This window comes from Ptychodera flava, chromosome 10 (assembly GCF_041260155.1).
Source record: "Ptychodera flava strain L36383 chromosome 10, AS_Pfla_20210202, whole genome shotgun sequence".
NCBI lineage: Eukaryota > Metazoa > Hemichordata > Enteropneusta > Ptychoderidae > Ptychodera > Ptychodera flava.
Genome location: NC_091937.1, coordinates 34,886,756 through 35,175,113, shown reverse-complemented (window position 1 = coordinate 35,175,113; position 288,358 = coordinate 34,886,756). Strand labels below are relative to the sequence as shown.

The following is a 288,358-nucleotide window of genomic DNA, read 5'->3' as shown; positions in this document are numbered from 1 at the left end:
AACTTGAGCACGTCCCATGATTTTTTATGAATAACCTTATCGTCGTAAAGAAAGAAGAATATCCAAAGAAAGAATTCTGATTCCTTTTATTTAAACAGTAATGCTCTGAAACTCTTCTCTTTATTCATTGCATTTCTGAATAACCAGAAAATGTCAATGGAAGCTATTGTAGGCTTATTGTATTCAGAAGACCGTTTGTGTCAATTATGCAAATTAGGCCTTTTGTATTAAAATATGCAAATTATGCATGCAAATTAGGTCAACCTCTTTTGTTTTAGGTAATTCTTGCAAAACCTTAACAATTTCATAGAGAAAAAAAATTGTTTAAATATGAGCTTAAACATTCATTTTGTCTGAAATAGTGGAAAAACTGTGAATATATGCAAATTACTTAATTTGCATATTCTTTATTGTTCAAGACATTTAGCAATTAACTTATTGAACCTTACTAAATTGTGTTGCAATGAAAAAGTCACTTAAATTCAGTTTACATGCCCAAAATGTGAGTATAGCAGTCATTTTAAAGGCGATATATAGCTGATTTGAATATATGCAAATTTAACCAATTTGCACCCCTTATATTTTCCTATACTTTGAATATGTCATTAGTGAGACCTTTCAGAAGGTCATGGTGAAGAAATAATTTCTGTTGCAATTAGTCCTAGGTTAAACCCTAAATTGACTGGACTATCACTGAAATTCAAGTACAAAGAGTAAACACATAAAAATGCAGCTTCAGACTCATCATCTGATTGGTATCTGTATAGGATTCTCATTTCATCATCGTCATCGATGTATCATTATAACGACAAAACAAAATTATTTAATTGTTTGCAAGGCTTTGACTGACGTTTAATGATAGAGATTTGCATGAAATGTATGTTAAAAAGGAATGAAAGAAAATCGATCAATCTTGTTTCTGTCTGAACATCATTCTTTTGCATTTTTTCAGATGTCGCCTAGGTGACCGTCATGGACAATGCACTCTGTTTTAAAAGTTACTTTCTGCACGGTTGAGTTGACCGATGAATAAATTAATAATGATTACAGACACTGACAGCAAAATAGATTGTCACGATTACCTGTATCGTGTAAATGTAATATAGGAATTATTGAACAATGCGAGTGCTTGACTACCATGAGTTACAAAGTGTGAGAAATTTATTTGAGATCTTGTATTTTGACCCGCGCTTCGCTCCGCTTTGGTGGAGTGACCGTGGTTCAACCAAAAGTACACAGGTTGTTCAACATTTATTACATTGTCCAAACAACATTAACCATAGTTTAAATTATATCCCAGCTGTAGCGAGTAGCTTAAACTACTTTTTGGTGGCATCGGGTTCAACTGCTTGACTCACCTATGACTGCAGAGGGCGACTTTGTAGCGTAGCAGCCTTGAAGCGTTGCCAAGTTAGCCGCTGTTCGTGCCGAGACATCGCGTAGTGGAGAATCGATGTTAAGTAAGGTGGTGATCTAAAACGCACACACCTGTTTCAAGTCTGACCTTTGAGTTGATCGCCGCGCCACTTAGCGAGATTGGCGAGAGATAAGGTAAAATATGTGGCGTGTACATACCGGGAAATGATATTGCAAACAGTGACTTGCAAAGCCATTGGCTCTGAAATAGTGTTAACGGTCAAAATCAAATAAACAGGAGGAAAGATTTGAAGCAAACAGATCGATTTTTGTGGAAATAAACAGAAAGACTGGGGAGGGGGTTAATTTTTGAAAGGGTAACGCAGTGAATAGAAAGGGGAAAATGAAAGCATTCACAGAATTAGTGGTCTCGACGTTCAGCAAAGCAGACTGATTGGTATAGAGTGATTCAGCCAATCAGGAGAGAGGATGCATACATCGGGGCATGTTGCTGTCTGTTAAAAGAATTGCTGTGTATTAAATACAAAGGAATTATGAAAGTACTGCTTAAGACAGATTGGAAAACAAACAGTAAGATGTTGGCTAGTCAGTTTCAAAACAAGACAAAAGAGGTTTGTTTTCCAGTCTCTTTACTCGACATGGTAGACAATGGAAACCAACACGTTTGTTGCAGTCTGTGAAAATTTGTACCAATGGAGCGGAACTTCAAGACTTTGCTCTCTTAATGAATGCTCACATAGGATTTTGGCCATCATATTTTAATGTTTTTTAGGTAAATTTTTAAACAAAGACGGCTTCAAAAACTATTGAGGTAGCACGATAATGTCGATAGACAAATGCTGCAATTGATACTAAACTTGTCAGTAATATTCATCTCATCACTCTAAGAGTAGAAATACTGAAATTTTTCGTTTAACCGGACATCAAAACCACATGCACAGTTTTTTTCTCCTTGTTTGTGTCAAAACCTAGTCCACTGTGTGTGATATTCTGCTCGGCTAAAGTTGCTGTTTGATGTGTTTATCACAGAACAGAGCGTTTGTCAATTTTCAATTTGTGTCACTGTCATGTGTTTGCTGACTTCTTAGCGTTGTGGCTAAAATGTTGGTGTCGTTAAACCGTTAGAATAACACTTAAAGCGTTGGACAATGAGACAAAAACAATCGAATTCCTTTCTAATTTATACAAATACAGTAGCAGCAACTGTCTTACTGGACAGAAACTCCAGGGTGTCTATTTATTTGCACACAGTGGTATTTCTATGGATTTTCGTTTCAGAGTGATAATGACATACACCAAGAAACCAGCAACAAAACCTAGTTTCAAAAGTCGTTTACTTTACATTAAGTACAGAGAGAGGTGATTGTCACTGACATTTCTTTAAGATTCGAGTTTCAAACATATGTTTTCGTTGTATATTCCACCAAAAATGTATGACTTTAAAGGAGTAATAACACTATAGAGTTTTTAAGACTCCCGAAATAGCATTTGTATTTGAAACTAGCATCTTTTTTACCTGGGGTTTCACTTCAACCGTATACACATACGTAGGTAGAATTCCTACGTTTGTCTCAAATCAATGCATCATTTTGCCAAAGTTGTTTTTAAAACACTTATTTTCAATGCCAACGCAGAATTGAAAGACATTTGAGATAAAAACAGGAGAAAAGGAAAGTCGAAAATTTGGCCTTCTGGTTAAAAATGTCAATGTTACAGTTAGAAGCGGCGCTGCAGTAGGCCAAATTCTCAGCATTACCGCATTATGTAGCCGTACCCGCCATTGATACTGATCGTTGAGGTAGAACGCGTCTCGGGGACTGATAGTTGGACTCTCAAACTTTTACAATTCTTTTTCTGATATACCACTTGTGACGGTTCATTTTAAAGCTCTTGGTGCGAGAAAACTTTTCACTGGCTTAGTTTTTCGAATTTTAATTCTATTTTCCTCTATAGAGTTAATACAGGGGTGGCGGCCATTTTGAATTTCAAATATCGCTAAATCTTGGGTTATTTGTTTCTCTCGTTCCAAAATTTGCACGGTGACCCCCCGATTTTTATTCTTGATTTTGAAAGAGAGTGGTTGAAAGTTTCATTTAGGAAATTTTGAGCAAAAGTTTAAGTCGTTCACTTTCGAGGCGCATACTACCTTAAAGGAAAAATCTCTTTGAACTGTCTATTTCTCCAGCCAACAGACAGTAGCGCTATGATTTCCATTGGACACTTTTAGGGATGTTGGTCTTAGGCAGGAAGATTCATAACAGTATTGTAAGCTTATCACGCTAACCCTGAAAGTAAAGACTGGATAGATAAAGAGTTAATGAGTAGGAAATAATATTTCATATTTAGGAGATTTATTGCAATACTACACAGTCTAATTTTCTCATTTAACAACAATGGAAGGGGAAGAGAAAAATTTGAAAGTTTGACTTCATTCATCGTTATTTTATGGATTGAAATAATAACTTTGAACATTTAGAGGGCATAGATTTTAGATAAGATAAAGTTTAAACGACACACGCAGCATATTTTGTGAACTTTACCGTGTTTACCGAGATTTCAGTCAGGCACTCAATTTTGATACAATCCTCTGCGTTCATCAAAAGTAGCTGTAGTTATTGTGTTGAAGTGTTATCGATACGACACTAAGTGACCGCTGAATTTCGAGATTTTCTGGCGACATGTGGGTGTAAAGGAAAAGTTTTGATTCAAAAAATGAACAGCAATATACACTGATTGACAATTGTTTATAAGGGATTCTTTTGTTCATGTGTGAGTACACACGTCTGTACACTCTCTTTATTCACTTGGCTTTCGACAATGGCTGGGTTGCTCACGCTGGTTGGTTAATTCAGTCAAGCCGAGAGAGGTTCATTTCCGCCGTCGTTTGTCCGGTATCGCCGCACTGCTTGGCGACGGTCTGGAAAAGGAAATCGAATTGCACTGAAGAATGAATTAGTCTATGCAGTTAATGCATTACTTTGTATGGTAATTTCTTTGCTCCGGACCGTCAAACACACGAAATTATTACAGCACTGTGTACAAACTCCTAAATTCACATCTCTCTCTCTCTCTCTCTCTCTCTCTCTCTCTCTCTCTCTCTCTCTCTCTCTCTCTCTCTCTCTCTCACACACACACAATCTGTGCATTCATGTCAGCAAGTTCCAACATCAACTATGTAGTGTTTTCAGGTATCGTAGATGATGACGTCAGTGAAGAAAAACATCCAAAAATCTAAATTGAGATGTCAACTTGAAGTGTCAGATATTTCTTGATGGCTGTTCAGTGTATTCACTGTACACCTGTTGATTGGTTCTGGAGCTTGGAGACGAACATAATCAATCTTATTTCATGGTTTGTAATGTTTCCATGTAAATTGTGACATATTTACAACAAATTATTAATTCCCTAAGAATTCAATGAAAAGATTATATTCAATCTATATTTCAGACAGCCTGCAGAGCAGATCATATTGTGACGTCAGAAGTACCAGATAAATACATGCAAGATGTACTGTCTGGGATCTACAGTACAACAGGACAGAACAGACGGGTCAAAGGTCACAGTACAAGCGGGTGCCTCTCATCTCCCATGGCTTGTAGTGCTTTGTTAATTCAAAAACAGAGATTTCTATAAAAGCGTTTCTCGAGTTTGTCATGTTTTACTATTACTGGAGCTATTTTCGAAAGCTGTATCAATTAACTTTGAAATGACGCGAACGATGTGAAAAGGTCATCAGCTTTAGGCGATAGTCACACGCAACTCAACTTTACATTTGTAGGTTAGAATGATTTTAAAACGTGAAAATTTTAGATTTGTTTTGATAATAAGTGAATCCAGATAAATTTACAAACTGTTCCTTTTGTTTTTAACCGAATATAAATTTATTTCACTTAACACTTGTTGTTCAACGTTTCATCTTGGCCAGGCGTGGTAGCATAGTCATGTTATAGCCACATTTAAGGTGCGCCACGTTTGTGGCTGTGTTTATAAACTACATGGGAAATAAAATCAATGAATAAGATGACACGCAAGAATGGACAGTAAAGGACGTAAACACCGACTCGTTTAATATGGGTTGATATCTGCTGTCAGACAGTACAATATCTGAGGCGGAAATTCGAGATGGAATGGACACGCAATGACAGGCCTGATTAATGATCGGTGTAATCCATTACCGAGTACCATGTAACCTTGGCAACGTCAGGGTCAATGGATAAATTACCTAGTGTATGTAGGTATTCGACACTGTCCTCGCTATTTGGTGAGAACACTGTTCTCTATCAACACTTTAATGTTTTGAAATGTACAAATGATTTGTTGTCAAAAGGATAATTCTATGTTTTGCTTTGCGTCATGACTGCTAGTCAAACAATAATAAGAGACGACGATGACGACTTGAAAACCGTTTAGTCGACCCAAACATTGCAAAAAGACGTGTGTGCTTTTTATTGTGGAAAAGCTACCGAATTATAAGGTGTACGATTTTTTCTTCACGGTGAAAGTTGTGTTTTCGTGTCAGACAATAGACTTGTGACCATACAGACAGTGTCTGTATATCGCTTGTTTATGACAAAGACATGATTGTTTGTTACAGACAGTGAATGTACATCAACAACCGCTCGGGTATTTGGGGTTTTACGAACTTATTTTTCGCTGAGTCATCTTATTCAAAATTCGATTAGTAGAGGAAAAGAATGAAAATATATTGCAGCACGGAAACCGAAGAGAAAGTTTCTCGTTTTATATATGATGCTTTGACTCCTGAAGGTCGTAGGTGGCGCTGTTCTCAATGCACGAACCATTCTCATCCTATCGGTGTGCATGGTTTTCATAGAGTATTGTACAGTCTGTAAATATTCCGTAAGTTCTTATTCGACGGCATATCAAGTTAATGTTTTGAGTAAAGGTTTCCAAGATCAATATTGACCTTTCAATTTAAAGGAAACATTAGTTTTTCTGTAAACCAGAAAAGCTATATTTATTTAGAGGGAAAAACGATTTCCTGTTTAATAGGCAAGATTGTTTAAAACCCGGGTGGGTAGATCAATATCACATTTTTCTTTCATTTGTTTTCATTCTTTGTTTCAAGAGTTCCTTTGTAAAATGCATTTTATACTGATTTTCCCTTGCGTTAGTATTAACATGTACCAAACAGCTTTTAACATATAGCTCTTTTTTGTATTAAAAGAAGATGTAGAATGTTTCCATATTGTCATTTTTGGCTAACATTTCTGTCATCTTAAACTCGGCATTGATACTCATGAATCAGTGTACAAATTTTAAAATATCAATGTTCCACTAAAATTTCGTTGTATTTGGACATCATCCATTCTGTCATCATATATATCCATAAGCTTATATGAGTTTAAGCTGAGTATGCTTTACTTGTTACGATGTCTCATATTCAGTTTTGTACATTTGTTAAAGAGAAGTAAAATAGCTTGGCTCGAGAATCTTCGTAATGCGTCGTCACCTGATGTGTTTCAACATTCTATGCAGATTGTGGTGGACATTTTAATGTTGCTATCGACCAGGTGCTGACTGTATATATAGACATGTTCTCCTACTGCAGTGGTGAGACTGCTTAAAGGGACAAAGTCGGCCATTTTTCATGAATTTTGTTTGCTGCAAGATACTACTTGTACAACTTGACATGTTGAAAGATATTGAATAAATGGGTGACCATGCATATATTCGACCCCGGTTTTAGACAATTTAAATGAAACCATGGCGCAAATGAATTAATGGTGATGACCATTAATTCATTTCCGCAATGGTTTCATGTATCGTGTCTAAAAGTTCGTTGTATTTGGTCATCAACCATTCTTTCATCAAATACATCCATAGGCTTACTTGTTACGATGCCCCATATTCAGTTTTGTACATTTGTTAAAGAAAAGTAAAATAGCTTGGCTCGAGAAATCTTCGCAATGCGTCGTCACCTGATGTGTTTCAACATTCTATGCAGATTATGATGGACATTTTAATGTTGCTATCGACCAGGTGCTGACTGTATATATAGACATGTTTTCCTACTGCAGTGGGGAGACTGCTTGACAGAGTACACCTGTCTGACCGGCAGGAACTACAGAGTTGACGGAACCAATGCAAGTGTTGCAGGACGGTCAATGTTATTTTTTCAGTGTGTAAAGACGACCACATCACCAAGTTGCTGACTGTGCCATGTGTACTGAATCCAACATTTCTTATCATCACATTGCCACACATGTAAAGGCCGGCTTGTTTAGGATGAAACCACTCTTCGCGAACTTTTGTGAAACGGATTGGTTAAATACTTGAAGCTCTCGACCAAGTTGGGTAACTTTTAGTATATTTTAAATTATTTGTGAGTATTTTAGTTTCTATTAAATAATTTTTGTTACAGTTGAACTCCATAACATTTCTCGTCTTCACTATCCCAGTGTCTGTAGCAGTACTGTGGAGAAATTTGTACAATTCATCACGGTCATCCAACTTTCTTGATTTTTTTAGAATCTATAAATTAAAAATACCCGTCTCAAATACATCACCAGATATCAGGTCCTACGATTTTACTTGGCTTTGTGAATTTTCAATGAAACGAGGTGGAGGTCATGTTGAATATCCTGCAAGTGGCCGTTGGCGGTGCACTGCTATTGACTTCTGCAGTGATAAACAAAATCTGCATTGCATGTGTAAAGATTTTGTGAAACAATATATGAAATGAACCAAATCTTGGTCGATCGGTCCTATTGAACACAACTTTTCCTTTGCTCGCGTGAGTAGAAAAGTGCCCTTGTACATGTTGTAGAATTGCAATAGAAATAATGCAATAACCGTAATGCAATATCGCAAATTGCATGCACACATATTTCAGTCACCTGTCTAGCTACCTATCGGCAATCCATACATCCATACATCCATCCAAGTTCTAGAAAGGATTGTACATACATGGTACGGAAAAAACACTTTATCAAATACTTCTACGTCAAGATTAATAAAAATTGTATTTTTTTACAATATTTAGAATTAATAGACTCTGAAATCTTAACCTTCTCAGAAATAAACTGACTGACGCAAAAATTAATGCACACTAAATACTACAGACATCTGTATAAACTCACCCTCATTTGAAAACCTAGTCCTATAATTTCCCATAATATTCATCAAACATATTCTTCATCATACAAATTTTTCTTCTACACTTTCCTTCCTACCATACTATATTCCTAAACTGAAAAATAAGTTTAGTTTATAATCTTAATGACATATTTTTGAAGACAAACCAAGCATATGGCATTCACATTGCGGCAAATAAATAAAAAACGAAAGTAGTTCCAGAAACTTAGCTACAGAGGGCGTTAATGACAAATCCGACAAGTTTTCACATCAAGTACCCGGAATTCACGTACCTCACCGTGATCATTCGTGAAACAGTTATATTCCGAAACTCTAATGAGCGGTGAGAGACGTTGTATTTGAATCTTTCCTGTTTACATATATACAAAACAATAAATCTTCACAACACTTTCAAGCCTTTGACAAAAAGTGTCAGCTGTCAGTTTCAAAATAAAGATAATGAAGGGTCTCAAAAGGGTACGTCAGATTTCCAAAGAAGAATCCAAGTGTAAAGTAAAGTAAAGTAAGCCTTTATTGAAATCGTATCCCAGTTGGGATCTTGATCATAAAGTACAATAAAGGTTTTGCAAAAACAAATGAAAGAGTATATAATAATATATATATAAATATAAATATCTATACATGAGGTCAACAATTGAAGGTTCATAAATAGTTTACTTTGTCTTTTTCATTTTGTCTTGTCTGAGTTTAAAACATGTATGTATGTATTTTCCAATTCACATAGTGATGCTTTATCTGTCCTTGAAAAGATGCTTACAAGGTCTTGTGTGCCTCTGAATGCGTTTTTACAAATGTTTAGTTTACTGAAAAAATCATGCCTAATGTTTGTGTATCCTTTGCAATGAAAAAGAAAATGTATCTCATCTTCTACTTGTTTGTTTTGGCAAATTGGGCATGCTCTGTCTATGACATCAAGGTTTCTATATCTACCGTGTCCTGTTTCTATGTTAGTATGTGTGCACTAATGCGTAACTTGCACAGGGCAAGTGTTATATACTAAGCAATCACAATCCCTGAGTCATGCACTACTTCAGTAGTGTTTAACTCTATAAAATTTGGCAAAACTTTATTTCAGACTGATTTATTTTCTTGGGCAAGCACCGAGTTGCAGTTTCAGATCTGCTATAGTATATGAAGTGAAAAACTGTGGATAGGTGTTAGGCTAGTTTACACTCTCCAAAGGCTATGAATTATAATCAAACACTGAATGATGGTTTAGTTCATATGTCACAAAAGGAATCGAAGATGTGAGACTTCCAAGTGTCGTACAGAATCAAGCATTATTGAGCAAAGTGATCTCGACCAGCGCCCTCTACACATGAACTCATGTTCCGTCACACTACTCAGAATCTACCGTGTTGGCGCATAGACCCTCGAGAAAGGGTCTATGGTTGGCGTCACGTCGCTTTGAGTACCGTGGTGAGTTCTTCATTGATGTCACTTAACAATGAAGAAATGAAGTACTCATTGATGGAAATATCGACATACATGATCAAAAGAAACATCACCATATCTACAGGTAAAATTTTTATGCATTTTGCACACACAATTGTTGATCTGCCTTGGTCTGAGTTGTGATGTGATGGGTTCAGTGCATCGTGCAGTGTACATCGGATTTTAGACGAAGATGTCGTCCAAATTACTTAATTTTGTCACTTCAGATTGTTCAAATATCTTACTCTTGGATTATTAATACCCAAGAGATGACGCGACTATCACAAATTCACAATTTTCGTACATTATTTTGTGTCTAAGGGACAGTTCAGAATTTACTTCCAGGGGGAGGGTTGGGGATTTTCTATTTTCTGTGTGATTTTTTCCACGGCCCCCCTCGTAAATTATAGAAAAAATCTATGGCCCCCCCCCCTCTTTCCTGGTTTTTTTTTTCCATGGCCCCCCTAATATATACATGCATGCTTATACACTAGACATATCCAGTCTAACAAGTTGCAGGAACTGTAGTGGACATTTAATCGATGATATAACAAATCATTTCAGGGTTATGTGACTATAAAAAGAATGATTTGCAGGGACTGCAAGTGGCACACTTTTGGAAAGGGTAGCAATAAACATATCTTGTTGTAAATTTCTGAAGAAAAGTTAATTACTAAATATGAATACTTTTTTCGTTATGTCTCACTGATGATGCACACAAAGACAAGCAAAGATGTACGTCAGTTAGAAATGGTGAACAGAAAATCAGAGGAGCAGATAATTGGCAAAGTGATATATATCTTGAAGTTTAATGGTACCTGATCATTTGCAGATATCCAGATATTTCTGGAAAGTGAGATGTACATGTACATGCACAAGTTCAGCATACATTTTCATTTGATGATGCTGAATATTTGCAGACTCACGGTGAAAGTTTTAAACATTAGGAATTAAATTGGTGAAAGCCAACTTGTTTTTAATTTTCTCTTTTTTTCTAATTTGGTTGTCATAAAACCAAGTAGCTGCCACTGAAAGCAACAATGCTGAGGAATATTTTAGAACATTTCTTGAACAAAACACCTTATCCAAAACATGAATTCACATGTTATTCTGCTCATTCCATTCACAATCCAATGTTCATATAAAATGCAGATAACCCTGTGTAAGTCAAAGTTCACATTTTGTCAGCAGTATTTTTCAAAATTGACAGAGCATTCATATTTCAAATTTTTTTAACAAACTTTTATTTTAAAATAGTCATGATGCGCATGTTTTCAGATGACAGGAAACAATACATGTTAATTTGGGTTTTTTTTCCAGCACTGAGAAATCTTTGATTATACATATCAGAATGAATGGGACACAAAAGTATTAGCACCAATACACAATGTGTACGCCTATCCACATTTCCAAATATCCAAATTTCTTGTGTACACCATATTTCAACAATCCGACACCATAGCATTGATGCAGTGCCACATGATCTTCTGGATGCACATACAGGATTATTGGAAAATCAACCCTTTTGTAAATTTTTCACCATATATTTTTGACAGTAATACAAATATTTTTATTTTAAACATTAAAAAACTATTCGCTGAAAGCAACTTGAAGATGAGACGGCCATAAATTTATTTTCAAAAAAGTTTATAGTAGATGTAAGCACTGTAAAAAGTTATGTAGAACATTTAAAAAATTTAGAAAGGGTAAAATTGATGAGAATGAAACAGAGAAAAAGGAGCAGAAAAGAAGAGAGGATAAAAAATATGAGAACTATGACTGGTTAAAGTTGCTCTTGAGTGGGAACCTTCAAAATTTAAACGTAAAAGAATTAGATAAATACCTTGATAAACATAAATTACCAAAACAAAAAAATTGAAAGCTGAAAAAGTTCAAATTATAACCGCACATATACATGCACAACCTTCATTTAACTGTCAGGGAAAGAAATTGTAACAACTTATGTCACAGATGAGTCAGAGTCAGATAGCAGTGACTCTGAATTGGAAACCTCTGTCAATGGAGTCATTGAGAGTGATGATGATGGTGTTGGTTCTGAATATGATAGTGACACAGACACTGACACTGACAAAATCCCAGAGAACCAACGTGACCATGTTACTTTAAGAAGTGGCAGAGTAGCAAGTCGTTTTGTTTTGAATTAAGGTGGAGCTGCATGTTGCCAACACAGTTTTTTTCAAAGCAATATTTCTCATCAAAGATGACAAGGAAACCCCCTCATACCATGTATTTTCAAAAAGCAGAGACTCTAAAGTTTAGTATGGTAGCAGTAGTTTACTCAAAGGATGAAGTGGGTGTATATTTGGGGTAAAAAACCTCAATTTTGGTATTAATGATAAAAATTAATTTAAGTCAAAAACTAGACAGTATTTTCTGAAATGTAATATTTCACTTGAAAGGAGAGTATATGTAGAAAAAAACAACTATTTTATTTGGCATTATCCATCCTCATTTTAAAATTGTAGAAGTTTAAAGACTGACACTAATAATTGATTAAAATCATGATCAGCAAAATTAAAATGCCTCTTATTCAAAACGCTTCCTATTAAAAATGTAAGAGCTTTATTGCCAAACAAAACCATTTGATAGTCGTTTTGTTATATAGCATTTAAAAAACATAATGTGAAATTTCAGAAAATTTGACCCAGCCGGAGTGGAGTTAAATTCTTTGGAAATTTTGAAATTGGGAGGCAAAAGAAGGCAAGAAATCAGATGATTTGCATACATTTGATAAATTAACACTTCTTTATCATGCAACTTTCAACTGCTTTACAAGCTACAAGGTAAACCCAACCTTAAAAGACATTTGCTGTAATTTTTAGCATTTGTTCAATGTTCATCTCTGTGTATCAGCATTTTTTTGTTATTCTATCACTACATAGAACACCCAATGCTGTATTTAGCAACATACCAGTGTGAACATAAATGACCATCGTTATTGTTGATAAATGAATTCTAGTCTGGACTTGATCCGAGATCTCTTTTCAACAAAACAACCCTGACTGTTCACTGTATGGTTTGTGTTGACATGCTAAATACTGGACATTTCATGACGCTTCAGGGAGGAGAACAAGATACTGCAGTAGATGCATAAAACAAACCACGGTGAATATTACCGAATTTGGCAGCTAAAGGAGTTTAACTAAACATGTTGAGTTTATCTGTCACCCAGGTAGCGTCTATGGTTCTCTTTTGTAAAGATCAGAAATTCTGGGCAAATATTGAATTGATGTTTTTTTTCCTTGCCCCCCCCCCTAAAAGATTGTGGTATTTTTGTCTGGCCCCCCTAAATTTTCTTGGGAAAATGGGTGCGCCCCCCCCCCCCCCGGAAGTACATTCTGAACTGTCCCTAAACTCTCAAAACGTAACCTATTGAAGATTCCATTGATTCACTGAACGGCATCACATCACGCCTTACGTGTCAGATACGGTGACCTAACTTGATTCTAGGCACCCCTCTGTCAAAGTTCCTAAGGGACTGGTCAGTTTCTTCAGCCTGGGGGGGGGGGCGGTGGATTCATGGGGGGGGTCACCCTGTTTTTGACTTTGGTGATAGGGGGGTCACCATGTTTTTGAAATGCCCAATAGGGGGGGTCAGTGTGTTTTTGAATTTTGACACAGGCTCATCATTGCCTAAAATGCTAGTGTCAGCCACAAATTTCATCATTCAGTTGTATTTTTCGGCGCGCCCTTCGGGCGCGTAACTTTAATAATCAGTCATATTTTTCAGCACGCCCAACTTTAACATATCAAGCATACATACATCAGAGATATCTGTATGTTCAATATTTTTCAGCGTGCTCTTCAAGCTCATTACTTTTATATATCAGACATTTTTCAGCATGCCCTTCAGGTGCATGACTTTAATATACAAGGCATATATATCGGAGATATCAGGATGTTTCATATTTTTCGGCGCGCCCTTCGGGCACCATACTTTAATATTTCAGAGATATCTTGATCTTTGCTAAGTGAAAGTGTACCATTATGAAATCTGCATTTCAAATGAAAAGGATGACAAATTCCTGATACTTTTTCTGTTCTCTCTATGAGAATTCAGTATGAGAAAGCAACATGCACAAATATTTCACAATATATATTTGATACAGTGACTTATTTTAGAAATAGAAAAATGACAAGATATCTTTCCTTCTCATTGATGCAATTATTTTCCTTTGTGTCACTGGTTTTCTGTAGAAAGATGCTTTTTTATGAACAAAATAACAGTTAAAAAAGGCAGTTTTTGTCATTATTACTGTGCTTTTATGGTTTCAATGTTACAAGAAAGGTCCTCTCAGACACTGTACACATCAGATTTGGCTAAAAAAGCTCTCTATGGCTCCTCAGGAGATTTAATTGGATGGTTGGCAAGTCTTAACACCCAAGATTTTTGATTCACTGCTTTTTCCTCTTTGATATTAATGATTGTCATCCATTTCTGTACAACAGTTCAGGACATCTGGTTAAGCATAGAAAGTGTGAAATACATTCACAGCTCATTCAAAATACAGCTCATTCAAAATGTACTGTATTCAAACTTTAAGATTTACATTTTGAAATTCCTATCTTACAACTGACATGTCAACAATTTCATTAAAACATAGAATGACTATTTAAAATATAAATATATGTAAAATGTAAAATATAATATATATATATATATATATATATATATATATATATATATATATATATATATATATATATATATATATATATATATATATATATATATATATATATATATATATATATATATATATATATTTATGTCCACCTTTTGTTTTACCTATGTCGCACGCCGGGGGGGGGTCACCCTGTTTTCGAAATTTGGAATAGGGGGGGGGTCACCCTGTTTTTCAAAATTTGGAATGGGGGGGTCAACCAGTTTTTGACGTCGGCAAAAAATAATCCCACCGCCCCCCCCCAGGCTGAAGAAACTGACCAGTCCCTAAATTTTCTGAGTGAAAATTATCAAAAAACAACATCCTTTGTCTCTATGTTTACTCTAGACATGCCACAGGTTACATCAACATACAGTAATATTTTTCAAAAACCATCGTTCTAAAACCTGAGAAATTGATGGTTTTTGGTTAGTAAACATGATGTAAACGGTGCTAATCGTTCGTCGTCACACTTGAGTGATAATCGGAAAATGACTTTGTGCCAAAAGTTTTGACAAAAATCCAAGATTTTGATGAAATGCAGACATAGACATCATCTTGGTGTTTCTGTCTACTTAGAAAATACTGTGATGTGTTTGTTGTTTATCCCTCTAACACAGATTCTGTCTCGGCTGAAAGCAATGTACACAGGTTTGATAACTTCACCTTGGAATAGATGACATCTCCACGTTCCATCTCCATTCCACATCGAAATCCTAGCATTGTTCTGATCACAAACATAAACATTGTCAACGCCATCAATGGCAATGCTGCGTGGGTAGTACAGCTGACTATTGCCGCTACCTCTCTCACCGTATTGGTACATGTAATTGAAATCAGCATCAAAACACTTGATGCAGTGATTGCCACGGTCAGACACCATGATGACATCCATACTGTTGACAGCGACAAAGTATGCCCCGGGGAACGCTAATTGCTTTGGGCCACCACCACCCAGACCAACCTTTGCAACATATTGACCAGTCTTGGTGTACTTGAGTAACCTATGACCTTTGACATCAGTGACCAAAACAAACCCTTTCAAGAGAGCTATGCACCAGGGATTTATGTCTGCAGGTAAAGTAATTATTCCAATAACTTTATTATTTTGATCACAAACAACAATTTGCAAATTGTTGTCATCAAGTATGAAGTACTGGTTATCGTTAGCGACTGCTACGGACTGTGGCTTGAATGGCTTGGCAAACTGACCGCTGAAACTTCCCAGCACCTTTTCACATGTGTAGTCTTGGTTCAGTATCTGAACAATGCTGTTGCCCTGTCACACACCAGAAGTTTATCATCATGGAATGTTAAACCACATGGATTGTTGAACTTCTGTCCTGGACTAGGACCTTGACCCTCCAGTTTGAATTTTGACCATCCACCTGAAAGGTCAAAGGTTAAAACGAGCATATCAATGGTGTAAATTTCAATGTATTTTTACATACTGTTCTCACAAACACAGCTTGAAATTCACGCCCTTGCCAAAGATATCATCTTGTGCCATGCTTGTACAACTTTGCGACAACCTTCACACAAGTTTTAAAGGCAATACCTTAACTTGTTTCAAGGTTTGACAAGGTTGTAAGACATCACAGTGAAAACTTACAATCTTGTACCACGCTTGTGATAATTAAATTGCAAGGTTTGTAACTTCAAGTTTGTCACAAGCACTTCACAAGCACTTCAGTCAAGCCAGGTTATTGCTGCAAATATGCAGCAACACATGATTGACAGATTGCCCACTATTTCATTACCAGGGAGTATAGTGTGTACCATTGCACTTCGTGACCTGTCATATGCAAGCAACACAAAATTGATCTTTCATTTGTATTTTATAATTCATTTATTTTCGTAACAGACAATCCTCTTGTTAAAATAATAATAACTGGTATATAATTGACACTTCAGTTAAGCTGGCATAACTCGGCAACATTGCATGGATATAAGAGCGCATCTATAGTATACCGTAGTGACATTAATAATAGTAACCTTTGACAATCCGATTGGGTAAATCATGGTTGGATCGACAACTGAATTTTTTGGAAAACAAATTTTTAAAACAGGGACTTGTCTGTCTTGCAAGTTACACCTTGTCTTGTATGTTCTACGAATGATACCAAAATGCAAGCAGTTTCGAACGAAATGTGCGTCTGTTATGGTCTGTACGGATACGTCGTAAACTTTTGTATACTGCAAATCTGTGCCTTAAAAATATCGACTGATGAGAACTTTTCATCGTAGAAACAGACAAGTAAATGTCAATGCATTCAATGTTTGGTATAAGCAAGGACCCGCTACTCCCTCCAAGCAGAGTAGTGGCTGTGCTCGAAGCTAGCTAAATATCACATCATAGTAGGCCTATGCCATGGTACGTACATTCAGTCCCTCTAGGCTCTAGGCTCTATCCACAGTGTGTGTCCCATCGATTTCGCTAACAAAATCTCGCCTTCTGATGACATGAATTGAGGTAAAAGGCTTTTGTCCATGTGTTCAGCGTTAGAATTATATTGCCGAGCACAAATTTGAGGTTTAGGATTACACTCCATCCCGAGCCGCTGTACGCAAATCAAATGCGCTACTTGCAACGTCAAACACGTCCTGTGTTAGACTTGGTTCAAGTCGGTGAATTTTAAAAAAATAAAATCATTTATAATAGTTCTCTTGTGTCTCTCCTATTTCGTACAAACCTATCCGGAATTTGGCAGCTCACGCCAGGTTTTCCCAGCGATTGAATGCGTCACGTTTGAGTCTGCGCAGTAGTGAGTTAGTTTTTTCTGCCGGATTCCGGGTGAAACTCCGCTGTATAGCGTTCACTCCACTCATCGCGTTCACTCTACTCATCGCGTCCACTCACGCGCGCGTTTCACATGAGAGCAAAATACAATCATTGCGTTCACTCCACTCAAACATTCACAAATCACAGACTTGAACCAAGTCTAGTCCTGTGTATCCAGCGACGAGGAGCCCGTCGACATGTTTACACTCTGAGGTCACGGTTCATCAAGTTCAGTTCGCGTATTGATATTGATTCTTCGTGCTGAAAGAATTTGTACTCTCTTTTTAGTCTTTCTGTGGTAAAAATAACCATTTTCATTAAACTAATAAATTAAATGCTATATTAAGTATGATATATAACGGATTGGTGCAGATGTAGAGTCAATTCCAGCGTTTAAAATCGGAACTACATTATCAATCGCGTAATGATATATAGATATCACTTCCGTTAACGTCATCAGGCTTGATCGGCGCGAAGTTAGATTTTGGTACCATCGGCTGTGTACTTGTGATCAGGGAGTTATCTAGTGGACAATTTCGTGATCTTTCTATGGAATCGCCAGCCAAATGATATCACAGTGTTGGAAAAACGTGTGTACAGTACCAGGGACAGACGGAGTTCTAATTTTGTGAACGCGAAAAGCAGTAAAGTTGCTGACTATATTTGTATGTACGTACAGCCACGGTCGTCGTGGAGGGACCGTGGTACAGCACGGAGACGGGAGACCTGCAACCGAAAATCTTCCAGCGTCTGCGAGCCGTTCACAAATGTAAGTCAATGTACCGTCCGTCTGTACATCGCTATTATGTTCTGTGATCTTTGTATTCCTATGTTTACCTACAGATAAATTTCGTTGAGAACTGATTCAGTTCACTTTCGTTTCACAACAGTTACAGTAACCATGGAGGTGGTACTACCTCCATGCAGTAACTAAGTGCTGAGATTTTTGCAGATTGTCGCCGTCGTGTATGTAAACAACATACGGCGAGTTGTCGGTTGTCGGACATTAAATCATTAAACGATCGTGAATATTTATGCATTTTTCTGCATCAATTTTTCAACTTGACTCTGTCTCATTTTCAAATAATTATTGATTTCTTTCATGAAATTTACGTTTGGTCAAACGGTAAAAGACTTACACTCTTCCCTGAACGATTTTTATTTTTCAGAATGCATTGCTGGTTCTCTGATTAAAGCCTAAAAGGGACAAGAAATTCAGAAAACAGAAAATCCAAATCGCAGCGTTTGACAGTAATGTAAATATAATGAAACTTCTCAAGCCAAAAGAAAATATCTTGAAGACACTTATGTGGCATGAAATGAACATGGCATATAAAATAAATTGTACCACAATTTGAATTTAACCTTTTTATTTCTCTGTTGTCTTTTTATTAAATAATAACTATTTGCGCTGACCATTGTTTCTCGTGAAACTGGTATTTCAGAGCTTAGTTGGATAAAACACATCTTGTGCTGTCCACAGTCTGTCTTAAGATTTGTCAGGTTTTCATTGGCCATGTCTACAAGTAATTTTACAACTGTGTGTACACATCTGAGCTGAACTTATTATATTTTTGGAGAAGATAAAAATTTGGAACTTGTGGTACAATACAAGAAATTTTGCTGCCTCTGAATTGTGTCGCTTCTTTGTTTTCAATATGTATTCAGTTTTCTTACTATTACTGATCCAGAGCTGACTGTTGTGGAATTATACCAACTTTTGAAGGCAATTTTGCATGTGTAATTTGCAGCAAATTTGCAGTAACATGGAAAATGTGCTGTATGGAGTTTGCGGGAAATTTTCAGTAACATTGAAATTAATTTGGCGGAAGTTGCTGCAAGGATTGTGCCGCAAATTTGCTGCAAAGAGTTTGCAGCAACATTGCAGCAGGGAGTTTGCTGCATATTTGCAGCAAGTTCACAAGAAACCTAATTTGCATCTGAAAAATGAATCGCCGGCTTATTTGCAGAAAAAAGTTTGCTGCAAATTTACTGCAAAGCTTGCGGCAAATTTGAAGTAATAGTTTGCGAGAGGCCTAAAATTTTGGTAAGGTAATTGAAATTGAGATCTGTTGATGTAAGAGGTAAGTTTTAAGTCCAACGATGTACTTTGGATTTTGGGTAGGTAGTTCAAATAGAGGTTTGGTGATGAGAGCCATATTCCAGCCACTCTCTAGCATGTTGTTGTCTCATTCTTGATTGCCAAACCTACACTCGTAACACATACAATATTGGTTCTTTTAATAAATAATGAAGTCACTGTGTTATCAAATCAGTCAAATCTGGTTAATATCCCGCAAATGTGGCACTGAGTGCCTGTGGCATGATGACCCCAACTGGGCTCAATATAGTTGCCTATGGCAACGGGCAGCAATAATGCTGGCAATGAAGCAAAGGCTTATGGGTAATATACAACCTTGATACAACCTTTGATAGATGAATATACCAGCAGACACACATAGTGTTCCACAACCTTGTTAAAAGCTTGTAATTCTCAACCTTCCACTTTCCTGAACCTTTTGAATTGTTACAAGCTTGTAAGATTCAAACTTGTCCCACGCTTGCGTAAGTTTCATGTCAAGCGTGTTGACAAGCTTGTTAACACGGATGTGACAAGGTGGAGAGTCATATGGTCTGTACACTTGTCACAAAGTTGAAAACATAACTTGTCTAAAGTTTGTTACAAGATGATATCTTTGGCAAGGGCGAGACTAGATATTGATACAAATCAAACTGCATCAAAATTACGATTCAACAGGGTAAATTCTAAACTAATCTATTTATTGTCATTTCATATTTTAATGCCCTTTCACCATGGCAACGACATAACTTTGTGTTCACAAAAACTTGCATTTCAACGTGTTAATCTGAGAGTAGACATGCCTCGTTCATAGTACATGCAGTATGGATACATTATTTGAATTCTTTGTGGAAGGCTGAACAACTATTTGGTTGTTTATCTTCAGTCCTGAATTTGGACATTGACTGATCAAACTTACTATAAGGTCAAAGGGGTCAAAGGTCAAAATGGGAAATAACTTGTGAGAAATTGAATTTTAATACAACAATAAGCTTTGTTTGCTTATAGAGTTTGAAATTGAGACTAGATATTCATACAAATCATACTGTATCACAATGATAACTCAGCAAGGTACATTCTCAACTTCACAAAATTTTAATTTTAATGCACCCTTACCATGGCAACAATATAATTAACATTTCTACACTTAATGAAAAAGGTCAGTGATTAAATTCTTGCAGATAATCCCAAATTTAATTCATAAACCAAAGTTTGGCAAAATTCAAACCATTTTATTGTGTAAATAAGCTGTCATTGTGACAAATATTAAAGTAAGCATTCCAATTGACAATAGCCAGTAGGTGTCTCTACACCAGCTGAGCAGGGGAAGTTCAAAGTCTTCATTTTTGTGTATTTTATTTTGCTTTGGAAACAAAATATCTCTAAACTTTTAATTTTCTTAGAAATGGCTGCATTTGTAAATGAAAGAAAGATTGCTTTTGTATCAACATTAATTCAGTCAGTTCCCGAAGCACTTGTATTGAGATACACATGATATTCACCGGATACCTACATTTGCTCATTGAACAAAAGCTTTGTCGAGAATTTTGTAAAGGCTAGGTTGAAAATCTAACAATGGTAGATCATGTTAAATACAATGAAAGGTATGTTGAAAATTAGCTGAGGTTTTTAACGTTTAATCCAGGGTATGTTGAAAATTATATGTCATCTCCTTTATTAGTGTCAAACTCAAAATAAATTTATCTCAGTTAGGAATAATATAGGTATTACTCTTATCAGGAATTTATTAATCTGCCAAAAGTTAGCAGCCGCAAAACAAGTGGTATATTATATCAGCATGTCCGTCACAATAATCGAGTCACTCTGATTGGCTGATAGCTCACTCTGCCGTTGTAAATACTTTGACCAGCATTAACCCTTTGAGCGCCAAAGTCAATATTTGTCGCCGTAATAGAATACAACCAAGTCAATTTTTTCAGATTTTTGCCAAAATTTTGATAGAGAACAGCAGCAAAGGAAATGTGATGTCCACTTAGTCAAAAATTATCAAAAAAATTACAAAAAATTCATAAAAATTGGTAAAATGTTGCACAAAAATTTTTGTGGGAAAAATTGCAGCTTTCAAAGGGTTAAGACAGGCCCTAACACCAGCTTAGAAACTTTAGTGTTAGGATAGAACATTCTGATAACTGGCAAAATCTGGGATTAAACAAGATACATAATTAAAAACTCAACAATAATTACAAGAATGGTGTAAATGTTTAGAACTTTTTGTAAACTGCCTTATCAGATCATTGGCTTGTTTTTTCCCAAATCAGAATTGTCACGTTTTGTCGTTTGCCTAACTTCTACTCACATAGCAAATTAAGTGTTGTGTATCCTTGCATCAACAATGCTTGGTCCTGGGCCATGATTTTCTGTTTGACGGTGATTGCTTATTTGATTTTGTTCTTGACTGTTTTTGGTACAAAAATAATGGAGGAAAACACTTTTATCACCATAAACACAAATATTGAGAAAATACAACAGCAATAAGCCCCTTTGCAGGTAGGTTAATGCTCAATGTGGGTACAGTTTGCTCCATGTAACATATCACCTTTTGGCTTGTGCTATGTCGCGCTTTGAAATAAAATTCATGTATACCTGTCTGCAGTGAGGATTATTACTTAATTCGGAAATGATGTCTTCTCTTACTTTAATGTAAATGTTTGAAATTACAAGTAATGAGTTCAAATTTCTGTGCACTGTGAAGTGGCTACCATTGAGGCAATTAGTTCATTTACTTCATGTTGGAATGAAAAAAGTTTATTTTTGATTCATAGCAGTGTAACTGTGTTTTGGCAGTTTATTATTGTATCTATGAATAGTTTGTTGAACAATTACCATACTAAAGGGCTAGTGATACTAATTTTGAACATGATCTATCATTAGTTTAGTTTTAATTCAACAGTAATTTCTTGTTGTACATCCAAAAGCATTTTAAAGTACACAGTATTCAGCTTGTGAACTGGGCATGCGAGTACATATATATACTGAATTGTTATTGTTAAGAAGTGAGTTTTACTGCCGACTAAAACTCTAACTGTATTTACTGTGCTCTTGCTGTCGCTCGTAACGTTCGTAAATTACGAACAAAAATGAAAATTTACAGAAAAAAATAAATGCCCGATCGGCCATTTACGAACAATATTGTTATTGTTGAAGCCTTATTTTTGGTCAAGATTATGAATTCCTGGGAAATACTGTCATATCTCGTCTTTCAAAAACTACTCTACCCCTATCATCGTCACATGGTGATAGCTAGCTTTGGACTTTGACCTGTGCTAACATGAGCATGCGCGAAAAGGTTTCAAGATCCCCGGGTCGTGTACTCTCATACTTGTGTGCCATGCATTACGGTAGTTTCGAGACACCCAAACACTCACATGCTGTCAACTTTCTGAATGGACGGTTGAAGTGGGTCGAGGGAAGCGGGCAGTTACAAATGCTTTTGATAGATAGTATCCTCAGCTGGGAAAGAAAGTTGGGCATAAAAACGGCAACTGATATGAAAAAATTGGAAACAATGAAACCGCTGAGAAGAGATCAAGAACAATCAGCCTGAAAGACAGTCGAACTACAGTCCGGACGGCACATGGTTGAACGATGCACCGCAAAGTGTTTGTCTGTGCATCTCGGTATTAAGCGAGCCGGAAATCTTAGCCAGAAATCTTAGTTGTCATACATTTGTCATTTGATGATCTGCAGATTGAATTTTTCAGTCAACTTGCCAATTTTAATAGGTTTCCTTCAAAATCTTTTACAAGAAACTGTCCCAGCAAATGTTATGAATACTGATAGTTTTCTTTAATGATCCAGAGACAATGCTGTGCACAGTCCCACGACGAAAAAGTTTATCCAGACAAAAAAAATAAATGACAATCATCTGCAGCGTTTTAAAAATGTAACTGTCTCTAAGAAAACATTAGCAGGATCACCAGTCTTCAGTTTGCAGTTATAATGAGACAAAATTTGTGCGAAACCACAGACTGCCAAATGTTCTGATCAGTGGTTGTCTTAAAAGAATTTTAGAGCTGAACATGGCATAATGACTGCAGCTATAGAGGCACCACCTAACACCTATGGATGACATGCATACTTTCAAGGTAACAGAGTTGTCCAAATATGTAGAACAGGGGACGGATTTTCCAGCATCTAAAACTTGAGCAAACACTGATAATATTAATGACCACTTCATATATTAATATATATAATCATCAACCACTGACTACACAGAGCGAGTTACGATTTGTGTCACAATATACTTGAAAATGTTATGTTGTGTAATCAAGATCGATTAATTGAATAACATTCATGGGCCGGTTTACCAAAATGACACAATTGAGACAAGGAAGAAATTTCAGTGTTTCAAGCATTTATGACCCATGATGTACTGTGTTATTCTATGGATCTTTTGAAAATGCGTATCAAAATATGAGTGTTCATTGTCAAAAAAAGCTAAAAAGGAATTTTTCATTTTCCTTTGTCTATAATGAAATCATTCATCATTTCTGTCCCCTTAAAATCATTTATTGAGTACCAGAAATGCTTGTTGAAAATTGGCGGGCTCAGCATTACATAATTTGTGCTTACTAATATTTTTTGAACCAAATTCGTAAATTTACTGATAATTTCGAAAGGCCAGGGAGAACACAGATTTAGTGTATTTTATGCATATAGACGCTATGTTGACAAGCTACGTAATAGCTTTTTCAACAATATTCTTTGTGGAGTAGAATAAGAACTTGAAATTGACATACAACATAAAAGAAGTTAGCATTACTGGCCTGTTACCTTTGTGTGGCATTCAACAAATTAACATGTACTGATACCAATGGGAAATATTTGTTTTCAGTCTATGTGTAGAGGCAGATGGAATTGAATGCAGTCATTGACCATGTACAGCAAGAATCAAGAAGTTGATGATCATGTAAGTAAAACCATTTTATTGCTTTAAATGGATTACCTTTGTTACCATGACAACATCTCCAGTAAAAGAATTGACTGGTAGTGTCATCAAATCTATTTTGGCATTCTGACAACTGACTTTACCTGGTTTACCAGTACTCACCTGATGGATTTTCCATCCTGCATGGTTTAAGATTTGATTGCTTGGTTTTATTAGCCATTGTTTTTCTCTTTGTAACGTGGACTTCTATTGGCTGGTCATGTTTGGCAGGTAATGACTTAACAAGAGACATAGGCTGTGTCTGTTTGTCTTTGTCAACACCAGCATCTCTTCCTCCCTTCGCTTCAAGAGGAATATTACCAGAATGCTTATATATAGTCACACTTTCCTCTTTCTTCTGCATGTCAAGTTGTACATCACTGGTTTTCTCCATAGAATCTCCATCCTTCCTTGGTAATCCAGATTGTATTGCTTTGCCTGCAAACAGTAACACATGGAATTGATGAATTCATTCAATGGACTGATAGAGCTTTAGCTAATTTTTTAAACTATGCATATTAGGATCTGTGGATAATTAAAACATGCACAAGGGAAACGCAACTAATTGTGTTTGGCCCCAACCCCCTAACTGTCCCCTAAATGAAAGTTTGGAAGTGCAAAAATCCAACCAAGCCTCATTCTGTATCAGCATACCTACTATAAGCAAATATGTTGCTATGAAATCATGCATACGCTACCCACCACCCCGCATACCCCCTCTAAAATCGACCTTTATACAGCGCCAATTCGACAATCATGCAACCAATAGAATGAAATGAATTGAAACAGTTATCCAAAATGATTGTCATGTATTTTACATGTGCACTGAACCACTTGCATGTATGTCAAAAGAATGCTGGTGTAGCGCCGTTGCTGCACCACCCTGGTATACACAAAACAATGTAGCGATACTTTGCGATACATAAAAACGTGTAGACAGATGTTGAATATAAAAACATGAAGGCTAAGTGTGATGTTTGCAGACAGCAATCGAAATACAGCCAACCCCCCCCCCCCCCCCCCCCCAGGCAGAAGTTGCATTTACAGTGTGTGTTTTAATTATCCACGGCCCCTTATATAAAACTGTGCTAATTGATTCATGTGCTCCAGTGGCAATAAATATATGCTTATTGTTGTTCAGGTAGTATGCACCTCTAAAGTGAAAGACTTAAACTTTCACTCAACTTTCCTCAATGAAACTTTCAGCCATTCTCTTACAAAATCAAGAATAAAAATCGTGGGTCACCTTGCAAACTTTGGTACTAGAGCAACAAATAACACAGGATTTACTGATATTTAAAATTCAAAAGGGCGCCACCATCCCTGTGTTAACTCTACGAAGAAAAATTAAAATAACACAGGATTTACTGGTATTTAAAATTCAAAAGGGCGCCACCATCCCTGTGTTAACTCTATGAAGAAAAAAATTAAAATTTTTGATTTTCGAAAAAAACTAAGACAGTGAAAAGATTTTTTACACCAAGAACTTTAAAATGAACCCCCACAAGTGGTAGATCAGAAAAGAATTGTAAAAGTTTGAGAGTACGAATATCTTTCCCCAAGGTGCGTTCTACCTTAAAACAGCACAAATTTAAGAGCAACTTTGAAATTTGTTTTGCTTAGGGAAGAAAACAATTTAATATGTTGATGGATGTCAGGTCAGTTTTATCCAGAGCACCTTGTGACTGATGCGTGTGACAGCTAAGAAATTTAATCTTACTGTTTGTTGAACAGAAACGTGTTTTACAGCTTATGACAAAGCAAATCTTTTAAAAATTATGTAGTAGTCTGCCATTGCCAAAATGAAAACAAATAGTATTACTCATATTTCAACCCACCAAATGCTGTAACATCATACCGTACTTTAAACCAATGAAAGATATGTTGAATAGTTTTGAGTGAATTCCATCTGAGGATTGTGTGAGTTCGTACGTATCAATCAAGTTAACTTTTTCAACATTTTAATTTCAATTAGGCTTTCATCAGTACATATGTCAGCTTAATCAGGAAACACTTCCCTTCAAACACAACAAAATTATTGTAATAATTTTAAGACCTTTTTAAAACTAATGGAAACTAAAAATTCATAATGCGGCATGATTCAGCCACCTATTTTTTTTTTCCAATGTAATTATATACCTGGTTTAGTCAGATTATTTCCTTTGACAACGCCAAGGTCAATCTTTAAACATTCAGGATTTTCTGTGAAAACCAGGTCACTGTCAATATCACCACCAGGTACATTGGTCAGATTATCATAGTGCTGCTGTTGATCTTTCATCTGTTTTTGTGCCGTCATGATGTCCGCAGCTCCACCAAAAGTCAAGAGATGTTTCAGATATGAATGGATGCTCTCTGCACTGGCAATTCTATGTTCCAGAACTTCTATCTCAGCATTAATTTGTTTACTCTTTGGTATGTAGATTTTGTCAACTTCACCAAGCAATTTCATTTCTTGATTCTTTAATTCATCAATTAACTTTTGATACAGTGATTTAATTTGCCGTTCAGCTGTAGACCTGTTTGCATCCAAGTCTTTTAGACCATCCTGAGCTCTGTTCTTTCTCTGTTTTAAATCACTAACTTTCCCAGCAATTTTCTCAGTGTGTGCTTTCATTTCTGGTCTATACTTCTCCAGTGCTGACTCCAGCGACAACATCTTATGATTGGTTGTTGGGTGTTCAACCACTGTACACTTATGACATGTAGGGACTTGACAGGTATCACAGTAGAATTCTAATTTACTACTGTGATGATTGTCACAGAATCTGGGTTGAATAACTCCAGAGTGTTGGGTTGACATTTTTTCATTATAGTCTTCAATTTTCATTGGTTCATGATCTTGCAAGACTCTGACTTTGCTGTGATTTTGTAAGCAGTCATTGCAATAAAAATGTCCGCCACAGTCACCACACCAATGTTTAGCTTCTTTCTTACACCATTCACACGCCCTGTCACTTCTACCTGGACTGACTTCACTGATAACCTCCAAAAGGTCATTCAAAAATCGATTGCTGGTGATAGCTGGTACCCCTCCAGAGGGCAAAGGCCATTGATTCTTGCATGTTGGACATATCAGCTGACCATTGTTTGCTTTGACCCATTCTGTGAGACAAAGTTCACAAAATGTGTGCTGACAAGGCAGTATTTTAGGTGACTTGAAACGTTGAATACAAATTGCACACAGCAATACCTTGTCATCAATGTCTGTCAGCAGTTTTTCACCAAAGTCTGATGATGAAGCCATGGTTATGACAAGTCACAGAAGTATCTGAAAAAATAATAAAATATAATTATGATACTTATTTACACAGAAACTGTCTCAGATATCTGTACATTTTACAGTTTTCATTTTGTTTCCTCGTCATCACCATTGCATGCTTATCAATTAAATCAGTATAACCACACCCATAATGGATCACTCCCTGCACCATACATTTTTCTTTGCGATTTGCAACAAGCTTAGGAAAACAATATGTTAAAAATCCCAATTTTAGCAATCATATGCATTTTCATTTGGGTAACGGCAGGGTTTAATATGTCACTTTGCATGATCAATAATTGACCCAAGTGTAAAGTCAAAGCACTCATCTGAGTATATCATTTTTGGTACAATTGTAGCTTGTGCATATACTGAACATTGATTGCCATGAGTTCTACATAAATGCAGGAAAACTCTGTAAAACATGGAACACAACATAACCAAGATAACATCCAGCTTATTTGGGAAGTAGCACATACTGTATAAAGTTATTTTCAAGAGGTCTTGAGTTTCTACCAGTGAAATATACTAAAAACTTAAATGTGAAATGTGCAATTCATATATTTGTCATTGAAATTTACCTGAATTCTTCCTGTTTTAGTAGCCAGCGTACAGGTCCTATCAGAGGAGCCAAGTTTTGGATTAGCACAGCTGACTCTCAAACCTTCTTTCCCCTTGAGAAATGCCAGAAATCTGATTGGCATGGGCATGCAGATATTAACAGAACCTGTATGACCTTAAGTGACCTTTACACTATCAGGCACCAATCAGCAGCTTGCTAGCTGTTCACTGCTTGCTGTTCTATGCTTTTGTTACACCCATACAGGTTACACTATCTGGCACCAATCAGCTGCTGGGTAGCTGTTTACTGCCTGCTGTTCTATGCTTTTGTTATACCCATACAGGTTACACTATCTTGCACCAATCAGCTACTGGCTAGCTGTTTACTGCTTGCTGTTCTATGCTGTTGTTACACCCATACAGGTTGCACTATCTGGCACCAATCATCTGCTGGCCATTCTTATCCTCTCAATAGTACATGTACTTCAAATTATTTAATTGGAAGCACACAACAACTATTTGATTCTTTAAAAAATAGAGATTTTGACCAGTAACAGTCAAAGTATTATTCAGTGTTTTCTCTCCATGATCACTGAAGGGGAAAAGTTGTGCCCCATTCATCAAATTAGGGGGCAGACTTGACATTTTAAGGGGCAGAAACAACAGCAAATTCCACAGGTCACTACACTATGCGCTTGGGTCACCATCATATGGACCTATTCGCTTGCTGTGTTTTGTGTATGATTGTTGCGCTGCAGTTTAACCCTTTTCCTGCCGAGCGCCCTTGTCCGTTATTCTCCCAAGTCAGTAGAAAACCGCCCCATAATATGTGCCTGCAAAAGATTGGCTCTCCTGCATGTTATCCTGCCAGGCATTTTGGCAGAAATCGCCCATTTTCAGGGTAGTTTTAGCCGTACTTATACGTGTTAGACTTCGATAATTTCTACATGCCCGTAGACAGGGGAAGGAGCTCAAGGGTTGCTGCAGAAAAAAATTGAGGTCACCGGCTTTGTTTGCCCCTGGGAGTGCGTCATTTTATTGCCGTTTCATGTTTATTTTTTCGGAAATAAACTCCTTCAGTATTACGTACGTCCGCTAGGCACAAACATCACCTCACTCGTCTGTTAGTCAGAGACCCTGAGGGTCGTGCTAGGGGTGCAGCAGCACCGTCAAACCTGTCCTGTTTCCCCAGGGTAGGGTCAATTGAATACGTACCTCCAACGACTTGGCAGTGTAGCACAAAAACTACGTTTTTGCCGTTGTATTAACGACATGGCTGAGCCATTGAAGCACAGCTTTACGTAGTTTTGCCAGCTCAGTTGGGAGTTGGCTTACGAGTGTTACCGTTCATTACTGACTTAATCGAGTGGTCCTCAGTCAGGTACGGGTTTGTACCAACATGGCTTGGGCTGCAGCTAACCAGTGATAACCAGTCACTACCCCCAAGTCTTCAGTTCACTTTTGCGATGCACGGGTGCAACGCAATATGCTTCCATTGTTCTAGCCATCGACGTGTCCACATGCTGGCAGCCATATTGTACTGCTAGCTGGTTTGCATAACAAAAGCAGTCCCTGCTAAATGCAGACGGTATCCCCGTACATGTAGCATATTGACCTCATGTGCCCTTTTGAATTCTCTGTACGCAAACAGCGTACGTAGTTACCAATGCATCGGCAAGAGGATACGTTTGCCTGCAAACCAGAGCCAGTACTTCGGACGGTAGAATAAATAAAAAATCCACAGCTACGTCCATTGAATGGCACGGCCAAGGCAGTGAAGGACGTTGCCTGGCTTGAACTTGCAGAGCTGAAGCCCAGCTTAGTACGTCGGACACCAGTTTGTAATGGTATTTCCGAGTCGTTCATATCCGTTCCATGGGAGGAACAAGTCGAGCCGTCCCGTCAAAAATACTTCTCATTTTCAGTCACGCACAACTAAATAAGTGACTTTCGTCTCGCACCATCGGCATATCTGCCAAGTCGTTTGCAAGAGGTAGCCTTCTAGATTAGCATTGCCGAGTTGGTCAAGTTCGGCAGCAATCTGTATAGTGCCAGGCAGCCAAGTACGTCCAACTCCGCCAGAAAACGTCACCATGCTATCCTGCCAAGTCCGCTAAAAAGCGGTAAAAAAAAACCAGCCCCCCTCGGGTGTGGGGGACTGGCGGACAGGTTTCTGCACCTTTCCCTGTCCTTGGACTCCCTGTGAACCCATTTCGAGAGCAAACGCCGTTCCTCGCCCAAAACCTGTCCTCGAACGACCCCTAGCGTGAGCAAGGGTTTGCTACACGTAGTTCCGTCGACTAGGCAGGAAAGGGGGTACCAAAAGGAGCCCGATTTCCACCGCCTTAGGAGGATAACGGCCGTGGCTGCTCAGCTTCTAGCTACACCGAATTTCAAGCGGATTTTCACCGACTTGGCAGGAAAAGGGTTAAAGGGCAGAAAATGGCTCGAAATGTGCAATTTGCGCAGTCAAGAGAAAACCCTGATGATTGCATGAGCTTTATTATCTTACAAGTTGCCAATTTCATTCTTTCAGTTTAACCATTAACACGTCATTTTACAAACTTTTGTGAATACATATTGCATTTCCATGGTAAGTGATCTTTACATGTATTTGACACAAAGTGAATCATAAGTAATAATGTAAATTTATAAGACATTTAGATCCTTCACTAGATGTTAGATCCAATGTTTTGAGTGCACCAAGTGGGAAAAGTGGACAAAATTGAGAGAAAGCCTATGCTCAACTGTTTCTTATGTTATTCATTTCTGAGAAAGATGTGCATCAAGAAGAAAATGGGTGTTTCTGTTGTGTTTCCTTGTCCTTCCAGATGTTGCTTCAGTTGAATCTCACACACTAAAATAACATCCACAGTGTAAGACTCCCTTCAGGACAAATAATGATAATAAGGGCTTTCAGGATTTCTTAAACTTTCCTAGCCATTTCAAAGTGTTGCTGAAGTTCAATCAATCAATCAATCTTTTATTACTCAACACACACTGACAGAGAGTGTGGTATGGTACATTTCAGATGAAAGAACAACATGTCCAGAACTTAACACCATCAAATGGATATTAAAATCCAAGTAAATTGAATTGAAGTACACATATAACTCTGACTGTAACCAGCTAACTGTACCGGTAGGTAGCTACTGGAAGGGTCAGCACGCACCAGAATTCCTTATAAATATAGCACATTGAACATTATAGATTTTTCTGGTCAAATTCTACAGTTGTTAAAATCCTATTTACATATTAATCGTCAACAAAGAGTAGTCATTGATAATCGCCTTTCTGAGTGGGGCCAAGTATCATCTGCTGTAGCCTGGGGGTCACTAAATGGTCCACTTTTGTTCAGTATTTATGTAAATAATTTACCAAGCATTTATTCAGCCAATATCTCCTGTATGCTGATGATGCCAAAATCTTTAGACCTATTCAAACTCTTCTGGATTTTAAAACTTCAAGAATATTTTAATTGAATCACTTTTTTGTGCTGATCGTGGAAGATTGATTTTAATGTAAAAGAATGTTTTGTGATTTTACCATCAAGATGGTTCAAATTCATTTTAATGTTTGTATTTTAGAAACTATTCTGAAGAGGCTACAAAAAAGAAAGATTTGAAAAGTTCTTTTAACCTTGTTTAAGTTTCTCAGATCATATTTCATCTTTCAGAATACAAAACAAAACTCAAAATTTTACTAATGTTCAAGCCTTAAAATGTCTTTATACTTCCCCTTGTCAAGAAGCTGTCGTGAGTATGGCTCTATTGTCCGGAAACCATGGCAAAAGTCAGATATTGAATCACTGAAAAATGTTCAACATAAAAGTCATAAAATATTATTTAAATTTAAAAACTGTGATTTCATATCATGAAGAAAACTAGGAAGTTCTTAGCAGCACTATGTTTACATTACCAACCTCAGAACAGCAGCGCCCTTATCTTGACATATTTTTACACATGGTGTGCAACTGGGTTTTATAACTTACCAGATATTTTATCAAAGCTCTACTTTATTGCACTTGGCAAAATTTCGTACACCTGTCCTACTTCTAGACCATGCCATAGCCATATCAATGTTTTAAATATTCTCTAATCAATAGTTATATGAACAATTTTAATTCATTGGTTTGTAACAATCATAGTACTTAGTATCTTTAGAGACTCATTAAATCTGAAATTAGACGTGTATTTTGATTGCTGTTCTTGACAGTTTGTTTACTTTCTTGTGTGTATTCTAGAGTCAATTTTATTGGACACCGTGGTGCGAAGCACCACAGGTGTCCTATGTCGCCACAATGTCTGTGTGTGTGTCCGTCTGTCCGTCCGTCTGTCCGTCCGTCCGTCCGTAGACAGATTTTGTTCCACTCATAACTTAAGAACCCTTAGGTCCAATGTCATGCAATTTGGTATTTGGTATTATCATGATGAGACTTAGATCTGATTAGATTTTGGTGGGTGTGGCTTATTAATTAATTGCTCATTTGCATATTTTATGACTTTTTTTTTTCGTTCACGCAGATATCTCAGAGACGCCTGGAGCGATTTCGTTCAAACTTGGTAAAAGGATAGTACTCTACCTCATACAGATGCATGTTGATTTGTTTCACAATGCGATCAAATTTGGCCATGTTAGAGGACTTTTTAGTTTTCACCTCCATAGACTCCCATGTATAAGGCAGTCCATCCATAGACTCCCATGTTTAAGGCAGTCCATAGACTCCCATGTATAAGGCAGTCCATAGACTCCCATGTATAAGGCAGTCCATAGACTCCCATGTATAAGGCAGTCCATAGACTCCCATGTATAAGGCAGTCCATAGACTCCCATGTATAAGGCAGTCCATAGACTCCCATGTATAAGGCCAAGAAAAATAAAAATTTAGTTTCTCATCGTATTCATATTGCAAAAAGGATGCAGTGACACAGATTTTAGTCCCCACAGATAAAGTCCAGGGGGCTCATAGATTGGTCATGTCAGTCCGTTAGTCCATCCATGTGAGTCCATCCGTTAACGCAGATATCTCAGACGCTTTGACAAAATGTCACGTGACCTTTGACCTCAAATATACATATTGTCCATAACTCGGTAACCACAAGTGCTAAACCTTTCATATATGGTATGATGGGACACCCTATGATGCCACATATTGTACCTCATTAATTATGTGCATATCTAATTTTGAGCAAGCCAATAGAGCTAGAGGTCTGATTTTTGGTATATAGGGATAACTTAGCAATACAATTTTTTTGACAAAATGTCATGTGACCTTGGTGACCTTTGACCTCAAATATACATATTTGTCCATAACTCAGTAATCACTAATGCTACACCCTTCATATTTGGTATGATGGGACACCTTACGACGCCACATATTGTTTCTCATTAATTATGTGCATATCTATTTTGAGCGAGCCAATAGAGCCAGAGGTCTGATTTTTGGTATGTACAGATAACTTAGCAATGCTATTTTTTTGACAAAATGTCACGTGACCTCAATTACCTTTGACCTCAAATATACATATTTGTCCATAACTCAGTAACCACAAGTGCTACACCCTTCATATTTGGTATGATGGGACACCTTATGACGCCACATATTGTACCTCTTTAATTATGCACATATCTAATTTTGAGCGAGCCAATAGAGCTAGAGGTCTGATTTTTGGTATATAGGGATAACTTAGCAATACAATTATTTTGACAAAATGTCACGTGACCTCGGTGACCTTTGACCTCAAATATACATATTTGTCCATAACTCAGTAACCACAAGTGCTACACCCTTCATATTTGGTATGATGGGACACCTTATGACGCCACATATTGTACCTCATTAATTATGTGCATATCTAATTTTGAGCAAGCCAATAGAGGTAAATGTATGATTTTTAGTATATAGGGACAGACGATACGATAGAATTTTTTGACAAAATGTCATGTGACCTCGATAACCTTTTACCTAAAATACACGATTATGTCAATAAATAAGTAACCACAAGTGCTATGTCCTTTATATTTAGTAGGATGGGAGACCTTATGACAACACATGCTTTACCTCGTTAATTATGCCCATATATAATTGTGGGCAAGCCAATAGAGCTAGAGGTCTGAATTTTGGCATATATGGATTAATTAGCAATACAATGGGTTTTTTTTTATCAAAATGTCACGTGACCTTGATGACCTTTGACCTTGAATATGCATATATATGCATAACTCAGTAACCACAAGTTCTTTACGCTTCAATTTTGATAGGATAGTAGACCTTAAGATGTCACATCTTGTACCTCATTTATTATGCACATATGTATTTCTTGGCAGGCCAATACAGCTAGAGGTCTGATCTTTTTTCCCGATTTAGAACCATAACTTAGACATGCCTCTTGTTTCAAAATGGGAACAATGACATAGACCTATGTGTCCATAGATCTGAACATATACACTCCAGTGATACTTCTTAATGACCTCATTTCCCTGCCCCATCAAGACTAATACTCATATTACAAGTGGGGACTATGTCATTGTCAATGACTTGTTACTTCTAGAATATACAGAATATTATCTCACATAGTGAGTGTCTGAATATTATTCTGAATTGTATTCCAAAGCACATTCTGAAAGGACTCTTCTGAATATACAGAATATTATCTCACATAGTGAGTGTCTGTATGTTATTCTGAATTGTATTCCTAAGCACATTCTGAAAGTAACTCTTCTGAAAATTTCACATTCTTTGCCACTGCACCATCTCCTTAATACATACTGATGACCCACGGTGTCCACTCAAGTCTCTACTTTGATTTTGAAATATTTTTGTGCTTCGTTGTTGTTTGTTTTGTTTTTGTCTTGTTAACCTTTACATAGTATTTTTGGAAGGGGAGTTTTGAGATTTTTGAGCAACCTGTCAATATGACATGATCTTAAAGGATTTCTAAATAATAAATAAGTAAATCATTTCTTTTTCACAATTCCTGACATATTTTGCAGTGTGTACTGAGATCTGTGGTAATGCATGCTTGTTTTGTTTTACACCTGATTTTTGATAAACTTAAAAAGTTGTTAGTGTACTTGCAGATAGCTCTTTCAAAGCAGAGAAACATAGTAGCCAAGTCCAGCCAATTGACATGGTGTATGGAAATCAATATTAATATTCCTTTGATATACATACTGATGCAATAAATACACTGCTCCTTGAAGACATCTAATGCATCAGTCAGGGAAGTCAGTACAAAGCTACAATCATAATAATTAAGAGCTGTTGTGTTATGTGTGAGGTACACTCATATAATTAAGGATGATAAATACCTTTTAGACACTTTCAGATTTTTATTTTTTTCTCAATTGAACATGTCCCAAACCCCAATAAAGTATACATTTTCTGAAAGCCCTGATATAGAGCTATCCAACCAAGCACAGTGCACAGTCATTATTTGCATAAGAGTCACGTGACAAGCGTTTTGCTGAACCTTCCAAAAACCGGTTTTCCCGACCTTATGCAAACACGCTGCAAGATTTCCGGTTGGAATTTCTTCATTGACACAAGCCTTGACAATATCCTTAAAAACTGTGTCTGCGATTTTTTCTCGGAGGCTCCATTCAAATTATGGCGTGATAATTAAAATTCCTTGAAAAGCACCTTCGTCCAACACCTTTAAGAGCGCATTAAAAAATAACAAAGGCATATAAAGGAAATCCCAGACACGGATTTTAAGTTCATTATGTTTCCAATGGACGGTGTGAATTTCAAGCAGCTAGTGTTTGTGAGCGCGAATTGACGAGGTGCCAATTAAGGGTACTTCATTCACACATTGAATTCGAGAAAAACGCGAAAAACATGTTTTGATACTTCTACGCTACGGCATTTGATAATTAGACGTGCACGAGCCTCAACACAGACATACTTTGTTACCAAGTGATGATGTCGGCCGGGAATGACAGTTGTTCAGAGAAAAAGTCCCAGGAAAATAAAATAAATCGCGGAAAACTACCAATTTTTGGAGCCTTGCGTGTCGACACATCGCCACAGCGAATGGCTTCAGTGGGAAAAACAATGACGTCAGCAGTCATTACTGATAGCGGGCGTGTCCTAAATTCATATGCAGATAAGCTTGTTTGCGTTCCCCAGATCACACTCCCCTCACACGCTATATAGACATTGCAGAACCGTAGACTTGATAGTGTACTATCGCACTAATTGCAAAGATAATTCTAGGACGTGCCATTGCGCAATTAAATCTCGAATGGCCCTCATTTCTACGTTTGACGCGCCACTAGGGGCGCAACATTATATGAATGGGTCGATCACGCAGAGTTCACGTAGTTCATACATTCGCGTAGCTCCCCGAAGGTCATTACCTCAGTCATAGTGTGACATGTAAAACGATTCAGTTACCTATCAACCTTTGCAATTAAATACTCACTACAGCATATATGGTGGTACATAGGAAGCTGGGTAGAAAGGACTGATGTGGGGGCAACGGTGTTTTGGAGCCGTACGCATGTGGCATGGCCGCTGAAAACAACACCACCGGCTGCTGCGTAATGGTGGAAAGCTTGTCGACACTCGGATTTTTAATGCCGGTATAGTTGATGAACCCAGGATGATCGGGCAGTCCCTTAAATTGAAGCGTTTGCAACGTCTACCGTCCATACAAACGAAACGTTGAACACTGCAAGGAAAACGTCCATGATCGTTTTGAAGAGCAACACATTTTAGGTCGAACACATCTCGTTTTCCAGAGTAGCCAGGTCTTTGCATAGAACAACACCGCTGTGTAAAACCCTTTGGCCAGAACCAATCATCGTAAATTTGCTAATACATACGAGTTATGTTTAAAAGTTGGTGTATCGATCACTTTATTTAGGTCGTACGGTTACAGTCTCGTGCTATATCAGTGTATGAGTAGCCTAATTGTCGATGCGTGCAAATCGAGGGCCACTCTTGGAGAAATCCTACAGGTTCGCTAAGCTTTGATCATGATCGTTTCCACAGTCAAAATCACAGTCCTTAGCAATTTGTACAGTTGTTCAAGTCCGACATATCAATAATTCATCACATAAGTTACGTAAACAATTGAATCAAACCAAACGGTTTGCTGTTGCCATTATTGGCCTGTTGCGTACGTACAAGGGTTTGCAGTAGGCTTGGTTGGTTACGGGGCGCCCGATCTCCAGTATTCTCTCTTTCTTGACTTGATAGACTATTGTATTTTCTGCAGAAAATTCAAGGTTTTTACATGTGTGATGATGATGGCCCCCGATTTTCTAAAATGGCCCCCTTGGGACAGGAGTTGGGGCCAACACTGGTCCGTTGTTTTTGAATCCTAGAATGAACACTGTGTAATTGTTTATCTAACATTGCGAAAAAGACGTCAACCACCGTAAAGCGGCGTGTGCAGGCTCCGACCAACCCTAAGCAAAGAGTGATAAAACGTCGCACTGCTGAGAAATCGTCGTTGACACGATGTCTTGACCACACTAAGAAAAATGACTTGCTCTCTGGTGTAGACTATGTCTGGAACTGTACGAATACTTGTTTATTGGACTAGGCTTCGACAAACATTTAATTACGGTTTATTGTTTACAGACAGAAGTAATCCTGGTGTTTGGAGAAGTCACAGCACGTCATTATGTAAATTAGCCAGTGCAACGCAACGTTGTGTCACTCAAGATGGATTATGGAAATAGCAATGCAAATGTGTCCACAATGTTTACAAAAGCTCCCCGATTTAACCGGGATAGCCACGTGCATTTGTTTTGATTTTTAAAAATCGTGAATTATACGGAAACCATTCCTTATCTTGAAGTGGTGACACATCTCAATTCTGGGTCTTACTTTAAGGCGTATTCTCAGAGAATTTCGAAAATTTGACAGAAAAATGAACAATTTTGTATTTATCATCCTTAAGTCAAATGTACATCTTATACAACTTATATTGCAGCACTTAATTGCCATGTGGTCCACAAAGATGAATGACATATCCTGGTGACATCTTTAGTTAATACAATAATAGAATAGAATAGAATAGAATAGAATAGAATAGAATTGATCTTTATTGAACTGTATGCCACTCTGGCATATTAGCACATACAATAAAGATATTCAACTTCAAGTTGAACAAGTCATAATTAAAGACATAATTAATATGTCATAATTAATATGTGCCATTCTAAATAAATAAATAATGCTTGCATTCTATTCATCTTCAGGGAAACATTGAAGATCACAAGCCTGAAGACTAGACTGGTAAAGCCAACAGCTTAGGAGGTCCAATGTAATAATGGAGTACAATCAATCCAATAAACAGTGATGTGGCAAGCTACTGCTCTCCATATAGCTGGTGTCTTTACAGTGCCTTTAAAGTGTCATTCTGTTATACAAGTTGATGCAAACAGAAAACAATGACAAGAAACTCACTTGGCTATGATTTTATTTCTTACATGTTTTCATGTGTATAAATGTAATAATACAAAATGTTACTTTAGAAATAAAACTTATATTTGGCATGAACAACTTGCATTAGAAACAATATTTACTTCTAAAGATTCATTTTGATATTCTAACGAACAAAACCATCCTATCTTAAATCTATATTTTCAGCACCATGTTAATGTGGCATGCAAACTGCTCAGACTTTGAGAACGCACATGTGTCTAACTTTGAGAACACACACGTCTCTTACTTTGAGAACACATTTCTGAACTTTGAAAAATCAAATATGTCAAACTTTGAGAACACACACATATAGTGTATCAAACTTTTTTAACACCTATCTGTCACGCCCCTTAGTCTACTGTTATTTCATTAACTGTGGTCAATTACATCTTTGAGAAATGTGACAGTCTACAGCTGTTGGTAAACACTCACTAACATTTACTCTCAAGCACATCAAACTCTGCCTCTACAATATATAATGCACTTTACATGATGCAAATCATAGTTTGATGAGTGGTGATAAGAATCACCTTGAAACCAGCTAGTGTTCGTGGATGTTTAAGATACTGGCCACAACAACAGAGTTTATCAGCTGAAAACTACAACGACCATATCAAAACAACATCATCTAGTTACATCTCATCAGATAAAGACAACCAGTTCTCATTAAATGACCGTCATCACGATTCTATCTTCCGGATTTCTTCTGGAGGTCCAATTCTTACAAGTCTAAATGCCTTGAAATATTCCAGGATATTTTTGGTATCTTCTACATTGATACGATACTCATCAGCAAGTTTCACTGCAGTGAATTCCTGTATTTGAAAAATTGCACAGAAAACTTCAGGGTCATTTATCAAGAACTGTCAAGCTAGTGACAATAAATGAAAATGCATTCATTGGCGTTTCACCAATTATTTGATCTGAAGACCAGGACATCAAATTGATGTATAAATATCATAAATCATACAATGTCTTTCTTTGTGAGATCAGTTTGGGGATGACATATCATGTGGTTAGTTGAAGCATAATGATCGATACCAGCCAGTGTCATGTACAGAAGTGAAACATCAAAGTTGCTAAACACAGCACTGCATTGATATTAAAGAGAATGTTACAGATGAAAACAAAGAGTAATGCCTATGAATTACAGCACAATTCTTACCTCAGGACTTCTCCTGTGTTTTGATAACATCTCTAACAACATGGGAACTGAAAGTCTTCCTTCTGGTACCATACTTGGAGCGTCTAAGGAATCGATGAAATCAAATTTCTTTGTACTCTGAGGCAGTTGGCGATCCGTGCGATCTGTTTTCTTTGAGGAAAAAAGTAACAATGGCCAGTTACGATGGATACAGTGTACATTAAAGAGACAAAGTCGGCCATTTTTCATACAAGATATACTACTTATATTGTTTGACATGTTGAAAGATAATGAATGAATGGATGACCATGCATATATTCTACCCCAGTTTAGACATACATGAAACCATTGCAAAACTTAATTAATGGTCATGACCATTAATTCATTTTTGCGATAGTTTCATGTATGTCTAAAACCGGGGTAGAATATGTGCATGGTCACCAATTCATTCATTATCTTTCAACATGTCAAACAATATTAGTACATCTTGTATTAAACAAAATTCATGAAAAATGGCCGACTTTGTCCCTTTAAGATGTAATAATTGTAATGCAACATGGACTAACGGTAGTATTATATTATGAATGTGGTTATACTCATGAAAGGTCAAAGGTCACAATAATGGCAGCTACTGCTTTCTCTTTGGATGCTGAGAGTCAGCTGAAAGAAATATGGTTCAATATGATTATGTTTAACCATAGATAGTGGATGCAGACCCTTTAAAGGGCCAGTAGCTGTAACTTTTGATTCTTTTCATCTGCTTTTGTGTTGGTAAATTGCAGATTCTTTGTTCTACTCCCTTAAGTGTAACGAAACACAAACTATTTTTATTGTCAAACTCAATGTATTTACATGTAAAACGCACTGTTATTGTTTACATTTGAATTCTATTTCAGAATTGACTTGTTAACAATAACAATGCCATTTACACGTTTATAGGCTGAGTTGACAAGCTGAATACTGAGTATCTCCACTAGCCCCGGGTTCCATGGGCGCGGAGTTCGAGACCACGTTTGTGTACTGTGATGCTTCTATGGCCTCTCATACTGCCACCATGGTGCCATCCGTAGAAAAACTGGCGAGCGTGCTGCAATATGCTGCGCTCACTTTCCGAATGTGGAAGAGCACCTGAAATGATGTACTACCTCAATAAATATTTACTTTTACTCTTACACATATACATCTCTCTTGCGACATCATTTCAGGTGCTCTTCTGCTTTTTGGTCTCGAACTCCACGCCTATGGAACCCAGCAGGCAGGGCTATCATTCCACATGCTTTTGGGCGTAGAACATGAACTGTAGTTGATATTAAAACAAAGTAATGAAATATCATCACAGGTTACAGTTACTGGTCTTAAAACATCCATTTACTTTTTTCTCATTAAAAATATCCACCGCTGATCTAATTTTTAGCTACTATAGACTATAGTCTATAGAAGCTATTGGGATGGGTATCCGTCCGGCGTCCGTCGTCAGTCTGTATGTATGTATGTATGTATGTATGTATGTATGTATGTGTATGTATGTCCGTTTGTGAGGCGTCCGTCCACTCAAATATCTTGAGAACTGCAGTACTTACTGATTTGATATTTGTTGTGTAGATGAAAAATATGATTTTGAGAAACTATTTTTTTTAATTTTTTGATATTGTTGAAAATAGGCAAATTAATGCCAAAAAAGGTGTTTTTGGTAAAAAATCTTCTTCTTCATAACCGCTGGTCAGACAGCTTTGTTATTTGGTATACAGGTCCCCAGGGGTAACCCAACTTAGATTTGTTCAAATTGTGATGAAATATGCAAATGTGTATTTTTAAGGAATTTTTTTGTCATTTTTGGTCAAAATTTGACTTACATTGTATGTAATTGTTGTACTGTATAAACCCTATCAATTCACCCAGAAAAAATAATTAATATGATTTTAAATAATTGAATTAATTAGGAAATCATCAAAGCCAAATAATTTTAGTGTGGAATTATCAGAAAGTTACAACTTTTTTCGACAGTTCATAGTGAATTGAGGATTAAAACATGTAAAGGCAACTTTCCTGAATCCCAACTTTGATATATTCTGAACCACCATTTATGTTATCTAAAAGAAATTGCTCATAATAGTTTGTCATGATAGGGTGGTCAAACAAATAGAGATAGAGAAAGTTCTAATTTCCATTTATGGTTGACTTGGTAGGATAAAATAAGATTACTTTTTGAGGAAAAAAATAGAGTGGTCAATTAAAAGAGTGGTCAAAGTGATAGGGTTTTTTATGGTAAAGCTTGGCTGTAAGATTCCTCATGTGCTATTTATAGCATTTATAGCAATCTGTGTAAACAGTGCAATGAAAGTGTAACATGATTCCTTATAATGCTTTTGATGACCTTGAACTTCTTAAGTTTCAAACATTTGTCTCTTTAGTGTGCTTTCTCTGAGTACGTACAGTCTCAACTTATTCAACAAAACTTACAATGTTAATTTGAAAGTTAAAATGTGCTTGGTTAATAGGATGAAACTACTGATATTAAAAGATAACCAGCTCAAGATTCTTTATAACCTGACAGATATGCTGTTTTTTTATGACGTAAATCTTGATTTAAGCAAGTCTTGTTTACTTTAATTAGAATGTAATTAACTCTCGTTTATTTGCTATTATAGACTAATATAGTCTGATGAAATATGCAAATCTGTATTTTTACGGAATTTTTTTCCATTTTTGGTCAGGCCATCCTGAAATGAGCTATCAAAGATATCCACCTTCATCAATACATGTGTCACAAAAGGTTATTCTCTACATAACACAGCAGAGCTCTGTCAACTGTTGAGTTGCTTGTTTTTTTCAAACCGCTGGTCAGACAGCTTTAATATTTGGTTTACATGTCCCTAGGATGACCTTAGTGAGATAATTTCATACAGTCAGGAAATACTTAATTTTGTATCCATGTCTATAGTAGCTTCAGGGACTTTGGCCCTATGTTTTTGTTACTTTTCTTTTTGGAATGCTCATGTACAATACAATAAGTGCACATCAAACAATCTACAACTTTGAAAATTTTTTAGGAAGTTAGTCTTCAGAGCCATTAAGCAGACAATGCATAAATATCATTTTGGTAATCTAATATATACATATACGTGTGAATGAGTACAGGTTGGCTTTTGTGTTCACGTTTTGAGGAAACAATTTGGAAAATTATCATACAGCATTGCTGACACAGTCATCATGAAGTGCTAATTCAAAATCCTATTATCTTAGAGAATCTGAAAAAATCAGTCAACAAAGATATATACAGTGGATTTAAAGAGTGCTTTAATTCCAGTGAAACATGAGGAGTGCATGGCACAGTGCATGATCATGTTACTGCAGGTGTATGTTGATTGTGGGACCAATGTGAAAACTCTGCATGTTGAAAATACAGTGGATGCATATTCTGATCTTTCACTGAAAATTCTGAATTGGCCTTTTTTTTGGGAAGTGTGATGAATAAACTGTTTACATTTTGTTGGAAATTGAAATGAAAGTTTTGAAGACAATTATCTAAAAACAGAATTTAGCTATCCATGAATGGATATGTGGCGCTACAAGTGAACTTTGAAGTGAAGGCGCAAAAATGACACAGGAGACTTACAACATGGCCATACAGTCCAAAAATACTGTAGGATGCATTTTAGTTGGATGATTTGGAACATATTATTGAAAAAAATTCTCATCCAGTGCTTTGCACACACCTGGAAGCTGCTGCATAGACACATAATCAGATGCACTTTCTATATTTGCAAAATTATCAATTTCTACCCTCGGAGTATAGTAGGTTTCTACTGGTACTAATAATTCCCTGACTTTAATACTTTGACAATATCTCCGTCAATCTGTATTGCAGTCTCCAACAAATCTACTGCAAACAATATGCTCAACAGAGGTGGGGTGTGTGAATGGTTTGACCAAGTAAGTTGAAGCTAAGGTAAACCCCTTTCATTGTCAAATCTCTGTTTATCCCAATAATCGTTTGCAGTAACTGATTTTGCACCTCTATATACACAAATCTACATTTCAAGAAAGGTCACAGTGTTGATTGTTACATCACAGAAGAAAATTTGCCACAACTCAAGCAGGGCCTCATTGGATTTCATGAATTTTATAAATATATTAATACAAAATGTTGGATGATCCTCAGTTGTAACAGAGACCCATTTTTCTCTAGGGTCTATGGTTGTAATGTGTAGCATCATGTTTCATGTACAGGAGTCACTGTTCAGAACAATGATGACTTTTTTCATTGACTTCTATTACCACAATCATCATGGAACGATTTACCTTGTGACCTTTAATGTAAATGAAGTGTAGATTCAGATTGCTGTATTTAGAAATAGTGATGCTTTGCACAGATCATCCATGGTGTGGAGTGACTTTGGATCATCCAGGGATCAATGCAATGCAAATTAATGGTTTGCCAATCTGGCACTGGAGATCAAGAGATATCAACGTCATTGATTATCAACTTGTATTACTCACTTTCAAAGGACTTGCTGGGTCTGTGGACTCCACTCTGACCTGTTTTAAAAATTCATTTAATTTTTCATGTTTTGAAGAAATCTCTTGTGCTGCACCTGGTGTACCTGAAAAAAACAACAATAGTAATATTAATAATAGTTTACATAACACCCTGATGTCCAAACATGTTCAATATAAAACATTTTCACTTTGTTATATTTTATCTACGGTTTTTATTGAGAAACATTTACCTTTGTCCAAAATACAGAACAGTTTTTCTGCAAAGGGAAAGACTAATGTATTGTTTTAAAAGGCAGGCACATAGGTGGAATGGTGCTTGTAAATATGTGCACTAATACAGGATTTTCTGTGGAATATTTTTCAGTTGCAGAAATGTATATTAATGGTAGAGATAAATACTGGGTAAAGGCTTGGCAGGGCAGCATGCGAGAAGGATGTGTTCCCTGTGTCACATGGCCATTTTGAAGAACAATTGATGCAATAGATGACAGATGTCTGCTGATAAAAAATGTTTTTGAATAAAAAAAAGAATAATTATTGATATTTTCACACAAGCTACTGTTTCAGTGATATGGGGGGGGTCTTGTTACAAAATATTACAAGGCCTAGGGAGTCACTTTTGATTGAGAAATACAAACTTGGGCTTGGTTGTGTTGCAGTAAGTTGCTGCATGGAGGTACCTCCATGGTTGCTGCAAGTGTGATCCACAGTCCCTGTATCTGATCCCAGTCCCACACACAAGACAAATTTTGACACGGTGGATCAAAGTCGCTTGTGGTTCGATACACGACTAAGGCTACGTACGCATTAGAAAATAAAATACACGTCTTCGCCGTGACCGTGTATTGAACCAAAACTTCAACGATTGTGTGGAGTGGCTGCCCGGGGGGGGGTCACTTCCATTACTTGCCTATATGTATACGTGCCGCCCAATGGGGTGGGTATTTCAGCAACTTGGTCTAAAATGGGGTATCAATTCCACTGTAAACCAAGGTCTAAAATGGGGTTGATTTTTGAGTGCCACACAAGAACAAATTTCAACCGTCTGTTCCCGTCTCGCTCGCAGGGCTCTGGGCTGCACTTTATAAGCATCGATATCTTTTTCTGTGGCAGGGGAACCATTAAAGAGACCCCTGGCTTACGCCAAAGTAAATATCGACTTGGTTGTCAAACACTGTCACTGATTGGTAAGAACTCCATATATTGAAGATTTTTGCCCAATAGAAAATACCCAAACAAAGTGGTTCCTAGTATTGATCATGACAGACAGGTCAACCATGGCCACATGAAGTAGTGTTGCTTTACAGATGAACAGCGAGGTTTGTTGTGAATTGCAATTTCAAAAAAACCCACTAGTCAGACTGTAACTGCAGATAATTGATAATTTGTAGAAGCTTGACCAAAATTCGGTGAGGGTGAAAGACAAATTTTCTTTCATCAAATTTTTTTGGTATTTCCTTTTGGAAAGCATGGTTTGGCCAGCAACAACATAGTCCTAAACGCGGTACAGTGGTAGGCTTTGCCGGGGCAAATACTTGCTTTTTCCGTTTTAAAAATTTTGACGCTTTGACTTTTGACCTGGGTCAAAGGTCATAAAGGTCTAAACTGGGGTCCTAAAATAACGGGATTTTAGGTCTAAAATGGGCCCTGGGTTTTATACCTGCGGCCGCACACCCCTACCACTTCTCTGAACAGGTACCCCCCCCCCCCCGAGTGGCTGGCCCTATATAGGCTAAGGATATGGATTGCAGCTAGCTCTGCTTACAAATATGCTGTGTGTTCCCAGCGTTGTACGGCCCACTATGCATGTACACCGGCAACCCCAGGCACCTGTGGTACGGCCTCCCACCACACCATACAACGCCGTACACCGCCAGGAATACACAGCATTTGTACGCACATGACGCAGGGGATAGTAGCATGGAGCCGGGGCATGGAGCAAGGACTTACTTTGAATAAACTCATCGATTTTCTTTGCCGTCGTTGGGTGTTTTGGTGCAGCTGTTGGTTTTTCTTTCTCAATCAATCGATGTGCTCGGTTTTCGACGTTGATATTTCGAACTGCACGCACGATTCTGGCACCCATGCCTTCCCACCATGAAGATGTGCTGATGACGGATTGAGCATGGAACTACTTCCATGGATTGAGTAACGAATATGGCTTGGCGCCCTCGTACGGCGTGTCCGACGTGGATCTCGTTTTGTTTTTATCCTAAGGGGTGGACCATTTGATATCCTGGGGGGGCTTGGAAGATTGGTGGAGAGCCATTATTTTTTTTCCCACGTGCTTCACCATGAATTATTTTTTTTCTACAGGGCATATGCTGGCAACTTTTTTTTTCACTTTCCTTCTTCGAGATATATTTTTTTTTACCAAATTTCGGTGCAATGTTGTTTGCTTGGTTTTTCACACCCAGTAACAAGATGCTGTTCTATCGCACACAGACTATATTCAAGAAACTAAATAAAGATATGTAAATACATGTACATTTTTGATTCACTTTACAAAAACATATTTGTAAAATCATGTACATTTATGGCATTTACTTGTTATTGTTGTCCTTACATTGAAAGTAGCCGGGTAATTTAAGAAAGTAGCCGGGTGGACTGCGAGGGAGCGAAGCGACTGAGTGGCGAGTGAGCGTAGCGAACGAGGGGGGGAGAGCGGCGCGAGAGGGGGGTGTCCCCCCTCTCGCAAGGCGAAAATGAAATTTTGGAGTGGAAATGGTTTTCTCTGGTGGCATCTGAGGTGACATTTACTGACTGAAACAGTACTTTTGTTGTGTGTCTTAGACGTGGCTCACATACAACAAAACAAACAAACATGATTTTGTTTTGTTTGTATTATTTATGACACACTTATGGTTTTATTTGCAGTGAAGATGTAACATTTAATCTTAAATCACCTGCTGTCTGCTCATTTCATTGCCCATTTCCCATTCTTCATTACCACATAGTAGTTTCCCCAAAACCATCAAACTCATTCAATTCTAATCAAAACACATTCGCTTTTGTTAAGAAAAACATTGGTAAGATAATTCACTATAACAGTGTTCGCATTTACGAATAAAACATGCGTACATAGAAAACTCATAACAATATAAAAAATGTGTAGAGAGTCGATCCAATGCGTAATAATATTACGCATTGGATTGAGTCTCTACGCATTTTTTCATTGTTATGAGTTTTCTATGCGCAAACGATAATAGTAAAATGTTTGCAGGCTGTCTCTCTTCTTGTGGTATTTTGACAAAATCCTTACATTCAGATTTACACATTTCTGGAAAACACTGGTGAGCAATTTCAATTTCAGCATACTTCCTCTAATCAGAAGGTCATGTATACTGTACAATTGTTCATATTCAGTTATTGTTCCTCAAGCTTGAAACGGTTTATGCTTTATAAAACTCTAGAGCTACTGCTTGATTTTTATTGATGCTGCAGTGTGCATCGAACAATTGCCAAGATTTTTTTTTTCCGAGTCGCAATGGTCCATAATTGTTTTTCCATCAGCCACTTAAAGCCAGATTTTTTTTTTCGAGCAACTCCACCTGGCATCTTTTTTTTCCCCCAAATCTTCCAAGCCCCCCCCCCAGGATATCAAATGGTCCACCCCTAAGGTACAAAATCTTTGCCACGGTATGTTGTCCAGCCAGGAGACTGGAAGAACCAGAGCGTGGGAAATACGCAGCGTGGAATGGATATGTAGTACACCTCCTATTGCTTGCGAGAAACCCAGGCCTGTCAGAAACCCGACCGTAGGGGACCTTCTCTGCTCGTCGTCTGGGGCATGTCAAATTCTCGCTTTGCACGAGACATGCATTTCTCTCGCCCGAATCGAGATTTCATGAAACTCCCGGATGTTCCCGCCATGTGCCAAATTTCAAAATGGCGGATCCGGTCGTGAAATTTGTGTCACAGAAGATCAGTAAAATAAGGTGGCGACCAAGAGCTCAGCAGGGTCTCCAAGCATCCGATGTGTTTGCTTCAGGCAGCTGGGATGACGAGGTAACAACGAAAAATGAACCTTTCGCTTAAAACAGGGGTCTGCTCTAGTTGTACAAAAATTATGTGCTTGTAAACGAGCCTTAGCACAGAACTTAGCCACAGCGCCACTGCCAGTGTAGTGGTACAACTGCTACTAGTACAACTACTACTCACAAGTCATGCTGTACAGGGTGTGAGTGCATTAGGTTTTAGTCACGTACACTTTTCGTGCGTTGCAAGGAGAGATGCCAAATCGAAACGTTGGTTGTAAACGGTTTGAAAAGATACTGATTTCAAAGAAAGTTATGATTTCTCGTCTGATAGTGACTGTCATCTACAGATAATTTCATTTGCCAGTGATTTGTACAAACAGAGACACGTGACAACGCCTTCATCCTTCCCTAACTTGGCATATGACCTCTATACTGCCATGCAGTTACCTCCATGACACTATAGAATGCAAATGATATGACACATTGACTATCATCATCATCATATTAACCCTATTCCTGCCAAGTCCGTATTTCACCATCAGGTGAAGATGGTTAAAATCTGTGAAGCATTGTGTATTTTAACATAAAATTTAACAGTTGATGGCTGTTTAAAACATTAATACTGTAAACTTGAATTTTATGCACTAAAGATGCTATAACATTCCAAGCCAAGTGGGTGAAAATGTACATATATGGTTCAGCTCAATACTGGCAGGAATACGGCTTCTACTAGTCATCTCAACCCCTGACAGTTTCAATCCCGTCAGCCCTGGTCACTTCAACCCCACGCCTCCACCACTGCCTCCTTGACCCCTCCCCCAAGCTTTTCCACTGGTATTAAGAGAAAAACTTGTATCATTATCTTGAAAATACTTTTTCAGTTTTTTTATGCTTGTAGCACGTTGAAGTGTCTGGAGGACTTTTGACAAATCCCTGTATCTATGTATTCTTACAGTGAGTCACTTATAACTTGAATGTGATCAATTTAAAAATATCATTTAATTATCTGTAATGTATCTGATGCATATGGATGTCCAACATAGATAAATTGGACTCTAATTCAGTAGTGAAAGAAATCAAAATGATAATTGTCTAATTTTCTTTAACCTTCATTGCAGGAGAATAAAATAGCAATTTGGAAATGTTCAGAATCTTTGCTGCAAGTTGATTCAAAAGAACAAGCTGTAGAACAGTTGGAACCAGAATTACTCTGTGAAACAAGACATATTGGAGATGTCACAGATCTGAAGGTGTGTTTAGAACAGCCTTTTGATATTGTTCTCACATTTGAGATGACTATACAACTCATGAATTAAACAGGTTCTGGTTGAAAATTGTTTACTCAACCTAAGCATCACATATATTTGTGTGTAGCTAGCTCTGGCTATATGACGCCCCAGTTCACTTGGTCTTAAAATGACTTTTCTGGAAAGCAGTCAAATTTTGAATTATTTTCATTAAATTTACTTCTGTTCTTCGCTATCCAGCACACTTGACTAGTGTACAACCTGACTTGCATTCAGGATGGCTGGCTGGCTGACTTATGTTCATAACAGCCAATCATATAGTGCACCAATGCACAAATACAGATGAACAAGTCTAAAGTTTGGGGATGTATTTCTGCATTGCTGAATGAATCCAATTGTCGGTTCAATGATAAGTCACATTTGTTGGTGGATATATACCTATACATGTGTATCATTTCATACTTCAGAGTGGAACAAGATGGTCGCATACACCGTAACCATTGTAAATATTGTAGCCTAGAGCCAGACACTCGTTTCAAATATGAACTTGAACAGGGCCTTTTCATTACTGTATCCCTAGCAATGATCCTGTCTGATTTTTCATGTGTGAACAAAACAGTGTAAGGTAGTATGCGCCTCAAAGTGAAAGACTTAAACATTTACTCAAACTTTCCTTATGGAATCTTTCAGCCATTCACTTCCAAAACCAAGAATGAAAATCGGGGGTCACCTTGCATATTTTGGTACTAGGGAAACAAATGACTCAAGATTTACTGATGTTTAAAATTCAAAATGGCCGCCATCCCCGTGTTAATTCTATGGAGAAAAATAAAATTTTCCAATTTCGAAAAACTAAGCCACAAAAAAGTTTTCTTACACCAAGAGCTTTAAAATTAACCCCCACAAGTGATATATCAGAAAAGAATTGTGAAAGTTTGAGAGTCTGAATATCTGTCCCAAGGCGTGTTCTACCTTAAATGAGCAATAACTTCTCTAAAATTTTCAGCTTTCTTTGGTTTTTGTTTCAGTATATAGACAGTGAGCGTCTCATAGGAACATCATCAACAGGGACAGTGACTGTCTATAGATACCATGAAAATGCAAAGGTAAATATTTCTGCATAGTAGCTGATATACCAAATTTCACAAATCAATTATTATTAGTGGTTGTATGTGGACTATTGTACTTAAATTACCTCAAAAAAGACATGTTCAACAGTGAAAATGTTTGGAAATAAATTTAAATCTTCAAATGATAAAGAAGATTCTTCCAGCAAGTATTACATTTCACAACCTTAGCTGAACAATTGTTTACATGATAAGCAACATTCTGACAGTTGTCAACTTATTTCAAAAGAAAGAAGCCAACAAAAGAATAGCTTAAAATGATGCTTTATATAGTGAATGGCAGGATTTTCATTGCTTCAGTCATGTGACAATTTAATGTTCATTCATTGGTCAGTTGACTTTATTATGTTAATGATACATGCTGTGTTAATTTGACAGACTTTATCAGTTCACAATAACTGGGAGAGTGTTCACCACCATCCCAGTGGTAAAAGTTGCCCGTGTACATGTGTGGCAGTAAACACACCAGATGTAGTAAGTGTTGGTGAAGATGGTAGAATACAAGTATTGAGATTAGACCAAAGACATCCTGTCAGGACAATTGGTGAGTTCACATCACAATCATGTAAACATTTCTCTCATTTTCCAGATTTGATAACCATTAAGGCAGAATGCACCTCGGGGACAGATATTTACACTCTCGAACTTTACCAATTCTTTTCTGATCTACCACTAGTAGGGGCCCATTTTGAAGCCCTTGGAGTAAGAAAAACTTTTACCGTCTTAGTTTTTTGAAAATAAAAAAAATTATTTTTTAGTCCCCACGGACACCGTCCGGGGGGACTTATAGGTTTGGTCATGTCCGTGCGTGTGTCCGTGCGTCCGTCCGTGCGTCCGTTCACGCAGATATCTCAGAGATGCCTGGAGCGATTTCATTCAAACTTGGTACAAGGATTACTTCATATGTCATACAGATGCACGTCAATTTGTTTTTTGATACGATCCAATATGGCTGCCAGGCGGCCATGTTATTATGATTTTTTCATGTACAGAGCCATAACTCAGACATGTTTCAACTGATTTTATTCAAAGCTGGTACAAGGACATTGACCAATGTCATAGATATGCACATCAATTTGTTTTGTGATACGATCCAATATGGCCGCCAGGCGGCCATTTTGTTACGATTTTTTCATGTACAGAGCCATAACTCAGGCATATCTCAACCGATTTTATTCAAACTTTGTACAAGGACATTGACCTATGTCATACATATGCACGTCGATTTGTTTTGTGATACAATCCAATATGGCCGCCAGGCGGCCATTTTATTACGATTTTTACATGTACAGAGCCATTACTCAGGCATGTTTCAACTGATTTTATTCAAAGTTGGTACAAGGACATTGACCAATGTCATAGATATGCACGTCAATTTTTCATGTGATACGATCCAATATGGCTGCCGTGCAGCCATTTTGTTACGATTTTTCATGTACAGAGCCATAACTCAGGCATATCTCAACGGATTTTATTCAAACTTGGTACAAGGACATTGACCTATGTCATACATATGCACATCGATTTGTTTTGTGATACGATCCAATATGGCCGACATGTGGCCATTTTATTACGATTTTTTCATGTCCTGAACTACAACTCAGACATGTATCAAGCGAATTTATTCAAAAGTATTTTTATCACAGACCTAGAAGAGGACTCTATCCTCTCTGAGGACATGTAATCAAAGTACCCATTAACAAGTGGGGACTGTGTCATCAACGATGACTTTTTTTCTCCATGGAGTAAACACAGCAATGGCAGCCATTTTGAATCAGTAATATCAGTGAAATCTTGATTAATTTCTTGGTCTAGTACCAAAATTTGCACGATGACCCTCAATTTTTATTGTTGATTTTCAAAGAGAATGGTTGAAAGAACTCTAGAGGAAAGTTCAAGCAAAAGTTTAAAGTCTTTCACTTTCAAGGCGCACACAACCATAATCCTAACCAAACTGATATTGGACATTCAAATGTACAGTCAGTGTTTGTCAAAAGGTTTGGTGAAATAACTCAAGCTAGAGAACTAGCAAAAGTGGCCTGATGTAAAATTATTTTGGAACCACACCAACGTATAGATCTTAATATAAATATCTGATGGGAAATATCCAATCATCAAATACAAAAATTTTGTTTTTGAGATGAGTAGTTGGTATCATAAGGGTAACTTTCTATCAATTTATTTGAGCAGTTGCCTCAATTGTACAAGAGAACACCATCAATAGACACCCTGTAAATGCTGTTACTGTGAGAAAAGCACTCCCTTCCATTTCATCAGTATCTTGTCTCCAGCTTGCTTGTCCATGATACCTGCAAAATACTTTAAAAGACAGTTCTATTTTTTATCCTGATTGTAATTTACTTTCTGTTGTGTGGACCACATTGCCATGGAATTTCAGCTGAATTTGTGTCTTTGTCTCGGCAGATAATGCAGATAGTTGTACAATTCATGCAGTGTGTTACTTAAAGCAATATGAAGTCATTACAGTCAACTCAACGGGTCAGCTGAAAATCTGGGACCTAAGACAGCCCACCTCACAACCAAGCAGATCTTTCATACTGTAAGTATGTAATATGTCATGTATGGCTATTGAGAATCAGAGAAACAGTAACTATCATTTATTCGTGCCAAATTCATATTTTACCATCAGATCATGTTAGTGGAAATTGGTAAAGCAAACCATTATCCCATATGGTGCATTTTCACAAAAACTTGAATATTTGAAGGTCACTGAAAATAGAGATAATGTAAGCAATACATGATTTTGCCAGACTAAAGTTGCTATAAGATACCAAGTCAAGTGGGTGAAAATATATATGGTTTTGGCTCAATACCGCTTTTTACTGACTTGGCAGATGGGGAAGTGATACTGTCTGGCAGGTAAAGGGTTAAGGTTGAGCATACTTCTTGTCTTCAATTTTATGTACTTTCTTGAGCATTGATAGGTCCTGCAGACCAAAGGAATTGAATTCTTAGCTTTCAGTCACAGATGCAGTGGTGGATGTTTGTATACTATGTATGTACTCACCTCTCAATTTTATTGTCTACAACTAGTATTAATACCATTATATTTTTGTGTCGTTGGTCAATTTTACTGAAGGAAGAGACACAATACACAACAGCTGCAAGCAATTCCTTAAGTATGAAACATTTTATTTCAGTTCCGGTGAAAGAATACCTCTCCATTGTATAGACAAGCATCCAAATCAACCTCATATTGTAGCTACTGGAGGAGAAGATGGAGTCTTAACTATCTGGGATATGAGGCAAGAAAGTTTTCCAGTTACACTGCTAGATGCTCACAGTACTAACAGTAAGTGAAGTATTTTTTTGTATTTTCAAAGTAAAACGTACTCTGCAGTGTTTGTATTGTAGTCAGTTATGTGGTTACAACTCTTGAGACTGAAATGACAATGTCAACCCAGTCAAAAACATAGCTTTATTTTGCTGAAGTTCACCAATAAATGCATGTTTCATTCGGTTAAGGGATCATCTTAGCACTGCACCACTGTCAGTAACACAGCATATGAGGTTTGTCCGTCTATTGTCCATCAGCAATTGACTTATCAGATATTGCTCTGAAATTTATTATGCGGGTTTCAAGGGTTGACCACAATTAGGTTCATTCAAATTTTGGTTAAATTCACATTGTATTTAAGGGCAATTTTTCCCATTTTTGGTCAAAAAATATCTGGCACCGCTTGTCCATTTATTATGAAATTTAACAGGCAGGTTCCTAGGGATTGGTGGCCTTCTGTTTGTCAAAATTTTTTGGTGAAATATGAGTTTATGAAAATTGTGGTGGAATTTGCACATATTGCTAAAATTATAAAAATAAAATTAAATTTGCTCAAAGAAATTACTTGAAGTGCAAACGGCTAACAAGTTTATGAAAACAAGGTTCAAAATCTGAATGATTTTCAAATTTTGGTTACTTTTGTAAAATGGTTAATACAGTAAAGTATATTTGTCACCCTTTAATCATCATCATCATTTGTGTCTTAGATTAGATATCAAAAATTCAAACATTTTACAAAGTCATGTAAAAAGGCATCATGTTTTATTAACAACTTTTTTATTTTCTTTCTTCCAGTGTGGGAATTGAAATTTCATCCCACAAATCCAGATCATTTATTTACATGTTCTGAGGATGGATCAGTATGGCACTGGGATAATACATCATCACAAGTAACCATGGCAACACAGTTATCAACTACCATGATTGCTGGTTCAGGTAGCTTTAATGGTACTTTCATTTTCCCACTTTGTATTGTCATTTGTGAATTTCACACTCTGTATTGTCTTCTCTGTGTATGCATTTGAACCACAGATAATTACGTCTCACAGAGCTCAAATGAACAAGTGGATTTCTGCAAAAACTCTGAGTTTTGCCTGACGTTGATTTAGTAATTGATAGTTATCCTGCAATCCTTACAAAATCAATGTAGACTACATCACAACATGTCAGAGTGTCTTTTTCCATTGTTGAAGACACTGAGTGAAATCTTTCTCTCACATTTTTTTTCTCGATTTTATGACAGTATCTGTGTTTAATTTTCATTACTATGTTAATGTGAATATTAACGATTAAATCACAAATCTTGTATCCGGTGTGAAGTTCATATGCTATGGTGAGGTTTGTAGATGCTGAGTGCAAGTCATGATGTAATCATTTTAAGACTTTGTGTCATCTCAAAGAGTGTACAATTTTTCTTGAATGCACAAAGTTTCTTAGAGATGAACTTTTCTTTTCAATGTTCCATGACATTCAGTCAAGCTGCACAAAATTTGCATCACAATTATATTTTTGTAAACTTATGAAAACCACCGCATGGATTCATTGTTACCACAGTATCTTATATGATCTTTCCAAATTTTTTTTCCCTAGGTGTAGGAACCGGAGGAGGTCATTTTCCGTCGGCATCAAAAGGTCTTGGATTTGCATCAAGTCAAGCAAAGACATCGATATCCAGTCCATGGCTTAGCAATGAAGCTACCTCACAAAGAAACATAGACATCACCACACTGCTGCCTCATAACAAAATGCCTATTAATACATTAGACATTGAAAATAACTGCCTTCTCTGTGGCACTGATGGTGAAGCAATGTATATCATTAGAAATCTAACAATTCGGTAACACAAATTGATGTCACACAAAAGTCCATGAACCCCATGAAGTCGAATTCTCAGATGTCACACAAATACTTTCTGCTGTCACTTTAGTTTGGACACCATGAAACAGTATGGTATTGATTGACTGAAGGAGAATTCTGGAAAGGATTTTGAAGGAGTCTGGGAATTGACCTTTGAAGGAGTCTGAAAATTGACCTTTGAAGGAGTCTGGGAATTGACCTTAAGAAGGATTCTTAGAGATGACAGTGAAGAAGTTGCAGAATGAAGCCTGTGTATGCCTACAGTACGTGACAGGATGCCTAGAGTTATGAGACAAAAGATGACATCGATGAGGGCAAATAAAATCAAGTCTCATAGTCAGAACAGATACTCTACAAGTATACACAACCTGGTTGGATCTTTTAACAAAACAAATTAAGAAACCAGAAAGCAGTTGTACCATCTGTGAATCTGATATGTATGTCCCAACATTCCAATGAGTTAACACTGTAATCCCGATGTGGTCACTCAGTATTGCTGCATATTTATTCTCACTTTAGAGGACAACTGTCAATCAAAGTGGCTTTACTTGGAAATGCCAATATCACATAAACCGTTCATTAACCATTTTGTTGTATGTGGTAATATCTATGAAGTAAGAGATTGACATTCAGACATTGATTAGCCATTCCCCTTCTAGATAATTCCTAAATTGCTGATTTGCTAATAGCCCAATTGTAACAAATCACATTAGCATTTTACCATTCTTTATTTATTCCTGAGTTAATTGGTCAGATTTGTCATGAATTCAGAAAACAATTCATTCTCTCTGTTTGTCAGTGCAGCATGTACATTTCATAACAGAGTAGTTGTCATGTCAACATCATGTATCCAATGCCATGGGTAGACAACACAAGATACAGTGCAGTACTTTATTTGCTGTCTTTACTTGGACTAACTTGTCTCCTGAAATCTTTACACTGTAAATACTGACATGTGTCGGCATGATGCAGTGAAAACTGAAATTTCTGTTTTCAGAAAAATATATGTCGGTAAAAAATACTGTTATTTGTTATATGAAACAAATTAGCCGAGTTGTCAGTTGAAGATTTGTTATTGTTTCTTCTGAAAAAAAATGCAAACTACACAAGTCTGCATGGTGCATATTGTGTGGATAGATGGTGATCATGTCTGTAGGTGTTTGTAAAGGGAGACAGTAAATAATTGTACTGGATTCCTCATTTGTTGTTGAGCTTTCATGGAATATTCAAGTGACAGTTTTGTCAGCTGAGATCATCAGTGCTATCAGAGCAGTTTAAAACAGCACAGACAGACAAATATATCACTGCCATTTATGAGTTGTATTTCTCAGAAATTTGCTGAGTTTGAAATGTCTTTCTATTGTAAAACGTCGGCCCTTATTTTTGCCTGCTTCCATATACATGTAGCATTTTAAATTGCCTTTACTGTGGTTTAGGATACCTGGTACAAATGTAGCGAAATACCTGTTCTGTATGTATGTTTGTGTTTTCTACTTCCAATGATGGTGTAGGTAGCAGACAAAAGTGGTCATGGGTTGTACAAAATATCATATTTGACACATTTGTCTACTACAGCAGAGCAGAAATTATATTTTTGATATCAATTGGATTGTTTTTACAGTTCAAATATGTGTCAGATGTCAAGTAAGTAACCAAAAACATTTTTTTAAGGGAAGAGAAGATGCAATGTTTCATTTGTACACATATTTGATACCGTGTAGGAAGGTTACTTCTTATTACACATCCTGAAATACTTTCAGTGTGCTTTACTTGGTAGATGCAATGAGCTTTGTTTCTACACTTGTGAGCGCCTCAAAAATGAAAGACTTAAACTTTTGCTCAAACTTCCCTCACGGCATCTTTCAACCATTCTATAGGGGGTCTCCATGCAAATTCCGGCACTAATTAAACAAATTACCTAACATTTACCGATATTTTAAATTCAAAATGGCCACCATCCCTGTGTTAACTCCATGGTGAGAAGTAAAATTTTCGATTTTCAAAAAACTACCAGTGAAAAGTTTTACACCAAGAGCTTTAAAATGAGCCCCCACAAGTGGTAGATCAGAAAAGAATTGTAAAAGTGAGAGTCCCAATATCTGTCCCTGAGGCGTGTTCTACCTAAAAGGTATCACCGACTCCCCCCACTCTGAGTGAAAAACGGATACTAACAATAGTGTTCAATCTATGAATCTTTTGATAACAATGTGTAACAAAAGGTTTTAGTTGCAGCATGTTATACATGCTTTGAAAATGTACAGAAATTCAAGATTGCTGCTTATTACTGACCAGATGAAACTTTTACAGCTTATATATCTTGTAATAAGAAAATTCTTCTTGTACAGTTGAAAGGCTGACCTCCAAGCTGGCATTTATTCTCTGATGACCAACATTACAGAATTACCAGAACAACATAAAATGAATTAGTTTAATAAAATAATAAAAAAATAGCAATGACATCGTTACTTTGTCTGTTTGGCCATCACAGCAAATTTTTTGTGGATGTAAAAATTGAGTTCCATGGACCAGAAAGAAATGAAAACCTGCTGAGACTGACAGTGGAATACTATTGAAAAACCCTCATTGAACATTCCATGAAATGCATCTGCCTTCTTTGTCATGAGAAAGTCTGGTAGTATGCGCCTCGAAAGTGAAAGACTTCAACTTTTGCTCAAACTTTCCTTAACCCTTTTCCTGCCAAGTCCATATTTCACCACAAGGTCAAGATGGTTAAAATTAATGAAACACAACATATTCCATATGGTATATTTTCACATAATACTGGACATTTGAAGGCTGTTGAAAACATAAATACTGTAAACTTGATTTTTTTTTTGGACTAAAGACGCTATAACAGACCAAGCCAAGTGGGTGAAATAAGTCATGTTTTGGCTCAATACCGCTTTTTACTGACTTTGCTGATGGGGAAGTGATACTGTCTCGCAGGAAAAGGGATAAAGAATCTATTTTCTTTCCAAAGTAAAAATCTTGGGTCACCATGCAAATTTTGGTACTAGAGAAACAACCCAAGATTTACTGATGTTTAAAGTTCAAAATGGCCTTCATCCCTGTGTTAACTCTGTGGAGAAAAACACAATTTTCGAATTTCAAAAAACTAAGCCGGTGAAAAGTTTTCTCACACCAAGAGCTTTAAAATGAACCTCCACAAGTGGTTTGTCAGAAATTATATCATACCAGTATATTGATGGTGCAAATACAGCGATCTGATTGGTGGAGAGGAGAAAAGAACTGTGGTATATTGGCGATATACCACGGCTGGCATATGTGTGAGCTCTCAGCTTTAGCAAAAATCCAATTATGACGTTCCATGCCAGAATTTCAATATACTGTTATGATATATTAGCAATAAATCACACCCAACTATCGCCCGTGCATGTATGTCGTGAACTTGTCAAAATCTTGTGGTATACCATCGCTGGGGGTGCTTTATTGTAAAAGTTTGTGTCCCAATATCTGTCCCCGAGGCGCATTCTACCTAAATTGAATGTGTAAAATTCAAAATTTAGTAGTTTAACTTGACCAGCAGCTGTAACTTTCATTGTTCCAATTGTTCTTTTTTATCAAAATATCTCTGTTTTTTGTTTTATGAACATGAAATTTGCAGCATATTCTACCTCAGTATATTGTGGTTACTCTTTATGTTACAAAAATACTATAAAGTTAATGTGGACCTGAATGTATTGTTACAGAATATTGACAGCAATGTATTCAGGTAATATTTGATACAGTCATGGGTCCTTGTGATTTGAGAAAGCAGTGTTTACAACTCTTGGAGCTTGAGAAACAGGACTGACTAACTTTACTGAAGATAGCATTGAATTTCAAGGTGTCCCCAAGGTTGCCATTTTTGTAATAATCTCAATGCAGCCAAGTTCACATCACTATCAGGTCAAGTTGGTGAAAACCACTAGAGCATAACATGTCCTGTATGTCACATTTTAACAAAATGAAGTCTGAAATATGTAAAGGCCATGAATATCTAGATTCAGTGAACATGATTTTAGCAACCAAACCTGATGTAACATACCGTGTCATTATACGCATTGATGTGGCTTAATACCATTTTTCATGACTTTGCAGACTTGGAAATGATACTGTCTGCCAGGGTCTGGCAGGAATAGGTTTACTATCAGAGACTTGAACACTAGCATCTCGTCAACTGGGAGTTGCTTCACCATTGACCCAAGAAAGTGACTATGGCAGAAATATTGTATGTAATACAAGTACATCAATTTGTAAAGTTTTGTAAGTTAGAGGGGAGAGTCCCTACGCTGTGTCGTGACTCAAAGGGTTGTGACTTAGAGGGGAGAGTCCTATGCTGTCGTGACTCAAAGGGTTTGTAAGTTAGAGGGGTGAATCCTATGCTGTCGTGACTCAAAGGGTTTGTGAGTTGGAGGGGTGAATCCTTTGCTGTGTCGTGACTCAAAGGGTTTGTAAGTTAGAGGGGTGAGTCCTATGCTGTCGTGACTCAAAGGGTTGTGACTTAGAGGGGAGAGTCCTATATTTTTGTTACAGGGACAAAGATGCTCTTTTTTAGTTTTTTCATGAATTTATTTGATATGAAAAGTTGTTTGCCCAATTGAAACATGCTGAAATACTGGCCAACTGTATACCGGTACAACCTCAACTCTGCTTGTAGTCAAACAAGATTTTAAATGTCATAAAACTCAGAGTTAATCAAGTTCAGTGTAAAACGCACCATATGTGACAGAATTTACAGTCACATAAACTTTTGACCTCGTGCAAGCTTTTACAATATTATCTGATGATTGGAGGTGCCTTTCTCCTACATTGGCAATGTTTAATTTAAGTACACGGAAAATTTTGTTGGAATGGAAGTAGGTAATCACAAACAAAAATCATGCTTGCTTTCAGCAAAGGGGTAGTTAGTAATTATTGACACTCCTGAAGTTGTGCATCAACATTATCTTGTAAACTGAGTGACTTTATGCAATAATCTTCCATGTACTCATGGAATCTCCAAAAAGTAAAAAAAGACTCTCTCCCTAAAATGGTAGTGAGCCACCAGTAAAACACTGCAGTTACTCTAAGTATATAAATCTTGTATCAAACAATGGTTTAAGTCGTATGAACGTTCCCAAATCATCTACTGGTTCTTTCTATCCCTGGCAAAAACAGTTTTCCTGAAACTATGTAAGTTGAATATCTCATTGTTCACAGTCATCTGTTTATTGTAATGTCAATGATATCATCACAGGTCAGCTGACTTTATCACTATAATGATGTCATCACTGATCAGCTGACATATTTCCATGGTTCCATTTTATCAGCATGAAGCTTCCAGCTTATTCAGAACATGGCTATTATATTCATGTTGGGATATTATATCCTCGTTTATTGTAATTCATCAATGATGTCCATAACCTATGTATGACCCTGAGCATAATCTTCATATATCTGTTGTACTTACACAGTAATAGTTTAACCTGCATATCTCTTGTACTGATCCAGAATGCAACCCAGGGATGACACTGTAAATTTTTTATTCATTAAAACTCAGGCAATCATATCTGGCTCAACCATTACAGACTTGTTCTAATTCATTTTATTTCAATACCCCCCCCCGAAATCCTGCCTCTTGAACTGGATGCTGTGACCTGGCCATGATGCAATATAGCAAAAGCATTTACTTTTGTTGTCAATTACATATCCTTAGTGCTCAATCTGATTAAAATCAGATGTAGAGTACGGCGACGTCTACTTACGCGTACGTACGCCGTATTCTCTTCCTGTCGCCTCTCACTACCGCGTACGCGTAAGTAGACGTCGCCGTACTCTACATCTGATTTTAATCAGATTGCCTTAGTGCTGTGATTGCTGTCAGACATTGGGAGTGATGTGATAATATGCATACATACCTGTGGATGTGAAGCAGGCAAGTTGGTCAACGAAACACTATTTTGGTTTCTGTATTCATTCACATTGAGAGAAGACCTCTATGAGTGTTTCCGTTTTAATTTGACAATGGCAATTTGACAATGGTAATTTCACTGATTGTTATACATGTTTAAGTGTGGCAAAGTACTACATGTGGCATGCACAGCCTCAATGATTCAAACCAGATGTAGAGTAAGGCGACGTCTATACTTACGCGGTATTCTCTTGCTGTCGCCTCTCACTACAGGTGACAGCAAGAGAATACCGCTGAAGTATAGACGTCGCCATACTCTACATCTGATTTGAATCAGATTGGCAGAGCCTTAATCTATGAGTTCATGCAAGAATATAAGGTTGTCAATTAGAATCATTCTCAAATTGTGTTGGACAGTCGAAGGATGAACGTCATTGTGAATCAGTATATGTTATCATTATTTAAAATGTCTCGGCAACATTTAATCACTTCTTGTGAAATACACCTGTCAACTAGAACTTGTACAATGTAACATAAGTCATGTCAGCTTTGAAACTTTTTGAATATCATTGACTTTATTTTTTAAATATTCACCTTTTAGATTTAAGGAGGACGATAAATACAATGTATCCTCCTGAAGCACAAATCCATACAAAGTTTTAAATGAACACCTTGAAAGTAAAATGTAGACGACAGTGTAAATCACATAAATATCCAAAAGAAATGTTTGAAAAATGTCCTGGGTCCTGCATGTGTAATTGTACCAAGCATGTCCACTTCAAAAGATGAGAACCATCTAGATTGCTCACAGAGGTCTGTATATTGTCACTGCTAACGTAATTTCCAGACAAGAAGTGCAGTCTATCAGGACTTAAAATTGCATTTCAATGTCACATTTCATAAATCTAATGTGAAAATCACATTCCATTACTCTCTCTCAGGTCAGTGACAAATGCAGGACAAACAATTTTGTATCATCTCAACCTTGTGTAAGTAAGATAAAAAGAATGGCTGGTCTCTACACTTGGTCGTTCCTCAATGGGTCAGAGATGGCACCATCTCTACACTTGGTTGTTCCTCAATGGGTCAGAGATGGCGCCATCTCTACACTCGGTTGTTCCTCAATAGGTCAGAAATGGCACCATCTCTACACTTGGTTGTTCCTCAATGGGTCAGAGATGGCGCCATCTCTACACTTGGTTGTTCCTCAATGGGTCAGAGATGGCACCATCTCTACACTTGGTTGTTCCTCAATGGGTCAGAGGTGGCGCCATCTCTACACTTGGTTGTTCCTCAATGGGTCAGAGGTGGCGCCATCTCTACACTTGGTTGTTCCTCAATGGGTCAGAGGTGGCGCCATCTCTACACTTGGTTGTTCCTTGATGGGTTGGAGATTGCCCTGTCTCTGCACTTGGTTGTTTCTCACTGCTTGTAAGGAAGGTAATGACAAGTGCCAACAAGCAATTGTTGAAACTTCAACATCTACATCTGATTCTATTCGGGATGATATCATCTTGGAAAATGGACAATGAGGCATTGTCTGCAACAACAAACATGACAAGTGTCCGCACACCTTTGATGTGGGTTTACTGTATATCTTTCAAGACAAGATACCTTCTTTAAAGTTCAAAAGAGATACAAATCATAAATAAATGGTAGTTTCATAAAGTAGAAATGGTCATTTTGTTTATCAGATAATGACTAACCATGATGACAAAATTACTTCTATATGAAGCATTACTATTTAGGTTGTATTCTCAAGACCTGTTTGGTAATTAGCAAAACACCTGAACTCATTTGCTAAGTTCCGTGTGTGTTTTGGTTTAAATTCACATAAATGAACACCAAGAACTTCACTGGCTACTTCCTCCATCACAGCACCTGTAATCACAATAAAAGGATAGGAATTGGATGTAAAGCACTTCACAATTCAGCATTTTCTAACATTTCAGAAAGAAATGACACTAGTACTCATGATGGCGCCCTCACAGTGCAACCAGGATAAGACTGAACTATTTAGCTGTGAGGGCTGTGCTCTTAGATAGGTTGTATCGTCTTGGTCCCTCCATGACCATAATTGAAAAGGTCAACTATTGGCCATTGGTATGCAAAAGGACAATGAAAACTGTACAAGAAAGAAATTTCTACTGGAAGGTCACAAAAATTAGAGTCTTTTGTGTCAGCATTAGCAAATTGTTCTAGAAGCTTCATTTGAATCACATATGGCTTGATTCATGAATCATGATATAACCCTTATCACTACAGATTTACGTTTCACTTGCCATTGACCAATGGCTGTGGCTAAACTTTATTTTCTGTTCTGTTGCTGGACCTTTAAATACGCAATAATGTCCCCCTCCCAGAATAGCAGCAAGGAAACTGCACAAATTATGGAGTATAATATCTACTTGAGGGAGTACATTATTGCTATATTTTATTGTTTTGTCAATGCCAAGGAATTTACAGATGTTAAAACATCTGGGGCCACAATACTGGGTGATCAGATACGTTATCAGTAATAATCAGGGGGGATGATGTCACAATGTTCACTGGTATTGACAAAGCAGTAATGTATAATTAATATCCATGCAGATGGTTAAACACAATACAAATAGCACTTCTTATAAACTACTCCCCTCTTTTCCAGTTTTTTAAATTGTGATAAATTACACAAACCTGTGCATAGTATTACTTTGTCCTTTGTGAGAAACTTCACAGTTTCGGCTGTTTTCTTCAAACATTCCTCAGACAGAAATGGTGGATCCGCAATGACGATGTCAAAGGATTGAAATTCTATGGAATCCGGAAATTCCAGTGGTGATTTGTAATCATAGAACACAAAGTCAGTTGAGTAAATTTCAAATCTTCTGTCATATTCAAACAAGACTGCTGTACAGGTAGCTGGTTTCAACTCTCTCAGTTTTTGGTAAAGTGTTGGTGATGAAAGACAAGCTATCCTGTAACATGACATATTAAAAAAAAAATGACAAAACTTGAGTGAAAAATGTGCATTTCATCTGTTATGTTGTGAATAGATCTGAGATTGGTGTGACATTAGTAGTATATCCTGCATTGCCAATTCAAGGGGATCATCTGAAGTCAAGTTGATTGGTTTGGATTTTCAAACTTCCAAACTTACGTTTAGGGATGAGGGAGGGGGTTTGAGGCCAAATACAATTAGTTGCATTTACCAGGAGCATGTTTTAATTATCCACAGCCCCTAACATTGTCAAAGCTGTGACAAAAAAGCTAACCCAGCTGAATATACAGTATCTAAATTCACTCAAGGTGACACTGTATAATTTTATTTACAGTAATCATTTCTTACCTCCCAGAATTCCCTGCTACCCTGAGTGCTTCATGAGCAAGGGATGTTGCTGTTTCTTCATCATACCAGAACTGAGACAGTTGCTATGGAAACAAGAAATATCAGAGGTACCAAAAATCTCATTATCCAAGATGACGACAACATTAGTGAATAACCCAATCAACATTTGCATCAGCAGTAAAGATGACTGTAGAATTTACCGAATGATGTCAAATTTGTTTAGATACATGTATATCGGGTTAGCACTGCAAAACAATAACCTCAAAATACAATTTCATTTGAAACCCTCATCTTGCAGGTTTCTTGGTTAAAACAACAACTTAATGACTTGTACTTAGCCAAAGATCTCCATGTAAGTCAAGCGTGTTGTCGATTTAAGAACTCTGCAATTGAGTATGACGCAATTTGTGGTTGGTATTATGCATTTGATACAACCGTAGCAGCATGTGTCTTACAATAAAAAACATGATGACTTCCCCTATTGAGCATTTCCCAGACATGATTGGCCCAAGTACCACCATAGTGAAAACAGGCTGAACCTAAAACCAAAGAAACTGGCTAGTCCTTTACTACAACTCTCATTTGATGCGATGATGCAAGCAGAACATGCTACAATAATTGACCAATATTGAAACTTTTCAACTTTAAATACGGTACTTTCAGGTCTGTAAAATTTTAACTAGGAACTAGATCTAGAGTCCTGTTGAAGCTTGACAGATTTTTGATCACTTTAAAATTCTATTAAAAAAATTCATAAACCAGCAAAAGAAAAAGACTCTCTCAATGAAAACCATCAGAACATTCTCCTGAGTGTATGAAAAAGTGCTACAATTTAGGTTATACAACATGAACCTTGTCATCTGTAAATGCAGACAAAGTTGAATTATGGTATGATACAAATCATGAACTCACCCAATCTTCATCAATGATGCCAATTCCTTCCACAATCTCTCCAGATTGCATTGCTACAATTTGTTTCTGTTTCATTTCCTGTTCTGAATAGAATTCTTGTAAAGCTGTAAGTGTTTCTGCTGACAACTGTGGCATGTCGTCATCACTATCAGACATCTTGGGATCAGGTGCTGGCAAGACAAGGTAACATGATTGAACTTGAAGTCATTATAAAGTCACAAAATGTCATAAACTGGATGAGATGCGAAGATAAAAAATTAGTCAATAGGTCAACTTTATTGTACTTGACACATACTAACAGAGCATATGGTATGGTATATCAAGATACATTAAAAATGTTTGAGGGAAAAAGTCACTTTTTGTTTGACTTCTTAAAACACGGTGAAATACTTGACTATGCACACCCTCAACTCTGCGTGCAACCAGACAGAATTACACATTCAGTTAAAAATTTTAGTGTCTGTACCAAAACATCAAAATCAAAAATTCAAATGGGTAAGGAAAACAATTAAAAATGCTCCAAGTTTAATCCATTCACAAATTTGTATCTACAACGAGTATAGATGGCAGAACACCGGTATATGTACGGGGACAAAGTACATAAAATATATATTTTACAAGAGGTAGTACATCCTTCTGAGTAAAGATGTGGATAAACTTGAAAGGAATAGTCTTTCTGGGAAAATTTTATAATATCAATGTCTGGCCCATTTGTCGAGGGTCTGTGATGTGATCGAGTTGTTCTGTCTGTGTTCTCTTTGCTGTAGTAGTAGTACAGTAGCTCGAGGTTTTGCTTTGGGACGATTCAGAATTTACTTCCAGGGGGGGGGGGGTGGAGGATTTTCAGGGGGGGGCCACCCATTTTTCCAAGAAAATTTAGGGGGGGCCAGACAAAAATACCACAATCTTTTAGGGGGGCCAAGGAAAAAAACCATCAATTCAATATAATTTGCCCAGAATTTCTGATCTTACAAAAGAGCACCATAGACGCTACCTGGGTGACAGATAAACTCAACATGTTTAGTTAAACTCCTTTAGCTGTCAAATTCGGTAATATTCACAGTGGTTTGTTTTATGCATCTACTGCAGTATCTTGTTCTCCTCCTGAAGCGTTATGAAATGTCCAGTATTTAGCATGTCAATACAAACCATACAGTGAACAGTCAGGGTTGTTTTTGTTGAAAAGAGATCTCAGATCAAGTCCAGACTAGAATTCATTTATCAACAATAACAATGGTCATTTATGTTCACACTGGTATGTTGCTAAATACAGCAATGAGTGTTCTATGTAGTGATAGAATAACAAACAAATGCTGATACACAGAGATGAACATTGAACAAATGCTAAAAATTACAGCAAATGTCTTTTTATGGTTGGGTTTACCTTGTAGCTTGTAAAGCAGTTGAAAGTTGCATGATAAAGAAGTGTTAATTTATGCAAATGTATGCAAATCACCTGATTTCTTGGCTTCTTTTGCCTCCCAATTTCAAAATTTCCAACGAATTTAACTCCACTCCGGCTGGGTCAAATTTTCTGAAATTTCACATTATGTTTTTTAAATGCTATATAACACAACAACTATCAATTGGTTTTGTTTGGCAATAAAGCTCTTACATTTTTAATAAGAGGCATTTTAATTTTGCTGATCATGATTTTAATCAATTATTAGAGTGTCAGTCTTTAAACCCCTAAAATTTTAAAATGAAGATGGATAATACCAAATTGAATAGCTGTTTTTTTCTACATGAATACTATCCTTTCAAGTGAAATATTACATTTCAGAAAATACTGTCTAGTTTTCGACTTAATTAATTTTTATCATTGATACAAAAATTGAGGTTTTTTACCCCAAATATACACCCACTTCATCCTTTGAGTAAACTACTGCTACTGCTACTCTTCTTTTCTGCTCCTTTTTCTATGTTTCATTCTCATCATTTTACCCTTTCTAAATTTTTTAAATGTTCTACATAACTTTTACAGTGCTTACATCTACTATAAACTTTTTGAAAATAAATTTATGGCCGTCTCATCTTCAAGGTGCTTTTCAGCGAATAGGTTTTAATGTTGAAAATAAAAATATTATGTATTACTGTCAAAAATATATGGTGAAAAATTTACAAAAGGGTTGATTTTCCAATAATCCTGTATGTGCATCCAGAAGATCATGTGGCACTGCACCAATGCTATGGTGTCGGATTGTTGAAATATTGTGTACACAAGAAATTTGCTGTAGTCCAAGAAGTGATCTCAGTGTGTATGAGGCTAGGAAAATGTGGATAGGCTTACACATTGTGTATTGATGCTAATACTTTTGTGTCCCATTCATTCTGATATGTATAATCAAAGATTTCACAGTGGCGGCTGGCAGAAAAGGCAAAAAAAACAAATTAACATGTATTGTTTCGTGTCATCTGAAAACATGCACATCATGACTATTTTAAAATTAAAGTTTGTTAAAAAAATTTGAAATATGAATGCTCTGTCAATTTTGAAAAATACTGCTGACAAAATGTGAATTTTGACTTACACAGGGTTGTCTGCATTTTAATATGAACATTGGATTGTGAATGGAATGAGCAGAATAACATGTGAATTCATGTTTTGGATAAGGTGTTTTGTTCAAGAAATGTTCTAAAATATTCCTCAGCATTGTTGCTTTCAGTGGCAGCTACTTGGTTTTATGACAACCAAATTAGAAAAAAAGAGAAAATTAAAAACAAGTTGGCTTTCACCAATTTTAATTGCTAATGTTTAAACTTTCACCGTGAGTCTGCAAATATTCAGCATCATCAAATGAAAATGTATGCTGAACCCTTGCGTGTACATGTACATGTACATCTCACTTTCCAGAAATATCTGGATATCTGCAAATGATGTACCATTAAACTTCAAGATATATATCACTTTGCCAATTATCTGCTCCTCTGATTTTCTGTTCACCATTTCTAACTGACATCTTTGCTTGTCTTTGTGTGCATCATATGTATCAGTGAGACATAACGAAAAAAGTATTCATATTTAATAATTAAACTTTTCTTCAGAAATTTACAACCAGATATGTTTATTGCTACCCTTTCCAAAAGTGTGCCACTTGCAGTCCCTGCAAATCATTCTTTTTATAGTCACATAACCCTGAAATGATTTGTTATATCATCGATTAAATGTCCACTACAGTTCCTGCAACTTGTTAGACTGGATATGTCTATAATGTATAAGCATGCATGTGGGGGCCATGGAAAAAAAACAGGAAAGATGAGGGGGGGCCATAGATTTTTTCTATAATTTACTAGGGGGGGCCATGGAAAAAAATCACCGAGAAAATAGAAAATCCTCCACCCTCCCCTGGAAGTAAATCTGAATCGTCCCTTTGGGTTGTAGGTTTGACGGCAAACCAACAACCCATGGCTGGCAAAATCTCGATCTACTCAGGGACAAGCTACAGTACTGTAGCTCAAGATTTTGTCGGGTATTGGGTCGGTTTTGCCGTCCGACCAAATACCCGGGCAAAATCTCGTCTGTCTCGTACCACCGCAAGATTCCAAGCTACTGTACGTACAGACATAGACAATAGAGGGGGTCTCCCTTCTACTGTCTATGGTACAGTGCAGCAATATCACGGCTCATGATGAACCACATATCGTATATTGAAATTGTGACTGTTGTTCTGCCCCGTGGCAGTCCACGATCACTAGCCAATCCGAATACATGTACTATACTCCTCAAGTCATCAATTTTCATCACAACTTTACGAGGACTGCGCTACGGATTTGTGGACGTTGAACCACGGTCCCCCAATATATCATCGACGATAAGGGCCCGGGGTATACTCTCCGGCCATATCATCAGAGCATGGAGGTAGGATCAGAGTCATTGGACGAACTTTGATTTACATGCCCGAATGCGATCCAAAAACCTCGCAATCGAACCATACATGGATATATAACTTACGAGATTACTTGAAATACACAGGAGGATATTCGGAAGGTACCTGGTCGGAAACCGATCAACGAGATTGACAACAAAGTGATCGTTTGCTCACTGATCACCACGCGTGCTATCTGTGTGACTTATGGTATTATCTTGACCTTTGGTGACCTCGCTAAACTACGCATGTGCATTGCTCGCGATATCGCAGCTCAAAACCAGGATTTCGCAGGAGAATGCGAAGGGCAGGGCCACAGCATCAGGGACACAGGTGTCCGGAGTTGCCGGTGGAGGGCAAAATCTTGTCATACCTTCCAATCTCTCTCTATGCATGTACACCGGCAACTCCGGACACCTGTGATCAGGGACGTGACCAGGGCATCCACCCACATAAGTATCTGCTGACCTCCTTCCGAGCTCAGACATTATCTCCGTTCTGTGACGGAGCAGATCGTACAATTTACCATGGAGGTAGTAGAATTTACATAGTTCATTGCGCATGCTAAGGAGACATTGCCAATATAATCTACAAGATTTTTTCGCTTTACCTTGTAAAAGAACCTTGTTTTACGGGGTACCAGTCAACTCGCACTTTATCCAACCCGCCCAGAACCAACTCGCCCGATACCAACTCGCCCGATACTAGGTCTGCATGGCAGGGCTGTGCGTTACCGGCGTTATACGGCCTCCCACCACGGAGGCCGTATAACGCCGGTAACACACAGCCCTGCCATGCAGAGCTAGCCCGATACCAACTCGCCCGATATTATTTTGCAATTTTATGAGTACCTGGTACGCTAGCTCTGCATGGCAGGGCTGTGTGTTTCCCGGCGTTATACGGAGGCCGTATAACACACAGCCTGCCATGCAGAGCTACTGGTACTCTTGCTGCGAATCCGTAGCCTTTGCCACTCGGGTAGCTTGGTCATTGGAGTGGACACAGTCCCTCTATCCACGGAGGGACTGTGGAGTGGAAGAACATGTCAAGGAGTGGCAGGGCTCGTTTTCGCAGCAACTGGTACGCATAAAACGTTTTATTTCTAACAACAAATATTTCTAACATAGAGAACCACAGGTGCGGCTTGAAATATGTGCCAACACGGAAACGTTTTATTTGCGAATTTCACGTTTTGCAAATCTCTTGAAAGAATAAATTTCGTTCGGCTTCTTTACGTATAGGGATAGTTACTGCGTACTGGCTCACTTCTTTAGGAACTGCAGGACCGTCTTTCACGAGTTACTGGCCTGTCATGACATGAAAATAGCTGGCCTCGGGCCATCGGGTTAGCGTACATGGAATCTACAACACCCTATCTCAAAACAACGGGCGAGTTGGTATCGGGCGAGTTTGAATCGGGCGAGTTGGTTCTGGGCGGGTTGGAAAAAGTGCGAGTTGACTGTAATTCTGTTTTACTTTACCAACCCTTTAGGAAGCTGAGGAAAAACCCTGTCGCCAAATAGAAAACTTTCCCCTGAAAGGAATTTATTTATTTTCCTACAACCAAATACCTAATCAGTGATATTTTAAAAGTTGTACGTTACGGTCAAAAACTTGCAGAGAGGAAATTCTTCCGTACTGATTTCCTGTATTATTATTATTATTATTATTATTATTATTATTATTATTATTATTTTGTGGTTTCCAAAGCTTACATAAAACGAAAAAGACTAACATTTTGACAGGACAGGAAACGCCACCTGAAAGCCATATTAGAGGTGTGCTAAACACATATTTTCCGCTGCAAAAAGTTTTAATATTTTATTAAAGTTCGGCTGAGAGACACTTTATGAAGTTCACAAGCTTAATTTTCAATTTTGATAAGAGGGTCAAAATATCTTCATGGCAATTAAGCAAATATTTACAACGAAAACATCACGAGATTTCTAAAAGTTAACAGTATTTGCGAATAGAGGTCACTTTCGCAATTTCCGAAGTTATTTTGTGAACACTTGTCAAGGAAGTGTTCGAAGATTAAAGAAAACTCCTCCACGGCTTTCATTTCATTCTCTCCATTGTACAACATACATTGTGACGCAAATAGATACCAACTTTCCGATGCTGCTCGTCGAATTATGAGATAAAAAAGTTGACACAAGAATACCTTGAAAAGATTACAGTAGCGTGTAGTTGTGACACGTTGCAGCAATCTGTACTATCTGACCGCACCAGCTATGCGTGTAACAAAATTATTTAATTATCTCAGAACTGAGTAACCTGCACTATAGCGTTAAACTCCTATTTTGTTAAGAAACGACGAAATCATCTCAATTCCAAGCATTCTTCAATATGCTCACGGCTATCTATTGTCTTCAGTTTCACTTTGCTGCAATCTGCAATATCCGACAATCTATGACTCGGCTCCGAGTAACCTTCACTAACGTTAAAACTCCGTCTATAGGCTAAAAAAAAATTACCAATCCGTCTCAGTCTGCAGCATCCTCCAATACACTCAGGACTCTATGAAAGTCCACACATAAGAAAAGTCAATCACTTTGCAGCAATCTGCAATAGGTACAAAAATTATTAAAGTCTCAGCTCGGAGCAAACTGCACTGATGTAAAACTCCGTCAAGGCTGAGAAATTACTGATCTATCTCAGGCCGTAGCATTCTCCAATACACTTAGGACTCTATTAAAGTCCACAGATATGAAAAGTCAATCACTTTGCAGCCATCTGCAATATTTGAAAAGCTGTGTATAGTACAAAATGAAATAATGTCTCAGATCAGAGCAAACTGCATCAAGGTTAAAACTCCGACAATGAAAACAAATTTCAAATCTATAGCAGTATGTTGCATCTACAATAAACTCAAAACTGTATATACATTCCGTGCATACGAAAAGTCAATAGTTTGAAGCCATCTGCAATATCTGACACGCTATGTATAGTACAGAAATTATAAAATGTCTCAGCTCGGAGCAAACTGCACCTAGGTAACAATTCCGACCATGTAAGGGACTGGACATTAATACAGGGGGGGTCGGGCCGGTGTTTTTCGAATCACCGCTGCATCAAAAATAGTGACCCTTCAAAAGTTCATGCACAAAAATTAGTGACCCTCCCCTTATCCGTGCATGAAAATAAGTGACCCTCCCCTGTTACTCAATACCCCCCAACAAACCCGCAATGCGTTCAAGACCTTCTGACTTGCTATACTTTTGAAGTCCCCTCCCAAAAAGAAGGGCAAAATGCGGCCGATATAACGCTTTGTCCAAAAATATCAAATCATATGTGTGTGATAATTCATGTAAATGTACTTTGCTTGAAGTGGCAGGTAAAAAGTGCATGCATGTACAAAAAATGTAATTTTTAGATTTCATCGACAATGTCGATTCACTATGCATGGCAGCCTATGATGAAACTATGAATATTTTTTTCCCAATACAAAACTAGGTAAATCTGTGCATTTATGTACACCTAATTATTAGTATTAATGTTCATGACTAGACTAGAGTGGTTTCAAGTCTATGGTTGTGCAAGAAATTTGATTTTGGAATTTCACTGAAATGTCGATTCACTATGCATGGCAGCCTATGATGAAACTATGAATATTTTTTTTCCAATACAAAACTAGGTAAATCTGTGCATTTATGTACACCTAATTATTAGTAATATTATATAGGGCTCAGCCCTTGGTGTCGCGCCAGGGGTTAAGATTGGCAATGTTATTTGTATTGATTCATGATAAACTGTAATTGTTACTTCATAAACGTTTATATGACAACTATGCCCAGTTTCCCTCTGATGAAAGCAGTTCACGTACTTACACGACGTCAAACCCTGCAGCAGGGCAGGTATAGATTTTCTGTAGCGTGTAAAAATTTTGGACAAAAATTGGCAAATTTTACAATGATAACAGCCTATGGCGTTAAACAAGGGACGTATTATGCAATAATTATCATTGCAATGGTAACTGCACTGCCCACCTTCCACTTGCAAGCTAAAAACTATAGCGTTCCGTCTAAAAACTTGCAATTTTTGAATCTAATTATTGACACAGGGGGCGCTCTTCTATAATTCAATCCCAGCATTCTTTGCGTATGCCCCCGTTCATATGCACGACAGTTTTCTCCGTTTATCTATATCAACGATACTTTGTATCAGCGACAAGGTGTATAATAACATTTACTGGCTAATAAAAGAGGTATATTTTATAAAAGGCATGTTATATCATAATAATTTGTTTCGTATTTGTTTATTTACGAGTACTCAAAAAAAAAACATGGCGGCGCCCATCATGAGAAAGAAGGGTACACTTCCGGTTACTCGCATAGTATATTATGAATAAGCGCATGCGTAGTCAGTAAGCCGCTGGCGCGACTATTAATGTTCATGATTGGACTAGAGTGGTTTCAAGTCAATGGTTGTGCAAGAAATTTGATTTTGGAATTTCACTGAAACGTTGATTCACTATACATTGTAGGCTATGAGGAAACTACAAATAACTCATAGGTTATCTGATCCTAAATTGTTATTCAAAAGTTGTTCGACCTGAAGCTTCCAGTTGTTTTTGATGACATTTTGCACTATTATGAATAGTTTGTATTCTGTCAATGTCCTCAAAAAATAAAAAATGTACATACAGCGACATGAACATTTGACACCGACCTACACCCAATGTATTGTTAATGGGAGAATGATATCAAATAAGTGATCTCCCAAATTGTTATAGAAAGCGTCATTATAGGGGACAGTTTATATGTACAATAGAGGAGTTGGATATTAGAAATCGTGACAACTTAAATCAATGTGGCTGCTTGGATCATTAATACATTGTTATTGCGCCCGAAGGGCGCGCCGAAAAATGGAAATGACAGAAAATGAAAGTGCCAGGAGGTATTTTTTCTTTTTTCAGTATTCCATATTCTTTAATACGTGCACATGCAATTTCAGCTTTGATGCATAAAAAAGGTAAATAGGTTTGCACAAAATTTTATGACCCTTCAAAAATACTTGCGCGAAAAATGGCGACCCACCCCAAAAAAACACCGGCCCAGCCCCCCCCCCCCTGTAATTTGTGTCCAGTCCCTAAAGAAATTTCAAAACTATGTCAGTCCGTTGCATCCATATAAACTCAGAACTCTATCTACAGTCCATGGATACGAAAAGTCAATAGTTTGCAGCAATCTGCAATATGCAATACGCAGTGTGTATGGAGAAACGGTCAAAATGTCTCAGCTCGGAGCAAATTGCAGTAACCTTAAAACTCCGTCCAGGCTACGATATTACAATTCTATCTCAGTCTGTAGCATTCTCCAATACACTCAGGACTCTATCAAAGTCCACAGATACGAAAAGTCATTCACTTTGCAGCCAACTGCAATACCCAACACGCAAAGTGTAGGTACGAAAGTCTCAGCTCGGAGCAAACTGCACTGACGTTAAAACTCCGTCCGGGCAAGGACATGACTAATCTATCTCATTTCGTAGCATTCTCCAATAAACTCAAGACTCTATCAAAGTCCACAGATATGAAAAGTCAATCACTTTGCAGCCAACTGCAATATCCGACACACTATGTATAGTACAAAATTATCAATTGTCTCAGCTCGGAGCAAACTGCACTAAGGTAAAAACTCTGACAATGTTAACAAATTTCAAATCTATTTCAGTCCTTTGCATACACAATAAACTCAAAACTCTATCTACAGTCCATGGATACGTAAAGTCAATATATAGTTTGCAGCAATATGTAATATGCAATACGCAATGTGTACGAGGAAACGGTCAGAATGTCTCAGCACGGAGCAAATTGCAGACTACGAAATTACCATTCTATCTCAGTCTGCAGCATCCTCCAATACACTCAGGACTCTATCAAAATCCACAGATACGAAAAGTCATTCACTTTGCAGCCATCTGCAATATCTGACACATTATGTGTAGGTACAAAATTATCAAAGTCTCAGCTAGGAGCAAACTGCGCTGACATTAAAACTTTGTCCAGGTTAGGAAATTACTAATCTATCCCAGTCCGTAGCATTCTCTAATAAACTCAGGACTCTATTATATGTCCACCGTTACGAAAATCTTTCACTTTGCAGCAATCTGCAATATCCGACACGCTATGAATAGTACAAAAACAATAAATTCAGGACTATCTAAAGTCCACGGATACGAAAAGTCAATTATTTGCAGTAATCTGCAACATGCAATACGCTATGCATATTACGAAACGGTCAAAATGTCTCATCTCGGAACAAACTGCACTAACGTTAAAACTCCAGCCATATTAAGAAATTACTAATCTATCTCCGAGTCAGTAAGTAGCACCATCCAATATGCTCGGCACCCTATCTATAGTCAACATTTAAGAAAAATACTAAGTTTCCAACAAACTGCAAAATCCAATACACTCTAGGACCAGTTAAAATGTCTCAGCTCCGAGTCGGAGCAAACTGCAGATAAAACTACTTCCAGGCTTCGAAATTTAAATCTATCTCAGTCCGTTATATCCTCCAATAAGCTAACATCTCTCTCTAAAGGCCAGTGATACGAAAAGTCAACCATTATTGCAGCAATGTGCAAGATCCAATACGCTGTATATATGACGAAACGGTTATAATGTCTCAGCTCGGAGCATACTGCACTGACGTTAAAAACTGTTAAAACTCCGTCCAGGCCAAAAAATTGACAAATCACTCACGTTCGGTTGCATCCACAATAATCTCAGGACTCTATCTAAAGTCCATGCTTACGAAAAGTTTAATCACTTTGCCACAATATCCGACATGCTATGTGTAATACATATATTATTAATGTATCAGCTCGGAGCAAACTGCACTAATGTAAAACTCCGTCCATGTCAAGAAATTACCAATCAATCTCAGTCCGTCGCATCCTCCAATATGCTCTAGTCGCCGTCTATAATTAATCAACATTTAAGAAAAAACGCCGAGTTCCCAACAAACCCCAATATCCAATACGCTGTGAATATGACGAAACTTTTAAAATGTCTCAGCTCGGAGCAAACTGCACTAACGTTAAAAATATTTCCATGATAAGAAAATTCAAATCTATCTTAGTTCGTAGCATCCTCCATTTTGCTCGACACTCTATCTATAGTCAATATTTTAAAGAAAAAACGCTAAGTTTCTAATAAACTGCAATATCCAATACGCTGTGTAGGCCTACATGACAAGACTTTTAAAATGTCTGAACTCGGAGCAAAATGCAGATGAAAACTACATCCAGGCTTCGAAATTTAAAATCTATCTCAGTTCGTTGTATCCTCCTATAAGCTCATAACTCTATCTTAAGGCCATGGATACGAAAAGTCAATCATTGGCAGCAATGTGCATGATCCTATACGCTGTGTATATGACGAAACGGTTATAATGTCTCAGCTCAGAGCATACTGCACTAACATTAAAACTCCGTCCACGCCAAAAAATGACCAATCACTCACGTTTGGTTGCATCCACAATAATCTCAGGACTATATCGTCAACATTGGACCTGACCTTGCCAACAACATCGATTCTCCTCATAAAAACTTTAATAGTTACCTCACTGAACCCACAACACATTCCTTTTTTATGTCCTCCACTACACAATCTGAAGTTCATAACATCATCTGCACCCTGAATCCAAAAAAGGCATGTGGCCATGACAAAATGCCAGCCAGACTTATAATTGATGGGCAGCTATAATATCAAAACCCTTGGCATATATATTTAATCTTTCATTTCAGACTGGAATTTTCCCCCAATCTCTAAAAATAGCCAAAGTCACACCAATCTTTAAAAAAGGCACAAAAGATGATCCAGGAAATTATAGACCTATATCAGTATTGCCCCTGTTAAGTAAGATTCTAGAAAAAATTGTCAATGCACGCTTAATTCAGTACATAGAAAAAAACAATATTTTATATGAGCATCAATATGGATTTCGTCATAAATACAGCACAAAACTTTCAATTGTAAATCTAATCAATTATCTTATCAAACAACTTGATAATGGCAAAGTAACACTCGGTATTTTCCTTGACTTCTCTAAAGCTTTTGATACAATCAATCATGAAATTCTTCTTTCTAAGCTTTCTCACTATGGTATTCGAGGTCTTCCTTTACTTTGGTTCAGAAATTACTTACACAATAGATCCCAACTAGTCTCTGTCAATGATAATGCCTCATCATTCCTTAATGTTACATGTGGAGTACCACAAGGATCTGTCCTTGGACCTACCCTATTCTTACTATTTATCAATGACATTGCCCGTTCCTCCACATACTTCAATTTTAGATTGTTTTCTGACGATACCAATCTATTTCATACTTTCCCTGCTAACCAAGTTAATATAAATTTAAATACTGTCGACATTCACCTCAATACTGTAGTGGACTGGTGCAGGGCTAACAAACTTACTGTAAACTACCTCAAAACAAATTACATTGTCTTCAGAAATCATAACAAACATATTTTCTTGAATGGTACTCTACACATCAATAATACAGTTATCAATGAGGTTGAAGTGACATCATTTGTAGGTATTCACATGGACAGACATCTTAAATGGTCAAAGCACATTAAAATGATTAATTCTACTATCAGAAAAAAGGTTGGCATCCTTTTCAAATTGAGACAGTTTTTACCACGCAATATCCTTATTCTTCTATACAAAACTTTCATCCTACCACACATCACTTATGGTCTTGAAGTTTGGGGTTCAACATATTCCTCACATCTCAATAGTATCTTTCTTTCGCAAAAAATGGCAGTCAGAGCTATAACCTTCAGTGACTTCACAGCAAACTCAGCTACTCTTTTCAAACAACTTAATATTCTCGATATATACAAATTACATAAATTACATATCAGTACATTCATGTATGATCTTATAAATAATAACTTGCCACACAGTCTTACAACATACTGTCAGTTGCCTTCTCATTGCTACAGTACTCGTCATAAAATTAATGGTAACCTTTATGTCCCAGTGTCAACACTTCCTTGGGTAAATTCTCGATATCATATACAGGCTGCATCTATTGGAATACATTACCTAAACAAATTAAAACAAAAACCACTAGAAGTTCGTTCAGACACTCCCTTTCAAGTCTCCTCATACACGGTTAGTGTTTTACATGACGAAGAGTTATATTCAACTTTACAAATATGTATATCATAGATATATAAATATATATATTTCACTATACATTTTTTTTTTTTTTTTTTTTTTTATTTTATTTTACATATTTTCTACTTATTCGTAATGAATTTTATGTAGTTGTTCTTATTTACTTAGTTAGTTACTTAGCACTTTCAAGTCTACTTTTACACGATGTTTTTGTTTTTTTTTTTAAGTGATGAAGAGTTATATTCAACTTTACATATATGTATATCATATTTAAATATATATATATTTTATATACGTTTTTTCTTTTCTCTCTTATCGTTTTCTTTTTTACGCATTTCTACTTACTCGTAATGTATCTATTTAATTATATATTTATTTATGTAGTTGTTCTTTTATTCACTTAGTTACTTTGTCACGATATACTTCAGTTTTCTTTTTTCTTCTTCGTTTCCTTGCTTTAACATCAAATGGCTTTGGGAACGGACTAGACTAGCATTTGCTATTTTCCGTTTCCATTTACCCTTTATCACAGCACAACTCAGATGTACATTCATCATTGAATTGTAATATTATTATGATTAAGGGTAATAAAGATTATTATTGTTATTATTGTTATATATCTAGGCCAAAATTTACAGAGCAACTCACAATATTACCCCTAATTGTGTAGCCAGTATGTTCAATAATTATATCCCTTCCAGATCACTTCGTTCTTCCAATCAGAACCTCCTTAAAGTTCCCAAAGCACGTACACTTCTTTATCAAAACACCCTGTCTGTTGCGGATGTTGATGAATATAACAATCTCCCCAAATCAATCATAGCTTTAAGAAATCTTGTAACAACTTTCTGTATTCTATTTACTTGTCTGATGCTTCTTCGTAGTTTTTTTTATATTTGTACTTCTGTGTTTTTCGTGTTTTCAAGTTGGTGCTGTAATATGATTTTCTTTTGTCTTCTCGACCTCAATGAAAAGAGGTGTTTCATCTATGGAGTTATCGAGTTTAATATCTAAAGTCCATGCTTACGAAAAATGTCATTACTTTGCCGGAATATCCGACACGCTATGTGTCTTAATTATCAAAATGTCTCAGCTCGGAGCAAACTGCAGTAAGATTAAAATTCCGTCCACGTCTTAGCTTAGGTCCGTAGTATCGTCCAATATGCTCGAGTCTCCATCTATAGTCAACATTTAAGAAAAAAAACCCGCTGAGTTTCCAACAAAATGCAATATCCAACACGCTGTGCATATGACGAAACTTTTATTTATTTATTTATTCATTCTGACATCCAACTAGACTTGGTTCAAGTCGGTGAATTTAAAAAAAATAAAATCATTTATAATAGTTTCTATTGTGTCTCTCCTGTTTCGTACAAACCTATCCGGAATTTGGCAGCTCACGCCAGGTTTTCCCAGCGATTGAATGCGTCACGTTTGAGTCTGCGCAGTAGTGAGTTAGTTTCTGCCGGATTCACCGATTCCGGGTGAAACTCCGCTGTATAGCGTTCACTCCACTCATCGCGTTCACCCGCGCGTTTCACATGAAAGCATAATACAAATCATTGTGTTCACTCCACTCAAACATTCACAAATCACAGACTTGAACCAAGTCTAACATCCAACAGGCATAGCCCAATAACTGGATGCAAACAGAGAAAAATAAAACATGAAAAAGACAAATTACAACATGCAGAAACTAATTTAAAAAAAGGCACACTGAGCTCGGAAAAAATTAAAACATGAAAAAGACAAATTACAACATGCAGAAACTAATTTAAAAAAGGCACACTGTCTGAGCTCGGAGGGAGGTCAGCGGACCCTTCTCTGGAAATGGACTAACTTTAAAATGTACCAGCTCGAAGCCAACAGCGCTATCGTTAAAACTATGTCCACGATAAGAAATTTCAAATCTATCTCAGTCCGTAGCGTCCTCTATCGGGTGTTGCCAATGACTGGCGACGAGATGGCTTCTGACTTTTTGACTTTTTTGACAGGAAATCTTAGGCCGGGCAGATTGGACAGTGAATAACATTTATTTGTGTTAGTACAAGAGTCCCCACACATTTTAATTGGCTTGTCATATTGCCAAGACTGCGTCTTACATAGATCGTCATATTGCTAATGTGTACCTTGCATGCGCAACGAACTATGCAAATTTTTGACCTGCTCCGCCACAGGACGGAGATAATGTCTGAGCTCGGAGGGAGGTCAGCGGACCCTTCTCGACCAGGGAGTGTTGATTTTGCAGGCGGACCACAGGGGACTTTGACTGCAGAGCAAAAACAAGTAGGGCCTACAAATGAAAAATAGGAAAAAAATAAATAGAAAGAAAAAACGGTGAAAAAAAGAAAACAAAAACAAACAAGCCAAAAAAACGACTGACGGATAAATTGTTAGATTACTTCCTATATAATCTGGGGAGGAGGACCATGCTCGTAACAAGGTGATTCTAGTCTGTTCAATGGAAGTCTCACAGTTGATCCGTCAGTCGTTTGTTTGTCTGTTGACTTGATTGTTTTTGTTGACTTGTTTGTTTTTTCCTTTTCGACAGTTTTTTTTTTCTTTTTTTATTTCTATTTTTCATTTAATCCTATTTACTGTTTAGTGAGAGTCCCCTGTGGGCGGACACATGTCTACCAAAATATTAGTCTTGAACTTTGCTACAATATTGTGTGCGACTCGTATCTATTTACAAATATATCAAATACACACACACACACACACACACACACACACACACACACACACCTACACACACACACACACACACAACACACACACACACACATATATATATATAATATATATATATATATATATATATATATATATATATATATATATATATATATATGTGTGTGTGTGTGTGTGTGTGTGTGTGTGTGTGTGTGTGGTGTGTTTATATACATCCGTACACATATTTCTATATTTTATCCGTATGTCTTAATTTTCAGGTGGTGTTATAGTTCTCAGACCTTTTTATTGTGAATATCCCCTTAGGCGTGGGATTTAAAATGGGATTACATCATATTACACCACTACGTGTGTCACAGGTGCCGTAGCATTGAAACGCAATGAATGATCTTGACATTTAAAAAATTCAAACTTGACAATATTGAGAAGAAAATGGCGTCTGTTAAAATTTCACTTGCGATGCATGGTTTTGCCAAACTGTCCCGATCACAACTATTAACTATAATAAGCCTTACGGACGTGCACTTCAATATGATTTTTTTAATTACCTAGATATGTCAAAATTGACAGTATGGACGAAAACAACATGAATTATCAAAGGTACTTTTTATTGATAATATTTTTTCTTATCAAATCACATTTTGGACACCTGTTTGTATCCTACAGCTCAAAGTGAAGATATTAATTAGTCTGTAAGCCCGTTTTCAATAGAACATTCGAATTCCGTAAAGGTTGTAACACATCCAGGGTACCCCTCTCACCAAACGAGGGTTTAATTGCGCCCATTCGTTTCATCGTGACTACCGCTATAATTACTTAAATGACTAAACACTTGAAAGAAAGATTTTCGAGTGTCTATGCCTAGGGAAAAGAAAACAAAAAAGCGGTAATTTTGTATTTTTCCTGTTCATGTGTACGCGACTTCAAATAAACCCCTTCTCCTTTTATGCGTTCTATCCAAAGTAAATGAATTGTACGCCCGTATAATTACTTCTGTTTGGAACAATGTAACAACAAACCGCAGAACTTGTTGTCCAAATCTTTTGCGCCACTTTTGTTACGCAGACAGTGTGCTATTTGAGTTCCTGCCAAATCGAAAAGCAAACACACTAGTGCAGTTTGCTCGGAGCGAAGACATTTTAATATTTGTTTAATCACCGTCCCTCCACGTGGGTGGAGGGACGGTGGTTTAATATACATAGCGTGTCTATATGCAGATTGCTGCAAACCGAGAGACTTTCATGAATGTACGGATAGTTTTCAATCGGATTCGAACCCACAACATACGGCATCAGTCGCCTAGCTGAGAGGCCTGAGACAGAACCAGTCGGCTAAATCTCCACTCCCAAAAAAGAGTGGTTCAATAGCCGGCTAAGTTGTTACATTTTTCTGACTGAGACCTTTCAACACGTTGTAGAGAACGTTGACTAAGGTTATAGATACAGTCCTGAGCATATTTGAGGGTGATACGAACATGGACACGATGGTAATTTCTTAACATGGACGGACTACCGTTAACGTTTAGTGCACTTTGCTCAGAGCTCAGACATTAGATAGATAACCGTTTTGTCATATGCACAGCGTATTGGATATTGCAGATCACTGCAAAGTGATCCACTTTTCGTATCCGTGGACTTTAGATAGAGTCCTGAGCTTACTGGAGGATGCAACGGACTGAAATAGAAATGAAATTTCTTAACAAGGACGGAGTGTTTACCTTAGTGCAGTTTGCTCCGAGCCGAGGGGACATTTTAACCGTTTCGTCATATATACAGCATATTGGATATGCAGATTGCTGCAAACTATTGACATTGCGTATACACGAACTTTTTTAACTTTTTATTGGGACCAACAACAGCTGTTACTGATACATAATTCTAAAGAGAACATAAATTTCCAGAAGCAAATCTAGAAATAAAAGATACTCTTCAGTTTGTTACATACATGCAGATGAAAGTAAAGTTTATCATTTTGCTTTTGCAATCTTAAGTTCTGTTCCATGTATATTTTTGAACTGTAAAATGAATCCAGAAGCAGTCGGTAATTGCAAGGTTATTTAGCTATAAGAATCGCTACAAGGACACCATCAAAGATACTATTTACTTGACCCGATGGAACGCTCTGCCAACGTACTCTCTTCATACGTTGAGAAACGGGTAAAATAATGATAGTGCCCTTATTGACATCTACAGCGACATCGACATCTATAGCGTTTCTTATGGCATCTACATTACGTTTGAAACAACAACAATACAACGTTAACAGTTATGATCGTTGAATTTTATCGGTCACGAACAACAACAAAACAGCAGGACTTGTAAACATAAACAACAATACAAACACAACAAGCTTATAAACATAAACAACGGTACAAATAATAACAACTAGATCTCTGGGGACCCTGTGATGTCACCGAGGAGCCAAAAGCTCCGTTACAGAGACCTTTTGTCTGGCAACTTACACTGTACTACATCGTTCAGACTACATGTAATTGTTTTATGTGTGATACATGGGACCTTGGGCGTAGCAGAGACCGAATCCGACGGTTCAGTGGACATTGAAAGAGTGAATTCATTTTGAAGTCACATTAAAGGAAAAACAAAAATATCGCCTTTTTGTTATCTTTCCGTAGGCATAGACACTCGAAAATCTTAGTTTCCAGTGTCTTATGAAAATATTGGCAGTCGCGACGGAAGCAATTAGCAACTCCCCGTTTGGCGAGACCAGTACCCTTGTTTTGTCATAACCTTTTCGGAAGGAGTGATTATGTAACGAAAATGGACTTATAAACTAATTATCTTTCGATAAACGTAGAAAAACATAGAAAAGGTTCTTATCCCATTTTACATATAAATGTGAGGTTAAAGGAAAACCGTTGGACGCGTTTTGCCACGGATTGTCTTCTATTCAGCAAGGAACCTAGTATTTCCCGTTCTGCAGGGATGATTTGTCACAAGACGGTCTTGCAAAGGTTTGCTTATATTTTATCACTGAGGGCATATAATACCTGCATTCAGACCAAAGTGAAATTACATAAGAGTAGGTGAATGACCTTTTTTTTCGTCCGGAATATTTCTGTATACTCTAGCAAAGGCTTCAGTTGAGTGTGCACTTTTTGAAAAGTGACTCCCCACCCCCTTTATTCCAATTAAAAAAATACCCCCCCCCCCCGCAGTGTTCCAAAGTGAGACTACTCATCTGGATTGTTTCGCCCAAACCCATTAAATATCGAATGCTCCCTTCCACACTCCATCCCACAAATGCAAAATGCAGGCCTGGCGGTTGCTCGCTGCAATAATTGTAGCCTTGGTTGGCGGTAGGGCTTGGGCTTCTGCCGGGGGCTTCTGTCGTGCGGCGTTGGGGCAAGGCACGAGCCGCACGACAGAAGCCCAAGTCTACAATTATTGCAACTAGGCTGTTGCAACCAATGCCACTTCCCCTTTATTTTTCATGCACTAGATAATATTTAAATATCAGCGGTGCATGCGCATGCTCAATTCACTTAGTTACAAAATGGCGTCCCCGGTTGCGTATGGGAAGCGCCAGACGTTTTACACTTTGATGGTCAAGTTGTGAATAGAAAATCCGGGAAATTGACGCTACGTCGAGCTCCTCTTGAACTTTAGAGAATGGAGAGATAAAGGTAAAACGTTATTTTGATCTAGTTCCTGTCATGAATTTTTTATCGGATAGTGTATCAGTAAACTAGAAGTACGTGCGACCCTGACACCTGGCACACATAATATGGCTCTGCTCAGAACTCGTGGTCATTGACGTTCACGGCCCAGTTCCGTTCAGTAACGCGACTATGTAGGGTATTCATTTATTGAAATAATTTCTTTGATCCAAACTCGTCAGCAAATTCGTCTGATCGGCTCAAGGATTTAGAGTAGTCCTGTGTTTACTGGTTATCATCTGAGATGAGGTAATACTGCACAGTTGTGTTGTTGTCACTTTTATTCCACCATTTAACAGCGATTGTTTCGTGATTTTTGCCGGGAATTTTGGCTGACAGCGAGTGACGCAGAAAATATGTGTGGCTGTAGTAACAACCCCCCCCCCCGCTACCGTTTGCTTTCGGTCTGTCCTATCACCTCAGACTTCTGCAGTCAACAAAAATGAAGTCGATCACCGCCTATTGTCCGAAATGTTTTGTTTTCCAGCTGATTGTAATTGTCCTAGTAAATCGATTTAATATCCCGTCACGACGAGAGCTTTTAACTTATTTTATACCGTTATGTGCTTAAGTTAAGCACATAATTAACGGTATAAAACACTGTTGAGGGACCATGGTGAGGAAAAACAGTTACATGAGATCGGACAGTGTTGAAATATTGATATACTGTTTAAACATCTGCGGAGGAATAATTGTCATGGAATTTTGGTTCCATACAGGAAAACGGTTTAGATATCAGTAATAATTCAATAGCCAACAACTTCCCCAAAAATCTTGAAGACTTTTTTCCCTTGTTTTCTGTGTGAAATGCGGGTTTACAATTAACCTTTTGCAGGCTGTAATTTTCTCTTTCTAAATTTTAGTCACTTTACCAATTTTTTATTAAATTTTCTCTAATTTTTTAAATAATTTTGTAGCAAATGGACATCACATCTCATCGACTATAGTTTTTTAACAAAATTTTGGCAAAAATCTGAAAAATATTATCAGGGCATATATTACAAAGGCAAGAAAAGTGACTTTGGCACTCAAAGGGTTAAGAGCATCTGACAGTTTTAACTCATCTGTTCCTTTGTCTGCGACCACATCTAGCACTGGAAAGATGAGGCCTCTTAGAACACCCGTGTTCAATCATGTCTTTGTGTATTATTTCCTTCTTTTCTTTTGGAAGTACATATACTTAAAGTTGCATATTTTTCCTTGTATGTTAACCCAGTTTGTCTTGTGGTGTACAAGCTCAAGGGATCCAAACCTGCAGGGATAAAAACAGTCCCGTAGAATCAGAAATCATGAAAAAGAAGAAGAAGAAATCCCAGAAGAGTGGCAGATCAAAAGTTAGGATCCGTATCACACCAAACAGAACTAGCATCAAGACATACGATGCCACTCCAAAGAGATTTGTGTCCAAGATTGATCCACTCAACTTAGAGGAACAGAAACAACGCTTTCTTAAGTATGGCCTTGTTCCCAGGTTTGAGTTGAGGGGGTCACCTGATAGAATCCAGGACATGATCTCTGCCAAAAGAGGTCAAATCCGCTTCCAGTATCTGAAGGATGCAAAAAGAATACTGGACCATGTGTATGAAAAGTATGGTACTGGTGAGGACTTCCTGTATAAGTCATTTGGACCAAGAATTTCAGCCAGTCAAGCAACCCCAACTTTGAGTGAATACTTGAAATTGAATATGGTTGATGGTATGCTGTCTATTGGATGGACCAAAGACTTGTCATGCAGGTTTGTGTTGGTCTAGAATTTATTTTTAAAGAGTATAAACTTTTCTGTAGCAAGAAGTCTATGAACAGCAAGGCATGTTGCTGATTAAAATATAAGGAATAGAACAGATCTGTATTAAAGCGGGTTTGAATGTGTTTTGACCATAGACCCTCAAGCTGTGGTTTGCCATCCTTGATACCTGATACAATACCTGGTGCAATTTATCTGATATTTCAAAGAACGCTAAGAGGTGTCCCTGTTGTAATGTCGGACGATCTTAACACAAACATATTTTCAACGTGTTCGTGTGTTTATTTTATCCAAAGCCCGATTACTGGTCTATATTTTGGACCAAATGAACGCAACATTTCATTGGCCAGTGTTTTATCAAAATTTTGGCAAAAATCTGACAAAAGTTGACGGAGGTATATTTTATAAGGGCAACAAAAATTGACTTTGGTGCTCAAAGGGTTAAAGGGGCAAATGATATCCTAAATGTGTAGTTACATTGTCCCTTTACTTTCATATTAATTCTTTCAGTGTTGTCATTGCTGTTGTGTTTATTGGAGTTTTGTATGAGCTGGTTGTCTTCCAGTCAATATTTTGTAATGGCAAAAAGCTGTTTTTTAAAGATTTTCAATGAAAGGAGATAAAAGAGAAATGTTAACAATCAAAGAAAATGACAAAGTCTACATTGCACGTATTGAAAGTGAAAAAAACTGAATGTTTTAATCATATAATTCATTGCAGTTTTCTTTCAAATTTTCACGTGGACTAGAAAAGAACTTCACTCAGAACTAGTCTGCTATGTGCACTTCTTCAAATTATAACATTCATTTTTCCCACTTGAAAAATATAATTCAATAACAAATTTTTTTGAGCACAAATCGTCATATGAACATAACAAAATCATCATACTAACAGGACAAAATGTTGGATATAAAGGGATAACAATACCAATTCAATGTTTTTGTTTCAGTGGACGTATGTCAATGACAGGACCTAATACAAAATTAAACAAGCCAGAAGCTAGAAGATTTTCTCTGTGGCTGAAGGATTCCGTTGACAATGCTTATCTCAGAGAAGGTGGTATCGTCTGCCTGGCAGATCATGAGATTGGAACTCATTTTGTATCCTTTTTAAGAGGAGTAAAAAGCGGCATAAGTATGCTTTTCTTTTTAATGATGGAAAATTTAAACCTCACAAATGTCTGTATACCAATCACTGCAAGAGAATAGTATGCTATTATAAGCAAATGATTGCAATAAACTGTAGAGTAGAGATGGCCCTTTGCTTATTTTTTACTGTTCTTAGGTCTCAGAAACGAATGCAATCACTGCATCAGATGTTAATCATATTGAGCATAAGCTTTCCACAGAATAGTTTAGTATGGCATCAGTCATTGTAGAGATACAGTGTATTTATTTTCATCAAAGGGCTCAAAAGGCTTTTTACCTTGGGAAACAAAATTTCAAAATACTGATATGCTATAGCCTGTTGATTATTTTTCACTACATCTGATATCAACTGTTACCAAAATACCAGATACTGAGCTTAATGACATTTCTTGTATGGTATTTCACCCATCAGAATGGAATATAATTGACACATGTGGTCAGTAAATTACTCCTGAAGAAGGAATAGTTCTTTTAGGACTTCAACATCTTTTGTATTTCTTTGAATTCTAATTTGCTGTCCTTTCCATCAAGAAGAATATAATTCAAGTTACCATGTTGAGTTTTCTTTAACCCTTGTTGTTCAGTTCCGTTCATTGAACGATGGTCTGCAGCCATGGTATTCAAATCGGGACAGATTTGGTCTAAGAGGGGTGAAATCTCTTCAGCTGTTGGAAACAGAGGAGGGTCTTGCAACTGTCAATACACACATACAGGCTAAAGTGCCACTTCTATTCATGCCGGCATTAGTTTACTGTAAGTCAAATCATAATTTATAAATTTTCTATCACTGATCATCTACTTTCCACATTCATCTTAATATTTCAGAGTCTCAATGTTGGTTGTTTTTTAAGTAGGATGATGTTAGGGTTTAGTGAAGTGATTTTCAATTTTATTGTTTCAGTAATAATAACTACCATATTGAACCAAGGAACAGTGTCCACAATGCTGCTTTTGAACAACACAGTGTCTAATATTCATATTTTGGTTATTAGAAGTTTTACTGAATTCTCCTCAAATTCACGCAACAAGTGTACTTAGTGGTTTTCTATCTTTGTGGTACTTGAGGAGGTATATTCCTGATAAGATTACAGAAAGTAAATTGTTTCAATCAATTTAATATTCAGTGGAAAACAAAAGATCAGATAGATAAATACCTAGAACTACATGTATAGGCATATCACAGTAAGAAAGAACTACATGTGTAGGCATATCACAGTAAGAAACATGCCCTTTAAAGATATAGCATTGTAAAAGATAAGAAATAGTGTTTGATAGATGATAAGCCAGCTGCCACCCAGTCTGATTTGAGATAATAAAGTGTTAGCCAATCTAATTTATGATTATCAATTGTAAGCCAATCTGATTTGAACTGATAAGCTGTCAGCCAATCAGATGCAGAGATTCAGGGCTCTGTCACCTTAGGTTGCTAGTTATTTGCCGTTCTTAGCTGTTGTAAACAAGTGACTGCATGAAGTCACAGACCAAGAATTGTTAATCAATGCCAAAGGTGAAGAGACAGCCAATCTATACATCAAATTTCAGTCAGATTTTGCCTCAGCAAATGTGAACTACCTTCACAAACTTGATTGATATTGCAATAAACTCCGTTTAAATAAAGTTGCAACTTCTCTTTTTTAAATATTAAACAGATACATTTTGCAACTTCTCTTTTTAAATATTAAACAGATACATCTTGCAACTTCTCTTTTTAAATATTAAACAGATACATCTTGCAAAGCCACAGAGATGACATTTGAAGAGTTATATGACCACTTACAGCATTATGTGAAAAACCCAGAACAACGATGGAAACACGTAATGAGAGTGAAGCGAGGGTTAGAAAATCCAAATGATCTCGGTGGTTATGGAAAAGATCAGTGTTACTTTGCTGGTAGGAAATTCATTTTCTGTTTGATTTCCTTGTACAATCATATCCTATGAGTGGTTACAGTCAAAGTAACGGTACCAATATCAAAGTCATGATGTACTGGCTGTATAATGTGTACCAATATCAAAGTCATGATGTACTGGCTGTATAATGTGTACCAATATCAAAGTCATGATGTACTGGCTGTGTAATGTGTACCAATATCAAAGTCATGATGTACTGGCTGTGTAATGTGTACCAATATCAAAGTCATGATGTACTGGCTGTGTAATGTGTACCGATATCAAAGTCATGATGTACTGGCTGTATATGTGTACCAATATCAAAGTCATGATGTACTGGCTGTGTAATGTGTACCGATATCAAAGTCATGATGTACTGGCTGTATAATGTGTACCGATATCAAAGTCATGATGTACTGGCTGTGTAATGTGTACCGATATCAAAGTAATGATGTACTGGCTGTGTAATGTGTACCGATATCAAAGTCATGATGTACTGGCTGTGTAATGTGTACCAATATCAAAGTCATGATGTACTGGCTGTATAATGTGTACCAATATCAAAGTCATGATGTACTGGCTGTATAATGTGTACCAATATCAAAGTCATGATGTACTGGCTGTGTAATGTGTACCGATATCAAAGTCATGATGTACTGGCTGTGTAATGTGTACCAATATCAAAGTCATGATGTACTGGCTGTATAATGTGTACCAATATCAAAGTCATGATGTACTGGCTGTGTAATGTGTACCGATATCAAAGTCATGATGTACTGGCTGTGTAATGTGTACCAATATCAAAGTCATGATGTACTGGCTGTGTAATGTGTACCAATATCAAAGTCATGATGTACTGGCTGTGTAATGTGTACCAATATCAAAGTCATGATGTACTGGCTGTGTAATGTGTACCAATATCAAAGTCATGATGTACTGGCTGTATAATGTGTACCAATATCAAAATCATGATGTACTGGCTGTGTAATGTGTACCAATATCAAAGTCATGATTTACTGGCTGTATAATGTGTATCAGATCAATAATCATCAACATCATTGTATTTCACGTTGTTGCAAAATATTGATTTTATTGATACAAGGTCCACAAACTCAGAGTCAATTAAAATTCAAGAACTTTCAAAGGCTTTAACAACAATTGTAAAATATTTTTTGAGGTCCAAAATATCATTTTCAACTTCAAGATATCATTTTCACAATTTATCTTTTTTATATATATCATTTTACATGTTATTTTTTGATATCATGATCGATCATCTAGTCAGTTTTTAAAATTGTCGATGGATTATCAATTTTCAGGGGCTTTCTTGGAGTAAAGTTAATTTCAAGGACTTTTCTAAGACTTTCCAGGAGTATAAGGACCCTGTTGATAGCACCACACTAATGTTACCTGTACTAAAAATTTATAGTTTATTTATTTACTTATTTATTTATTATCTATTCATCGCATGTATCTTGTCATGTGATGTTTTCACATGTTATTGTGACTCTGTGTTAAAATATTTTGATAATCAGAATGATACGTTCTCTTTCACAGGGGCAGTGGAAGTTCTGAGGAATATTGAAAATATAGATTTTCAGTTGCTGTATGCTGGTAAGCTTTGTTTGGATGAGGTGAGTCGTGTCAAGAGAATAGCAAGAATGGAATGCATTAAGTTGCCACATTTCTTGCAGAACATTGAACAGTACAAAAAAAGACTCCGTTACATGGCTCAAATTAATGGCCTTATACCAAAGGAGGATAGCAGTCTACGCTCTCCAAGGTCAAGATCTAGAAAATGTCGAAAAGCCTCAAGTTCATCAATGTCTTCAGCATCTACAACATCTGCAGGGACAAATTCCTCTACTCACAATCTGGACAGTCCACATTCATTATCAAGACTACCAGGCAGAATAACACCAATACCACCATCCTCACTACCACCACTAAGGCCAACACCACCAAAATGTGGATCACCAACAAGGCGACTACTAGACAGAAGAGCACAGTCAAAGCAAACACTGCTGCAGACTGACATTTCTCAAGAACTCACTGAAGATATCCATATCTCTGTTGATGGTCATTTGAGGAAAAATGACATTGATAATTCTACCAATGTCAATCATCCAGCCATTGCCAGTGCATAGATCCTTACCAGCAAACCTCTCTTCATTGCCCCCACTCAACCCTAGGCACCTACCCTCACCCCACCCCTAGGCATCTACCCTCACCCCACCCCTAGGTGTCTATCCTCACCCCACCTCTAGGTGTCTATCCAACCCCTTCCCTAGAGGTCTACCCTCACCCTTTTCAGCATGTGTCCACACTTCCATAACTATATCTTTCAGTTAGTTCCTTCTGTGCTCTAATTTTTGGCCTCCACTTGCAGAAGGCACACTTGGGGGCCAATATGCCACCACTCTGTCAGTCTGTGTATATGTCACTCTGTCTGTCTGTATATGTCACTCTGTCTGTCCATACAACCAACCCTCACTCCATCATTCTGTAGACCACCTTTGTAGAGCTCAGAAATCTAAAAGTACTAGCTGTGTTTTGAGCACAGAGGGCTGTGGAAGAGATTCCCTTTCTTTTGGTATGGTAAAGCTGGCTAAAGTCAAGCCTATCTGTAAAATGATAAATATTTAACTTTTAAATTACCTGGAAGTCACACGAATGCCCATTTTTTCCAGATATTTGGAGGATTTTTGAAGTATCAATGCGTGTTTTTTTCATGTCATTACAGAAAATCTATAATTTTTATGAAAATAGTGATATCTCATACGTATGGCTAAATTAACTAACAATCCAAAGAATTGTATCTTTCCAAAGGTTTGTATAAGTGCTCAGAAAAACAGTATATTATGTTTAACATGTTTTGTTGAAATGATGTTCATACCAAATTTATCATTCATATTTACACAATGTATCTCCTACAGAGTGGTCTTGATGTGTGCTATTCTCACAAACATGTCCCATTCCAACATCGGAATGTCTGAATTCTTCATGAAACATTTAAATTTCATCCGTTCGACATACACACTGCATATTCCCATACTTGATCCAGGTATATGGATTTAATTAACACTGGATAGCAATTTAAGCTTCAAATACCGGTGGTTATCAGGTTGTGCATGATACACTATCAGACATTTGTTTGTGTCTTGTTGAAGTGCTGAGAAGTTTTCCTTCTGGCCTGAATTTCTTGAAGTTTTATAATTAGTTCATTGTATTTCACTTTTATGTTTATTTGGTTTTGATAAGTAAAAGGAATGGATTAATAGTTAGAAAAAGGTTGTCTTGGAAGATAACTGCAAAAGTTGCTGTAATGGGAGTGTATATATACTGTAATATAGTGTACATTTGATATGAAAGTATACTGCAAGATATTCTATTAATAGTAAGCATTCTATACATATTGGGTGTATGGAAGCTGGCCCAAGGAATTTGAAAACAAGTCACTATGATATGTTTTATGCAGGAATTCAGCAATTGAACACAGGACTTGTTGTCTTCTTGATACCATAATGACATTCTTTTACTCTGCTGTATAATATGTAAAAAATATAGTAAATGTGTATAGTTTATCAACAAATGTGATTAACTTTATGAGTCGTTATAAAAATGTCTCTTGTTATCTATCATAGATAATATATTATTCTTAAATATAGTATTTATTTGAATTTGTTTTTTTAAATGTTAACTTTCAAAGTTAAGTCCTAACAGCATTATGAAAAATGCTAATGTCTCCTTTATCCTACTTTTTGTATTGATACATGTTTTAATGGCTACAAATGTCAATTGTTCAGTTTTGAGGCTGCTTGTGTTTTATGTTCATAGGGCATGTACCCTGTGTAACATGTCTGTCTGAGTTTATACGTTCCCATGCAACAAAGATATTTTGAAAGAGCACATAACAGGGATGTCGAATTCTGATGTGAACTTTGCCGCTTTGTATTTAATGTGTGCAAGATTATTCAAAGCAAAATGATAAAAAAGCAGTCTGTAAGTTTTGATACCAGGGTTACGGAACAAATGGACGAGGCTATCACTCCGACTTTGAAATAACCGACTTTGAAGATAAAGCCACTGAAATTTTTAGATCACGTTTTTATTAATCAGATGTTGTATCCTTTCTGAAATTAGTTTTGAGTCTTTCAACAAATACCACTCTCTCCTGGTATTACTACAACTATTACATTATTATTATTTGGTTTTATAACTTTTCCAACCATCTGCAATGGAATGGCTGTAGTTAAATAATGGCCATTGCAGTGTCTGGATCAAGCAATTGTATAATGTGGGTAAAACAAGTCTTGGCGGTATTTGTTTGTATCCACCTTTCCTCATTTTCTTCATGAAATACCCGGTTTATGCAATATTAGAAGTACAGTGTGCACTAAGTAGATCTGATTGTCTGAAAAATTACGCCACTGTTAAAATCAGTACTTAATGTGTTAATTTATCTTCTAATCTGTAGTGTGTTTCAGAATTTTTAATTCTGATATGAAATTTAGCAGTATTTTCTTTTATGTGTGTTTAAAGTGCTTTCATAAATTATACATTTTCCTAGAAGTTTGTGTCTTTATATTGCAAGTACCAAAGATATTCATAAAATGAACTTTTTGTGTCATTGTGTGCTGTGACATATTGCATTATGCTGTGACTTACTGTCTGTGTGCAGAATCACTCAATCATGAAGCAGGAGATTGTGTTTGTTAGTTAGGCTTACTATTGTGCTGAAAGCAAATTTTAAAGGTGGTATAAAATGAAATTATGCAACACTTTATCATTTTTGAGATTTTCACTGTCTGAGATGATGTGTCAAATCTTTGATAGTAAAACACGGAATTATTGAAGACAATTGAGGTGTACGTGCAAACAAAAAGAAAATGTGTGATGTTTGTCTATATGAAATTCACTCCTTTTGACAAGAACTTACATACTGATATTATTTCCTGTCAACATATGGCTAATTTGCATTTGTCTTCATAGCAATGTAGTTCATACTCATATTGATCACATGTTGATCACATGTGATTGTTGACAGTAGAAGAGGTATCACATGTATATTTGGTATTGACAGTGTGAACGTTACATACTTTTAAGTCTGTATAGTAAATTTACCTGATTTACATGAATTTCTGATTATGAAAAGTATTTTTAGTTGACTTTGGTATTGACAATTCATACAGTTGTGTATACATGTATGCTGTGTAATACCTATGGTCTCTGTGTATACTCTATCCCCTGTCTTTCATCATCAATTTTATGATTTCATAGACTGCTTTTCAATAAACTGATCACACTTTGTGCACAAAATTTTCATATGCTTAAATACGCACATCTAAAACAAACATTTCAATGATTATATATGTTTCTCTTTAAATTTTGACATAGATTTAATTATTTTAAGATCATAGATACAATCAAATGTATTTGCTTGTAAAAAGCCAAGTTATTCATACAAGTTAAATCTTTGCTTGCCGAAAAGAGACCGAATGGTATTGAAAATTTTTTCTACATGAAATTGGGACCGCTGGTATTGTATACAATGGACAATCTGCAGTCATTTGCTGGAACTCTGTAGCCTCTACCCTGTACTGTCATCAAGTTGACTCACTATGCAGTCCAATATCATCCATGCTGTACATCTAATCATCCAGCCTCATTACCATGCCTTCTAATATACCTCACACTATCAAATATCATACACCCCATACCCTGTGTACCCATTTCAAAATCTCTGATCTCTGTGGAAGAGACAGAGGCTGCCTGCCAAATGACTGCATCTACTAATCTCTGTGTTTTGATATTGAAAAGGGAAAAGATGATTCTTGTAGTAAAAATTGCCGGGTTGATTTTTTCTGTGATAAACAACACTGCTGGATCATGGAATGTTTTCATCAAATAATGTAATCACTGAATGCCAATCCTTTAAGAATGTATTTGTAATTCGTGGAAGTCTTTGTGATGTTTTGATGCTGGAATTTGTCTCCTGTATTCTTAAAGATAGAAATCACTTTTCGATCATGTTTCCATTTTCATCTCGTGCTGACTTTTTAGAGCTTAGAATACATATTGTGTAATTCCATGGTTTGTAAATCAAGACTTGTATGGGGTTGTAATCTATAAATTATATGCAGATTTTTTTCTTAGAAGGAATATACCAGAGACTTCTTGAAGCTAAATTTACAGTTCTTGTCCTAATAAAATTTACATTCTATACTGCTGGGCATCCTTGTTTGTGGATTTTGATTTGTGGTTGTCGTGCTTTCCATGGAAAGCAAATCTTTCCTTAGTCAGAAATGTTTTCAAATGTTTATTTACCTCAGTCTATCATGATAAAAGTCAATTTTACTGATTTAATTAGAGTCAAAGTATGAAAATTATTAATTTAGGATTTTTTAAGACATATGAAAGATCTGTACTTAAAATTGGGATTTGTTTTTTGAGAATTAACTGAAGATCTAGCAATTGTAAAACAAAATATGGACAAAACAAGATGGGCATTTTATGAAGCAAACGGCCTTGAGCAGAAATTTCAATTGTAAGTTACAAGGAGAACAGCTGATTCACAAAAGTGCAACTGATAGTGTGGAGCAAATTTGTAATGTTTCTATGAAACAAAAAACAAATTTTAGTCAAAATAGTTACATTTCCCTATCTAATTAAAGGGAAATACCAATTTTGACTGTTTGAAACAATATTACACTCAAAACACAAAAGGTGGCACTGCAAACACATGGCTGGAGACAAAAATATTTTGAGAGTTTTCCAAGAGAGACCATGGAACCATAGATGCATATCATACACACAACAACAAACATCTGTCTTGGTCAAAATGAAAAATTGGAATTATTATCAGGATGCAATGAACAAACAGGAACAAGATCAAAATGATATGTATTAAATTTGTGTACAGCACAGGTGTGAAATAAATCAAGCACAAGTCAGATTAATCCTTTGAGTGCCAAAGTCAATTTTTTCACCCTTATAAAATATACCTAAGTCAATTTTATCAGATTTTTGCCAAAATTTTGATTAACAACTGTGGCCAATGAAATGTTGTGTTCATTTGGTCCAAAATTATCTTAAAAATTACAGAAAAGTTCACAAAAATTGATAAAATGTTGATGGAAAAAAATACAGCACTCAAAGGTTTAAGTTTGAAGCTTGATATAAATGCTACAGTATTGTAAAATTTTCAGTGTATGTCAGATTTTCATGTACCTACAGATGTTTATTTTATGATGAAAGAGAGTAGAGTTCATGAAAGGCAGCTGGTTGTAATTCCTGTTAATCAAGGCACTTCCTTTTAATTTCCTGTCCTTTCCATAACAAGGTGACTTCAAGGCATTGACCAGATTTCAACCCTGAACAAGGTCAAGTGATAGCAACACGGCAGTTACTCGTAAAGAAATCTGGTAAACCATAAAGGTAGAGGCAGGCAGTGTTTGTTCGGTAACATTTCATGTGAAAACTGGACCATTCATACAGTAAACCAAATGTCCATGGTGCAGTAAGGAATTTGCCCTGTTACCATGATGAATAGTTTCTGTTATCAATATTTGTGAAGTGTTCCTTTAATGTCTTCAGAGATATAATTATTTTCCAGTCAAATCCACATTTTCCATTCAATCATTGTTCTTGCACCCCAATACCAATTCAGGTTCAATCAAACAAGGGATCAAACCATGTGTCAGTTAAAAGATTAAACAGACTGTTGCCGCAAAGTACCATCAGTGAGCTAAGAAAGCAAGAACACTATTGTAATACACTTGAGTTTTGTAGTATGGCAAATGTTTTTTTTGACAGTAAAGACACATACTATTCAAACAATTTCTCAATATATGTCCTCAAAAACACAATATTCCTGAACTGTTAAAGTCACACTTTGGACTTCTGGAAAGTATTCTTGGTTAGCGTTTTGTCAATACAACCAGCTCTCCAAAAATGATTGATGCATCTGTTAAATTAAATTCATTACCATGGTTACTTTTTACAATATTGTATATTCATTCATGACGTTACCTTGTTTTTAATATAACAGTTTTTAATAAGCAGTACTTAGCCTAATTTGCAGCCACCTGTTTTCAGAATCCGCAACTTTTGAAAGATGTATTTTCATTTCTATGACTTGTGTAGGAAAGACACTCAATGGATATAGTTAACAGCTGTATTTAAATCAGTCAGAAATGATAATTTCTGCATCATGTAGGAAATTTAATAACATCACATACAGAACTATATCCCTTTTATCACTCAACCGGATCCTGGCTCCAGTGTCTGTATTGACTACTTTATTAAATTTCAGTTCAAACCATGCACTTCCTGTTGTTTCAAGTGACAGTTAAAAGTACACAGAAGTACATGTATCTAACCTGGGTGGTATGCAGGGGGATGCAGAGACGTGATGGGCAGAAGAATGCTTGCATGTACAAAAGGAATGCAGATACCTGCTGTAGAGGGCGCTGAGCTAAGTGTTCCTGCCTGGGGCATCGTCGTAAACCACATACCTCTTTACGGCAACAGCTTAGCGCTATCTGTTATATTTTTCCTCTTGGAAACATTGAACACATTTGACTGTTTTTAAAATTTAAATTTGACAAGTTTAACCATTGACAGCAACAATAAAATGTGACTGCTTATGTCAAACTAGTATTTCTTAAAAAACACCGAACATAAATATCACAATTACAAAACACTGATTTCCAATAATTCCAGTTACAGCTATTAGTGGTTTATTTCCAAATTAATAACATGAATTAAATTTGCACATACTCATAGTGCTCGATGAAAGCAGTATTTTCATCAAGATAATGTCAAGAGTTGATATATTTTTCTCACACATTTCAAGGATGTTCGATTTGTCGTTCTATTTCCATATCAACATGTCTGACCACAGCATTGGAATAACCACTATCATAGCTTGGTTAGGAAGAGCTCAAAAACAAACAGCATACCTTTGTCAATGACGTGATTTATCCAACAGGACTTTCATAATATAAGAAATAACGCTAGATGAATATTCTTGCAAAATGAGGTTGGCTTTGCAAATCTGCTAAGGTTTTTAAAGATTGCTATAATTACATAAATGTATCAATAGTAAATTACCTTTTCTGCACTTTGACAAAGTATAAGTTGATTCAAACAAACAAGAGCTGTGCAATCACAAGAAGAGCCCACTTTTCAAGTTCATTACAAAATCTTACCAAAATCAGCTCTCTATTCTTTGCAAAAACATGTCCATCGATATTTTGTAATACTAACGCTGCTATGAACAATGTAGTACTACCTTGAAATTGTTCAAACCGACTCAGAATTTAAAAACTCAACCTGGATGATATCATGTCTGTGTGGTTTCATTTTGTAGAGGTTCTGAATCGGCAGCAGTACTGATATCTTCTGATTGGTTTGATGGATGGTTTGATGGATAGCTGGATTTCACAGCATGTACAGCATAGTTACAGCTTGTGCTGGGAATCCAAGACCATTTCTTGCAGACTGGATTGTAAATACTTCCATGAACCAACCGAACAATAAAACCATCTGAAAACAAGAAAAGAAATCAATATCTAACACAAAGATAGCATTTACATTCTCCTTGTCGACAACACTCATGACATTTATCATCTCTGTTTACACTTTTCAGATAAATCCGTTTTTGAAGTTAAAAAGAATCATTTTCCATAAGCATATCCACAAGTGGCTGCATTTCAGACTAAGTGTATACTTTGCCAATCCTAGCTTGCATTATATAAATGTATTAATCACTTCAAAGGCAATATTTTCAGTAACAAACATCTTTCCAAACTTTACAAGTTTCATGCAGACTTGTTCTGAAAGTTACAAAGAAGTACATACCCCAGTATATCAGTCTCACCATGGTTACTCTACCCTGTAACCGTGGTCTAACCCACAACTTTACTGGTTATTTCTTATTGAGTTTCAATTAAGTTTATGGTTTCTATGTTTTTTGAAATATACCTAATTCCATCTGGATTCAGAATGCACCTCGAGGACATATATTCAGACTCTCAAATTTTATCAATACTTTTCTGGTCTACCACTTGTGAGATCATTTTAAAGCTCTTCGTGAGAGAAAAATTTTCATGGTCTTAGTTTTTAAACAATAAAAAATTTAACTTTTCCCCATTGATGGCTGCCATTTTGAATTTGAAACAATTGGAAATCTTGGGTAATAAGTCTCTCAAGTACCAAACTGTGCACAGTGACCCCAAGCTTTATTCTTGATTTGGTAAGAGAATGGTTGAAAGTTTCATTGAGGAAAGTTTGAGCAAAAGTTGAAGTCTTTCACTTTGGAGGCATAGGCTGGAAACTGTTACCAGGTTCTGATGTCATTTTACTAGGGTTCCCTTAGTTTAGCAATATGGGCAGACTACAGAAGTGTTACTACGATTCCAATATTGTGCATCTGTCTTCCCTATAAACATATAGTAGAATATTTAAGGTACAAGCATAACTTACTTCTCTCTAAAAGGGACTGGAGTTCTCTTAGACTGACAAGCTTGTCCCATTCATGAGAACCTTTTGGAACAACGTTGAGAGACTCAGCTGCTACAATAGCTAGTGCATAGGCTATTGCTGTCTTGTTTATGCTTGTAATGAAGATAGAGCCACCAGGCTGGAGAGAAAAATATAATGTATGAATATTGAGATTAGAACCCTGAATAGCATTCATTGCAATAGTGCTGTTTGCGGTTTCAGGTTTGTTACTAAGTATAGCAGCAAGGGTGCAACATCGGACACTAAAGTTTGAAATTTGGACAAATTTTATTGTTGCATGGAGGCTTTTGTTGCAGCTTGAACCATAAATTAGTGTGACTTGGAGTATCCATTCTAACAGTAGCACATTTTATTCTTGCCGTTCTTGTGGAGAATGTGGACAAATATTTATTTTTGCATATTAATGAACGAAAAATGATGTCATTAGCAAACAGTGCTATTGAATGGATGCTGTCATGTTTGATTATACAGCACAGGTGTCACATTTAAAAAGTTTTTGCAGTCTACCTTTTCCAATCACTTTCATCATTGTATTATACTTTCCCTTCAACTCTTCACAGTCTCTCCGTAAAGTGAAATAATGGCTAACTATCATTCTAAAGCTAAAACAACAACTAAGAGAAGCCTACCTTGACAAGATCACAGCAGTTTTCTACAAATGCATTCAATTCAGTGATGTGTTCTAAGACCTCTGATGCGACAACAGCATCAAAGTCTTCTGTGCCTTTGGTGACCATTTCTTCTATGGATCCACACACATATTTGACATTTTGACTGACCAATGGATCATGAAGAGAGTGAAGCTCAGCTACATCAAGCAACTCCTCTGATAAATCAATTCCAGTGACACTGGCACCTAATCTCGCTAGAGGCTGAAAAACATTGAAATATTGTAACTGTTTCAGTTTATGAAACATGAGTCTCCACACCCTGTGTTAGAACCTCAACCCCTGAAACCCCTGAAACACTGTATTAAAACCTCAGTCCCTACAACAGTGTGATGAAACTGAAACATTTCTTTCTTGTTTGCTTTGTCTGGGTGTTTCACTTCCTTTCAATCTTTCCTTGGCAATCTTTTTGATCCTTTAATAAGGGCCATGGAACACTATTATAATTGTGACAAGATTGGTGAATATGGTAAAAATGTCAAAAGTGCTCCTCCCACACTGTTATAGCCTTTATGGTGAACATCAAATCTGGGTCAAATGAACAAATTGTAAGATGAAAAAAGCAGGATATTAAACTGACTTCACTTAGAATTCCTCCTCCACAACCGACATCAAGTAATTTGACTCCTTTCAATGGTAGGGCATCTGTAGAAACCATTCCTTTCTCCTGAAGTATACCGTCTCTTATTAAAGGCACCCTCAACTTGTTCAAGAGATGTAAGGCTTCAACACTTCCAGTTTCATTCCACCAATCAGCTGAGAGCTTTTGGAATTTATTCACTTCATCAATGTTCATGCTTTGGTGTCTTGCTCCTCTGTCAGTATCTGATGGATCCTCAGACATGATGTAAACTGTCCTATGAGAATAAAGAAAACAGAGAAAACAGGAATTTCCAGAGGTGCACCACACATTGGTCTTAGGATATCATTTTGGTAAGAAAATAATCTCTCTCACCTTAGGGGAGAACCATTTGGTTTCTGGGGGAGGGGCTGCAGGATTTTTTGGAAAAAAAATTGTCGGCAGGTGAAGAAGATGGGAAAAATTGATCCAGTCATGTCTTAATATCCAGTAATGACAGAAAATAGAAAAATATTTGTTGCTATAGTGGCCAGCCCCCCCCCAAATCAAATGGTTCTCCCCTTAGCATTATTTTGCCACATTATGAGACAATATATATATCTCACTCATGACATCCACAGTGAATAGTCAGTATTTCACGGATTTGCAAAGTTTTCAGTTTCATGTGATATAAAATCAAGTCGTCATAAATCTTCAGGTGGCATTGTGTCATCTCTTCTCTATCATCACATATCAAACTGACTAATCCTGACCAAATAAAGATCAAACTAATCCTAACCAAATACACGAATACATGGTAACACAAAGCCTGGTCAATATCCGTGATGATCATAATGATGATGTTGCCGAAGATGATGACGATGATGATGGAGGTGGTAGTGGTGGTGATGAGGGCGATGATGATGATGATGATGATGATGATGATTGTGATGTTGGTGCTCGCTTGACGATGACGTTGATTATAATTAAGATAATTACAATAGTGGGGATGACGGTGAAGATGAGAATGACAGTATGATGTTACGGTGATGATGCACTGATGGCAACAAGAAAGTTGAGGGATTTATATGTTTTCAGAAATCGTTAAATGTTGCCATAAATTCAGTTTTCATCTGCAGGTAAAGACATAGACAACAATGTTTTATGCAATGTTTAGTTTTGTTCTTGCTATACCGCACTTTCCGAAGAGTGTTGTTATGCAATAAAGTGTATACCTTTGGATCTTTGGTCATGTTTAGCGTACAGCATTACACTCATTTGTTTGCAATGTTGCATACTTTACCTGAACTGTACCCTGGTGACCGGTGAAAACTTGTCTTCAGCACTTGAAATTGAATTCAGGCTGGATGATACCCCAACTAGTATTTGTCGCCCTCCCCCTTTACTCCAAGCAAACCTGTGACAAGCACTGCACACAATTTTCAGGGCCATTGTCGGGTCTAATTGCCTCGTGCAGATGCAGTTCAGAAGAGAAGTGAAATCTACGAATAACGACTATGATCTACTGTGTGGTATACCCTCGCACATCCACCATAGCTAGTTTGGAAATGTTGTGCATTGGTGGTCAAGCACGTTTACTTCTGTTTATCGCACTCGAGTCGGAGACAGGTCAGAAATTGGAGATCGATGAGATGGGGCCAAAGGTTATGAACCTTAAACTTTAAAAGGTTAAATTATGCAGAATTCGCATGGACGAAAGAGCTGAAGGTATTTTAAACTATCTGATCATTAATTTCTCAATATAATCGATAAATTTTGTTGCAAAGCTATTTTTCTAACGCTAAAAAAAAAACTCGTTAAACCACCGTCTTCGTCTCAATAGATCGGCAGTTCGGGTATGTTCGTTTTTTTTCCGGAAATACGCTAGTGCGCAAAATGGCGGTGATGGTGGGGTAGTGCAACCCTTGTCGTCACAAAAAGCGTTAACATTTCGCTACAAATAGAGGATACATTGGCAATATCGATTCAAAATAGAAGGAAGAATAAGAGAACAGCACTATATTTGGAATCGGTCAAGTTTTGACCGATTTGTAAAGGTAAAATTTATAGCTGATTGTTGAGGTAAGCAATGTTTCTCTATCGTGTTGTGCTAATGGGCCGGGATGACATAGTTTATGAGAAGCCACGCGGCCGGCCAGACACAATTGCCAAATGTCTCAGTCTGCGTGAACGAAGTTAACTTCAATTTTCACAGCATTATTTACATTCGATTGTCCTTCGATAAGTACAGCGTATCAAACGGGCTTCATCTAAAATGTAATTAGGTATAGGCTTTGGTTTGCAGACGTCTGCAGTCTTGGACATACACGTCTGACTTTCAAACACAATACTCATCTGACGTCACAACAAAACACTAATGAACGGTGCTAGATGTAGAACATCGCATAGTTACACTGGCTACAAAAGAACGTTTCTATGGTCTGTGATTGGCAGCTTTTAGCACCCATGAGCGGAACAGCCGCTCGATTTTGAGGCATTTAAGTGGGAAAAATGCTGAAATTAAGATTTCATACTCTGAATGCCACTATGCCCCACATGCACACTGCACTATCCCTAGAGCAAACTGATTCCTGACTGTGACAGCCAAATATTTTAGTTAGAGCGTGGAGGTAGAAGTGTAAACTACCTAGTTTAATCCATGGTTTGGAGAAAACAATTTCTGGAAGGAATGACATTGGCTACACCTTTCAGTTTTCTGCAAATTTTTTTCATATACTGCTCTGTATTACCATTCCATTTGGCCCAACAATCAGCAGCGAAGCCTTGAATGAATGTTCAAGGTTGGCCATTGATAATTTAGCACGGTTACTTTCCAAATTTGCGATGTGACTATTGATTGGCAGGTGGGGGCATTTTGTCACAGTATCAGGGGATATCCCGTGTAATAATTGTGAATGTCTCCAAGAGAAAACAGGAAACCTTGCTCAGCAAGATTGAAAATTTGGTAAAACACTGCATAATGGACATCTCAATAATACAATGCTGGTTTTAAAAAATGACCAATCAGATTTTCTCTCTCTCAACATTCCTATTACTACTATTGTGATCAGTGTATTGCTGTGTTTGCTTAACATCAAATAAGTTATTTTTGTCATTTGCTTTCTCAGTCTAGATATGAATGTTTAATTTCGTAAAATACCTTGCTACTGTAAGTGTCTGCATTGCAGAAAACATACCTGGCCAATACTTTGCAAACAAGCTTGTTTTCCCTTCTATTTTCAATTATTTTTTGTCTCATTTATTCCAGTGATCTGGCACAATGTGGCAGAATAACCAATGGCAGGGCCAGCAGTGGGGTATGGGAATGCAACCTGGCAGAGAAGGTGAGACCCTCTTTCTCAGCAGAAATCCACTGATGAACTGAAAACCTAGTTTTGTGTCAAGATGCACAGCAATAATTCAAATAATGTCAAAATCACTGATTTAACTTGTCAGAATAAGTCAAAAACAGTTTACAAAAATTAGTTAGGTCTGTTTGGTGTGGGCATATTCAAATATTGATTTGTGGTTGAGTCTTTTTCACCAAAAATCAAGGATGTCTACCATCAAAGATGATGGCTTTATCCTGTGCTCATGCAAATGAAAACAAACTATCATATTTGCTGTCAACACTATATGCCACTCTGCAAATAAAATGAAGTAGTATGTAATCAAAAAGTTCCTCATTTACAGTTGACTGGGCAGCACTGGCACAGCAATGGATTCAAGCCAAGGAAGCCCATGAAAAAGGGATGGGTAGTGGACCGCCACCTATGGGAGAAGAAGGTCAGCAAGAAGGACATGTACATCCAAATGGTGCTGAACATCAATTTAACCCACAATCCAACATGTCATATTCAACCTGGGCAGCATCATGGCAAACACCACTCAGTGGTTGGCCAGTGACCAATGAAGTCAAACAGGAACAACCTCAGACCTTTGATTACGGCCATGGTGTTCAGGTTATCAATCATAACCATGGCCAGCAGCCTGCAGGGCCCCCATTGCCTGTCCAAAGCTTTGACTACAACCACGGCTCAATGGATGATGGAAACCAGCACTACAACTATCAACAAGTAAGTTTAACCATTAGAACGCCAAAGTCAATTTTTGTTGTCTTCATAATTATAACCCAGCCAATTTTTTTTCCAGATCCGCTCATAACGGTAGTTTTAGATTTTTCCCAAAATTTTTGATAAAAACTGCAGCCAATGAAAAGTTGTGTCAATGTGGTCCAAAATTTTCAAAAAATTGTAATAAAATTCATAAAAATTCATAAAACTTTGCATTATTTTTGGTTAGAAAAACTACAGCGCTCAAAGGGTTAACTGGTTTATTTGCATATTATTCCCATGTTACCCTCTAAAGTGTGTGTATGGTGATTGCCAAGCCAAGTATCAAACTTAACACATCAAAAAGAAAAGCATTAATAGTCTCAGGCAAGATGTAGCCAAAGTGACTGTATCCTGGCCTGCACAGAGGTTTATTACTATTGTAATATCATCAAGAATGTTTCTGGCTGTTAAAGGTTTTCTCCACAGCTCAAATATTTGAAAAAGAGAATGCAGATTTTAAAATTGAGTAAGCATCTTGAACATAATTTATAAACCAGGGACTTGCCATTACAAACTCTTTGGATATATTGCAATATACTAAGTCATAACAAAATAGTAACAATACTGGTGAGGCATAGCACACTCCAAATTTCCCAAGAGGGCAGTTCTGAAGTTACAATTTCAAAAATCGATGCTATATTTGTTATTACCTCCATAAATTTGTTCCAATCCCAAGTTTTCATAAATGCCCATGTTTCAGCACAACCTTCTCTGCAGGTTGAGTGTCCTTTTTTAGTGCGAGGATAATACTATTTTACCACAGCTGAGGATGAATTGGCAATACTGACAAACAGATATAATATATAATATAGATTTCACAAAGGAGAGAGAGTTATATTTATTGGGGACGTACATTTATGAAGATGCATTAACAAATTTTATGATGCCCCCTTCACATATATGAAAATTGTTTTTGATGTGTTCAGTAAAGTTTTACACACCTGTCTGGTTATTGACCCTCCGTGCTGCTGTTTAAATGTTTTTAAACATTCTTTCCAAACAGTAGATGTGTGAATACCTCAATGGAGTTGTAAGTTCTTTTACCAGAATTGACCTGTTTTTGTGATTCAAACGCAATTAGAATGCAAATTTGAGCAGTAATTTTTGCACAGTATGAAATGCTACTTGTTCCTTTATAGCAATAATTCTGTATGTTTACAGATTTATATTTTTGTAAGTATTCAGTTTTTATCTCTGTATTGAGAATCAGTGTTCTTGGTTACCTTCAAGAAAAATAAGTAAATAAAAAATAGATGTGTATAAAGGAATTATATTGCTCTTGAAGGTCAATGACAATGATAGCAACCACAGAGATGGCCAATAATAGTATTCATATTTCTGTTTGCATATACAGTATCCACCAAGTGATTTCAATGTACCATGGAGTGGTGGTGATGATAGTAGAGGCAGTGGTGGTGAAAACTCTACAAGAGAATACAGTCAAGAAAAACAACCAAGATCACCGCATCCACCTCCAGAAGCTGAACCTCTACCAGTCTTAGGTAATTATAGCAAACATGTCACAATGGCTGCTCTTCAGCCATTAATGATTTACTGGGCCTTCATTTGTGAATTTCTTTCAATTCTGTAAATTAAGATTAGGAAGGAAGGTTGGTGACCTAGAATGCCATAAGCTAATCCCATCTACCAGTTTAGGGTAAGGTTAGAGATGGCGTTAGGGTAAGTTTGCGGGAGGGTAAGTGTCCTCGAATGCTATATGCTAACCCCCCGTCCACCAATTGAAGGTAGGCTAAGAGATTGGGTTTGGGTAAGTGTCCCCGAATTCCTTGAGCTAACCCCCATCCTTCATACTGTATATTGATAGTGACTCTCTAGTCATTACCTTCCTATACACAAATGTTGCTACGGTTAGCGTAAGCAGGTGATGTGAAACTGATCTAGCGGTATCTGTCTTAGACTTACTTCAATTTCCTGACTTTAAAGCAGGCCTGCCTAAAAGCTTATGCAACAGTATTGAATTGATAAAAGCACACTCACTCATTCTGTGGGATTCTATTCAATTTGTGTATTCAGATACAGCTAAAAGGAAACTTCTTCCAGCCTGGATCCGTGAGGGTCTTGAAAAAATGGAAAAGCAGAAACAGAAGAAAATGGAGAAAGAGCAACAAGAAAAAGAACGGAAAGAAAGGTTAGAAAAGCAAAAAAAGGCAGAGCAAGATATTATCAACAAAGCAAGGTTGTCTCATGGACTACCACCAAAATCAAAATATGTAAGTAGTTTCATTACTGTTTATCTGTGGTATGTTGCAGTTTTGCCCTGAGGCTTTAGAATGTAGGCTAGGAACTCACATATTTTAATCTTCTATGATTAGTGCAAAGTTGGTCCATTTCAAAGGACACAAAACACTAGGAAAGAATGCCTAGGAAACTGTAAATTAATTCTGAAAAATATGATGTTCTTACAAAAGAAAATTAAATATTTTCATATTTCAAATTTATTTCCAATAAATGAAACAAGAATGATGTTAGCAATGAATTGGAATTTTATTCAAATAACAATTCATCATCAAATGTTATCTTCAAGAGTTTATTTATCCACTTTATGTCTTTCTCAGGATTCAGATAATGAATCAGATAAAGAACATGATGAGGACAAGTCTCATCACGATAGCAACCATAGTGATAGCAACCACAGTGATAGCAACCACAGTGATGGAGAAAGTGAGGAGGAAGGATCCAAAGAAAAATCTGCCTCAGATTCTGTATCACCAAGACAACGGAAGAGTAGATTTGCTCAGTCTCCTCCCCCAGAGGAAGAACCAAAAAGTGAACTTGAAAAACAACAAGAGATGGTGAGTATTTGATTTACCATGTCAGTCGCCAATTCAAAAAACCCCTGCCCTACAGCACCCTGAGGAAGAACCAAAAAGCAAATTTGAGAAACAACAACAATCTTAACATTGTCAACCCAGCTTGTCATGTAATGATTCAGGCAACCTTTAAGACTTTTCCTGCCAGACAGTATTAAGACTATTACTTCCCCATCAGCCAAGTCAGTAAAAAGCAGTATTGAGCCAAAACATGACGTATTTTCACCCGCTGGCTTGGTATTTTATAGCATCTTTAGTCCAAAAAAATCAAGTTTACAGTATTTATGTTTTCAACAGCCTTCAAATGTACAGTATTATGTTAAAATACACCATATGGAATATGTTGTGTTTCGTTAATTTTAACCATCTTGACCTGGTGGTGAAATATTGACTTGGCAGGAAAAGGGCAACCTTTAAGATGGCAGACTTATACAAAGCTGTGTATTTTTAGGGTCTCTATCTTTAGGGTCCAACACTTATAACGTGGACTCTTCTTTCTAGAATTTGTTTTCTGATTCACTATATTCATGAACGCAGCTTGCTTTAGTGTGCACTTTAAGAAACTGAGTTGTACTGTATAGTATTTTGTGCATATTTTTGACTTTCAAAGGTATTAAAAACTCGTCGACTACTGACTGAGGTTTTACTTGAAGTAACTAATGAAGAGATTGAAGCTGTTGCAGAAGAGGTGTACAAGAAAGCGCTCCGGAAAGGTCAGTGCTGTCAATTCTTTGAAGTCGATACAGACTAGAATATCACCCTTTAAGAAATCTGTCTTTATTGTATGAAATTTTACAGGGTTACCCATGTTGGGAATAAGTTTCTACAATACTTTCACATCTTGAAACTAGCTTTTGCTGTTAGTGTGAGAGTTGCTTTGACAGTCAATATCTGTGTTTCAAAGTGAATGGTTTCCATATCTGATTCACCGTGACCCATATGGTACATCCAAACCTCTAGCAATGATGCAGACAGCTTGCTGAAAACACTGCCTCATTTCACATTTTAACTTGGTATGCCAAGCTGAGTTTTATGTTACCCTCTAGATATCCTGTGAATGAAGAAATTCAAAAACATTGTGGAAAAATTCCTCTTGTAATTCTGGTTTCTATATTCCTGCCAAAAATGATACTACACCATCACAAAATGTAGGGAGTGAGTGTAAACTTATAAATGGTCAGCTTTGTAGTATGCATACTAACCAGGCTTGTCTTGATAGGAAACGCCAGCAGTCAGATTTTCTTGGAATACAGAAGACACCTGTACTCCCAGTACAATGTTTTTATGGGTGGTATAATGTCCACTTCTTGTCTTGTCAATATCACAAGTATTTACCTTTCCATTCCTGTTGTGGTATTACAATACATTAGCACCTGCAAAGCAGCTTGCCCAGTCAAGAGCACTGGCTTCTATAACAGGACTGGGTAAGTAGTTATTCACTATTGAGTATTGACCTGTAGGACTTAGTTACATGGCTTATTCCCTCACCATGTCAAAATCTGTAACACTGTATCCCAATTGTCATTCATTCAAAGCCCTCAAAATATGTAAATTGATTTCGCACTCACTGATTGAAAGTGATAGTTAGGTCTGCCCTAATCAACTTAAATTGTTTGAGGTGTCTTTCTAGAAACATGATATGTTATTTGATATATTAAATATAATCTTCACTCAACCTTGGTGAGAAACAGCTTAGCCTCAAATGGACTGCTTGACTGATAATAAGTCAGACACTTCAAATCTGTACCCTATTTTTTCAACATATATGTAAAACCTCTGAAATCAGTGTAGCAATTTACTTCTTATATGAACTACCAAAACTTACAAAGGGGTTTCTACCATAGAATAATTGGACCCAGGTTGCACCAATCATAAAACTATAGACTCACCAGTAATTTGCGTTTTATTTAAATTTATTTCGATTTTTTGTAACCAAGGCAGTGATTCATATTTTTTGGCAAAAGAGATGATAAGTGCAGCCTGAAGTCTGAACACAAATATGAATAGACTGTTTTCAATGACTCTAAGGAATACCTTGAATACATACATTTTGGTTTTGATTGACAGGTGTGGCTGACTATGGCTCTGCAAGTGAAGATGAAGATGGTGAAGATGACACAGACAGTGACGAGGAATTACAGGAAAGAATCAGACAAAAACAATTAGCGTTTCAAAAGAAACAAGAAAGTCTTGAAGGTAGTTTTATTTATCTTTCAGATTTGTTCCAGATTTCTCAATCATGGCCCATCCTCACAGTAAACATCCCTGTTGTGTGCTTTCTGCTGTGGTTCCCTAGGGTTGTGTAAATATCTCAGAAGCCCCCTTTTGGTAGACATGGGACACACAGTTATCCGGCCTCAACCTTGTGCTTTATCTTTTGAAAAGGAGTAATTCATCAGCACATTTGAAACTGTCTTACAGAACCAAGTGATGAAGAAGAGGAGGAGGAACAGGAAGAGGAAAATCACAGAGATGAAACAGTTGATTCAGCATCACCAGAACAAAAACTTGCATCGCCTACTAAGGAAACAAAACCCTTCCTGGAATTTCCAGAGGACTATGATAAAAATAGCATACCTTTTCTTGAGAGTTCTCAATCAAGTCCAGGCAGAGGTAGCAAAGAAAGTAGGAAGAAAAAATCTCGTAAGAGTAGGGATGAAAGGAAACGAAGTGACAAGTCTGAAAGCAGAAGTAGGTCAAGGTCTTCAGAAAGTCAAAGGTCATATTCTAGAAGTTATAGCAGATCAAGAAGTAGAGACAGAAGCAAAAGTAGGGATAGATCTCGGAGTTGGGATAGGGAAAGGGATAAACGTAGCAAGCGGGACAGGTCGCGATCGTGGGATCGTAGTTATGAAAAACGAAGCAAAAGGAAAAGAAGTAAAAGCAGGGAAAAGTATGAGAAGAAAGATAGACACAGAGACAGGAGTCGGGAGCGACATCGTGGAAGGAGTCGGGAGAAAGAGAAACAGCATGGTATAAGTAAGGAGAGGGATTATGAAAGGTATAGAAGTGAAAGTAGTGATAGTTCAGGCTCGCGAGCAAAATCAAAGAGAAAGAGGTACAGCAGTAGGTATTCCCGTTCAAGAAGCCGCTCACCTTATAAAGACTCATATCGATCATCTAGGCGTGGTCGCAGCAGATCACGGTCTCCAAGCTCTAAGAAAAAAAAGAAAAGCAAACGAGAGAGGCGACGCAGTAGAAGTAGTTCATACGATAGTTATAGTGATAGGTCATGGTCCAGAGACAAAACACCAAAGAGAAGCAGATCAATATCCAGAGATAGAGACACTGACAGTTCCTCCTCCAAAAAAAGAGATAAACCCAAGAAAAGCAGGAAGAAAAGTAGGTCAAGGTCTCGATCACCAAAATATTCACGAAGGTCAAGCAGGAAGGATTATTCTCGCGAAAGTTCATTGGACCGTTCATATGGAAGCAGGTCTGGTAAGAAGTCGAGTCGCAAACGCAAGTCTAGATCCCGATCAAGGTGGCTATCATCTTTTTTATTTTCATTTAATGACTGTTTTTTTTCTTTCAGCAAAATTTTGTGATAGATTTCTGCGAAATAAGACGGTGGCATGTATAAGTGTTTCCCAGCACAATGAAACATCCTTCAAAGTTTAATCTTTTTTGTAAATTAACAAGTCATATTAAATACCAGAGTCCATAAACAGCAAAGTGTAAGGTGCCCTAAGTCTTCCAAGTCTGAGAAATTTTATTCTTGACCTTGCCCCCAAGTGTACCTTGAAGAAATATTTGATCCATGTGAATGTTGATGAATGTATGACGCTATGATTTCATTTTGTCCCTCCATACTATATTTTGCCTGAATAAGCAAAGGTTTAGTGATGTACAGTTGCCAGGGGTGAATCCATTCTGTATGTTGAGGATAAAGTATTTTGATCTCAAATGATAGGATTGGTTCACCCTTGAGTTACTGCAACATTGACAAACTGATGAACAACAAAAACCTACATGATAGGTTTTCCCTTTAACAGTAGCAGTATCCTGGGAGTAACTAATCACAGAAAACAGAATCGTTAATATTTGTAAAGGCAGTTGAATGAGCACTTGTCAGTTCCACCACCTATGAAAATTGATAAAGTATCTTCCATTTTCCATTCCTTGAGAACAACCCTTGGTAGGAAGCAAATTTCAAAACTGACAGGTTAACGTTTATGAAGACTGAACTTTGTCTTAGCACAGAAGATAGAGTTCAGCTTTCATCTCTACATCTGATTTTGTAACCATGAGATATGCACAGTGATGAGTACATGCATGGTGGTGTATTTCAAAACAAGACTTGTCCAAAAGTTGTTTTGATTTGTAACTGAAGATATTAGTGATTTGACTTTTTAATTGATGTTTTGTTCATCCAATTCACAATTGTAGTTGGTGCATCACTTGATAACTGATCCAAATACAAGTTCAATATGATGTATAGCATGGCAAAGTTGTGATGGATTTCCCAGATTTGTATAATTTCTGAGATCTAGATTGGCAATCTTAACTATTTCTGAGAGAGCACCTGTATTGCAAAAGATATTTTGTAAAAACAAATATCTCCAGAATCAAATCAGAGAGACTTTTTGAATACTCATCATAGTTATGAGGTCAAGCCTCTTCAACTTCACAGTCTGTCTGCCTAACTTTTCTGCCACAATCTTCTCTTACTCAAAACTTGCCTCAGAATTCTGTAAGTGTTCGATTTTTTTCTATGGACTTATATGCTTGTTTTACAGGTCGTCTCCAAGAGAATTCCGAGAGTACTAGTCATGTAGAAGACCAACAGTTGGATCAGAAAGTATATTTGTGTAATCTTCCAATAGAGAATCACATATATGAACTGTGCAGTTTAAATAATCAGTCCAGTTGTATTGGAACTGTGCCTGATAGATTCTTTCATTGAGGAACAAAATCTCATACTAAATTTTAAATGTCTTTACAGTAAATACGATTTCATGCTACAAATGATCACTCAGCTATGAACTTGACATCAGATATCTGCTTATTTCAACTTTTTGCCAGAGGGCTAAAACCTATGATCCAGTGTGTATAGCAATTGACTTACTGAAAACAGGCTGCTGCATATTTAATCACTTACTTTGCTTTCATTACTAACATAAATAGCTCTTCATTTCCATAAATTCACACACAGTGTTTGAGTTGACTCGTCACCCTCCCATTAAACCAAGGTTTAGTTCAATAACATTCACTTTGAGAAGTGTTAGATGGCCAGTAATCATACAGTATGTTTCTTCTGTGTTTTCTGCCACCATAAGGCCAGTATGACTTAAACAGCATTTTGCGAAAAACGCTCAGAAGTGTGATTGGTGGACAATTTCTGTACCTCCAAGTTCTCGGGTAAAATTCGTCCTATTTGCACAAGGAAATTCAGCATTGCAGTGACAAAAACTGAAAAACTAAGAGGGAATTACTTATTACACTTTGGTGCTATTTGATGACAAGTTATGCAGCCGTCAGCAACCATGGTTTGTCGTGGCCCATATTACAACTTGAAAGGTCATTGCTAATATCTGTGACCCAATTGTTTCTTTTGAAAGATTGGTCCAATAAAGTGAATGGTGAAGTTTAAAGGGACATCTTCTCATGATATGGTTGCAATTGAACTTGTCAATAACCATGCAACTCTCCACTAACATCACATTGTAGTAGATGTCCCACTCACCCTTAGCCACTAACATCATTGGTAGCACATAGCCCCTGTCTAGCAAAGCCACACTTTGCAAGCTAGGTAATAATCCTGCATGCACTTATCTTAATGCAATGCTTACCTGCTAATGTATTTTTCTATTATGTCAAATAGAGTTCCATTATTACAAATCTTGCATGCACAGATGCTGTCACAATAAAATTCCCATCATTTCTTCATCATATCTTCGCACAGATACATGTTAAGAAATCACACTCTATAAAGGTTTTTGATTGAGATCTAGGACGAATTCTCACTCCATTCCACTGTCACAAACATCCAAACATGACACCTGTCATCTCTCATCCAGTGCATCTCTCTTTACCATGCTGTCATCTCACACACTATTATCGTGAAGCAGCTACTTAGCAAGTTGAGAATTTGTTGTACTGAACTTTGTAATGTCAAATAAGTTTATTAAAAAATTTAGCTGAACTTTCAGATGTATGTTTGCATTCTTTCTGCCCAAGATCCATTTGCCTTAACCCTTTCACCCCCATGGTTTGTCCCAAATCCATTGTTTTCTATGGTAAAGTTGGACCTGTATACAAGGAACTGGGGGTGAAAGGGTTAAACCCTGTAGATAGAGTTGGTCTCAATTTCCACAATAAATTTCTTACCATTTTCATTGAAATCCCATTTCCCAAGTTAAATTTCAAATTTATGTCTAGTAATCTATGTGAAGTGGCATCATTTATGGTAGAGTAGGTACTGTATGCAAATAGGATCAACAAATCAGAAAATTGTCAAAAATCAACGCTGCTGGTTCAACGTCTTTGGTATTTTATAGTTATTCCTGGCAATGCCACAACTCAGTTTTGTTCAAATGTGCATAAAATGATTTTATCTCTAAAACTGCCAGTCTTATGGATTTAAAGGTATACAGTCATCTGTAATCTACATATGCCCACATATGGTCAAAGGGGCGTTCCTGGGTATTCAAAATATCCATTTTAGAGCGCTGTTTTTAAAAATTGACCACCCGCTTAAAATTTGTGATTGGTTAGATTTTCTCTTTTCATGGTAACTGTGGCAAAATTGAATTGGAACAGGTGACAGTATACCTTTAAAATACAGGTTCAACAGCAAATAATGTGCTCTTTCAAGCTTACATCGTGTAACCTTCAATTTTTTGCGAGGTGTAAGAACAATTTTGTTTGAAATTCAAAAATTGTATTTTACTCTGCAGAGTTAACTCTCCAACTTGGGGGTTGCTGCCATTATTAATTTCAAAATATCGGAAAATCTTGGGTAATTTGTTTGTCAAGTACCGTAAATTGCATGGTGACCCCCAATTGTCATTCCTGATTTTGAAAGAGTACGGTTGAAGGATTCCTGTAGGGAAGTTTGAGCAAAAAGTCTCACTTTGAGATGCATACTACCCTAGTACAGAACAGGGTAACAGTACACCATTATCTTAAAGGTTTGGATAGAGAGCAGTGTTAACAGTGGAGAATGGTGGTAAGGATAGGATTTCCACAATATAGCAAAGGACAGTACTTTAACAAGTAAATGGGGTCAAAAACTTATCAATATAGAATTGGATGAAAGGCATATTAAAGCAAGGGTAACCTGATTCATTTTTCTTGTCAAGTGTCGAACATTCCAGTATCCATCTCTAAACCATTCACAGACTTTGTGGGAAATTTACATGATTTAGAAATAAAGCCTACAATCTGAGGGTACACTGCCCGAAATTTGCTAACATTCTAATGTTGTCTTTGCAATAAATTACAGTGTTAGGTAATGTACAGAGTTCATGTAGCAGAGACATTTTACAGTGTATGACATATTTATATTGTTCATTTTTGGTTGTTTTGATTTAGAGTTGTCAAATCAAATCTGAGTCATGGCCCAAACTACCGAGTAGTTTAGGCCATGTTCCTCATTGTATTAAATGTGCAGTTCCAGCTAAAAGTACTATGGTGTTTTTTAATCTGAAAATTTAGCTGAAGTGAAAATGCCATGGATTATAAATAACTGATGTAGTGTGGTGATATCTGATTATAATTGTACAGATAGATTTATGGCATGTCTTCAATTGTTCTATCCCTGGGATGGGATGCCTTGCTAAATGTCTCAGCTTCAACGCAGAAAGCTTCTTTTTCAGCTATAATTCAGAGAGAACTATTTGCTATGTCACACTGATCTCAATCTTCATCTTGTGAATCAAGTAACCCATAAATGCTTTGATGTGCATCAAGGATCGGAATCGGACCTCCGGTTATTTCTCTCAATTTTTGTTGCTTGGAAGCAAAACAAAGGAAACTAAGTCAAAAATTCATTTGATCTGCACACATTCCATGGCTTGTAGCGTTGATCTCAAAACTATTATTGGAAAAGTACTGAGTTGATGCTGGATTGATTTTACCCGGTAGGTCAATTGTTTACTTGAAAGAATGTCGGCCACTTAGTTTCCTACTAGAATAAAGTTTACCAATGTGTTCGCGGTTTTTCGTCACAAAGTTGACCAGCTAAGCTGCTTTCTTGTGGAAAAAATTCAGTAAAATGGCTGTCGTAAGCTTAGCAATGCAAGTTACTCTAAATTTCCGTGGAGAAAAAGGAAAGATTCAGCCGTTTGATGGCGCTCTAGCACCCCTGCAGCACTTTGAAGTCTTCGTCTGAAGAGCGGCCACACACTCCCTAGTCTGTGAGTCTACTTGCAGGGAAAAGGCATACGTTTTCGACGCTCACTCGTCACCAAAACTCTACACTGCCATCAGAATATAAAACTGTAGTCCCACCAATTTATCAGATCTTACCCTCAAGCTAAACAATCGTGACTACAGGTCGCAAAACTCAGCTTCTCTTAGTTACTATCTTTTTGGGTAACTCTAGCAATCGGCATGACATTGAACAAGCCTCCAGCAAGGTTCCCACGTTGGAAACGGTACAAAAAGGTAAAAAAAATCATTTCCACATTTAGTTGACATGGGGTTAACACGGACCATCAACCTCAAGTTCGAGTAGAAGTTGAACACATATCATGACTTGCATTGAGCTGATGCCCAATTGTTTCTTGGCCAATCGTTTTCTGAAAAGATTATAGCTCTACAAGTTTCTGCCAGAATGAAGTCTGACAATGGATGGAGGATTTTCATCGAAATAATTTCAAGCTAGGTGGCTTTATTTAGGGAAAGGGTCAATATACTTATAGTCCACAAAACAAGCGAGTTGATTTGAATTGCCTGGGAGAAGACTGCCAGATTCAGTCTTTCAGGGTCGCTCTGACGCTCCGGCGGTGCTTTGAGCTGGTCGTCGGCCGAAGAGCGTCTCCACATGGCCGGATCCTTGAATCTTCTCCGAGGAAAAAAACAAAATATTTCGTCACTCACTCATCACTTCACTCGACATTGCCATCACCAATCTTTTATATCTTAAACTCAAACTTAACCATGAAGTATTGCAAGTACCATTTGTCTAAGAGTTATGATCAATAAATGTCATGGATGAACTTCTTTTCATAATAGTAGGGTGGCCAAGCCATTTTTTTCTCTTGTTTATACACACAGTTTAAATGGATTTTTAGCAAGAATGGGGTAAAAGAAGAAAAATAAAAAAAATTATGCAAATAGCTGTATCCAATCAAAAGTTATGAAGTTTTAAAGAAAAAAAAATGCCATTTTTTCGCGGACAATTTTCGGCAAATTTTAAAATTATTTCAATGAATGCCGATTCCTTCAAGTTTGGCAACCCATAATTTTTTATTTACTTCACATGGAATCATTAAACTATGTGTCTTGTGCACAGATTTACCCAATATTACGGAAAAATCAAGATTTGACTGATGCACAGTCTTGGATTTTGAAACTGTGAGTGTTGAAAATTGAAAATATTTTGTCTGACTTAGTCAAAATTGCGGCGGCACCGTACCATCGAAAAATGGATGGATTTTTATGTTTTTATGAATTTTGAATTCACATAACATAAAAACTAGAGCTCACAATACAATGAAATTTTGTCACAATGTTATTTAATAACACTCAATTCTAACAAATCAATTTAAACTGCCAATTGTCTTTTAATGCAGTTCATTTTCAGCCATGAAATTGTAAGAAATAGCTGTCCCTAACTGCAGCCTCAGGCAGGCTGTCAATGGTGTGTCAGTGTGACTGCCTTCCGCCGCCATCTTGAGTCACACTGTACTGAGGTCTATGAATGAACATGATTTTGTTTTTATGATTCGTACTTGTGCCCGTGGACAGATTTTCGTCATATTTCACAGAAATGTTGGAATGATGTTTAAAAAGAGCATGCTACAAGTTTTATGGCAAAAATATGTATCTAAATGGGAAAAATCTACACCGAATTCACCGTACTCACTTTACCTCGTGTTTGCTGGCTAAAATTCCCAGAATATAACAAAAACTCACCACTACATGTAAATGGGATGGTCTGCCACTTCCTGGCCAAGTTTCACAGTTCTATGACAGCGTGCACAGGGCCCGAAAGCAGTTCCGTTGCGAAATAGGTATTGACTGGATTCAGAAGTGCGTGCCATGAGCGGCGACCGCTCGAGCGCTGTGGCCGGTCAGTACAAAGTGGCATTTTTGGAGAGGAAAAACACTATTTTTCTATCGTTTTTTCTTCAGTTTTTTAATGAAACCTGCATCATACATCGATTTTAATTGGAAATATCCATTTTTTCAGTAACTGAGCTACTTATTTTCAGAAAAAATGGCGTTTAAAATTTCACGAAAATCAAATTTCACTTTCAGTGTGCGTGAGTTGCGTATAATGTCGCAACATTTTAGCTTAACTTTGGCCACCCTAATAATAGTACAAGCCTTTTCTGTGTCGTAACACTGTCAAGCAAACAATCAGGCATTGCTCTCTTACCCATATAAGTTGTAAGGCTAAACTGTGGAAACTTTGTGGAGATTAGTTCACTATCATGCGGAGTGCTGCTTTAGTCATCCACGAAGATGGTAAGGAAAGCGGTACCTAACTTGAGTTTTCCGATACGCTGACATTCTTGTTGAACTTGAGAGTAAGATGTTAAAGGTTCGTGATAAAACAATTTTATACTCGTACGGATGTGTAAAGTGAATATTTTGCCGCTCAAGGAAGCATAGTGGAGTACTCGGCCTTGGTGGGACGTTTTTGAGTACCCCGGCAAAAAAAAATTCCGGCGGAGTGCTCTAAGTTCCCAAATTAGCCAATTTTTACCGTTTTTTCCCGTAAAAGTAAATACAATAGACTTGCACTGCAGATATAGCTTATATTCCAGAGCGTTATCGACATTTTCTAATCATACAGCCGCTTTAGCAGGCCAAATTTTGGATAAAATGCCTCCACAGGTAGGTAAACGTTGAACCAACCAAAAAGCAAACATTCTTTGTAGAAGATATTTTGCTACGAAACCATCGGACATCGACTCAAAATTTAACCAAAACGAATAGGGTAAAAAAACAGCAAGGTGTGGAATGCGTAAAACTCTTTTACTACAGTGGACCTGTAAGGTTATTGAGCCTATGGGACCGTATGTCAATCTAAAGTGCAGAAAATTGTTTTGTTTCGTTCTTTTGTTTTTTGTACCCAGTCAAAAGCTTTTTTCCAATATGGATGGAACCTTTGTGAAGATTAAGTTCACTGTCTGGCATAGAGCTTTGGTCATCCACGAACATATATCGTAAGGAAAGTTTTACCTGAGTTTAAGTTTTACGACATGCATACATTCTTAGTTAACTTGAGATAAAGAAATAAAAGATACGTCATAAAACAGTTTTATACTCCTACGGATGTGAAAAGAGAGTGTTTTGCCGCTCAAGGAAGCAGAGTGGAGTACTTGGCCTCATGAGGGCGTTTTTGGGCAGCAAAAAAATTCAGCCGGAGCGAACAAAGTTCCCATGAATTGGCCGAATTCTCCCGGGGTTTTGTCTTTAAATTCAAACAAATAAAATAAAAAACCTTGCTTTGCTTATAAAGGGTATATTGAAGAGCGTAATTTAAATTTTCTCATCATACAAGCGCCTAGCACGCCAAATTTTGCATAAATAACTTCCACGGATAGGTACACATTGATAATATAAAGAAATAAAGAGTGTTACATGCTTTCTACGAGGCATTCAGCTGTGAAACCATCGGACATCAGCTCAGTATTTTCTCTTAATCAATGGGGGACCAAAAACTGCAATTAAGGTATGGAATGTGTGGAACTCTTTTACTCCATTGAACTTGTAAGGTTTATGACACTATATGCCATCATTCTAAAGTGCTGAAAATTGATTGTTTTGTTGTTTGTTTTTGTGCCCTATCTAAACTTTTTCCAATATTGATGGAACCATTGTTGAAATTTAGTTAATGTCATGCAGAGTGATTTGATCAGCCAATCCGTAAGGTAAGTATTAACTGAGTCTGGGTTTTCTGACGTGCAGACATTCTTTTTTAACTTGACATTAAAAAGTGAACGATACGTGATAAAACAATTTTATACTCCTACGGATGAGTAAAGTGAGTGTTATCACTCACAAAGAAGCAGAGTCGGGTAATCGACCGCACCCAATCAAAAAAGTCCACCAGAGCGCACAAAGATCCCAAATTGGCTGAATTTTCCCGGTTTTCTCTTGAAATTCAAGTAAATAAGATAATCAAACTTCCATTGCAGATTTAGCTGACATGAAAGAGCATTATTGACATTTTATCATCAATGTGAGATTAAGACGTGAAAGATACGTGACAAACTAAGTTTTATACTGCTACGAATGTGTAAAATGAGTGTTGTCCCGCTCTGTAAAGAAAGTAGTGCCTGATTTTGAGTTGTGTGAGCGAGATTCGACAGGAAAAAATAAGGTTCCGCCAGACCGGGTAACCAGCCCCCAAATGGCCGAATTTTCCCGTTTTTTCTCTCTCGAAAGTTAAATAAGTAAACTTACTTTGCATGTCAAGCTTATATTCAAAGATAAGGTAAGCTTTAATGCAGTCAAAAACTTGAAGTGTTGCATTCCTTGTAGAAGGCATTTAGCGACGAAACAATCGGGCATCTTTCCCAAATTAATGGTGACCACAAAGGGCAAAGAAGTGCATGCCGAAAAAAAAACTTTTTCCAGTGTACTTGTAGGGTCAATGACCCTGAATGACACCATGTCAATCTAAAGTTATCTTTGTGCCCTGTCTGAGCTTTTCCCAGTATGGGTTTATTTTTTGTATAGATGAGTGAGTTGACTGTCATGTGGAGTGCTTTGGTTACCCACGAAAACAGTCCGTAAAGAAAGTAGTGTCTTGCTTAACTTGACAAACTTGAGCGTCAGATTGAAAGGTTGGTGGAAATCAGTTTTAGCTTGCAATATCATATTCAATATCAATGGAAACTTTGTAGAGATTAGTAATATCGCTGTCATGCGCATTATTTTGGTAATCAGAAATTCTTGTTTAACTTGATATTAACATGTGAAAGACACATGATAAAAAGCCACTTCGTGCTCCTACGGATGAGGTAAGGAGTTCATGTCAGAAACTGTTGTCCCTCTCAAGAAAGCAGAGGCGAGTAGACGGCCGTGTGATTGCATTTTGGGTACCCCATGAAAAAATAAGGCTCCGCCGGAGCGCCTTAACAGTTCACAAATGGCCGAATTTTCATTTTTTATCGAAAGTAAAATAAGTCAACTTGCTTTGCATGTCAAGCTTATTCAAGCATATATTTAAAGCCCCTATAGCTGCGAATTATATGATTTTTTTTTCATGATTTTATTTTCAAACCAACATTGGTTCGTGTAAATGTGCTGACTGAAGGACGTATAGACGTATCACTGCTGCCTGATTTGGACCACGAATACATATTTTAACAAGTTAAATGATATAAACGGGTGCCGTACCCGCGAAATGGTGCCCCCATAGAAAAGTACAAAAATGCAGTATTTCGTGCACACACACATTCAAACGCTTTTTGGCAGGTATCACAAGCTGCACAGAATCTCTCTTTAACAAATGATCGCTGATGGTATCAGTGACATTGGACCATACTTGGTGACCACTACCTATTTGACTTATACAGATTGATATATGTCTGGTGTCACATGTGAGGCAGGATGCGCTTACGTATCATTTTCGAAACACCTGACATCACTTCTTGGCCAGGGGTCCATATATCTTTCTTTCATGAATTTGACTTTGCTGTGTGTACCGGTGCAGCTGTTCTGTGCTGTTTTGTGTCTAAGTTTATAACTAGTGTATTTCGAATTTTGACCTAGTGTCATGGATGGGTATGATTGCGATTATTGTAATCATCCAAGAAACAAGCATGATGCCATTTACTTGAATGTACCCACACGATGGCCGACAGTATGTTGTCGTAATCTTTATTTTCTCTGTCACATGATTGTTTTTTGAAAATGGTGGGAAATCTAAAATAGTGATAAAACGTTTGAATTTACATGCCACTTTCGACAACTATGACAGTGTTATACACCTTTTCAGTCTTTAATGGCTCTTATTCGAAGAAAACTCTTGGAAAACAGAATATTTTGAGATTAGTTTATTACACATTTACCGCTATTGAGGCTTTACCTTTTTCCGACATAAAACTACTTAATAGGTCAATATTAGGATAAAAAGCCCTCCACAGGGAGGTAAGCTTTAATGCAGTCAAAAACTTGGTTGTCAGGTAAAGAGTAACGTAGTGTTTAAACAATGGAGGTACCCTATACGTGGTTTTCAGCTAGAGTGTACCCTAGTTTTCTAACAATTGAGGTAACATATAAGTGGTTTTCAGGTAAAGAGTACCCTTGTATTTAAACTTTGAGGGTACCCTGTACTTGCTTTTCAAGTATAAATTAATGTAGTGTTTAATCAACGGAGGTTTCCTATACGTAGTTTTCTCTAGTACAAACATTTGCACGGTGACCCCAAAATTTTATTCTTGATTTTGAGAGAGTATTTTGAAATATTCATCGAGGAAATCTTAAGCAAAAGTTTTAGTCTTTTATTGAGGCGCATGCTACTTTAAAGTTCACCTGCCGCGTGCCTCTGTAGGCTTTTTACCCAATATTTGACCTGCTATATGTTTGGAAAAGATCAATTACATGCCTGAATTACAGCTTGATCTTCAAAGCGAGTTTATTTCTTTGAATTTCAAGAGAAAAAACGGAAAAATTGGGCCGATTTTGGCAACTTTGACCGCTCCAGCGCAGCTATTTTATGGTCAGGTGCCAAATAACGCCCCCACACGGCCGAGAACTCGACTCAGCTTCCTCGACGGTACAGCATTATCTGAAGCTATCTCCTCAACCTGAAGTTACACATCCCGAACACTAATTTTTTCTCAAGTATCTTTCTCATCTTAATCTAAAGTTCAACAAGCATGGCTGCATGTAAGAAAAATAAAAAGGTACTACGTTACTTACGGAATATCTGTGTGGTTAACCGACACAATGGAAATACCCTACACTAGTTGGTTTTCAGGTGTAGGGTACCGTAGTGTTTTAACGATGGAGGTACCCTATACGTGGTTGTTAGATATAGATTACCGCAGTGTTTAAGCAATGGAGCTACCTTATACATGGTTTTCGTTAGAATAACATTTGCACCGTGACCCCAAAATTATATTCTTGATTTTGAAAGAGTATTTTTGAAATATTCATTGAGGAAAGCTTGAGCAAAAGTTTTAGTCTTTTATTGAGCCGCACACTACCTTAAAGTTTACCTGCCTCTTTAGGCTTTTTACCCAATAATCGACCTGGTGGCCGGCTTTATGTTGGAAAAAGATCAATTACATGCTTGAATTACAGCTTGACCTACAAAGCGACTTTAATTCTTTGAATTTCAAAAGAAATAACGGGAAGATACGGCCGATTTTGGCAACTTTACGACATATTAATAGCTCACGTGTGTGTTACTTTCTTTCTAGAAGACATTTAGCGACGAAACAGCCGGACATCGGCTCAATATTTCCCCCAAATTAATGCGGAGCAAAAACAGCAAAGCATTTCATACGTAAAAGTCTTTTACATGTAATTGTTTCAAAATTATGCAGGTTGATCAGTAACCATCTCTGCAGGTTTGTCCACCCCCATGGCCTGTTGTCTTTGTCAGTGTCTCAGCGCAGCTTCAAGGCAGAGAGCTGCCCTCTTAGATACATGAATGCGCAGAGAACTCATTTTAATCTCAGACCATGAATTCCCGCCACACTGATTTACTACCTTCACCTGTGATGTGTAGAGTACACTATGCTGTGACGTAAGGAGTACCCCATGAAGGCTTTGATGTATCGAGTAAACAATATAGGTTTTGATGTAGGTTATGAAAATTTATTGTATTTAGCACCTCTTGCCCATGACATGATTGGAACTAATCTGGGATAATTGGATTTTCATACTTTTCAAATTTCTCAAAAATTTTAATTGCCTTATCGCTGAATGTCTCAGTATTACAAATTACTCATAAAAAGAAGCGTGTAACGTAAAAAGAAAAGCAGATGAGCTGACATTTGAAGATTTTAAAGACATTACTTCACCATCCAATTATCCCAAATTAGTTTCAATCGTGTTCATATACAAGGAGGGTATAAGGTAAGTAATATTCATGTAACATGAAAATACACGTGCAAGCGTAAGCATAGATAGTTTTACTAAGAAAAAGTTATACAAAAGCACAGAAAAAAGGAAACAAATAACAGAACAGGATAAAAGGTAAAACCTCTGTGATACAAGGTTGGAACATAAAGACTATACCAAAACTGTTTTAAACAAACTTGTAAAAACTATAAAAAAGAATATCAAAGTAAGATCATAACTCCGTTTCGAGATGCAGCGTCAAATAACTCGGCTGACTTTTGGTCTATTTTGAAAAAAAAAACCTTACAACTCGCAAATAAATCGCAAAGGGAACCCTAGCAACGATATATCTGTACAGTCCTAAAAAATGCTGTTAACTCCTTACACTGGTTCAGAGAATGTCATGATATCCCCGTACAGTCCTAAAATTGTTTTACCTCTTTATACCGGTACAAAGAATGCTAGATGTCATTACAGGTGATGTAGAGTTCCGACGCTTTGTAGAAGTGGAATTATCTCTTACAAGACGAGGTCGTTGAATTGAAAATGTAAATGATATTGATATAGATAATATTTCAAATGTTCCAATTACAGAGCAAGAAATTATGTAGATTCAAGCAAGGTAAGGCCCAAGCACAGGTGCTTCCAGCGTTGCTTGGATAGTTGATCAAAAACCTGGTATCGAACTGTGAGGCTGAAGGCCGAACCACAGTCACCTGTGATCTATTCAGCTCTGGGCCTATATGCCCCATAGACGTGTGTACATATGCCTGAGAGGAAGACCTCTCAGGCATATGTACACACGACTAGGGGCGCATAGGCCCAGAGCTGAATAGATCACTGGTGACTGTGGCAGAACCTCGGTAGTAGTAGTAGTATACAGAATAGAATACGGCCTTCTGCCTGCCAGCACCTGTAGGCCCCAGGCTCCAATGGAATTCTGAATGAATTCTACAAGAATTCAGCCGATGTTATTTTACTGCTATTAGAAGAATTATGCAATTTCATCTTTAAGACTGGAAACTTCCCTTCAGAATGGTCTATAGCTATTGTCATATGATTATTCAAAAAGGGCGACGGATCCGATGTAAATAATTAGAGAGGAATTTCTCTTCTTAATGTTTTAGGAAATATATTTAAATCTGTTTCAAATAATAGATTGACCAAATGGTCAGATACAACAAATATTTTTACAGACTGTCAGCCTGACTTTCGCAGAATCATGATATACTGTTGAAAACGTGCATTCAATAATTCAAAAATATCTGGGCGTAAGAGGTGGAAAATTATATTGCCTTTTGGTAGATATTTCTAGAGCTTTTGACAGAGTCAATCACTCACTAAACTGTTACTTTATAAACTACTTTGTTTGGGAGTAAACAGTAAAATGTGTCATTTACTACACTCAATGTATACAAATATTGAGTTATGCAGTAGAGCAGGTAATACGATTATAAAGGCATTGATTGCAATCCCTGGGATCACCTTTGTTCTAGTCTGTAAGAGGATTATGGAGAGGTGTGATAGCCTTTTGTTTTCCACTGAAATTGTAATCTGGTGGGTATATTTTCTGATGAGACAATCTGGTGCCAACACAGGCAGATGTGAGGGCAAGGGTGCATTTTAAGCCCTCTCTTATTCAATTTCTTCATAAAGGTACTTACCTCATTGTTGATGTCTTCTGGTCAAATACATGAAGGTATACAGCTCAAGACATGCATAATCTTTTTGCTTTACTGTATGCAAATGACATAGTCATTTTTTCTGACTCAGTCGCAAACTGAAAGAATCTTATTGATATATATTGTGTAATTTCGGTTTTGATGAATGGAGTACCCAATACATGCTTATTTGTATGGAGAACTACATGATATATGCTATGATGTATGGGGCACTCTAGATACTGTATGCTTTGATGTGTGGAGTACCCCATATAGGCTTTGATGTGTGGAGTACCCCATATAGGCTTTGATGTACATATGTAGTAGCCGATATATTATTTGATGTACCAGTATCTGGAGTACCCCATGTATGTTTTAATATATGGAATACTCAATGAAGGCTTTGATGTATGGAGTACCCAGTACATGCTGTGATTCATTGCGAACTCCATGTATGCTTTTGATGCATGGAGCACTCAATATATTCTCTATGTTTTGATGTGTGGAATACCCCATAGGATTTGATATATGGCGTACCTGATGTAGGTTTGATGTATTGAGTACCCCATATATGCTTTGATATATGGAATACCCCATGTAGGTTTTGATGTATGGAGTACCCCATGTATACTTTGCTCTCTGGAGTACCCCTTATGTGCTTTGATGTATGGAGTACCCAATACATGCTTTGATGTATGGAGTACCCCATGTATGCTTTGATGTATGGAATACCCCATATATGATAAGATATATGGAATACCCCATATATGATAAGATATATGGAATACCCCATATATGATGAGATATATGGATTACCCCATATATGATGAGATATATAGAATACCCCATATAGGTTTTGATGTATGGAGTACCCCATGTATACTATGCTCTCTGGAGTACCCCATATGTGCTTTGATATATGATGTATGTACATCAGTATGTATTTGCAAATACCTTAGACAGTTGTCTTTATGTGAGCAATAAACAAGAGGCTGGTGTACAACATTGCTTGTAGTCAGACTTTCAGAAATAGTAGTTGATCAGTTTATTATATAAACACAAAATCCACTGTTTGAAATAACGGAGATACAAGGAATGGAAAATGCTATTCCGTAAAAGTTATAATTCATTCATAAGATTAAATCAAACTTGTCAAAGTGATTACTGGCTCATTGTGGCAACTACACACTCATGTGTCATTTGATTTCGACAAAATTGTAAATTGTTTACATCTACAGAACATATTTCTAAACTAAATATCAATGACAATGTTTTACATATTTCAATAATGGCCAAAACTGATCAGTTCTTCACATTTATTACAATCAAAATACTCTTCAGGACATAAAATAGCCTCACTTATAAACTTTAAAATTAAATTGAAATTATCGGCAGTAACAGATCATTGCACTGTACGTAAAAAGTGGAGTCTTATCTGATGAGTAACTTGTTCAATTAAAACTTAAAAATTTTCCTTTGTTGACTAGATACATCCTTATACCCACTTGAATGAAACTTAACCTAAACCTGTCAAGATGTAAATTGATTGGTAACTCATTGTTTTCCAAAGAATTCATGTATAATAATGCCATCATGGTTTTTCAGTAATCAGAAAGCTAAATCACAGTTTTTAAATAAAAATCTGAAAATTGTATGAGGTAAAATACAATTAATGTTGCTGGTTTTTCTATTTGTCAGATTTCTTCAAAGGTAGCCAATTATCCAATACACTGTTCCATGTACCAAGTTAATTTTTAGGAATCCCCAGTTACCAACAAGTTCATGGGTCTTTGCAACATTGGCTGTTCACAATACATTATTCACAATGAGATTTTAAGAAAACAATATCATTATTGTGAACTGGTTTTATGAATAAGGTATGTGAAAGTGTACTTTTACTTGCTCAATGTACAAGTTCCTTGATGTTACAGAAAGCATAAACAGTAAATTAGAGAGAGAGAGATACTGATGGAGATAACAAGATAAACAAGGTCATGACAAAGTTGAAATTTTCTGGTAATGTTCCTTTCAACGACAGCAAATCATACAAAATTCCAAAGTTTGCTAATTAAAAGATAAAACAGCATTTCTCTGCTGTTGGCAATGAAGTCGAAAGTCCATACACATCACCTCAATTATGAATTTGTTTATGTATTACTAATATATATTTTAATATATTTATTTCCTGAACTGGACCATCAGATAGTCCTGCGCTACCACTAATGTTAGTGTATTTAACATTGAACACAATGACAGAAAAATACAGTACAATGAGCTATAAATAGGATTTTTGAAACAGAATTGAATGGTAACTTTGACAACTGTGATGTTATAAATACACAAATACAAATACAAAGTAAGGCCAACTCATATATCAATAGTATTTTCCATTCCTAGTAACACACAGTGTGTCCATGACATCAAAGTGTTTTTATCATTTAGCCATTAAAAGTTCAATGGAGCCAGCTATTATCAAAGCCATGCCTGTCTTTTTTAGTCCTGGTCACTTTCTTCATCATCAGTGGTGTAGTCAAATTCATCGCTGTCATTTTTATTCTCCTCTTCATCTGAAATATCCCACTGAGGATGCGTCTCTTCCACAGCCTTGGCTTCTTTAACATCAAGCTATTAGCAGAAACAATAATACTGTTAGCAAAGCTATTAGCAGAAACATCAACACAGTTAGCAAAGCTATTAGCAGAAACATCAATACAGTTAGCAAAGCTATTAGCAGAAACATCAATACAGTTAGCAAAGCTATTAGCAGAAACATCAATACAGTTAGCAAAGCAAAGCTATTAGCAGAAACAACAATACAGTTAGCAAAGCTATTAGCAGAAACATCAATACAGTTAGCAAAGCTATTAGCAGAAACATCAATACAGTTAGGAAAGCTATTAGCAGAAACATTGATGCGGTAGCAAAGGTATTAGCAGCTATTAGCAGAAACATCAATACAGTTAGCAAAGCTATTAGCAGAAACATCAATACAGTTAGCAAAGCTATTAGCAGAAACATCAATACAGTTAGCAAAGCAAAGCTATTAGCAGAAACAACAATACAGTTAGCAAAGCTATTAGCAGAAACATCAATACAGTTAGCAAAGCTATTAGCAGAAACATCAATACAGTTAGGAAAGCTATTAGCAGAAACATTGATGCGGTAGCAAAGGTATTAGCAGCTATTAGCAGAAACAATAATACTGTTAGCAAAGCTATTAGCAGAAACATCAACACAGTTAACAAAGCTATTAGCAGAAACATCAATACAGTTAGCAAAGCTATTAGCAGAAACATCAATACAGTTAGCAAAGCTATTAGCAGAAACATCAATACAGTTAGCAAAACTATTAGCTGACACTTGATAAAGTTACCAAAGCTGTGAGCAGAAACATTGACACAGTTGGAGAAGCTCTGTAGGAGCTTGGAAAAGTTTATAATTGATAGTCTGACGTAGTGTCATGTTCTGTGAAGATGTGAATGTGACTCACCTTGATTGGTTTGCTAACATCTAAATCCAAATAGGAATCTGATCGGAGCCACACTTGATAGTGATATTCTCCTGGTTTCGTTGGTGCTTGGAACTTTATCTGAGTCTGAAAAATTTCACACAAAGAATCAAAAACATGTGCAATTAATTCAGGGATTCACTGCATACTGCTCTAAGAAATTCAAACTATGAGCTTCTAATAAATAAATACACAGTATTTCAGGGGCATTTCACATTTCTACAGCATCACAATAGGCCTGCTATATCCTGTAATTATGACACTTATTAGAATCGCTGCTTGCACATGAAAGTAATTGTAAATAGTCTTTCAAATTAGCCTCATTCAGCCCAACCCAATCTTATCTTATCTTTGGACTTCTCTCTAGCACTGCGATGGCTGTTTTGTAGTTCAACCGCCACACAGAAGACAGTGAATAGGTCAGCTAACTATTGATAAGAGAGAGGGTAATTTTTTGATATCAACTGAATTCGTGGAGGCAGCAGTTTGATAAGATTTGTCATTTCCTACCTCTTCTTCATCTCTCAGTGTGCAAATCTGTGTTGGTGTTGTTAATAAAACACGTTTCTTTTTCTCAGCAATGTAAAGCCACCACCATTCTTGTTTCACCTGGTAATGTAAATACATTGAACAAACACTTTTATATTCTTTTACCCGTTTCAATTCACTGACACTCACTACCATACATCAAATTTTTGCAGTTTAAAAAAAATTAGTTTCTTGACTACTGTTTCAAAGCAACAATGACAAATACTGCAACTAAGGTGACATAAAACAGGTGCGTTCTCATTTCATTTCCGAGGAATTGACATTATTCTGTAAAACAATATCTTCGATCGGTATGGCTTTCAAGACAATGTTTCCATGCTTGTTCCTTGAAACTGTAATTTGTCTGTCTCATGGAGTGGGCATGCAATGCTCAGCAGGAAAAACATTTTATTCTACAACACATTGGATTGTATAATAGACTCTGAAAAAAAACTTTTATTATGTCCACACAGTTCTTGCTCTTGCTCTATCTTGGAAAACTCACCTCTGGAAAAATGGACAATGTACTTCATGGGTGATTTTGGACTTTGTTTCAAGAACTTTTTCTCTCCTGGTGATATTAGCTTGCAAGCCATCCCAATCGTCTTCTTCATCATCAGAGACACTGCCGTCATCAGCTGGCTGCACTTGGTCATCTTCACTGTCACTAGATCTGTCACTATGTTTATGTGGGTTGTCGTCACTATCACTCTCACCATCACTGTGTCTAGTACTTTCTTTATCAGATTCTTCATGTTGTTCTTTCTCACCGACTTCCTGAACTCTCTGAAGACGTAACAAATCTAACAGACTTAGAAATGTCTTTCTATCAAATGTCAACTGTCATATCTTTGATCACCAGTTGTAATCCATACTATTTTGCTCATTGTCATCACTTTCCTTGTTTATTTTACACACCAGTTAACTTTTTGCACCTTACACATACTTTTTCATAGCAAACTGAGTTGTTAGCATTTTTCTTCACTAATTCACATTTACTAGTATCTGATGAAGGAGATTTCTAGTCTAGGAAACTTCACATTGACATTGGGCGGGTTGATTACTGTGCACGACCAAAGCCCTGAATTTGAAGATCAACATAGCTTAGCAAATTATGCCACACTGTGTGACCGAGTTTGAAAGTGAATAATTTGCATGTACAAACTTGGCTACTGGATAAATGACCTTGTGTCACCTCAACCACTTTGATAGTCTTGGCACATCCATACAATCCAATTTAGAGAGTCTCAACACAAGAGTACTTCAAAAGGACATTTTTGTTTCTTTTCCTTGGGACAAAATCCAGAATACAGATAAGCTGAATTTTTTTCACTCACCTGATTGGTTTTGGTCGGTTGTTGTTTCTTTGTAACTTTTTTCTGAGGTTGGGGTTTACCTTTCTTTGGTTTGTTCTTCTTTCCTTTTCTTTGTTTTTCCCAAACTTTGGGTTTGTTTTTAGTCGGTTTTGGAGAATCAGTCTGAAATCATCAAGTCAGTTGACAGAACAGAACTAAGAATTCAGGTTCTTGATAATGCAGGATGTATTTCAGACTGTGTGACATCTGACTGGTATGTACGACCTTTTGTTTTTTGCCCTTTGTGGCATTGCATCATGAAATTATTCTTGAAAAGGTGTTGATATAAATGAACTATTGATTACATGTATCTCAGTATCAGTGAAAACCATTAAAATTGATCATAAAGATAAATATCAGTCCTGTGGTTACCAATTGTACCTGACATTAAACGAAGGACATTCAGTGTTAAGGGAAATAAACAGATGGATCTCAATGCAGACTAAAGGTAACAGAGTCAGTTTATGCTCAACATGGGAATTATCTTTACCAGACATAATTGACATCTTACCCTGTCCAGTTCCTCTTCCTCAACTATTCCAGAATCTCCACTTTCTTGTTCAAATAACGACTGAAAAAGGCAATAAGTTTCTTCAGGTGAAGTCATGAATATCAGCATGAAAATCAAGAAACTAATGCAATGAAAATGGTACACTCAGGTTTGACTTTACAAAAACACTCTCAGGTCAAATCAGTAAAATAACCCTGTTTGTGCTCAAAAGTGAATATCATGTTTGTGTCTTCCAGGTCTTTCATATAGTACTTAGTGATTTTAAAGGTTTCATATAGTACTTAGTGATTTTAAAGGTTTCAACCAACTTAACTCAATAGTTTGATAGTGACAGGTTAATCTTACAAGGAATGGGTTAGATCAGTACCATGCATGGTATAGCCTGCACAGACACATGTGTTGTAAAAATTATTTTAAAATAACCGTACAAGACACACTTTATATAAGTTAACAGTCAGTTGGTCCTATCAACAAATGCCTGTTCAAACATACTGACTCATATCCCATGTCAACGAAAGAGACTGATTGAAAGATTCTACTGGAATTTCTGTTCTTAGTTCTACAATGGTGAGTTTACAGATCAAAATAGCAACCACTAGCACTCTTCTCATTATAACAGCTAAAGCACAATACATGTACACTATCAATGGAGTGAATTAGTGAATGACGATATTTTTGGCACAATACACTACAGTACTTACTTCCAAGGTATTTCTTTTCAGAGTGACAGTGACAGTAACAATATCACCAGCATGAATATGGCCACCATCAATATCATCCAAAACTAAAATACAAATCAAAATACTGATGATCAATGAAGTTTGTTTTGAAAAAAGAAAACATTTATTGAGGTATTTATACTGGTGACTATAATGTAATAACTGCTTCATAATCTAATCACTCTTGGTTTCCAGTGAACAGGTGTAAAGTGACAATTGATAACAATTGATTTGGGCCAAACTATGGTTCTGAAAGAAACTACTTTTCTGATAGCTTTCAAATATGTCGTAAAACTTAAATCAGTTCTGATGATTTTTACATACACAAATTTTACCCTAGTTTAAAGAAATGTGGGTCAGGGCGATATGTGATGGCGCCCCCAACTTTCTGTAAACCGGTCAAAAATCACCATTGATAACAATGGGATTGGGCAAAACCATGGTGGTGAAAGGGTGAAATGATGACTATACCTTCTGTCTTGACTTCCATGTCTATGTATGGCATAGCAGATAGCACGTTGATGACATCATCATACTTTTCTTCAAGATTTCTCAATAATGCTTTTCTGTCAATCTCTTTCATAGCGGCCAAAGATCGCAGGCTTCGTATATTCCTCTGTGATGTTAATTAGAGAACAACATTCAGCACAGAATGTACATTGAACAGTTCATATTTGATGATGATATAAAATACTATGGGCAATGTAAGAACACTATGGACAGAGTTCTTCAGATGATGAAAGTAAATATCGTATCTGGTGAATAATATTTGTCGGCAAAACTGACCATCCATCTGTTATCTTTTTATTATGTGAATTCAATCTCAGTTCAGAAGTCCAAAAATATCAATCTTGAAATTTTACAGTCTATATTTCCATTGCAAAGTCTCCACATCATCATAGTATTATCGGTACACCAGAATCCTTTGTGAACAGATAGCCACATATAATAAACTGCAAATGTTGTGAATGACTAAATGTATCCAACTTATTGCTGTTTGTTTATTTGTTTGTTTGTTTGGTCATGCTAGAGTCCTACACAGGAACTGAGTGAGGAGAGCCAGTCAACTCTATTTAACTAGGGCTGACAGTTGAATATGGTACTACCAGGCAAAAATTTATAGTGAATAGATTTTTGACAGTGGGAATTGAACAATGATCTTTGCAACACCTTGAGGACAAAATATCTGCAGTATTTCAGAACGCTGACATGCTAATAGAGAGCTGTTTTCATGGCAGTTAGATGCAATCTGACATGTGGAACTTGAATTCCCTTATTAGTAACAGAATGACACAAGACAATCAAAGGTTTTGTGGAGTCAAATCTCAACCTAAACAAAAGCCACAGTCTTCCATCTCTACTTCTCACATGAAATTTTGTTTATTTTAAATATTTGAAAGTTTTTACAAATTTATTTTGTTTGTTTTTGGGTAGAGTTGATAAACAGCTTAACTCTGGGTCTAAGTCTAATCTTTAAGTCTAAAAGATGAAATAAGAGTACAGCAAAGAGTTGGCACTGTTGCCAAGGCAATGATCAAAGAAACTACTGTATCATAGTAAAGAATGTGAATTTACATTAGGGGAATCAAGCAGCTGAAATGAAGTGCTCTTTCTTTTAAGAGACTAAACCCAGAATTTGAATCAACCATGGTACAAACAAAACCATGTGCACAGACAGGTATAGAAATACACGTAAGTTTGTTCGCACTTGCACACATGCGTTTGTCTGTACCGTAATCATGTGATCCCTTGGGCATACTGAGTATGTAAAAACTGTGTGCATCTTTTTTATTCCGGAGTAGAACCATTGCTATTATATGATGTAGATTTCTGTCTTGTAGACAAATATGTAATATAACCCATCACTTGCATTAAAAGCTTAATTTGAATTCTTTTCACAAAGCCATTATAGTGAATAACAAGTTTGGGGTCAATTTCATTGTCACATCAACCTGTGATGAATGTCACAGACAATACTGGAAATTTACAGGACATTACTGACGTTGGCAGCAGAATTGTGCATTAAATAGTTCGGGCTGCAATTCAAAATGATATCACTCTTTTTACACAATTTCTTTCATGATCATAAGATTGTTGGTCAACATTTGCATATACATTGCAGGAGACTGTTATTCTTTATGACACCAGCTTCAATGAAAAGTTTGAAGACTTTTCTAACTTGAAATTTCCGAACAAAAAATGTGGAGTATATAACAAAAGATCTGCATGAAATAATATGTGTCATGTTTTATCACGGTAATCATGGTAAATTGTCAAAACCTATCTGCCCACATTGGAAGCACATAGTTACTGGAAGATAAGTAAGCAAATAAACAAGCAGATAAGTAAGTCAGCAAGAAATGAGTAATGAAACATGTAAATATGTAAATAGGTAAGTAAATGAGCAGGTAAGCAATAAATAAATATATAAACAATGGTTGTTTACATGGTTACATTTCATACAAACACAAATACAACAGCTGTTGACATGTTTACGTTTCATACCTTTTTGCTAAAGCAATGTCTGAGCACATCTTCATTGAAGTGTGGTAACTGCAATAACGGTGACGTCTTGAATTCTCTGCTTCTCTGAACAATCATCTGGCTCAGTTTTATACAGTTCTCAAGTGTCTCCAAAGATGGTTCTCTTTGAACTGTAGGTACAGTGAGAAAGAAACTGACACTGGTTTTCATACCAACACAGACTAAAATGTTTGTATGAGTGTTACCTAACTTCGATAAATTGTTTGTCAAATTGGGAAGTTCAAAATTCACCGACTTGAAAACACTGTTGCTTTGGTTGAGGCAAACTCAACAAACTGGGAAATCTTCTGTTTCACTTGACACATGAAGTGATCCGTAATGTTGTGATGATGAAAACCGCACGTGTTAAAATTTTACCGCTCCATACCTATAATGTTCGAATTCCTGTATTCACAAGACCTTAGATGCATATGGCTGACGAGATCTCAAGAATCACGAGAAGGGTGAGATAGGAGTTGGGAGGGGGGGGGGGGGTCAGTGAGTATGTTTGAGTGTTCGTTCTGACATTGTCACATGTTGTCTGTTAGCGTCACTCAAGTTTTGACAGACTGTTGTACCCCATCAATCTCATCTACCATATGTGTCTATTGCAAGTCTGTCTCAGATTTGTTTGCATGAGGTCTGCTAACAATCAATATATTTCACTCTTCCCTATCTTAAAATGTAGTGTTTTGCAGTATGAAGATCAATATCATAGGGAATTACATGTATAAGCAATGTTACTTATGTGACACCATTTCTATGAACTTTGCAAATTGTTCAGGTGTGTAAAATGTGTGTGAAAATTCTGCAAAGTAGTAGTCATTGAGGAATGCTTTCACATTTCACTGCCAAGAAGTTTCATTGAAAAACAAATCACACTCTGACAAGGATCAAAAGACGAGAATTACCTGGCAACATAGTTGTTATTTACTCAGACTGTTTTATTAACCCTTTGAGAGCTGTAATTTTTCCCATCAAAATTTTAGTGCAATATTTTTATGAATTTTTCTGTATTTATTTTGATAGTTTTGGAGGAAATAGACATCACATTTCAATGGCTACAGTTTTTTTATCAAAATTTTAGCAAAAATCTGAAAAAATTTGACTGAGGTATATTTTGTAAAGGTGACAAAAGTTGACTTTGGTGCTCAAAGGGTTAAATGTACACACAATAACAAGTTGACAAACAAAACATAGCTTTGATCGCTTTTAGCCCGATTCACAATTCAACCATCACATATTTGTAACATGTTAATTTGGTTGTTAAAACTATAAACCTTTAATAACAAGAGTGTCTTACCTCTGCCGGCATGGGCATAGAGCACCAATTGTGCAACCACATTTACCATTTCATTGATTAACATTGGACATTTCTTCAAGATATAGTCTTGATCTGAAAATGATCAGTTTTGATTTTTCATCAACAAGAAACTAAGCCATATTACCTGCTAAATTTTAAGATTATGCATTTCAATGTTGATCTGTACAAACTGTAAAACAAAGCCTTGATCCATGTCAACATAAAGGGATGACTGCGTATTGTAACACTGATCTTACATGAGAAAACACAGTGATTACCATTTTCAAAGTTTTGCTGATGACACACAATGTTACGGCAGAATGCACCTCTGGTACAGAGGAATTTCATTTTTCCCCATGGAGATAATGCATGGATGGTGGCCATTTTGAATCTCAAATATCAGTAAACAGCAGATATAGTAATTTGTTTCTCTAGTTTCAAATTTGTGACTCCCAATTTCTATTCTTGATTTTGAAAGAGAATGGCTGAGAGTTTTCTTGAGGAAAGTTTGAGGTGTGAACTTCCTTAACACTGGTAGCAAACTGCCAATCACACAAACTTGGTTACATCCATTATGCATCATTTACACATTTAATGAACAATCATATTGAAAGCAAGAAATACAGTAACTGACATTGGCAGGAAGACACAATAGAAATTACCTTTCTGCAGTGTCTTTGGTGGCAAGTCTCTTTTGTTCAGGTAGGCATGGAGTAGGGCCCTGGCTTTCAATGCATACGGGTAACACATTGGTTTCTCTTTCAGTTTTTCATTCATGCCTGTACCACTTAGCTCTCTTATCAACTGTCAAGAAAAAATCCTGATAAATACAATTGCTGTTTGATCACAGCAAGAATAATTCAACAAAATATAAAACTGCATAAATATCTACTAAAAAGTATTCACATAACTGTTTTATTTCACTTACGGTACTCGCTACCTTAACTAGCTTAAACTGCATGACACTGAAATGCATTGTGGGTAGGAAGTCAACCTCTCACCACAGTTCAAATTTGAGATGGTGATCTTATAAATACTTTTAACACAAAAATAATTGCTGTCATGGCAAAAAGTTCTGTTTATACATGAAACTATCTAAATTCATTCATCTTTCCATTTTTAGGCATTTCTGGCATTTAATTCTTAACTTAACTTTTGCTTCTGTAAACTTATGTGTTTTACGTGTAGGAATCTGCAATTTTGAAAACATGGTCGACAGCCTGAGACTTTTATAACTTATTTAGGTGGCAACATTTAAGGTACCAAGAATTCAAGAGGTCTGAGAAGCAAATATTGCTGTAAGAACAACAGTCGTGTCATTAAAAGTTCAGTATCTTACTTACAGAAGGAACTTCATCATTATCACTGGCCCTGTATTCTATTTCATTATTGTGGGATTTCTCAAACTCCCAGGCTGCTGTCAGAACCATGATGGCACCTGTAATGCAGTTGTTGAGAGAACATTACAACAGCTGCTGGCGCATATGGCACCATTTTTCTCTCATTGATATGCAAAAATAAATATTCATCTGCATTTTCTGCAAGAATTATGAAAATAAAACCTGGTAGTGTTACAATGGATAGTAAAAGTCTCACTAATTCATAAGAATTTATGACTCAGACTATAAGCTGCAACAACAACAGTGGTGCATGCAACAAAATTTGTTCAAATTTCAGGCAGCAGTGTCCAATGTCATAGGCATGCAGCTATATTTAGTAACAAACCTGAAATCGCGATCAGCATTATTCATATGTAAGTCATCTGCTTTCTAAAGTTTGTATATCAGGAAAACGCATGACAGCTAATCTATCTGGACAGTTCAAAAAGCTTCACTTGCCAATTTGTAAGACTGCTTGTACATGAAAGTGTGACGTTCCTGTTGACAAAATAACTTTTTCTTGGAAATGCCTTTATCAATTACATGCAAACTTTGCCAGGAAACGTTGCAACTCTTAGCATACCCACCTGTGTGGGTGCATTCATTTCATCCCACATTGACAGACATTTCTCAGCTCTACAACCATCAAGCAAAGGCTGACAAATGAAATAACAATCATGAGGAAAGTTCTGGCTTCACTCAGTCAGCGCCTACCAGTACATTATATAAGGTGTATTCTTGAAATAAAAAACTTTGTAAAACTTACGTTTTACTGGCATATTATTTGGTGTTTTATGAAAGAAATAGAAGAAAAGTTGTGTTGTATCCAAGAGAATCTGATCAGCACTGAATTTTATGGATCTGTACCACCAAGTACCCTGGAAACAGAAAAACATGAAGTGTAAAGTCAGAAAACTGACAGGTATGGAAACAGACTGTCAATGTTTAATGTTATGTACTGTAGTACATGAGTCAATGCTAAGTTGTCCTCTGTACAGAAGAAATTTGCTTCAGTTCAGTGAGTGATCTCCGTGTGTACAGATCATGGAGAATTGTGGGTAGCCCCACTTACTGTGCATCGGGTATGGACAGACGTGAAACATACAAGTAAAACATGCGACATGTAGTTTTTGGCTGCAATGTTTTGAGCAGAAACAGTTCTGTTTTTCGGAGGGATTGTGCTTCAACAAATATTGTTACAGTTCATTGTTGGGCCTGTGCTTCAACAAACATTGTTACGGTTTATTGTTGACAGGCGGGAGTAATCCTGGTTTTTGGAGAAGCCCAACAATGTCACTATGTAAATAACGCAACGTTGTGTCACTCAAGATAGATTATGCAAATAGCGATTCAAATGTGTCCACAATGTTTACAAAAGCTCCCCAATTTGACATGGGATAGCCACGTGCATTTGTTTTGATTTTTAAAAATCGTGAATTACACGGAAACCATTCCTTATCTTGAACTAGCAACACATCTCAATTCTGGGCCTTACTTTAAGGCGTTTTCTCAGAGAATTTTGAAAATTCGACAGAACAATCATCGATTTGGTATTTATCATCCTTAAGAAACTTCTTCATGGAGTCAGTACACTAGAACTGTTCATGATTTTTCAGAAACCATGACAAAACAAAGTAAGTCACACTTACCACGACAGCAGGCAGTATTACCATGAATGCTATACCATATGCCGCTAAAACCTGGAATGACAGACAATACAAGCAATCTTAACAATGCACAAGTGAAATCAGCAACAACCTAAGTTGGACTCTTTGATTCTACTGTTAGCAAAATCCTCTAAAAATTGTTTTTCATCTGTTTTCCTAAATGATATGCATGTATATAAGAGATGTAGGGAGAAGACAAATTTCATGTGTTTTTTCTGTTGGATGCATTGTCTGCATCATATAACAACAGAAACAATATTCATGTGAAATACAGATGCAACAGAAAACAGAAAATTACTATGACTTGCCCCATATACCACTGCCTTTAATTGTCACTGCACAGCATAAGCATACTAAATTAGGTCATCACTGATGTCAATGTCAGTCAATTGCATTTTAAACTTACCCACATAGAGTTCTGCTTTTCAACAATCCAAGCTGGCAATGCAATACCAAAACTTGTTGCTGCAAATTTCAACAAATATAAAATGTAAGTTTCATTTCATAGTATAAATGTGAAAGACTATAAGTTTGACTGGAATCAAATCTTGACATGGATTTAAGAAATGAAAGGAAATTTAACTCACCTTGAGGACCATCTGGGTTCCCATATTCCTCCCAATTCTTTCTGGATTCTTCATCAGTCAACCTGAACACAAGATATATATCAGTTATTTTTCATCAGTCAACCTAAGGAAAAAGCTACATGTACATTTTATGAACGTATACGTGTAGGTAGTATACAGCACACAATACCATCAAAATCTGACACCCTTTCATGCAACAAACAGTTATTTGAATCAACTCTTTTGAGCAGCTAAAGAAGACCCAGGAATAGACTGGGATGTGTAGGGAAATGAATGGCATGAGGAAGAACTATTGACTGGGATATGGACAAAATAAAGATTCATTGTTGTTCACTGACTCAATTTTCCTTTCCTATCAACTTTTATTAATGCTAGGTCAAGTTTTCTACAGGACATAGATTACACCAATGGGCAATGAAGCATTGAAACAAAAGACAGTAGACAGTGTTGAAAAGACTTCAGATGACAATATGGACACCTAACAACACTACAAATATTAGCTATAACCTCATCTGTATACATTAGAACTTCACTCTATCAAACAGCATGTAGTTTGCACAAAAAGCAAATCTAATTTGGAATTCTAAAGTATTTCCACATATGATTGCATATTCATATCAGTTTAATAGAATCTTGGCACCCAGAAATTGTTAACATAAATCTTCAAGTACGCTATTTTGCCAACACGGTGTATGACAGTCTCATTGAAATGCATACACATGAAATCCTCAGCTTGCAATTGCAATATTAGACAATAATTTTTCATAATATTTCTTCTATTTATATTTTACAAGGGGCTTTCAAATATGATTTGAGAGTATTAATCCTTTCAGTCAATTTTTGTCCCCTATATATAAAAATATCGCAACTATACGGTGTCGCTCACATTTTATCAGAATTGGTACAGTATGGGTACCAAAGATCAACCAGAAAAACAAGAATGACAAAAGCAAGTAAGGTCTGCAACTTAGGTACTGGAGGTAAACTTTAGAAACATGCATACCAACTTCTATAGCAATGGGGCAAGCAGATCCTACATAAATAAGCAAATGTCAACAAAAAATTAGCTAGAGAAGCTTGACAAAAAGAAAAGGTTGGAGGGGGGGGGGGAAAGAGTGGGAAAAATATAAAAGGGATCTTTTAAAAAAGAATGCTACCTCATCAATCTTCTATCCCCTACCCCCTCCTGAATATCAAATGTTCCACCCCTTGGTTGACCATGTTTACATAAGACCAGCTGGCAGTATATTTACAACTTTGGTGATGTTTTAATTAATACTATGAGTGCTATCATTCAAATGTAAACAGCACTTTAATCAGTTACAGATAGTGAAATTCCTTCCACTGTGGGGGGGGGGGGGGGGATTATGACATCTGGAATTATCCTGGATCCAAATTTCTCATCAGTTCTTGTGTGTCTTACATGCAAAAGTTGCAAAAATTGGATTGCAATGAAAAAATTTACCTCAGCTTTGTTTTCAGGATCAAATTTTACTACAAATTGATATTAAACATGACAAAATTATTCACAGCCTTCAAAACTGTCTCACAACAAATCCTTGGTTGGTGTAGGTCATTTAAGGTCATCTAATAACATCCCTTGGGACTTTTGTACCAAATTACAAAGCTATGAGACAAGTAATTTTGAGAACAAGATTTCTTGACCAAATATGACAAAATTGTCTTAAAAATATAAATTTGTATATTTCAGGACAATTTCCACATATCTGACTATTGTCATCCCTGAACATCTGTACACCAAATATAAAAGCTGTCTGTCCAGGGGCTTTAAAATGAAAATATTTTTTATGATTTTTTGACCAAAAATGACAAAAATTGCCCCAAAACAGTAATTTTTCCAATTTTGTCGTAATTTCAACAATTAGAAGGGTAACACCATTGCAAACGTCCAATCCAAATTTGAGAGCAATTGGGCTAGCGGTTTCAGAGAAGAAGAAATTTTACTTAGAATGAGAAAAATAACCAAAAAATTCAGCAAAAATATAAAATTCAAGATATCTTCACGATATTCATCAAACTGATTTTGATCAACCTTAGTAACCTGTATACCAAATATCAAAGCTATCAGATTAGTTATTCTTGAATAAAAAAAATTTTGACCAAAAATTCAGAAAATTGCCCCAAAATTACAAATATGAAAATTTCAATTCAATTTGTATACACTTGACTGAGGTCATCCTGAGGAAAATGTATATCAACTTTCAAAGCAATCAGATGAGTGGTTTCAGAATTAAACATTTTTTGACTAAAAACTGAAAAAATTACCCCAAAAATAGAAACATGCAAATTTCATCCAAAATTTTAAACACCTACTTTAGAATACCTAAAGGAACCTGCACACCAAGTTCCAACCCTATCTGACCAAAGGTTACAGAGTTTTAGCAATTTGCAGGGTTTTTCCTTTTTTCCCCCTCATTTGCATATTTTTGACACTGACAAGTTCATTTGAACAAATTCACATCTCCATCCCTAGGTGCACCTGTACACCAAATACTAAGACAGAAGGTTCTGCCATTTAGCTGTTTTTGACGTGGACGGACATACATACATACATACATACATACATACATACATACATACATACATACATACATAAGTACATACATACATACATACAGACATGCAAATGGATGCAAATGAACAAATGATTTTTCCTAATATGTGTACTAATATGTGTACTCACGCTTCATATGCCTTGGCTATTTTCATAAATGTTAAATGATCGCCACCTTTATCCGGATGGTGTAATTTGCTGAGCTGACGGTATTTCTTTCTGATTTCTGGTGTAGATGCTCCCTGTTAAGTAAGAAGATATCCAAAATAATGCCATCTCGTATCGTCAAAGGAAGAATTGGTCATGTAAGGTCCAATATTTGAAAACGTGTGACAAAGTAGGATTGCTGGTGGACCAGTACACTTGTGAAGTACCTAGTTAGTATGTCCCCTTCCATAGATGAGAAAAGTTTTCCAAAAACAATCCACCTATTATATTCAATATTCTTCTAAACTAAAACTGGACACACTACAAATGACTGCAAATACATGTATTTCATCCCAAATATCATGCAAACATGGGACACTTGGCAGAAATTCAGCTCAGGTAGCGTTTAACACTGACTACTGAGAGCTTGCATGGTAAAATGGTCTTTTTTTTGATAAATTGTCACATTTAATATGTCCTTTCAAGTTTGACCCTATAAATTACTCTGTACCTGTACATGTTTGACCCTATAAATTACTCTTCTTCTGATAGTTTTATGTTGTACAGCTTACCTCATGCCGGGCTGAGAGACAAGACATACTATGTACCATGTACATAAAACATACCTCCTGATTTTATATTCTCTCAATATACTTTAGCCATACAAATGTACATCAAACATACTTCCTGATTTCTATTCTGTCAATATATTCACCTGATCAACGTTCACTCAATATACTCACCCGATCAATTTCTAAAACTTCATAGGGATCAAACTCCACTGTTTCTGTCTTAACTTGTGATGCTTTGTAGGCTAGCACTAAAAACACAGTCCACGCTACCAACAGGAATAATTTCCTACAAATTAATTTAAATAAAGAGATTTTTACTAAAACCATACAAGAAAATTACAAAAGCTTTTCATCATGGACAGTGATCCTTCCCTTTTGATTTCAATCATGTGCTAGAAATTGAAATAACAGCTATAGTTGACAGGATTTTTGGGTACATGTATTAGTTATTAAACATATAATGTATGGGAATACCTGTACATGTATGGGAATACCTGTACATGTATGGGAATACCTGTACATGTACTGGAATACCTGTAAAGGTACAGAAAATACAGGTACAGGTATGGAAATACATGTATGGGAACATATACATGTTCAGGAATATAGGGAATCACCCAGGACTTCCGAGAAAACAAATGGCTTAATTGTCAACATACATGTGTTTACACTTTATGCACATTGTAGATGTACACAATCTGCAACAGTAACATTAACCCTTTGAGCGCCAAAGTCAATTTTTGTCTCCTTTAGAAAATATACTCCAAATTAATCAATTTTTCAGATTTTTGTCAAAATTTTGATAACAAACTGTAGCCAATGAAATGTGATGTCTATTTGGTCCAAAAATATAAAAAAATAACAGAAAAATTGGTAAAAATTGGTAAAAATGTTGCACTAAAATTTTGATGGGAACAATTACAGCACTCAAAGGGTTAACTGGGCTACATGTATGTAATATTTCACTGTCATTGCATGTAACACGTAGAAGATGGGTGAAAATAACTAAGTGCAAATATAAGATATCACCTGGACAGACAAATAGATAGAGAGACAGATAGATAGAGACACAGATTGAAGGATAAGTCCACTGATTCAGGCAATGTCATTATAGTTTTATGTCAGCGTACATTATTGAGAGACATTTAGCAAAGGTCAAATTAATTTTACTTTTACAAATGGGAGATTGTTCCGTAATATTAAACTTTATAAATACATTTATAAAATTACTGAACTGTTTGCCATCATTGGGTGCTCAGTAATTAAATTGAGTTGATGGTCATGGATATTGTTTGTGCAACTCTGAGCATGTTAAGTTTAAACAATAATATATGACAGCTTGGAAAATATCATTGTTTATTGCCTTGCCGAGGGGTGATGCTTATGACTGAAGTGTTGGTGATACTTGGATTAGACATGAGAATATCACCAAGGTTTCAGTTATTAGAACAATCCCTTGTAGTCATGAGAACAATCCCTTGGTCAGGCAACAAACTGTGATATTGCCCACACCATTATATGTTGCTTTTCAATCAAATATTACCTGGGACAGTGATAATGACTGGTCATGAGATACCAACATTGACTGATCAATGGACACTGATACTTAACTGGTCATGGGACACTGATATTGACTTCCATTGGACACTGATACTGAATAGTTATGGGGCACTGATATTGATTGGTCATTGGACTCTGATGACTGGTCATTGGACACTGATAATGACTAGTCAGAGGGCACTGATATTGACTGGCAATTGGACACTGATACTAACTGGTCAACTCCAAAAGTCAGCAAACTGAACTTCTCAGATGTTGAATTCATTTATTAACAGAATATGTAATTCAAAGAATGACAAAAAAGTGTCCAACATTACTGTTACTTTTCATTGGGTTTCCAAAAAATAACAAAAACCTGCTGAAGAGCTCCAATACGTTTGTATGCAGTGCAGCACAAAAACCATTATCTGTCTTACCTGAATTTAATCTTGACATGACCTCTTGGGTCCTTGTTTTTAAGCCGTCCCCTTTTATTCTCACATGGTTCACAGTGGCATAATTTCTTTAATTTTTCTGGATCCTCTGTTATAAATGAAATTACACAAAACATGATTAGAGAAACTGGTCCATAAAGGTAATTCCCTGTACAGCATGTCTATCAGTTTACAAGATAAAAAAGGTTTGAAACCTAGGACACACTTACTGTCTCATATGCATTGTTTTTCTCAATTCTATTTCATTTACTGAAATAATTTCAGACAGAACCTTGACAGAATGGCTCTGGGTCATAAACTGTAGACAATGGCCACATGTACCTGGTCAAAATCTGGACAGAATGGGTACTTGGTCAAAACCAGGACAGAATGCCTACTTGGTCAAGACAATGGCAAAAAAACAATGGAGCAATGCTAGCACAGACAGACTATTTCTCTGTGGCACTGCTTTCATTTCCTCAACTGCGCTTGAAGACATAAAAGGTGATGAATATTTTCAATATCCACCCAAAATGTAAGTATGGTGTTGACTGACACTCATATCACAAACTATTAGGATTACTATTGCTTGAGTTCATGGTTTGTTTTGAAGGTACATGGATAAATATACAAAACAGTCCCAGTACAGCATAATATGGTAAGAGTACTATTTGAACAAAACAACTACATAAATGTTGTAGCATCCCCAGTACTTTTCTAGAAGTTTTCCAGAAAAAATGACACAAAATCACAGTATGATTATCAACAAATTTGCTATGTTCAAAGAATTTGGCAAAAATGCTACAGTGGCAATGAAGTAAGGTCAATGAACTGAGTGACAGACACAAACAACAGCGTGTGCTGATCTCCATTAGAATATGATTGAATTGTCTGATTAGAATGGTTTGTTAGCTTGACCTTCTGGTTGGCATCCGTGTAGAACAACTACTGAGTAATATGAATTAACTCGCAGATGTTCGGAAAGGTTGACTTGCTGAGGGATAAATACAAGTCTTATCAAACACTGATCAGTAGTGAGTTTAACTGATGCAACATTGCTGAGTACATGTAGGTGTACAAAATGAGAATCATACAATTGCCACCATCAACTAAAGGATTACTCTTTGTAATTCCAACTGCATATAAATAAATAAATACAAAAAATTCCAACTGCAGTTTCACACAGACCACACCATTTTGTCCTTCCTCACAATGGGATGTGTCACGGGGCCAAAAGACCCTTTCCTATCAAATATCACAGTCCCTCTGAGTCCAAACATGGAGAGATGAGGTTGTATGCATATTTTTATATCAGATGGATATGGTGGCACAGTATAAATTTCTTCTCTCTTTGATACAGTTATGTTCACCAAAACTACTAGACAGTTCTTTAAATCAATGAAAATTCACTTTGTTTTCAATACACTTATGATATTGTGTTCAAGAATATAAATGATTTTTACACAAGAACAAAAGATGAGAGCAGTGAGCTGGAGTCTAAAGAATAATAAGTTTCATGTTGTATAATACAATGCAATCCTTATGGTCGATCCATTCTGCATGGGTGAGCTGTATTTGAGAATAAGTGAAATACAGTGTTTGTCATTTGAGTTTGGAGTTTCAGTGTTTGGCACACACAGATTTCTTGACTGTGAAGTACAAGTTGTTTTACTCTAACACACAACATCAAACGACATGTCGATTGCCGCATGTTATCTTGTCACACAAAATAAATAAGATTGGCTCAAAGCTTTGCAGTCTCAGTAAGCCCATGCATATGTCTCTGCGTGTCTCTTAGCAAGTCTTAGACAAAATAAAAACATATCTGTGTGACGTTTGACTAACGATTATTGTCATACCTTATGATACATGGTTCTGCGTGGTAGAGCTGTGTGTATTAACCAGTAACATACAGCCCTGCCACGCAGAGCTAAACTTCTCATATTTATCTTGGCGAAGAGAGATATTTTGATTGACAGCATCGACAGTAAAAATGAATGTTTCAGTATGTTTTTGCAGGACCAGTTTAGTAACTCAATCTGTGAAACTACAACTGCATTGCAGTCGTCAACAATAAGTATCACTGGATGTTGATCGACGTTGAATTCATAAGAAGCCATCAAATCTGTAACTGCAATAATTGTAGCCCACCGGCCTAGCCCTACTACTAGTACTAGTATGACCGTGTCCAGCTTTGGCTACCCTGCCTCCCAGCCAGGTGTAGCCAAAGCCGGACACTCTTACCATACTCAAAGGGCTACCGACGGTCCATGCGCCGTGTTGGCTATGAGCGCCAGCTGGAGCCAGTGCTACACAGCCAACACGACAGAAAATGCTGGCGCACAGCCCATGGGCTACAATTATTGCTGCTATCAAAACTGATGAGCCATTGGTCACAACTTACAATGAACTAGAAGCACACCTTGAGCCACGTTTCTGGGTTCAATACACATGTAATTTTGGTCATTTCCATAAAGTACTCCAAATAAAAAATAACTTATCCGCACAAATAAAGCTGCTTGTTGTAAAAATGGTCAGACCTTGCGGCGTGGTTGACCATTATGAGGTAGTATGCTCTGTGAGCTTCCTCCATGGATTGAATGGGCTGCAAAATTTTCAGCCAATCAAATGTCTGAATCTAAAAAAAATACTGTTACTGTCACTTTTTCCAGAGGTAAAAGCACTGCTACAGTGTTTTTATTTTGAAACATTTGGCATGATAATAGAACGTACAGCAATTGTCACATCCTTTGATGTTGTGTGTCAGAGTAAAACAACTTGTACGTTACAGGCAAGGAATCCGTGTGTGCCAAACAATGAAACGCCAAACTCAAAAGATAAGCGCTGTAAGAATCACACTGAAGTTAGCATTAGATTCACACTATTTTAAAATCACTCAAATGTTTCTCGTTCTAAGATCAAATCTTGCCACATCCACTTTGGTGTCACCATCATTGGCGGCGGGCCATATGTTTAATAACCTGGTACCCAATAATTTACATGCTTGGGTTCTTTGGGGTATAGAAAATATCTTCTTGAATAGATTACAGCACAATTTTACAATTATAGAGTTATCTACTTTGTTTGCCAAAATTCGTGACAAAAATCTAAATTACAGCATTCACAACAGTGAATCTGATTGAATGATATAATCAAATTGGTGTGCAGAAGATACATGATATCAATATAATAATTATAGATTTTCATGTTGAAACACTGACAATTAACCTTAAGTTTTTACAGTATTTTGCCATTTCTTGTAATTTTTCTTGAGAAACAGCATATGTGGAAACGAGACACCATTCTTCATCATGCTACATAGACTGTCAGAGGGGACAGTAGTGAAAGCCCTTGTAAAAAGTTGTAGGATGACATGATTGACATGAAAGTGAATCGGATGTTAACAGTAGCCCGACTCTTCATTCATAATTCTCCAAGTCTTCGATTCTGAATTTCTCCTTTCTGCGAAACAGGTCACACTACCCATAGCCACAAAGTGTTGTACCGACTTCCATGTCCCATCCCATATTTGGGGTTTTCACCTACCATCTTTTACTTTGATGTCTCGATATTTAATACATATCAATGCACATGCTCAACGAAATATTAAGCACCGTGAGACAAATTGCCTTAATTTAATGAATGAACAAAACAGTCTATGACGTCACAGGGACTTTGATCAGGTGGACGAAGGAGCAACTATCGTGGATGGAGGTAGCAACCTTAATATATGGACGCAATATTGCATTGCAAGGCTGTGCGAATATTTGCAATAAACAATATGCTTGAAACTTTTCAAATGATATTAATACATCACTGCGACTTTCTTACCTTTCTTTTCCTTTGGAGGCCATAATAAATAAGTTAACGGTATGAGAACTAAGGCATAAACAGAAACGACAAAATACAGAAAAGCTCCGCCAGACTCGTCATACACAAATTGAGCTCTGGCCATTTTGCTCCACGCTTACTTGTCTTGGAGAAATACACTACGTACTATGGCGGAAATGGTATTTCTGTTTAGTACCGTATTCAACAAATGTGTTTGATCAGATACACATATCATGCAACTTGTTTTATTAAAATGTTTTAATATTAAATTTTTAAAATTTTGTACCTATTTTTATATACATTACATCCGAGACACATTTTTGATGAATCGCTGTACAAGAATGAAGAGATACTGCATCATCAACAGCATTGCCTTCAGCATCAGAATCAGACTGTGGGCCGTGTAATCGCAGACCTGGTGTAATCCGGTCCGCACACTCAGTGAGTCTCCAGCATGTCCAGCGGGTAATGCCGTTGTATTGAAGCGCCTGTGGTTCTAACACCCAGATCTTTAGCATCATATCAAATTCCAAATTCGTAATTATTTCCCTATGACCTTTGAAAGTGATGCAGATTTCTTTCCTGATGTGCCATGCAGGGCTTTGCTTCAACTATAGAGGGCGACTTTTGGCGCACGTTATATAAAGAGCACTACCAGTTGACGGACGCATAAGCCGTGATCGAGCTCAGAACTGCGACCAAACTCAGCTCAAGTTGTACACAGCATTACAGTAAGTAAAGAATCACATAAGGTATTTAACCCTGAATTGTACACAATTTCTCTAACAGTATCGGACATGCGAGGAAAGCGTCAAGAGTCGCGCGTCCGATCGGTTTACGCATTGCAGTACGCAGCCGGAGAATGCAGGCGCGTGGTTTACGTAAACTTGGAGACGCGTCTCGCACACGCGGCCACGCAGATCAACATTCTCGACTGTGTATTGAAATAATGAAAATAAGAGAAATGTAAGGAATTTTGATAAGAAAATGTCAGCAGCCTATGCAGTGTCAATTAAGTATTCAGTTTATCGCCTGATGATATGTAGTTTGGCATTCCCCTTAAGCTCCCAAGACAAGAAATTGACCTCTTTAATCTAACAATTCTCTGGTGCTTAATAAGCTCAGAACCCCCGTACATTATACATTTTCTGAAAGCCTAGATATAGGGGAAGATTTTGGTAATCACAGTGTCACCATTGTTTACATAACTATCACGTGACAGGTAATTTGCATAACCTTTCAAAAATCGGTTTTCCCTATGTTTTGTCTCAATACTTCAAAATATCTGACTCAAACTTGCTGGAATGCAAGCTGTCACAACGCTCTTCAAAAGAGTGTCTCAGATTTTTTATATCTTGCTTAGTTTTTATTTGAGCACAATTTTAAAGAAATCAACTAAGGTTAAATTCACCGCTCTGGAGGTTTTTCTGGCATAAAAATTGTTTAAGAAGGTTTAAAAAAATTCTGAGACACACTTTGGAAGATCCTTAAGACAGCTTGCACTCACACAAATTTCAGCCACATATCTCAAAGCATTGAAACAAAACATAGGGAAAACCGATTTTTGAAAGGTTATGCAAATTACCTGTCACGTGATAGTTATGTAAACAATGGTGACACTATGGTGACCAAAATGTTCCCCTATATCTAGGCTTTTCGAAAATATATAATTTACGGGGGTTCTGAGCTTATTAACCACTAGAAAATTATTGGCTTAACTCTTTTTCTGCCAAGCGCCCTTGTCCGTTATCCTGCCAAGTCAGTAGAAAACGGCCCCATAATATGTGCCTGCAAAAGATTGGCTCTCCTGCACGCTATCCTGCCAGGCATTTTGACAGAAATCGCCCATTTTCAGGGTAGTTTTAGCCGTACTTATACGTGTTAGACTTCGATAATTTCTACATGCCAGTAGACAGGGAAGGAGCTCAAGGGTTACTGCAGAAAAAAATTGAGGTCACCGGCTTTGTTTGCCCCTGGGAGTGCGTCATTTTATTGCCGTTTCATGTTTATTTTTTCGGAAATAAACTCCTTCAGTATTACGCACGTCCGCTAGGCACAAACATCACCTCACTCGTCTGTTAGTCAGAGACCCTGAGGGTCGTGCTAGGGGTGCAGCAGAAACCGGCAAACCTATCCTGTTTCCCCAGGGTAGGGTCAATTGAATATGTACCTTCAACGACTTGGCAGTGTAGCACAAAAACTACGTTTTTGCCGTTGTATTAACGACATGGCTGAGCCATTGAAGCACAGCTCCACGTAGTTTAGCCAGCTCGTTTGGGAGTTGGCTTACGAGTGTTACCGTTCATTACTGACTTAATCGAGTGGTCCTCAGTCAGGTACGGGTTTGTACCGACATGGCTTGGGCTGCAGCTAACCAGTGATAACCAGTCACTACACCCAAGTCTTCAGTTCACTTTTGCGATGCACGGGTACAACGCAATATGCTTCCATTGTTCTAGCCATCGACGTGTCCACATGCCTGGCAGCCATATTGTACTGCTAGCTGGTTTGCATAACAAAAGCAGTCCCTGCTAAGTGCAGGCGGTATCCCCGTAGCATTGACCTTATGTCCCCTTTTGAATTCTCTGTACGCAAACAGCGTACGTAGTTACCAATGCGTCGGCAAGAGGATACGTTTGCCTGCAAACCAGAGCCAATACTTCGGACGATGGAATAAATAAAAAATCCAAAGCTATGTCCATTGAATGGCACGGCCAAGGTGGTGAAGGACGTTGCCTGGCTTGAACTTGCAGAGCTGAAGCCCAGCTTAGTACGTCGGACACCAGTTTGTAATGGTATTTCCGAGTCGTTCATATCCGTTCCGTCGGAGGAACAAGTCGAGCCGTCCCGTCAAAAATGCGTTCTCATTTTCAGTCATGCACAACTGAATAAGTGACTTTCGTCTCGCACCATCGGCACCATCTGCCAAGTCATTTGCAAGAGGTAGCCTTCTAGATTAGCATTGCCGAGTTGGTCAAGTTCGGCAGCAATCTCTATAGTGCCAGACAGCCAAGTACGTCCAACTCCGCCAGAAAACGTCACCATGCTATCCTGCCAAGTCCGCTAAAAAGCGGTAAAAAAAACCAGCCCCCCTCGGGTGTGGGGGACTGGCAGACATGTTTCTGCACCTTTCCCTGTCTATCGACTCCCTGCGAACCCATTTCGAGGGGAAAAGGCGTTCCTTGTCAGAAAACCTGTCCTCGGATGACCCCTAAAAGCACAGGGGATAGCAAAACGTAGTGCCGTCGACTTGGCAGGAAAGGGGGTACCCAAATAGAGCCCGATTACCACCGAGTTGGTAGAATAACGGTCATCAGTGCTTAGATTCTGGCTACACCGAATTTCAAGCCGATTTTCACCGACTTGGCAGGAAAAGGGTTAAAAGGTCAATTTCTTGTCTTGGAACCTTAACAATGCTCCACTTTCCAATTCAAAGTGCAGTGGTCGTCGCGATGCTCCTGGGGTTCCTGCTGTTGAAAATGATATCCAAGAACGCCGCTATTACAGGTTGATTACAATATTTGTGTTTGCGATATTGCCGCTTGTTAAAGTGGCGGCCAATCTGTCACAAGCATACCAATACCAAATCTAACGCGCAATTAAAGGTCAATAAATCTAAATCAAATATTTGCCGAATATTAACAGTAATTACACACTGTATAGAAATCACATTTGATCATGACTTTCTTGAATTGGACTCAGCTACTGTTATTGCTCAAGCCAGTTGGTAGCTCCGTGCTCGAGCATATTTGAGAACACTTACCCGCACACGTGGTATATTCCAAACACACTATCAATGACCGGGTTCTAGTTTGAGTGGTGCAAACGAGAATTCCGAGTACAGGTATCAAGTCAAGCGAAGGACCTTTCATAGGTCTTTTTGTTATATGGGGGTTATCTCATTAACGAGGATTAAGACCTGCCTGGCAATCAGGACGTACAAACGGCGAAGTTTGCATAGCACCGGTAGGCCTACACGAAGGCCTTTGGAATCACTGTCATGACGATTGTAGTCACAGGATCTCTCAACATGTCCCTATGTGTAGCCATGCAATTTTCCTGTCAAATGCAACAAAAACCTTCTTGTTTTGTTTCTTCTTTACTGTCATTTTACTATTTCTTGCCATGTATTACTAGAAGAAGTTAGCAATGGTGATCAACAATGGGTAATGAGTCAAGCCGTTGTGGGGCCAGTACGTTGTGGGACCGGATTCTCTTATATCCATGTACGTCAACGCAGTGACCGTCTCCCTTATCGAAGCAACAGTATCTCCCATGTCCTGCTCTTGCTCTGGCTTGCCGATCATGGTCTTGAGTGTTTTTGTGTGAGCATTCTGCTTGTTGCTGGCCTAAACAATGTTGATCATTTTAGTGATGTTTTATTGCTGTACTGTACATAGCATTGTGTACAACCAGCATGACCGCGCGCAATCAAACCCCATTTGTTCACCGTGACTGCGTGCAGTGAACTCAGCGACATAATGTGCCGAGTGTTTTATAAATAGAAATACACCACTGAAGTTCGTTTCTGATCTTAACATTTTACTGATGATGTTGAGTCTTACAGAGGCATTTACAAAGTGAGGGACCGCTTCCATCTCACTCCGATTGAAGTTGAGAAGAATTATGTTTACAAAAACGTGTTCTCCCAAAGGTTTTTAGCGTATCGGGGCCGATACGCTTTAATTTTGGACGATACGCTCTCACACCGGCCGATACGCTATCCGATACCTATTTGAACCAACCGCCGTGTACAAATGACCTGCTAATGGGTAGCTGATTACCGTGCACCAGCAAGTTTATTGTCAGTGACGGACAAAAAGTGTACTTCACAAGTTTATTTTTAATAATTCACAACAAAAAAAGGTGTCAAACGTGATTTGATGTTGCATATGGGACAAAGAGATCGACATTTGGTAACAGACAGACGGTCGTTCCGTAACTTTATCAAGAATGTTGACAGCTAGCTGCGTCCGGGCAGCTAGGTTTGAATTACGGTAAACACAAATAGTCGACCGTTGACAAGTTTGTTTCCTGTGGCAGACATGCTAAAATAAACTCTAGGGCCTACAGTCACTATTATAATTTGTAACTGAAGAAGTAAATCAAGGTTGTAGGGCCTCGGAAATTCAGTAGTAAAGCATAACGACATCTCCGAAGTGTCAGTGTCTCTTGTCTGTCAATTACTATTACACGCGTACGGCTGTACTCTCAATTGAGCGATACGTGCACACCATCTTTCCATTAATGATAATATACAAACAAGCCATTTGCAAACCTTTTGTTCAAAGAATTCATAGTTTTTTGGTCCAAAACAACATAAAATGGATAAATGTGGCATTTTAAGTCTCAAAGTTTGACAAGAAATATCGACGGCATCCAAACAACCACACTGCAGCCGACATATTGACAGGCCATTTTGCTGCATCACAAAGGTAGACACCCTAAGATGCCGGTTTGTGATTAGACTCCCCAAGTCCTTCGGAATACGTACAGTTCAACACGAACACAGAGGAAATGACACTATATACAATATCATCTTCAGGTTTAAATTTTTTTCATAAATTTTAACGAAAATAATTAAAATATTCATGACTTATTGTTATGTAAATTTATGCTAATTAGCCGATACTCTATGATTTTTCTGGGGAGAACACTGCAAAAATTTATCTTTATCAACGAACAAAGTCGCGCATGCGCAGCGCGACGACCACTTCACTTTAAGGTGGGGCTACTTAAAATTAAAAGTATCGTAATTTTTTTATGTTCACGTATTTTGTGCTCTGATCCATTCTATAAACAAAAATAAAAAGATAAGTGTGGAGGGTGTCCTTCCTACTTTTTGAGTAAGACAGTGTCAAGTAACTGTATCCCATGCTTTTTCAACAACAAACAGGCATTCTTTATCATTTCCTATGGTTTCAGCAAACAGCATGTCCAAAAATGCAAAACTTGTGGGAATTGGGAATTGTCATCCTACTGATTTATTACATATATTTTGCTTTAATCCATTTTTTAAAATGAAAACAAACAGAGAAACAAAAGTTCCACAGGGCCTTAAAATTACGCTTGCCCGATGCCCGGGACAGACTAATTTCCGATACGGACTAGTACAAAAAAGACCCTTACTTGTCAGCGGGCAGACGGAAGATCACGATGTAGAATTTTGTGTCGTCTGACTTTGTGCGTTGTCACAGCTTGAAGTTCATGTAATTTGAATAGTATGATCAAATTACATGGCAACGCATGACCTTGGCCGAGTCAAAACATACCGAAAAGCCGCGAGTGAAATAAAATCGGCAACATTTCTTTTCTAAACTTTGTATCAATCTGTATCAAATTGGGAAAATGCCGTATTTGGCGGCAACGCATTGTTCGCCATACACTTGTTCAGAAGAGCATCGTCTCTAGCCAAAGGCATTCATTGTCATCGAATCTTCCATATGATGTCTGTGAATACATAGCGACTACACTTGAGTAACAAATAAAAAAAAAAAAATGTTCCGTTTTTTGTCGGAGAACGCATATGTTTCAAAATGTGTTCCCTGTACGACCATTTGACCCCTCTTTTGCATATGTTACGAAAGTGCCCATCATGATTATTCAAATTTATCATACAGTCAAAGCAATGCTATGAGAATTCAAAAACTCCCGCCCAGTGTATGCAAATCGCTGTGTCATCAGTAATCTCCCTATTGTGCGCCTACGGTCCTGTAATTTCCCATTTAAAACTTTGTCTTTCTCCTCAAGATGTCATGTAGGCACATTTTCAGCAGTGACTTAAATTTTACAAGAATGGTACCCATCAGTCATTTTTTCATAAAATTAGTTTGTATAATGATCACTGTGATGATATGAATGTCCTGCTTCTAATCAACTTACAGGAGAATAAGGAGATTCTTTCTAGTTTGCAAAGTCTATCGCAACTTAGTGGCTGTAGCAGAATGTCAGGAAAGGCAAGTTCAAAATCAAAAGTGGAAAAGAAGACCAAAGTATCTTCTTCATCAAAAGAATCCAAAACAGTTTCAATGGAAAAATCAATCAAACGGAAGGCATCAGCAGATACAGCATCAGCAGATTTAGCGCCAAAGGCAATGAAGAAACAGAAAACATCAGTTGCTAAGGAAACCACATATTCTGAACCCACAAAAAATACAAAAGGAGAAATTGTTTTCCAAGGTCATCCTGACTTCAGACCAAACATGACACCAAAAGAAGTCTTACAAGCAGGAAGTTTTGGAGGAACGTATTTCAGACCTATAAAATCAAGTATCACAGGTATTATTATCTGGTGTAAAGTGCATCCTTAATCTGTCATGTTATGCAGATTCTATTCTTTGTACACCAAACTTTGTTAGCATTCCAAATATCTACTAAACAATAAACATGTTTCGAACTACTAACATAAACAAAAATATTGACAGAAAATGTACCTCTTGTCTAAATATACGATATGATGACTGCTTAATACAAGTACTTTCTTTTCATTTAGTTTTACTACTTTTTTCATGAAGTTTCTTGTGTCTTTATTGGAATGAAAACTACACAGTTGGTGTCTTCTTTGCCAAATATAATCACAGGGGGTTGTCTAAATGTCCGTCCCCAGGGGTGGGTAGGTGTTTCGTTGTATCGCTAATAAAGATATATTCTACCAACCTTTGGTGTGCCGGTCTAAACTTAGCACTGCCCTTGACAATCTTGCGTATACGTTTTATCAACATGCTGCGTCTATTATCTGATGAGTTTGAGTGCCTAATTAGCCAAAGTAATCAAGGGCAAATTACTAATCTGTGGACGCTCTCACCAGATTATCACCGGATTAAATTTGACAAAGTCAACAACGAACGCACTTTTCAGTTATACCTTGCTGGTATGCTCGTTGTTGACTTTGTCAAAGTTAATCCGGTGATAATCTGGTGACAGCGTCCACAGATTAGTAATTTACCCTTGATTACTTTGGCAAATTAGGCACTCAAACTCATCAGATAATAGACTACCTTGCTTGCTTGGCGAATTAGGCAATCAAACTGGTCAGATAATAGACGCAACACAGTGACAACACTTCGCTAAAGTCAAGATTGTCAAAGGACAAATACGTTGCACGGCGAAAGAAATCGTTACAAAACCAGTGCTAAAATAAGACAAAGACACCAAAGCTGCAAAGAAAGGTTGGTAGTATAAATCTTTATTGGCAATATATATCATAGTCAAACGAATTAAAATAAAAAACATAGCAATAAGATCCTTGTGCTTAGACACCCCTACCCCCATCCCTATCCCTGGAGACGGATTTTTGTGCAAGGCCCTATGATATAATTGTGTTGAACCAAAGGTCATCAACTGGCTTCAGTGTCCATGGTTGCGACCAAGGTCATCAACTGGCTTCAGTGTCCATGGTTGAATATCTGTTGTCTTCTATCAATTGACTTTAAAAAACCTGGGACATTAAATGTTCTTTCATATTTCAAAAGTTACCTCACATACTGATGGATATTGGTTGAATCAAATGAAACTTGTTGGAGACACTTTGATCTGTAAATTTACAGAATATTAGTCTCATTCTCAACAAAGTTCAACCTGGCAGTATATGGACTTTTAGACCTTTTGTGGAAGTGGACTGGCTATAGTAGAAATGACAGTCAAACTTTCTGAGAAAAATCTGTGAATTTAATCAATTTAAATATCACTGGCTTGAGCTTCTTAAATGACATTTCAGTTTTTTTATAAGCAGTTGCAGCATTTTAGAAATATTTTAAATAAAATAACATACATGTTCAGACTTACCCACTTCACTCTATCATATTTTGACCATAATTTTCTCTGTCACAGGTGAAAAGTATTCTGGTGTATGGAAAGAATTACCAAAGCACTGGTTAGAAGGACTTGACATCCAGCGTCAGGTGAGATAATTCATTCAGTCATAGTAGCCATGACAACAAAATATAAACACTGATAAATACAAACCATTCATCATTTACGGTTTTACATTTCACTATGTTTATATCATAAAGGCATAACATGATTGTAATACCATACAAGTCTTCCACTTTCTGCTTCTGTGTCTTAGTTTCATTTGCATCAGATTTGAAAGATATAGCTGTACCTTTTAAGAGTAATGATAATGATTTACTGTAAAACACTTTGAATTAGCTGCATACGTTTTTTAAGCAATTTTGGATTTTGATTGCAATCAGCAGGTTTTAAATGTAGCTGGAAAGACATCTGGACCATAGTAAATATGGGGGGAAGTTTAAATTAGCAGTATCTTTAATTAGCGAATTTAAACACTGAGCTGGATTAGCTAAAAAAACTTGGCAGCTAAAAAGACTAGTTATACAGTGAACCCACTGTACAAATAGTTCTCTCATTTCAGGGTTGAACTCTAGGCTTAATAACATCCAATCTGTGTTACGTTAGTCACCACCACCATGCTCAGTGTATATCTTTATGCCCATTCATTAATCAATGGGTCAGCAGCTCAGTCAGCAGGAACAGCAAATACATTGGCTTTAACCATAATGGTGCTCTATGACCCCTGACCTTTGGATTACTTACCTCTACTACTGGTATCTTTGCATATGACTTTATGTGAACAAGTTCAGGCGTAAAGTTGATTGATTACTGTGTGGCCATCCAATCAGTCTTTTCTAAGGAGGCATTTCTAAGTCTTATCTGAGTTTATAGAAACTTTACAAAATGATAAAACACAATAATGACATATAACTATGCATGTGTCCATTTTTTGAAGGTGAATCAAATATGCCAATCTGGTTGCCGTGGCAATCATATTTCATTTTCTGAATCATTATTTCAGTTATCTCTAAAGTGACTTCACTCAGTTTATTACATGGCAATATCATGGCATAAATAAATGCATTAATACAGACAAATATGGCAACTAGGTAAAAGAGCAGAACACGTGACATCCAGGAGTTTGTCAGTGTGTTTCAATATGAAATTTGAAATGTACAAAGCTGTCATTAGACATCCTTGAAATGTTAATTCAAAAGTTTACTTCGAATAAGCTAGGTCTGCATAATGAAATGTTTCACTTTAGCTTGTGTTACGTGTCATGCAGGTTGTATTTCGACTTGTTTTTGTGTCATTCAGGTTGCATTTTGATTTGTGTTTATCATGTCATGCAGGTTGCATCTTCAACTTACAGAGAGACAGTAAACACATACAAAGTGAAGTGTGGTGGAAGTCTTGAAATGTGGGAGACTAGTGGCTGGATTATCAAACAGGATCCATATGGTTGGTTTCAGTGGTATTGCAGGTAATGTGTCAAGTTCAAATCCATTGCTCAGATCTCTTTGACTTCTATCTAGTATAAATTCCTCTCACAGATCATATGACATTTATCTAGAATGTCAAGTTCAAATTCATTTCATAGATCTTATGACTTACTTCTAGTGTTTTGCCGTGTCTCGTCCCAGTGTACACTTTAATCTTAATTGCCATAGTCTGTGTTACATCCTCTCTTCATAGGAACAGTGTACAAATCAGTTGTCAGCTTGTAAACTTATTGCAATGTCATCATGTGCATAATATTCCTTTGAATCAACAAAAATTGCCAAGACATTTTCATCTCAATGCTACTGATTTAGTCTTTGGTTCCACAGTTTCTCATATCTGTTTTCTACGTACAAAAGGAAGTAACTTTGAGATTTTTACAGGTTTTATCAAGGGAGAAGAACAGCTGATGATGAAAGGCAGATTGGTCGCTGGTCAAGATGTGCAAGTCTTACCGGTCGATGGAGAAATAATCTGATAACCAAAGTGTACAACAGTGGATGTGCCTATGATAATTCTGCTGTTTCACCCGTTGTAAGACAGACACTTCAACACTGGGGTTATAAACTTACTAAAGATGATTATGAAAAGGTGCAAAAAGAGTCGCCAAGCGACAACAAAAAAAGTAATCATAGATTTGACTGGACTTTAAACATTTTTCTGTATGTATACATGTACCAGAGCAAGGTTTATTTTCACTCAAGTGAGATAATCTTTCAAATTTTGTCATTGTCCAAGCTGTAAGTTACTTATATTTATACAATTGTATGCTATCCAACAGAGATACTGTATTGTGTCTGGCAAGATGGAGTGAATCGATTGATATCTCAGGGAATGTAGACTCACAATTGGACTTCATCATTCTATAATGGTTTCAATGCATTCTGTGGGTCCAATAAGTGAGACACAAAACCAATCATGGTATCCTTTCTAGAAATTTGCAATCTGATTTTATAAAAACTCGTTAAAAATTATGGTTCTTTTATTGTTTCATGATAAAATGTGATGCCCTTGTCAAAAACCAGGGTTTTCTTCAATATTACAGGAATATCAAAACAGGGTATATTTATTATTTGGAATAATCAACAGTGCAGTATTGCTAAAATTATGGTTCTTTTATTGTTTCATGATACAATGTGATGCCCTTGTCAAAAACCAGGGTTTTCTTCAATATTACAGGAATATTAAAACAGGGTATATTTATAATTTTGGAATAATCAACAGTTCAGTATTTAGATTTCATTTGCCATGAATACAGAGTACATGTATTAGGAACTTATAAGTCCCATATAGTCAGGCACGTGTGTCAGTATGCACTGACATGTCAGTACAGTCTAATATGTCTGTACATAATGAATAATATCAGAGTGAATTAACATGTCAGTATAAACTGATATGTCAATACACTCTGACGTTAATATATGTACAGACATATCAGTATGTACTGATACGTCAGCACATACTGACATGTCAATATAATCATTATGTCTGTACTTAATGATTAATATCAGACTGTATTGATATGTCAATACACTCCGACATGTCAATGTGTACAGACATATCAGTATGTACTGACATATCAGTATGTACTGACATGTCAATACACTCTGATATGTCAATACACTCTGATATGTCAATATGTATTGACATGTCTGTGATGGTCTTTCCATGTAAAAATGTAGAAGACCACTGTATTTTAAATGTTTTGATTATTGTATTAAAATGAGATACTGAATGTGTTGATTAATTGTGCTAACTTTATTTAGGATTTGTTCATTTTAATTGCTGTATTATTTTCTAGCTAGAAGAAACATTTGTATCAATTTTTGACAAAATGACAAATTTTTGACCTACTAGTGTTAGGGCATTTTTCCTGTATTGTCATATTAGCTTATTTTGAATGATATTTGATTGCCGTTAGGTTTTAATGTGTAGATTGATGAGTTTCTTCTATCCTAAGAGTACATTTATATGGAATTCGTTGATGCATATATTTCCAGATGTGAAGAGATAAGATTATTCACATTTTGTTTATTCTCAGGGAGAGTTAACACATCAATGTTTGGTCTTGTCATGTTGGCGAAAAGAATACAGAAATTGAACTTTGTAATAGACTTGTAGTGCACAAGATTTTAACTCTTTACTAAGTATTGTGATCTATCATGGAATAAATCAAAATATCTTTACAAACAAGAACAGTTACCTTGATCTCTCTCTCTCTCTCTCTCTCTCTCTCTCTCTCTCTCTCTCTCTCTCTCTCTCTCTCTCTCTCTCAGTTGCTTGAAATTATTTGAATATAAATTTTTATTCTTACCAAAGTTGGCAAAATTATCTTTGATGTGCACATATACTGCATGTGATGTCCTGGAATATTTTTGTGGTCATCAGAAAAGAATAAAAACTATTATACCAACTGACTCAAGTCATCAAAGCCGGACCACAAAGGCAGAGTTCCATATTGTAGTATCTAGTACTGTGGAGAAAATCCCCATTAAGATTGATCTGAACACAGTCCTTCCGTGTGTGGAGGGACTAATCTGAAGCACTGTGTGTCTAACTGTAAATGAGCAATATTTGCACTTGGAATTTGATGATGTTTGCATGCATTGATCTTTGACTCTGTAATTACTGACACACGTTCAGGGAAACAACATTATAGTTGATAACCGCTTGCAAATCTTTGTCAAAGTTCAATCATTCGTATACAATCACCTGTAATCTAAATATGCCTATATATGGTCAAAGGGGTGTTCCTTGGTATTCAAAATGCCCATGTGAGGGAGCTGTTTTTAAAAAGCGGCCACCCGCTTAAAATCTATGATTGGTTAGATTTTCTTTTCCATGGTAACTGTGGCAAAATTAGAACAGGTGACAGTATACAAATTGTAGGTAAGTCTGGGAAAACATACCTGTACTTTCGGGGCGTTCCTGGCCACAAAAGGGCGCTGTCGATTTGGATAAGTTTGAAACTTAAGTCTTGATGACTGATTTTTTGGTTTGGTTTTGTTTTGTTTTGTTTTTCAGAAAAGTTGCTTTGGCAGATATCGGTTTTGAATTTTACGATTTTTAACCGCGCCATGTGGTGGCGGGGATAAAAATGTGACAGTCAAAACCAGCCCGTAACAGGCAGAGATCCCGTCCGAAAACACCACAGCTATGGACCCACAGCTAATATACCGATTGCTCACACCTTCACTTCATATTTGCTTTAAACTTAACTGTTCTCATACAAGAAATTTTTCGAATTTTTTTTCAAAGTACTGGCTACTTTATTACCTGGATTTAATGCCACAATTTATCGCGAAATTTTCTTATTGAAATGTCACATTCCTAGGGCTGATCACGTCAGTATGACTATAAATGGGAGCTGCGGGCTTCAGAATTATCACGGCCTACGAGTTTATTGAGACTAATATGACATAATTAATAGATCGAATACGTGAAAAAATTACTCTGAATGTGCTTATATTTTGAAATAAGCATGTAAGCTTCGACTAAACAAGACCTATGCCTAAATGATATCGATGCCGCCATGGCATTACTGGTTCTTGTTTTACTAGACTGAGTGCAATGTTTCCGTTACGTGGGGTCTGTACCGTGGACGAAACGACAATTCTCCGCACTGCTTAAAATTTCTCTCTACCGTTTAAAATATCCAACGGTCGGTAGGGCTTGGATTGTTAACAATCGTTAATGGATCGTTAATGTTTTTGAAAAAGCTGTCCTGTAAAAAGTAAATAAATACAGACAGTTTATCATCTGTGTGTACCAGGTCGTCACAAAGCCATTGACTTTTTTTTACAGCCAAATGCGAAGAGGACATGAATATATGAAAGGGGAAAACTGGAATTGTAAATTATAATGGTTTACATGAGATTATGGTGACATTTTATTGCTAGTATGACATGTGCAACAGACAAGCTAACAGTGCTAAATCGATCTGACACAATAAATTACGTCATAGTGACGTCATTCTTCTGTACATTATCGAGAAAAAATGTTAGGTACGGGAATGCAGTGTGCTGTATATGCCATCCTGACAGTTTTGTATTCGAAAACTTCATTCAATCCTAGTATTCTTTCACTTATAAGTTGTGGTGGAGTAATGTACGTGGACAAAGTTTCACCACACTTCATCATTGTCGTCAAGAAATGATGTCCATTATGATGTTAGAAAGTCGACTTTATCCTCCCCGTCATCATCATCATCCTCACCACCATCACCACCTGTGAAGTATTCTATACCGTGTCTAATATTGGCCTCGCCAGAAATGGACGAAATGAGACGCTCTGATTTCTGCCCACGCTCCATGTAGTGTTGGAGCCGTACGAATATTATTTACATATTTAAAAAACTTTCACTTAAGCAATTGATATGAGGATTTTCCCCTCCCATCAACCACCCTCCCTTATTATTGTCACAGCTATTGTCATTGTCCTTAATTTTTATTAGGGGTCAAAGTTTTACACTTTTGGCCGATACACCTTGGTCAAAGTTTTACACTTTTGGCATCAGGTACAGCCAACGGAGCTATTCATCGAAAAAGCTATTCCGGTTTTGATGGCAGGAGAAATTTTAATTTTGCTTGGGCAGGGGACATATTTTTAGCTGGCAGGGAGCAGATTTTAGCTTTTTTTGTCGGGCAGGGTAGATATCAGTTGATTGGCCTGGGGACCGGGATTGGGGGAAAAACGGGAAGTTACTTGCAAAACGGGGACAGGGGAAGTTGAGCCTATTTATCAAATTAAATAAGAGGAACATCGACAGGTTTTTCATCACAAGGCAGGGGAGCTTAATGCCTGCAGGCGAATGATAAAATTTTAAGGGGAATTTTTTCCAGGGCAGGAGAAATCGACAAGGTTTTTCGCCATAGGGGAGGGGATCTTCAAAAATTCACAATGGGGAGGGGAAACAGGCAAAAATATGTGGGGAGTGGGTAAAATGAATTTTGAGTGTGGGAGGGCAAGTCGAAAAATATTCAGTGGAGGGCAAATTATGAACAGCTAATTAATTACCCTCATGACTTATAATTAGTCAGTTCACATTACTTGTCCTGCACAATATATCTTATCATAATAAGGACCCCTTTAAAAGTGCATTGTTCGTTTGCTGCACCTGATCTATACCAAAGCCCAGTCGATGTTTTCCACCAAGCACGGTTACTCCATCCCACCTTGCACCAAGTGATGAGTCAAAAGTCAAATCATGCCGGAGTCAAAAGCAGGGATCAAAAGTCTACATATTTTATCGACATTTTTCCACATAAGGTGAAAATGAAGGGGAGGGGGTCCAAAATCGACGTACACATGTGTATGCCCCCTCACATTAATTGCAGTCCCTTGACATTTCACGCGGTGGAATATGTTTTGCTTTCTTCTCTTTTGTCAGTAGATATTTTGTCGCAGGCCTACTTTGCTGGTGCTTTTTCCTCTATTCTTTCATTGTTACCGTCGATTTCGATAACGACATCGAACGGTTCAGAACCATAGACTAGATCTGGACACTTTGGGAATTCGGAATCGGAACAGGACATGTAATTCCCGAACAGAATTTTATTTCGGAGAAGGAAGCTCAATGCGAGATACTCGCCCCTCCTTTCCAAAGTTTTTTTCACTTATTTTTTACTTTCCAGTATGATGGTGTGTGATTTTGCAGTTTAGAATTTTTGCAAAAGCAGCAGGTCTCAAGTGTTTCGATCGATTTTCATCTCGCATATTTTGCCAGTTTTCCTCTTCTTCCTGCCAACTTGTTTCTTAATATTATTTCTCAACCATTGGGCATGAAAAGTTACACGTTTTAATTGAAGTCTAAAATTTCAATGACAGAAGTACAGATAGTTGTTGCGCGATGGTGAAAATTTGACAAAAATGTCGACAATATTTTACGTTAATAGATGAGTCATTTTCGTCTGATTTGCATTCTTAAACAAAACAAAACATTATAAATTACATCTACCGCCTACATGAATCGCTCCGAGCGCTGGATCAGCTGATAGGGTGGTCAAGGCTAGGATGGTAGGCAATCGTCATCATGGTCATGGGTCGGACGAGTGTGACGAGAGTCATAGTAGAATGCAGATAATGGACAACGCCGCTAGCGACCGATCAGCGAAATGTCTGTAGTATGTTATATTTTTTCGAAGGTACCGACCTTGCACCGAGAATGGCGATCACAACACTCGCTGTTGCATTTCTTGTGATCGGTACTGTGTTTTCTCAACAAGCTCCACGATACAAACTAAATCTAGATCTACCACCCGCAAAGCGATGGGATAGCATCTTGAAACATTGGAATGCATCGGAATTAAAGGCCGATCTGAACTCTGTAATGTCGTAAGTATAATACCGCCTCTTTTCGCCGAGTAACCTTGGACTGCGGATCTGCAGCACTACCACCACGTATACGTATACGTTCTGTGCCATGGATTATTTATGCAATGACTGGCCTGAAGTACCATGCGGGGGGGGGGTGGGGGGTGGGGTGGGGGCTTTACGGCTGATATATATATATATATATATATATATATATATATATATATATATATATATGTGTTATTTATGTTATTTAATACTCTTTTGTTGTTAATTTTGCAAAACCTTTATTTACTCTATGATCAAGAAAGGCTTACTTTACTTTTCTTTCTGTGCCAAGTACAACTGTTATTCTTAACATCCAATCAAACATTAGTCATTTACTCTGCATGCTGTATTTATTTTATCATTCATCAGATCTCTTGTTCCTGAAGCCTTGATTCCTGTGGTAGAACTCGTCGGTGAAAATGTTGAGAAATACATACCAAGTCCCTATGGAGAGGAGATGGTTGGTGTTGCACAGTGTTTGGATATGAATGTTGGTGATGTTGTTATGTTGAACTTACTCTATGATATGTCTGCGTAAGTGTGATCATAATTAAACCCTGAGAAATATTTGCTGAAATTTCTAGGAGTTGAATTATCACGAGAAGTCAAAGGTTATTTTACAGGAAGGACCAAAAAGATTCAGAGATCTCATGAAATTTACTGTACATCAGCTTTTTCAGACTTATCAGATTTCAGTATTTTTTCCAATGATTAAGTTTCAGATTTCTGTTCATCTGTGACATGAATAATTTATAGGCACTGAGTCACACTAAAGAATTTCAAGTTACTGCTTCATTGTTGTTGATTACCAAGTCCTGAGTTGTTGTTGACCTCACAGTCTTCAATACTCTGGGATACTGTACATGGACGTGTCTTGTATTGTCATAAGTGTAAAGCTGCAGTAAAAATTCCTATCTTATTACCATTTCAATTTCCAAGCTGAAGAGTCGTTTCTACAAACAGTTCTCATCAACAGTTGAGTGTCTACTGTTTCAATCATGCTAATGTTACTAACTTGATCCAGTCATAGCTCATTGTCTGCTTGTTGACATGTTATCAAATCTAAAGAAGGACTTAAGGGATCAAAAGTTAACTCTAGGTGATTGACTGTGGTGGCTTCTTGGCAATATATGGAATTATGGATGTTATGAAATTTTTCCATGGTGAAAATTAAATATCCTATCCAATTAGAGCCAGCAGAAAATGCCCAAGCTGTAGAGCTGAGCAAAGGTCATTTTATTTACTAAATCTCATAATTTATTTCTAGGTTTTCTTGATGTATAAAGAGCATTTACAAACAAATTATCCCTTTCATATAATATGACTTTCAATTATGTGATATAAATGTATTTCAATTCTTTATAGCTTTTGTACCAGCATTGTGGCACAAGACACACATGGTCAAATCTGGCATGGACGCAATTTAGATTACAGATTCACAGACATATTGAGGAAGTTAACATTTGTTTATGATGCACAGCAGAATGGAAAAGTAAGTCTTTCAAAAATTTTGCTGACTGGAATAGTTCTTATATTTGGCATGTTTTGATAGACAAGTGATTGCTTTTCAGTTGATGTTGGTGATTCCAAGACAATTCTGTCGTGACATTGTCTGAAAGAAGAAAACCTTCAAAGCACACAGCTCATGCAATTCCAACAGTCAGGAAAACAGGAAACTTCATCAAACTTGTCTGTTGAAAACTGTTGGAAGCTCAATTATGAATTTTGTTACAGATATCAATTAATGCATGATGACAATGATGTCAATTGTCTGTGCAGGTTCATCCTCCTGGACCAGTCAAACATATTTTAATAAATATGTTTTCACTAGACGTTTTCTTTCTTTGATAAAGATTCCAAAACACTAAGACTGTTTTGTTTACAGACAGTTTTTACTTTGCTTACAGCTGCAACCTTTGTTTACAGACAGTGTTTACAGTGTTTACATCTCAAGCCTTTGTTTACAGACGGTGTTTACAGTGGTTACAGTGCCTTCATCTCAATGTTTGTGTACAGTGTTTACAGTGTTTACAGTGCTTTCACCTCAAATGTTTGTGTACAGTGTTTACAGTGTTTACAGTGCTTTCACCTCAAATGTTTGTGTACAGTGTTTACAGTGTTTACAGTGCTTTCACCTCAAATGTTTGTGTACAGTGTTTACAGTGTTTACAGTGCTTTCACCTCAAATGTTTGTGTACAGTGTTTACAGTGTTTACAGTGCTTTCACCTCAAATGTTTGTGTACAGTGTTTACAGTGTTTACAGTGCTTTCACCTCAAATGTTTGTGTACAGTGTTTACAGTGTTTACAGTGCTTTCATCTCAAATGTTTGTGTACAGTGTTTACAGTGTTTACAGTGCTTTCATCTCAAATGTTTGTGTACAGTGTTTACAGTGTTTACAGTGCTTTCACCTCAAATGTTTGTGTACAGTGTTTACAGTGTTTACAGTGCTTTCATCTCAAATGTTTGTGTACAGTGTTTACCGTGTCTACATCTGCAAGCTTTGTTTACAGACAGTGTTTACAGTGTTTACATCTCAAGCCTTTGTTTACAGACGGTGTTTACAGCTACAACCTTTGCTGGCTATATTGGTGTGCTGACAGGAATGAGACCTAAATCTTTTTCAATATCAGCTGATGAAAGAGGTGTGTACTTTAAACCTTCTTTAAAGGGACAAAGTCAACCATTTTTCATGAATTTTGTTTGACGTGAGATACTACTGATATTGTTTGACATGTTGAAAGATACTGAATAAATGGGTGACAAATATGCATGTATTCGACCCCGGTTTTAGACACGATACATGAAACCATTGCGAAAATGAATTAATGGTCATGACCATTAATTCATTTTCGTGATGGTTTCGTCTAATTTGTCTAAAACCGGGGTCGAATATATGCATGCCAGTCACCCATTTATTCAGTATCTTTCAACATGTCAAACAATATCAGTAGTATCTCACATCAAACAAAATTCATGAAAAATGGCCGACTTTGTCCCTTTAAGTCGTACACTTTGTAAGCACTGGACCTTCACTTTTTTGACTCTACTCCACACTTTGTTCAGACACAGAGATGTAGACGCTTTGAGACTTGCTACTTGGATTTCATAACTATTTTTCATGAACAATTTGGCATTGCCCTCAACATATCTACAACAGCTGCAACCATTGTAAAAACTGCTGTATGATATGCATTACATATTATTCAAACAAAACATCTTTCAATGATATCTGCATTCATATCATCATCATTCAGTCTTTGACAACTTTGAAATTCTTCCCTCAACTTTTTTTATGGTTCCCTTTGACATTTTGTTTGATGATACTTTCTGGATGAGTTGGTCGCGTTGTGTGATAACATATTGATTGATTATGCTCTGTTCTTTTCAATTATGCATAAGGAATTAAAGGTGAAAAATTACAAATTGCATCGAGTGACTTTCAAAACACAAACAATTCAAATAAACATGATTACAGTACAATTCAACAGAGTATTGCATTACCATATTACATGTACATGTAACATATTCACATTTATCGCCACCGAACGAGCTTCACTGTCATTGATGGTATTTTTATAAATTTGGAAAATATATCATTATTTTTAAACAATACTGGGCAGAAATCATGTCACTTGAAGTTTGTATTAAGTCCATCAGTGATTTCACTCTGATATGAACCTGTTCAGAGTGGAGTGATGTTGTGTTTCTGCTGCTTTCAATTTCAGATCAAGGTAAAATCTGGCAGAATTTGTTAGAAATGATCAACGCTCTGTTGACTGGTGAGGCTTATTTTGTCAGCTTTTTAGTCAGAGAAGTAAGTATGACATGTAACCACGGCCACCAGTTATGAAGATGATGATGATGATGATGATGATGATGATTGTGATGATGATGATAATGATGGTGCAATGAAAAATTACCATGGCAAAACAAGATAGCATAGACGGGATTTGGTTTCTTGTCATAATAACTAATGGCATGTCCCGGTAGTGTCACAGACTGAGGGAAAATCGGTGCCATTACATCTTCTCAAATTCACACTTTTGTGTTCATCACCACAGCCCATGAACATGAGAAAAAGTGGCAGTATTTTTCTAAAAGCTGGTCCATGGAAGGATCAGGGTACCTCTTTTAAATCTAGCAAAAGATTTGCTTAGATGTATTAAGCCATGCCATTGCTAAACTGAAAATGCCATTTTGATAATGACATTATCATCATAGACACTCTGTCCTGAAAGTTGTCAAGCTGCTTTAGACTGTAATGAAGGCAAGATGAATAGACAATGAAAGTAAACTACATTCCAAATAACAGCTGTTTTAAAATTTTGCAGAACAAGCATGGGAATCCAGCTCATGGATCCTATGAGTGCCACTTTTGGATGGCATGTTTTATTGTGAATTTTGCTGATAATGAAGATTCAGTGTTGTGAACAGCCAGTGTTTTTTATCAATTAAGCTTTTTACTCATACTGAAATAATCGTACCGGTACAAGTTTATTTTACTATCCCTTTTCTGGAATAGACGCTGACAAAAACTGATAACTTTGAGGATGCTGTGAAGATGTTAAGCACTCCACAGATTATAGCTCCAGTTTACTTCATTATTGGAGGAGTTTCACCTGGAGAGGGCGCTGTTGTCACTCGCGACAGACTCCAGGCTAGAGATGTGTGGAGACTTGATGTGAAGAATGGCAGGTACCAGATAATCTAAAACAAAGTCAGAGTATTGAATTTTGTTTGTGGAGTCTTTGTTGCGATGAAAACATTACTATCAGTGAAATTTAAGCATGAGACAATTCATGGCACGAACAGAATGAGTGTAAGCATCGAACAGAACATCAGGGACATGCCTTGGTAGCTGATTTTCAGGAATAAATTTATTTTTCTAATGTGTTTTGAACAATTCAAATTTTGAAAGGATGAAGAACATAGCGATTCACAATTGACAATACCATGCGCAGTCAAATGGTTTATCTCTTTCTTTTTACAGATGGTTTCTTGTAGAAACAAATTATGATCACTGGGTTCCACCGCCCAAGGATGATGACAGAAGGTAAGCCATGACAAAACATTTCACTGAAGATCTTTAACCTTTGAGCCCCAAAGTCAATTTTTGTTTCCTTTATAAAACATACCCCAGTCAATTTCTTTTTCAGATTTTTGCCAAAATTTTGATAATAAATTTTAGCAGATGAAATGTGATGTCCATTTGGTCTAAAATTATCCAAGTAATTACAGAAAAATTTCTAAAAATTGGTAAAATGTTGGACTAAAACTTTGGTGGGAAAAATTATAGCACTCAAAGGGTTAAAATGTCAGGGAGAGCTTTGTGGCTGTTCTGGGTAAATGTTGTGAAATTCATGCTTTAGTGTTGAGTAAAAAAAGACCCTTATGGAACAAATACAAACACCGGTAATGCTTTGCAAAGGATGAAATCACCTTGACAGTAATAATGTGTACAGTATGTTTGGGCTATTGTATGTACCCATGATGGAATGACAGAGGGAGTCATACAGGATTAGTTGGGGACACTTTATGTATCTGTAATGGAATGAGGGGATTTCAGGGTAAGTTAGGGGTACTCTATGCGTCTGTTGTTGAATGAAGGAATGTTTGGGTTAGTTTTGGTATCTGTCTACCTACTATGGAGGGGAACTCGGCTTAGTCTATGGATACTGTATGTACGTACCATCAGAGAATATGAGGGAACAGATTGAGCTGAGAATTGGTGTGCTGTGATGTACGGTATATCACTACAGTTTATACATGTGTTATAACTAAATTTCACATTTCGTTAAATATATTGAACAAATCAACCAGACGTGACAATCCAAATACAAGTTTGTTGCTGTGATAATCTACATGTATTAATTTACAGAGACCCTGCAAACAAAGCCATGAATAGTATCGGACAAGCCGCCATTAATGCAACCATGATGTATGACAAAGTTCTTTCAGTGAAACCTGTACTTCAGAGGTTAGTGTTAAATTAATCTCATGGTCAAGCATGCTTTTTTTAAAGAAAATGTTCTGGCAAGAAATTTTTCCTTATAATAAGCTGATATACTTGGTGAAAGCTGATTACCTGGCCAATTTATTCATATTACATCTCTTGTAATGGTTTTTAACATGTCTCTGCATAAAATATATATTGCTGCAGTTCTCTTGATTAAGTTCAATCAATATCCATATCTTGAGGTGGCCATATGGATTACAGAGTGACAATTTTTTTCTTCAAAAATTTCAGGACTGACCCACAGTTCCTGGACAGATCAGTAAAGTTACTTATAGGATTTATTCATCTGTCAAACAGATTTACATATTTGTCTTAGTATGAAACAGAAAAAAAAGAAGCAATGGCAGACAGACTTGTGTGATAACAATGGGTAGCCTCAAATTTCACCAAAAAACATTCCAAGATAAAAACTTACAGAATTGGACACTAGTCTTTAGTTTGATTCATTCAGAGTGCTGGATCATATACCCATTATGGTACATTCAAAAGGAACACAATAAAGATTCAGATATTCCTTATAAAATATTTTACACTTTTACAAAATATATAAAAGTCTCCTCTCTGGGCATTTGATTGCTTGAATAATCATATTTTGTGGTGTTTTGATTTTACAGCGACTCTGTGTATACAACCCTGATGAGTGCTGCAGACCCAGATATCTACAAAACTGTGATAAGAAGCAATGTTTAGCCCAAGAAGTAACCCATTCCATGCCGCAAAGCCAGATACCTAAAAAATGTGATTTGACACAATGATTGGCTGTAGAAGTGATCAATGCTGTGCGGCAGACCCAGATATCTTCAAAACTGTGATTAGATGCAGTGATTGGCCCTAGAAGTGACCAATTCTGTGCTGCAGACTCAGATATGGTCGACAAAATTGTGATTAGATACAACAATTGGCCCAAGAAGTGACCCACTCTGTACTGCAGACCCAGATATCTACAAAACTGTGATTAGATGCAATGATTGGCCCTAGAAGTGACCCGCTCTCTACTGCAGATGCAGAAATCTACAAAACTATGATGAGATGCATATTGATTGCTACAGAAGTGATGAAATCTTGTCAATGCTGGACACCACCTTGTTCTAGAATACAACCCTTCACACCACTTCATATCAACTTTTCTTTCATCCTTCTTCCGCAAACATTGAGCTGAAACCTTAAAACATTGATGAGGTTGATTGGTTGAGTTTTAATAGTAGCATGTGTTCTTCATAGTACAGCAACAGATCAGGTAATGGTGATGTGCTTTACAGCTTGTACACCTGGTATATCAGTACATCTGCTTGCCAAGTGCAAACTGACCAATCAGTGACATATTAGCATGTCAAGTGCAATGTTTCAATGAAAATGCTACAGATCATTAACATGTTTTATGCAAATAACCTTACCTTGTCAAATTTCAGGCTGAACTCTTCTTTTGGGTAAATCTTTCCAAATTCATGACAATGCATGCAGCAATGTTTTGTATGTGTTTGGTGCAAAATTTTTTAAATTCTCAGGAATTTAAAAGATTAAACTAGAGACACAAAATGGTTGTCAGATAATCATCATGCTTGACGATATTAATCTTTGCTATGTACGTAGATGACTTAAGTACAAACCTTCTATCAGCCTGTGTTAGATGCTGTTTGGTAAATGAAGTTGTTAATCACCTTTTTTATGCAGATGACTTCGTTTTGATTTGTCCCTCAGCAAAAGCATTACATAAATTGATTAGCATATGTGAACGCTACGGAGGAGAGCATGATATTATTTTTCATCCCACTATAAAGACAGAATGTATGGTTATTTTCCCAAATTCTTGGAAACCCAGCAGAATTCCTATAGTATTGTTATACGGAAAATCCCTAAAGTTTGTGAATACAAAAAATATCTTGGATATATTGTATCTTCTTCAGGGGAGGACAATGCTGATCTGCAAAGGACACTTCAATGTGTTTATGCCAGAGCTAATTGTATTGCATGCAATTTTAGTTGCTGTTCACAAAATTGTGAAATGCACCCTTTTAAAAGCTTTTTATATAGTACCGGTATGTATTGCCTCAATATTTGTTGAACTACATGCTAGACAAATGTCAACTGTAAAAGTGGTGTATCAGAATGCATAGCATATAATTTTTGATCTTAAACAAGATCAAGTATCAGTCACAACTTTATATCACGAAATCTCTTGAATCTTGCTTCATTGCAACGAAAGTTACCGGTACTATTTATATTTTGCAAAAGATAAACAGAAAGAACTCTGTGGTATATAGCTGTGTAAACTCAGATTTTTACTTCAATTCAACGTTTTTGTAGCATTGTAGGAATGTAATGTATTCTCAGTAGTCTTTTCATCATTTTTTAATTGTTTTTTTTTTTTTTTCGCTGTCACATCTATCTTTTTAATATTTCTCTTTAATATGGGCCAAAGGCCTGAAATAATAATAATAGTAATATAAGGCTTGGGTTTCAAATCAAGGACTCTGCAATACTCAGGATGTTAATTCATTTACACAGACTATGGTTTGAGACGGTGACTTTGGGGAATCAAGACTGATAATTTGATATGATTGCTGTAACACATTGGTATTTATTTTACAAATCTATTAAATTTTGGATGATTTAACTTTCCAATAAAATGTTGGTGAAAGTTGGAATACAATATATAATGTAGTTTCTGTTTGTCTGATGCAACTAAACTGACATTTGAATGCACACTCCTACACTGCACTTCACATTATCTTTACTGTGAACACATCTTGCCAATATTGGAAGACAAGCTTTATTTCACTCATATAAGGTCATATAAGGTCATGTTCATGACAACTACAATGTTTTACAATAAATTACCCGACAGATTCAGCTGCATTGTGTGTTCTTGGCTCAATTCTTTTACAGTACTTTAAATCCCTAATACCATATTTCTTTAAAGGGGAAATATTTTGCTTTGTCAAAGAGAATATTTCCAAAACATTCCACAAAATGCTGGGATGGAAAACCAGCAAAATTCCACCCTTCTGCAAAACTCTTTCAGTATCATTTTTCAATCCACATTACTGAAGTGAAGAATTATGGGTAAACTTTATCTAGATAATTTGTTTTGCATCAAATTTGGCAAAAAATACCAGCGAGCTGCTCTGAACTGATCGGCCTATACAAGCAAATCACAACATATTGAGATATTGATTGACCTATGAAAAATTCTTTGTTGTTAATTACACCTGGCTGTGACTGGATTTAGTGTGAGACGGGCTTGTCCTATCTTCTGAAATGTTTCAGCCAGATAGCTTGTCTGTATTAACCAGACTGCAGCTTGTCTGTATCAACCAGACTGCAGCTTGTCTGAATCGGCCAGACTGCAGTATCGGCCAGGCTGCAGCTTGTCTGTATCGGCCAGACTGCAGCTTGTCTTTATCGGCCAGGCTGCAGCTTGTCCGTATCGGCCAGACTGCAGCTTGTCCGTATCAGCCAGACTGCAGCGTGTCTGTATCAGCCAGACTGCAGTGTGTCTGTATCAGCCAGACTGCAGTGTGTCTGTGTCAACCAGACTGCAGTGTGTCTGTGTCAGCCAGACTGTAGCGTGTCTGTATCAGCCAGACTGCAGTGTGTCTGTATCAGCCAGACTGCAGTGTGTCTGTATCAGCCAGACTGCAGTGTGTCTGTATCAGCCAGACTGCAGTGTGTCTGTATCAGCCAGACTGCAGTGTGTCTGTATCAGCCAGACTGTGGCGTGTCTGTTTCAGCCAGACTGTAGTGTGTTGGTATCAACCAGGCTGCAGCTTGTCCGTGTCAACCAGACTGCAGCGTGTCTGTATCAACCAGACTGTAGCGTGTCCGTATCAGCCAGACTGTAGTTTGTCGGTATCAACCAGACTGCAGCGTGTCTGTATCAGCCAGACTGCAGTGTGTCTGTATCAGCCAGACTGTAGCTTGTCCGTGTCAACCAGACTGCAGCGTGTCTGTATCAGCTAGACTGCAGCTTGTCTGTATCAGCTAGACTGCAGCTTGTCTGTATCAGCCAGATCAGCCAGACTAGCTTGTGTGTTCTGATAAGTGTCTTTACAAGACAGACAACTCAATGGAAAGAAATTAACTATCATTTTCACAGAAGACAGTGTTGATATAAATAGGATTTATTCTACATGAGACCAATAACTGTTCTGATTTCCTGTCCATCAATCGGCAAATAAAGCTGGTCAACATTTACTTTGTGTCTTTGATGGGTAAGTTGCTTTCCATGAACATGATGTTCATGGTTTCACTGACTTTTTTACATATTATCCGGGTTTCTTCAAAATGTTGATAATTGTTGCTGGAATCACACAATACTGCATAATGTATTCCTATCGTGTGTGCTTTTCAAATGCATCAATCTGCATGTCAGTAAGATTTCACGCTCTACTCCACCCAGTCAAATTCATCATCTTCATGCTTATCATATCTTATCATCTACCACATAGCATGGTGGCTGTTTCCACATCCCATGAACACACAAACAACACTGTAGATCTTGATTAGTAAATGCAGTCACTCGAAGACTATCTGTCTACAACTGGATCCTGAACTCCTGGTAAATACCCAAAGTGTAAAAATGGAAGATTTATCTTCCTAAGGTCCTGAAGGCATGGTTGATTCTGTTGGTGTTTGGAAAATTCCTGCAATGTCGTGTGGTAAAGAGGTATTCCTTTCATAACCTGGGATGTACAGTCATTGATCTGTCAAAAAAACCAAAAAAAACCAGGCATAACTTTCTCGTGATTGATACAGTGCAAATACTCCATGAGAGTTATCAACTTTTCCATTTATCATATCACTGCCTTCAGCAATAAATAATAGTCCCTGATGTCAGTTTCACAATAAGATTTGATAAGGTAAAATTCTTTTCATCAAATTTTTAAAGACTTGCAACAAATATTTTGCATTAAATTCAATACCTAATCTTTTCAAAGTTTGCTTTTCATTAAACTAAATGACATTACCATCTGACCATATTTTTTAACTAATGAATCTAATTTTGTACATTTTCTCAATGGAATCTGAATGACATAAAATAAATGTAATCTGAATTACAAAATATAAATGTCAACTTGTTGGATATAAATCACAGGAATGGATTCATTTGGAGGAATCCCAAAATGCCCTTTGTATACCTGTAATAATTACTTACACAAACGACAACATAGTCTCCAACTTTAATTGGTCTGTGATTGGAGGACTCCATGTCACATGGTATTTCCATATTTGGGAAAATGACCTTTGTGTTGAAATCACTTCTACCGGCTAAATCATCAGCAGATTTCTTGCTAGGCTGTTATAATATCAAGCAAAGGATGTTACAGAAACAAAGAAGTTAATGAAAATCAATGCATCAAAGTCAGTTCAGTCAGAAATGCAACACGGAACCAATGAAAAATAAATCCATCATGGCATGCTATGGAAATTCCCTTTACCACAAAGCTGTCATTGGAACAAGGATTTCCTCAAACATTCTGTCATATGAATTAGAGCTATAGCCACACAGTCTTCTTGACATATGTAGTTCTGGAATGATTCCAGTTCAGTGTTTTGCAGTCTACTAATGCCATGAGAAAATAGTGACCAGGGTTGAAGCAAACAATCACATGCTCTCTCTTACCCCTTCAACTAGAACCAACTGCTGTGTTCCTACTCTGCCATTGTTTGCATTGAACATTTCTTCTCTGGACACTTCTAATACATCTGTAAGTCGACTTACTTTGATATCATACGGAACGTTATCTTCCATCTTGTGATAAGCGTGAGTTTTCTACATCAAAGACATGACACGTGTAAAATATTTTCAGAAATGTTGATCAAGGATAAGCTTGCAATATTCCATCCTTTACCAACAGAGGCTTGGATCAATTTCATGGTTTTTCTGGACAATTTATAAATGAAATTACAAAATATTTTATGATGTAAATTGTTTATAGCTTCATTTTCTTTCATGGTCTTACACACTAAAACTGTAAATATGGACAGACATATCATGCTGGAAAGATAAAAAAATTCAATGAGAAATTGATGGCATAGTCTAATTTAGTAACCTTACAGCAGTTTATCCTATAAGCTGATACTGGATAATCAGATCTTTAAGCCTAAAGAGGATTATAAAAAAATGACAACAGATATAGACCACCTTTTGCATACTGTGAGCAAATGCACAGGCAACATCATACATGTCGCCTACTGTATGCAAATGCATAGACAAAGTCATACCTGTTGCATACTGTATGCAAATGCATAGACAAAATCATACCTGTCGCATACTGTATGCAAATGCGTAGACAAAATCATACCTGTTGCATACTGTATGCAAATGCATAGACAAAATCATACCTGTCACATACTGTGAGCAAATGTGTAGACAAAAGTCATACCTGTGGCATACTGTATGCAAATGCATAGACAAAATCATACCTGTCGCATACTGTATGCAAATGTGTAGGCAAAATCATACCTGTTGCATACTGTATGCAAATGCATAGACAAAATCATACCTGTCGCATACTGTATGCAAATGCATAGACAAAATCATACCTGTCGCATACTGTATGCAAATGCATAGACAAAGTCATACCTGTCGCATACTGTATGCAAATGCATAGACAAAGTCATACCTGTCGCATACTGTATGCAAATGCATAGACAAAATCATACCTGTCGCATACTGTATGCAAATGCGTAGACAAAGTCATACCTGTCGCATACTGTATGCAAATGCGTAGACAAAGTCATACCTGTCGCATACTGTATGCAAATGCATAGACAAAGTCATACCTGTCGCATACTGTATGCAAATGCATAGACAAAATCATACCTGTCGCATACTGTATGCAAATGCGTAGACAAAGTCATACCTGTCGCATACTGTATGCAAATGCATAGACAAAATCATACCTGTCGCATACTGTATGCAAATGCGTAGACAAAGTCATACCTGTCGCATACTGTATGCAAATGCATAGACAAAGTCATACCTGTCGCATACTGTATGCAAATGCATAGACAAAGTCATACCTGTCGCATACTGTATGCAAATGCGTAGACAAAGTCATATCTGTCACATACTGTATGCAAATGTGTAGACAAAATCATACCTGTCGCATACTGTATGCAAATGCATAGACAAAATCATACCTGTCGCATACTGTATGCAAATGCGTAGACAAAGTCGTACTTGACAAGTCGCAGCAGTGATAGAGTATCTTCATGAGCTCTTTTGGTTTCACCACAGAATCCTGATATGAAATCACTGGTCAAGGCAACATTAGGAATTCTGCTTCGTACATGGTGAACCAATTCCAAGTATGCTTCCCTTGTATACCTAAAGAGTAAAAAAATTGTATCCATTGTGAGTTTTTAAGATGTCCAGTTATTTATTGCTTCCCCGCAAATCAAGGCATTATCTCAGAGAGAGGTAGTATTTCTCATTATAATAAATAACAATTTCATACAGTTCAGTGGTTTTTGTAAGAATCTATGGAAACCTGAAAAATGCTGTCCCTAAGAGCCAACATTCCAGCTTGCAAGAGAATCCGGCACTTTTGACAGATTTTTTTGACAAAATTATTCTGAAAATGATTCAACATTTACAAGTCAACATAATATTGGTAAAGGTCAAAGTTCAACTTCTCTTCAATAAAACTTACCCTCTTCTCATTTTTTTCAAAATTTCTGTATTACCACTTTGTGCCGGCAAGTGAAGATGTTTACAGATGTTTGGTCTTTCATTAATAATCTCTAGTACCTGTGAAAAGCAAACACACCAAATACACCAGTTGAAAAGACATGATGTAAATGTATCAAAAGCAACATCAACAAAATCTTGCAATAATTTTTATTTGCTGTAATGGTCTTCAATTTTGCACTACTCTCACCTCAATTTGCAACAAAATTTTCTCTTCAAAACATTAAAATTTATTGTTTGACTAAAGTAAAACTTCAGGGACAGTAAAAGATTGGAGTTTTGAAGAAATGAGTTCCTTCATTTACCAAATTTTGCCTTGCTTCTAGTCACAGTTCCCTTTACAATAGAGAGATTTCCTCAAGACTTTGTTAACTCTCTAAACAAGACAGTTTGATAGACACAAAGACTAACACTAATATACAATAATCTCAATGTGACAGCAAAGTAGAAAACTTACTTCATCTGGAAAATCTTTTGGATGTGGTGACGTAAATCTTATTCTCATTTCTGGATCCACGTCTGACACTTGATCCAACAACTCTGCAAATCTTAATCCACCTTTCTTGGGTTTATAGATAGTTTTAAATCCCTTACTAAGATTTGTGCTTGTGTCACTAACAGCGCCATCATTGTTAAAGTAGTTCATTTCTGACGTGTCTCTGTAGCTATTTACATTCTGGCCAAGTAGAGTGACTTCTTTTACACCCTGTGAATATACAATGAAACAAAGTGGAAAAGTTTATCAGAAGTTGACATTGTGAACGGTGTTCAGAATTCAAAAACCAGTATTTAGGTGATTACCTAAAACCTCTTGTTCCAGATTCAGCTGTAAACATCAAGTCAAGTTGTTTAAAAACAGAAAAGCATAGCATGTCCAACACACTTTAACTCAGAGCAGTGATATACAAAACCTCATCATTAGGATGATTTTATCACTGAGCAGTGACAGACAAAACCTCATCATTGCATTTGGATGATTTTATCACTTACTTGATCTGAGAGTATCTTGACTTCCTCCACTATTGAACTAATTGGTCGACTTCTTTCTCGTCCTCTTGTGAAAGGAACAATGCAATAACTGCACATATTGTCACATCCTCTCATGATAGATCTATGTTTAAGAAAAGTCAAACACAGAAAAAGCTCTTCATTTGGTAACTCTAGACATCTTCCTTCATACAAATTGATAAGTGACCACTTTCAAATTGACATATCTTCTCTTTAAAGTTCATATTCCAGATACTGGTATATTGCTAATTTACAGTAACATAATACAACAAAATTACCATGTGACAGTGGTTTTGGCTTTCTGTAAACTGTTTACAATTCCAGTAAATTAAATTTAAAGAGTAAACATTCATGGGATTTTTACTGATTAGAAAACACATTTTAATTGAGTTGATATGAGGGTGCTCCTTAGTAAAGTCTAATTTGACAAAATATGATTCATAATTTGGTCACCTGCCTGTCTGGTGGTGATGACAAGTAACCAGGTTTTATGGTACATCATCTATCACAGTGAATATTAGCAAGAATTGCACATTTCTTAGATGTTTAAATCAACCAATTAGAGAGAGCCCTTTGGCTACTTCAGTCAGATTGAACCTTTATCATTGAAATGGGCTTAACCCTTTGAGCACTGTAATTTTTTTTCCCGCCAAAATTTTTGTGCAACATTTTACCAATTTTTATGAATTTTTCTGTACTTTTTTTATAATTTTGGACCAAATAGACATAACATTTCATTGGCTACAGTTTTTTTCACAAAATTTTGGCAAAAATCTGAGAAAAATTGACTGCGGCTTATTTTATAAAGGGGACTTGGTGCTAAAAGGGTTAAAGGTGGTGAGACTTACACAAAAGCTGATGGGGAATTACTGTTCATTCTAACAGGAATGACATCAGCATAAGTTTCATCCAGTGATAGTATAACATTGACAGCTGGTTGGCCATGCTCTGTCACAGCAAGCATTCTGGGTAAATCTCTGTATGCATCAGGGCCTGCTATCAAATCAACTGCTTTGCTCTTCTCAAGAATTTCTTTTTTAAGTCTTTCTGCCATGCAACCTAGAAAAACAATAATTAGATTGTAATTAAATTCTTTAAGTGTTTAGAATCCAAATTACAAAAGCGTCTTGTCATACAACTTGATAAGGTAGAATGTACATCAGGAACAGATACTCAGACTCCAAATTGTTTACAATTCTTTTCTGGTCTACTGCTTGTTGGGGCTTATTTTGAAACTATTGGAATAAGTCAAGTTTTCATCTAGGCTTAGTTTTGTGAAAATTACAAAAATTATAAAAATCACAAAATTAAAAATTCAATTATTTTCTGAAGGGATGGCGGCCATTTTGAATTTTAAGTATTAGTACATGATAGGTAGTTTGTTTCTGTAGTACCAAACTTTGCGCTATAGTATGACCACTGATTTTTATACTAGATTTGTTAAAGAGAATGGTCAAACTTTTTGCTAGGGAGTTTTCGCAAAAGTTTAAGGTTTTCAATTTTTTTATTTATACTTCTTAAATAATCCAGCCTGCATGATAGATGGCATCAATTGAATAGAAGGTATCAACAGCGTATGGTTTCCAATAACATTGTCCACTCAAGTATCAAATCATAAATCAATTTACTCCTTGGACACATATTGCTATTGTTTGTCCTTGTCTATGAAATCTATTGACTTACTTACCGAGAAGTCCTATCTTAATTTGTGTCTGTGATTTGGATCTTTTCCTTTTCAATGCTTGGAAATATTTCAATCGATTCCATACTTTGGTCTCTGCATTCTCCCTCACTGCACACGTCACTGCAAATATTACATCAGCCTGCGGAATAAACATATTCAAAATCAAGGATCCGTTCTTGAAACTATAAAACTACATAGAGTAAGTATTCAATTTGTCAAACTTACCAAGAACTCTTAAGTTATATTGTTTTTTACAGTAAGGTAATTGGGTTGATCGCGATTTCGGATTTGTTACTAAATATAGCTGCAAGCGCGCGACTTTCGGACAAATATGCTGAAATTCGGACAAATTTTGTTGTTGCATGCGCGGCTGCTGTTGCAGCTTGTAGTCTCGGTCATCAATTCATACGAATAAGTGTGACGCTAAATATCCATTCTAACACTCGCAGGTTTTAATTTCGTCGTATGCGGAAAATGTGGAGAAATGTTTACTTATGCATATTAATGAGATAGAACAGTGACGTCATTTGCGATCAGCGCTATTGGGCAAAGTTCCGATGGACTGAGTGAATGTACTCATTAAATAGAATCTGGAATTCTACAAACTACATGAATGGATAAACTTTGCTTAAAGAGACTCTTTGAATATACAGTAAAACCTGTGTACAGTTTCTAAATCCTTTTTCTCCATGGGGGAATGTTTTGACAATTTTTGTATGGATGTGTAATTTTAAGTATCAAAAGTGCATATGCACAATTCACTACATTCAGATTTATTTCAAATTCGATCCATTGAATCTTAAAACTAAAATTTCTAAAAACGTAACATCAGCTATATTATTAAGTATTTTTCACACCATTTACATGTAATCTCATATCATGGTTTTTAAAAGTTTTTCACAATTGCTTCAAGTTTCAAATGCATAAATCCTTTCACCTCAATGGTTTGACCTTAGCCCATTGTTTTCATGTTTAAGTTGGACCTCTAAAAGGCAAAATGGGGGTGAAAAGGCTAAGCTAGTATCAAGTTTTGCCATCATCTTACCTCATGTACATCAGCAGTTTTCAGGAAACCAGAGTTTTGAAGAATTGACCATGCAATTTCTGTATCACTCTCATTCATCTGACAGCCATAGGTTTCAAAGTACACTAGTGAACAATGAAGAAAACATAATTCATACAAAGTGTACTTCATGAAAATTCACAGCCCAATATTGAAATAATGCAAACACCGTAACAACATGCAAACAAACTTTACACTGTCAGAGTGGGAAAATTGACAATTGTTATTTTGAAAGTTCTTTACTCCACTTTTAAAGGGACAAAGTCGGTCATTTTTCATGAATTTTGTTTGATACGAGATACTACTTATATTGTTTGATATGTTGAAAGATACTGAATGAATGGGTGACCATGCATATATTCGACCCCGGTTTTAGACACCATACATGAAATCATTGCAAAAATGAATTAATGGTCATGACCATTAATTCATTTTCGCGATGGTTTCATGTAATTTGTCTAAAACCGGGCTCGAATATATGCATGGTCACCCGTTTATTCACTATCTTTCAACATGTCAAACAAAACAAGTCATCGTTGATGACACAGTCCCCACTTGTTAATGGGTACTTTGATTACAGGTCCTCAGAGAGGATAGAGTCCTCTTCATTAGGTCTGTGATAAAAATACTTATGAATAAATTCGCTTGATACATGTCTGAGTTATGGTTCAGGACATGAAAAACTCGTAATAAAATGGCTACACGGCGGCCATATTGGATTGCATAACAAAACAAATTACCATGCATATGTATGACATTGGTAAATCTCCTTGTACCAACTTTGAATAAATTCGCTTGATACATGTCTGAGTTATGGTTCCGGACATGAAAAAACCTAATAAAATGGCCTAACGGCAGCTATGTTGGATCGAATCACAAAACAAATCAATGTGCATGTGTATGACATAGGTCAATGTCCTTGTACCGACTTTGAATAAAATCAGTTAAAACATGTCTGAGTTATGGCACTGTATATGAAAATATTGTAATAAAATGGCCGCCTGGCGGCCATATTGGATCGTATCACAAAACAAATCGACGTGCATCTGTATGACATATGAAGTAATCCTTGTACCAAGTTTGAATAAAATCGGTTAAAACATGTCTGAGTTATGGCACTGTATATGAAAATATTGTAATAAAATGGCCGCCTGGCGGCCATATTGGATCATATCACAAAACAAATTGATGTGCATATCTATGACATTGGTCAATGTCCTTGTACCAACTTTGAATAAAATCGGTTGAAACATGTCTGAGTTATGGCTCTGTACATAAAAAAATCGTAATAAAATGGCCGCCTGGCGGCCATATTGGATCGTATCACAAAACAAATCGACGTGCATCTGTATGACATATGAAGTAATCCTTGTACCAAGTTTGAATGAAATCGCTTCTTGCATCTCTGAGATATCTGCGTGAGTGGACGGACGGACGCACCGGACGCACACACGCACGCACACACGCACGGACATGACCAAACCTATAAGTCCCCCCGGACGGTGTCCGTGGGGACTAATAAGAAGTATCTTGCATCAAACAAAAATCATGAAAAATGGCCGACTTTGTCCCTTTAAGTGTTAATGGACAGAATAAAATTTAGTCCCCTTAAGTTTGTAGTAAATGTCACTTTTTCTGACTTCATTTCAATGAACATGAAACCATTCATATTTGAACATGTCAGTGTGGGATCTGTAGGTAGGTCCCCATCCCATTATCTGAGGAAAAACATGCCCTGAATCCTGGCTACTTCCTTGGATAAATCATGGTAGCTTCTTTACATAGACTTTGTTGATTTTCAACCAAATACTGGATAAAACTACTTAATATTCACAATTCTTAAACTTATTCTTAATCTTCACTTATCTTAAAATTTCAATATTACTTATTTTATTTAATTTCACAAGATGTACATAGTACATAACACCTGTAAGTATCTACAAAATCAAACCTAAGAGTAATCCAGCGACTTGGTTCTGAAGAAATTGTTTACCTTTAGGAACCTGCAAATCAAGTTTATAAGCAATCAAGTGCCTGGTTTCTGAGAATGTAATATTTACCCAAAATGGACAAATTGAGAAAATTCATTGAAAATAGAAAATTAAAGATGTCAACATAAAGCATCTTGAAGTATGAAATAGGAGTTTGCAAGTTCAAATTATATAAGACTGTCACAACAAACATCAAGGACGTTCTACAGCATCTGATTCTGTTATTGCCATCTCAAAGACAATAAAATTACCATAATTATCAGTGTTTAATCTAGAGAGGGGGATGGGAGGATTCCCCCTCTGACATGTTGGCATCCCTTAATAATTTGTCAAGCCGCCCCCCCACCCCCCATGAAATGGTGCCAGTCACACCTTAGAGATACAAATAGAACACATGAACTGCATGATGAAATCCCCTCTAAAGGAAATCCCCCTCTGTTGATGCCATCCTGGATGAAACACTGAATTATTATCACTAGTTCCTGTAAATGTTGCCAACTATTTATTCATAGTTTTAGGTTTTCATTTTTCCTTTACACTTTACCAGTATTTTAACTTTCTTTCAATATTTTGTTATTTCATTAATTACAAGAGGTGAGATTCTGACCTTGACCCATAGTTATAACATATACAAGTTCGCAAAGACTGAAAACCTATTGCTATATTTGTGCACTTACAATTTATGTGACAGAATCAAATTACTTTTGAAAGGGAGGGAAACCCTTGCTTTTTCGGCCCTCTATTTGCAGTATATGTACTCCCAATCCCATACCGGAAATGCTGCCAATGTGCCCTCGGTCGACCTTACCGGCAAAATGACCCAATTTTTATGACCTTACCTTTCCGGCCGTTTCCTGCCACGATTTCTTTCTGTATGTACGGGACATGTTCTTGTTCAGTGTGTCTTTTCAAAGGCAGATCATTTTTAAGATTTGAATTTGCAATAAAATGTTCCAACGGAGGACCGTTCTTAAGCTTGTTTGAAAAGTGTAAATTTGAGGCAGCACTTGTACTTGTAGACGACTCGGACGGATGAGCACTTGCAGAACTCAACGAGAGGTTCCTCTGGGATGGAAATCCAGAAAGACTCGTGAAGTTAATGTTATTTACACATGTCACCTTCTTTCCAAATGCCTCCTGCACACTAAAATTTCGGTTTGCCGCTTTCTTGCCAGAGAAAAGAGGGAAAAGACTGCGCTTGCCAGTAATATACACGATGCCGATGGCCCTCGTGGAGGAAGCCATTTTGTGTCGACCGGTCATGCACATGGCACGGACGTTGGAGGCGCACTTCAAATCAATGCCAGACATGCGAAACTTCTTGCCATCTTCACAGATGAATACTTCGCATTTATTTAAAAGATGAAGAACACCGATGATAATTCTGTGGTTAAACTTGATGGTAAAGGATGAGCCCTTAACTCATTGTTGTGATCAAATCACATATTTTTTCTTTCATAATGCCTGATTTCTGATGGGTCCACCCCTATGTTCCGACACATAGTGTCATTTTGCCCCAATTTAAGTATTTTCATTCCTATTAAAAACCATAAATGTACAGAAAATACTCAATTAGAGCCGCCTTTTCAAAATTGTACCCAAAACACAGCGTTTAGAAATCAAACTTTAATGTGATTTGGAACAAGCCTGGCCTTTTCTGAAGAAAAAATCAAACCATAGTAATATAAACCATAATTTATCCACGTGAAAAACATAATGCAGAAATGATATTACGTCCAAAAGAGGTGATTGTACTTAATCACAGAAATCAATTTCAAGATGTAAACAGGGCGGAATTTGTTACCGATTTCAAGACATAACGGATTAACACGCGTCCACTGCGCATCCGATTGTGCCCTTTGTGAAATCACACGCAGAATTAGGCTGAAATTGATTCCTCACATGATTGATTGTCAGAAGTTACTTTTAAATTTTTTTCGTTTAGTTCTGAACGTTTTTAAAGACACCCATTTCTCGTGGCTGGTTTCTCCAAATGTAGAAATTATTGCGGGTTTTTTATGTGGATTTGATTTGGGCCGTTGATCTTCCATTTTTATTTGAGTACAACCCGTCCACGTGGATAACCGAGATATTGAGATATATCTTGACAATATTATACGTAAAACTAATCAAATTTAATAAATAGGAACCATACAATTGACAGGAGGAAATTTTAAGTAATTCTCTTGATAATATTTCAATGTAAAGCTTCCAAAAACCAAAGTAAAATATTCGTACATCTCCAAGGATTTTTCATAATAGATGGAAGTTAAGGTTACAGGTGATATTGAATTTCTTCCTTTATAGCCAAAAAAGGTGAGCGTATTTCAAGTCCTTGCATACTTCCCGACATTTTATTTTCAAAAATACTCCTTGCAGTAAATATTTATTTGTTTTAGTACTTGCCCAAATTTATACTCAACAAGACACGACACAACATATACTCGTACAGCTATGTGTATGGCGATGCTCAGAACGGAACTTCCTGTGTACAGCACGTTTTTGTTTTTATTTGCCCGATTAACAAAGCAAAAATGTGTAAAACTTGTGACTTGAAGAAACAGTGACTGCATGTTCGGCAGTGTGGATTTGATAAAAACGATTGTTTTCGCGATTAATTCGCCCTCTGCGAGAGATAACATAATGCAATCGACAGGGAAAACAAAAAAACATGAGTGCTTTCAGTAACTATCAACGAATCAACGTATAAAATATAATGAATTTTACGTATGGTAAGATATCTTAATTTAACGAATATTTCCTCGATACTTACCAGTACTGGCTTTTCAGTTAGTGGCTTACAGATGCAACTACAACTGGCCGTAAAATAAAATAAAATAAAATAAAATAAAATAAAATAAAATATTAAGACTAGGCCTTAATGCTTTCTCATTTTCCCATAATTCTCATCTGGATGAGAAGGGTGTCCTCATGAATATGTTGAGATGATGTGGATTCTACATATTACAATACAACCAGATGCAGTGTGGTTTCTATTTCGCAAAAATATTAAACAATAATCGCTTTGTCAAGGTCAAACCCCCATTATTTTATGAAAGTCAAGAGCAGATCATAAATATAGATCATCAGGAATGTATCAAATTTTTATTCCGGTGCAAACTCTCTTGAATTGGAGAACACCAACCAGCGGCAAGTATTGAAGTCCGGTGTCTACAGTAACATGTAAAACTTTTTTAAATATTTATTTATGACATTGTAAATAGGACTTGACAACCGTAAAACTAATTCTTTGCAGAAGCCTTCAATAGGGATGTCGCAACATAGGGATGTCGGAACATAGGGGTGTTGGAATATAGGGCGGTCACCTTTCTGATAACTCTTTTGTAGGGAAAAAAATGAAGGAAAATAATTTTGATGCCATTTTCTCTCCTAATTCACCTAGTTTTTTCAGTCATTTAGGGAGCTTCAGTGCTTACGGCCAGCAAATCTGACACCTGTCACATACAGTAAACTCCACCACTCATAACTTATGACACTTTTCAAGACAAAAATGTCATGTCAAAGATAATTTTCATTCAATGAATAATCTTTTATTTCCCAGTGTTTTCTTGATCTGTTTCTTGATTAATTAGTTTATAAAAAATTAGATCTATCCTATGGAAAAAAGTGCCAGGTTGTCTTGTTAAACATCTAGCCTGCACCTATGGATAGCAATGTCAGCCAAAGCATGCAAAGAACTAGCTCCTCATTTCTACTCTGCTGGCACAATTATAGCAAAACAAGACTTGCAAAAATAAGATCTTAAAAAGAATTGAATTCAGACAATCTCTTATGTTTTCTCTTAATTAATATTTTTGTCCATTAGGCGGCTTTTTGACTGGGTGGTCATTTTTCAAAATCAACCAACATCCTCTGTGGTGTACAGACCATTATCTTCGTCTTGCAAATTTGCCAAAGTTTGATTGACAGGTATTATGACAGAAGATGGTGAAGTCAGCGATTTTCTTTAAATTTACTCCAACTAATAAGTAGGTCTAGGGGAAATTCACTAGAATTTACAAACAGTGCAAAGATTACAGTACTTAGCTTAGCTGGAGGGTACAAAACTCCTAAATTGCAGTCTCCATGGAGTTGAGTCCAGATAGACACTGATGAATGAGGAAGTGAGTCCTTCTTTGGCTACATGCAGCGTTCAACAGTACAATAAATTACCCATAAATCAGTTTGATTTGCACACACGACATTACAATTTTTATACCCTTTTCAGTTCAGCCTGAAAGCAATAATATAAAACCTGTAGATAATTGATTAATTATATTTGTTAAAAGTGCATTTAGATGTTTCAGAATAAATTTCAAAGAAATTGTTAAATAGTCACATTCTGCAGGTCACATTCTGCAGAATGCCAGACTTTTGGGAAGCACATTATGAAAAACTGAAGGGGTCATTCTCTGTGAAAAGTAAGCATGTAAATTTATTTTGTCTTTCTGTTGGAAAAAAATCAATATCCTTTTGTTTCATAAAACAGGCGCAACTAGTCTCCCTACTTTCTATCACATTATTCTGTATGGCTGAAGACACAGTCAGTGGAAAATTTTACAAAAATACTATCTGCTCTCTAAATCAAGCATACTTTTCTTGATCATTTACAATGGGAATTGAGAAGACAGTGTCCTTGAAAGTACGTTTTCATAATTGTAAAATCTAGTCTGTGACTTTGTATACACATAGGAGATGCGGTGGACTTCACTGAGGAATCTCTGAGTGTACAAATCATGATGAATTATGGGGAATCTCCAGTACTGTCATTAACTACTATACAGCCATGTATTTATAGCGAAAAGAAGCTGTCCAGAGACTTCTAGCAAAATCTACACTTTCTATTGATATGCTAATTCAATCTTCACTTGAAGTAAACATGACCTGGTGATGGGAAGAATGACCTTCACAACATAGGTCACACTTGTTGCGCTGCAATACAGATAGTATACACAGATCTGTGTAACTGTGGTTTGAGAACCCTTCCATCGCAACATGTACTTTTGTCCACAGAAATTTTGATAAAATGTAGCCTTTTGACCGGTTTTGCCTCCAGCATGATTTGACCCATCAATTTGTATGAAATTTAGGATACATTGACATGGGTAAAAAAATGCTTTTGTAGTTTGAACTGTCCTGGGTACACCTAGGCCCCAATCAGGGGTGAGTGCTTGGCACATGCATTGCTAGAGAAAGCAGCTTAGGCTGACTGTCATACATCTTCAAGAATCTGATCAAACAAATTACTCTCTTCAGTTACTTTACCTGAACATGCTGAATGGGTAACACATACACAGATCTATAATCAGACAGGAACAACACAGATATGCTGAGCATTTTGACAACATAGGCAATTATTGATGTTTCTTGAGTAAAAGACTTGAAAATAAAAACACAAACAGATTTTTACTTATACAGGTACTTTTATTTCGGTTACACATTCTTGTGTTTCCTGAACAAAATTTGCTACAAAAAAGTCACCTTGGGTTTTGTTTTTCTACAACAAATGGATATTATATTCTGATACAGTATTGAAATTGCCATACATTGTATTTTGAATTTTTCTTTTAACCATCTTGGACAGATACTGAAGAAACCAAAAAACATGACAACAGACAGTTCTCAGATGACCCAAAACACACTCAATGGAGGAAACTCTTCCCCAAGCTCTGACAAAGACACAAATGAACATTAATTATGCAAATTCTGACATTGACGCTGTACTCTCAGACTATAATTACAAAGTCAAAAACATCAGGAATGAACCATTCGGTATTAGGGAGAGAGGTTTGAAAACGGAAGTCCTACGGTCCACTTCATTTATAACCCCCTGGCTTATCCTTTCAATGCCCTCAGATGAATCCGTGTGTATACTTTCCATTTGCATCTCAAACTGTTAATGGAATACCGATGTTCAATACAAGACACTCTCCTGGATATCAAATGGATCATTCCTTAGATCAGTATTGTTTACCTTGAAATCAATCTGGGAATGACATCATGAGTGACTCCAATCATTAACATTCCCCAAAACACAGACAACATGGTTGTATTCTTGTAAAATCAACACACAATGGTTATGCAAACTGTCAACCTAACTAACAGGCTTACTGCAGCTCTAACTATGGCTGCCATTGCTGTACACATCAACATAATCCACAAACACATACTTACTATGAAGTCTGTATGGATGTAACTGACTGATCACAATATCTAACATCACAACAAATTACTTGGCAATCCCTGCTAGGAAATGGTACGATCCACCTATAGAAACTATGATCTGACAAAGTTGTGATGGCATGGAAGAACTTATGTAATATGCTACAATTGAAACTGCAGATGTCTACAATTTATTGTTAATCCATCACCTGTCATTGAAATCTACACAAGACCAAACAGTGTATCAAGAGGCAGTAAGCATTAGTGAAAGGCGGCCATACAAGGACCGGTTTTTCTATCAAAATAAAAAGCTCTGTGGCACTACACAGCTGGTCTATATCTGTCTGAATTTATAAAACTATTTTGAGGCATTAAAGGCCTTGGCTGCCAACAGTGGCTCTGACTTCAAAGTTGACAAAGACACTACAGAATAGTCAAGACTTCAAGAAGACAAAAACAAACAACAAAATTATATTGCAGAGACGTTTAAGAATACTTGGTATGCTTGCATGGCATATTCCTTGCCTTAAATGTCTTGTTTTTTGTCCAGATTTGTCATAGAATCAGGGTTTTTAACATCATTTACAAGTGGATAGAGATATAACCTCTGCAGGACTGGGGGGGGGGGGGGGGGAGATATTAGATCACCCTGCTTTTTATCTCACACTTTTAAACACATAAACTTCCCTGACACAGCCTGGTGAGAAAACACTGACCCTGTCTGTGGTGAAGAAAAATTACACACTTATCTCAAAACACCATATTTTTTCATCAACATCATGAATGTCTAAACTTTACCATTGGTAAATCAGGACTGTTGAAAAAAATCACTAAAAACACACAAGTATTCATTTTTGAAATGTAAGGTAGTGATTGATAAGTATGTATCTTCCATAGTTCCTTTCAATGTCACACACAAGTACAAGAATACTAGTAACAATGCCATTACAATAACAAGTGCTGCTGTGCAGTCTTTCCTTGAATTTTGTGATGAAACTCATGGGCGTTTTGCATATTAGCATAAATCACTCTTGGACCAATCAATCAGCAGAGTAATTTTAATGAACCTAAAGGGTCTTTTGCATATTAGCATAAGTAAATGCATGCACTATCAAATTTGTGAGTAAAGAGGTGAAACTAAAGTGACTTTTGCATATTTACTCAAACAAAGACCTATCCTATTAAAGAGAAAGGAAATGTAAAGATAAAACATTTAATTTTTACTTTCTCTCAAACAATTTGCAACAAGCCGGGGAGAAAATCTGAAAACGTTTGGGCTATGCTTTATTATGAAGTTCAGTTTTATCATGATATTTAATATTTCTTGTATGTATACATATGAATACATATACTTTAATATCTGAAATTAAATTTTTGAGTACAACTTTCAAATTTTGCCCAAAATCACCATCGCCTTATAGCATATGTTGAATACACAAACTGTGGAGTGACAGTGCAGTACCCGATTTGAATTGCTTGGTAGTGTTGGAAATATGGAAAAGATGGTGATCCCTTGTGAATTTTAATGGAAAGGTACTGCTGCATTTGGAATTAAAACAATGACTTATATTTAGAAGCAAAGAAAGAAATGCAAGCAGATTTCATATTATGGAAACGAAAATGAATTAAGATATACAAACTACCGAATGTCAAAGGCAGTGTGCATATTGACCTGCAATTCAAACAGAATATCACTCTAAAAATGACCTATTCCAACTCTGACATAAACAATTTAATACCATGTAGCACACATTTCATTTATTTATCAAGGGTGCGTCTATAAGTGGGTGAAACACAAGTGATGTCTTGTTCCCGAGGTACGGAACAATTACCTTAAATAATATGGCACAGTTATATCATTCTGAGAATATTTTGAATAAATAGCCATGGCTACTGTTTTTTGTCTGTATGAGTCTGTACTAGGATTTCCAGCAAATACTTGATTGGAAATGTAGAGACATGCATAATATGTTCAAACCAATTCAAAGAAGAAAAGATCCTATGGTATTGAATCTGGATAATACAAGAACTAATACAGTAATTATAGTTGAAAAACTTGTAAGCAACCAGTGCTTGATAATAACATTTTGCTAGTTCACATAATATACAATTGTACAACTCAAAAATAACAGCAAATGTATATCTCTGTCTGTCTTTGCTGTTATGAAATGCAAGATTGCTTTTTCTTGCAAATTCTGCCTGCATTTCTGAAAAATGTACCCAATATAACACTTACTGAATAAGAAGTCTATACTTTCATTTTAGCACATTTTATTTTCACCAGAAATAGAATGATAGCTCCAAAGCACAGCAGTTGACTAGCTAAACAAAGTCATTCACAGGATAAAAGTCATATTCTACATAATGAGCGCATGCAGAAAACAATGAAACTATTCCAGTCTAATTACTCTTCTAGAAAATTAAGGCTACAAAAATTAAAATAACGTTAATTAATATATTAAAGGTAATATTTGAAATTTGTTATAAGGGATTTGGACGACGGGAATAATTCCTAATTTTTTTCCAGTCATTTTGTTTTTAAATATTTCACAAACCTCTCATGCAAATATTGCTTTGCTGTGTTTATTAATTTAAATATTGTAATCATGAAGATAGTTGTCAAAGGTCAGTAGAGGAAGTTGCTCTTTGTTTTCCTTGTTTCTGTTCTGAGTCCTTCCTTCAGTGGTTGTTTCAATGTGTAAAAGTTCCAAAAGTTGACTTTCCCTGTTGTTTTATTATGAGTCTGTGTTATCTCCTTGGTGATCACAAGTTACCCTGTAAATTCATTAAAAAAAGAACATTGTGTGAAAAGTGAATCTACATTTTTTCTAGGAAAAAATTGGTCATCCATCATTTAGGACAAGGAAATTAGATCTGATTCCATAATTGAAAAGCTTAGAATTACTATCTTTAATGTATATGTACATGTTAACTGATACCATCATTTGTATATGTACATGTTAGCTAATACCATTACATGTGTGTGCATGCTAGTTAGCACCATCACATGTGTACATGCTAGCTATGTACCATCACATGTGTGTACATGCTGGCTTGTACCATTACATGCATTATTGCATGTGTACATGCTAGCTATGTACCATCACATGTGTACATGCTAGCTTGTACCATCACATGTGTACATGCTAGCTTGTACAATCACATGTATACCTGCTAGCTTGTACCATCACATTTGTACATGCTAGCTTGTACCATCACATGTGTACATGCTAGCTTGTACCATCACATGTGTACATGCTAGCTTGTACCATCACGTGTACATGCTAGCTATGTACCATCACATGTGTACATGCTAGCTTGTACCATCACACATGTGTACATGCTAGCTTGTACCATCACATGTGTACATGCTAGCTATGTACCATCACATGTGTACATGCTAGCTTGTAACATCACATGTGTGTACATGCTAGCTATGTACCATCACATGTGTACATGCTAGCTTGTAACATCACACATGTGTACATGCTAGCTTGTACCATCACATGTGTACATGCTAGCTAGTACCATCACACATGTGTACATGCTAGCTTGTACCATCAAGTGTACATGCTAGCTAGTACCATCACATGTGTACATGCTAGCTAGTACCATCACATGTGTACATGCTAGCTTGTACCATCACATGTGTGTACATGCTAGCTTGTACCATCACATGTGTACATGCTAGCTAGTACCATCACATGTGTGTACATGCTAGCTTGTACCATCACGTGTACATGCTAGCTTGGACCATCACATGTGTGTACATGCTAGCTTGTACCATCACATGTGTGTACATGCTAGCTTGTACCATCACATGTGTGTACATGATAGCTTGTACCATCACATGTGTACTTGCTAGCTTGTACCATCACATGTGTACATGCTAACTTGTACCATCACATGTGTACATGCTAGCTATGTACCATCACATGTGCACATGCTAGCTTGTAACATCACATGTGTGTACATGCTAGCTTGTACCATCACATGTGTACATGCTAGCTATGTACCATCACATGTGTGACTTGCTAGCTTGTACCATTACATGTGTGTGCATGCTAGTTAGCACCATCACATGTGTACATGCTAGCTATGTACCATCACATGTGTGTACATGCTGGCTTGTACCATTACATGCATTATTGCATGTGTACATGCTAGCTAGTATCATTACATGTTTCGGTGCATATGCTACATCTCAAAATTATTGTCAACAATTGAAGTTTATCTGAGTACCCTAAATGGTAAGTATGTATAGCACAAGACCTGTGGTTCTTGATGTTCCATTAACAATCTGAATTTGTTTATGAAACTAATGTTTATAAATGAATGCTATTGTTTTGTGCAAAATTATTAGATGATAAAGTACAGTTAGCAAGAACTGTGATGGCACTGAAAATATTATTACTTACAAAAGGATCTTTGGGTTGCACTGGTTGTGAAACAGGCGCTGTCATTGGTTGGTTTCCAAATGCATTCATTTGTTGCATTCCCATTGGCTGGTTCATCATTCCGTATGGCTGCTGTTGTGGATACATTCCTGTGCCAAGCATTGCTGGCCCCCCTGTCATTCCATATGGTCTGCCTGACATCTGAAACCAATCAAGCATTTTGGCAGAGTTTGAACTTAGCCTAGCAAACGTGCTACAGGATCACTGACAACGGATGATGCACAGTTTACAATAACTGAAATCACCAATATACATACAGCTTGTCATCAACTGGTAGGTGATGCCTTTGTATGTGTATACACTACTGACCAGCATTTACCTAAGGGGATGTTTTACTTTGTGAGAGGGGTGTGTGAGTGTAGAGATATATGCATGGCTGAAATGTTACAGGTATGAACAAATGTCAATGAAAGGCTGTATAAGATAAAGATAAAATTTGCTTTAGTATTCAAGTAAACATTGCAAACAGAGAGAACAAAGGTTAGAGAAGATAACTCGTTAAAATAAAGTTTTGACGGATGTGTATTGACTAGGAAGAGATATTTAAAGGTGCCTCTGCCTTTCTGTTAAAAGTGTAATGCCTTGTCTTTTTTAGAGTACAAGGGATGTGTAACAATGTTATCATGGGTATTGGTAGAAACCCATGTATTCAAGACAGTGAAGGGCACATATTCTGGAATTCTGTATTTAAAGTATGCATCTAAAGTTACTGTAAGTGGTAGCATGTTGGGATGCAAGTGTTTGTATAGTATGCATACGTTACCAGCACTTACGCAATGAAGAGCAATATAACAAAGATAAATACTGTATGTGGTTTCTGTCACAGAAATGGATGTGAATATGATATAGGTTGGGGATTGCGTGTGTGCGTGTGTGTGTGTGTGTACATGTGTGTGTTTGTACATGTGTGTGGTTAGATCAGGATGTGTGATGTTGTACATGTAGCACACAGAATGAATGTGTGAGGTCTGACAAAAGTGGGACTTGACGGGAGACTACTGTGACATAAAATGGACTGTGCAAGAATGTGTTTTTACTGAGGAATATGTCTTGTTAACTTGCTCAACTAGAGAACTTGATTCAGTTTGTTTTGGCAAGTACACCATTCTACCTTTTGTGGTCTATTGAAAGTGAAGTTTGGTGTCTAAATTTGTTGACAGATTAGCTTGACACTCAATACATTTCTGTACAGAGGTGTTTTACCATGCAATACATAATTACCAATAGATCACTACCAATGCCTGTGCAGTCTGAAGTGAGGAACCATACAGCAAGCATTCAAATTGAAACTTCAGGTCAACAGAATTAAATTGCCACTTTAGTTATCCAACACTAGCTATGCAATTGTGCCAATACTCTGATATATCTCTCCAATATCAATGCCTTCGTCCATTGAGGATTCCTAACCTATTAAAATTGTGATTTATGAAGTAATTCTTTAGCAGCTATTACATTTATATTACAACAGGTCCTCTCACTGTAGCACATTGCAACAGGTCCTCTCACTGTAGCACATTACAACAGGTCCTCTCACTGTAGCACATTGCAACAGGTCCTCTCACTGTAGCACATTGCAACAGGTCCTCTCACTGTAGCACATTGCAACAGGTCCTCTCACCGTAGCACATTGCAACGGTCCTCTCACTGTAGCACATTACAACAGATCCTCTCACTGTAGCACATTACAACAGGTCCTCTCACTGTAGCACATTACAACAGGTCCTCTCACCGTAGCACATTACAACAAGTCCTCTCACTGTAGCACACCACAAGAAGTAGCATGATGCCAGTCATCCAAATTATTTTCTGCCATTATATTGAGTTTGTAGAACTCTAGGCAAATTTAAGGAGGCCAAATCTCTGGAAATCACACTTCATTTTATTGATCTTGGTATTAGCTTACTCCTATCATTATAATATAGAAAATTCATTTGGCAAGAAAAACTATGAAATATGGAAAATAAGAACTTTAAAAAATAATTTATCCAATTCACTAAGCGTGGAGGGTGGTCGTTTTTAGATGCCTTCAGTAATTGAAATACCAAATGTACTTTGTCACCTTGGTTAAGACATGAGATCTGTCATTGAAAGATCATTTAACGGGACAAAGTCGGCCATTTTTCGTGAATTTTGTTTGAGGCAAGATACAACTTATATTGTTTGACATGTTGAAAGGTACTAAATAAATGGGTGACCATGCATATATTCATCCCCTGTTTTAGACACGATACATGAAACCATTGTGAAACTGAATTAACAGTCATGACCATTAATTCATTTGTCGTGTCTAAAACCGGGGTAGAATATATGCTTGGTCACCCATTCAATCAGTATACAGTCAAACCTGTCTTAGCGGTCACCCTTACAGAGCAGCCATCCCTTCATAGCGGTCACTTTGTAGCAGTCCCGTGGGGTTTTACGTGTTAATGAACCTCTACAGAGCGGCCACCTCTCTAACGCGGTCAGCGGCCACCTGTGACCACTCTATTTGTTCAGAAATCCTCTGTATAGCGGCCACCTTTTTAATTCTGAATGATCGGAGTTGACAAACCTGCAGGAGCTAGTTACTGCCGTTGCATTGGGATAAGGCGTGAAAACAATGATTAGCCTAGTCACAGTGAATTAGCTATCGACAACTTCGGACAAGCGATGGCGGCCAATGTGCTTTTAAACGGAGCGTTCGCTCAGAACCTGTACCATTCTATGCTTTTGCATCAACTATATCACATCGTATCAACTCAATCAACAACTGCTATCTACGAGCGAAATTATGGCGTAGAACATGAGGAAGACTTTGACGCTGAACCAGAAGGTTGAACTGATCTAGCTCTATGAAGCGAGTGGCGGTTCAATGGGGTCATGCAAGTTGGCTGAGAGGTATGGTGTCGGGCGTACGCAGATACAGTCCATTCTGAAACGAAAAGCTGAAGTCTTAGAAGACTTCGAAAGCAACGCCCCTGGAGAACGAAAGAGGAAGATCCGAAAGACTGGAGATGAAGAGATCAACCAGCTGACCTGGGAGTGGTTCAAAGATGCCGTAGCCAGAAAATCCCTGTCAGCGGCCCTCTACTGCAAGAGCGTGCGCTGTCATTTGCGTGATTTTACTTTGTGTTGTATACAATGTATTTTAATTTTACTCTATTTTTTTGCAGTATATTTGAACATTGTGCTTAGTACAGTACCTAAACATTGTGAACTTAATTCAGTCAGTATTTTTACAGAATTTTTACATATGGTTACATTTTATGAACTTACAAGAATTGAATACAGTATTTATTAAATGAAATAAAGTAATATTTTGAAGTGATTCACTTTGCTTTGTGTATGGTATTTTAATGCTCTTTGAGCAGCCTCTAGCCTCTACTTTCAAACTGCCCCGCCCCTTCAAAATATATGCACACATGCCCACCCTCTATATAAGACCACCTCTCTATAGTGGCCACTTTTCTCTATCCCCTGGGTGACCACTATACACAGGTTTGACTGTATTTCGACATGTCAAACAACATGGTAGTATCTCGCGTCAAACAAAATTCATGAAAAATGGCCGACTTTGTCCCTTTAATACTGCCTTGCATTGGGTACAGCCTTGTTTTGATGATGAAGAGCCACAATAGAGTAAAAGACCAGCTTTGGAATGTCTTACATCTGATGCCATACAAAATAACCTAAATTAGTTAGCCTCTTGAGAAGCAAACAACAACAATTGATGCAAAGTACCACATTATAAACTTGGTTAGGCCTGTGTCAAAGGTCATAGGCATATGGTTCGTGATGGTGAGTACCTGTAATATTGAATTCTGTGAGACAGAAAGACAGCAGAAATAAAAAAATACAGCATTTTGTGTCATCGATGATTGTGAAATCAACTGCAAGTGAAATAATAGTTTAATCAGGTCACCAATGTTGGATGATAGTAACCTTAATAAAAGGCAGATTCAAGAGGGTAGCTATTGGACTGATTATAAACATGAAGTACATCTTTTGAAATAAGCAATTCAACCACCAGAAAATGTTAAAATTCCCTGAAAGCAAATCATGGAAAGACACCAACCAGACTCTCAAAGCTTCTCTTGTTTATTCTGACATACATTTTTACTTTTAAGATATCTTAAATTTGAGGATTGCATTTACGACATTAACATGCAGTGACCTTTAACCTATAATCTTTTGAACAGAACTAATACATCTATGATCTATAAATCAAGCATACAATTTTACTACTGGTTTACTATCAAAACTTTTTTAGGCACTTATGTAAGTATCTATCAGCTTTCTATTGACATACCAACCATAAACATGCACTGCATAATTTTTATATTTTATTTATAATTACAAAGCTCCTGGAAAAAACAAGAGAAGGATTGAGACCATCTAACTGGTGGATTGTTTTGTTTGTTTGTTTGAAATGGATTCTCACCATGGTTTGTATTGCAGGGGTGGGCTGGGTTGCAAAATGTCCTGAGTATGCACTGCCCCTCCAATCTGCTGGTTGGCCACCCTTAAAATGGAATGGAATAACCCTAAATTACAGTAGATGTACCAGGAATGAAAACACCTTCATACGTGACACAAATAATGAATTTGTGATGAAATGGGAAAAATGAATATAACATGAAACAAAAAGGAAGTGTTTTCTGAGACAAATAGTTCTAAAATTATCTGATTATAGGTATCAACTGAGCAAATCACAAGTGATTCACTTAAAAACCCTTTAAACTCAGAAAATCCGACCCCTGCAGAAACTCTGAAAAGTTTAAAAACAAATGAACAAAGCTTGTGTGATTCCTTTGATTATACCTTTAACCCTCTGAGCTTATTAATTCTTCTAGTAAAAGCATGAAGAAAATTATGGATAATATAAAGTGTTATGAGAGGAGTTAGGTGCTAAAACTTGGAAATGAACTCTGAAAGCAAGCAGTGGTAGTAGCAGCAGTGCTTTCATGAAGGAATAGATTAGAAATAGAGACATTACCAGCTGAGTCAGTGATCAGTAAAGTATTTGTCTGACCCATACCATGGTTTAACTGTAAATCTGTTTTTGTATAGTTCAGTGAGTTTTTCCACTTCTCTTGTGAACTATACACAAGTGAGTTTCAACAACGGACATATCCGCTGTGAACTACATGTATTTAACAGTGTGACCAAGGTGTGATTGGACAAGACTCCCTGTTAGTGATGCCAAAAGCTGATCAGTATTGAATAAAGCCTAGTGTGCTAGTATGTACAGATGAAGCCACCATCTGTCAATATGTCAGTTTATGTGATAACAGTGAACGCAGACATTGGCATCATCATCATGACATGAGACAAGAAAAGAAAACTTTGACAAAAAAAGAGACACATCAAGAAGATCAAGAAAACACGACACCAAGAAGACGTTAAAGAAGATAAAGATGCTATACGAAGACATCAAGGAAGACCAAGACACCCAAGGAAGACATCACAGAATAAAAAAGAAGCCCAAGGGACACATCAAGACAATGATACACAAAGAGACGTGATACTAAGGAAAGTGGATGCTATGCTAATGCAGCTGTGAAGTCTAGCTGAAAAGAGTGCTTTATCAGAGTTGGGGCAGCATGCAGATACCATACAAAACAAAGACAGCCAGCAACGGTCACTGCAGTTGAACCACAGATAATAATAGATACCACTCTAACAGTATAATTATACAACCTGACTATAGTTGCATATTCATGAAAGTCAAGGTCATGTCATTGGTCGATTAAAAACACTCATTTTCCATATCAAAGCCTGACTTTGGCAGCCACAGAACAATGTAGTTGCCTCTGTACAGTGCTTAGCATTAACTCGGTAAGAAATTAACAACATGAAAGAATTTCCTGAAAATGAAATTTTCTACAAAAACTTTTGTAGCAAAACAAATACAAATGGAAACTTTAAGCCACATCTTTCTTGTAAAGTGTTTTCAACAAATTAATTTTACAAACATTTTCTGGTATGACCTTGTCATTTCCTTTATTCAGTCCATACTTTTTTTATAAAGAATACAACTTTTGTCATATGAATATACACAAGTCAGATTAACAAGAAATCCATAACCCAGTACTTTTAATAAGGTCCATCATTGATTCAAGACGCTAATAAGGTTGATAAATATAACTTTTAAAACAAACATTTCATGATTGGGAGAGAAATTCAAAAGCATTTGTCAAAGTTTTTACTTCAGATTTCTGTTTTCATCAGGTTTTATGTTTTCTTTGTTCAATATCACATCTTCTACTCTGACTTTATACCATGATTGATTCAAGATATCAAGTATGTGTGTAAATATACATCAACACACATACACATGTATATTATATCTGTCTTTCTATCTAACATTCAGACTAGTAAGCAGCATTCTTGTTAATCTACGGCACACTGCAATGCATCATGGGGAATACTCTAACTAAAGACGACTGCTTACTGATATCAGTGGCACAGTATAATAAGAAAAGTAATTCTCTTTTATTCGTATAAAAAATCAATGATAATTCAAATTGCTCCACAGAAAAATCTTGTAGGAGAAAATCTGCCCTTCTTGGGTTGGACAAATTGCCACCTGCTCTAGGGCACATAAAACCATGTATTCAGGCAATAATATATAAAACCAATCTTAAATTCACTTGCCAACAATAAGATACACTAAACTTTTGTAAGTTGTGATAACTGATATCTACGCATTTCACGAATAGCTTTTCAGGACAGATTTGATAAATTTATGTGATGATACAGGAGTTAACCTTGAAAGACCAAAGCACAGAGCTACACTATCTACCGGTAAATAACATAAGACACTTGTCATCACTGCTTACATTTGAACTTCTCTCCCAACATAGAAATGTCAGAAAGCATTACTGAGACAAAGAAATATAACTTTCAAGATTCGAATTGGTAATTAAAACAGAGTAACATCAAAATTTTTGGTTTTGTAATTTTGGCATCGATAGACCTGCAGACAATATGAAGTGGGTTATGGCAGGTAAAAACAGACACTTGACATACAGAGACATAGGGAGAATGGGTTTATTTGGTAGAGTGGGTATAGCTGATGGGTGCAGCCACTGGATACAGCCATTGGGTACAGCCATTGGGTACCTTTACCGGTAGGTTCATTCATTTATTGGGTTTCTATAACCTACTATGCAGTGTTTGTGAGAGGGGGGATCAAACTCACCGGCTTGGGTTTCTGCTGGTTACTCGACTCCTTTAAAGAATGAAGGGCAAAACATGGATAAGCACAGAAAAGCATATATGAAGCTAACAAAGAGTATTAATACATATTTTTTTCCATTGTAATTGAAATTTCAAGCAGCCATCTTGGTAAATGCCACCTCCATAGAACCAGCAGGGAAGATGACCCACTGTTGGGACAATGCATTGGTACACTGTACATGACTTCATTCACGGATGAAAATTCTACTTCTTCTTTTAGGTAGAGGATCTAGAAAATCAACGGCTGCTATGGAATTTAATGTTTTCACTTTGTTAGCATGATTACAGGAAAACTGTTTTGTACAAGTTCTCAGAGAGGATAGTTTCATGGGGTATGTATATCAACCATCGATAGGCAAAATGTTCATTTTTATTTACTTTGGATAATATCTGAATAACTTATCAAGACGATGAAGACCATAGATAAACTTTATTTTCAAAATATGTCAATTGAATTCAAAATAGGTATGAAACAGAATGAAAAAACAAGATTTTCACATGTTTGTTCTTAGCATTGCTATATTTTCTATGGATCTTGATTCATTACAGCGATGATACCAACTTAACAAATTAAACTGACTTCCAAATGTTGGGATTTCTACTTGAAGAGTTATGACCTGTGAAGGCCATCCACAGGGCACGATGTCTTCAAAACGATGACTGTAGATAACTTGTTTTTCTATAATTACTTTCTATTGAATTCGTTTAGACATAAAGGAAAGAAATGCTTTCTTTTTCATAGTAAATGTAACAACATTGAGGAAGTAGAAAAAAATGAAGTCATCTGCAGTGTACCAACACTGAAGGAAAATAAAGCAGTGCTCTAGACAGTTGACCAGGTAACATATCAACAGCTGCCATTTGTTTCAGCGAACGTTGGCATTCCCACTTCCAGTGCAAACTGCTAGTGTCATCCTAAACCTGCAGTACCACTACCCCAAGACTGAAAGTACATGAGGAAAAGTTGATAAAGACAGGAGTGACTTTGTTGAAAAGGGTAAAGTGTAAATGGATAGCATGAATTTTTATGAACAGATGTGCATATGATATCATGATTTCTGGTAACACTGGTGATATTTGAAAAGATGGGTTTAGTGTCAAATATGTAGATATAATACCTTACCAACATCTGTTGTGATATACCTAGCTGGTGCAAGCATGCATATGTGTACACACACACACACCTATACATTCAATCATACACTACAGCTGACATGCCTATTGGGACACATATGGTTGCCAACACACTACTATGTGCATCCATACACAACTGCTGCTTTGTGCACAAACACACACACACACACAGCCAACAACCCACAGTAGATTTCATTTTACTGTACAAACTCATGAATACAATGTAAATCAATGAATACTCCAATCAAATGGTTCAAAAGTCTAGAATAGCAAAATTAATATTGTCCCTTCAAAACAGGGACACATTGCATAAAAACGTTCTTTTCCTTTACCTAGTCTTAAACCTACAGGTATATATATACCAGCAATAATGTATATGAAAAGCTCCTAATGTATACGTCTATACAAGAAATCATGTACATTTGAAGCTGTAGATGCCTACTAATTTGCTAACACTGAAAAACAGAAGTGCAAACTATAGAGAGTAGTTTAATTTTTCAATCACACACAATTCCAGCAACCATATAGCAGACACTCAGTTACATCAATGTACATACTCACACAGCCAACACTGTACCTGTCCCAATTCACCCACTGTCATTTATCCATCATATTCACACACATATTGTGCAAATGAATCCAATGTATTTACTTCCCCAGCTAGTCTTACCATTGTATTTGCTGATGGCCAAGTTGTTGCACTTTGTGCTTGAGACCATTGTGTACCACCTGTCCTAACATTACTTGCTGGCTTGGTCCATTGGTGTTGCGTCCTGAAGAAATGAATACAGGATCTCAATTACACATTCCTGACAGTTCCTTTCGGTGACATTGAGTTTTGAATGATAGCTGGCAATACCAGTCAACTGATGCAGCAATGTATCTATGATTATCACAGATGTCAATACAAACTATGTAATGACTGGTTGTTAGGAGTGAGGAACACATTGTGAGATATCTAAGTAGTATGGTTTAACAATACTGGATCATCACTGAAAATTTGCAAATCAACATGGTCTCAAACTCCAGTTGCTTCAAAGTGGCATGGGAGGGGGTCGCCTGCTAAAATTTGATTGTTTTCATCACAGAAATAAGGCCAGATTTCCTCAGATGTACCCTATGAACTGTATGCAAATACACACATATTACCTTTTCAGTACTTTGAATTTTAGTTATAATTGCGTATTATATATTGCTTGAATGACAGATATTTACAAAATTTGTGAGTGAGAAACCTTGAGAGATAAAACCCAACATTAAATCCTATTGACTATTAAACCACAAAATGGTTATATCAAAGGTCTGACTGTCAAAGATGTTTATAATTATGTTAATGAAACATAGGAAACCATGTGCTTCAGATAGAGCTGAGATTTGATAGATTGTTCAGCTGACAGTCACAAAGCTAACACAGGGATATGGCTATAACATCAAATTCACCAGAACACTACGCTATATCCTACCAAATAGAAACCATAACACTGTCAGTGAAAATATTCTGCATAAAAATTTACAGCATCAACAAATTTATGTTCACTATTTTGAGCAAAGTGGTACGAGTTAGGAGCTAAAATACACGAATGTAAATTTAAATTTATGCTCCGAGTCAACACACATGTACAGAGGAAAGGACTTATCCCTTTGGATTATACTGTAGTGTGTTATAACTGTTAACAACAATGGTGTGTACTGACAACCATTCAATTGTTACTTTCAAATGCAAAGTTAGAACACATTTTTATGAAATAAAACTTCAAGCATAGTTACAATGAGCACTGACAAATCTGTATAATCAGCAAAAGCCTACAACTTGTGGAAGAGAATGACACAATGTAATCACTGACAGTGTACAGGTTGTACATCATGGAAAAGAATACACAGGCACAAATCATCAGATACAGATTGTAAGGTATGAGGATGCTACCCCCTGGGACATACATAATCATGACATATCATACTGACAAGATGGGATTAGGGTAAGTGGTAAGTGTCTGGTGAGTAATCTCCAGGGGGTAACTGTCCTAAAACCCATGATATGAATTTTGGATACCAGTGGAAATTACACAAACAGGAACTGGGGCATAAAGTTTGTACAATGTTATTATACACTGTAGATTTCAAGGCATCCCAGGAGGACGAGGTTATTAACAACTAGGTAGGAACACTGGGGAGGGGGCTCCATCAAGGCTATGCATTTGGTTTCATATTCAACACCAATATAACACTACCAGGACAGACAATAATGTTTTTGGAATACCAAAGTCAAAACCACATACTTTATTCTGTCTGCTGGACCAAGTTGAAAATCAAAATCAAAACTGAAAATATGCAAATGAGTTGCACATATAAGGAAAATAAACATTGTACAAAAAGATAAAGATATGAGACGTCATTAGTATTGCTTCAAGGTTTGATTTCAAAATAATTATCTATCATTTTGCAAAAAAAAATACAATTGCCATTTTGAACAGTGGAAAACCAGAACAAGATGTGCTGCAAAAAAGGATAGGTTTGTATATTTACACATGTCACAAGTATTTTGCAAAACACCTAGTGTATCATCTGGACATATAGTTTACAAAAGGGAAAACAAAGACACAGGATTTTTTAGAAAGTCAAATTTGAAAGATTATCAGACAGAAATCACAGAGATCGCCAAACACTTTCTTGTTTTTATGTGATTCAGTACTTTAAGTTACTGAAAATCCTCATAGATTCCAGCAGCTAGAAATTCTAAACATTTCATGGTTTCAAAGACAAAACTCAAACAACCACACAACATGAATTCAAATTCTGTCCTCATTTTGAACATTTTACAACATTAATATTCAGTTAAGTACTAAAACTTTCCAAAATAATTTCCCTAGTTTATAACATATAAGTGAAGAACCATCCCAGACACAACTTTTTTATTCAAAATTTTGGTTTCACACTAGTTTGTATTATTCACACCAAGCATACTTACTTCTTTTGTCCAGCACTGTTGATGTCCAAATTTCCAGCAAGATTTGCTAAAGTTGAATCTAGATCTTTGTCACTGCTTGCCAGACTAGCTTGTTGTGGTTCTGGCTGTGTAGTTCCTGTACTTGATATAGGTTGTAAGATATCGCCCAGTCCATCCACTAAAACAGATTTTATGTATCAGGTAAGTTTTCCACTCTGCTTGACAGGTTATATCTTATCTGTGCATTCTATACTGTCCACTTCATGCAAAGATATGAATTATGTGATGGAAAAAATCAGAACTAAGCCCTGTCTACAATTTAGTTGACAAACAAGACTAAAACTACCAGCTCTAACTGAAAGGGATAAAGTCGGCCATTTTTCATGAATTTTGTTTGATGCATGATACTGGTACTACATATATTGTTTGACATGTTGAAAGATACTGAATAAATGGGTGACCATGCATATATTCGACCCCAGTTTTAGAAGGATACATGAAACCATCGCGAAAATGAATTAATGGTCATGATTCATTTTCGTGATGGTTTCATTTAATTTGTCTAAAACCGGGCTCGAATATATGCATGGTCACCTATTTATTCAGTATCTTTCAACATGTCAAACAATATAAGTAGTATCATGCATCGAACAAAATTCATGAAAAACGGCCGACTTTGACCCTTTAACACAGCAATCATTTTCTCTCAAACCCTTGCATAAAATTAATCTTCAAGGACTTTGTAGGCATTGAAAGAGATAAAAATCTCACAGCAAATTTTATGTAGTAGCTGATTTACACTAAAAAAACATGGTGCATTGAACAGAAAGTAGATGCACAAACAGCTCAGCGAATAGATTAAGGATTATATGACCAGTTGTAATTCTGAATCTGAAGGCTGGGACACATTTGTTACTATAATCAAATTGAGAAGAGTGTGTAGTCATGCTGTGACGATTCAATAGTTACTTTCAAAGACAACACAAGCTGAAACTCACTGTTAACATGTTTTGGTAGATTTTTTTCAAAAGAGAAACTAATCACACTCCTTTAGAAAGTTTATGATACTACCATAATTTACAGGAATAGTTGAAAAGCGAGGCCAATTTAATGAATAAATATCTATATATCTATTTTTTGTTTGCAATTCATCATAAGTATCAACATATACAAATCACAAGACAGAATTTTCGACGCCTTCAGCTTCATCGTCATGGTCTAAGTACAAGTTGTCACAACACATCTGAAATGAATAACCATATTTTCCATGACTTCACTTCTTTATCACACTCTTGGTCTTACATGTACATCTTGAAGAAGACGCAAAATGTCTCATATAAAAGTACATGAAATTTTTAATCCAGATATGGAAATCTCTCACAAACTAGACAAAATATTGAAACAAAAAGTTCTCATGGTTTCATACTCCACAATGCCGTCAAACTGAATTTCTAACATGCATTTGTTGGTAAAAACTAGTGCTTTTTATTTGCAAAAATTTTAAAGATGGTTGAAGTGACAGTCAATATAAATGTCCCTTCAGACTGATTTAGTTTTACTGTTTTTGATTTTCAAATCCAGTTGTAAGAACACCTAGGGGTCTTTCCCTTGGCAATGCTTGTCATTTGGCATGATAAGCTGTATCTACATATCTGTATAAATATTTTTGAAATGTATGTGACCATGGGAACTAGTTATTTAAAAAAGGGTGCAATTGGGAATTAAAGAGGGGAACAGAGGGTACGGGAGGGCATGCAGAGATTAATTATCACATGATTTCTTGAATGAGTTGAATCACAAGGCATTTGATAAACTGAGTGCAGTAACTTTTTCCACATGATTCTGACATTGGTGCAGAGAGATTAGAGAGTTGCGTTTATCATTGCCTTTCTTACCTGTCTTGACAGGTTCAGCGGATGCCCCAAAGACTTTGTCAAAATCTGCCCCTACTACATTATTGTTTGTAAAACCTGTGATTGGGAAAGGAAGGTAGAGGGCCAGAAACCATAAACTTTGGTGGGATGAAATGATAAAATACACACTGTGAAATACACCTTCCTGTGTGTGCATTAATGATAGATGCAGTATTCAATATCAAGTGCTGGCAGTGGATTTTTTCAGACAAAGTATTTTTTTCAGCTTACAATCTGTCAAAATAAGGGACTGCATATCAGTCCATGAAATCAGTCTTGGCATGGGAAAAGAGAACTTGCTGAAAGATTACTTTGAAGTAAGAGGTAACCTTGTCTGAGTTAGTCAAGGCAGAAATGAGGAGGAGGATGGGCAAAGTTGGAGGGAGATACACCATTTACATGAATATATTGATGGTTGGAGAGGGCAAAGATGGAGGGAGATACACCATTACCATGAATAAATTGATGGTTGGAGAGGGCAAAGATGGAGGGAGATACACCATTACCATGAATATATTGATGGTTGGAGAGGGCAAAGATGGAGGGAGATACACCATTACCATGAATAAATTGATGGTTGGAGAGGGCAAAGATGGAGGGAGATACACCATTACCATGAATAAATTGATGGTTGGAGGGCAAAGATGGAGGGAGATACACCATTACCATGAATATATTGATGGTTGGAGAGGGCAAAGATGGAGGGAGATACACCATTACCATGAATAAATTGATGGTGGGAGAGGGCAAAGATGGAGGGAGATACACCATTACCATGAATAAATTGATGGTGGGAGAGGGCAAAGATGGAGGGATGTACACCATTACCATGAATAAATTGATGGTGGGAGAGGGCAAAGATGGAGGGATGTACACCATTGCCATTGAATAAATTGATGGTGAGAGAGGATTAAAAGTAGTTGAGAAGAGAATTTGTGTGTACAAAGAAGACAAGTATTGACAGGATTCCAAGGCATGCAGTCAATGAAAGGTAAGAAATGTGAATCTGTGCAAAGACAGAGAGAGTGTATATGAAAGATTAAGGGTGTAGGGAATGAGAAAAGAGAGAAACAGTGGATAAGCAGGATTGAGGGTGTAGGGAATGAGAAAAGAGAGAAACAGTGGATAGGCAGGATTGAGGGTGTAGGGAATGAGAAAAGAGAGAAACAGTGGATAGGCAGGATTGAGGGTGTAGGGAATGGGAAAAGAGAGAAAAAGTGGATAGGCAGGATTGAGGGTGTAGGGAATGGGAAAAGAGAGAAACAGTGGATAGGCAGGATTGAGGGTGTAGGGAATGGGAAAAGAGAAACAGTGGATAGGCAGGATTGAGGGTGTAGGGAATGGGAAAAGAGAAACAGTGGATAGGCAGGATTGAGGGTGTAGGGAATGGGAAAAGAGAGAAAAAGTGGATAGGCAGGATTGAGGGAGTAGGGAATGGGAAAAGAGAAACAGTGGATAGGCAGGATTGAGGGTGTAGGGAATGGGAAAAGAGAGAAACAGTGGATGTGGATGAGCAGGATTGAGGGTGTAGGGAATGGGAAAAGAGAAACAGTGGATAGGCAGGATTGAGGGTGTAGGGAATGGGAAAAGAGAAACAGTGGATAGGCAGGATTGAGGGTGTAGGGAATGGGAAAAGAGAAACAGTGGATAGGCAGGATTGAGGATGTAGGGAATGGGAAACGAGGAAAAAAGCGTGTATGATGATTAGATATTCAAAAAGAGAAGACAATAGAAGGTACTTGAATCACAGAAATGAAGTGGTGAAATCTAAAGAAATGGAGTCAGACAGATCTGACAAAATCACAGACTACCCAGGGCCATGTGATAGTGGATGTAGTTGTACACAATTCAGTTATCAGTTTGTCTACAACACTTGACAGCATTTACAGCATTTACTATCATTAATATCAACACAGATAGATGTAGAGTCATGGACTGATTAGTAAGCAAATTGAAGTGAGTCTGAACTACCTTCACCGATAGCTGGTTGCTGAGTGGAAAAGTTAGCCTGAAAACCTGCAGAGGGATAATAGCTTGGTCCTGTTATACAGACAAAGCAAAGACAAAAAAACATACATACAGTAATGCAGGCAATAGTTAAAAGGGAAAATGAAATAAAATCTGTGATACATGCAGAGTTCAAAAAATGACCGTAAATGATGGATATATTTAGAAATTAAATGAACATGCAGGGAAAATCTTTGATGAAAGGTAAAAAGATATGGTTTTTTTTAAACAGATGGATGTGTAAGATTTAGATTGCTGTTCAGACATAATTATTTATTAGTTCAGTCACTGCCAGGCTTTACAAGGTTTAGCAAAGACAGAACAGTAACGTATATACACATTCTGACTTGGTTAATTGATAGGTTAGTATTGATTTCACAGATCATTCAATGAATAGAGGTACTTGAAATACATATGGGATGATAATGTGCCAAAATAGAGAGCACTTGTCTTTTCATCATAGTCAGTTTTAACATTATGAAGTTTTGATATTAACAAAATCTTGAAAAATCCCATTGAGCATGAGCTATCCAAACTTTGGCACAAAATACACCCAAGAAGGCAATCAAAAAACTTGTGATATAGAATATGTGGAAATAATAACAAAGCAACTACGACTTGAACATAAATAATCTTGAAATAAACTGTACTGGAAAAACAAAATAGGTGAGTCTGAAGCAATATATCACACGTATATTTTTCTTCACTACAAGTTGAAATGACAGCATGAGATGAACAAATGAACTGAACATGTAAAACATCACGAAAGACAGGTGACTTTAAAATGACATCATGACAAACTACAATGGTAGACACACAACTCTACAATAACATCATGATGCAATACTCCAGTAGACAGGTGATTTAACAAGGATATCATGACACAATGCTATGAAAGACAGGTGACTTTAAAATGACATCATGAAACAATGCCATGGAAGACTGGTGACTTCACAATGATATCAAGACACAATGCTAGGGAAGACAGGTGACTTTCAAATGACATTCAATTCAAGCTATAGATTATTCACACACAAAAGGACACCATGTATTTTGTTGGCATTTCACAGACAAAGACAGGTGTTACAAAAACACAGCTAAACATGTTGGAGTTGAATAAGTTGTATAGGTTTTGAATGCTGAGAGAACATTGGTACTTATTAAGGAATCACAAAGTCTAATTGGAATTTAAAAATTTATTGTGGTCACGTTTTAAAGTTTATTTAAATGATCATGGTAAATATCAGATTGTTCAGTTGGAAGATATGTTTCACTTACAAAAGTGAATACACTTTAGAGGGGACGGAGGTTGGGATTTTGACATTTAAAACTATATGACTACACTGGGACAAGATAAAATAGCACCACTGAACATTTTATATCAACAAATAAACAATCATTTGATGTTATATGAGAGTCATTGATGTTACCAAATATTGTTAGTTTGCAGTTTCAAATTAGCTGAAACTGATTTGAGGTTCGTCTATCTATCTGTTGCTAAACATAAACATGTAGGGAACAGTGGGATGTTAAATTATTGAAGGATGTTTTAAAGTATGGGATGTGTTCGGGATGTTAAACAAGAGAACAGTCAACAAAAGAACAGAGATATACTTTGTGTTTCTTTGGCTGGCTTTTGAAATTTAGCAGGAGATGCTGGCGACAGAGAGGGTGCAAAGACAGCCTGGAGATCAGTGCTTGTATCTTGAACATCAAAGACACTCCTGGCAGAGTCATCACTATCCATGAGATTGAATGGTGCCATGGCAGATGATTGTGATGTAGCAGTATTGCTAGCAGCAGTAGCAGCAGCAAAAGCTATCCAAGTTTACGGTAAGCAGATAAAATAACATTTGAATAAATGGAAATAAAACCATTTAGCCAAGATTATGTAAAGTATTTGTCATTGCATTTCAAGCATGCACACGATTATTATCTACCAATGACCATCTACAATAATTTTATATAGCAAGGACCACCTACAACTATTATCTACACATGACCATCTACAACTATTATCTACAATGACTATTTCCAATAAATATTACATACCAATGAACGTCTACAATTATTATCTACCACTGACTGTCTAAACTTCTTGATACAAAGATACATAAGACAGACCTTCACATACAGATCTACAACAATTTTGATTACTCAACAGAATTAAATTTCAAAACAGAGCAGTCTTTGTAATCTTTATGTCATTTGTATGGCAGATTGTCCATTGCATTTGAAACTCATAGAAAATTCTACAAATTCTTACTATGGACTTCTTTGTTCAAGATATCATTCTCTGACTGTCAATTGCCTAGTACAACACTCAGCAGTTTACTTATTTCATTTAAAAATTTGGTTGCTGTATTATTATATAGTTACAGCTGGTTAGTATACCAGTATGCACCTCATGAATAACAGGTACAAAATGAAACTCTCCAGTTTATTAAAATCAAGGAACTGTGCAGGCAGAAATACTGTTGCATAAACTAGACATGGGCAGAGTGTTTGAAGTAATTGAATTTACAGGGGGAATTTTTGCAGAGACTGCCTGGTCCAATAACAGCAAAAGGGAAGGAAAGATGGCTGTACATTGAATTTTTCACAGAAAAACAATCCCTCTTTTCTGGCCTAGCATGTTGATATAGAAGCATATTGCAGTGATTAACCTGGAATACATATCCTATCAGCATTTTCCTAATAGAGTTTCCTCAAAAAGGGTTAAGAATGCTGTTGTCTGTTAGAAATATAACAAGAAGTATCGTTTGTTCTTCAGGCCATGATTGTATGAATTTAAGTTGGCAACATTTCTTTGTCTAAGCCATAGCTAGACTGCTCTACTGACAAGCCATGCATTAGACAAGTACATAAAGAATGATGCAATACTTGGTTGAGCTAAGTGCTGTGACTCTCCAAAGCTATCCCCAAATGCAATGTCAGCGGTGATGGCAGTAGTAGCGGTGTTATTGCCAGCATGTGATTCAGTCAGAACAGTTGGTGCTAGAGGATCCAATGCTTTGCAGTCAGGCAATAAAGAATCCAAACATTAGTACACACATAACCAGCTAAGTCACAAAAGTAAAGCAGAGAAATACATGTGCAATGCTATTTATGTTTCTAATGCTACGGTACAGATCAAATCATACTGAAGAGAAGGGAAGTTCTTATTTAATTTTAGTGGTCTACTAGTAGTCAGTACTAGATGACACACAGCTGCAAATGCATAGGTTAGGAAGTTTAAGTAAACGTTTATGTCTTATCCTGTATAAGAGATCATTACTGCTCCCAGAGGAATGAATTTCAAGACTCTTCATTCTCAATACTACAACACACACGTATCACAAGACAGGATGTACAGAGTATGTGTCAATGAACAAATAGAAACTTATTAACATTCATATAGAACATACAAACAGTTACAAAACAACAGCAACACATAGACAGTAATCTAAAAAGTTTTTTTTTCTATTGGGTGTATCTTAAGGTAGTATGCACCTCGAAAGTGAAAGACTTAAACTTTGCTCCAACTTTCCTCAAGGGATCTTTCAATCATTCTCTTTCAAAATCAAGAATAAAAATAGGGGGTCACCGTGCAAATTTGGTAATAGCGAAACAAATAACCCAAGATTTACCGATATAAGAAATTCAAAATGGCCGCCATCTATGTATTAACTCTATGGAGAAAAATAAAAATTTTCGAATATCGATAAACTAAGCCGGTGAAAAGTTTTCTTTAACCAAGAGCTTTAAAATGAACCCCCACATGTGGTATATCTGAAGAGAATTGTAAAAATTTGAGAGTCCGAATGTCTGTCCCCGCGGTGCGTTCTACCTTAAACTAATACGGTACACTTCCTTGCTCCAAAGGAGCTCCCTTTGGAAGTGGACAGAACAGTGGGAAGCATTGACAGAATCTGAGTAAAAAAGCAATGTAGAAATTTTGCTAAAGAGTAGAGTACCATCACTTGTGGGTGGTGGTGAAAAAATAGATCCTGCTGAAGTGTCACTGTCAAACAATGATGGAACCTCTGATGTGGTAGTGTTACTGCTCTGTACTGGTAATCCACCAAAGTCTGCTAGGTACAATGTTTACGTAGCAAGAAACAAAAAGAGAAGATTCACAGAAATCAACTTGAATGACACCACACATATCTTTTCACACAATGCAGCTTTGAATGACACCACACATATCTTTTCACACAATGTAGCTTTGAATGACACCACACATATCTTTTCACACAATGTAGCTTTAGAAGTACATCATACATTTCATGTGGAAAGACCTTCATATTGGCTGTTTTTCATATAAATTTGTTTCAAGAGTGACTTTAATGTTGAGAGTGACTGTGAAAATTTCACAAAAACAAATCAAACGCACTAGACATGAATAAGAGCATCAATGTTGACAAATGACTGAAGGAATGATTACAGACACAGACAGTCATGTGACAATGATACACCAAAATGAAATAATAAAATTTTAACGGAGGAATGAAGAATGACAATGTATGGGTTGTTGTATGCATGGCATTGGTGGAACCTGGTGTAAAATACTATTTTCAGAAGAAACCACATGTAAACCTTATTCAAGATATCTCAATAATAAAATTCAGATTTTTTTTACACAATCATGGCAATTTTATGCCATCTCTTGGCAATTTAAAATAGAAAGACAGAAATAGAATCTCCTCAGTGTTTCTGAAAGCTGATTCAGTTACAGCTGAGAGAGTCCTGTCTGCTGTGAAAACTTACCATTGGGTGATCCCCAAACATTTGGTGTTGGTGCTGGTGCTGCCATGACTGATGGTTGCATGGCTGCCTGGATATTAGCTGCAAAGGGATTCCCTTCAAGAGCCATCAGATCATCTGATGGCCTTGTAGTCTGACTTGGACCTGAAAAAGACAATGAGACAGAAATTTCAAAGTCCATATATAATATGCCAATAATGACCATAATAGCTATGTGCTATCTTAAACCTCCACACTAAGGTAGTCCCTTGCACTATCAAATTCATACAGACTTGGTAGTCCTAAGAGATTTATATTCTGATGGTCCTGCATTTATATTCATAAAATACCTGCAGCAAAATTCACTGTGTCCAAAAGGTCTCCAAAAAGTCAGGAACACACTGTTGCCAAAAAGTCTGTCAGAATCACAAAGACACTGTGTCCCAAAAGTCTCCCAGAACTACGAACACAGTGTTGCCAATAGACAACTGGTGGTTCTGGACCTTTTGGACATGGCTTGTTAAACCCTTTGATAATATGATTTTGATGATAATGAAATTTGCTACTATTACTATAATCCTTATTACTATTGAAATAGTGATGATAATAAAACCTGGAGGTGGTGACGTTGCAAACAAATCAGGCTGTTGTGTGGCTTGTATCGCTGGCTGTTGTACTGGTGGAGGTACCACCACTGGTGCTGGAGTAAATGGGTTCTGGCTGGAAACAACTGGTGCTTTGGTGGCTGTTATTTGAGGTGAACTTTGTGGACTTGGTGCTGTAGCTGGTTGGCTGGCTTCCTTTAAACGTTGCTCCTACACAGCACACAGAATAGACAAAATGGTGTGATTGTGTCAGTGGAATTATTCTGTGAGAAAAACATCTGCGACATATTGACTATCAACACAATATGTGAGTGCTACTTTATGCAAATTCAATTCGTCACATTGAAATTGGCTACATTTTTTGTCACATTTGTATAATAATGGATGAGTAATCCGAACCTTATAGACATCAACAATCTCAAAGCCTTGGTAACACATTGATACTACCTTCAGTAGTGATGATGTCATAGTAATTACTTCATACTGGACTAACAATACATCCATGCAACTATTTGACAATGTAAATCTGTGTTAATTTCTTAATTTACAGATAGGAAAAAATAAGAATGTCTACAAGTCTTTATTTCTCATAAGTCTTTCTATTTCATGAAGAGAAATATTTCTATCTCTTTCAACTACAAAGATCTGCATGTAAAATTGTGTGAGTTTTACTTGATACCTGGATATTGCTAAAGATGGCATCAAAACTTGCAAACTCCACTGGACTAGACAGAGGTACATCACAACTCTCAAACTCAGCTGGACTAGTCAGGGGTGCATCCTCAGGGGAATCCAGTGCAAAGAGAGCCCTATCACTCTCAGATGTCTTGTGAACAACCAAAGTGTCAATCAAAAACCGAACCTAACCTACAATGTTATAGCATGCTGCTAGTTGTATCCTGCTATTGGAAACCATGTTACCACCAAGTCTCTGCTGCACCCTTCTACCTTGCTACAATCTATCTGAACCTTCAATGACTTTAATTTAAGCTACAAGAAAATACTACATATACCAGGTTGGACCAGAGGAAATTTTTTCTCTAAGGAATCGTTACAATTGTCAAGGTCAATGGCTGTCTAATTTTCACCCTTCCATCCCTTAAACATTACTGCAACCTCGTCTTTCTGCAAACAACAATGTACTAACATGATACTACAGGACGATCAAGCAAAGAAAGCTACGTCCAGCCTTTATTGCTATAACAGAATACATGACATGCACCATAATGACATGTCAAGATTCACTGATGGGAAAGGGGGTGATGGAGCAATCACTGGGAAAGGGCATGGAAAAATCACTGGGAAAGGGCATGGAAAAATCCTTGTTAACATCATGATGAAGCTCAAAGTCATGAGTGATATTCAAACTACATGCTAAGACTCATACTTATATTTGTAGAAGACTGAAAATGTTATCCACCACACTTTGTACATATATTTGTCGATTTGTCACAGACAAGAAGGTTCCAGTTTATGGACAGGACTTTCAGCAGAAGCATCCATAGGTCCCCCTTCAGGATGATATATCTGGTATTATTTTCACTCGCATTTCATATTTAATGTTTCATTTGGAAGGTTTGAAGTGATATTGAATCAAAATACAGGGATGATCAGAAACCTGACTTTAATTTACCCATGTATCTAAAGATGTTCTATCCTACCTGTAGAGAAATGGTATGGTCTATCATCCCTACAGAGGCAAGTCAAATGGTATGATCTAATTGCCTATGAAATGGTTACACCTCTATCAAGTAAATCTGATGGTTTATTCAAGTATAGAATCAAACTCTGGGAATAGTCTACCTTAAGCTGCAACAGTCTTGACTTTTCATCCTCCAATGCTTTTCTTTTTTCTTCTGCTTCAATGCTTGCCAGAGAGTTACTGGTCTGTGTTAATGATGCAGCAACCTGTGATGATATGTTCACATTCCTGCAACAGCAAACATGTAAACTGGTTGATAAACAACAAGTTTCACCATGTCAACAGTTTCCATGGTATTCAGTATCATGGAAACTGTCACTGTCAATCACAGTTATTATGTGTGGTTATATTTTCACTCCTTTGTACAATGTGCATCTTCCTTGCTTTCATTAGTTCAGTTCACATAGGTTCACTGTATCCAGGTACTAGATATGCATATCAACATGGTTTTTAATAAAACCATTTTAATAAATAGCGACAATCAGTGAACACTGAACATATATTATCAACAAAATATTTGGCTTTTTTTTCAAAATACAATCCAGGTTACAATACAGAAAGACACAGAAACAAGTCATTGACAATGACATAGTCCCCACTTGTAATAGGAGTATTAGTTTTGATGGGGCAGGGAAATGTGGTCATTAAGAAGTATCACTGGAGTGTATATGTTGAGATCTATGGGCACATAGGTCTATGTCATTGTTCCCAATTTGAAACACATGAGGCATGTCTAAGTTATGGTTCTAAATTGGGAAAAAAGATCAGACCTCTAGCTGTATTGGCCAGCCAAGAAATACATATGCGCATAATAATGAGGTACAAGATGTGACATCTTAAGGTCTAATATCCTATCAGAATTGAGGGTATAGAACTTGTGGTTACTGAGTTATGCAAATATATGTATAATCAAAGTCAAAGGTCATAAGGGAAGATGCACATTGTACAAAGGAGTGAAAATATAACCACACATAATAATGTATATTTGAGGTCAAAGGTCACCAGGTCACGTGACATTTGTCAAAATAATTGTATTGCTAAGTTATCCCTATATACCAAAAATCAGACCTCTAGCTCTATTGGCTTGCTCAGAATTAGATATACGCATAATTAATGAGGTACAGTATGAAGCATCATAAGGTCTCCCATCATACCATATATGAAGGGTGTACCACTTGTGGTTACTGAGTTATGGACAAATATGTATATTTGAGGTCAAAGGTCACCGAGGTCACGTGACATTTTGAAAAAAAATAGTATTGCTAAGTTATCCCTATATACCAAAAATCAGACCTCTAGCTCTATTGGCTCGCTCAAAATTAGATATGCACATAATTAATGAGGTACAATATGTGGCGTCATAAAGTGTCCCATCATACCTATATGACACAGGGCCTCAAAGGTGCCTATTTAAGTCAATATTACAGGGTTTTTCTTTCTTTTTCAATGTACAAATAATCCAGCTGAAAAGCACAACACTTGTGTAGCTGTCTTTTATGTAGCGTGTATTGGCATGTATAGTGAGTCCTCGTAAATGTGACCTTTAGTTCCGTGACCTCTAGGCCCGGCTCTAGCCATGCCTACTTCCTGCCCTGCCCTCGCTATGCTACTATATAGTACAGTAAACACAGCGACGTCTGTACACGTGGCCAGAAGGCATGGCTAGAGGAATTGGCTAGAGGTCACGGAACTAAAGGTCGTATTTACATATGATCACATTCCCCATTGAGGGCGCACTATACATGCCAATACAAGCTACACAAAAGACAGCTACACAAATGTTGTGCTCTTCAGCTTTATTTGTAACATTGAAAAAGAAAGAAAAACGCTGTGTAATATTGACTTAAATAGGCACTTATGAGCCCCTGTGATATGAAGGGTGTAGCACTTGTGGTTACCGAGTTATGGACATATATATATATATTTGAGGTCAAAGGTCACCAAGGTCACGTGACATTTTGTCAAAATATCTGAGATATCTGCATGAACGGATGGACTCACGGATGGACTCACGGACGGACATGACCCAATCTATAAGCCCCTGGACTTCATCCGTGGGGACTAAAAAATGTGTCACTGCATCCTTTTTGCAATATGAATACGATGAGAAACTAAATTTTTATTTTTCTTGGCCTTATACATGGGAGTCTATGGACTGCCTTATACATGGGAGTCTATGGACTGCCTTATACATGGGAGTCTATGGAGACTGCCTTATACATGGGAGTCTATGGAGGTGAAAACTAAAAAGTCCTCTAACATGGCCAAATTTGATCGCATTGTGAAACAAATCGACGTGCATCTGTATGGGGTAGGGTACTATCCTTGTGCAAAGTTTGAAAGAAATTGACCTGGGCATGTCTGAGATATCTGCGTGAACGGACGGACGCACGGACACACGGACGCACGGACATGACCAAACCTATAAGTCCCCCCGGACGGTGTCTGTGGGGACTAATAAGGCATGGCATAGACCTGTGTGCAGTTGTGTTCTCCATGACAACTTAAGTGACGTTTTCAACAATTTACTGTCAGACGGTATTACTATTCTGTTTGTCAAGTCAGTAAAAATGGTATTCAGCTAAAACCACACATATTTTCACCGATTTAATTTGGTATGTTGTAGCAGCTTTTGCCACTACAAATCATGTTTACAGTACACCTGTTTTACGGGGCTGTCAAATATTAAATTTCTTGTAAAACCGCAACATATCGGACCTGTCATGCTTCACTAGTTTTAACCAATTTGACTTGATGATGAAATATTATGGTCTACTCTGTGTATAATGAGAGTCTCAAAATCACTTCAATTGTATATTCTGTTGAAAGAGTTTGGTTCTATCATATCTTAATTTGTTTAGAACTGACTTACCTTGCTGTTCCAGTTGATTTTTTACCTTCCAGGGATCCTAAATGCTGTTCAAGTGCATCTAATAAACTACTTGGAGCCTAAATAAACATAAAAATAAACAAATAGAATTAAATATCTCTGAGGAGATGAATATCACAGTTTCTATAAACAGTCAGACATCTGAGTTACATACACTACGGCATCACAACATGAAATATGTTGTATTTCATCTCTCACTCCTGAAACTTTAAAAGGAAAAATATTTTGCAGAATACAATAAAAAAACAAAGACCTCTACTACAGAAAGGAAAATGGCGATGAATAAATTCAGATGCAATCTACACAATGAATAGTTCACTTTTTTCTCTACTTAGCAATGGTCAAACTCCTAGTTCATCATATCACTAGCCTTAAAGTTAGCTTCTTATTGGGAAAATCCTCGCTTTGTGTTTTTTAAAATCTCAAAAATCTTGTGGCCACATCTCTTGCAAATCAAAGTAAGCCATAATTTGTACAATTAAACAAGTGTCTTCATACATTGGAACTTCACACTGCAATGTGGAGAAAAGGAACGTTGAAGACAACCAGACTGTAAGATTTACTTCTTTGAATGGATGGCAATAATAGACATTTGAAAACTAACAACACTTTTCACAACAGATACTATATTCAAGATAGACTAAAAACCCCAGCAAACCACATACATTACTCATGTTAATTCACATTAACAGGCTTTGAAGGAGAGGCACATTCCCAAATAGTACCTTAATAGCGTTTTAAAGCAACACCAAGCAGAGCAAAGTGCTTCAGTTACTGCATGCACTAATCACTACTCCATGAACACAAGGTGCAAATATGAGTGAAAACAAATTTCAGTTGGAAGTTTTTTGAGACAGAGTGATATCACATTTATAACCATGAATGTTCAGCCATTGTCACTTTTTGCTAAAGATTTGTTAGATTTAAATGCCGAACTCCATGTTATCGTGAGTTATGGCAATCACCAATGGATGACCACACATGTCATCATGTGACCCTTTCCTGACCAATGAGAACTAGTGCTTGCAACAATAAAAGCATGGACATTAAACTGGAGATTATATCATGTGTATGTAAGTTTTTGTCAACTCTAATGTTTTTTGAAAAGTAAATGGTTAATGATTGTAAACTGTAAACAATTGTTCCAAGATTGTTTGTGACTGTTCCAAGATAGAAAGAGTTGAGGAAAACTGTAAATGCTGGCGATATTTCAAACTGCTTTCACCTAAAAATCTTGTGTTTGCCAGAGCCAACTCAGAAAATCCATAAATTAAAACGTTGAATAAGTCTACGGATAGGGAGATTCATTATAATATGAGTTTCAGTACACAGAATGTTATAGTAAGCATACACTGTACCATGATATTGATGGTTGACAGAGTACTCTGACCATGGTGGTGGTACCATGATATTGATGGTTACCAGAGTACTCTTGCCATGGTGGTTGCACCATGATGTTGATGGTTGACAGAGTATGCTGACCGTGGTGGTAGTACCATGATATTGGTGGTTGACAGAGTACTCTGACCATGGTGATAATATCATGATATTGGCGGTTGATGAGTATTTTGACCATGGTGATAGTATCATGATATTGGTGGTTGACAGAGTACTCTGACCATGTTAGTAGTTCCATGATATTGATGCTTGACACAGTACTCTGACCATGGCGGTAGTACCATGATATTGATGGTTACCAGAGTACTTTGGCCATGGTGGTAGTACCATGATATTGATGGTTGACAGAGTACTCTGGTACTCTGGCCATAGTGGTAGTACCATGATACTGATGGTTGACAGAGTACTCTTACCATTGTGATTACAAGGTTATGGTGGAAGTTACATAAACTGATTGTGACGATAGCCAGGTACACTAATTGTGATGACAGCCAGGTACCATGATTGTGATGATAGCCAGGTATCCTAATTGTGATGGTAACCAGGTACCTTGATTGTGATGATAGCCAGGTAACCAGATTGTGATGATAGATACCCTGATTTTGATGGTATCCAGGTAACCTGATCGTGGGTGTGGTAAGGTACTGGAGAATATAGTAGCAATCAGGGACCCTGATTGTGATTGCAGCAGGTCCCGAGATTGTAGCCAGGTACTGGGAACTTGATTGTAATCAGGTACCTTGATTGTGATTGTAGCTAGGTACAGAGAACTTGATTGTAATCAGGTACCCTGATTCTGATTGTAGCCAGGTACAGAGAACTTGATTGTAATCAGGTACCCTGATTCTGATTGTAGCCAGGTACAGAGAACTTGATTGTAATCAGGTACCCTGATTGTGATTGTATCTAGGTACTATATAGTCATGGTAGACAGGTAACTTGCATACACACACAGTCAGATTTCTGCCGAATTATGAACATGCACCTTTCTTCATGAACTTTGAAAGTAAGTAGTTTATTTTTAGCTGATTATGAAAGCATCTGCAATTCTGAAAAGCACTAGAAAGCTTACACCATCACCAATGCACACCATGAGGTTTATTTTATCAATGTTAGTACCCACAAAAACACTGTTGGGAGCATTTGACTTCACTAACTTGGATACAGTTGAGTTTTTGACATTTTTTATAGGACTGGTGTCATTTCATTAATTTGATACTTTCTTGGTAATTAAGAATGAGGTGAACCAAAGTCTATTTGGATACAATTATGACAGGGCCATTCTCCTACAGAAAAGATTACAATGACAGATTTCCTTGCAACTTGCTCACTGGAACAGTATCCTCTAAGTTAACAACACCTACACATAACAAAATGCTGATGTTTTCAAACTTAAACCCTTAACTTCATCAGCATGGCAACACAGATGTACACTTAATATTGCCATATCCTCTGATTACTACCACGGATTGTAAATGTCACCGAGTCTAACAGTCTCACCAAACAGAGACTAAATTATGACTAACCAGTATGTTGATAATGAAACAAAGTACGCTTACGTGGATGGTGGATAAAATCTAATGATATGCAATGAAGATATGTTGAGCTATTGGCAATCGTAAATGATAGACAACCATTCACATTGGTTGCCACTCAGTTTTGACAGTCTTGCATTCTTATAAATACATTAAAATTTCTCAACATAGCTATCTGCATCAACATTAACAATATGAATTGTACCATTTTCTGCCACAAAATTTTTACATGTAAATACACTACAATACATATAATATCTTCTTATGTTTTAACTTTATTGCCCATTGGAAATTCTCCACTGTGACCATAACAATAATTTTTTAAGTCCAGAAGTATTAAGAGTACAATAATGAACACTAGATACCACTGGTACATGTACCTGTACTATTTAAAAGATATTTGATACTTATATACAATGTAAGAGTTGTGAAATACAGATACCATCTCAGTCCATTACAAAATTCTCATTTCCATACTGAAGAAATCCACCATTTATGCAAACCACATGCAAATCAATTTAAGCATTCTCTGGAAAGGTATTATGTGGTATTTAATACAGTGAGGCTGATACAGTCATTCCTTTCTGAAGGGGATGAATTAGCAAACAGGCAAATATAATTATATATTTCACAAACATTACAGGATGATGTGACTAATTCTAGTCAGTTACCCACTATACATATTCTTGTAAAAGTTTCAACATACATCATTAATATAATATTATTATCAAAACATTTCATACAGCTCTAATCTACTTCTTTTGAAATGTAACTCAACTGTACCAAGTCATGCATGATGACAATTTCTGACCAGACATGAGACAAGGTGTGAAGTTAGTAACGTCTTAAACAGTTGCTGCGTTTGCCAAAAGTTTGCTTTTTGTTAAAAACAAACAAAAGTGAAAAGAAAAGAATGAGAAACGAATTAACAGAAAAAGTATAAAGGATGTGTTGATGTATGGATTCAGAATGTTGATTTTATAAAATGTAGGTATGAATGCCTCAGCTAAACAATGATAGCTAACATTGGAAATAAAATAATTGTCATAACTTGTTTCAGACTTTCAGCATAGGAACAAATTTGGCAGTTTCAACAAAATTTTCTTTGGCCATCCTTTCAACAAGATTTACATTTTTATTGATCAGTACCTCTGAAATTTTAGATTTTAAAGAAAGAAACGTGAAACAGGTATGAAGCATGTCAAAGGTTCTGGCAAAGTGATGGAGGGACTGTTTTGGGTTAGTCTTCTACTAAAACATATCTGAATGAAATGCTGTAATTATGAATTCCTTCCATGAAAGTCTATCAACAAGTAATGACAATAGAACTCAATAGAAATCAAACACTCACACCTGGTTGCATGTCTGGTATTGGCTTGATAACCTGTAGTTTACACAGAGTAACAAAATACACACTGATACAATCAATCATGATTACATGGTAAACAAACAAACAAACAATCTATCGTTCATATTTATATTACCACAGATGCCATCATAAACTGGTTTTGTAAACAGTTATTTAAGTTGAACTGGTATAACCTGCAAACTGGGAAGACTAATTTTGTAAGGGAACCATACAACATTTCTTTTCCATTTTGATACAAAACATGTTATATCGTGAAAGTTCTCATTATCATTAAAGTGCTCATGAAATGTTCCATTTCCCTGCTTTCATATCAATTTGAACAACATTGCGGAAGGTATTTTCTGAGTTACTTTGAACAAGTCATCGTTGATGACACAGTCCCCACTTGTTAATGGGTGCTTTGATTACAGGTCCTCAGAGAGGATAGAGTCCTCTTCATTAGGTCTGTGATAAAAATACTTTTGAATAAATTCGCTTGATACATGTCTGAGTTGTAGTTCAGGACATGAAAAAATCGTAATAAAATGGCCACATGGTGGCCATAATGGATCAAATCACAAAACAAATCAATGTGCATATGTATGACATACGGTAGGTCAATGTCCTTGTACCAACTTTGATTAAAATTGGTTGAAATATGCCTGAGTTATGGCTTTGTACATGAAAAAATCATAACAAATGGCCGCACAGCAGCCATATTGGATCGTATCACAAACAAATTAACATGCATATGTATGACATTGGTCAATCTCCTTGTACCAACTTTGAATAAATTTGCTTGATACATATCTGAGTTATAGTTCTGGACATGAAAAAACGTAATAAAATGGCCACACGGCGGCCATATTGGATCGTATCACAAAACAAGTCAATGTGCATGTGTATGACATAGGTTGATGTCCTTGTACCAACTTTGAATAAAATTGGTTGAGATATGCCTGAGTTATGGCTCTGTACATGAAAAAATCGTAACAAAATGGCCGCACGGCAGCCATATTGGATCGTATCACAAAACAAATCGACGTGCATCTGTATGACATATGAAGTAATCCTTGTACCAAGTTTGAATGAAATCGCTTCGGGCATCTCTGAGATATCTGCGTGAACGGACGGACGACGCACGGACGGACGGACGCACGCACACACACACGCACGGACACGACCAAACCTATAAGTCCCCCGGACGGTGTCCGTGGGGACTAACAAAACGTTCATACGGCTGGCAAAATCAGTGATTTACAGGTAATACTTAAGGAGGATTACTTTTGCCGCTGAGCGTAATACCAGGTCAGACATGGCTGGTAGTAGTGGACCTTTATTCAAATGCAACATAGAGACAGCAGTCCATTAACAAATAAACATTGCCCTTGTTAATTTACCTAATTCAGTCATTGTCACTCTATGGATCTCCTTGACAAAAGAAGATGCAGATTCTTAAAGTTAGTTGATTTCAGACTGACTCCACAGACATTTTCTTCAAATCAGTAATTTGTGAAAACCTGAACATTTTTGAACCAGACATTGTGATCTTAAAAAAAATAGTTTAGCCTAATGAGTACTCTTTACTGAACACAGTTTGGTGAAAAAAATACTTGAGAATAGATAACTGAACATGGGTGACTTTTTTTTGATGGAGGTTTGAACTCCACTGCCAACATGTCAAGTTATCAGTCTTTGACACTGTCAATAAAATTGGATTAAAGATCAAAATCTGCAGGTAACACAATACTTGAATTCAATATCCAAAACATTTTGAAGATGACGTTGAAATTTATATACAACCTCACAGATCATCGTCCACACACATAATAAATTAATCCAAGTACTTGGACACCTAATTCTAAATTGGAAATTTCTGAAAATTTAATGTTTATTAATGATTAGTTCCTAAACAAGAAATTGCAGAACAGTGTGTAAGTTGACACTTTTTGCCAGACTCTATATGCAACAGACTCTACAATATGCAAATTAGTAGTTTAATACACTATGGAGGTGCTGGCGATACACATGGACACATACACAGCACAGACGGGAAAGACGGATGCTCTCTACTGCGTTTTGTTTCAAGCAACACATGTTGTAACCTTTTAATCCAATCACCAGTAACAAAATCATATCCAGGAAGGTCTGAGCTTTTAGGGCTTCACATCTTTGTTAGAAATCTCACTATCTCACGCATATCGTGTATGTGACTACCCGGAATAGATTCATGTTGTTTACTATAAACACAGAGGTAAGATGGACTCCACACCATCAACACTGCCACTGGAGAATTTATTGGTTCATGTTTTGTAATTGAACCACTGAAGATTCTGAAAGTTTTAACCCAAACGATAGCTATTGTTCTACCACCAAAGAAAATGTTGAAGACCTCAACATTCAGCTCCAACCTTTGGAACATCAGGACTTGAGCTATCTGAATAAATTTTTCAAACGTAGGTAGTACGTACATGTATGTCTACTGACACACAGCTGATGTAGGAAGCCGCTAAATATGTCGTTTGTTCACCCAATTACAGAAATATATGGTATAGTTCACTGAGAAGACTGTAATGATGGCTATAAACACCAGCTTAGTTCAATATATCAAAGTTTGATGTGCATGTTGTGTCTCAAAAATTTGTTTACACAAACATGAAAACGTAAACAATTCAGCAGCCATTTTGCACAAAACATTCCACACCACAAAGTTTCTTACCTGCACAAAATGTCAAGTTATTAGAATTTTTAATGGCACTCATTAGGACACACCTTACATACAAAACTGGACCTAGTTGGTTAACTTTGATGAATACTTTGCACTCTGGCACAACAAGGGGGTCCCCAATTTTGTATACACTGTATGACATCAAGATCTACCGAGGTTTCCTAACCACTGGGTAAACACAGAATATTTTCTATGTACAATATGAAAAAAATCACTTACGATCAAAAAATCGCATCCACATTTATTGATACACCAGACCTACTATCACTATAAAAAGGGTCTTCAGAATCAGAAAGAAGCTGAAATTTAGAGAAACTTTGTCACTCCATACCACTGGAGCTTAGTCTCACAAAGTTACAATCCAAGATGGTGGGTGACGCTGTGTTATGATAATGAACCTAGATGGTACCCCTGTTAGCACCAGAGGTCAACCACTGGAGTTTGCGTTTCCCTTTGATCTTTGGGATAGAGACGCGTCCATTTCCCCCTCTATTGTCTATGGGCAGCTGAAGTTTATTTATGGCACTTCAAGTTTGAATTGAATTTGGGTACATGCAATCATAGGCGTATTGTTAATAGCTGGCCATGCACCTAAACTTTGGTCAATGCAATGAAAAAAAAAATTTCTTGTTGAATATCAAACATGGTTAGGTAGCTGCCATTTTCGATTTCAATGAAAGATCATAAAAAAGGTCACATATTGAAGTATGTGGTTTGGGGTATCTTTAATCTGGCCATGACAGACAGACAGACACATACACACACATATATATACACACACATACGTACATACATACATACATACATACATACATACATACATACATACATACATACATACAATGATACATACATACAATGATACAAACAATGATACTTACATACATACATACATACATACATACATACAGACAGATAGACAGACAGACTGACTGACTGACTGAGTGACTGACAAACAGACAGATGTACATAGAGACATACAAACAGACACTTTTAGCTTCCAGTTGCTGAATGTAAATATAGCAAAAGAAGCTATAGGGGTAGCAGCTACCCAAACAAAGTATATATCAACTGTGACATTATAAGGGAGTGAATGATGAGGATTAAAATAATGATGAATCATTCAAGATAGCAGATGTATTCAACATCTAATTTACAAATTATCAGCATAGCATTTGCAAACAAAGCAAAGCAACTGTTCACCAATGGTATTAAAATTCTACATGTAAGGATACTCCATAGATCAATTGTCAACTTAGAATTGTCATTGGCAAGGCAGAGAAGGAAGAATGAAAAGAAGAAAATCTCACCTTTGCCAGATCAGGAATCTCTCCCTTGTCTATTCCCACTTGCTATAAAGAAAGGGAAAAAATAATATATGGTCACTGGCTATTACTGCCTGTGAATATTTGTGCTTATCCCAGCTCTGATAACATTCATTCAACATGTCTGTATTTTAAACCAAGAAGTCTCTCCTTTGTGTTTAATGTGAAAGGTGTCCTTCCTTAAACTACATGTAAGCAGTATACAAGGAAGACAGGAACAAAGCCAGGCAGACATCTTAAATGAAAGAGAACACAGCAGAATCTAGTGAAATGTTTTCAAAGCGGCAGGTCATTCATCTGCTTTATCTAAAAGCAAATTGGAAAACATGATAAAAAATTCAAAGGGGAAACAATAGGCTAACACCATGTAAATACTCAATGTCAACAACAACAAATACGAGAACCAGGGATTGAGAACTGCCCCTTTAAGTATCAATGATAAAAGTTATTACCATGGTGACTGTTGTTATGAATGTTACCAAGTGATAAAATCTAGATGTTTGCGTCTTCGTAACTATGACTGGAAGGCAAAACTATTTGTTTAATTCTCTCCACTCAGAAAATGAATTGAGCTGCGCTGAGACCAACCCATGACGGCAATACACAAAATACACCCACAGAATGACTACTACACATCTATCAAAGCATACCCCAACACCAAACCTACCAAATCACAGCAGATCTCTGCAAACAGCAAAACAAAACAGTCAGCCTTCACAGCTGATGAATATAACCTAACAAAGGATCTAGACAACACTCCACAGTGACAAAGTCTCAGACTGTTTAGAAGTCACTTGACCATTGCAGTACTTGTAGAACTATGTTAGTTAAGTGTGTGACTCAAAGTAAATAATCTGATAGGTTTCACTGATGCCATAGTAAATCACCAATCCACGGCAATGTAACACATCAACACAAGAACAAATGTCATAAAATATTTCTACATCATAACAAGTTAAATGGTGCTGGCATTTAATACTGTATTACAAAAAAAGCGTGCATAATTGAAACACACAACATTTCAACCATTTAATTTCCGACAAAATTTAATTCTGAATAAGGAAACGCTATAATTCTGAAATGTTTGCTTTTTGAGAAATCTTGAAAAAGATACTTGGAATACAAAAGGATGTCTGTCTTCAACTTCTGTTCATACTATCGTTGTAAAACACTAGTGTAAAGGTATCTTGAACCATATCAGCAACCTCAACAACACATGTATGGATTTTTTTGTCAAAGAATTTGAGACAAGGCAATAACAATTCCAGATTTTCATGATAGCATCTGGATTAGTTCAGCACAAGACACGACTGACATCCACATTTTCACAATACAAAACATCTGTAATGTACCACCAATGACTAAACACTGAAAAGTAACCAAGATTAGTCTTAAAGTGTACCTATCACATCAGTTTTGCAATGTGTTAATTTGGCACATGGGGTGAGAGACAACTACTTGGGGGGTAACTGTTTCACATCAGTACTGCGATGTGTTAATTTGGCACATTGGTTGAGAGACAATTACTTGAGGGGTTAACTGTTTCACGTCAGGACTGCGATGTGTTAATTTGGCACATTGGGTGAGAGACAATTACTTGAGGGGGCAACTTTCACATCAGTATTGCAATGTGTTAATTTGATACATGGGGTGAAAGACCATTACTTGTGGGCATAACTGCTAACAGAAAAGTTTGTGTCAGGGCAAATTTTGATATTCTACTTCAAACATTATCATACTTTTTCTGACTTTTTCTCCATCATTTCCATGTCAATCCTAAAGATATACCTTTTTTTCTGGATACCATATGGAATGATGCTGATTTTCATGGAATTAAGTTCAATAATGATACCACTTTGATGTTTTATTGATTTCAATGTTCAAGTTACTGTAACATTACATGTAAGTTTCTGGTACATTTCATGGTTGGTATTATTCATGGCGGTAAAAAATTAAGAGTTGTAAACTTGGAAAAAGACAAAGAAGAGATGTAGTTTTAGAGTGTTTATCATGTAGACAGTGAATATGTTGTCCACACTGTAAGGCACATGGAAAGGTAGGGCCATGATACAAATGTTTACAATGATCAATACTGTACAAGGGAATATAAAGACTTTCAATTTGCATGCAGAGGTTTGTGTTTCCTTAATAACAGCTATCTACTACACTCTCTGCCTATTCTTTACTTACCGGTAACTGCATTTTAGGTGAAACAAGAAAATTTTGGAGAAAAATTTGAACAAATTTATCACTACCTGATTTTCATAGAAACAGAATTATCATATCAAAAGGCAAACTTAACAGCTTTCATCTTGTTCATTGTCCTTACATATCTTTTCAATAAGGAGCTTACTGAGTAAAATACGAAAGCTAAATTTGTAGCTGCCTTGATTTTTGGAGTGAAAAACACTGACGGTTTTGACTGACAGCCTAGATAATTATGTAATACATAAGTCGGCACAAACTTGACATAAATGGTAAAAATATCCCAGTTTGTTGGTGCCAAACCAAGGCTTTTATAGTCAGATGAATTTAGTAATTCTCCTTTATATGCAATCAAACAATCACTTTGTTGCTTATAAATATTAAAAGTAAAATAAAAAGATAAGGTCAGACATCGTAAAACACTATAACTATGTCTCTTCTTTAACAATTGTCTTTAAGGTAGTATATGCCTTGAAATTGAAAGACTTAAAATTTTGTTCCAACTTTCCTCACAGAACCTTCAAAAATTCTCTTTCAAAAGAATAAAAAATCAGGCGTTATGGTGCAAATTTTGTGTCAGAAAAATGAATTGCCTTAAATTTACTGATATTTGAAATTCAAAATGGCTGCAATCCTTTTCTTAACTCCATGGCAAAAAAACGAAATTGTCTATTTTCACAAAAATAACAAGGTGAAAATTTTATTTATTACAATTTAGTGCTTTATAATAATTCAACACGAGTGGTATACCAGCAAGGTATTGTAAACATTTAAGAGTTTGAACGTCTGTTCCAAAGACACATTCTACCTTAAAGGCATAGAGGTATTAACCATAAAATTCTGACTTTACTATCTTGCAAGTCTTCTCCCATTTCAAATCCAGTTTACAGCAAATATCAAAGAATTTTTTTTTCACATTTTAAACAAAATCTTACATTCACGATGTATATTTGACATAACATAATCCAATGGGAACAAGCAAATCAGGTATAATGACAAGAATTGTAAAAATTTTGTCTTGACCTTTGACATACAGGACAACACTTTGACACAGTTGCAGCTGAAAGGTGCTGTAAACCATACAGTGTTTTGAAATATTCCAGTATGAGAAAAAATTAGAAAACCTACCTCAGCAACTTTGAGGAATTCTGACATCCTTTCCATTCTGATCAAAAACTTTCTGTAAATGTCCAAACCTTCTTTGCACTGTTTTTTGTTCATGTCAAAATATTTTTCTACAGTAAAATGAGAAACAAACTAGATTTAGATTTTCTGTTTTGTATACTTGAATCATGCAAAACTAACAGAACATTTTGGATGCAAAGTGCCTTCTCTAAGCGACAATGGCGTTTTCACTTCTACAAAGCAATTATGCATTTACATATTTATAAACTTAAAGGGATCATCAATCATAAAAATTGATGCAATAGATTAGTGTCAAACCCCTAACCCCTTCAAACGAAACCTCATAATGCGAAATTGGTTTCAGGAAAACTGTGTCCTTTATTAATTATGGAGAGTACCAATCTGTCTTTAAATTCATGTTGCGTAACCTACATACATGGATAAAGACAGGCAAACTTTGTGTTACACTTGTTCAACTTTCCAAGTGCTCTACATTCTTCTATCAGACTGTTCAACTAATGTTTTTTTTTTTTTAGGTTGCCATAAATTTTTTCCAATATTATCTTAATGAACACAGCGATACTACTCAGTGTTAGAGCAGTCTGATCACAGTTAGCTGTGATCACTCATTTAAAACAGCATACAAATACTTGCCCTGTGTCTGTATTGTCATTCTTTCTCTTCTGTTATGATTTCTGATTTTTTTTATTACAGCAGAATCCTTAGTGTCATTTAGACCTGCGCAATACGTATTGGAGTCTTACCCCTTCCACTCTACACTAACAAATTATGTTTGAGTGTGTCAGTTTTTATGATCAATGGCCCATAAGAAAATGCAAATCTGAAATCTGTGAGAATAATTTTATCAAATTTTCACAGCTATATTACTCTATGTTTTAGCAAACTTTTTCATAACTGTAAAAGGATTTGTAAATTTCACGTTAGCCCTCTATTACCAATGTCATGATAATTGATCACTTACCCAGTAGATTAATTATACCATCATTGTAACAGGCAAAAAGTCTAATGCTATCTTTGAAGAGGAGAAGAAAACAGCTATTGATGACGCCATTGCTTAATTCATTTGTTGAACACTGTAATGTAAAACACAGAGAAGTACAGGTAACACTGTCACTTTGAATCGTGAACTCATTCCATAGATCCTGCACAGCTGTTACCATAGCAACTACGTCAAATACATACATCAAACTTTCATATCTTTTCCTATCAAACAGAGAGATGTTAATTAAACTCATGAATATTGGAATATTACTATCTGTACATTTGTAAAATTGATTTTGCAACAAGACATTCATCAGTTTTCCCACTGATTAGATTTTCATGATGGATTCTATGACCATTTAAATATGTGACATGATGAGGTCATCCAGGACAGAGACATGGTGAGGTCATCCAGGACACAGACATGATGAGGTCATCCAGGACAGAGACATGGTGAGGTCATCCAGGACACAAACTTAGGTGAAAAAGGATTACATGGCAAGAAATTAGTTTACTGGTGTTTAATACTCACTTCAAAGTCTAGTAAAGCGTCCAGCTGTCCTTGAATTACTGGTAATGTTTTCAACAACTGTATAAAAAGACAGTAAGAAAAAACCATTATGATCAAATACTGATATGTTTAGCTCAACTGAACTATTTCGACTTTTACAGGACATACAGCATGGCACATTGCCCCTTTACAAATAATCCTAAACAAAAGTGATACTTTCAATCAAACTTTGCCTGATTTCAATCTGATTAAAATCAGATTTAGAGATGGCATTACTTCCTCCTTTGCTTGTCCTTTTGCCATTCTCAATGGCTACTAGTTGTCTCTCTACATCTGACCACTGCCATAGGAGATTAAATTCAAAGCTCATGTGAACAGCAAACTAATCCAAAAGAGGTTGTCTTATTCCGTATGACATTGAAAATTATTTCATGGTGAACATTGATTTAAAGCCGCACTTTTCAATCCCAGGTTTTCGCATTAGTGGAGTTCTCCTCCCAGTCAAACGCTTGGCAGTACGATGTTTGATTTCTATAACACTGATTACACAAACTGATCTCAACCTTTTATCACATTTTGCTAATCCTGCAAACAGAGTTTATGCAAGCTATTGATTGACGGTCGGTTCAAATCGCCAACGGTCATTGATTCCTCACCACAAACGCTCGAATTTCCTAAAAAATTGTCTTCTAGTCGCGTTAGACTTTGAATATAAACCACAGAGTTCGATCAGCAGCAACTTCGCGCTGACTGCTTGGCAGTCTGTCTGTCTTTTTGCGGCCGGGGAAAACTAAAAAGTGGCATTTTCTGGAGCGTGTGCCCGCTTGTTGCCTATTTGGTGTCCACTTTACACAATGAACGCCGCCATACCTTGGCGTCCTTTTAAAGGAGGCTCCGCCTTTAAATAAAAATGCCAGTTATAAACACCTTGAACTGATGAAACAATGTCCATTTTTGTGCTCTCTCTCTCTCTCCCTCCACTAACAGTGTTTTATTTGACTTACAACACATTCTGTACTTACTTTCTCTGATCCCATGGTTCTGAGAATGCCATCATCCTTCCTGTAAAATTTACAAATCATAAAATGAAACAAATCCCCTTCCTGAGAGCACTAAAAGTTCAAACCTGTTCACAGATATTTCTAGGTACATCTCTCAAGCTCAGAGCTAAAGTAAATGCTTTGTACATTTGTTGGATGTATTTGGATCTAATATTCAAAGTTCAAATTATCTACTATGTTCTAACTTGTGGAGATCTCCACTTCCAGTAAAATACAACTCCATGGAGTGACAATAACTTACCCTCTCTTTGCTCGACAAAAATCAAATGCAACTGTTCTGTATGCTAAAGCTTTCTCATTAAGATATTTGGAATAACGACGAATGAATGTTGACATGTCGTAACCTGGAAAGAAGATCACAAACTTAAATCATGATGAGAAGTAGCAGGCTATAAAACTCAGATGGAAAATCATTAATTTGGTTTTGCATTCACTAATTCAGAGATACACCTGCTTCCATATGTGAACTATCAATTGTCTTTGGAGATGCCTTTTTTGCCAAAACATGGCAATCAGATTATATTCATTAAGTAACTACAAGTTGTAGTACACAATTGAAGATAACTGCTATATAAAGGTAGGTAGTAGGCTTGTCCTACAAATCTATGATTCTTGACTTTTTAGTTTCCTCTGTTTTTCTGAAATAGTGCGTAAGTTGTACCTGTATGTACATTGAAGTAGACATTCAAACTTTAAGGTTATACGCACATTAAAAATTAAAGACAAACTTTGGCAAAAACTTTTCCCATGGAAACATAGAACAATCCTCTTTCAAGTAAAATAGTATAAATGACACTTAGCTTCCGTTTTGATCACAATAAATTTACTACTAAATTTTCAGGGAAATATAACAACATTTTTTGATCAGACATTACCTTGTGTACCACTTTTGTCAAGATAACTTGATAAGTTGAATAAGTTAGTTCTTGATGCCAAGTACTGAGAAAATCGCTGTCATGGAAAAAAAATTATGATGGATTAATTGTACCAATAGCTGGAAATTTTAAATAAAAATAATTGTATATGTTTCTAAAAATCATAGATGCAGCTTCTCCAAGACTTACAAGCCATTGTCAGTATCATTTTTTCAAAATTTAAATTACACCTTTGGCAAAAGATATTACTATTTAACTTCTATGACACTGAAAAACAAAAAAATATTGTGAAATGAGATAAAATGTTGGTCTTCCTTCAAATTTAATCAGATACTGTAAACAACAAGGTGAAAACCAGATACTGTAAACAACAAGGGAAAAAACCATAGCTCTACATTGGCTGACTTACTTCATTGCCGTATACCATAAGATGATGGGATGCAATTAATGCTTTGAATACAATCACCCAACTTGCGTTGTTTGTCCGCTCAATCAGTAACTCTCCCAGCTGTGGAATGTTGACGTTTGGTTCGTGGGTACATTGCAGTAAATCTAGTGCACAGATAAAAAGGAAGGAAAGAAGGAAAAGTGAAACAATGTCTTCTAAAGCATTTTACAGTATAGTCATAGGCTGTCAATCCATTGGTTAAACTTTGGCAGAGGTATACATGTTTTGTGTCATCAGACAGTACAGAATGACAAATGACATGGCGTGATGAAATGGCGCCACCTAGAGTCAGGTATAAGATAAATCAATAACACTCTAAATCTAATATACACTGAGATTTTATTTATGAACTGCAGTTATTTCATCATCAGTTACAATCCAATTAATATCCCTGAAAATGTGTGCATGACAGTTTGTTACAATGACAAATCAATACACGTAAAACTTTTAGGTTAGCCTTCAAATCAAAAATGGATAAATATCAATTAAATATTTAAGGGCAAATACAGAAATTCCTTAAGAAATGCCTTTGCATTTTTTGCCTTTAAAAACAAATTATTGAAACCAACAACTTGCTTACTTAAGCAACCAAACCTTCACTTCTGACACCCAACATTTACAACTAGTTTCCTTTTATCAATTTTCATAAAAAGTAAATTTATACTGGTACATACATGTACGTACACGTGACACTAAAATATCCATAAAGGGCTTATAAATAAGATACCACATGTATGGCTAAAATACACACAGAGTGCTAACATACATGTAAAGGCTAAATACCAATACAGAGAAAGCATACATGAATACCTGAATTTAATGTTCGGTTACAAAGGGTCAAGATTGCAATACTGTCTATTTATAGGTTTAGTTTTTTCTGATATTTACACTCAGTGGACATTGACAGTGGCCAATACATATTGTGTTACACCAGTCCATATACATGTATGCATGGTCAGAGACCCAATACGGGCTTTAGTTACAAAGGTGTCATTGTCTGGCTGTGAATGACAGGTGTACAACGTATTGAAATTTTACACCAGTTTTCCTTTGTAATCTAGTCAACCCTGCTAACAGTGTAAATAGTTCTATCTTGAATTGAATGGAGGCATATTTCAAAAGAAATTTAGTATTGAAAAGTGAATAAGACAAACCCTTGCACATCAGTGGATGTATTCTAGTTTTCCTGACTGCCTAGTGCAGTGCATATTGGTCTTTTGCATGCATCATTGTTTAGAACACAATTTCATCTTGTGGATTCTTGTTACACATCCAGTCACTACTAAAGGATAATCAGGACATATTACAAATTCATTTTTAAAAACTTACAGCCACTCCTTAAAAATCAGGTTTATAATATTTTTTTTTGAAAACCCTTCTCATTTTATTGTAATTACTAATATTAAACTTGCACATGTCAACGGTCACTACTCCCTGAAACGTGTCATATCCAAGGTGAATTCTGACAGTGACCTACAGCAAGCGGTACAATAGGATACTAGTTGACATGTACATGTAAGCCCAGGTTACATTTCACTTCTTTTTTTGCAAATATGAATATAATATAGAATCACATGAAACAACATTGATTTCACTGTTACCAAAACTGTGTGATAAATTTTGTATATCATTCATAAAATAAATGCAAAATTGACCATGCCTAGAAAAAATCTGACTTCACATTGCCCTGTATTGTTGACATGGTATGATGGTACATTATGTAGTTCAGCTCAGGAAGCAATAACTGACACAGTCTGTCACTGACACAGAGTATTGCTATGAAGGAAAGGTGCATAGCTGGGAATTCCAATGTTCAACACAAACCTCCACTGATTCAGCATTGATATATTCCCTAGTATTACATTGTTTTCATGAAAAGTCTGAGCACTTTGTCTGTTTCACAAGAAATGATTGGCAATATATCATGTACTCCAGTGTGATCCATACACCAAATTTTGTCACACAACCACGCTGGATGACTGAAGGACATCACCCTTGGAATATGCCTTTCATGAAACAACCTGATTTGAAGAAAGTTGTTGTTCCTTTCATTAGGTGTGGTTCAGCCAGTGCTTCTAGCAGTGATAGTGAGGCTCTTTCCCTGACAATGCAATCAGTGTTTGTTTGATGATCATCTTTGACATACCCACAGCAGTGATGGTCAAAATCTGTCATTAGCGAAAACGATGAGATTAAACTCATCCAATGGTACCAATCAAATGGAATCTAATTGCTAGAACTCATCCAGTACAATCAAATGGTATCTAATTGCTAGAACTTGTTCATCATCTGCTCATATATACCGGTACAAATGAAAATGTTAGATGTTCGAATAATGAATTTAAAAATTTCCTCCTCCACTAGTAATGTCAATAAGTCTATCAAATTATCAGCAAAGATCCAATGTTGGCTGCCATAATAGCTCTAAAACTCAAGGTAAGTTGGTGATAGACGTTTTCATTGTACAGCCAAGAAAGGGATTGCCAAAGGTATGGTCAAAATAAAAAAAATTCTGTGTAATTCTGATCATGTTTTTTTCAAAAACTGAGAAAAAGAATGAGGAAAATGTTGTGTTTTTGAGATTACTTGGCACTTTTCCAGTGTGTACATAATAAGTATAGCATTTGCCCTGAGCAAACAGGAAGAGTATGTGATGTCATTGATGAGGTCATGACCTAGACAGAGGTTTTTATTCAAGCCATGAATATTTTTCACTGCTACAGTTATTCATGGATGGGAAAAATAAAACAATACCAGCATCTTATGTCAGTTCACTTACACAAAGGTTTTATCTTTTGTTACAGGGTATGTAGACAGGAAATTGAAGAGGATACAGTTACATATAAAGACTGACACCAGAATGCTTTGAATGACATAATCCTGACTGCTATCTCCTACAAATGCATGTTCATGGCTAACATTGAACAGCAAAACTGACCACTTTGATATAAAATATTGCCATGATGTATACCATACTTGACACATGAAGTGTCACAAATCAACATTATTGGAGTTCAGAATCATTTAAAGGCATTTGTCTTGGTTCAAAAAAATATCAATACCCATGACCTGTATTTGAAATCATTTTTGTACGTTTTCAAAAATTATTCACAATCTCTGACAATTTTACCTTCAGTACAATATAGACAGCTTACTATTTGAAAAGTGGTAATAAACTTACAGAGATTAATTATCATCAGGTATAGATAATTCAAGTGACAATTGCTAGCATTATTTGACACACAGAACAGACAATGGACACTCACAATATGGACAGCATCTGTCACATCTTGCCAACACACACATAAATACACACAAAGTCCACCCATTAAAAAGTAAAATGTATCTAGTTAGGAAAGAATAAAAAAACATAAAGAATGGAGAATTTACATTCTTAATAAGAACTGAAAATTTCAAAAAAGGGTTTCTTTAGCTTTCTGATACATACAGTAGTATGTCTACATACTGAAATTATTGATATTCTGTGTGCCATAGAAATTGTCAGCATATAGTTTGTATGACAGCACACAGCTACATGTATGTGACTGAGCTATTCAGTGTACATCCTTTTATATCAAACACTAACAGGAATTCAAGGAAACAGAAAGGCATACTTCACTCATTTGTTGAAGTTTAATGGTAGATTGGCCCTAACAAACTAACCAAGATGCTGATTCTAGGCCATGTTTTGTACATTGATTTGAATATGTCAATAATAGTAAAATTATTGATAATTAAGTACTAAACTTTCATATCTTGTTGTTCCTGGTCCTAATACTCTTACAATGCCACTGACTTGACCCAATATAACCTAATAGTACCACTAGTTTGTCCTAAAATGACCGATCAGTACCACTACCAGCTGGTCCTAAAATGACCTATTAAACATGGTGGCATTTGGTGCCATTAGTGTCCTCAAATGAACTATGACATTGCAACATGCTTGTCCTAAAATGACCACCTTTCACAGATTACGGTACCACTACTTTGTCCTCAAATGACCACCTTTCACAGATTACGGTACCACTACTTTGTCCTCAAATGACCACCTTTCACAGATTACGGTACCACCAGTCGTGACGCAGCTCTGCGAGAACAATAGAATCATTTGCCGTTCGTGGGGGGTCTGCATACATTAAATTCAAATATATGGCGGCCATTTTCGCACTCAACATGTCCTCGTTTGTCGTGGAATTTTTCACCTTAAATGATTTCATTTCGCGTTCTAAATCAACACAGTCCGAAAACAGAACATTATAAATAACTACATTGGTCAAATCAATGGTTACCTCATCAAGAACCCCCAAAATCGGCAGGCATGGGAGACAACTCGCGATCGTATCGATGCGATATAATCTATTCATCGACCGTAAAAAGCAGCAAAACGTTTGTGTCCAGAGTCGAAAATGCACTGAACCCATAACAGATTATGTTTTGACCAAATAATCCACTTCCTTACCGCATTCTTTTTCTAGGACGGCTATGCCAATTCGTCAAAACAGTTCCCGCACTCAGTTCACCTACCGATGCAGCCAAGAAGTGCCCTCATGGTCACAAGATCAAATCTTACCTTACTTCGGATTTGTGCTGAACAAACTCACATTCTATTTTTGAAATCGTGCTGCTTTATGATCTGCTTTATGATCTGAATCTAACAATTACAAGATTTTTTCACCTTTGTGGCTCATAAAAAAGACAATATTAAGCATGGACGTGGCAACACAGCTGAACACGGCGGATACTACCACATGTCAATCGAAATACGAGTTTTATCAGCGAAAATAACAAACATCGGGACATCCTTTGGCGAGTAGGTGCGAAATAAGGTCCGAACCCGGTCTGGCAAGAAAATTTTGGAATTTAGGGGCCTAAAGAGGAACAATCGCCGATATGGAAAACGGAGCGCTGGCTGCTAAATCAACTGTCGCTCAACATTTCCGTCCACATGCCCGCGCCCTGCAGCTCTATAGGTGAAACCAGTCACCATACAGGCAGAGTTTTACTGCAAAATTTTACAAGTCTTAATGGATGTACCGGTTCCATATTCCACAATTTCGTAGCACAAGGATGATAAAATACATTTCTGTTAATGGTTAGGTAAATCCTGTCTAGGACGGTTTTGCCAATTTCGAAAAGAATCGGTACGTAACGAGTAGCTGGAAATCAACATATTACATTCGTAGACATATAAAATAGGTCGATGTCGTATGTACAAATATCATGCAATCGTCCACCCAAAGACAACGTCTTCCTTTAACACATACTGCCTGAATTATACAGACAGGTTAACAGATGTTCGAGAATTCCAACGATTCCTAACTCATACCACTTATATGATCGTACAGCTCAATCCGCCATGAGCAATCCTAGCAACCTGCGCAGAAAAAGTGTGCAGTTCAAATTAACCGCCAAATCGCGGAGCTGCGTTGCGACGGCCACTAGTTTGTCCTGAATGACTTTGTGTAGTGCATGTGTGAAATAGTCCATAATGGAATGACCTCACAAAGTAATCTATTTTGAATCACATCTTGCCATGAAGAACGGAACTACAAATGCAACTAGAAATACAATGTGTCATTCATACTACTACACTGCTTACAAATCCTGTCCTTCCCCCCCCCCCCCCAACATAATCCACTTGATTAATGTCTCCTGGAGTTCTATTTAATATCATTTTTGAGGATTTACAAAATAAGATAGTCACATGTAAATGCAATGTTCCACCATATGCAGGAATTTCATATTCATGATTGACATGCACAGAAGGTATTAAATATTCAAATCCTGATTCACGCAATTCTCTGGGGGCAATTTCATTTTGGTTGCTACAAGATACTCACAGATTTTGATGATTAAAGCATCCACTGGATTTAGGAAACAGAAATACTGCAGATTTTACCCAAATTTTTCACTCATGTTACATGGAGATTGATGTAGTGCACAAATACACAATGACACACTATTGTTTTACTGCCAGTACACTACTGCTGCTATTTTGTTTGAATGACTGATTCTGATCTAATAGAAAATAGTTGATGATGTAGGGGCATGAGGTGGGATATGGACCCAAAGAACCCAAAAGATGATTAAATACATCAATCAAAAAATTCTAAGCTACAGTATAAACTGCCTAAAGATAGTTCAATGTGGAAAAAAGTTAAACAATTCAGAAATAAGAATTAACAGTCCAAAATAGTAATGACGCACTTCCTTACTGACCTGAGTGCATGTGAAATACACAACCTGGCATCTGTAAATTAAATGTATACCAAGTGATCATTTCCAGTCACTTTTAACTGTTTTTAATGGATTTTCCAAAGAGTCCTGTGGAAATGATGAAAAACGCTTATCTGGTCTTGTGTTTGTATAACCTCATGGCTGATAATTGTCATAGTATTGAAAAAAATTGAAAGTGAAGAAATTACTGTTTTTAATAGGCATATTTTCCTTGAAATACATGACCGTGTAAAGAATATATGCTAAAAGTGTTTAAGAGTAAATTTCTTTTCAAAAAATAATTTAATTTGTGCATGCCAAAGGATTTTTATTCTTTGAGTTTACAAATTCAAACATTGCAATTTGTTCAATCATCTTGTGCAGTGCAAAATTTATAAAATGACTGAAAAACAAAAAAAATTGGCAGAATTACAGTCTTTGTGATGTAAAATTATGGGTTGACATCACGATAACTTTTAATCTGTTTGAAGTACTAATATACTATAATTTAAAAAAGAAAAATTCATGCAGAAACGGTAAAATATATTGTCAGCAATGTAGTGTTAATTTTGACTTTACATCAAAATATGCCTTTGCTGGATACCAAATATATAGGGCGAAATATCAGCCATGTTCAGCAAAATCCACACAACAGCATTGATCCTTTTCTAATTTGATTTGATTTGCTTATGTTATCCTTGTATAACAGTCAGTACAATATGGAACTTGAACACAACACAGTGAATAAGTATGCTGTAAATGAAATGGTGTGGCTGCATCCACATGCAGCAATAGGAATGCCTTTGTCTCTCACCCCTCATTTCCAACCTGCCCCATCCCTGCAAAAATAGTTTGGTCTTATATTTATAATGTTAATAATTTCTGTATTTGTTAAATGTGCGCATCTCAAAAACTTTTGATCATAAACATTTTCATTGTTTTTTATAGCTGACCAATCAGTTAACCTGTTTATTTTGAATATTTGCGCATTTTTCCTCAGTATTTGACATTTTCTGAATACCTTCTTATTCAGTTTGTCATTTTCTAAAAGTTTAAATGCTCCATTGTGTGGTCAAGCTTTCCACAAGCATCAAATGTGGTACTTCATATAGGAGGGTCTGCCTCTAGAGGGCGGGCATCATGAACACTCCTGTGTTTGTTGGTTAATTCCTCCACGTAAACTTCTGATTGTACTGTAAACATTGAACATGGCCGACGTCCGATTTTCCTGTCTAAAACTTTCACTCATTTTCGTTCATATGACTCTGAAACTCCAGGAAACGATTGGGAAGAAAGGGTTATCTTGAAATATTGAGGTACTCGCCGATAGTTTGCAAAATTAAATGAGAAAAAATGCAAGGAAAATGCCGACAGGCTTACACAATGACAGTTTTCAGACTCGGAGGCATATGATCATCTCTGCAGATTATGCAACAGGCCCAGATCACGTGAGGCCATGAGGGGATATCCACGCAACTCAGTACCAAACACTAGCGCTCACAGAGTGAGCAAACACAAAGTGAGTACCCCTAACGTCAGCTCAGTAGTCTGTAATACAGTAGATTGTAGTCAACTAAGAACCTTGGAGAAAGGCTTAACACTGTGGCTATGCCACTAAGTCCCTTTTGATTTTTGTCATAGCTCAAAATCGTTCTCCCACACCTCAACCTGAGCCATGAACACCCCCACCAGTTTATGATATGACCCATCACAATGGCATGACGTCCACGGATCTTGACAGACGGAAGTCTTGACAGACGGAAGTTCTTGACAGCAGCATATTGGTTTTCAACTCTAATACCTTCTCTGTCTATAAATAGACACGAGAAGGTAAAAAACTACTGTCAAACACAATTTGACATGCATTACAGTGATAAGCTGAAAGAAAAGCCATGAAAACCAAAATGAAACCAAACTGATTCAATTTTCTTTTCCCTTGTGTATTTGAGACTCTACCTTGACAACAGATTACATGTATGTCTTTCATCAGGAATTTACAGCGGAGGCGACTGGAAATGGGACACCCAATTTGCAAATTACCAGCTGTATTGCTGACCATATAGCGAATTCACTTGGTAATTAGCGAGGGACTTTGTTAACTTGCCAGCGATATCGTTTTTCATTTCAGTCAGGTGCAGACACTTTGTGCAAGCAGGGCGTAGTTGCCGCAAAGTTTATCTGGGTTTGTATAATTCAGTATAGGGGTGGCTGCTTGTTGCTTCATGGGATTCAAAATGAATAAAAATAATTATGATATTTGTGTTGATATAATGGGGATATAATATACTACACTACTGAAATAAAGATAATTTTTCAATCTACACTTGTGATCTCATTTACTGCTCTCTGAATTTCAATAAAATTATTTTTGTTTGTGTCGATTTCAAGTAAATGAGTGGTTCTTCCAAATAGTGCAGCTGGTTCCCTTCTGAGTGGGTGTAGTCATGTGGAGACTCTTTGTCTGGCCTCATTCGTGGTTTCAGTTTACACCCAAACAACCCAAACGAGTTTAAAGTGAGGTTCAGGAGAAGTTATCATTTCGGCTAATACATGTAACTTTGAACTATAGAGACACTGCAACTTTGGAGGCCACTTTACTGTTGATTAAGCCAACTTGATGCAGTCAGAAATTCTGTTTGTACAAATGAAAAACCAGCTCTTCCAAGGGTTATAAATGAGAGTTGATGATTGGCACTCTGTGGTGAAGATTGAGATAACATTACCACGCACTGGTCCATGCACTAGTCTATTCAGACAACTTATTTGTCCTACCTATACCATAATCAAAGGAAAAAACTGGTGTCACTGTAATTTATCCTCTGCAGACCAAACAAATTTTCTTGTATATATTTTGACCTTATCACAGTGTCTTGTTAGTTACATATGAAGATCAGTGCAGCTGTTTTTAATTTCCCAGACAGACTGTCTGCAGTGCAGTTGTTTTCAATTTCCCCAGACACACTGTCTGCCCGGGACACATTGTTTTGACTGATCATCGGCCTCTGAAGTTTTGCCGCCAAAAAGTCATATCCAATCATTGGCTGTTCTATTTGGAAGAAACCACTCATTCATAACACAACACTTACAGTTCATGAACATGATGGAGATTTTGTTGAAATTCAGAGAGCAGTAAATGAGACCAAATGTAGCTTGATGAAATATCTTTATTGAGTGGGTTTACTTTGGCTCCACTGTATGATATTATTCCAGATATTATTATTATCTTTATTCATTTTGAATCCCATGAAGCAACAAGCAGCCACCCCTACACTGAATTATACAAACCCAGATAAGCTTTATGGCAACATACCCCCTGCTTGCACAAAGTGTAGACACTTTGTGCAAGCAGGGGGTCACGACCTGCACCTGACTGAAATGAAAAACGATATCGCTGACAAGTTACCAAAGTCGCTTGCTAATTACCAAGTGAATTCACTATATGGCCAGCAATACAGCTGGGTAATTTGCAAATTGGGTGTCCAGTTTCCAGTCGCCTCCGCTGTAACAACCCTATTATTATCCCTCATCCTCCTTAAACTCCTTACATCATTATCGTGTCTAACTCCTAAACACCTTACATTACATCAAACCCACACTACAAGAAGAGTGATAAACATTAACTGATGATTAAGTCACGGTGAAGTACTGAAAAAACACATGACACTTATTAGTATCTGTCTACGCTTCACAGAACTGCATCACCCTATCTAACATTCAAGCCAATATACATCAAAGGTTCTCTATTATGCCAATGTGACAGTTTCATGGCTGAGTGTACTGTTTTCCACTCTTTTCATCCTTGTGCAATGCAGTATTGATTCGACACACCATAATTCAATTAACTGCATTAATTTTCATCTCAAATCAGCTACATAACCTAACTAGGTAAACCTTGGTCTAAAAATATCTACTAACATTATATCAGTAATATCAGTGTCTAAATGTTTACTATGTCTAAATATTTGCTATGAAATCTTGTACTAATGTCAAAATTGCAGAGAACTATGGAGGAAATAACAGTTAACCTGTCACATACATACCTCTACATCAAATATAAACAACTACATTGTGGACAAATTGGTCTGCAAAGCCGCTGTTATACTACTACTAGCATGCCATACATGTAGCCACGGTCCCTATAGAGGGACCGTGATGTAGCATATGGTTCATAATATCACACACAAGTGTCTGCACAGCTACTGTTATAGCATATCATGATATACTTTATAGCTTCTGTTGTAGCATATCATACAGTTTATAGCTACTGTTGTAGCATAGCATGCAGTTTAGTGCATCAAACACAAGTGTCTGTACAGCCAGTGTTATAACATAGCATATGATTTTTAAAGTCAAACATCAACTGGTTTGTTTCACATTGACTTCTTGAATATTTTCTGAGAAGACTAGAGTGTCTCCTCAAAGTAGTTATGGTAAAATGTTTTCATATTAAGCTTGATGCAAATGAATTATTCTAAGTTTTGAACATGTTTTGAAGAAATTGAAAATTGACAGAGTGATGGTACATGTACACAAAACTAGATTCAACTTCAATTTGAATCATAAAACAAACCTATAAATCTAAATGGTAATGTGTACATTTCACCATAATACGTCAGTTTCCTAAGTTGATGAGTCTGATTTCAGAAAATTAAAACTGCCAAAATTTGATGTAAGATAGTGTGTCCAATTCATGTACACGTATGCATAACATTTCAAGATATGTATCAAATTATTTCCCAGAATATAAATACAATATGAAAAATTGTACGAATCTTGAACCATCTTCCAAAACTTTGATACTGTTAAGATTCCTAATTTGGATAAAGAAATGCTCATAAACTCAACTGATCTATTGGACTGTAGTGTTAAATTACCTTGTAAAACCTTTGCAAGTCAGCAAGTATAATGAAAATTTGAATTAGACATTTATAACACATATTTATGATGCATGTAGTAGTCATAGTATGACTCAGCAATAATGCATAGCCTGGCTGTGCTGGATTGCTTACACAGACGGCACTAATATGTATGTCAATGGTAAAAGGAGAGAGGTCACGATGCATAGTCTACAATGGGGTTAGATAGTACTATTAAAGAGATTGGTTTGATATGACGTGTAGACCTGCATTCTATCAATTTGATGTCGGAGTCAAATTCAATAGCGAAAAGCTATTTTTTGACTCCTATTGCCATTTTTATCTCTTACATGTAACTGTCTCAACCTGTACAACATACACTCTGTAATTGGCAATAAAATGAAATGAAATGAAATGAAAATTTTCATGACAATTGACAATGTAATATTTGGACTGAGCAAACACATAAATGTAACCTATATGTACAGTACCTATCTGTAAACTGTTGTACTTTATCAATGCAGCACAATGCAAGTTCAGTAGAAATTGCACTTTTTTGATCTTTTACCACATCAAAAGAATTGCAAGCAATAAAAGATTGTAATTTATTTGCCAATCTGCGTACAACATAGTACATGTACACGTAAATTTTATCAGGTCACTTCAATGCTGTTTTTATGTCACACACAAACACACATATCGCTCTTATCAATGTGTTAATTGTCTGTTTTCGTTTTGGCAACAAATGACCACCTTTCACAGACTACGGTACCACTACTTTGTCCTAAAATGACCACCTTTCACAGACTACGGTACCACTACTTTGTCCTCAAATGACCACCTTTCACAGACTACGGTACCACTACTTTGTCCTCAAATGACCACCTTTCACAGACTACGGTACCACTACTTTGTCCTCAAATGACCACCTTTCACAGACTACGGTACCACTAGTTTGTCCTGAATGACTTTGTGTAGTGCATGTGTGAAATAGTCCACACATTATTTTTTTGCAAATTAAACACACTTTATAAAGTTTACTTACTTTACCATCTAATTGATTTTGTCTACCTCACAGAAGATCAGCTTACTGACTGAACAAGTTATCGGCTTTCGTTTAAACAAAGTTTATCAGAATTATTATTATTATTATTATTCATTCATTCATTTATTCATTCACTGTTCTAGTGCAACCACCACATGCAATTACGCCATCAGGTAAAATTGCCCATGCACAACAAAATACAGTGATAGTTTAACACACACATAGTTGTGGTACAGATACTAAAGCACTGATGATCTTCAATATTGATTACCTACATCTGGAGTCTTTCCATTAGACACCAGCAACCAGCAGAATTGGGCAGCTGTAACAGCATTTGCACTGGCTTAGATTTTGGAGAAATATTACTGAACAGCACAGAATTTGTAAAGGACTTCCAAAATTATCACACAGACACTGGTGGTATACAAGAATGGCCAATGTGTGGGCTTGATAACTATCTTTTATTGACTTTGATAACATCACTCCTTGTGAGTTTGGTGTAGTGTTCTAGCAATATGCAGTACATCTCTAGCTGAAAGTAAGCTGGATCAAAACACATTTTTTGTACTTGTACGTCACAATAAATTGAGAACAAATAGACAGTGATGGTCAGCAATTACTTTTTGATGTTTGCATTTGCCAACATATTTACCCTGCAAAAGTAAACATGGTTTTCAGTACTTCTGCCTGATTTTGAAAAAGTGTTAGGGACATTGTTTTTTTCTTCAATTTGAACAGCAGAATATCAAAACATCCATTTACAGTACAAATTCAGGGCAAGGTACAGCAAATAGGGATTTTTACAAAGTTTTTTTTTTTACGGGTGATCAACTGTCTCTCAATGTAAATTCTACACTTAACAATACTTGGATGTTGTGTTTAAGTTTGAACATTGGTTTGAAGATAAATAATCAGGACCATCTTTGTCCTGGTTTGTGACATTCACCAAAGTTGTATTCAAACTACTGAATTAATTGCCGTTTCCTGATTTGACATTGGTAGTGGTTTGTTTTTGAACATGTTGCAGTCACCACTGTACTTTCATTTATAATGTTTAATTGGTAACATGTATGCATAGATGCATTTAACATGAACCAATATTTAACCATAGTGATACAAAGAACACAATGCTGGAATATTGTTGGAATATGTAGTATTCCATTGTATACTTTATGAAAGTTAAAATAAAAACAGTGTATCTCAGGCCTACTAGCAACAGCTGGGTACATATACAACCTTGTCTTGAATAGAAGGATCTATAACTCAGTTTGTTACAGATCATTGACCTCAAAGACTAGGTTTGCTATACACCACAATTAGACATTTATTCTATTGTAATGTATTACACTCCATCCGGGACTTGAACTTCACCATATGAGTAAATACTGATCAGTCTTCTGTATGGATCTACTGTATACAGACCTGTATAGATCTACTGTATACAGACCTGTATAGATCTACTGTATACAGACCTGTATAGATCTACTGTATACAGACCTGTATAGATCTACTGTATACAGACCTGTATAGATCTACTGTATACAGACCTGTATAGATCGACTGTATACAGACCTGTATAGATCGACTGTATACAGACCTGTATAGATCGACTGTATACAGACCTGTATAGATCGACTGTATACAGACCTGTATAGATCTACTGTATACAGACCTGTATAGATCTACTGTATACAGACCTGTATAGATCTACTGTATACAGACCTGTATAGATCTACTGTATACAGACCTGTATAGATCTACTGTATACAGACCTGTATAGATCTACTGTATGCTGATCTGTATAGATCTACTGTAAAAAGTACATCTACTATACACAGATCTGTATAAATATACACTATACTGACAGAACAAGGAATGAAGACATTGCACAAAACAAACCAATGTTACACACTCAAAATCAGTTTAACACAACAACACATCAAGTAAAGTTGAAGGCAAGACCTCATCCCTTCAGGAAATATTGTGTTTACCATAGTGTAAACATTAAGTACCAGTCACACCTATCTGCTGACATAATCACATATACCAGACATCACAGTGATACATAAGCTGTACAAATGTGATAGTTTTAACCTAAAAAGTATTCTAGTCAAACTGAACCCTAAGCAACACAGAAGGAGAAGAGAAGCCAATATCCTGGTAATTTTTAATGAAATTCTTCCTCATGGTGACCACTGATTAAATTGTGGGTGACCACTGATTGAATTGTGAATAAATTACGTCAATCAATCAATCAGCAATCACACTCCACAAGTCATTAACATATCAGGTTTATATATACACATATTTGTATTTTGAATAAGTCAATAGTTTCAAGGAATGAGATTGAGATTGCTTTTCATATCTTCAATTATAAAATGGTGAATTAAAACAAGTGCAACAGCAAATTGAGTGACAAAACAGTAAGACAGCATTTGTAAAACATGATCCAACTGGTGTCGAACAATCAGATACCAAATGAAATTTACCAATATGCTGTTTGATATAAAATATTATCTCTGAATATTCATGTATGAACATAAAATGTTTTTCTACACACTGCTTTTAGTCCATGGGAAGTACTGCAAATATTTAACCATGTAAATAACTTACACTGTACATTCCTGCACTATTTTTGGCACTCTGAAATTCCCAAACTGTAACATAATTTTTTAACATACAAATATATGTCAATTGTCATCTTGCATCACTTTGTCATGTACTTTGAAAAGTTATTTCTATCATTAAAAAGATCAAAGTTGACTGTGGCAAAACTGACATGTGTGAAACCAGTGTGGTCACTATTATTTACCGTAGAGTATTTTCCATCTTTCTGCTAACATTTTGAGATGCCATGAAATATGAAAAAATCACTCAAATTACTCTCTTCCTGTGCCATTTTCTACAATATCCCAGTGGAGCACCATTCCACTATCCCTCTGTGTAGGGGCACTCTGCCCTCTGAGAACCATATTTTTACAAGTGGGATTTCGGATTGTTGCAGTACAAGGTACAGTTTGATAGGGAGATGCAAGGTGACAAATTTCAACTTCACTCTAGGAATGCACACCAATACTATATCATCAGAATGAAGCTTTGGGGTGACTTTACATTCAAACGTAACTACAACATAACTATATGCGATGTTCTACTACCATACAATGCATGCAATATGGATAACTAACACAGTAACAGACATAACAAATAAATGTCAAAAGGGCAGAGTGCATACTTATTGAACACATTTCTTAGAGATCTGTTGGTTCTTAGTAATCACATCTGGCAAAGACAGGCAGGAATCAAATTTTTCACACAAAAATATTACCTTGACATTTCACATATAATAAATAGATATACATAGATTTTCTCTCACATGTGACTTGGCATCAATGGATGCGATGGTGACACATATTAATTCATGATGACATCACACTTATGGAAGTTATTCACCTATTTAGCAATTATTATTTGTTGCTTCATACTAGTTACATTCTGTTTGTGTGACTTTGCTTCTTTTTACATCAAACAGAGACGTACTTCAAATTTCTTTGCTATTTATCAAATCAGTAACGGTACATTGGTCTGTTTTTCCCTTCAATATAGAACAACAATGTTCTACCAAATCAATGTTATGAAAGCTGTAGGTACATGTAAACTGTAAGATACTGACTTTTGAAAATAACAAGTTGTGGCAATTTTGAAGCAAAGATCAAAACTTCCTGATTGAAATGATTAAAATTTTATATGTAGATAAGGAATGAATGGTGTGTATTTAAATATTTAAATGTGATCTTTTTTATTCTTCAATTTTTAAATGTGGTAGACACAAAAAACGGAAGGGGGAGGGGGGGGGGGGGGGGGGGGGTTGAAGCATATTTTAAACCAAATCTGGAATATTATCAAATATTCATTGAAGTTGTAGTTTAACAACAATCAATTTAAAGAGATCTTTCAAATATAATTATTATTATTATGCCCTGGAATATAAAACAATTTTACCATGTTAACTAACAAAATCACACAACTTTTTTAACTCAAGGGGGGGTTATGAAGTACATGTCATTTTTAACACATCGTTTTGTTTTTCACTGAAGCAAGTTAAATTCACTGAAGTAAAGTAGATGATTTGGGATCTAGCATGGAGGTAGTAAGTGAGATAGTACAGTATTACAGAATAATTGTTACTTGTCAAACAATACATTTAAGTTTATAAGGTGGTATGTAATTTCCATGATCAATAGTGATATGTTTGTTCTTTCTGAACGGAGGCAGTGTCATCACTTCTCTGTTGTTATTCAAAGCATTCAGATGAATCACATCCTAGGCTTGTGTCGAGAAAACGTCTGAAGGCCATCAAATGTGCAAGATATCTTGCCAACAGTCATGCACGTTTAGTATTCAAACTTAATACTTTATGTAAACCGTAGCCTAGAGACACACGAAGAACAAGGTGTGTGTTACTTTCGGATATTTCGGAAGAAAAATGACATGTACGGAAGGCTATAAGCCCTTTAATATTAAAATTAATCTGAAACGATGGCGACGATATGTCAACGATGGCCGATGGCAAGCCTAACCAGTCAATAATTCTCTATGGGGAAGTTAATGCCATATCTGACATTCAAAACAAATCGTAAAGCATGACTTGTTTTAAAAGAAGACACCCTATTAAAGAGAGTCTACATTCGGCAGAATGAAACTGCAACAAAGTTTATCATGGAAAATTTTTCCACGTGGCTCCATTATGTCGGGTGTGTAGTAGTTGAAATTAACATGAACACCGTATTACTGTTGGTATGCATGCGACAGACAGGGGTCATTGCAACGCCCCCTATCTTCTCTTGGTTATACTGGGTGCGAACTGTCACAAATATACCATACTCTCAAGAATATTTACCACCTTTTATGGCCAGTTATTATATGAAAACATCTAAATATTTACTCAAGGCAGAAAATGTTCCCTCTCACGGTACTCACAATCTAAATGCTTCTTTTTGGGGCCCATGATCTCTTCAGTCGTCGCTTTACAAACTGACTTTGCCAGTCCAGAACCGGTAACTGTATGCTTTGCCGCCGTAACGCGGTCCATCACACTCTGTCCAGACATAATGGCAACCTGTCTACCACCTTTTTCTTCAGACTGTTAAAATTTTTGCCGTAAATCTCGATGTTTTGACCTCAAACCACCATTGGACCGAGCTACGAAACCAAGATGGCGAAGCGACCTCAGAGATCACGTGAACAGAGTACGCCCCCTAAGTCTATTGCTATTTTATGGCCTATTTTGACAGCCTACCGGTGAAGCGGTGCCACCTGGAACGAATCGTTTGCAAAATTAGGTCATCTATATAAATCGTAGAGCCATTGTTGTTCTTTTTTGTTTGTTTTTTTGTAATTGTTAGATCCGTGTCAAATGATTGTCTAGCCCTGGTTGTCATTTCTTACTTTATCCCCGTTGCAGAAATAGTAAATTACAGTGACTCAGCGACTGAGTGAGGAACTTAGTTATATTAGAAGTGAAAATTTCATGTTGTATGTTTGTATGTAAAAATACCACAAACATTAAAGAGAAATTCTATAAAATTGTACTTTTTTCTTCACTTAGAAAAGTTTTCAATCAGAGCATTCTGACGCAGTATTACGGCCATTAATTAGTTTGTGAGGTATGTACAAGCTGTTTGATCACCTATTTGATTCATTCCAATATCAGTTATTACTTAAACTTTGTCCAAAAAAAAAACTTGTAGATTACTGACACCTTTAGCAAATACAGAATTTCAAGAGTGACTACTGGGGGGGGGGGGGGGGGGGGGGGGGGGTAGCATTTAGACACACTTTTCATGATTTATTTTGCTCACTTGCACATTACTCATCCCAATCAATTTCATTTGAATACCCTAAATTTGAATCAAAACCTGAATATTTCTATAGTTTACAATTCCTATAGGGTTGGTAAGTATATGAATTCACACTTATCAACCGATTTTCTACATTTCATTCACTTGACATATTCAGCTTTGATTTCAACAAATATGCAGATATCTCTACCAACTTTTACTGTCATAGAAATGGAATATTGAGGATGTAGAGTTTTGCTCATTTGCATACTAAGTCATCTTATCATCTTGGGAGACACACATTTAACCCTTTGAGAGCCGCAATTTTTCCCACCAAAATTTTTGTACATTTTACCAGTTTTTGCAAATTTTTCTGTAATTTTCTTGACAATTTTGGACCAAACAGCCATCATATTTTATTTGCTACAGTTTTTTTATCAAAATTTGGCAAAAAAATTACTAGAATGTATTTTATAAAGGTGACAAAAATTGACTTTGGCACTCAAAGAGTTAAATTTGCATCAAAATTTAGAAATAAACCTACCAAATTTCAAAACGTTATGGCCAGTAGTCTTTTTGAGTTTATAATTTTTGAAGATTTTTAAGATTTGTATAGCTCATTTACATATCAGTCATTCTAAAAACTTTGGTTAAACAAAATTGTATCTAAATCCCTTTTCAAATATATATTAAGTAAATGTTAGGTACTTTCATAGTTTTGAATTTTTAACCATTTGCTTGATAAATTTTGATCATTTTCAAATTAATTCTGTGAATGAATAGGTTTGAGCAAACAGAAATCTGCACCAAAATCAAGTTTCCACAAGCAAGTACTTTAACTTTTGACTGATGTTTACATTTATTTAATTCATTTTTATATTAGTCATTTGATCAACTTGGCTTGAACAATCCTGTATCTGGAACTCAGTAGGAATACTTTTGCTATATTTCAAAGGTCTAGGTTTTGCAGATTTGAATACTATAATCATTTTTGCATTTACTGAGCTTATTTTCATATTTTTGGAACCATGACATTAAGATCATAGAAACTCCATCCTTAAATGTATACTGTCACCTGTTCGAATTTGTCACAGTTACCATGGAAAGAGAAAATCTAACCAATCACAGATTTTAAGCGGGTGGCCGTTTTAAAAACAGCGCCCTTACATGGGCGTTTGAATACCAAGGAACGCCCCTTTGACCATATACGGGCATATTTAGATTACAGGTGACTGTATACCTTTAACCCAATGTATGCGTAAACATCAAATTTCAAGCAGATAAGTGCCACCTTATCCAAGAAAACTAAGTTCTAAGTTGACAGACAGAATGACATACAGACAGACAGACAGACATTCATTCAGATGGATGATGACACTGGACAGCTGCAACCCCTAAATCTCCTTTTTCCATATTTATATATGGAAACTGGAAGCTAAGAAGAAACCAATGTCTTGTATGACTTTCAGTTTATACAAACTTTTTTTAGTCCCCGCTGGAAAAGTCCAGAATGGGGACTTATGGATTGGGTTCCATCTGTCTATCCATCCATGACTGAATCAATTTGTCTCAAACTTGGTTACAAAGGGACTGAAAAGAAGGCAGGATTTCACTGTGTTTTATATTCTGAATCTACTACATGTTCAAATATCACAATCTTCTTAACACTTCTCTTTATTGCAAAATACCCTGCATACAATTTTCTTTTAAAAAGTTCACATGAACCACCGTCCCTCCGGTGGGTGGAGGGACGGTGCATGAACGCTCCTTGACTTTGACTTCTTGAAGGCTGTTGGCTGACAGTAAAACAGGATATTCTTGGACAACACATTCCACTGCTAATGTCCACCCACCTCCTTCATGTATCATTAAAAGTCATGGTGTTTGATCATGACTTGACGGTGAAAGATGTCATTGATACTGCACCTACAATCACATTTTCTGTTAAAAAAATAGATTTGTTAAAGTCTGAACCATCTGAAAAGAAGAGTTTAATATGGAACCAGTATCTCAAACTTGGAGGTTAGAAGACTCATATAAACCATTACCTAAAAAAAGCAAAACCTTCGACCACATACATAGGAAATATTACCATAGAATACACCTCAGAGATAAATATTCAAACTCTTTATGATTTTAACATTCATTCCAGCAGTCTATATAGCTTGAGAGAACTCATTTTGAAAATGGTGAACATTATATTTTCATCATCATCTTGTTGCACCATGTAAAAAATTGTCCTTCCGTTGAAGTTGAAATGAAAGTCTAGTGACTGGGTTTGTACCAAACTTATTGTTCAGGTATTATGATCAGCAGAGTGACATGACAGAGACTTTGATTCCATACTGTTCTGTAAGAAAAGAAAGTTAATCCACTGCCATACTTGATGAGAAAAACTATGCAGCGCTATTCAGTACTGCTGTATTCTACAAAGACATCTGGAAAAGATTTTTCTCAAAGCGATTTTTCTAAATTTTCTAATATCATATCAAAGCCTTTGTTGACTCACAAAGAGAATTATGGTAAATTGATAAATTATCTATCATTTCCTTTTGAAAATAAATGATGACATTTTTTCCCATTAAGTTTGACTAAAAGTGGGATACCGTTGATCACTTGGAAACTGGGTAAACACAAGGTTGTCTTTCATTTACCCAAAGTAATTGCGTGATAATTCCTATTGATCTGTTTCTAATATAAACTGTCTACAAAAGTTTCTGCAAGTTTTCAGAGGTTAGCCATAGAAAGGCATGTCATCAGATATATTAAATATATATACAACAAACATGAAAAATTGTTGATCATAAAAACAAATGCATGCAAGAAAGTGCTTCTTTGGTTTTGTTCCTGAATAGTCTTTATAAAATTCTTCATTGCAAAATTTATTTCATGATATCTACATCATTCATTCTCTGTGATGACAACTGACTGGGCTTTGACATCCTTATTAATCCAACTTTACGAGTCAATAGAACCGTATTCTACAGGATTTGAATGATTCTATGCAAACAGTTGATCTGATACATTGAACAGTTGGTCATCTGACATTGTTTTATCTCACTGAATATTAAAGGTATACTGTAACCTGTTCCAATTTTGCCACAGTTACCTTGCAAAGAGAAAATCTAACCAATCACAGATTTTAAGCAGGTGGCCGCTTTTTAAAAACAGCGCCCTCACATGGGCATTTTGAATACCAAGGAATGCCCCTTTAACCATATATGGGCATATATAGATTACAGGTGACTGTATACCTTTAAAGGAGATATTCTCCTCAGAGCAGTTATACGATTGTGAATCATTGCAAGATGTTGTGTCAAAAGTGTCAAGGTATTGTAATTTTTAGTCATATGAACTTACACTATATGTCAAATTTATAGCAATAAATATTCATATTATCTTACTATAGTTTATGCATCTATCATGCTTTGCATGCATGTGTTTCTGTGTTCAACACTTCCTTGAGGTATTTTAAAGTAAAAGAAGTTCTGGCAAAAGTATGGCAACATTTGTACAAAGTTCATTCTTACTTCGTCATTTTATACATCTGACAATTGCAATCTGGGTTTACAATATCAGGAATGCAGAAGTCAAAATTATCAAATGTCAAAGTTCACAATTTGTATGTCATATGTCAAAGTTCACAATTTGTCATATGTCAAAGTTCACAATTTAGCAATCAGCTGTGTCATCCGATGTCTTTACTTAAGATTCTTTAATTTTGACATTTAAGATTAAGATTATTCTATAAACCCAACTCAAAACATTCAATGCTCATCAAACTTTACAAGCTATCTCTATAGGTACATCTTCAAAATGAGGGGAAAAGATCTTTTCCTGCAACTCCACCATAAAATAAACAATTTTAATTCCAAAATTGTGAGATTATTCCGGACTTCATATTCTGTAGATTCTTCTAACTTCAAAGGAGTTCCTCAGCATCAACACCTTCATTGTTATTCTCATCAGTGTCAGCCTCAGCAAAAAATGCTTTATTCTGATTGGTCCACAGATTATGATAAATACTGTCTGTATCACTAAGAAGTTCATAGTGTGTTCCTTGCTCTGCAACACGTCCATGGTCCAGAACTAAGATGTTATCACAGTCCATGACAGTTGAAAGACGATGGGCAATAAACAGAGATGTCCGTCCTGACGTCATTCCCTCCATCGATGCTAGAATATTCTGTTGAACAGTAATTTGTCAAATAGTGGATTATTGTTTTAAAGCTTTGTGTATCATAAAACGATGATGAAATTGAACATAATCCATTGTTTCAGGGGGGTTGATTTCTGTACACCAATATCAAAAATAGGAACAAAACTACCGGTATATGCTATGGTAAAGAGGTTGGTACGAATGGGAAAGAGAATAAACATAAAGAAATGGAACTCTGTTTCACATGTACATGTATTAGTTTACACACTTGGCAGTCATGACAAAGTGATCCTATGCACTATGGCTGTCAACAAAGTTAGACTGATATTCTCACATATTGACAAATCAGACATTTTTGTATCATAAGGTCAAAGGTCAATGGATACTAAAATGGCCAGGTTGCTCACCCCATGTGGAAACAATTTGTAGTCAACATGGACAACATCTAGAGTGACAAACTCGTTTGGTTCTGTTCATCCCCAACCCTTACAAACACAAACCTTGAGCAAATTCTCGTAAACTTCATAACAAGAACAGTATAGTGTATAGCATATATGCATGCATATTTATTTTGCAATAAAGTTTAAAATGACTACAAGGCAGGTATTTTGTTACAATTTTCTTTAACATCCAGAGCTATTTTACAGACATGCCTAAACTCATTTCATTCAATCTATCGCAAGTGTTTTGAGATTATGTCTCTTTTTAACGATAACATCAGCTGGCATTGTCAGAGATACATATGAGATTGACCTGGAAGATACCATTATAAGACTCAACCATTCTATGATAGAATCTAATAATGATATATGGAAGATACTATCATACGAATCACTTACTCTCTGATAGAATCTCGTGATGATGTATGGAAGATACCATTATAAGACTCACCTGTTCTGTGATAGAATCTAATGATGATGTATGGAAGATACCATTATAAGACTCACCTGTTCTGTGATAGAGTCTAATGATGATGTGGCCTCATCATACAAAACAATGGCTGGATTTTTCAACATTGTCCTTGCTATAGCAACTCGTTGTTTTTCACCACCTGCAAAAAAGTTGGGTACATATTATGATCAATTTTAGACATGCAAAGGTAACAACTGTCTTTATATCTCATGAAACTAAAATCAAGTTGCAAACATATGTACAACCACTGATGACATTATTAGATACGTGTACCATTACATCAAGGACTAACAAAATGAACAAACCTGAGAGTTTAAGTCCCCTTTCTCCAACCTGTGTATCGTATCCATGTGGCATCTTAACTATACTCCTATGAATGTCTGCTGCCTTAGCTGCCTTGTAAACATCCTCTGCTGTAGCGTCTAAGTTACCGTATTGCAGATTGTAGAATATGGTGTTGTGGAATAATACTGAATCCTATCACAGATTACACAGAGTGGAAAACAGTTAGATACTGGACATTGTAGAATATGGTGTTGTGGAATAATACTGAATCCTATCACAGATTACACAGAGTGGAAAACAGTTAGATACTGGACATTGTAGAATATGGTGTTGTGGAATAATACTGAATCCTATCACAGATTACACAGAGTGGAAAACAGTTAGATACTGGACATTGTAGAATATGGTGTTGTGGAATAATTCTGAATCCTATGACAGATTACACAGAGTGGAAAACAGTTAGATACTGGACATTGTATGTAGAAAATGGTGTTGTGGAATAATACTGAATCCTATCACAGATTACACAGAGTGGAAAACAGTTAGATACTGGAGATAGTACAAGATGGTGTTGTGGAATAATACTGAATCCTATCACAGATTACACAGAGTGGAAAACAGTTAGAAATGTCTTTGTACAACAGTGATTTGTGGTAAAGGTGAACCATTGGTCAGAAAGATTGAGTGTAAATGAGAAAGAGAAAGTAGAGAGTGTGTTAGTGTAAGTGCAAAGAAAACAATGTGATGAGTGCTCAGTGTGAATGAAAGTGCATGATTTAGAGTGTGGGGATGTATGTAAATGCAAGGGGGAGGACTAACAGTAGTCTGTGCAATTGAGGGAGAAAAATACCAGTGTAGGTGTGTTGGAATAACAGTATGGAAAGAGTGTAAACCAGGGGGAGAAATAAAAGTGTAGTGGTGTGTGTAAATGGAAGGGAGTAATAAAGGTCTAGGTGTGTATGCAAATGAGAGGGAGGGAATGACATTGTTGGGGTGACTGTAAATGAAAGAGGAGTAGTAACATTGTGAGACTGTTAATGAGAGGTGGGGGGAGGGCATAACAGTTTGTATATTTGAACAGAAACACCCATTGTGACATTATTAAGCTACATCATAGAGGCAGATCTCCTCCAAAAATATAATTTTTATTTTTTATTTCAATACATGCAGGTGGCAGAAATCCTGTTAATTTATATTTATGAAGAGTCCAGTCTACCCTGAAGATACAACAGACCAGTCTACTTACCTGTGGAACAACACCTAAAGCTTTACGTAGACTGTCTAATGACACATCTCTAATATCTTGTCCATTGATGAGTATTCTACCAGACTGAGGATCATAGAACCTGAACAATAGTCTGACTATCGTTGATTTCCTAATCAGTCAAAATGAACAAAACAATGTCATTATCAGAGTCCAATTACAGTGTAGTGTTTTACTTGCTACATTCAATATTCCAAGCTACTTGCTACATTGAATAATCCAATTCATTGAAGCATTAACCCTTTTCCTGCCAGACAGTATAAAGATTATTACTTCCCATCAGCCAAGTCAGTTAAAAAGCGGTATTGAGCCAAAAAATGATGTATTTTCACCCACTTGGCTTGGTATGTTATAGCATCTTTAGTCCAAAAAAAATCAAGTTTACAGTATTAATGTTTTCAACAGCCTTCAAATATACAGTATTATGTTAAAATACACCATATGGAATATGTTGTGTTTCATTAATTTTAACCATCTTGCCCTGTTTGTGAAAATATGGACTTGACAGGAAAAGGGTTAAACTTAGTTTGAAATGGCAGCTTAACAAATGGAAGTCACTTCAGACTGACTACAATAACTTCCTCAGTACTGTTTTATTTTGAAGCTGGAAAGAAGAAATAATTCATGTCAAGCTTATCATAATGACTCAATTCCGGGATTTGCTTTTTTAAAATCAAAGATCTCAATGATGACAATCTCTGTACAGATGCCATTAAGCATGGTTAATTGTACTTGTACAGGAAGACAACTTATTCCCTCCTAAATCATTGTGTCATACTTGTTGATCACTTGTCACAAACCTCAGTGTGTGACCATTATTGTGTCACAGTGGCTGGTTACTTGTCACAAAGCTCAGTGTGTGACAATCATTGTGTCACAGTGGTTGATCACTTGTCACAAACCTCATTGTGTGACAATCATTGTGTCACAGTGGTGATCACTTGTCACAAACCTCAGTGTGTGACAATCATTGTGTCACAGTGGTTGATCACTTGTCACAAACCTCAGTGTGTGACAATCATTGTGTCACAGTGGTTGATCACTTGTCACAAACCTCAGTGTGTGACAATCATTGTGTCATACTTGTTGATCACTTGTCACAAACCTCAGTGTGTGACCATTATTGTGTCACAGTGGCTGGTTACTTGTCACTAAGCTCAGTAAGTGACAATCATTGTGAAGAAAGTGTACTTTTGTTACCCATCTGATCAATCCTCATCTTACTGACATCCAAAACTGTTCAAAATAGTTACCCTATGATCCTATCCTGAATAAATTTAGACTTACTCCAGGCCATTTACCCTCAAAATTAGCTTATCCACTTATCAGGATCAATTACCCCTCCCCCTCCCCAGGCCACCCAAACAATGGTCCAAACACTTACCCTGATCCACTACCCCCTACAACAGCAACTTTTTGTCCAGTTTTAATTGTAAATGACATATCATCCAGGATCTTCTTGCCAGGTGTGTATCCAAAAGTAACATTTTCAAATGTAATGGTAGCTTCCTCTGAACTCACATCAAGTGGTTGTGCATTCCCTTGATCCTACAGAGATATCAATTTTTAATTGCTGTAACAGTGTTTAGTGACTGAGGACTTGTATCAACCATTGACAATAAATTATGTGAGTGTTAAACAGACAATGTTTTTATAAACATCAGCTTACTCAAACATGATATCATGACAAATTGTTTCATCAAATGTGGTTAAAAAACATGAAAAACTTTAACAAATCACATCAATTACACTGCACTGTTGCTCCTCTATGGTTCTCAAGACAAGCTTAAAAATGCACACACTGGTAAAATTCTAAAATCCAAAATTTGCTGGTCCTGTAAAAGTCTTAAACACATTGTAGATTTCATAACAATTTGTACTGATCTAAAATGTCATCACTAGGGACTTGCATAAAAACGTTTTACAGATGTAGTTTTGATTTTTTGACCAAATTAGTGGAAATATTCTTAAAAAGAAAACAACTAGATTTCACCACAATTTGAAAACATCTAAACTTGTTTATCCAAAGATACTTTCATGCCAAATTCAAACAATGTCAGATGAGTAGTTTGAAGAATATGATTTTTGACTGAAAATCACAAAAATAATTCTAAAAATATTATATGGCAGATTTCACCACAATTGCATGCATCTCAACTTGGTCAACCCTAGGAAGCAGTATGTATCACTATTCAAAACTATGAGATGAGTAGCTGTGAAGAATATGATTTTTTCATCAAAAATTACAACATCATCTATAAAATACAACATTGCATATTTCACTACATTGTGCAGATATTTCAGGTGGATCATTCCTAGGACAACCACTTCACCAAATTTCAAAGCTGTCGGATGAGTAGTTTTGAAAAAAAAGTTTTTTGACCTAAAATCACAAAGAATGCCTTAAAATTCAACTCTGTAGATTCACCACAATTTGCACACATCTCATCTAGGTAACTTTGGAATAACCTCAACCTCATTGCAGCTATTGACTTTCCGATCAGATGTTTTAGTGTTACAACTAAACTGTGAGAAGACACTCATGAATGAACAAATGTATCCTGCTGGAATTTCAAGATAGTTGAAATAGGTGACTGATATTTTACAAGTGTATTTTCTGTAAATTCTCAGACTGTAGTTGACATTGTTTTATCTTGTAGAGAATGTTGCCATTGGTGAATTACAACAAAGAAGATGCCACAATTTTTCTGGAATAGCTAATTTACAAAAGACTATCTGGAAATATTTTCACCATGATTGAATGGAGATTGCATTCTCCCACTATTGAGGGCAGGGGAGAATGAATATTACAATAACAAAAACATTTGTTTAAACCAGTATTTGCAGCTGTTTACAAGTGAAGTTGAACCAAAGGTTTGGGACCTTGTTTATGACCATTTAACTGTAAGTTTCTTGAGCAAGACATGGTATGCTTTACTTTGTGACAACCATATCCAAACCATCTACAGTTAAAACCTGTCTAAACTGAACGATTCAGGGACTGAGAATATTGTTCAGTATGGAGTGGTGTTTGGTGTGTAGAGGTCCTTTTAACGCAGAGTTCTATTGGAATGGGACTTGGAAAAGGGTTCAGTTTAGACATGTTTCCAGTTTAGACAGGGTTTGGTTTAGACAGGTTTCACTATACTCATTTCTTTCTGTATTTATCTCAATGTAATGGAAGATGAATTTTATCAAAGAAATCCTATTTTATCAAAGAATTCAAATCCTTAATAACCCAATGTTTCTCATTCAAAATAAAAAGCAATGTTACTTTACCTTGATTTTTGTGTCTAAGTTCAGAAGATTAAACATGGCAGTCATGTCAATCAGAGACTGTCTGATTTCTCGATACACAGTACCAAGAAAATTGAGAGGCAAGGAAAGTTGGAAAAGCAGTCCATTCACCATTACTAGATCACCTACTGTCATGTTTCCTGAAAAAACAATGATATCATAGTACACACTTACATCGTTTCAGATCAATATCATAATACCTTGGTTGTGAGTTAAATAAGGTTAAACCTGGAACTCAAACAGACCATGGTACAAGCAAAACCAAATGCATAAACGCACACAGAAATATGTGTATTTCCATTCATGTTTGAACATGTGGGTTTGTTTACTGTCATCACATGATCTTTTGACATACTAAGTCTATAGAACTACATATATCTGTTTTATTCTGGAGCAGAACCCTTATCAAACTGCAAAAGCAACTAATAAAATAATGCAGGCTAAAGAGAACAACAGAAAATACCGTCAATGACGCTGTACCTTCTCTAATGTGTGGCCAGGTCAGGTAATTGATTGTTGGCATGGAGTTGTTGGTAAATAGTTGATGATGTAGGGGCATGAGGTGGGATATGGACCCAAAGAACCCAAAAGATGATTAAATACATCAATCAAAAAAATTCTAACCTACAGTATAAACTGCCTAAAGATAGTTCAATGTGGAAAAGAAAGTTAAATAATTCAGAAATAAGAATTAACAGTCCAAATAGTAATGATGCACTTCCCTACTGACCTGAGTGCATGTGAAATACACAACCTGGCATCTGTAAATTAAATGTATACCAAGTGATCATTTTAAGTTACTTTTAACTGTTTTTAATGGATTTTCCAAAGAGTCCTGTGGAAATGATGAAAAACGCTTATCTGGTCTTGTGTTTGTAAAACCTCATTGCTGATAATTGTCATAGTATTGAAAAAAAATTGAAAGTGAAGAAATTACTGTTTTTAATAGGCATATTTTCCTTGAAATACATGACCGTGTAAAGAATATATGCTAAAAGTGTTAAGAGTAAATTTCTTTTCAAAAATAATTTAATCTGTGACCAAAGGATTTTTATTCTTTGAGTTTACAAATTCAAACATTGCAATTTGTTCAATCATCTTGTTCAGTGCAAAATTTATAAAATGACTGAAAAATTAAAAAAATTGGCAGAATTACAGTCTTTGTGATGTAAAATATGGGTTGACATCACGATAATTGTTAATCTGTTCAAAGTACTACTATACTATAATTAAAAAGAAAAGTTCATGCAGAAACGGTAACATATATTGTCCGCAATGTAGTGTTAATTTTGACTTTACATCAAAATATGCCTTTGCTGGATACCAAATATATAGGGCGAAATATTAAAATCAGCCATGTTCAGCAAAATCACACAACAGCATTGATCCTTTTCTAATTTGATTGATTTGCTTATGTTATCCTTGTATGACAGTCAGTACAATATGGAACTTGAACACAACACAGTGAATAAGTATGCTGTAAATGAAATGGTGTGGCTGCATCCACATGCAGCAATAGGAGTGCCTTAGTCTCTCAACCCTCATTTCCAACCTATCCCATCCCTGAAAAAATAGTTTGGTCTTATATTTATAATATTAATAATTTCTGTATTTGCTAAAATGTGCGCATCTCAAAAACTTTTGATCATAAACATTTTCATTGTTTTTTATAGCTGACCAGTCAGTTAACCTGTTTATTTTGAATATTTGCGCATTTTTCCTCAGTATTTGACATTTTCAGAATACCTTCTTATTCAATTTGTCATTTTCTAAAAGTTAAAATGCTCCTTGTGTGGTCAAGCTTTCCACAAGCATCAAATGTGATACTTCACATAGGAAGGTCTGCCTCTAGAGGGCGGGCATCATGAACAGTGTTTGTTAGTTATTTCCTCCACATAAACTTCTGATTGTACTGTAAACATTGAACATGGCCGACGTCCGATTTTCCTGTCTAAAACTTTCACTCATTTTCGTTCATATGACTCTGAAACTCCAGGAAACGATTGGGAAGAAAGAGTTATCTTGAAATATTGAGGTACTCGCCGATATTTTGCAAAATTTAATGAGAAAAAATGCAAGGAAAATGCCGACAGGCTTACACAATGACCGTTTTCAGACTCAGAGGCATATGATCATCTGCAGATTATGCAACAGGCCCATATCATGCACGTGAGGCCATGAGGGGATATCCACGCAACTCAGTACCAAACACTAGCGCACACAGAGTGAGCAAACACAAAGTGAGTACCCCTAACGTCAGCTCAGTAGTCTGTAATAGATCGTAGTCAACTAAGAACCTTGGAGAAAGGCTTAACACTGTGGCTATGCCGCTAAGTCCCTTTTGATTTTTGTCACAGCTCAAAATCGTTCTCCTGCACCTCAACCTGAACCATGAACACCCCCACCAGTTTATGATATGACCCATCACAATGGCATGACGTCAACGGATCTTGACAGACGGAAGTATTGACAGACGGAAGTAGTTGACACCAGCATACTGGTTTTCAACTCTAATACCTTCTCTGTCTATAAATAGACACGAGAAGGTAAAAACCATGGTCTCATTTCTAAATAAGGCTGGACATCAGCTGACTCATGATATATCAAGTGCTAGGGCTAAACATCATTTGACAGTGATGGAATGATGTGTGTTAATAAAGTATACGATACCAGGTCGTAGGGCTAGATATCAGGTGACACATATACTAGATGATAGGGCTAGATATCAGGTGACACATAGCTATCTTTGAACTAATAGTCTTAAATTAATTATAATGTTAATGGTCTAAAGTGCTCTTCTGCCTAAGAGTTCCCTAAAATGACCATGACTAACAACGGCAACATAATATGGTTGGCCGTCTCTAATTTGAAAATGAATAGGTGTTCATTATGTCCTGCTGTACGGTCACTACCACTAGCCATGTCTTACCTTCAGCTTGGTCTAACAGCAAATATACTCATTCTGAACTATATCTGTAATTGCTGTATATTTTTTTTGTCAAAATAACCTAGAACTAGTAGAAGATACCTCCCATTACGTTATTCAATGTTGATATAAAAATTGTTAAAGGGGCGTTTTATAAGCTCATTGGATACAAGGTACTTCATTAATTTACCTGCAATAATTCCTTTACTTGCAAGAACCATAATAGCTGCCAATGATGAGCTGAAAATCAAATTCTGACCAAAGTTGAGGACAGCTAGACTTGTAGTTGTCTTCAGCGATGCTTTCTCATACGTTGCAAGAACTTTGTCATACCTTTGAGCTTCAAATTTCTCATTATTGAAATACTGAAAGAACAATGTCAAATGGTACCATTAACTCACAACTTTAGATTTGCCAAAATGCTTGATACAGAGATTTACTGACCTTTTACCACATAAAACTATACTTGCAGATGAAAGCTTCAATAAGGAGTATGCAATGGCCAAAATTAATTGCAAATGTTCCAATTTTTGTAGAAATACAATGTGGATCACTGGTTATGAGGGAATGAATCATACCATACATGGATACTGTCTCACAGCTTTACATCAGCTCTGTATCATTTAACAGCAATCAAACTGAATGCATGGACAAGTCAGCTCATTCTTTTAACACTTTCACTGCGTAATTAATTTTTATACGTGCATTCCTGTGCGTAGTTTTCTATGGAAATATGGCTTGTAAATACTGATTTACATGCATGTGCTTTATCTTGTAATTATTAGAGTATTCGGGACAGTTTTTTCAATGAGTATTGCAATATGACAGAGCATCATAAAAATGCACAAAAGGTCATGTGACACACCTTGAAGATCACGTGATCATGGTGGCCATATTGGATTCGACAAAAAAAAATCAAAAATTGATGCATTTTTGTTATTTCAGTATATAAATATATTTTTCTCGGCGTAATACTTTAAAAATTTCTGCTTACATTTTATCAACTCAAATTCAGTAGGGGGAACACATACTCTAAAACATATTCCACATAAATAAGATTAATATGCATATTTATTACAAGTTCAAATCCGAACAACAGGTATCATCTGACATTCAAAAGAGAGCTATATTATAAGCTTATATACTGGTAACCAGACCGATGTGTAATTGTCATTGATAGATTGATGTCGTACAACATCCACAGGATACCCCATCAACGTTTGTGACGTCGGACACCGGCCCTTTGTCGCACTTTCCTCTCAAAATGCTCAGCTGGCCTACCTTCCTGTCTTGCTTGCGATCTCGGTCTTTGCTCAACTGGTTTGGGAACATATTGAAGTTTGGTATTAGAGTTGTAATTTGAAATTTGAGTTCCGCTATCTCCGTCGAGTTTAGTTTCACGATCAGTGACAATTTCACTATTAGTGTCTAGAAAAACATGCTCAAGGGCATAGTGGGTGTTAAACTGTGCCCGCATCGTCATTTTTAAATGCCCTCTGAAAGGAAAACAACAACCGATCACACGATCCTTACAAATCACGGCCGAGAAATGACTAAATATGGCGGCATCTATTTACAAATTTGGCGCGCATGCTCATTTAGGTTTGACCTCTACCTCGTCCGTTACATTAGACTTGAGGAAATAGTCAACAAACATGGTAAAGATCGAACAAAGCAAACGTATATCGAACGCATGTAAACGCGTACGTTCTTGGCGCGTTTACGCGCCTCCCGCAGTCTGGCCGTTGGCGCAGAATGCGCCCTCTCCCGCAGTGAAAGTGTTAAAGTATGAATAGGTTTAATTAAAGAGCGTCAAAACATTTTTATGTACATACTGCTTTGGAGGCACACACCAGAAATAGCTATTTTGTTCCGATAAATGCCAGAATATTAGAAATTGAAGAAAGCTAAGGTATCATAATAACATATTGAATTGGGAAAAAAAGATTTTCTACACTTTACAAACAGAATACCAGTGTGTTGTCCCATTGAAATGCAAACATACTTTGATTTGTTTCATATTGGTTTCTATAGTGTGTATTAAGTATTCTGTAAGTCTGAATAAACATTTCTTTTACAGTGTGTTCTCCAGCTGATCAGTTTCCAATTTACTCAAGATATTCACTAAGAAAAACTGGAAGCCAAATTCTATAATGTCACGATTAAAGAAACTGATAATTATGTGACTTTTTTCACGGAGAAGCATTGCATGACTTCCTACGATAACATGAGTATATAAGAAATGCCTGTACACCACATAGGTAATGCCAAGTTAAGGTAGTATGCGCCTCAAAAATGAAAGACCAAAACTTTTGCTCAAACTTTCCTCGAGTAATCTTCCACCATTCTCTTTCAAGAATACAAATTGGGATCACTTGCAAATTTTGGTACAAGAGAAGCAAGTCAAGATTTACTGATATTTGAAATGAAAAATGGCGGCCATCCCTGTATCAACTCTATGGAGAAAAACAAAATTTTTGATTTTCAAAAACTAAGACAGTGAAAGTTGTTCTTTTTTCAAGGGCTTCAAAGTGAGCCGTCACAAGTGGTAGATCAGAAAAGAAATGGAAAAGTTTGAGAGTCCAACTATATATCCCAGAGGTGCATTCTAAAGGTAGAAAGCACCTCGGGGACAGATATTCGGGCCTTTACAATTCTTTTCTGATATACCACTTGTAGGGGTTCATTTCAAAGCTCTTAGTGTAAGAAAACTTTTCGCTGGTTTTGTTTTTTGAAATTTAGAAATTTTATTTTTCTCCATAGAGTTTAGACAGGGATGGTGGCCATTCTGAATGTCAAATATCAGGAAATCTTGGGTTATTTGTTTCTCCAGTACCAAAATTTGCACCATCACCCCCTATTTTTGTTCTTGATTTTGAAAGAGAACGGTTGAATGATTCCTTGAGGAAAACAAGTTTAAGTCTTTATAGGTGCATTCTACCTTAACACGGTGTCTTTGTTGAATACCTTGACTGTTTCATAGTTAATCAGTGAATCAATTGCTTGGTTACCAGCTTCACTGTCAGCTTTGTTCATCTGAACTCTGAACTTTGTCCTCCATGATGTTATACTGAATGTAAATGCCGCATAAGCAGCCAGACAGCTGAGAGTTACGGCGGTGAACATACCACCACACTTGTAGTACTGTCAACAGATACACATAAGAAAAGAAACTCAGCTGGATGAAATGTCAATTACAAATTAAACTTTCTTTTTAAATGGAACCAGTTTTTGTACTTGAGTCTACATCTAAAAACAACTATGCACATGTCTACAACTGAATTATACAACAAGTACTTTATTGCATGTCCTTTATTTTTCCACAGAAAAGACAACTGATCAATTTCTCTCTTTATACTTACTAATATGGCACTGACTAGGGAAACTTCAAAGATAGTTGGTACGATATTGAATACCAATGCAGACAACACAAAATTGATGCCCCTGTAAAATCAAAAAGCAAGATTAAAACAGTTTGCATGTTGTAATTGGACGTGTTTTTACTATGGAAACATAAGAGAAACAAGTTATCGTGTATGGAACTCTTCCTGTTGGAAAATTGGGAGAACATGATGTCAGGGCTCCCGCTACCTATTCGCCAATTCGCCAAATGCGAAAGAAAGTTAAAAATGGCTACAAAATTCCTGTTTGGCGAATGTAGTGGCTATTGAATTCTTAGACCTCCTCAACAGAAAACTACACCTAACAATAAAATGTTGTAAGATGTTGAAACAGTTTACCCTCCTTCCTACAAAGTTGCAATGTATTGAAACAGTTTAATCTCCTTTCTACAAAGTTACAAATTTCCTGGTACGTAAAACAAACACTGTTGCTGTTCGATACTACAATACATCATGAACGTAACGGCCATGAATACACTGAGGCCTGCTTTGCTTCTGTGAGTCCCTGGGTCGTCCTTGAGTCTATCAAAAGTTTTACCTTCTTTGCTGTATCAAAATTTGGCCTGCAACTACTCAGTTTGATAGTAAAAACCATAATTTCAAAGGAAACTTTCACAAACGGAGCCATAATACAAAGGAAAAGGAGAAAATCTGAGGTTTTCTGAAAGGTCAAGTCTAGGTCATCTCATCATGTGATGTCATGCATGAAGACCCCCTAATTACACAATTATGGTTCTCAAGAAACCACCTAGGGTGGTCCAATAGGTGAAAGGTAATTTTGCTGCCTTCCAATTTAAATGGCATTCAGCTTGACTGACTCCCATTCGGCCTACTTTCAAACTGCTATAACTTATACAAGAAATTATGTGATTCTGAATGATTTTAATATTTTTGTAGATTCCATCAGTTTAATGATCTAGAAGTGAATGCCAATTTAAATGGCATTCAGCTTGACTGACTCCCATTCGGCCTACTTTCAAACTGCTATAACTTATACAAGAAATTATGTGATTCTGAATGATTTTAATATTTTTGTAGATTCAACCAGTTTAATGATCTAGAAGTGAACATCATCAGACATTTCTTGATGATATCAAAATATCAAATGGAAATATATCTGGGCTAAAATGTTATCATAATCATTAAACAATGAATGCCCTCAAACAGTGAGTAATTTAAATGAACATATATCGTTGTTCTTGTTTTACAAGAGTTCTGTTTGGCCAAGCCCTTTTTGTCTCAAGAAAAGTACCGCTTGATCACATCTATGCCATACAAGTAAAACCGGGGCCTTAAATACCACAATAATCGTATCTACACTGCCATTGTGCTATACCATAAATGCTGTCTTCTGCATGGAAAATTGTTTTACTTGTGTGTCTCAAACATTTAGGTTATGGAAGACTGCATAAATTTGCCACAAGAGAAGCCTGTAACTTATGACAAGCTATCATACTGTGAATACTAACTGAATGTGGCAGAAATATTCAATCTGTACCTCTTGTAATATACACTGAACATTGCTACCAGATTTTTAGAATTCAATTGTTACCTAATTTTATTTCTGGTGTTTAAAGTTTACCACCAAAAAGGATTTCTATCCCTGAAAAGTCATAAAAACACAAATTATAAATGCAAAAACTAAACACATATTTCTTTAATGTAAAAACCATCATGAACATCATACAAAACATCTTGATTTGTAAAATTAGGGATCCTGAATGACGAGAAAGCTGTTGCCACACTTGAGATCATAAACTGGCTAAAAGTTACTCAAAATGGCAAAAGATTTTTGATTTGGCTAATGAGTTGGCTAATCATTTTGGTGACTTAGGGGGAGCCCTGGATGTGATGTACCCCTTATGAAGAAATGGATATGCCTATGTCATAGCAACTTGAAAATATCAATGTGGAGTAGCCATCTCAGATCATGACATGAAATCAAATTATCATCTTCATATCATGATCTTTTCAGCTGCATGATGGATATATAGGCGTGTGTGTGTTGTTAAACATCAGTAGAAGCTAAAGATAAGCAAACCATTAAATCAATGCATGACAACCAAATTGGATCATTTCACAAAACATACTCAAATGCATATACATATGTCACAGTACATACATGTAGGGTATACACGTTGGCTATGTACAACAGTTGTAGACAATCAGCATATCGCCAAACAGCCATATTGTGAAAATACTGCACATTTCATCATAATTTCAACAAATACATAAAACAATATCCCTTTGAAGAGAATGATGTAGATAAGGACTCATTTTTTTTATTTTGAACAAATGCAATCTGTCAAGATTATCAGACACACTGAACATAATAGTTACACATACCTGCTGCCTCTGTCAATAGCTTTTGATAATGCTCCAGTTTGCCTTGACAGATGAAAGTTCAAATCAAGGGAATGGAGATGTATGAAGACATTTCTGGCAACCCTTCGGATTGAATTCTGAGCAACCTTGCCAAAAACAGCATTTCTAAATTCATTGAAGAAAGCAGCACTGGCTCTTGCCGCTCCATCTATAAAACAAACAAACATATAATGATATTCATCTTCCCCGACAAGTTCATTGAAAGAAAAGTAAAAAAGACTAAATATGCAGTACGGTACTACGTGACATCTCATACTAATATGGCTGTTCAATCAATGGTCCCCTGTTTCTGATAAATTAATTCTGAATAAATCACTTGTATTCTCTACAAACACACTGATGGAACACAGCAGTCAAAAGAGAAATTCATTTAATATTAAACTACCGGTACATGGTTTACCTTTTCTGGAAATTTTCCTCAGACCTGACGTTCAAACAAATTCTCAAAGCTTTGTCAAAAATATTTAACTAATAAAAGATAAGTGTAGTGATGCCAAATACGACACAAATGTCACTCAAATGTCACAGCATGTCTAACTTTGCCTTAATACAATGTTTCAATAGTTACACTGTGTCATTCAGAAATCAGAAAATTTTGGAATACTGACAGATGTGGCATATAGCACTACATACGATTTTACAGAGTTCACAATGATCCTATCTAACATTGTAAACAAAGAAGTCTCATTGACATAATGATACTTTCTTGAATGAGTTGTTTACTGGACCAGTTTTCATGCCATGTTACATGAGTGTGATTGCTATTTCAGTTTTTATCACCAGGACTCAACACACAGAATGATACATAAATTCTGACTCCCTATTAAACATTCCTTTCTTTCATACCAATATTCAGGCTAGATACATCAGGGCTCGAACTTAACTTTTTTACCTACTTGCCCTCAGGGCAACTTTCCAGAAATTTTACTTGCCCGAGGAACAAAATTACGTACTTGCCCGATTTTTTTGTCTGTTTACATTGTTTGGGCAGAGATCACGAAGACCAAGCAATCTCAAAATGTGGCTGACGGCATCATATCAATGCAGGTTCTGTTTTGTCTGTATTGATAATCGTGTTAATTGTTACGATCCATTAGTGTTGGTCTTCGTGATCTCTGCCCACTCGTCTACCAATATTCTAGTGCAGGATTGGGGTCATACAGTTGAAGGGGTGGCCCATCAATCGATATTCGCATCAGCAAATCTCTTTTCCAGAAGTTTTGAAACTCCCGTTGTCATTTCCTTTCATATATGTCGCACTTCTGCTTCTTCACTTAACTTTCCACTGAACTCGATGCTGCGACCGCTATAGCTTTATCACCGTCGATTTCTGAGTGGCCGGCCGGTTGAACGTGTACTGTATCCCCTGACACAGATCCTGTTCCGGAATCTGTGACTTTGTCAGGCGTAGATTTCAAAAATGTACATGAAAACAGGGTGGTTTGCTTCGCTGTGACGTACAGTCTGCGTTGTCTCAGTCAGGTCACCGCGTGCAAAGTGGCTGTTGAAATTACTGACCAACACCCCCTTGGAGTTACTAGCGACAAGCAGGTGAGATTAGACTTCCCGAGGGAGGAAAGACAACAGCTGAATATCACTCGCTGAATGTTGACGTCCAGCTTGTCGGTTGTGATACCCGCTTTAGTGACTTGAAACAGCGAACATTGTTTAACAAAAATTCTTGAGTTTTTTATTCCCAGAACATGTAAATTTTATCAAAGTCTATCACTTGCCTGACCGGGCAAGTGTAATTTATTTTACCAGCCCAATGTAAGGTTTTACTGGCCCCGGGCAAGCGGGCAACCGTTAAGTTCGAGCCCTGTACGTGATTACAGTTTCTGCAGATGAAATGCATCATGCTCAGGAATTAATTCGATACAAACAGATCCAAATTATACTCACATCCTAAGACCATAGCTGATGCCACAGTCACCACACCACCAACAGTGCTACTTGTGGCTATCTCTGCCGGAGTTGTATTGAGGTAGTCAATGGCATATTTGAATATAAACGGCACCTGTACATTGATAAGCTGTATGGTAGAAACACAGAAGCAACAGATAAATTAGTTTCCGTGTGCTTTTCAAAATTTTGTTCAGGCTGTACACCATACACCGACATCAAAATGGTGACAATATTTATCACTATATAGCATCCTAGCCCTACATAAGTTTTTCACCAATGTGCCCTATGCTACTAGCATAGGTCAGTAGCGATTCTAGAATTATGCACGTAAGCATCAATAAAGCCAGCACCCTACTGGACTCCCATAGGTCAGTACGGATTTTAGGATTATGCATATATATCAATACATACTGCACAGTCTACTGTACCTTTCATGTTGGGAAAGTGAGCAATGTGGATGCAAGGACCAATTCTCCATTAGGTTTGCTTATTTATGTCTTTACAAGTAGGTAAGTAACACTATGTTGTATTATACTGTTTCAAAAATGTCTTACGTGTTTAAATTAAAAGGGAAAATAGACTAAGTATGGCCACTTTCACATGAAGTATGCCAGGTACATACTAAATTGAGTACATTAATGTTTCTAACATACCTTGGAGCCTACTAATAATCCTAAAGCTACAACAACTCGTGCTCTAATTCCAGGGGCATCTTTAGGCCATATGTAGGTTGTCATGGTTTTCATAATGTCCCATCCACTCACACTATCGTTTTGACTTGTTGAATTTATCAAGCCATTGGGGCCATGACCATGAAAACAATCACGATAGAGAACTGGTGATACAACTGGCAGCTGACTGGACTGTAACACAAAGCAACAAAAATCAAAATATGATACAGATATTACTTAGGATTATAACTGAGATGCTAGCATTCAAAATGATGCTGACAGTAAAGGTACCTGAGATGACAGCATTCCAAATGATGCTGACAGCAAAGGTATGTGAGATGCTAGCATTCCAAATGATGCTGACAGCAAAGGTATGTAAGATGCTAGCATTCCAAATGGTACTGACAATAAAGGCAACTTAACCCTTTTTGCTTAAAATTTTGGTTCAAATCTGTTTTCTATGCAAAATGGGGCAAAATGAGTAATTTTTTGGTGTGCCTTCAGAATATTTTTGGCCTAGATGGATACAGGTTTTATTCTGGTCGGCTTCATGAAAGGCTTACAAAAACAGTGATTCATCATCCCTTTTGCTTTCAGCATTTTTTATTGTAATTCTCAGAAAATCTTCAGAAACAAGGTGTTGTAATGATTTAGGTGAAATATTTCTTTCCTCATGACAAATTAATCATGAAGCAGGGATTTCGACATGTAAAATAAGAATATACTGAAAGTTGATATAATTTTTGACACTTCTTATCCACATATTTGAGATGCAGGTTAATCTAGTACAATTTAATCCCCGCCTGAAAAGTGTGAACAGTCCAGTGTTTATACAGGCTTCACAATGCCGGTGTTTTTATAGTCTTCACAATTAGTATGAATCTAATAAAAATGCCATCAAAAGTGCATTTTATATTCCTTGTTGCAAGAAACAATTTAAATTACAAAGACTGTGACTATGCAAATGAGACTGGTTTGCATTCCAGAAGACAATGATCGAGTGTAACTGGGACAGATAAAGTTGCTGCTATTTTGTACATGATAACACATGCTGAGTCATGATGTGTTTGTTTTTATAAATCAACACTGATGACTGTTAAAATCAGGTGACATCCGAAATATTGCACTTGACAGTGTTTTTGCATGTTTTTGCATGAACACAGATGAATGCAATTTTTCTTGAAGTCAAGAAATTTATCAACAGTGAATGAGGGATCAGGAAACAACATTACATATGCTTGAAGTTAAGGCAGACAATTAATTGGCATTTGGTAATGCTTTTAACACTTTGAGTGCTGTAATTTTTTCCACCAAAATGTTAGTGCAACATTTTGCAATTTTTTCATGAATTTTTCTGTGATAATTTTGGATCGAATGGACATTACATTACATCTGAGCTACATTTTTTTTACGAAATTTGCACAAAAATCTGAATAAAATATTGGCTGGGGTATATTTATGAAAGAGACAAAATTTGACACCGGATGACATATGTCTGATCATGATGGACAACACCACACACATCCACATATCATACAAGCTCCATGTCACTGACAGCGGACCAAAAAATTGCCTGGGGTATGTTTATAAAGGCGACAAAATTTGACCTTTGCACCAAAAGGGTCTGTTTGGTATATCCTTCGATTTTTTTCTTTTTGATATTACTATGTTAATGGATCAGGTGGCATATTGAGATAAGTACAAGTACTTTCTCTTCATTAGCTTTCTGTTGGAAGATGGTAGTGTTCTGAAAATCAACAATTCATTGTACAACAACAACAACTTCACCCTCTTTTCAGGCTTGAGTCTCTACATATAGGAGCATTATTCAAGCATGTTAGAGAAAGTTGGGCCTGAAACTAGCGAAAGAGTTAAGCTTCTACGTGTACATGAAACTTTAAACTGGATGCATATGTGTCCATTGCAGTTTAAAGGTACTGACTTTTCCAGATTTGTTGACTTGACGATGGCCTTTCCATGCCGGTCCAGTTGAATATCTGTGGATCTAATGAAGAAATAAAATGCCTTAATTTTATTCTGTTCGTATGCATGATTTCAGTTGAAGAGCAACCACCCATTTTGACTGCACAAGTTTATACTTCTGTATACAAGTGTTGTTTTTCAGAGTGCAATAGGCAAGAGGTTTTATGTCATACACAGAGATGCAGCTGAAAACACAGTCATAGGCACTGGAATTGCATCACATTATGTTTTAAGTAGCTGCAAAATTGTAGCGCTACGGTGAGGCGGTCGGTGATTTTTTGTTTTTGCGACTTCGCTCACCTGTAGCGCTACAATGCCGATCACCCTGTGGAGTATAAAATAAGCACATCCCACTGGACTAGGCGTGTTGATGTGAAATGCTACATATTTACTGCATTTGGTTGTACCGATTTATCACTACTGAAGACTAAACACTATACTACACTTAACCTTGTCGTTTATGGGGTTTGGAATTTTTTCAAACACGTCGATTGCTTTCTGAAAACATTTCTGGGAGCAGCCATTACCAACTTCTACTAATGGCGGCTCCAGAAAACGGATGCCCCACTCTCAATGTTTGTGGAACGCAATCGACGTGTTTGAAAAAATTCCAAACCCCATAAACGACAAGGTTAACACGCCTAGTCCAGTGGGATGCGCTTATTTTATACTCCCCAGGGCCATTGGCATTGTAGCGCTACTGGCGAGCGAAGTCGCAAAAACCAAAAATCACCGACCGCCTCACCGTAGCGCTACAATTCTGGGAGCAGCCATTACCAACTTCTAGTAATGGCGGCTCCAGAAAAACGGATGCCCCACACTCAATGTTTGTGGAATGCAATCGACGTGTTTGAAAAAATTCCAAACCCCATAAACGACAAGGTTAACACGCCTAGTCCAGTGGGATGCGCTTATTTTATACTCCCCAGGGCCATTGGCATTGTAGCGCTACTGGCGAGCGAAGTCGCAAAAACCAAAAATCACCGACCGCCTCACCGTAGCGCTACAATTTTGCAGCTATGTTTTAAGAAATGACTTGTGGAGAACTTTATACTGGATTTTGAATGACATGTAAATTTTGCGTGGAATTTGGCGGTTTCTAGACGTTTCGGCACCAAGTCATTTCGGCCCAAGACGTTTCGGCCTCCCGATTTCAGGCCCAAAGTCGTTTCGGCACCGTGACCCAAGACGTCTTGGCACTGCTCAGGGCTATCTGAGCGAACTAGTGCTGGAGCGTAATGTTGCACATCCAAGCACTAAAAAAGGGTAACTGGTCGTTTCGGCACCAAGTCGTTTCGGCCCAAGTCGTTTCGGCCTTGCAATTTCCGGCCCAAAGTCATTTCGGCACCGCAACCCAAGACGTTTCGGCATCCCTGTTTCGATTTGTTTTCAAAGTATTTAGTAATTGACTTACCGGTCATATTCGTAAGCATGACCTTTGCGTTCTGACCAGTACTTTTCTGTGCATTTGTGTGACATTTGCCGTGCTGTTTTGGCACCGCTTTCAAACATTTGCCGTGTCGGCGGCTATTGCTATCGATAAACTTGTGTCACAGATTTGAAAATGATATGAAGTTTTTTTCTTACGGTCTCTTACTATGTTCTCACAAAGTGAAACATGATTTACATGAATGTTATTTGACACTACTTTTTTAGTGCTTTGATGTGCAACATTTTTTTAATACGCTCCAGCACTAGTTCCCTCAGATAGCCCTGAGCAGTGCCGAAACGTCCTGGGTCGCGGTGCCGAAACGACTTGGGGCCTGAAATCGGGAGGCCGAAACGACTTAGTGCCGAAACGTCTAGAAACCCTAAAAAAGTAGTGTCAAATAACATTCATGTACATCATGCTTCACTTCGTGAGAACATAGTAAGAGACCGTAAGAAAAAAACTTCATATCATTTTCAAATCTGTGACACAAGTTTATCGATAGCAATAGCCGCCGACACGGCAAATGTTTGAAAGCGGTGCCAAAACAGCACGGCAAATGTCACACAAATGCACAGAAAAGTACTGGTCAGAACGCAAAGGTCACTCTTACGAATATGACCGGTCAGTTTGAAAACAAATCGAAACAGGGATGCCGAAACGTCTTGGGTTGCGGTGCCGAAATAACTTTGGGCCGGAAATTGCGAGGCCGAAACAACTTTGGCCGAAACGACTTGGTGCCGAAACGACCAGTTACCGAATTTGGCTATGGATATGGGTGTTTACATACACTGTTTTCAATAATACCTTCTTCAATGAAGGGATTGTTTTTGCTAGTCTATATTTTGAGCATCATGAAGCCATGGGGGTCTTTCTTTCTACCTCCCTCCATGATGAAGCAAATGCCACAACAATTGATTGGCTGTCGATTAACTACAACAAGCAACACTGTGATTAGGAAACGGAGGACGACAGAGGGGTGTTCGCCGTGTACCGAATCACAAGCGACTGTGCGAAGGCATGATGGCTGACCGCAGTGACTGCATGCATTGCAAGGAATTTTGATGTTGAAGATCACCGTTTGGTCTGCCCATACGACAGAGTGCGTTGAGCTGGAGACCGATATACAAGACAGCTGTTTATCGTGTTTTCTAAAATTCAATACCTGTTTCTGGCATAATGAAATCTGAGTAATAAATATACAGCTTCGTCGGTTGTACATTGGCGGTGATATCCTGATTCTTGATCCATGGGCGATGCCTGACGTAAAGTATTTACCGACGACACACAAGTCCGACGGCAACCTGTGGGCTGCCATTTTGGACAAGGAAGTATGGGTATATAAAAAAGGGGAAAAGTAGATCGGGCTTTGGGCGCGTAATCAACATCGTAATGTGCCATAGCACGCAAACATTTAATTCCATATCAATTATTTTAAACATAGTGATTTGCTAGCGGTTGAAATTCCCTAATTCTTTGAGCACAGCGTTTATTTCTTTTGGAACTATATTCTTATCGGTGATGAATATCTGGACGCGTAATCACTGAGGTCACGGTGTTGTTGGGCTTGAGGTCAAATTTTGCGTACAGAATTCGTACATCAGCATGGCTGGCGAGAAGAAGTCAGGAACAACGGATGCCAGGAAGCCAAACGTCAATCAGATGACATTCGGACCGAAAGTGAAAATTCTCAAGCAGAACGACCAAATTAAAGAACTGCAGACCGTCATTCGAGATCAGTAAGTTAACAACGCTTATACATCAGCACACGCTGCCACACACAACATTATTAATAAGGGACTGATCAGTTTCTTCGGGGGGGGGGGTCAACCTGTTTTTGAAATACTCATTTTGGGTGTCAGTGTGTTTTGAATTAAGACATGTATCATACCAGCCACGAATTGCATCTTCCAGTTGCACTTTTTGGCATGCCTTCAAACATGTAACTTTAATAATCAGAGATAAGTAAATTTACTTATGGCTTTATTGAAATTGCATCCCAATTGGGGTCTTGATCATAAAGTAAAATTAAGCAATAACCCACGCCGCAGGAGGGTATACACGAGATTTTGGTACAATGCGCGACATATAGCACGAGCCGATAGGCAAGTGCTATATGGAGCGAATTGTACCAAAATCTAGTATATACCCGACTGCGAAGGGGGTTATTGCTATTATGTTACATCAACTTGCTTGCCTTTGTTGTCTTACTTGGGTATTTTCATCATTCTAAGCACCAAATGCAGAAAACGGACGTCTGAGAGATCGAACATCAGAAATTCTGCGCCCGAGACCGAGCATTTTTATAAGTTGGGATTACTTACAGGCACACAGTATCCTACGATAAATACGCATTACGTTCATATCGACATTGCATTTTATTCGCATGCAACATGAACACTATACTTGTCAAAAAATACCCGCTGAAGTCACACAGAAATGGGTCAAGAGTTCAAATAAAAAGAAAAAAGCAACAATTTTTTTCTTAAATTTACATAAGTAAGAACAATAGTCCTGACTTTTTTGGCATACAAAAATAGATTTGTCTCATTCTGTACCGCATACCGTCGCGACATTCAGAGGTGGCACAATGAAGTTACAGGATCTATTTTTGACGGATAATTTGGACAATAATTGTACCAGAAAGCAAGCAGTTTTGAAATAATCCAGACTTGCGATGACTGCAACTGTGATAAACAGTTGTACAGAGTATGTTGCCCGATGCAGGGAGAGCTGGACGCTGACACTGCTCGTTGCATTTGATGTCAAATTCCGTCGCAGTCGCCAGGAGTCATCCCATTGTTATTTTGAAATTCTTGGTCTACATCGTTAGGACACCCCGGTCTGTTGCAGCCCAAACTTTGGTAAGGAATATCTGACATACCGTTACTGTGAGGAAGTGTCAATTTATTTGTGTATGAACGAATACTATCTTCATTTTAAAGAGCGGTAGGATATATCGCGTCTCGACTCCCGCAATATCAAGCAAAGTGCACGGTGTGCTGACGCCCTAATATTTGTTGTGTGCATCACACCCGAAATGTGCTGCTTCAGATATGTCTTTCATCATTGATCCCAAACACCAAGAGGTGAGTTACAGACCCACACTTTCTCGGTGTATCAAAATTCGGTCTTCGGTCTTCGAAACAAAGTGGAGTATTTCGGTTTTTGTCGAGGGTCTATGGTTTAGATAGGTACGTTCAAATGTACCGACCGGGCAATTTTCGAAATGCTGGTTTAGGGGCCCGTTTTACCACCGCTATCAGTGCTAAAACAGTATTTTAGCATCGGTAGAATGAGCTCTCGTGCAATCAGAATGGCGCATGGTAGCATGGTATAATATAATAAAGGTTTTACATAATTAGTAACAAAACAGTATTAAATAATATATATATATATATATATATATATATATATATATATATATATATATATATATATATATATACTTTTGCCATGAGGAGGGGTCACCTTTGTACTAAAACTATATGGACTGTTGGAAATGAATCCATGGGTACAGTTGGACTTTCCACCACACCACAATCCCTCCATTACCTTTGACCCCACGTACATGTACATCATGTATGTGTGGTGGAGACTGGATTGACTGTGTATTGAAATCGACGTGAGTGCTCTCCACATAAACACAGTTTCACCAATATACTTTTACATCCATTTGCACTGTGTATCACTTTCACAGATATATTCAATAATATTATCAGTGTGCTGTTTTTTATCACACAGATTTCTTTAGGTCGGCAGAACATTAAGATATTGTCGGCCATAAAAGTGTCTCTGGTCCTTGACATTCAGCAAAAGTGATGCCGCTATGCGGTTTTCTTTTTTTACCCCAAACAATGCTGCTTTGGCACTCTTGATACAACAGTTATTGTCTTTTATCACTGGCTGCATAATACTTCCGTTTTCTTTTTAGCATTTTTGGACATGCAAACAGGGATATCAAGGATAGCTGTACTGATGAGTATGCAACCCCTAAAAAAGCCATGAAACGATCTTTTTTGTTTGGCCTTGTATTGCATAATCAAGACCCAAATGATTATCAGCTTACATCAAGTATCTTTTGTTGCTGCTTGTCTGTAGCTGTACTCAGCTCCCTTGGCTGTGTTTATTGGGGATATGGAGCACACTGTCAAGGGAGTGGTTAGGGCTGTAGCCCCCTAGCAATATCTACTGAATCCTAAGTCAGGAATAGTTGCAATCTACCCACAAAATTCCCATGACCTCAGGTTACGGTAGGTTTCACACATTGTAGCAAACCACAAAGGAAATCATCAAAATGCCATGCAATGAGGAATACCAAGAAGTCCAACGTTTTCAACTGGCAATAGAAATAAATGTTCAATCAGTTGTACTATATTTTATATGATAAAGTTTCATTTGTATTACTTTGCAGAACCACCTCCCGAGGAGACTTTGTATTTTATGCTGACAGACTGGTAAATATCAAAACTTTATATAAAACCTTTAAACTCAAAAAAATAATGGAGTCATTCCTCATCTTAGGTCTCTTATAAAAATGCTGCTGTTTTCAGTTGTTTTTTATTTTCACTTTTACATTTAGTGCTTAAGCATCAACTCGGGACATGTCAAAAACAAAGCAATAATGTTTTACATGCAATAGTAATGCTAGCACTGTGTGCATGTAATCCTATAGATAATAAATGTTATACTCTCTGCCACGCCTAACACATGTCATGGTCAATTATTTCAATTGAACACCAAAATAATTGTGACACAGCTGGTTAAGATGAACACATTGGAGGATAAGAGACGAAACATTTCCGTTTTTGATCGTAACAGTTTTGTTTACCTTCAGTGTTCACATAAACTCTCAGATAGTTAACTGTAAGATTTGCTTGGGGGAGCCAGTTTGTATCCCATCATTTTATGGGTGCACAACAGCATTGACAATGAACTTTGTTTATTAAAACGTGGTCTATTAAAGCATTTATGTATCCCTGCTGTAAAAGACCTGTAGTTTGCAGAGTTTTAATGCTAACAATTGACAGTGTGTCAGTGTTGACTGGTTCTTGTCCATTTTGTATCAACTTTTTATTCAGACATTTTCATGATATTAACTTTAAAACATTATTTTCAACTACTTCATTCATATAAGGAATTACAAAATACACATCATATGAACCTTTGGATACTACAATTATTAATTTTATGCTATTAAGTATTACTATTACTGTATAAAACTATTACCAGAAAATGATTTGGGAATATTCTTCTTTAAAAGTCTCATTTGTACATGGTATATTTCCCCTCTACAGATAAGACTGGTTGTCGAAGAAGGTTTAAATCAATTGCCATACCAACAATGTACAGTAACCACACCAACTGGATGCAGCTATAATGGAATTCAGTTCCAGAAAGGCAACTGTGGTGTCAGTATAATGAGAAGTGGTTAGTACATTGTGATGTCATCATGAAAAGTATAATGTCATTATGAGAAGTGCTTTGTGCAAGAGTACATTGTGATGTCATCATGAAAAGTATGTCATCATGAGAAGTGCTTTGTACAATAGTACATTGTGATGTCATCATGAAAAGTATAATGTCATTATGAGAAGTGCTTTGTGCAAGAGTACATTGTGATGTCATCATTATATCATTATGAGAAGCGCTTTGCACAAGAGTACATTGTGATGTCACCACGAAAAATATGGCGTCTTTTATAAGAAATGGTGTGTACAACTGTGTACATGAATGAAGTTACCATACAGAAAATTTAGTGCAAGTCTATTTGTAACCATGCTTGCTTTAAAAAAAATAAATAATTCTCATTTACTGTGAAAAAGAGTGGTTGCTTAATTTTCTAATTGTCACGGTGCAAATAGTTGGTGTGTTCTTGCTATTGTACTTGGTTTGATGAGCTACATGACCATTAAAGCCACTTGGCCAGCAATATCAATGCCTGCAGTTATGTTATTTTATGACTGATTTGAACGCAAACAACATGTCGAATTTTGGAACATTGTGTTTTCTTTTCAAGGTGAGGCTATGGAGCAAGGTTTGAGAGATTGCTGTCGGTCAATACGCATTGGTAAAATATTAATTAAAAGTGATGAAGACACAAACCAAGCCAGAGTTTTCTATGCTAAACTTCCTCAAGACATTGACACAAGAAAAGTCCTATTAATGTATCCAATTTTAAGTAAGTTTGTATTTTCTAGTGTGGTTACACATTTGTTCTGAACTTTTCTCAACCCATAGAGTCTTTCACCACTGCTTTCAAGAGTGTTGTTGGACCTGTGGGACAGGGCATTAAAAGGTTCAAGATTTTCTCTTCAATGTCTATTTGTTATGGAAAGCAAACCCATCGTCATGGTTCATAAGTAAAGTCACATTGTTTAATGTCATTGGTCAATGAGTCTATTCAATTTGTTAACATACAATTGTGCAATATATACTGAAAACATGGGAGCATTTTCATTTCATATCTGATTTTCCTTTACAGACACAGCGATAGATTGCTGGTGTTCATTAACACAGTGATAAATTGCTGGTGTACATTTATTTTTTCAATTCAACAGGTTCAGGCAATACAGTCATCCAAGCTGTCAATGTTTTAAAAGAACATGGAGTGGCAGACAGAAATATCATCCTTCTCAATATATTTGCAACACCACATGGTAATTATAAATTCAAAACCTTTTGATTTGCATAATAACTTTTCCTTTATAATAATAATAATAATAAGAAGAAGAAGAAGAATGGGGTCTTATAACGTTCCTTTACTGTTTGCTGACACTCTAATTACCTAATGTGTGCAATTACTTGGTAATATCTGAGAACTCATGGCCCAATCTCTGTTGTGAAAACAATTTTGCTTTCTCAGGGGGCCTTTCCCGTAAAAGAAAACATAAAAACACCCCCCCCCCTGATCATTCTGATGTGTTAAATTTTGCAGTACAGACACAGTACTCTTCAGTCATGCCAATGAGGCTTTCAGCAACATAATTGTCATGATTAAATAAACAGAATTGGAATCATCAATCTCATTGTACAATGATCTCCTTCATTGAACCACCATACACTGATTCTCTCAACTTTGCTGTGTTTGTTCCCGCAGTCATGATTTTGTAATCTAGAATTTTTTAGATGGATATCAATTTGAATTGACAATTGCATCACCAGCAAAATACACTTTTTTTCTTCACAGCAATCAGAACAGTGATTGATGAACATCCAGAAATTACAGTCCTTACGTCAGAAATTCATCCAACCACACCAAACCATTTTGGACAGAAATATTTTGGTACAGACTAACCTTAATCTTGGCCTGGTGATTTTTAGATGTTGTATATTTTTCTTTTAGTTTACTCCTCTGTACTCAATAAGTCAGTTCAAAACATGTACAAGAATACGGGGATGAAAGATTGTAGACAAGTTACATCAATAATATACGAGGACTATTTACCTCTTCACAGTTTACAGACTGTTATTAGTGGCAAAGCTATATATGTTTTGATATCAAATAACTGAATACGCATTTTCAAGACCAAGTAAGTTATTATGTAATTATTACCACAATTTGCACATTTCAATCTCAGAGTGCAAATTAGAGTCACACCACAAAGTAAGTTCAAAGGTCATGCAATAGATAGCTTGTTATGCCAATGAGGAAGATTTCAAAGAAATAGATATTTATTCAGGAATTAATGCACAACGGACAGTTGACTTTAAAGTGTTAGAATAAAGTACTATTTTGATGATACTTTGTACCAATAGGTGCCAATGTACTCACTCAGGACTCAAATTTATGTGTTCATTTCTGATGGATTATTGTCTCAGTATGCAGAATTTATGAAGCAGACAAAACACAAAGAAAAGCGCAACAGTCTTCTAAAAGGTCAAACGTCAGGTTACAGTGGTATAAAATCAATAAATGACACTTGCATGTTTGCAAATAAATCTGTACAAATCTTAAAACTCTCAAGTATCAATCTTTATGAATTATATTGAGCGCCCTCTAGAACTGTTGGTTTACCCATATCATTAGTGCAATTCTTTCTTTGTCAGAATTTAGACTTCAATGTTGGGTGTCCCCACGGTTGATGGTATCAAATCGATGCAGAACGTTTATGAGTAAAGTTTTTTGACAGAACAAGTGATCTACAAAGAGAGTGTCTATCACCTGAGTGATTAATAAAGAGATATTGTTTGCGGCTGCAATTTGCAAACAGAGTGCCTACCATTTTGAAGGAAATGGAGCTATTGAGCGAGATGTGTCGTTTAAGTTCTCTGTGATTGTCATAACTACTTTCAGTCTTCTTATCATGACGTTAATACCGATACAAATGTTAACAAAGCATAATTGGCTGGGTTAATTGTGATCATTTTAGATAGTATTTGATAATATTAGATACACTGGAGGAGGCAATTAGTAGTCTAGCTTGAGCTAACTTGGCTAGTGTGCAGTTTGAGAATACAGTTATCGTAGCTTTGCACG

General features: G+C 36.7%; 14 protein-coding genes and 2 long non-coding RNA genes across 54 annotated transcripts; 8 read left to right on the top strand and 8 right to left on the bottom strand.

Annotated features, from left to right (window-relative positions):
* Positions 1-15,437: 15,437 nt before the first annotated feature.
* Positions 15,438-38,767, top strand: LOC139142637 (uncharacterized). The gene is made up of 3 exons (XR_011554432.1): positions 15,438-15,692; positions 24,333-24,407; positions 38,464-38,767. It is a non-coding gene; the product is annotated as an uncharacterized lncRNA (long non-coding RNA).
* LOC139142638 (uncharacterized) lies at positions 17,618-18,761 on the top strand. The gene is made up of 2 exons (XR_011554433.1): positions 17,618-18,166; positions 18,567-18,761. It is a non-coding gene; the product is annotated as an uncharacterized lncRNA (long non-coding RNA).
* Positions 24,520-28,373, bottom strand: LOC139142634 (tripartite motif-containing protein 3-like). The gene is made up of 3 exons (XM_070712679.1): positions 28,269-28,373; positions 26,565-27,696; positions 24,520-24,863 (listed from the first exon to the last, which is right to left on the bottom strand). Exons 2-3 carry the CDS (start codon positions 27,670-27,672, stop codon positions 24,535-24,537), a joined length of 1,437 nt encoding a protein of 478 aa, XP_070568780.1. The 5' UTR covers positions 27,673-27,696; positions 28,269-28,373; the 3' UTR covers positions 24,520-24,534.
* On the bottom strand, positions 38,668-48,136 carry LOC139142636 (NADH dehydrogenase [ubiquinone] 1 alpha subcomplex assembly factor 4-like). The gene is made up of 5 exons (XM_070712683.1): positions 47,958-48,136; positions 46,284-46,545; positions 44,334-44,437; positions 39,855-40,004; positions 38,668-39,504 (listed from the first exon to the last, which is right to left on the bottom strand). The coding sequence occupies exons 2-5, from the start codon at positions 46,417-46,419 to the stop codon at positions 39,370-39,372; spliced, it is 525 nt and encodes a 174-aa protein (XP_070568784.1). The 5' UTR covers positions 46,420-46,545; positions 47,958-48,136; the 3' UTR covers positions 38,668-39,369.
* Positions 48,137-48,189: 53 nt separating this feature from the next.
* LOC139142635 (nucleoporin Nup43-like) lies at positions 48,190-61,409 on the top strand. Of its 3 annotated transcripts, none has more exons than XM_070712682.1 (9): positions 48,190-48,341; positions 49,432-49,563; positions 50,589-50,666; positions 51,066-51,231; positions 53,112-53,247; positions 53,849-54,000; positions 54,781-54,921; positions 55,576-60,103; positions 60,244-61,409. In XM_070712682.1, the coding sequence occupies exons 1-8, from the start codon at positions 48,222-48,224 to the stop codon at positions 55,824-55,826; spliced, it is 1,176 nt and encodes a 391-aa protein (XP_070568783.1). In that variant the 5' UTR covers positions 48,190-48,221; the 3' UTR covers positions 55,827-60,103; positions 60,244-61,409. The 3 variants fall into 3 exon arrangements, with proteins under 3 accessions (XP_070568783.1, XP_070568781.1, XP_070568782.1); XM_070712680.1 differs by having other exon boundaries at positions 54,781-54,933; XM_070712681.1 differs by having other exon boundaries at positions 54,781-54,933; positions 55,576-61,409.
* An 874-nt stretch (positions 61,410-62,283) lies between these two features.
* On the bottom strand, positions 62,284-70,070 carry LOC139142633 (EEF1A lysine methyltransferase 1-like). The gene is made up of 5 exons (XM_070712678.1): positions 69,928-70,070; positions 65,976-66,145; positions 65,064-65,146; positions 64,412-64,692; positions 62,284-63,616 (listed from the first exon to the last, which is right to left on the bottom strand). Exons 2-5 carry the CDS (start codon positions 66,129-66,131, stop codon positions 63,480-63,482), a joined length of 657 nt encoding a protein of 218 aa, XP_070568779.1. The 5' UTR covers positions 66,132-66,145; positions 69,928-70,070; the 3' UTR covers positions 62,284-63,479.
* A 15,101-nt stretch (positions 70,071-85,171) lies between these two features.
* LOC139142631 (microtubule-associated tyrosine carboxypeptidase 1-like) lies at positions 85,172-96,367 on the top strand. The gene is made up of 6 exons (XM_070712675.1): positions 85,172-85,319; positions 86,569-87,087; positions 88,046-88,196; positions 88,829-88,997; positions 89,968-90,135; positions 91,692-96,367. The coding sequence occupies exons 2-6, from the start codon at positions 86,642-86,644 to the stop codon at positions 92,279-92,281; spliced, it is 1,524 nt and encodes a 507-aa protein (XP_070568776.1). The 5' UTR covers positions 85,172-85,319; positions 86,569-86,641; the 3' UTR covers positions 92,282-96,367.
* A 2,485-nt stretch (positions 96,368-98,852) lies between these two features.
* Positions 98,853-103,557, bottom strand: LOC139142632 (ubiquinone biosynthesis O-methyltransferase-like). Its single transcript, XM_070712677.1, has 5 exons — positions 103,192-103,557; positions 101,910-102,186; positions 101,291-101,533; positions 100,623-100,779; positions 98,853-99,683 (listed from the first exon to the last, which is right to left on the bottom strand). Exons 1-5 carry the CDS (start codon positions 103,338-103,340, stop codon positions 99,481-99,483), a joined length of 1,029 nt encoding a protein of 342 aa, XP_070568778.1. The 5' UTR covers positions 103,341-103,557; the 3' UTR covers positions 98,853-99,480.
* Positions 103,558-103,757: 200 nt separating this feature from the next.
* On the top strand, positions 103,758-114,979 carry LOC139142630 (arginine/serine-rich protein PNISR-like). 2 transcript variants are annotated; one of them, XM_070712674.1, is made up of 11 exons: positions 103,758-103,970; positions 105,157-105,232; positions 105,582-105,964; positions 107,358-107,505; positions 108,038-108,234; positions 108,580-108,816; positions 109,445-109,547; positions 110,205-110,258; positions 110,902-111,030; positions 111,256-112,318; positions 113,574-114,979. In XM_070712674.1, the coding sequence occupies exons 2-11, from the start codon at positions 105,169-105,171 to the stop codon at positions 113,602-113,604; spliced, it is 2,409 nt and encodes an 802-aa protein (XP_070568775.1). In that variant the 5' UTR covers positions 103,758-103,970; positions 105,157-105,168; the 3' UTR covers positions 113,605-114,979. The 2 variants fall into 2 exon arrangements, with proteins under 2 accessions (XP_070568775.1, XP_070568774.1); XM_070712673.1 differs by lacking the exon at positions 113,574-114,979 and having other exon boundaries at positions 103,766-103,970; positions 111,256-112,517.
* A 12,725-nt stretch (positions 114,980-127,704) lies between these two features.
* Positions 127,705-150,049, bottom strand: LOC139142629 (translocation protein SEC63 homolog). Its single transcript, XM_070712672.1, has 20 exons — positions 149,874-150,049; positions 146,046-146,151; positions 144,241-144,355; positions 143,480-143,592; positions 140,776-140,837; positions 140,595-140,653; positions 140,171-140,221; positions 139,288-139,399; positions 138,486-138,580; positions 137,805-137,946; positions 137,143-137,235; positions 135,822-135,970; positions 133,788-133,932; positions 133,299-133,381; positions 132,598-132,657; positions 132,069-132,209; positions 131,237-131,517; positions 130,714-130,812; positions 130,186-130,290; positions 127,705-129,320 (listed from the first exon to the last, which is right to left on the bottom strand). The coding sequence occupies exons 1-18, from the start codon at positions 149,995-149,997 to the stop codon at positions 130,809-130,811; spliced, it is 1,935 nt and encodes a 644-aa protein (XP_070568773.1). The 5' UTR covers positions 149,998-150,049; the 3' UTR covers positions 127,705-129,320; positions 130,186-130,290; positions 130,714-130,808.
* Positions 150,050-150,246: 197 nt separating this feature from the next.
* On the top strand, positions 150,247-161,226 carry LOC139142627 (uncharacterized). Of its 2 annotated transcripts, none has more exons than XM_070712670.1 (5): positions 150,247-150,604; positions 156,758-157,151; positions 158,703-158,773; positions 160,019-160,149; positions 160,550-161,226. In XM_070712670.1, exons 2-5 carry the CDS (start codon positions 156,818-156,820, stop codon positions 160,908-160,910), a joined length of 897 nt encoding a protein of 298 aa, XP_070568771.1. In that variant the 5' UTR covers positions 150,247-150,604; positions 156,758-156,817; the 3' UTR covers positions 160,911-161,226. The 2 variants fall into 2 exon arrangements, with proteins under 2 accessions (XP_070568771.1, XP_070568772.1); XM_070712671.1 differs by having other exon boundaries at positions 150,503-150,625; positions 160,550-161,078.
* Positions 161,227-166,318: 5,092 nt separating this feature from the next.
* Positions 166,319-175,202, top strand: LOC139142626 (N-acylethanolamine-hydrolyzing acid amidase-like). Its single transcript, XM_070712669.1, has 9 exons — positions 166,319-166,499; positions 166,896-167,060; positions 167,892-168,018; positions 169,081-169,171; positions 170,255-170,343; positions 171,052-171,224; positions 171,520-171,582; positions 172,408-172,506; positions 173,160-175,202. The coding sequence occupies exons 1-9, from the start codon at positions 166,330-166,332 to the stop codon at positions 173,233-173,235; spliced, it is 1,053 nt and encodes a 350-aa protein (XP_070568770.1). The 5' UTR covers positions 166,319-166,329; the 3' UTR covers positions 173,236-175,202.
* Positions 175,203-176,650: 1,448 nt separating this feature from the next.
* LOC139142625 (mitochondrial tRNA methylthiotransferase CDK5RAP1-like) lies at positions 176,651-187,246 on the bottom strand. 5 transcript variants are annotated; one of them, XM_070712666.1, is made up of 12 exons: positions 186,827-187,237; positions 183,979-184,082; positions 182,937-183,072; positions 182,098-182,308; positions 181,232-181,352; positions 180,699-180,947; positions 180,204-180,301; positions 179,732-179,878; positions 179,372-179,411; positions 178,169-178,318; positions 177,701-177,841; positions 176,651-177,248 (listed from the first exon to the last, which is right to left on the bottom strand). In XM_070712666.1, the coding sequence occupies exons 1-12, from the start codon at positions 187,230-187,232 to the stop codon at positions 177,072-177,074; spliced, it is 1,980 nt and encodes a 659-aa protein (XP_070568767.1). In that variant the 5' UTR covers positions 187,233-187,237; the 3' UTR covers positions 176,651-177,071. The 5 variants fall into 5 exon arrangements, with proteins under 5 accessions (XP_070568767.1, XP_070568768.1, XP_070568769.1 ...); XM_070712667.1 differs by lacking the exon at positions 179,372-179,411 and adding an exon at positions 179,292-179,331; XM_070712668.1 differs by lacking the exon at positions 179,372-179,411 and adding an exon at positions 179,252-179,291.
* A 4,144-nt stretch (positions 187,247-191,390) lies between these two features.
* On the bottom strand, positions 191,391-254,675 carry LOC139142621 (phosphatidylinositol-binding clathrin assembly protein LAP-like). 31 transcript variants are annotated; one of them, XM_070712630.1, is made up of 25 exons: positions 254,403-254,675; positions 237,270-237,412; positions 236,861-236,936; positions 236,227-236,329; positions 235,947-235,986; positions 234,946-235,002; positions 234,394-234,505; positions 233,415-233,521; positions 230,067-230,108; positions 226,032-226,064; positions 221,730-221,806; positions 218,959-219,085; positions 217,164-217,365; positions 216,575-216,715; positions 215,782-215,895; positions 214,709-214,837; positions 213,440-213,643; positions 211,790-211,834; positions 209,801-209,875; positions 207,927-208,083; positions 205,632-205,734; positions 203,790-203,819; positions 201,027-201,107; positions 196,568-196,747; positions 191,391-194,924 (listed from the first exon to the last, which is right to left on the bottom strand). In XM_070712630.1, the coding sequence occupies exons 1-25, from the start codon at positions 254,530-254,532 to the stop codon at positions 194,913-194,915; spliced, it is 2,520 nt and encodes an 839-aa protein (XP_070568731.1). In that variant the 5' UTR covers positions 254,533-254,675; the 3' UTR covers positions 191,391-194,912. The 31 variants fall into 31 exon arrangements, with proteins under 31 accessions (XP_070568731.1, XP_070568736.1, XP_070568733.1 ...); XM_070712635.1 differs by lacking the exon at positions 201,027-201,107; XM_070712632.1 differs by lacking the exon at positions 203,790-203,819.
* A 2,243-nt stretch (positions 254,676-256,918) lies between these two features.
* On the bottom strand, positions 256,919-281,215 carry LOC139142619 (iron-sulfur clusters transporter ABCB7, mitochondrial-like). The gene is made up of 14 exons (XM_070712628.1): positions 281,045-281,215; positions 278,410-278,472; positions 276,450-276,659; positions 275,794-275,923; positions 273,853-274,039; positions 271,468-271,549; positions 271,073-271,249; positions 268,296-268,470; positions 265,162-265,319; positions 263,267-263,430; positions 261,865-261,994; positions 260,639-260,810; positions 260,369-260,472; positions 256,919-259,448 (listed from the first exon to the last, which is right to left on the bottom strand). Exons 1-14 carry the CDS (start codon positions 281,195-281,197, stop codon positions 259,185-259,187), a joined length of 2,169 nt encoding a protein of 722 aa, XP_070568729.1. The 5' UTR covers positions 281,198-281,215; the 3' UTR covers positions 256,919-259,184.
* A 154-nt stretch (positions 281,216-281,369) lies between these two features.
* LOC139142620 (uracil phosphoribosyltransferase homolog) lies at positions 281,370-287,845 on the top strand. Its single transcript, XM_070712629.1, has 6 exons — positions 281,370-281,618; positions 284,294-284,336; positions 285,177-285,309; positions 285,899-286,060; positions 286,440-286,538; positions 287,069-287,845. Exons 1-6 carry the CDS (start codon positions 281,485-281,487, stop codon positions 287,173-287,175), a joined length of 678 nt encoding a protein of 225 aa, XP_070568730.1. The 5' UTR covers positions 281,370-281,484; the 3' UTR covers positions 287,176-287,845.
* Positions 287,846-288,358: the final 513 nt, after the last annotated feature.

What these genes read in the sequence shown, in the direction of transcription:
- LOC139142635 (XM_070712680.1), top strand. Translation starts at nt 48,222, where the DNA reads ATGGCGGATCCGGTCGTGAAATTTGTGTCACAGAAGATCAGTAAAATA. An exon ending in GAGATGTCACAGATCTGAAG is followed by an intron (nt 49,564 to 50,588) that starts GTGTGTTTAGAA and finishes TTTTTGTTTCAG; the next exon opens with TATATAGACAGTGAGCGTCT. An exon ending in CCAAGCAGATCTTTCATACT is followed by an intron (nt 53,248 to 53,848) that starts GTAAGTATGTAA and finishes ATTTTATTTCAG; the next exon opens with TTCCGGTGAAAGAATACCTC.
- LOC139142627 (XM_070712670.1), top strand. Translation starts at nt 156,818, where the DNA reads ATGTCAGGAAAGGCAAGTTCAAAATCAAAAGTGGAAAAGAAGACCAAA. An exon ending in TATAAAATCAAGTATCACAG is followed by an intron (nt 157,152 to 158,702) that starts GTATTATTATCT and finishes TCTCTGTCACAG; the next exon opens with GTGAAAAGTATTCTGGTGTA. An exon ending in GACTTGACATCCAGCGTCAG is followed by an intron (nt 158,774 to 160,018) that starts GTGAGATAATTC and finishes CATGTCATGCAG; the next exon opens with GTTGCATCTTCAACTTACAG.
- LOC139142626 (XM_070712669.1), top strand. Translation starts at nt 166,330, where the DNA reads ATGGCGATCACAACACTCGCTGTTGCATTTCTTGTGATCGGTACTGTG. An exon ending in GATCTGAACTCTGTAATGTC is followed by an intron (nt 166,500 to 166,895) that starts GTAAGTATAATA and finishes ATCATTCATCAG; the next exon opens with ATCTCTTGTTCCTGAAGCCT. An exon ending in CCCAAGGATGATGACAGAAG is followed by an intron (nt 171,583 to 172,407) that starts GTAAGCCATGAC and finishes ATTAATTTACAG; the next exon opens with AGACCCTGCAAACAAAGCCA.
- LOC139142633 (XM_070712678.1), bottom strand. Translation starts at nt 66,131, where the DNA reads ATGTCTGATAGTGATGACGACATGCCACAGTTGTCAGCAGAAACACTT. An exon ending in GCATCATTGATGAAGATTGG is followed by an intron (nt 65,147 to 65,975) that starts GTGAGTTCATGA and finishes TTGTTTCCATAG; the next exon opens with CAACTGTCTCAGTTCTGGTA. An exon ending in GTAGCAGGGAATTCTGGGAG is followed by an intron (nt 64,693 to 65,063) that starts GTAAGAAATGAT and finishes GTCATGTTACAG; the next exon opens with GATAGCTTGTCTTTCATCAC.
- LOC139142620 (XM_070712629.1), top strand. Translation starts at nt 281,485, where the DNA reads ATGGCTGGCGAGAAGAAGTCAGGAACAACGGATGCCAGGAAGCCAAAC. An exon ending in TGTCAGTATAATGAGAAGTG is followed by an intron (nt 285,310 to 285,898) that starts GTTAGTACATTG and finishes TTTCTTTTCAAG; the next exon opens with GTGAGGCTATGGAGCAAGGT. An exon ending in ATTAATGTATCCAATTTTAA is followed by an intron (nt 286,061 to 286,439) that starts GTAAGTTTGTAT and finishes TCAATTCAACAG; the next exon opens with GTTCAGGCAATACAGTCATC.
- LOC139142634 (XM_070712679.1), bottom strand. Translation starts at nt 27,672, where the DNA reads ATGGCTTCATCATCAGACTTTGGTGAAAAACTGCTGACAGACATTGAT. An exon ending in AAATAATCTGACTAAACCAG is followed by an intron (nt 24,864 to 26,564) that starts GTATATAATTAC and finishes TACTGTTTGCAG; the next exon opens with GCAAAGCAATACAATCTGGA.
- LOC139142629 (XM_070712672.1), bottom strand. Translation starts at nt 149,997, where the DNA reads ATGGCCAGAGCTCAATTTGTGTATGACGAGTCTGGCGGAGCTTTTCTG. An exon ending in ACCAAAGACACTGCAGAAAG is followed by an intron (nt 137,236 to 137,804) that starts GTAATTTCTATT and finishes GATCATTTTCAG; the next exon opens with ATCAAGACTATATCTTGAAG. An exon ending in TGAAAAGAAATACCTTGGAA is followed by an intron (nt 132,658 to 133,298) that starts GTAAGTACTGTA and finishes TGCCTTTTTCAG; the next exon opens with TCGTTATTTGAACAAGAAAG.
- LOC139142625 (XM_070712664.1), bottom strand. Translation starts at nt 187,232, where the DNA reads ATGGCTTCCTCCACGAGGGCCATCGGCATCGTGTATATTACTGGCAAG. An exon ending in AAACTGCTGATGTACATGAG is followed by an intron (nt 183,073 to 183,978) that starts GTAAGATGATGG and finishes TTTATTCCGCAG; the next exon opens with GCTGATGTAATATTTGCAGT. An exon ending in AATTCCCCATCAGCTTTTGT is followed by an intron (nt 181,353 to 182,097) that starts GTAAGTCTCACC and finishes TCTTAAACATAG; the next exon opens with ATCTATCATGAGAGGATGTG.
- LOC139142636 (XM_070712683.1), bottom strand. Translation starts at nt 46,419, where the DNA reads ATGGGTGCCAGAATCGTGCGTGCAGTTCGAAATATCAACGTCGAAAAC. An exon ending in AATCGATGAGTTTATTCAAA is followed by an intron (nt 44,438 to 46,283) that starts GTAAGTCCTTGC and finishes TGTTTTTTTCAG; the next exon opens with GTACACCAGGTGCAGCACAA. An exon ending in ACCCAGCAAGTCCTTTGAAA is followed by an intron (nt 40,005 to 44,333) that starts GTGAGTAATACA and finishes TTTTCCTCAAAG; the next exon opens with AAAACAGATCGCACGGATCG.
- LOC139142630 (XM_070712673.1), top strand. Translation starts at nt 105,169, where the DNA reads ATGTGGCAGAATAACCAATGGCAGGGCCAGCAGTGGGGTATGGGAATG. An exon ending in AATGCAACCTGGCAGAGAAG is followed by an intron (nt 105,233 to 105,581) that starts GTGAGACCCTCT and finishes CCTCATTTACAG; the next exon opens with TTGACTGGGCAGCACTGGCA. An exon ending in TTGAAAAACAACAAGAGATG is followed by an intron (nt 108,817 to 109,444) that starts GTGAGTATTTGA and finishes TGACTTTCAAAG; the next exon opens with GTATTAAAAACTCGTCGACT.
- LOC139142631 (XM_070712675.1), top strand. Translation starts at nt 86,642, where the DNA reads ATGAAAAAGAAGAAGAAGAAATCCCAGAAGAGTGGCAGATCAAAAGTT. An exon ending in ACCAAAGACTTGTCATGCAG is followed by an intron (nt 87,088 to 88,045) that starts GTTTGTGTTGGT and finishes TTTTTGTTTCAG; the next exon opens with TGGACGTATGTCAATGACAG. An exon ending in ATGAGATTGGAACTCATTTT is followed by an intron (nt 88,197 to 88,828) that starts GTATCCTTTTTA and finishes CTTGTTGTTCAG; the next exon opens with TTCCGTTCATTGAACGATGG.
- LOC139142632 (XM_070712677.1), bottom strand. Translation starts at nt 103,340, where the DNA reads ATGGCCCTGAAAATTGTGTGCAGTGCTTGTCACAGGTTTGCTTGGAGT. An exon ending in ACTGCTGTGATCTTGTCAAG is followed by an intron (nt 100,780 to 101,290) that starts GTAGGCTTCTCT and finishes TTTTCTCTCCAG; the next exon opens with CCTGGTGGCTCTATCTTCAT. An exon ending in CCAGTCCCTTTTAGAGAGAA is followed by an intron (nt 99,684 to 100,622) that starts GTAAGTTATGCT and finishes TCTTGTTTTCAG; the next exon opens with ATGGTTTTATTGTTCGGTTG.
- LOC139142619 (XM_070712628.1), bottom strand. Translation starts at nt 281,197, where the DNA reads ATGGCAGCCCACAGGTTGCCGTCGGACTTGTGTGTCGTCGGTAAATAC. An exon ending in GCTATTGACAGAGGCAGCAG is followed by an intron (nt 271,550 to 273,852) that starts GTATGTGTAACT and finishes TTGATTTTACAG; the next exon opens with GGGCATCAATTTTGTGTTGT. An exon ending in TTAACTATGAAACAGTCAAG is followed by an intron (nt 268,471 to 271,072) that starts GTATTCAACAAA and finishes TTGTTCTTTCAG; the next exon opens with TATTTCAATAATGAGAAATT.
- LOC139142621 (XM_070712630.1), bottom strand. Translation starts at nt 254,532, where the DNA reads ATGTCTGGACAGAGTGTGATGGACCGCGTTACGGCGGCAAAGCATACA. An exon ending in ACGCTTTACTAGACTTTGAA is followed by an intron (nt 234,506 to 234,945) that starts GTGAGTATTAAA and finishes TTTACATTACAG; the next exon opens with TGTTCAACAAATGAATTAAG. An exon ending in CCCCTGCAATACAAACCATG is followed by an intron (nt 196,748 to 201,026) that starts GTGAGAATCCAT and finishes GATTGGTTTCAG; the next exon opens with ATGTCAGGCAGACCATATGG.